This window comes from Hesperophylax consimilis, chromosome 14, assembly GCF_061612785.1.
Source record: "Hesperophylax consimilis isolate HC1 chromosome 14, BYU_Hcon_1.0, whole genome shotgun sequence".
In the NCBI taxonomy this organism is placed as follows: domain Eukaryota; kingdom Metazoa; phylum Arthropoda; class Insecta; order Trichoptera; family Limnephilidae; genus Hesperophylax; species Hesperophylax consimilis.
Genome location: NC_142849.1, coordinates 27488450 through 27776807, shown reverse-complemented (window position 1 = coordinate 27776807; position 288358 = coordinate 27488450). Strand labels below are relative to the sequence as shown.

Sequence of the window (288358 nt, the reverse complement as noted above, 5' to 3'; positions counted from 1 at the left end):
GCATTTGATTCACCCAAGTGAATTTTAATAATTTCAATGCGTTGTTGAAGCGTGTATTGTTCCATTTTTATTAATAAGTTTCTACTTGTCAAATGTCGAAAAATGACAGCTTCAAAAGTAACATCTACCGAAATAGTGGGCTATTCAAAATAACACCTCTTATTGTAAAACCCTGTAGATTACTTGTTAGATATTTTTTTTTAATTGAAAAATTAGATGAGTTATAATTATAAAATAATCTGGAACGTCATTAAAGTAAAAGATATGCGATACGATTCAGTATTCAACAAACACGGAAAGAAGAAATGGTTCCACACAAATTGGTCAATCCTATATTGGCTTGGTTGCCGTGTATTCTTCTTCTTGAGTCATTGCTGAGAATCGTGACCCCCACTCTAACTTCCCTGGTGCAGCAGGCTCCACCACTCCTCGCGGTTCTGTGCTGCGTGGCAACCAGCAATCAAACACTGTTGTTCCAGACTGGTACATCGTCAGTCCAACTCGTAGATGATCTCCCTCTGCTTCTCGTGACTTCCACTTTATCAGTTCATAGCCTTGCTCTTACAGAATGGGTAGATAAGAGCCGTTGACTGTTCGTGAGCTCCTGGGCATTCTTCTCAGTTGCTATGTGTACTGGTTGATTAAACTCCAACTTGTTTCCCATCCTCAGTGCCTGTGTTCCATGTCCTAACAGAGATTTCAGATTGGAAGTTACTATCAGTTATAGAGTGTTCTAGGTGTCAGACCACCATTCAGAATTGAAACATTGCTTGAAATGGCTTTAGAAGTGTTTAGTGACCAGATCTGAATAGCCAGGTACTACCCCACCTTCCTCTTCTCTTATCCTTCCCTTCCCCACTACCTTCAGCCTCACAACATACCCCAATTGGGGTTGGGGTAGTCTCACTGGCTCCACATGGTTTTCACACTAAAAAAAATAAATAATCTGTGTCTCCTGGTGTAACGGTCACACCGGGAGATGAGTGCTCCTGGCTGCATTGGTACATTTATTTTTGCTTTAGCTTAGACAATATTAGCAATTAAATTATGTAATTAAATTTTCTTTCAGCCATCTGCTCTCTGAGCTACGAGAAAGTGTGCGTATTATTCAACATGGCCGCCCTACAGAGTGCTGTGGCCTCGGCCCAGTCTACCGACTCTGATGATGGCCTCAAGCTGGCTGCCAAACTCTTTCAGGTTTGTACTGTAAATTATTCTAAATCACAACAGAAAATAACTGCACTCATTCTACTATCCAAGCAATGCTAAGCGACGAATCATTGTGTATCAATCTTTCTGGCACGAAACGGTCAAGTAATTTTGCCTCTTTCTCACATAGAAAGCTCTCACCTTCTCCGTAACATGTATTGGTACATAATAAACAGATATTATAGTTCCTCTTTTCACTCTCTGCAGAGATATGTATGTCAATCTTTAGATTTTTAAATTATTTTATTTCCAGTGAATTAATTAATGAAAAGTTGTTATCTTGTTGTTTTTTCGACATTTCTCTGTATCATTTCTGGGTATGAAATAATTTCAGATTAGAAAAATGTACCTGAATTTCTCAGAAACTAACAATGACCTCACTGCGTTCAATTATCTCTCTCAGTTTGCTTGGACAGTATTTGTCAATAGATGATGTGTCATGATTATTACGTTTGTATTCTCAATAATTGAGATTGTTGCACCAACAACGATGAATGGCACATAAGCTTTGCTCAGTTCGCCATTTTTGTGTTGTTTGATATTCTCCGCCGATAAAGCAGTTTTCTATTCTCTATGACTACTATCATCTGATGGTATTGATTTAAACTGTTTATTTCGTATACATGATGCACCCAAGACTTCACATTTGTCAAAAAAAAAAGTTATAATTTGTATTATTACACTTATTTGTGTACGGTGAAAACTCGATCGATCGTTCCTCGAACAATAGTTTTCCTGCATGTGTCGTTCATTTCTTCTAGTCCCGAATCTTTAAATAGTATAAAACAAATCTGTCTGTGCGTTTAATTGTTCTAAACTATGCAACGGATTTTGATAGGGTTTTCATTATCATTTAGAGAATTTCTTCAGGAAGTTTTATATATATATATAATACATGCATATTATATTTATAGAAAGCGGATAAAAGTCGAGCGATGTCAGGTATAAGTCGGCTAGTTAATTTCGTACAAAACTCGCTAAATAGATTCCATCGATCATTCCTATATGCATCATACAAAACTTCTACAAAGCCCCGGCAAGGCTGAGTTTAATTCCTAGATGCGACCGAATCTTTTTCTGATTTTATTTTCAAATATTCGTTTGAGAGTCGCTAATATTGTATTCAATGATTAAATTATCTTATAAATCTCTGCATTAGAAAAAGGGTGATGATTAATAAAGAACAGTTTTCTTTGATGAAGAAGAAGATCAACGAAAAGTCTCAGACGAGGGGGCTTGGACATGTACTCAGAATGTCAGAAGTACATTTCCGCACCAAATACTGGCAGCAATTCCAGCGGGTAGATGTCTAGTTGGCTGCCCCAATGATGTCTTGTTTATCCATGAAAGTTGACAAAGGAATAGTAGTTTATCCATTGATGTAATACATACATAAAATGTAATTCATACTTATTATGAAGGTTGACAACGAAACTTCCATTGATGTATGTACAGGGTGCAGTTTTGAAGGGCCTGTACATCCCATGTGGTGAGGGTAGAAACCTGAGAGGGGTCTCATTCGGGAAGCCGTTTTCAGTCATTACCATGGTTTGGTCCGGACAATTTATTGAAAATGGCCATTCTTTCTTCGCCACCCAGCGGGCCTTACGGTCGCACTTTAATCTTGCGTATTGTGATAACGTCCCTCACCGTAATTTAATCTCGAGTTGGGTGCGTACATTCGAAGAAACTGGTTCCACACTAAGACCTAGGAGTTTAGGACAACCCAAAACTGGAAGAACACCCGAAAATTTAACAAGAGTGAGAGAAGTTATCGAACAGGCGCCTAGGCGGTCTGCCCGGAAGCATGCAATTGCATTAGGCATTGCAAACTGCTCACTAAGGAGGATTTTGCATCAAGACTTAAGTTGAAGCCTCCTGACTATGAAAACTGCATGAATCGCTCCCAAGAAATTTTTAACTGGATGTAGTAATAAATATATACATGGTGTCCGGAAACTCGTAGTACAAGCCGGAAACTGGAGAATGTATACCACACGGGGAACCCGAATAAACAAAGTTTTTTGATTTGAGCATTTTTATAAAAAAGAAAAAAAACCAAAAAAATATATTTTTCGGCTATTTCAGGGTTCAAATTTTTTCGTCATTATTTGTTTTACTTTTAAATTTTTAAATAGTTTTAATTAGTTGGGTACTTTGATCTTCAGTAATAATTTATAAGAATTTGATCAAAAAAAAAATCAACTTCTGACTCGATTTACTCGAAAACGAAAGCTCAAATCAAAAAATATTATACTACAAAATCGACTCCAAATGTGATGTAGATTCACCAGTTTCCCGCTTGTACTACGAGTTTCCGGACACCATGTATAACCATTTATGTATGTAGTTTGACAAAGGAACAGTTTAACCATTGATCTATGAAAATTCGCAAAGGATCAGTTTAACCATTGATGTATGTATGAAAGGTGGCAAAGGAACAGTTTATCCATTGATGTATGTATGAAAGGTGGCAAAGGAACAGTTTATCCATTGATGTATGTATGAAAGGTGGCAAAGGAACAGTTTATCCATTGATGTATGTATGAAAGGTGGCAAAGGAACAGTTTATCCATTGATGTATGTATGAAAGGTGGCAAAGGAACAGTTTATCCATTGATGTATGTATGAAAGGTGGCAAAGGAACAGTTTATCCATTGATGTATGTATGAAAGGTGGCAAAGGAACAGTTTATCCATTGATGTATGTATGAAAGGTGGCAAAGGAACATCCATTGATGTATGTATGAAAGGTGGCAAAGGAACAGTTTATCCATTGCTGTATCTATGAAGGTTAACAAAGGAACAGTTTATCCATTGATGTATCTATGAAGGTTGACAAGGAAACAGTTTATCAAGTGTAGTTGGTTGTGTTTCAGCAAGCTGCGGGCATCTTCAACTACCTGAAGGCCAACGTGGTGCTGGCCGTGCACCAGGAGACAACCCCCGACCTCAACACGGAGACTCTGGGAGCCTTGGGGCAACTCATGCTAGCCCAGGCGCAAGAGATCTACGTCCTGAAGGCTATCCATGGTAAGTTCATGTTTGAATTTTTTTTTGTCGACTGAACATAGCCAAGTCCTGTTTTAACTCGACCGTTTTACATTTCATCTTGTCTGTAAATTTGTCTTATTTGGAATTTATTTGCTTTTTTTTTCAATATTATGGTACCCAATGACTAAAGAAAATACCCTAAGAGTTGACTTGGCATACTAATTTTTAAAAAACCTGTCCAAACGGTAGCACAAAAATGGCTGCCCAGATGGCGGCAACACCAGACTGTTTCCATGATTATTGTTCAGTGGGTTGACATTTGGGAGAAACAACAATTATTTCTTACTTTTCATAACCCATCCCATTTAAATAAAACACATTTTTGTTTGTACAACACTGTTTTTAAGTATAATATTTTTTCTGGCAAGCCTAGATCTCTGTCAAGGAAATCATTATAATAATAATAAATGTTCTAAAAGTGACTACATCATTTTTCAAATTATATATTTTTTACTCCATAGCCTAATAAACATAATTATACCGACATATAATGTTGTGGGCACTGCTTCATCCAACGAATTACATTCTGTTGATGAACATTCTTCAAAATGTTTTGAACTCAGGAGAGTTCTTGCTTGACTTAATTGTTAAGCCAAAATATTATATATTAGCCCCCGGGGCCGCGCCACATTTTCGCTGAGCCTCTGTATTTTCATTCTTTCATAAATAAAATATTTTATTAACAAAGTGATAACAAAAAATACATATTGATGGTAGTAAGTAAGAACATCAGTAAGTGTACAGAGTGTTAATATTAAGAAAATTACAAAGTATATATATATATATCAAACGTCCAATTGACGGTGTACAACAGTATCTTATTTCAAATGATCTGCATAAGGATAAGTACAGTAGAACCACGTCAATTCAAACCCTGATAATTTGAAAAAACGCTCAATTCGAAATTTTCGCCAAAAAAATTTACATACGAAAATGGTTTTTTAATTCGAAATTCGTTCATTCGTAATTCGAAATTTATTTTTGTTCACACACGAAAATTTGTTTGTGTATTTTAAAAAAAATTCTATTTTTGCGAAAATAAATCATAAAATTTCGTAAATCTGAATCTAAAAGACAGCCGTGGCGGTCAAACGCCCAAAAATGTATTTTTACTTGGCTATACATCGTCATATATCGTTCTAATTCGTATTATTATTTTGTAAATCTGAATTTAAATTGGAATTTGACATTGTGGTTTTAAAAAAATAATGTAGGCGATGAAATCATTCTAGTCTCTGTCTGAGAAGGGAAGCGCGATGGCAAGAGAAGAGTGCAACTATGCGATGCTATTAAGTAATTTATTTGTTTTCTCTTTCTGTATTATTAGGGAACTTCTTCTCTTTATTTTCTATTTAATGATAGTACCATAAATAAACCACTCACTAGATCGATATCTTCGAGTTTTTTGTATGAAACAAATTGGACCTAAAAAACCATAGATATGCCAATATATAGACAGTAAAATTCTCATTCGGAGCTGTAACGTATTGATGTTTACAGGATATAATACTGGGCCCTTAATCTCCAGTATTATAACGAGGATAGGGATCTGGTAATATATATTATTAATAGTCGTAGATTCTGATATACGGAGGTTGTTTAATCGTAATATAATAAACTGACAATACAAGTAACAAGTTGCCCTAAGGCCGTCTAGCGACAGAATGGCTTCCCGCCACCCGACGATGTAAACCAAGGCCTCTAGTAGCGTTCGGTTATCTTCGGTAGAACCCGAAGCTACCCGAGCGCAAACACCAAACACTACACCTTCCCTCCTTCAACTCTGAAGCCACTTAAAAACCAACATAAATATTTTACATATATAAATCACAACATAGATATTCATTTTATATTACATTTGGTTTTAACAATGATTTTAAAAGATAGACAACTTAGAAATTTAAAATATTAAGCACAAAACACGATTAAATCAATTGTGCCGAGATCCACAGAGATTTCTAACATAGCTGCGCTATGCAGTTATTACAACAATTGAAGTTATTACATTTGCTAACAAATAATCCTAAGACTAACAACCGCGGTGCTTGGGTCAAGTTGCCCCGTTTCCTCTGGAAGATGTGGGTGTCTCGCGTCTTGGCCGCAATCTCCCCGACCATGGTCTCTGTTGCCGGGCCTGTGTCTGCTCCGACACCACCTCCTCTGCCGCCAACCTGAAATCAGGAGGAAAACCAGTGAATCCACGCAATAAGGTTGAAGTCTCTAACTCATGAGGCTCATTCCTCGAAATTTCAGACGCGGGATGCTGTGCACTATTGCCATCCTTCCTTCCAGCTCACTGACATTTCCCTCATTTGGTCGACATGTCTCTTCCATGTCACATCTGTGTTCCCTATCTTAATAATATAAACTTTTTTACCTAGCTTTCTAGAGACTACTCCCTTAGCCCAAACTACTTTATTATCCTGACGATAATCTTTTGTTAAACACTTTTGTCCAACTTTAAAAACCCTGGTTTTAACCCCTTTGTAAAACTTAACCTGATCAGATTGAGCTTTAGATATGTTAACGTTTGCTTGCTTGACTTTTTCCGAAAACTCATCACCATTTTTCACTGGAATTAAATTGTCGAAAGTAGAACGCAGCCTCCTTCCTAATAACAGTACCGCTGGTTCAATACCTGTCGAGCAATGCAAAGAATTTCTATAGTCCATTAAAAAATTTAATAACTTCACATTAAAATTTAGTGGGAATTTACCGTTTACTAACAGTTTCTTGAGGAACGTTTTCGAAGTTTTAACAGCGTTTTCCGCCAATCCGTTTGACTGGGGGTGTTTCACAGGAGAAGTCATAAGTTTAATATTGTTCTCCTTTAAGAACCCTCTAAATTCCTCACTTGTAAAAACTGAGCCATTGTCAGAGACAATTAACTCAGGGTTGCCAAAATTAGAAAAAATTTTCCTCAATTCCAAAATCGTATGAGTTGAATCTGCCTTCTGTACCTCAATACAGTCCAACCATTTCGAGAATGAGTCACACACCACAAGGAACATCTTCCCCGCTAAAGGCCCACAGTAATCTACGTGTACCCTACTCCAAGCTTTACCTGGATTTGGCCAAACCCCAATTGACTTTTTGGTGCTGACTGACAACGCACAATCTGAACATGAATGAACGACTTTTTCCAAGTCTTTGTTCAGAGCTGTCCACCAAAAATATGCTCTAGCTATTCCCTTCATTTTAACAATACCAAGATGTGACCTGTGTAATGAATCTAACACCTGCTTTTGGAGAGAAAAAGGTATAACTATTCTGTGTTGCAAAAACAAACAATCTCCTATGATAGGAAGTTCGTTCCTTTTTAGCCAATATTTCCATATACTGCTATCACGATTTACTCGTTTGGGCCAGCCCTGCCGCAAAAACCTAAATACTAGCTGTAATTCGCTATCCGCTGCGGTGGCTACCACAACTGCTTGAAAATTTACATGTTCACAATTTTCAATAAAACAGATTTTGTCCTTGATTGATGAAACCAAATTATTCATCACTGGAACTATCTTCAGATTAAAAATCTCCATAAAATCCCTACCCACTATCAATTCCGTGCCATTAACCACAACAGTAAATAATAAATTATTTTTAAGATTATTGTATTCTACGGTAAAACAGGCACTACCTACAAGATTAAGTGGTTTGCCATCGTATCCTGATAAAGTACGCTTATCTGGTGACAATGTTACATTTCTAAAATAACGATTGAAAATAAAATCCGGCATGACCGACATGCTTGCCCCTGAATCAATCATAGCAGCACATTTCACTTCGTTAATTACCACATTAGCCCTAAACGGATTAATGTATGAAATACTATTATTCTGGGATTGTTCAAAAATCGGATTAACCTTGTGATTCCTACAAAATTTCTTCAAATGCCCTACCTTGTGACAATTAAAACATTTTGCGTTCTTGAATTTACAATATTTTTCTACATGATATTCACCGCAAATCGTACATTTTTTATTCCTCGGTTCGGGGCTCTTTGAACGAGATAACCTTGAAAAACCTTGAGTTTCTCCCGAACACGACGAAAGTCTCCCGGGCGAATTTGAACGATTCGAAATGGCGTTCACATCCGAATTCCCTGCGGAAAATTCAGATTTAATATCCAGAACCAGATTGTCTAAAGCTGAAACCGTTATTGCTAACTCTTCCATCTTGTTAAATGTTAATTTAGTTCCCTCTAGAAAAATTTTCTCTTTAGCCCGGCCTGGTAAAATACCGATTGCAAAGACATCCGCTAAGCTTTCTGGCAAGCGTGTTCCAAATTCGCAAAAAGAAGATAAACCCCTTAGACGGACCGCGAAATCTCTAACCGATTCCCCATGCGATTGCTTGGCTTGATAAAATTTTTCTCGTTCCTTGAATACCGATCGCGGTCTGGAACAATGTTTCTCAATTAATTCTATTAACTGATCGAATGCCACGTCTGTAACTTTAGCAGGGAAACATAAGTTGATCAAAAGAGTTAATGTCTCCGCTTCTAGAAGATTCAGCAAATAAGCGCGTTTCTGTGAAGCATCTAACTTGGTCGTTTTTGTGTCATCACGAATTAGAAGGAACTGTTCTAACCTCAAGCGGAATAGACTCCAATCTCCATTAACGTGGGAGAACCTGGAAATTCCGCCCGATTCCATGATTGCAACGACAACAACAAAAAAAAAAACCCACCCGGCAACAATAACACCTTCCAGAAAACAAACAAGAAACAAGACAACCTGACTCCAGGAACCGGCGCCGATGCAGTCCAGCGCCCAGCCGCTCCCCGGAATTCCAAATCTTCTTCTTCTGTGAAACTTGTCTGGTCTTTGTTACCCAGGGCCACCGATCTGGTCTTTGTTACCCAGGACCACGTGGTTATTTATTCTTCGCTGGATTCTTCGTCTGGTCTTTGTTACCCAGAACCACGAAATTATTGATTCTTCGCTGGATTCTTGGTCTGGTCTTTGTTACCCAGAGCCACGTAATTATTTACTTCCAATTGTCCTTATTATGCCCAGTTTATCTCCATTTATTGTCACCTTGACAATAAAATCCCGGAGATTTTTTTTCGCAAGTTACTGGTGTGAAACAGATCCACTTGCCGGCAATCCGAAAAACTGTTTTCGTATACTCCTTTTTAAGCTGCGCCACTGCATTTATAACTCCGATCGAAAATTGGAACTGAAATATTGTGACATCATAAGCTTACCTAACTATATCCACCAATGAAAAATTCTGAATGTCTATGGAATAAACTTTCAGAGTTTTTCATTGGTGTATAGTATAGTAAGTAGGCTCCTGTAGTGTTTGGTGTTTGCGTTCGGTTATCTTCGGTAGAACCCGAAGCTACCCGAGCGCAAACACCAAACACTACAGGAGCCTACTTACTATACTATACACCAATGAAAAACTCTGAATCTTAGATAAGATATTACAAGTGGTGCAATCAAGTAGTAATCTAGGCAAATAATACTTTTAGTATTGTTTTTTATCTCACTCCATCTTCTCTGGCACCATTTGATGATTTGTTTTTCCTTATCATTGCCATCAACAAACATCTTTATTTATATAACATAGTTACAACAGAAAGAGCGAAAGATTGGATGGCACTTTTTTCCTCTTATTTTTTTTGTTCAACTGCACACAGGAGGCTGTGAGCAAAATAATTTCCCTCGCGGCCTGTCATCTTAAGGAAGCTGTGTGAGGGGTCTTTTTGAGGAAAGGGAGGAATGTACAGTCAACAAGAGAACATAATGCAGGAGAAAACACAGAGCCCAGCAAATCATTCCGCAGCCGAGCTGTTTAACACAAGAACGAATCGTAGAAACGACCCATGTGGTGAATGTCAAACGTGTACAAATTTTGTGCGTGTTTCCTGAAGTGTGCCAAAAGGATCAATGATGTTAGTTTATCGGAGCATCTTCCATTGAAATACAGACAGAACAAGGACAGTATTCCCACCTGACGTCTGTACTCCAAAGACTGCAATCCGTTTCTTAAGATAGGAGAACATAAACAAACCAGACCCTAGACTAACCATACAACTACTCAATATTTTTTTTTTTTTTTTTATATTACGAGGGTGGGTCAATAAGTCCTTGGAAAGGCCGACAGGTGGCGCGACTAGTACTGTAAGCGGTTTGTTTTCATGCAGCGGCACTACCGATTCAGTATGCTGCGAAGTTTCAAGCAGATTGGTCGGGTTGTTGTGTGTTTCTCGTACATTTAAAAAAAAAAATTTTGCTTGTTTACAAAAATGGAGAAAATTGAGTTTAGAGCTGTTATTAAACATTTTAATATAAAAGGGTTAACAGCAAAGGAAATAAAAAATGAGTTGGATTTAGTTCACGGCACATCTGTTCCTTCACTTGCAACTATTTATAACTGGTTAAATGAATTTAAACGTGGTCGTACATTAACAAAGGATGAACCACGCTCAGGACGTCCTGTAGAGGTGACTACACCAGAAATGATCAATAAAATCCACGATATGGTGTTAAGTGACCGAAGATTAAAGTTGAGTGAGATAATTGAGGTTACAGGGATCTCAAAAGGTAGCGTCATTTCTATTTTACATGACAAATTGGGCATGAAAAAAATTTCTGCAAGATGGGTGCCGCGTTTGCTCACAGTCGACAATAAACGCAATAGGGTGGTGGCCTCTAAAGCCCTGTTGTCGCTCATGCAACGCAATCCGAATGAATTTTTTCGTCGCTTTGTGACTGTAGATGAAACATGGATACACCACTATACTTCCGAGACGAAAGAACAGTCAAAGCAGTGGATTGCGAAAGGCGAACCATGTCCAAAGAAGGCGAAAACCGTAAAATCAGCTGGTAAGGTTATGGTTACTGTATTTTGGGATGCACGTGGAATTATTTTCGTTGACTATTTGGAAAAAGGAAAAACAATAACAGGGGATTATTATGCATCTTTATTGGACCAGCTAAAAAACAAAATTGAAGAAAAACGGCCTCATTTAAACAGGAAAAAAATCCTCTTTCATCAGGACAATGCCCGTGTTCACACATGTTTACGATCAATGGCTAAAATTGAAGAATTGAAGTTCGAATTGGTCGACCACCCACCGTATTCGCCAGATTTAGCCCCCACTGACTTTTTCCTTTTCCCAAACTTAAAAAAATGGCTAAGTGGACAATGTTTTTTTTCAAATGAAGAAGTCATCGATCGGACAAATGCTTATTTTGAGGACCTTCCGAAAACTTATTTTTCTGACGGTTTAAAAAAAATTGAGAAACGTCTAACCAAGTGTATTGAGCTCCAAGGAGATTATGTTGAGAAATAAAAAAAAAATACAAAAATACAAACTGTTTTAATGCTTTTTTCTAAGGACTTATTGACCCACCCTCGTAACTCCACACAGGAGGCCCTGAAGAAAATAATTTCCCTCAGGGCCTATGTCATCTTTGGGGATGCTGTGTGGAGGGTCTTTTTGTGGAGAGGAAGGAGTGAACATGAGTCTTGAAGAGTCCCATGTTGTAGGAGGGAGGAAACACAGAGGCCGGCAGTTCGTTCCACAGCCGAGCTGTTGAACTTAAGAACGAATCGTAGAAGCGACCCGTTCTCATGTGACAAATGTCAACTGTGTACAAATGTTTGGCGTGTATCCCGACTACGCACCGGTGCCGAAGGGATCAATGACGCTAGTTCCTCAGAGCATCTTCCATTGTAATTCCGATAGAACAAGGACAGCATACCTACCTGACGCCTGTGCTCTAAAGATTGCAGTCCGTTTGTTAAGACTGGGGAATCTATCAAACGGACCGCCCGTTTTTGCACAGAGTCAAGGGTTTTTTTCAGTTATTTAGGGGCTCCGGACCAGAGATGGCTGCCAAATTCGACAGTAGGGCGCACTTGCGATTTGTACAGGGTCAGCAGTTGTGTATTATTAAAGTATTTGCGGGCCCTGTACAGTACGCCCAGCTTCTGAGAGGCCAACTTTACTCTGGCTTGGATGGAGCCCCCGTACCTGAGCTGGTCACCTATAGTTACACCAAGCATATCAATGGAAGGCCTGTTTGGAAGATTGCTTCCGTTGAAGGAGACTAGACTATATGGACAGAATCTCAATGAGTGAACTGGTAGAGCTGTTGGGAGTGGAATACATCAATAGATGCAGGAAATGTGAAGAGGATGATGAGACTCTAATTCACTTATAGTGCCAATGTCCCGCTCTGTTGGGAACAAGGCTCTGATACCTGGTATGACACATTGTGGAACCAGTAGACATAGTCAAAAATCCAATGACAACCCTGGTGAAGTTTAATTGAAGGGACCCGCTTACTGTTAAAGGAATCAGGTGAAATTGAAGATAGCACAATGGGCCCATAGCTTGAGTGCTCACGGGAACTATCCGTTAACTGTCTCCGTTTTAATAATCCGTAATCTATCAAACAGACCACCTGTTTTCTATCCTGGGTCAAGAGTTAAATCAGAGTTACGACTGCCCAGATCCGGTAAAATTATTACATTCTTAATTTGGAGAATCTTTTGTGGCCAGAGTAAATGAAAGTCTGGAAACAAAGCCATTGAAGCTATTTTTTTTTAATTAGGATCCCCAGGAGAAAAACTGCTACCACTTAACTCCTGATTTTAGTCTGCGTTTTAACTAATATTTCTTGATGCTTTCAGATGAAATGAAGGATGGTATCATCGCCAAGCTGGCCAACCAGTGTCAAGAACTCTATGCGGAGCTCACCAGGACCTTCCAGAAGGAAGCACTGAGGCCCATCACTGAGAAGGAATGGCTCACCTGCGTAAGTTTATCTCGTCGCATATTTGTGTTAAGAGAACTGGAAAGTGTCATGTAATTGAAGCCCGGTCGGTGGACAAATGTCCCAATTTGTTAGAAATTGATTCAATAATTAAGGGTTTGGGTCCTAGGAAGGCACCAGGGCATGACAGACTCAACGGTGTGATAGCGAAGCATGTCTGGATCCACGCTAGGGAGGAACTCTTCCAAGTGATGGAAACGTGTTTGAGAAGAGGAGTTTTCCCTTCTGAATGGAAGAGAGGCGTGCTCAGGGTCATACCTAAGGGGAACGGCAAGCCACTAACTGATGTCAAGGCCTATCGGCCCATTACCTTACTTCCAGTGCTTGGCAAGATCCTGGAAAAACTTATCCGGCATAGACTACGACAATCACTCTCCCCGTCCAGCGATCTTCAATTTGGCTTCGTCCCCGGTAGATCCACCGTGCACGCCATGTCGTTTGCGCTTAATTGGGTGAAGGTTTGTACTAAGAGGTATGTAGTTGCAATCTTCCTCGATATCACTGGTGCCTTCGACTACGCGTGGTGGGACATGATACGCATCAAGGTTAAAAATAGGAACTGCCCAAAACTTTTATTTAAATCGGTGGACAATTACTTATCGGGCCGCACCATCATTATATCTCATGGCGACACCGTTATTGAACGCGAAGTCGATATGGGGTGCCCTCAAGGCTCCAACCTAGGTCCTGAATTTTGGAATATAACCTTCGATGATTCCTCTAGGTTACCCTTGCCTGAAGGATGTATCATGATCGACTATGCGGACGATAAAATGTTTCTTGTCTCTGGGGACAGTAGAAGAGAAGTTGAACGTAAGGCTGGTGAAGGTTTGGACACCCTCCTTAAATGGGGGGAGAGGAATAAAATGACCTTCGCTCCCCAGAAGACAATGGGTCTCCTGATGAAGGGTTCTTTCAGTAAGGAAAGAAACCCTACCATCCGTATGGGAGACACTAATATCAAATTTGTGGATAACGTCAAATACTTAGGTGTCACTCTAGATCGATCGTCCTCCTTTCTGGCTCATGTCAAAGATGTATCCAGCAGGGCTCAGGCGCTTTTCCTGAAGCTAAGAAGAATCTCCACGGCTGAGTGGGGACTTCGCAGACCGGCTCTGCACGCTCTCTACAGGGGGGTATATGTTGCGCAAGTCTCATATGCTGCCTCTGTTTGGGAGCACCGCCTGGATAACTGCTTAATACTTCTAGCTCTCAATAGGGGTCAACGCACTCCCCTGCTGGCACTATCTGGGGCATATCGAACCGTCGCCTCGGACGCTTTGCCAATTTTGGCTGGTGTACTACCAATTGATCTAGAGATTAGGGAAGTGTTAGCGAAGCAGCGATTAATCCGAGGATCCCCGGCAAACCACCTTGGTGTCGTTCTGACACCGGGTGGACCAGGAACTCTCCCAGGACTGCTCCGAACGATGAGGGACCTGTCGCTCAAAGAGTGGCAGGTCCGTTGGGATAGGTCGAGCAAGGGAAGATGGACCTTCTCCTTCTTCCCTTCAGTTAAACTCAGAATGGAAGGGGCCTTCCTCAAACTGGACCATCACGTTACGCAGCTCCTTTCAGGACATGGGGAATTCAGGGGAAGGCTTCACAGCCTTGCCCTGTCCACCCACCCCAATTGCGCTTGTGGCAATAATTACCAGTCGGCCGAGCACATTCTGTGGCACTGTGAGATTTTGAAGGATGCCAGAGACGAAATGATAGAAGGTCTGAATGTCCCCATTAGACCGGTGTGGAACACCGATCTTGTTTCTAACAGTGTGAATTTCGAATGTTTGAGGAAGTTTACTAGGATCTGGGTTGAGAGATGGCCTGTGCTTAGAGTCGTTGACTAGTGTAATAATTGGGAACCCCCGGTGTACTGCTCCTGCTCCATGACTTATTCTTTTACAACTCTTTCATTATTGTATATGCTATTCTGTTTTTCTTATTTTACTATTCTTATCTTATTTCTTTTTCTTACTGTACCAGCTGTTGCAGATGATTTCCATTCGTTTATATTTTGTTTTTTGTTTTTTTTTTTAATTAACTTGTCTTGTACTTTTAATTCTTATTTTCTGTTTTCTTTTCATATGTTTCTTTTTCCCTGTCTAAGGATAACACACTGTTTTTCTTTTTACAGACACTGTAAGCACTCTTATATATTTGTGTTTACTAATTATCTCTCTTACTTCTTATTCTTATTCAATACTTACTGTCCTCTCTACAGACCATGCAGATCTTATTTTTACACCTTTACTTTTGTTTTTACTTATTTACCGTTGCCCTTATGTGGCGCTTTTTGGATTGATTATTGTTTTTCATTTTTCCTCTTATTTTCTCTTCTTTTTGCATGTATTTTTTCCGGTTTTCTTTTCTTTTTTTTTAGTAACAGCAACGAGTTTACAGGCGAGAACTGAACTCCGTTGTCTGTTTTGTTTTGTTTATTTTCCCCATTAGGGGTTGGATAACGGGCCTCGTCCCCGCATGCACGACTGGAGCTTCTTATTATTCTTTCTTACCGGGGGACTCCGCCAATCACCTGCGCCACCCCTGATGAGCGTTGGTGGTCAGAGGGGTGACTGTGCGGGCTGGGGTAACCTCCACCCTGCCTCCGACCTCCTGACGCTTCTTTCCCCTAGGTTCTTTAGGGTTTTATCCCTCTTTTTCCAATACTTATCTTCGGGCACCACCGGGTGGTCGGCTAAGGGGTGTGGAAGTCCTGACCTGCACCAGTCGCCCCAACCACCACCAATTTCTCAACAGGACTGCCAGTCGTGGTTCGGCGAAACTCCCCCGTCACTCTATTGTTTTCTTTACTTTTATGTGTTTACAGGTACTGGAGTGTGGGTCCCCTCCACCAACTATCTGCCTGACACTTGAACTTGATTGTTTTGTTGTTTATTTTTCTGTGTTGTCCTTAGTTTAGTACTTGTAAGCGCTTGCATACCGCTTCATAACACCGTATGCGGGGACATTGAAGGCCTAGCTTCATTTATATAAATTGTAGAGCCGTTTATTCAAAAAAATTAGATTCATGCGAGAGCTCCGAAGGGGTGACCATAAGTCACCTATACCGGGGTGGGACAGGGTGGGTGTACCTTCAATGTCCCAATTTGTCCGCTTGCGGCCGTGAGGCTAGTTGCGAGTGTTATCAGACTGGAGAAAATAATGTGGCCGAGTGAATGAAAATTTTTTTAGACTTTCAAGGTACTGGCTACATATATTTATAACTTATTACCTCATCTGCAAATTGTTAGACTTGATCCATAGCTATAGCTTCTTTACGAGCCTTGGACGTGGGCCTCCCTCAAATTTATCCAGTTTTATTCAGTTTCTTGACAACTCTAATCCTTCAGACGAAGTTCTCTCTACTGAATAATATCGATATTTAAAATTCTTATCGATGATTCCAGTTCTCAGCCAAGCAGGCAGCATACTGGGGAGTGGCCCAATATCACCAGGGACTGGTGTGCAAGGCCAACAAGGCCGTTGGAGAGGAAATCAGCCGTCTTCAGGTAACAATACTTCTTAACAATAATAGACTGAGCATAACGAGTCCTGTTTTAACTCATCTCGTCTGTCTGTTTTGTATGGATGTATTCTAATGGTATTTGTGTCCCCAGGACTCGTTAGAGCAGTTCAAGGCGGCCCAGAGCCGAGCGGGCCGGCCCAATTACTTCCAGGAGATGGCGAATAAGGCGCAGAGGAACTACAATGAGGTGAAGAAGGACAACGACTTCATCTACCATGAGCGCATTCCCGAGGTGGCGCAGCTGGAACCTATAGGCAAGGTGCTGCTGGCCAAGCCGGCACCCATCCCCGACAAGTGGAGCACTAGGTTCACAGGTAAGATTATTATTACTGAATATGTAATTTAAAATTGCACCCTTGACCGGTATCCACCAACTTTTCACCGCATTCCCACCCTTGTACAGCACTCTTTGTGATATGGACGGAATGGAGGAGGAAAAGAAGAAGATTTGGAGAACCCAGCTATTCAGATATGATTACTAATCTTGTGCGCCGCCGTTGCCAATAGGCATAATATATATAAGTAGCCTTTCTGGGGAAACTACTTATGTTGTTGACACATTATATAGTAAGACGGCACAATTTGCAAAACCATAATTTTCATACATAGTTTTTACGAAAATAAATTCAGCTGGCGTGCGGAAAAAATTTATTATATTATATATGTAATATTTTAGTGAAAAGTGACACATGAAAGTTTACAAAGAATTTCTAGGTAAAGTGATTTAACCCCTTCAGTAATCATTTAAAAATTAAAAATGGAAAAAAAAACACACCTTTTTTTATCAATGAATTTTATTTACTCAAAATATATATCCTCATATAAAAGCCATTTTGGGCCCAAAATGGGACTGAATATTGATGTTGTGGTGCATAGTGTGAAAAAATAATTAAAAATTTTCTTTAGTATGATTTCCGAATTCTGGCACATAGCCGCCCGAGTATACTCCTTAAGAGGTTAACATCTATATCGCATAGCCATAATTTATACGAGGTTCTACTGTAATGATTTAACATCTATATCGCATAGCCATAATTTTATTTCTTTTACATACACATTTTGTTGAGATTTAAATTTACATACATTTAGATGAGGTTTACCCTATTGTAATCGCAAGCATTTTTATTGAATGTGTCTGATTTGTGTTTCAGATCTGTTTGCGAACATGGTGCCGGTTCCAGTGCACCAGGCCATGGCTGCTTTCGATGTGAGGAAGAACGAGATTGTCAACCTGGAGATTAACAAGCTCCGAGAGAGCACCCAGACCCTCAACAGGTTAAATATTTATTATTATGATTTCATCCGGTCAAGGGGCTTAGGGCATCTCTGAAGATGCTGTGAGAAGGCTTTTTTAGGAAGAGGAACATGGGTTGTCAAGACCCGTAGGTCGGAGGAAACATAAAAAATAATTTGTTGGAACATAACGTCAACTATTTACGAATGTAAACGTATTCTCTTGACTGGGCGCCGGTGCAGAAGAGGGATCAATGTTGCTAAATAAATGCAGCTTTCGTGCCTTCCGAATATTGACGACCATTATGCTTGATGACTGATCAAACGACCCAACTCAAAATTTAATCGAACACCGACGGGCCGAGAATGCTTAAAGTGTCAAAAATGCAAGATGTCGTTGATTGCCCATTTGATGACAATGTCAAATGTGACAGGCGTTCAAACATCTGAGTTTTTTATATGAACAAAATATTCAAAACTCTTTCCATTGCATCAGAGCGGATGATACTCTAAGTATAGCCCTGACGATAACCACCATTCAGAATTGAAATAGCTTTAGACGTGTTTGGTAACCAGATTTGAATAGTCAGGTACTTGCCAACCTTCCTCTTTCCCTCCGTACTATCTTCAGCTTCTCAACATAATCCAATTGGGGTTGCCATAGTCACTCTGGCTCTAGACAGTGGGAAGCAGTTGGGACTCTGGTGCATTATTCACATAATTTTTTTTCTTTTAAATGACATATATAGGTCTCCCTAACTGGTTCGCTACGTTTTGTGACTTAGCAGGGGTTACCGGGGCCATGGGGTGAGGTTTGTCTAGATCTTGGCGGGTGGATGCATTTGCCTAGTGTCCAACTGGCAAGCCGGGTCGGGAGAGTGGTTGAGGGAGACCTTTCGACTTCTCCAGCAGGACTCTCGTCGTATCGTTTTGCACCGAAGTGGGTGGGATGGATTCATACGTCTTTCACTCCTTTCAGACACATTGACCCCCATATTCCTACCCACCCCTCATACCTTTTCTTCCCAGAACTCTTTCCTTCCTTTCCTTAAAATGACCCTTCACACATCATCCCCAAAGATGGCATAAGCCCTTAGGGAAATTATTTTCCTCCTGTGGGGAACTAATGTAAAAAACTTAAAATATCCCGTCCAATGTATCAACTTACTCACTTATCACTTCCAGCATCTTGGCTTCTTTGAACCTGCCGGCTTCCATCGAGCAGACATCAGGAACCGAGCTCCCACAGTCCATCTTGGACAAGGCCACGACAGTCAAGGAATCTGGTGGAGTCCAGGAGCTGCAGACCCTCATGAGGGAGCTGCCAGAGCTGCTGCAAAGGAACAGGGACATCCTGGATGAGGTATAAATATCCTGATTAATCTTGATGGAAGATAAACTTATTAATACTGATACTAGATCTGTATTATCAACTCTTTTTAGCTGGAAACCTAGTTAGCACATTTCATTTCAGAACATAAATCTTCTAATGACCATTGCTTGAGTTATAAAACATAATTTAATCCGCGGTTATTGTTTAAAAGTTTATCTTCGGAGGCGCACATGATGTCTGCCAAGTTGGCCACCCCCTACTAAGCTGGCAATGGCAGCTGCGTGCAGGTGAAGAGACACTGACCTGCAGCGGACCAAGGTCATTAAAGTAGCATAGGATGAGGACCTTATAATACTTTGTGAACACCACTATTTAAACACCACAAAGTGATTTTGCAATTATTGAAGAAAACCTTATAAAATGTTGATGTAATTAAATATGGTTTTTAATTTCGTATAAAGCAATATTTTTACAGTTTACAAGAAAATAAAACAGTCTGTAAGTGACAAAATAAATTAATCTATTTTACGTAACAGTTTTTTATCGCAACCCCACGTCGGGCGCCAATTTATAATAAAAGTTAAAGTAGCTAAACAATAGAATGTAACAGTTATAACGAATATAACAAACTACGCAGAAAAGGTACGAAATAAATAATGAAAGGGACAATACATCTCGCTTATCAGGTATGAACATAGAACTTATTTAAGACCTGGCTGGAAGGGACGACATATCTCACGGCCAGTATCAGGTCTTGAGCCTACGACCGGCTCGTGATCTCTACTTGGTTCAAGACCGTGCACTCACTTATATAGGCCGTCCGTGGCACATCATTCAGCAAGTAGCGGAAAGGTGAACCACAGATTTTTAAACTGAGAGCTGCATGTTCAATAGGAGATCTACGATGACCTCCGTTTGTAGATAAGGATGCCGTATTAGGTGTGAGCGAGAAAGTATTCAGGCTGATCTTAATGTAACTCGATGACAAAATCTCAAAAGACTCCTGGGGTTAACCAACATTTTAAACTATAGGCAGAAGTAAGTGGAAGTAGCAAATATATATTTCCTTCTAACCACATGGCTAAATCATCTAAGCACCCCGTCTTCTTATTTATTACGCTTACATCAGCCCTGCGTTATTTCGGTTATTCGACAAATACGGTAAACTCGCAGGATAAATGCAACGTATAATCTATATCGTTATAATCTACGCGTTCGTAGGTGATGTTAAATTCAATTATTTTATTAAAATACACTTTTTTGAAAGTTATGCCTTAAAATATTAAGATGAATTCCTTGTTTGCACCCGTACATACGCAATATGAAAAAATAGTTTTGTTCGTTCTATGTTAATTATTTATATTTAAGATTAATAAAAACATAACCTTGCGATTAAAATATTTTATGTAAAATGGTTTGAAAATTTATAAAATATTGTTCAACTATAAAATTAGCAGTAAGCACCATATTTATTTTTCTAGACGATGAATTAGTAACTTCCCGAGGGATCCCTCTAGAAACATTTGAGAATTTAGTAATACGTTCATCTGAATTAATTAAAATAAACCCAACATAATGATTAATTTTCTTGGACTGCTAGGGCAGAGTCGACCGTAAGTCAGTCCATCAGTTTTTTCACGACTTCTTCACTTATGTCGTTAAGATGTCCACTTTTAGAGATTTGATGGGGCTTTGATGTCGTTAAGATGTATCGACTGGGTGTACAAAGAGTTAACAAAACAAGACCAATTAAGATCGAATTTAACGAATCTGTATCGGCGCGTGAGGTTTTATCAAGAAGTGCAAGAATCAAAAATGGTATCAAGGCCAGTAATGATCAAACTAATTTGCAGAGGGCTCAACTTCAGGATTTACGAAACGAACTTGACACGAGGAAGAAAAACGGTGAAACAAATATCACAATCAAATACGTGAACTCAGTCCCAAAAATTATAAACTGTGTACCAAAAAACTACGACAGCAAATAATAAAGTGCTATTATCAAAATGTGAGAGGGATCCGCACCAAACTTCCCATTTTGGTAGCATCGGCAGCAACCATCAGCAGTGATATTTTCTTTCTATCCGAAACATGGCTTGACTCGGGAATTAAATCTGCTGAATTAGGCTTCCCTAATTTTAATATATACCGCACGGACAGAAATTCTAAAACAAGTGCCAAAACACGAGGGGGTGGTGTAGCCATTGCTATCTCAAAAAATCTCAGTTCCTCAAAAATATCCACGAAGAACCCAAGCATCGAGCAAATTTTTGTCAAAGTGAACACTTCTGGCGGAAAAATAATAGTGGGATGTGCGTACCTACCTCCAAATTCTGACGTTCAATGCTACAGCAATCACTGTGAAGAGGTTGAATCAATTTGCGCCCAATACCCTCATACAAAATTACTTCTAGTTGGTGATTACAACCTCCCACATTACGACTGGTGTAATATAAGTACTGACAATTATTGTTCCAATGTTAAAATTCGTGAAGTTAGAGATATGGCCCTGTTCTTGGGACTAACTCAGTGTAATTGTGTTCATAACATAGGTGGCCGTACATTGGACTTGGTCTTGTCTAATGTGTCTGATATATGTGTTGTGAGAAGCACAGAAATACTTTTGCCCGTCGATGTTTACCATCCGCCACTAGAAATATGTATGTCTAATCTTAAACCAATTCCCACTGTAAAAAAGATAGAAGAAACTCGCAATTTCAAAAAAGCAGACTATGTTCAAATTTCTAACTTTCTTAAACAGAGTGACTGGTCATTTTTAGATACTGATGCTGATATTAATGTACAGCTTGTAAAATTTTACTCCATTGTTAATTCTGCAATCAAAAATTTTGTACCTTTGACAGTTTATAGGGAAACTGAATTTCCGAAATGGTTCTCAAAAGAACTGATTGACTTAATTTACGTCAAAAAAATATCGCACAAGAGGTTCAAACAAAGTCGCCTGGCTATCGATTATACTGCCTTTCAAAAAATGAGGGCAGAATGTAATAAGCTCTCTACTAAATGTTATAACAGTTACATGAGTGTTGTCGAAAGCTCTCTCATAGAGGACTCAAATTTCTTTTGGAAATATATTAAATCCCAAAAAGAAAATGGAACTTATATACCTAGTACTATGTCATTCGATTGTAAAAAATCACAAAATTTACAGGAAACTGTTAATCTGTTTGCTGAGTTTTTTGGTGGTGTATATGTTAGTAATAGTGTAGACAGTAAGTACTCTTGTTCTAATTTGGTTGAAAACCTTGATATATCTGACTGTACAGTAACTATAGAGGACGTTATGTCTAAGCTGAAGAGTCTCGATTCCCGCAAATCCTCAGGACCCGATAAAGTTCCACCTAGATTCCTAGTTAATTGTATGCATTCATTGTCACATCCCATACATAAGTTATTTATGAAGTCACTCTCATAAGGTGTGTTTCCTGACCTTTGGAAGTTTAGTCATTTGACGCCTATTTTCAAAACAGGAAATAAGAGCGAAGTAACAAATTATAGGCCAATATGCATAATGTCTACTTTACCCAAACTTTTCGAAAGCCTAGTACTAGACAAGTTGATATCTCAATTTAAACGAGTAATCTCACCAATTCAACATGGATTTATTAAAGGAAGATCAACGCTTTCCAATTTAATATTATACACTAATGATATCGTTAATGGCTTTATCACATCATATCAAACTGACTCCATATATACTGACTTCAGTAAAGCATTTGATAAAGTAAACCACAGAATCTTAATACGTAAATTAAAATTGTTGGGAGTGAGAGGGAGCATGTTTGAATGGTTTAAGAGTTATCTGTTGGGAAGGTACTTAGCGGTAAAGGTTGATTCATTCACTTCTTACAAATTTGCGGCATCAAGTGGAGTACCGCAGGGATCTCATCTGGGCCCAATATTATTTTGTTTGTTCATCAATGACATAGTAAATATTTTTAGCAAAGTCAAAGTTCTGTTATTTGCTGATGATTTGAAGATCTACAGAATAATTAAAGATGATAATGATCGCGCTATTTTGCAGTCGAATCTGAATAAACTATTTGCTTGGTGTTCAGAAAATGATTTGCAACTAAATATTAGTAAATGCCAGATTATTAGTTTTTACAAAGGTAAAAATCCTCTTCATTTTTCTTATTTCATTAATGGCGCTAATCTTCTTCGAGTTTCACAGATTCTAGATCTCGGTATCTTATTCCACGAAAGTCTACAGTTTAACTTACACATCGATGAAACTACTAGCGATGCAATGAGAATGCTCGGTTTTATTTTGAGAATGGGGGCAAAGTTTAAAAATGTGTTAACTTTAAAACATTTATATTGCTCATTAGTACGAAGTAAAATAGAATATAATTCAACAGTATGGTCACCGTTCTACAAAGTCCATTCTCAAGCCTTAGAAAAGGTACAAAATAAATTTCTTCGGTACATCAATTTTAAAATGAATATTCCCATCGAATTTATAAATTATAATAACTTACGTACCGAAACCAGACTTCTCAAACTATCGGATAGAAGAGTTCTAACTGATATATTATTTTTATTCAAAATTATCAAATCTCTCATTGACAGCCCTGAATTATTGGAATTAATTTATATGAATGTACCTGCCAGACAAACTCGAAGCATAGACACTTTTAAATGTAACAATAACCTCAATACTAACTACTCTTTGTACTCACCAATTCCAAGAATTCATCACCTTGCAAACAAATATTGTAAACTTATCGACATATTTGGTGTTAATAACTTTGAGAGTTTCAAAAGGCAACTAATTTTAGACCTTTTTGCTAAGTATTAACTTGTAGTATTTATTAGGTTTAAAAAAAAAGGTCTAGCCTTCATACTTTTTTATACCTTCATACATTTACTTTACCATATTATTTTCTAATTACCTTATGAATAAATTATATTTAGCTATTTTATCCATGTACATGTTACACTTATATACATATACTGTCAACTTATTATGTAAAAGCCCAATAGGGCGTTAATAAATAATAAATAATAAATAAATAAATTCAACTGCAGGTCTGTCAATATGCCAGGGTCGCACATTGCATATTTTTTCTGCACGGCTGCTTCACTTACGTCGTTAAGATTCTAGCTTTATCTCGTCTTAAGAAGTTCTCATGCTTACAAACTTTTCATTTTCACTAATTTTTCGCACATATAAAGTTTTCCCTCGTAAGAAGTTTTTTCAGGTCCCTTGAAAAAATGCTTAACATTTCACTGTATGTATAATGAATGCTGTATTTGATTACCGTAATGGTGTTGTGTGCATTATAAACCTAAATACATTTTCAATGTAATAAAGTTATGTCTTGTTCCAGGCGGAAAGGCTCCTGAGGGAAGAACACGACTCCGACAGCCAGCTGCGCAACCAGTTTGGCGATCGCTGGACCCGCACTCCCTCGGAGAAGCTGACGCAGATGTTTTCCTCCAACATCACCAAGTACCGCGAGATCATCATCAACGCCATGGAGGCCGATAAAGTGGTGCAGGCCAAGTTCAGCACACACAGACAGGTAACCAGCCAACATGAGATTACGGAGTCTTAACCATTCATTGACATAAATTCACCAACAGGAAAAATGGCCTACAGTCTGTCAAGAATGTCTAGAAATTTCATAAAATGGAAATAATATTTTTCATTACTATGTCCAACAGTTTACAGATTGAAGAATTTTATAATATTTAAAATAGTTAGGACGGGTTGTTTCTGAGAATTTGAACAATTCATCAAATTTCAATGTTCATTTACGGGTTCTGTGAAAGTCCTATTCAAATTCTGTTATTATATAATTATAGGCTAGTTGTTTGACAGAACTGAAATAAAAACAGAACTTAAAAATATCTTTCACAGAACTTGAAAATTAACTTTGAAATTTGAAGAATTGTTCAAGTTCTCCGAAACAACCCGTCCTTAGTAAATTATACAATTCCGATTCAGTCAATATTTTATGTGATAAATAATTAATTAAACAATGACAAGTGCTATTTTTTATATGAATTAAGTCAATTGAGGAATGTGAGAGATGTGTGGAGGGAGATTAGGGGGTTGAAAGTGTAGAATGTATGTTTGTTGTAGTTGAAACGTATTGCCGATGTTAGGATCCATAGAGTTATTTGTGTTTTGAAAGTATGGAGTGGAGTTTCTTTTTTCAGGATATCAGGGAGAAGGTTGAAGGTTTTGGAGCTAGGTAGGTGAATCGTCTTTGTGCTGATGCAGTGTGAGTTTTAGGCACGTTGTAGTGTCGTTTGGTTATATTTCTATTGGCGTGATTGTGTTGTAAGGGTGTTTTTTTATTGTATATGTACAAGAAATGTGTTAGCATAAATTTTGGAGTTGACGTATATTTAAGACATTATACTAGATAAAAATTCGGATTGAGGAATATCTTGTCGGTCGCTTATTGATAACGCTAAGGCACGCTTATTCATCAATAATAATTTAGATTGAAACACATAAAATAGCTTCCGAATGCGGGGAGTTAAGCTCACTATGTGCTGATCCCAATGTAGATGTTGTTCAATCACGACTCCCAGATATTTTATATTTTGGAACAAACTAGAACAGTAGTTAATAGATAATTAATAATAAATAATTGTAGGATTTGTTAGGCTGAAAGTACCTATTTATAAAAATAACATTTACAAAAAAAAAAACATTGTCAATTTCAGAGACAATCAGAAAATTACCTTTCAAATGAACACCGTTAGTAAACTTGAAAAATTGCAACACTTGTCAAAAATTTAAAGAAAAGAATTACACATTTCAATAATGTAGAATTATTAATTAATAAATAAAAATAATTTTGGTACCAAGTTTATCACTCATCTGAATAGTTCCCATAATCAAATGAATGGTGAAAATTTAGCTTTGACACACCATGAGTTTATTCATCCAGCAAATATGTCCTCTGTCCACATTTTAATTTTCCCACCGTGAAAACACCTAGAATGTTCTATCATTGGATACAGAAATTAACTGTTTTAACCTTTCAGGGTATTGAACTGCTGAGTGCAAGTCTAGGAGAACTACAAGCCGGAGTACCATGCTCCTCATCCACTGTGGCCAATGACACCTCGGCCACCGCTACCCTCAGAAGGCTTATGGAAGATGTAAGTTATATCCTCTTATAATAGAAGTAATGTTTCATTAGATCTAATGCTGTCCAATAAATAAAAGAGTTTACATTGGAGCTCTCTCTGTGGCAGGTTTATAATTCAATGAGAGTTGGTCATTGAATGGGAAGCTCGTAAGGGCCGGCATATAAATAGAATAAATTTGTTGACTGAACATAGCAAAGTCCTGTTTCATCTCGACCGTTTTGCATTTCGTCTGTCTGTAAATTTGTTTGTAAGTACGTTCCGTTTCAAATTGTTTTTCGTTTTAATGGTTCTGTAAAGTTTTATTTTTTCAAGTGTGAAATCGTCGTGTTTATTTGGGTTTTCTTATTCGCATTCAATATAATGGTACCCATAAATAAATCACTCACTAGATTGATAACTTTGGGCTTTTTGTATGAAACAAATTGGTCCTAAAAAAGCATAGATATGCCAATATATAGACAGTAAAATTCTCATTCGGAGCCTACTTATTATACTATACACCAATGAAAAACTTTGAGAGTTTATTCCATAGACTTTCAGAGTTTTTCATTGGTGGGTTATAGTTAGGCAATTATATGACATCCCAATATTTCGGTTCAAATTTTCGATTGGAGTTATACCACCCTGATGGTACTTATCTTTGAACAAATCGTATAGTTCCTAATTTGAATTTTTTAAAATTTTACTTAAAATATTGCATGGTTAATAATTAAGTAGGTAGGTATTTAAGTACCTACTTACAATTCTTCTAATTTCAAAGAAAAAATTGGTTTATATTTATTAAATAAGAGAAAATTAGAAACATGCTTTTTGGCCATGAATTATATGTTTTACAGAACTATGTACTAGTAAATAGTTCAGGTTTTGGGCACAAATTCAATATATTATTTATAGGAGGGTATATGAGCTTGTTATTTTAACTTATTCATAATAATATTTCCATATAGAAATAAGATCTAAACCTCTTACAGTAATGTTGCATTACATGACGGCAATGTGAAGGTTTTTTTTGGGGATAGTTACAACCCTTTCGATCTTACTTTCTTCTCATCCCTAGATATGTATTTCTAATTTTAATTCATTTATAGGTGGAAACAATGAAAGCGGAACGCGACGTGATAGAGTCTGAGCTGAAGTCCGCCTCCTTGGACATGAAGGGCAAATTCCTGTCAGCTTTGGCTCAGGACGGAGCCATCAGCGAGGCCGCCCTGTCCGTGTCAGCTCTCGGAGAGTCGTACGGACCCCTTCAGCGCCAGGTGGGGGAGAGCCTCGCCAGGCAAGAGAGGCTGGTCAAGGACATTCAGGTAATTCACTTTTTTATGGATTTTTTGTGTCGTGCAATTTTTTTTAAAAGACAATCATTCCAGGGTTACGAATAACCTGACAGTAATTTGAAAATCGGAAAATGTTACTTGTGTCGTTATGGAGGACTTTACTGACCGGTCTAGGCATATACCCATGTTGTGGCGGTCGGTACAACATTATACAGGGTGGGGCAAAAGTAATCACCCGATGTTCTTTTGCTGTAATAGTTTTTTTTTTTTTTTGATAAACTTTGATACTGCTTGTTACTCCGCGTTCTTGTGGAGTAAACCGATTCATGTCTTATCGATTTGTATTCTGCGTTTGTTTACTTCACAAATGTCAAAACCGAATTGACATTTGGCGCCATTTGCAAAAGTTATAGCGTTTTCCAATAGGGTGATTACTTTTGCCCCACATGTCTTTTCGATTCGTATTCTGTGTTTGTTTACTTCACAAATGTCAAAACCGAATTGACATTTGGCGCCATTTGCAAAAGTTATAGCGTTTTCCAATAGGGTGATTACTTTTGCCCCATATGTCTTTTCGATTCGTATTCTGTGTTTGTTTACTTCACAAATGTCAAAACCGAATTGACATTTGGCGCCATTTGCAAAAGTTATAGCGTCTTACTTTTGCCCCACCCTGTACAACTAAGTTCCTTAGCGAATATGTCCGTCCGATAAATGAAGAAATTATAAAATACAATATTTTCATAGAATGAATATATAATTCAATGGATTCGCTGTTGTTTTTTTAACATATCCCAAAATGAAGTATTGCTTTTGGAAGCAGATGTAAGACACAGATTTTAATATTACGAGAGGTCATATTATGCTCTTAAAAAGTTTGAAATATATTTTTTTTTTATAGTGAATACCTCACAAGAGTCCCAACTACTCCCGTCTGGAGCCAGTGAGACTATGGCATCCCCAATTGGGGGATGTTGCGAGGCTGAAGGTAAGTGGGGAAGGGAAAGAGGAAGGTGGGGAAGTACCTGGCTATTCAGATCTAGTCACTAAACACGGCTAAAGCCATTTGGAGCAACGTTTCAATTCTGAATGGTGGTCTTACACCAGGGCGATACTGGTAGTATCTTCCACTCTGCATATATACCTACTGCAAAAATTCCGCTTTATACGAAACTAAAAAACATTTTTAATTACACAAATGTAATGTTATTGTCACTTTGTTTTATTTCGTTCCATATAAAAATAATTAATAAAAAATTCACAGACTTTGACAAATCTTTGGCAAACCTGCAAGCAATGGTGGTCGATGACTTATTGAATTATATTACTTTTAAACATTTAAATGCAAATACAAAGTATGGTGTTGCCACTTTCTAACACTGCTTTAATCACAGTATATAATACAAAAGGATCTCAATTTGTGCCGTAAAGTACACAAAAATACTTTATTGCTATCGATGTACCGTATACTAAAAGGCACAAAAACACCCAAGGGGTTAACATCACTACTCACTCTTTCTTCCATCACAGATCTCATAAATGATGACGAACAATATTGCAAATTTCAGGACGCCAACTCTACCCTGGTGGCGGAGCGAGGCGGCTGCGGCGGCAACCGGGAGACGAAGTTGTGCGAGCTGGCAGCCGCCCACGACGCCTACCGCGACCTGCTCTCCAACCTCAAGGAGGGCACCAAGTTCTACAATGACCTCACTCAGGTAAACAGACTATCCTGCTATTTGTCAGACTTGACTAGATCAGAGGCAATTCAGAAGTTAGCCCTGCAAGCTGCAGCCTGCAATAACTTAGCGGAACTGCACCCCTACAAGTCACATAAGAATGAAAGTTATTAACTCCCCCGTGCCTCGACAATATCATATGTCATCAAATATCCCCTCTTTGCATTCAATTTTAAATAGATTCGCTGTATTCGAGTGTATTTCAAAATAAAATACTGCTTTTGAAAGCGAACATAGATAAAGCTTTAAGAATTGATTGCCTCAGACAAGTGTTTTCCGGGACGTATAGTTCAGCACAATTTGTTCTGGATTCTTTCAGGGCACTCGAGCCAGTGAAGGTTATGAAGGTGCTCTGAAATGTGCAAATATTTAGAGACCCCGGTTATGAGCCATGCCGCTCCATTAAATACGAATTGCAATTTGTCAGTTTGATATTTTGGAAAGCTGACATAAATGCCGTTGCAGTAATCGAGACGTGATACTATGTAAGAGTTGATTTTTTGCCTCTGTAGCAAGTTTTCTTCGGGCAGACTTGAGTTACCTTTGGTGAAAGAAACCTGTGCTTAACAGTCCTATTTATTTAACTTTTAAGCGAAAAGTCCGAATCTATATTGACACTAAGAAGTTTGACTGTTGTTTTCGGGGTGATATCGCTGCCGAAAATAGAAATAGGTGAATCGTCTATGAAATGTTCACATTTGTTTATAGCCCCTCAGAGAAACTCGGTCTTAGATGGATTCAGCTTGTTTGACATTATTAGCATAGGCGAAATCATTTGTAAAAAGGATAAAGAGAAGTGGACCCATAACGGATCCCTGGGGACCCCTGAAGAAAGTGTTGTGAAAGTGAAGTAAGACAGTTTATTTCCAAACTTCACGGCCTGTAAGCGATTGAATAGATAGGATGCTGGCCAATTTTTTATGTCAGAAATCAAACCAAATGTTTCCTCTATTCTCTTAATGAGGAAGTGTTGATCAATCGTATCAAACGCTGCACTCATGTCTAGGAGTGAGATATGTGCTAACTTACCTGACTATGGCAAGAGTTATATGTCTGACAGCATACAAAGTAATCGGGTTTCACTTGAGTGGACTCTCTGTATGCAGATTGACGATTTGCAAATAATTTATTTGAAAAGTGATATTTGTAATGTCTTTTTTTTTCTCTTTTTATTTGCTTTGAAATCCAGACAATTCGATTATGCATCCCTTATGTGCTTTGGTAAATCGATATTTCAATTTAAAATATCTCTCCTATAGTGCTGTAAACGGGTATTACTGTTTTTTAAATTTTCACTATGCGACAGATAGATATTTGTCAGACTTTGCGAAAAATGCCAACAATTTCGGGCATTCTTCATATTGCCGGTGCTATCTCACGCTATACTAAGGGTCCAGACGATATAAATCTGACATCTGCTAATACGGCTGGTATACACATGCGCAGTTATTATGAGGAATGTTTTCCACTATCCCAACTTTATACGCCCATATAATATTTACACCATGATTATAAATAAGATGGATTTGGTATAAGTTGCACTTTATTTGTTGGCTATGTCACAATAAAGTGATGATTGTTTTATACAATATATAATTATCACACTAAGCCAATTGTACCCTTTTTTATTCCGCTCTTACACAAACATAATGTTTGTTATTTCAGCTGCTGGTGGTGTTCCAAAACAAGATATCAGACTACTGCTTCGCCCGTCGCACGGAGAAGGAGGAGCTCATGAAGGACCTCACTCAGGAAAGCTCGCGCGCCGCCACGGGGCCTGCGCCGACGCCACCGCAGCACCACACGCCCTCGCCCACGGGTTGGTTACGTCATCTTATTGTTATTATTATTATTATTACACAGCCGTCGCATGTGTGATCTATTGACGGCTATCCCCGTAAGCGGTTTGTGTGTATTACATTATCCACGAAGTTTTACAAAAATACCAAGAGAAGACCAGCAGTATGAAGATAGACTCAACGAACTACGATAACCAACGTTAATTTGAAAGGGGTGACTTGATCGAGACAAAAAAAAATTTATCTGGACATTATAGTTGCCCTGGCATACAAGAAATCTTCACTACCAACAAAAATATAAATCTCCGTGGAGACTCAAAATTAAGAAAACACTTTTTGTATCCAATCCTCGGAAACATTTCCTTGCAAATAGAGTAGTGAACGCATGGAACAAACTTCCACAACATGTCACCGATTCTACTAATATAAACCTATTCAACGCTCCATTGGATTCTTATTTAGAGAGAAGAAAGGATTAACTTATTTTAAATTTAAAACAACTTAATTACTGTTTAACTTATTGTGAAATCAGATATGAAAGCAACAGCAGAATCATTACATAACAATAATGATAATACACACTTCGAATTTACTTTCATTTAGTCAGTAATTATGGAAAAGTTTTAGAAAAATGAACAAACACCTTTCTGGTCGACAATCTATATCTATATAAATAAATAAAAATGTAAATATTTGTTTGTTCAAAATCTTGAAATGTTACATTCGAATATGCGTCTGTTTTTATATACCTATATTATGTAGATGTCGCCTGTGACAGGTAAAATCATGCCTTTTTTTAAAAACAGCGCCATCTATGGAACGTGAAAGCAAAACGCGCTATTGTTTCTCTATCTGCACAGACAGACTGAGTCACAGCTACGCGTGGCGGGTTGCAGCTAGTAATAAATAATAATATTTGGATGATTTATAGAGTGCCGTAAGAAATCGCAGAATAAAACAAAATAATCTGAATACGTCTGTCTCGACACAGGTGTATCCTAGTGAGACAGATGTCGAAAAATACACGTAAAAAACATTATATTGATAGATAAAAAAATAAATAAATCATGTCTAAAAAGACAATTATATTTTACACTACATTGGGTAACTAACTACCTAATCGTTTTGATTATCGTGTGTGTAGATCAAGGCGTCGACAAAAGATGGCGTCTTAGATCACTGTCACTTCTGATAGGAGGGCACTAGAAGAAGAAGAATATTCTCTGTGGGATTCATCAGCAGTATGCTCCGACAACTGAGAGCTCCATTGCATGTTTGTAGAGTTAGTAGTGGCCTGTATTGGGTTCTATATTATTTGTACTTTTTCCAGAGCCCAAACGTGAAGCCCCCGCACGCCCCCCTCCTCCCCAGGTGGGCCAAGCGGCAGCGGGCGCCCCCCCCGGAGGTCTGCCCTACCCGGTTCAAGGGCACGGGAACATGCCCATACCGTATGGGGCCCCAGGATCTGCGCCCTATCCTACGTACATGCCCCCGGCTCAAATGCCGCAGGGGTATAATCCGTACGGGATGCCTTATCCACAAAGTGAGCAATTAAATATTACCTTCCTATATATTTTATTAACTAACTAACGTTCACGCCGTTTGCCGAAGGGATACGCAGAGAGGACGGACCGCCAAACAACTCGGTCTTGGCTTCTCCTTGCTTCTTTACTTCTTCTTACTTGTGGATGCGTTCCACGCAATACCGTATAAAAAAAGGATCCCAAAATAAAAAAAATAATAGTGGATAGGTTTCTTTTTTATAAAAATAATGTCAGGATATAAAAAAATAAAATTCATTATCGTATCTTAATTTTATTTTAAAAAATGACTATAAAAAATATAACAAAGATTATTCACTATCACGATAATAGACAAACCCGTTTATGCACATTTGAAACGATATCAAGGAATGTAACACCATCTAAAAAAAAACATACAACATGAAGTCCATTTAATGTATTTTTTCTATCCACAAACTGAATGCCTTTTAATTTAACCTATTTTTGCCATACATAAATAACAAAAAATAATTCTTCTTAACGATAATTAATTTATGTTTCATCAAGTGGATGATTTTTTGTCATTATGACATTAATGATATGATAGACGTTTATTCATTAATGTTTATCTTTGAAAAAACGTATGAATCCATTCGATCTCCGTGAAGCAGATTTTGGCACACGGCCAAAAGCACATGTGCCGCGCTGCCGAAAGCGATGTTGCCTGTCTATAGTTTTAACTACACAGTTAAAGTGTGTTTATTAGTAGGATTTGAAAATAGAACTAATACGGCCTTTATTCAATATGTAACTAAAACACCGTTTAATGGTTGGGTTGTGTTTTTTTTTTTAGTAAAGTCGTAAATGTTTATTTAATCTATTTCAGATGCCGCATACCCCGGCTTCCCCCAGGGCCCCGCCTACCCCGGCCACCCGATGCAGTACCCGCCCCAGCAGTACCCCCAGCAACCCTACCCGGGCCAGTACCCCCCCGGCCAGTATCCGCCACAGCAGCCCCCCAACCAGCAGTACAACCCCTACCAGCAACAGCCGCCGCAGGGTTGGTAGGCAGCGGGCCATACTAGCTCCGCGATGCCCTACTCGGAGTGGACGGTATCAATTCGCCCTGCACTACCCTATCACCAGAGTACTTCTAATTTTACATTAAACTGGTTCAAATCACCCCATAAAATATCCGGTCACGAGATAAATTCTAATTTCACAATAAACTGATTAAGTTGTATGAAATTGACCCGCTATGGTCTAGTTGGAGCAGATGGTATCAACCCCAAACTACCCAACTACTAGACTATTTTTAATACCATGTTGAACTGGTCAAAAGCACCCTGCAAATTTAGTTGAAGTTGATATCAAGTTACCCAGCACTAACTACCCTTTAATGAGACTAGTTATGATCAATCAATTGAAAATTAATCAAAGCTCCCCACAAAATACCCTAATTGGAGTAGATGGTATAAATATCTATTTGTGTGATATTCAATCGCCCTTTACTCTCCTTTTGGTAATAAAATATTCTAGATGTCTACATCACCCCGCACAGCTCTTTTGATAGGAGGTAGGGTGACTTATTACCAAGCCACCCCATTCTACTCAAATATATTAGGTGATGAGTTAGTCTGTCCAAAGTCACCCCGCACATATTAATAGGACCTTTAACTATATACTGTAACATCACCCGCACTTCCTACCGAGGAATGCGTTAGCGTTTATTCCATCACTTATAGGAATACGAAAAGAGATAATTAAATTAAAATGTTAATGGTTATGGAATTTAATGTTGGTGTTATCATTTGCAAGACGAAATTCACGAAAATTGCTGTTAAATTGGCTGAAATACCAAATAAATTATGCAAAAATGCACAACAACAAAAAAATGTCCAGATTTGCAAATGATAATTCTAATTGAATATTGTGTTTGCTACAAGAATTGAGCTACCTATGAATTAAATCATTGAAGAAAATATTAGCGACTCAAATAAAAATTTGTAACTGAAAAATATTGAACCCAGGACCTCAGCCTTGCCGGAGCTTTGTTTTACCACTGAGCTAATTCGACCCTATTCCCATTAAGAACTACCAACATTATCAGTTGCTAATATTTTCTTTAATGATCAATAATTTTAAAGTGCATTAATTATAAAAAAAATGTTCTTTTTAATTTAGTAACGTGGATTATAATCATGATACATGAAAACTAATTATGAATAGCTTTTAAGTATAAACTTTTATGCTTCAGTGAGTAACATCTTCATAAAATACAATTACTTTTATATATTTTTGTGTTTAGCAATCATTTGACATCATAATATACTTTGTTTACCAATCATTTAACATAATAGATTTACAGCAATAATAATAGATTGAAAGAATGGGTTACAATTTCTAAAAAGCATAATAAAAATTGATTTACAAAGACTTAATGAGAATATTATATATTTTTTAAATACTACGTGATAACTACATAATTACTAAAATGTAATACGCATAAAAAACGTTTAGGTTCCTTTTGCCAGATAACAAATTGAAATTAAAGGACTCAATGTAAAACATCAGTATAATTTATTAAAGTTAATTTTCTGTCACGCTGTTAGTGATTTTTTTTTTTACACGCCCCCTTTGTGCATTTGAATGTGTGACTATTTACCAGTGAAAGTTTTAACTTTTCGAAATAATTTTGGTGCATTTAATACATAATAATAATAGTTCATAATTAATTGAAACAACCGCAGTGATAGATGACTGTCATAATTTTTAAACATTCCCTAAAACAAATGGAAAGAACAGATGAGTAAAAGCATCTTTTTGATTTTCCAATGCTTATATTTTTTGTTGGCTCTTTCTGCTTTCCACTGTGCATAGTCAAAGATGGTTGGGAATTTCCACAGAAATTCAAATGAACAATCGGCAGCCATTTTGTTTTTTTTACTTTGAGAACTTCTTTGTTTTTCTGCCGATTCCAGTTTCATTTTAGCGTTTGAACAAATTGTGATCAGCAGGAAAGCGGAACTGTCACGTTATTATGCTTGTCAGCTGATCGCAATTTGTTCAAAAGCTGAAATTGACCTAGAATCTGCATTTAACGGGGACCTTTCAAATGAAACAAAATGGCGCTAATTGGTGATATGACAATGTTTATTTGGATTTCTGCGAAACACCTTATCCTAAAGTTATCAAATCCTTTGCCTCACGGCGGGATTCTGTTATTGCAATACAATTATTATTATTATTATTACCATTCTGATTTTATATAGAATCGGAGTGTAGTCTTCTTTACATGGGAATTTTTAGGGGCATAATAATGAGCTTTTTTGCATAAACAATCAGTAAATTATAATATAATGTACTTTATTTATATGTTTAAATTTCTTTATTATACAACATTTAAGCTTTATATTTATAAAACATATCCTTTAACCTTTTTAACACCCAATGGCCACAGTTTGACCACTAGCAAAACTCCTATAAATTGGAGCAAATTTTTTTAGTACATCAATATTAATCTTATGTCTAAATTCATTAGTTTTTCATTTTTGTTTCTAATGTCATGTTGGACACAATAGGTTACGAAATTAAGGTTTATCTAAACAACTCGCACTTAGGATTGTGTGTATTAGTGTTTATGTATTCTCTCCTAATAGTGATGTCCTTGCGAAACATCAATGAAAAACAGCCTTGCTTAGTGTACCTATAAGTTGATCAAATTTGAATATTGGAAAAGTTTTACAGTTTTGAGAAGTTTGAAGCATGCTGCACGCAAACAATGCATCTGTGTGCATATCAACTCTAAATCTCCAGAATGAGGTAGTCTTCTAATTTTATGAAAATGTTAATTCATTGAAAGAGTTTATAACGACAGTAAAATTAGATTATAGAAATCTCCAAAAATGACGAAGTTATGAGTTTTATTGGTAAAATGTATGCAATTGTGTCTCTTGAAGCGAACGCAGTACAATTCATAATTTGAATGGCACTGCTGCGCATGTAGCGTGTTGTCATGCTTTTCGGCCGGCCGCAAATATCTTTAATTTGTTATTTTCCTAAAATTCAACAATTCCTATCCTCGTCATGCTCTAATTAATACGATACATTTGTATGTAACATGAAATTTCGGAGACCACCTCATGTTTGTTAGGTCAAAACATACGACCTAATACATATTTCACAAATAATGCATAATTTTATAATTTCCCCAACGCATAAATACCATCGCATTTCTCGTCAAATAACCTTGTAATAAAAGGTCTCTGTAGTCAAAAAGGCTTTCTTTAGTCCATAGTACCTAGTTATTAAGTTATAATATTATTATTTTTGTTAACGCAACTTTAATATTAGAACCATAGGTAATAGAAATAAGGGGCTGTGAAACATTATTAGTAAAACCAGGCACACACAAGTGTCGCCAAAATTGTTTTACCCATCCTCGCCTTTGAACTAAAACCTCCAAGATCACACTAGGAGGTTTCGTTTGTACACACCAAACGCATAAGAATTGCACGCCCGCTTTGATAATCTGTGCCGTTTGATTGTAGTCCCTTTGTTTCCATTATCTATGATTAGAACCAATGGGGAACCGAAACCTCGCAAACGTATCATTTCTTTTATTTATCTTTCAATTAATCTAGATTTTTTAAGTCTTGATTCTTCTAATATAATTACAATTGTTGTTGGCCATCACAGTGGTGTTGGATGATGTTAGATCTATACAGATGTGACTACGTACTTTGAAAATGAAACATGGCTAGGTTTATGTTTTTATCTGTACGTTATTGTGTGAAGAATGTTTGTTTTTATGCGTACATTAATTAATTATGCATATAGATATCCAAATATTGTGCCTATGGTTATTACATTTTATGAAATAAATAATATACAATAATCAACTTGCTTGTTTTATTTGGCCTGAAAATTTAAAAAAGATGTGTCATTCCATGGTGAGCTATAGAGCATTTATATATCCATTAACTGCTTGAATGCCAGCCCCCTAGCGGATAAGCTAGCAGCTCAACCACACAAGTCAAGACTCGATTTTATAGAATTTTATCTTTAAAAAATGCCCCCTAATCTAGTTAAGTGAGCGCAACCGAGTCCTATTTTGCATTTCGTCTGCCTTTATATTTTTTTTGCATTCTGTTTTTGAAAATCTGCTGCATCCACTTAAGCCCCAGCATTCCTAATTTCTACTGATTTACAACAAATTTTTAACTACCAAAAAAAAAATTATTTTGAAGATAATATCTACATTTTTTATGCCCAAACGTTAATTATATGAAATTCCCTCAATAGAAAAAAATCGCAAAGTAAGCTCCGAAAATTGTTAGAAACATGTTTTGTTGTTATTTAATATGTTATAGGCATGAAAAAATTCACAGTGTATCTTTAACCCTAGATAGCTAATCGTTCGTCGAGGCGACGACGCGCTACTCGGCGAAATTCGAAATCACCTACTTCCCCCCGGCTCCCCGACCTTGACTCTTTCATTACCTTCCTAATTTGAGTAAACAGTGCAGCACTTGACGCGATTGCGGCCACACGCATACTTGGAAGTGTCCTATGACCATCTCATCGTCCGCTGGACGAAAGTTTAGTTATAACAATAATTTTATTGTTAAGGTACGTACATTCATATATTCTTATATTTATTTCTTCAAATTTTGCAAATTCACTTTGTGGCACCATTTTATTAATAAAATAATTAAAACACTTTGTTTTTACCACGATAATCTTTATTTTTTATATAAAGTCAACATGTTTCGAGAACGATGTTCTCTTCATCGGGACAATTAATGTACTATTGACAATTTAGTTTTTACAATTTAGTTTTTAGTACATTAATTGTCCTGATGAAGAGAACATCGTTCTCGAAACATGTTGACTTTATATAAAAAATAAAGATTATTGTGGTAAAACGCTTAGATGGTTTGGGCATGTAGAGCGAATGAGCGAAGAAAGGAGTGTAAGGAGAATATACGATGCAAATGTGAATGGTAGCAGAAGTCGGGGACGCCCGAGGAAGACATGGCACGACCAAGTGAATCAGATACTTGAGTCGGGCCATGTCAAGAGTCAGAACAATAGAAGAGTATGTATGAATGTGAATGAGGCAAGGAGTGTGTGCCAAGACCGAGTTGTTTGGCGGTCCGTCCTCTCTGCCTACCCCTGCGGGGAAACGGCGTGATGGTTAGTTAGTTAGTTATCGTGGTAAAAACAAAGTGTTTTAATTATTTTATTAATCTTATATTTATTGTTAATGTTGGCGAATCTTCTACAATAGAAGCTCCATATTATTAGTAAAATTAGCTACCTGTGTCCATCCAAGGCCCGGAGGATAACCAAACATCGTTGCACCAGATGTAGAGGGACTATTTGTGGTCCACATAATGTTGACATGTGTGGTCACTGTGTAGACTGATATTTTGATATTAATTTGTTCATTATAAACCTTACTTTTGTGCCATGTAACAAGTTCCTATCTTAATTTAATATTTTTGATTTATTCCTAGTGTTTTATTGCGTAGTCCACTCGACGAAAGTGTAGTTACAATGAAACAATGAAAACAGTTTAGTTATCTAGGGTTAAATCTAACTAAAGCATTTTTCGAGAGATTTTGCTCTATTTCAAAAGAGTCGTTTTTTATTAAATATTTTCACCATTTTTGCTTAATTATTATCGTTTTCCATATTTGCGCGCTCCCTTTGACATTCGTATTTAAATATCTCCCTTTCAAACCATCTACGAACGCTTACTACGGGGCCTTAAGGTCATCCACTCGTAGGGCAACCGAAAAAAACCAGTTGACAACTCAAGTCGCTATCCTGTTTATTTCAATGACGGTCCACACACTACGCAACTTATCAAAGACCAGTTTTAAACAGCGACGTAACCTGTCTCTGGCAACTCTTCGTGTTATTCGCCGGCGCGTTTTAGTTTCCAGTTGCGTTGGAGCGGGAAAACATCAAATTTGTTTCAGGAGGTTCATAAATTACCTTGCATTTATGACTATAGGCTTCATAATTATGTAAGAACATTAAACATAATTTTTGTAATTTAAAACTGAAAATATATTTTTAGTGAGTAAAACCTCAAATTGGAAAACAATGTATTTAATTAAATATTCATCCTAGACATGCAGAAAAGTCAATAGATGTAGCACTTTAAAAATAAAAATTGGATATGTTTATCTAAAGACACTATCTAGATTGCATTTAGTTCGGGTTGAATCTTGCGATCATACTTAAAGATCAAAGCCAATAAAAATGTGAAGTGAGAAAAATGAAGACAATTTTGGTAGTTCTTATTCAAAGTATGATACAGTTAAAAGTGACCGAGGGGGATAGGGTCCCATTAGCTCAGTTGGTAGAGCGGTGTCCCGGAAAGACAAGGGTCCTGGGTTCGAGTCCTAGATGTGACCGTATTTTTTTCTGATTTTCTGTTTCAGATTTTCGTTTAGGAATCGCTAATATTGTCTTCAATAATTAAATAAAATTTCAGAAACTGCCTTCATCAATGTATTGCTGCTGGGGCCATCATCTTTTTGATTTCATCTTCATATGCATAAAACGGCATATACTAAATAAAATAAACCCAATTTCTGGAAGTTGTGCCATTTTTATTAATAGTTCTTCAAAACTGCACTGTCTGTTTTGCTGTAACCGCCATACATATTATATGTACTATTTTAAGATAAAAAAATAAAATTAACAAATAATGGGAAAAAGCTTGGAGCGAAGTGAGGAAGACAGTTAATTTACCGTAAGTATTATATTATTGCACAGTACAGTGCTGCTTCTGGTGTAGGTGTAAAGAAAACAGCTAAATTACCATGTAAGTATTATATTATTGCACAGTACAGTGCTGCTTCTGGTGTAGGTGTAAAGAAAACAGCTAAATTACCATGTAAGTATTATATGATTGCACAGTATAGTGCTGCTTCTGGTGTAGGTGTAAAGAAAACAGCTAAATTACCATGTAAGTATTATATGATTGCACAGTATAGTGCTGCTTCTGGTGTAGGTGTAAAGAAAACAGCTAAATTACCATGTAAGTATTATATTATTGCACAGTATAGTGCTGCTTCTGGTGTAGGTGTAAAGAAAACAGCTAAATTACCATGTAAGTATTATATTATTGCACAGTATAGTGCTGCTTCTGGTGTAGGTGTAAAGAAAACAGCTAAATTACCATGTAAGTATTATATTATTGCACAGTACAGTGCTGCTTCTGGTGTAGGTGTAAAGAAAACAGCTAAATTACCATGTAAGTATTATATGATTGCACAGTATAGTGCTGCTTCTGGTGTAGGTGTAAAGAAAACAGCTAAATTACCATGTAAGTATTATATTATTGCACAGTACAGTGCTGCTTCTGGTGTAGGTGTAAAGAAAACAGCTAAATTACCATGTAAGTATTATATTATTGCACAGTACAGTACTGCTTCTGGTGTAGGTGTAAAGAAAACAGCTAAATTACCATGTAAGTATTATATGATTGCACAGTATAGTGCTGCTTCTGGTGTAGGTGTAAAGAAAACAGCTAAATTACCATGTAAGTATTATATTATTGCACAGTATAGTGCTGCTTCTGGTGTAGGTGTAAAGAAAACAGCTAAATTACCATGTAAGTATTATATTATTGCACAGTATAGTGCTGCTTCTGGTGTAGGTGTAAAGAAAACAGCTAAATTACCATGTAAGTATTATATTATTGCACAGTACAGTGCTGCTTCTGGTGTAGGTGTAAAGAAAACAGCTAAATTACCATGTAAGTATTATATTATTGCACAGTATAGTGCTGCTTCTGGTGTAGGTGAAAAGAAAACAGCTAAATTACCATGTAAGTATTATATTATTGCACAGTATAGTGCTGCTTCTGGTGTAGGTGTAAAAAAAACAGCTAAATATTAGGTAAATTTCTTAGGTTTTTGGGGGTGTGGTAAGGAGACAAAGAAAGATGTAGGTTGTGAGGTCACAGCGTTTATTTTGAGTCAGTTGTGAGATGACACCAGGAGTAAGCGGCGATGACAGCGGTGGAGTGGTTGAGGCGATAAAGTCGGTGGCTCGACACCGCCTTGGTGGAGTCCGGAATTGTGGATGTGTTCAGCACTGGTGAAGACGTGGAGTCTTCCACCTGGTCGGTAGATGCGCGGGAGATGCAGGCCAACGACGATGTCGCGGGGGCTGAGGCGCAGACTGTCGAAGGTGTCGCAGGGTCTAGGCGCGTGAGAAACGCAGGCCAGGGATGATATCCGGGACCAGGGCGCTGATGTAATCCCACGGAGTCTATGATAATCCTTAGCTTCTCTTATAAGGTCCATACAAAGCCGGGCATAGTAAGTAGGTCCGTGGCCTGTAGCGGCGCGGTGGAGTAAAGGCGGGGCGAGACACAGGAGGCTGGCCAGGTGGTCGGCTGCTCAGTAGGCAGCGAGCACTCGCAGGGCCCGCAGGTTGCTCACAGTTTTAACTGCTGATTGATGACTGACTGACTGACTATGTCACGATGCGGCCCGTTTTTTAGGCACCCGGTGCGTTGAGAATATTCGGGCGTGTAGGTAGATGCGCCGAATGCTAGCATCATATCTAGAGAGTTCAAGCTACGATGCGTTTTGCATGGGCAAATGTTCCCGAATATTCTCGCTACAGGTTAATCACTGAAGATTGCATAGTTATTTGAAGATCTTGTGAAAGTGGTATTGTTTCATAATCTGGAATACAATTTGTATCATATTGAAATTATCGTGCACTGTACTGGATAACCAAGATCTTATTTTTTCCGCCTTCGTTGATAATAATAATAAAGAATGGCGTCTTCATAATTATTTGATTCTGTAGACATTTTTTAACGCAATACGACAGTGACAGATGAAGTGTTCTTCATTCTATGGAAACCAGCTGAGAAAATTAGTGAAATCATAAACATGAGTTGCCTTAAAATAAGCTAGTTTGCCAACCAGTTTTAGTTTGTTTTTGGTTTCCCCATGAGCAGATGGCCTTATTATTCAAACAAGCCTTTCTTTTGTGACCAGATATATGGCTAACTTTGGCTCAGTAAATATTTTTCAAATCTAAAATCGTAGCAAAAATAAACCACTCACAATCGTAGTATTTGGACTTTTTTTTTTTTTTTTTTCAATATTTTTATTTATTTTTTTTTTTTTTATTTATTTAATACATGTTACATTATTATGAAATTTACATAAAGTAGATATAATGAATCACCATACTAGGCGGCTGCCTGTTTCATGGTGACCAATTGAGTGTAATTAATTTGTATGAAATATGAAATCTAGTGTAAACATATGAAATTAGTAACTATAGATGAAGCTAAAATTTTGGAAAAATTGTAATATAAAGTAGAAGATAGAAATTAGAAAGGAGAAAGAAGTAAATTAGCATTAGATTGTAAAAATATACATAATTATATATATAATTTTTAATATGTGTGCATGCAAGCACACATGTGTATATAGCAGCAGACATACCTATATACATATAACAGCACATGTATACATACACCCATATGACGCATCCTCACGCATATAAACAATATATACACCTCTATCTGAGTACTTGGAATAGGCTACTAACACTATAACAATCACACATCAAAAAATCCCCGAGCGCTTTCCTGAAACTGTCGTATTTGGCTATTGATTTTATTTCTAACGTTAAATTATTGAATATTTTTGGAGCAAGAAAGTTAAATTGTCTTTGTGCCATTGAGGTTTTTATTGGGGGAATAGTATAATTCGATTTGTTGGAATATCTTGTATTATGGGTCGATTCAAAAATATTTTTTTTCGTATGTTTGAATTTATAGTAGGAGGATATGTTTTTGACGTATAAGGATTTTATGTTGAGTACTTTGAAGTCGTTAAATAAGTCCTTCGTGGGGTGAATATAGTGTACTTTGTAAATAGTCCGCATTATCAATTTTTGAGCTTTAATTAATGGATCTAATATCGTGTTAGAGCATCCTCCCCAGACTATTATACCGTAAGATATAATTGATTGGCATAAAGAAAAGTATACCGTTTTTAGTGTATTTTTATTAAGATACCTACATAATATTATGGTACCTACCTGCCTGCAGTGACGTTCCCTTGGACAAATTGTATAATTCCTTATTTGATTTTTTTTTTTAATTTACCATAAAATGTATGGTTTTTAAATCGTAGGTATTTAAGTACCTACTTACAAATCTTATGATTTCAGAGGAAATTTTGGTTTTGATTAATAAATTCATTAAAATTAGAACCATACCTTTTTGAACGCGAGGTCTACTGTTCATAAAACTACTAGTATAGACATGATAAATAACCGGTGCTTACCAAACAATTTATATTTAAATGTAGAAAATGCTAAATTTGATTTGGAAATCCTTGCGATGCTGACGAGGTCTGTAAATTATGGCCGCCCGGAGGGAACGGGTTTAGAAAGTCGGCAATTCAAATTTGCAGGGTTGAATGGATCCCGTACGATGGTAACTTTCCGACAAACACCCGATCCCAGACCCTTTCTACGGCATTGGAGATATCCAACAACAATTTGGGTCTCATCAATTACCACCCCCAAACATGTGTCACATGCCCGAGCAGATTCATGCCAATGGCTTAGAATAATGTTATTCACATTTAGATTACTGCTCTATATTATATTTGGCCAATAAAGGAAACTTGAATAAACTAGAAATTATACAAAACAGATTTCTTAGAAATTGAATGAACAATCGCCTTTTTCGAGAGATCTGGCACCTTTGCATTTTTGACTGACCATTTAGAGCAGGCCTGTCCAAACCACGGCCCGCGGGCCGCATGCGGCCCGCGGTTTAGATTATTGCGGCCCATTGAACCTTTTTTTAACCGACTTCAAAAAAAAGTCCGGAAACAGGAATTGATTTTTTTAAGCTCCTCGCTGAACGTTTCCCGAAACTGACGAATTTCGGGCAAAAAATGGGCTCGATGATGGGCAGTACCTACCTTTGTGAAAGTGCATATTCAACAATGAAGTTTATTAAATCGAAATACAGGTCTTCATTGACAGATACTTCACTTAAACATGCACTGCGCCTAGCTACCACTAGTATTGAGGTTGATGTTGACAGAATTGTAAAAGACACATTAATGAAAAAGTAGATAATAAAATAACGATATTACGTATTATTACCAGTATTTTATTTTTATAAATATTTTGCGGCCCACCAATGTATTTAGTCTTTTTTATTGGCCCTGGGTCCCATCTAGTTTGGACACCCCTGATTTAGAGGACTGGGGTAATTCTGAAAAACACTCAAGAACCAGGGCAGATCTTCCTAAAGTTTCACTTCAGGTCTTATACTGGTTTTGTTGACTTTTAACTCATTCAAGACATGGAGAACTTTTCTATTCCGGATTCGAGCCCAAATTTGGAACCCACAATGCAGAACAGATGCGGCAGTTTCTCCATTATATCTCCCTCAGCCATGTCTCTGACTCCTTGTCGGAGCAGGTCATTTTCAGGACGCCCCTCTGAGTGAAGCATTCGTCGAATCTGGGTTTGAACTGCCCCTTTGGGATGCTCAAAATCAGATCCGTGGCCGCCTCACTCACGGGGGCCTCCTGCTCTCTTGTGAATTCTTCCTCTCTGTTTCTATGAACAACAGCCACCTTAATTTTATTTCCTGCGGCTTCCGCATAGGTAGCAGAGGTGAGAATTTCTCGGGGCTTTTTCCTGGCATTTCCCGGTGAAAGCCCCAAGGGTTTAGGTTCCGGTGAGGTTCTTCTCCTCTTCCCGGCCTTCTTTTCCCCGGACGTTCCAGGTTGCTCCCGGTTACCTTGTGCGGTCCCCGTTAGCTTCCGGTCTGTCCCTGGTTTGCTGGTTCCGGCCTTCGAGGTCCCTGGCTGTCCCCAGCGGACTTTTACAGTCCCTGGTTGTTCCTGGTTTCCTTCCTGCCGCCCCTGCTTCTCTCTTTTTAGTTTTCTCCTCGCAGCCCCACTGGGTTTCTTACTGATGTAAATTCTTTTCACATCATCTGACAGGGACTTTACCTTGTCTTCCTCAGCGGTGGTTGCTGGAGTAAGGCTCTTCTTTAAGTCCCCCCCTCTCAGCTGGTTCCCCGAGGGCCCCAGTTGGAGCTGGGGGTTCTTAAAGAAGTTATTTTCCAGGTCCCCTGATGGTCCCTGCATTTCCACGTCTGGATCCCCTGGGGGATCCAGCCGCGTTGCGTCCGTCGGAGGTCCTTCTTTAAGGTTCCCAGAGGGCCCCTCAAGGGAAGAGTCCACCAGGGTGGTTCCATCTCTCCTCTCCACTTCCTCTTGGTTCCTCAAAGGCCCCAAGAGGGATGAGTCCACCGAGGCGGCCTCAACTCCTCCTTCCACTCCCCCTAGGTTCCTTAAAGGTCCCTCGTCAGTGTTGTTTTGGTTTTTGTTTTTACAGTCCATATTTGGTCCCACGAGAGTATCTAGGGAAATAAAAGGTCCACCCCAGCAGAGCCCCGAATGCCGGGGTAAGGTCTGTATACTCCGAGATGCGACCTTGTGTCTCGGAGGAACCGTTGGTGACACTGTTCCCCAGTGTCATTCAGCCCTGAGCACGGTATCTCACACCTTAGCTTGGGATGGCTATTGCAGGTAGTGTTTCCACTCCCTGAGCGATGGGTTCGCCACACTCCCTACGCTAATTATATTGAAGAATCCAAGTAATCAGGCCTTCTCGCAAGCCGTGTTAGCCAACAGACCATCAGGTTTGGTCAAAGGTGAGAAAGAAGTTGAGAAAGTTGAGAAAGACCAGAATGAACATATCTAGTGAGTCTAAAATTGTCAGAAATTCTTCATATGAAATAATATATTTTTTAAAACAACTTATGATTTTTTCCAGACTTGAAAACGGGCATCACTCGATTATATATATTATATTTTATTTATTTTAGTTTTGCATTAATTTAAAATGCTGACTAACAATGTCAAGGGAAGGAGACACTGCCAATAGACAAATACTCTTAGATAATGTAAATTTAGAAGTTTAGTTGATCTAGTGCCAAAGAAAAGATTATACCAAATAATTATATTATTATGAAAACACATCTTATTTTGCTGCATAAAATATGACTCCATAGCAAATGGAAAGTTTATATGACACAAACACAAACAGGATTGCGGGTATTGGTGTGTGTATACTTCAAACAGTGACGTCCTTGCCAAATATCTCAGAGAAACAATCTTTTGTCTTACAAGCCAACTTATTGCTATTAGCCAGAAAGAGACAACATAACGATTCAATTTGAATACATTGAAATCTTTATCGATAATTCCTTGAATAATCGTTTTCCAGCATGTGTTGTTTATTTCATTCCCAAATAAATTTCATATGCATTGTTTTATCGCATTAATTGTTTAAAGTACTATTTTACTCAATCAATCGCCGCCGGAAGCCGCTTCTGAGATGAGTTGTCATTAGACAATTAAACACAGCAGTATGTGCATGCTGTGATCATTTTATTTTCAACTTTTTGAAAAATTTTTGAAAAAAATCATGCTTAAAAATATCCATTGATTTCCCTCATTTATACTTTATTTCAATAAAACCCTTCAAAAACGATAGAACAAAGTTTCACTGTATTCAAAATGTTTTACAGGGTGTTCTTGTTATTATTTTTTAAATAATAATTTTTCATTACCATTGGATTTTTCTTTTCTGAAGTCGAATAACAAGTTTGAAGTATGATGTATGCAAACAATGCATCTGTGTAAATACTGTGTTTGTGTCAACTCTGGTTGTGATACCTTTAATGAGACTATTTCAGTATCTTCATTCATATAAAACCCATAATAATTAATAACACATTTATTTAAGTTTTTTTATACATTTCACAGCTAGGCAAAACAAAAATAATATCTAGGGTACCATTCCCCAGCTAGGTAAAATTAATCGTAAATAATTTACATGAGTACACTAGTTACATAAACTTTTATTATAACTGATCAGATCAAAACTGCTTAGAAGTCGGGCCTCTCACTTTCGTCCTTCAGCTTCGAGTAGTCGATGGTCGGGGCGTAGAACTGCAACAATACAGGTCAGTCAGTACAGGGAACATTGGACAGTACAAGGAACATTGGACATTACAAGGAACATTGGACATTACAAGGAACATTGGACATTACAAGGAACATTGGACTGTAGAGGGAACCTCAGTCAGTACAAGAAACATTGGTCAGTACAGGGAACATCAGTCAGTACAAGGAACATTGGCCCATTCAAGAAACATTGGTCAGTACAAGGAACATTGGTCAGTACAAGGAACATTGGTCAGTACAAGGAATATTAGTCAGTACAGGGAACATCAGTCAGTACAAGGAACATTGGTCAGTACAAGGACAATGGTCAGTACAAGGAACATTTGTCAGTGCAAGGAACATTGGTCAGTACAGGGAACATCAGTCAGTACAAGGAACATTGGTCAGTACAAAGTAAATCAGTACACGGAAAAAATTAATGGATCAATTTCACACAAGAGTAGGAGCTATACCCAGATGGCTTAGAATAGGCTTGCTTTAATGAAATGGATGAGAGGATGGCCGAGCCTTTGGACGAGATGGATTTAGTATCTTATATCTGGCCCTGTCTGTAGATACCTTAAGTTATGTTTTTGGCAGTGAACGGAACACCAGTGAAATGAAATTTTAGAGAATGTTAAGCACAACTATTTATAGCTCACTTTTTTATCATCCAAATCTACAATCCTTTGAAGTTTCCATCAAAAGCAACAACCAGATACTGTGTTAATTCATTAAAAACAATATTTTATTTCTTTTGATAAAAATAAGACAGAAAAATAGAATGTTTGGAAAGTATGTAACTTGTTTGTCACATTATTTTGGAAAGGATTTTGTCAATAGGAGGTCATTGACAAAGATGTTTACAGTGGAAAGTCAAGATGTTGTCGGTGGGAAGTCATTGACAACATTAGACATAACAGGGAGTACACACAATATTATTTGTCATACAATCTTATCTAATAGCCAGTCAGTCATTTAGTAAGACACCTTTAACAATCTGCTATATGAGAAATGGTTTTATGATCTCTGACTAAAGTTTTATCCTATTTTTGTCATGTAACGAAAAGATTGTGTTAAATGATAAAACCAAAATACATATTTACAAAAATTAATTATAGTTTTCTATTCCAGATCATAGGAAGTGTAACAGTATATTTCATATTTAAATGACCTGCTACATTGTTAGTGTATGATAACCATAGACTTTCAAATCGATAGACTTGCCCTAACATGAAATAGCGTATGATTTCGATGAGCTGGAGGCAAACCTCGTGACCATATTTTTGGCACCAGAAGGGTTCAAAAATGCTTTGAATAAACTACGACATCAGTCATACATTCACTGTCAAAGAGCTCACATTGAAACCAGTCCCTGAGCAGAAAAATAAAGTAAAACGAAAGTTTGCAACCCAGTCCACTGTGCGACATTTTTGCGCAGGATCTAAATGTTAATTTTTAAATGAACCGCCTGGCGTATCGATACTAAAAATGAGCGAGGTGGGTAAATTATAAAACACTTGTGAAAGTGTCAACTAAATAGTAGTACAACAAAATATTAATTTTTGGAAACAAGCCCGAACTTTTGTTTATCCGATTCGGAATTTATAGTAAGTTTTTTTACACAGCCAGAAATTTGCACACCATTGTAAAAAGGACTAGTAATTCGTATGCAGATTTTATTTTCAAGGACTGAATAGTGATATTGCAACGCGAGTTGCCTGTATACTGTCAGATTCATTTATTGACAAATCACAGATACGGAGACGGCCGCACCGCCTTGCGCTCTGCGCAACTTTGTTTGTTTCCCTTTCCCTGATTATCTGGTCCATCAATTTGAATGTCTATGATGATAACCCATCTTGTATACAGGTGTATCAGCATATATATACCCCACATACTATAACCGGCGATTCCTGAGTTTATTTGGTATTATATTATAAATCGCCACTGACAAGAACGTAATGCCATCACACTTGCACCACGTGATACGCACCGCCCCATCCCACAGTAAGGGATGCTTCTTTCCAGACTAAGCTATAGAATGATCTTTTGTTTTTGGCCGAACCATAGGTTAGGAACGAACATTAGGTGAGATTAGGTTAGGCTACGTACGGTGTACTGCTTGTCCTTGTAGTCGTTCCACGGCTCGGGGTTGGTCTTCTTGTTGAAGGTGACCTCGGTGGAGCGCAAGGCGAGGCGGGCAGTGTAGAAAATGGCACCCCCGAGTCCCAGAGCTGTAAAGAAGTACAGCGGGAGGAGCTGAAAACAATCACAACACAGTTATATTATCGTTGTGATCAATTAGCATGAAAATGTGAAAAATCACAGGTACATTCATTCACTGAATTGAGAATGAAATTTAATAATAAGATACTAACTAGAATGCCAATAAACAAATGATAGTGAATAGTGGTACTATTGAAAAGTTTGTCAGAACTTTAATATGCCGGCATTTCAGAAAGATATCATTCCATTTAATTAATACATATAAAACTTATTTGTTATTTTTTAAGTTTTTCTTTTATGTATACATAATATATAATATTATTATTCAATTTATAAGAAACCATGTATTTATAAATAAACATGAAAACAATAATTAAAAAATAAATAAAAATTATGATTATCATTTAACCTCCTTGGGCGATTTAGGGAGATATTTTTCACAGACAACAATCAGCCGTAAAGTCTTTTTGAGAGATATATATCTCAGCCTGATACGGTCTCATAAAAGTTATGCAATCTCATTTTGTATTGAGATGGCATAACTTTTGGTGAGAAATATGATTTTAACAGTGTTTGAAAGAGAGAATACAGCGCCTTCAGTTCGCATTCTCAAATTTACCAAAAAGACTCCCGAAAAATTAAAAATAATTCTATGAAACAACATTTAGCATTTGAAAAATACAAAAATATTTAGTTTTGCAAATTTTTTTATCATAGTATTTTTATATTAAACAAAATAAAGTGAAGTGACAATAACTTTTATAGTACCTTTGTCTAATTAAGGCGATGCACTACGTCGTGTAATATTTTAAATTGAGCCGCTATCAATAACAGCACTTACGTAGATGGCGATAAGGTTTAAATTCCAGCTTAACACCATCCGCCTGTTTTGATTTATGCAAGCAAAAAACATGGCCAAAAAGAGCCTTTTATTTTATTTTGTGGATGTTCAGGCATAATTTTTTTTTTCCAATCATTTTATAAATAACTTAATTTGCCACATTATACAATAAAATCATAACCGAAAATGGGTTCGTAAGTAGGAAATTTTGAACTTAGCAGTTTTCATAGGCCTTATACATTATTTTTTTCTGGGCCCTAGAAAAAGACTTATATAAAAAATACTGGATTATTTATATGTATGTACACAGTGCCTCACTGCAAAACTAGGCTAGCCCAAAGACACATTAACTATATTGGCCCAAAATTGTTTAATTCCTTGCCGAGTTCCATCAAGATGTGCCAAAACCTAAACTTGTATAAAATAAATGTCAAAAGCTGGGTAAAAAAGTATCTGGAAGTGAGAGAATTTTTTCTATGAGTCATACGAATATGATACCTATATATGATAATATGTTACCATCTAAATTTTTAAAAAAAAAATTAAAAAAGTTTAACTTCTTTTAAACTGTTTTTTTATTAAAATAACCAAATGTACTATATGATTTTTTTTTCTTTATTCATATCTCTTTTTTCATTTAAACCATAGATAATATAACCACCACTGTTTTGATTTTCACCTTATAATGCCCACGCACAGGCTTCGCCTTTGTGGGATTTTTTTGTTACTCCTTATATTTTGTATAATTATATATGTACCTGTATGTATCAAAAAAATTGACAATAGATAAAAAAAATAAAAAATAAAATTTCAAAGTACAAGATGTATTCTACTTGCAGTATTTAATTAAAGCATCTCAAACATTTCTAGGCGACCAAATTTTCAAACCAAAAACACATGATTTTGCATTACGATGTATGGCATCGCCAAAAATGTTTTTTTTTTTTGTTTTGTGTAAGCAGTAATTACTTGACTTTAAAAACTTAAAAATCTCTGTTTGCGGTAAGAATTTTAATATTTTTAATTGCATTTGTCGAATACGAAATTTGAAAAAAAGGGGAGGAAGGTTAAATCCTAAGTAAAACCATTTTTTAAAACATATTTTCTAATAAAAACAGATGTATAGCAAAAAATAATTATTTTGTTTTTTACAGTTTGATTTTTTAAATCTCAAAATACTACTTGTTAATCGATGGTTTTATTCCTTATTTACCTGAATTAATGATTTATGCCTCCATGGAAAAAATGCTTTTGATTTGTATTTATAATGACTAATAGTTAGTTTTTATAGCTCTATAATTCCTCGATAATTTTTTAATACTGTTATTTGTTAAAAAAAATGTTTTTTTAAATTGCATTTGTAAAATGGTTTTTATAATGATTCTAGTGGGCCGAGGCAGATGTTGTTCTGCCACAGACCGCCTTTGTGGAAGGAAGTTAAATTTTGGGTTTGTATGTATTTTTGGATGAGAAATCTGAAAAATAAAATTGTTGTTGATAAAATATTTTTGATCTCGACAACAGAGCCACATATGGGGTCTAAAACTATCCTATATTTCAAGCTGAAACCAACCATACACTTTCATTGAAATCGGTTGGGCGGTTTCGGAGATTAGCGTGTACGAAAACAGTAACATGTGATTTTTATATATTAAGATTATGTAAGGTCTTCTACAGCACATAATTTTATAAAAAAATACAATGAAAATATAATATAATAGTTATAATAAAATATATCTAACATAGGTATGACCGGTCAATGGCTTAATTGGCATTGCAGGTGGGTCCCACCCCGGCGTCTTGAGTTCAATTTATCACCTGGGTAAGTCCTTCATCGTGACACATGCAACATTTTCCGCTTACTGTGATGGTAGTAGGAGATTTTCAAATATTGTCAGGTTATTTGTAATTCGGGAATGTTTTCCTTTTTTAAAAAAGTATTATTATTAATACTTCCGGCGGGAAGGGTAGTTTTACCTCTTACGCCGGTCTTATTTGAATGGCGAGATATGCATTGCTGTCTGATAATTTTATAACAATCTCTTTGTAAGGATTCCAACTTCCTATGTGTATATGTTTTTAAAGATTTTGAACCAGCTCTTCAACTTCTTGTCTATTGTGTGGAAGAATATTTTATCAAAAGGAAACTGCATATAAACCCGTAGAACGGGAGAAGGTTTTGTTTGTTTTGTAATGATTTGTGCGAAAATGAAAAAAAAAAATAGTAAAATACATACATTTTTTACAAATAAAACATGACTAAACATTGACTTATACATATTACGTGTTAATAATGCTCTTGTTATTTTAATGATTATAAATGCATAAAAGTGTACAAAAAAGATTAAAATACAGCTTTTAAAAAAAACTGTACTTATATTGATCAGTAATATCCCTAAAGTTGGAGAATTATTGGCTGTTGAAATCCAGCGCTTTCAGGACTGCTGTTGTCAAAAAAACTCCGGTAGTATGCGTCCACCAGTTGAAAAGGGTTTTAGCAAGCGTGCGGAAGCATCAACGTAAGAACATCCTTCCGGGCGCTTCCTACCTATTGCAGGTTCGTAGTGCACGGAAACTCTATTATTTAAAATTCCTTGCCTCGCGCAGACAAGACAATCAATCTGAGTGCGTGATTATTATTATGGAAGGGGTAAGAACAAAAATACTTTTGGCTTTCATATTCCTCTTAATGTTACATCTCTGTGCATTGGAATATTCATGGATTAACTATTTTATAATGGAGTTTTTTTTTTATTTTTATGTAACTTATATAAATTTTACAAGTAATTTCATTTCGGATAGTGGATTCAGCCAGAGATAAGTAGTTTAATTTGAAGGTACTTAAATAGGGATGAAATATTTAGTTTTATAAATCCTACCCACAACAGCCCGTAGGCATTTACAAACATTACTAATTATTATTTTTTTGGTAAACTAATGTTTAAGACAAGATTTTTTATGCATAGCACAAAGGGTATCATATTTTTATAAGCAATAATTATTAGTCTGAAACACTCATCCACATTGAAAAATCTCCTGATAAAAGATACATGACGCCAACGGGACTTGAACCCGTGTCCTTTCGATTTCCGGTCGACAGCTCTGACCACTGGGCTATGGCGGCTTATCTCTTATCCGCGAAATAATTCAATATATACTAGTATTTCATTCAAAAATTACAGCTTATTACATATCAGGAGATTTTTCAATGTGGATGAGTGTTTCAGGCTAATAATTATTGCTTATAAAAATAATTGTTAACATTATTAATGTTTACAGCCCATTTCATGAAGCAGTAAATTACATACAAATACACAGATATGAAATTGTCCAAAACTACAACAACAAAAAAATAGTTTTTACAACAGACAAAGATACACAATGGTTACAGCTACAACTGGTTAAGCTCGTCAAAAATGTTATTTTACCTTGATAGTAATAATTTGGTTTTGACATGTTATATATGAGTAGACAGAATGGGGGTTTTTCTACTTAAAAAAAACATTTGGGCCTATTTGCAATTGGTTTCCAGCAACGTAACTTGTCTTGAAAGTCTGCTACACATGCTGTAAAACTTAACCTGCAAGAGTGCTAGCTGAGTGTTCTAAACATCGGTCTATCAACCGCCTATACTTCAAATGTTCTAAATTGCTTAAAGTTGAAGGTGGACAGCATTAGAACTGTACTAAGTTGGCAAAATCTAAGATATTAGAGAAATCGGACTGAAAATCAGGGGTTAACAAAGTCAGGAATGATTGCATAAAATAAATATAAAAGTTCTAGGGATAAGTTACTGGGGTAATTATTTAAATAACCGGTGCACTTTTGTGCAAAGGTGATGGAAGTTACACTTGGTTTCAACAATTACTACAAAACCCACTACTACTTAATTAAGTAATCTGTGTTTATTTAGATGGATAAATCCTTACTAAAAAAAAAAAATCAAAATGGCGACAAAGAACGTTTTATAAGGGAAACTTTGAATAAAAATGGATTTAAGCATATTTTACCATCTCTCCCGATGTCAATAGTTGTTTCGTATGGTAATTAAGTTGAAACAAAGTGAAATTTCATTAATCTGTGCCTATTAAAAGTGCAGCGGTTAGGTAAATATTTACGGTTGTGGATATTGAACTATAACCTGCCATTCTGCTATTTTCTGATTCAGACGTAATTTGGCTGACCAAAAAATTTTTGCAACTTTGCCATTATCTGGTTTTCAAGGCCAGTGTAAGAAAATATAGTCAAAAAAAGAAATCAATCAATTAGATAAAAGTGAAGTTTTATATTTTTTTATTGGATTCGTAATTGGTTCAATATCTAAATCAGATAACGAATGACAAGATAAAGTAATATCAGGTTCGATCCATTATTTTGATAAAATGCAGTGCGAAATTTATCACAGATATCCTTCAGTTATCGTTCTATATCGACGGGTAAAGCGTGTCGGTTGATTTTATACATTTGTTAACATAAAAACGTATAGGTGACCAAAATATTGATCTAAAAAATCGTCAGTAGTGCGCGATGTCGTATAATTATGTAAGATCGGCCATACGCAGAACTGTCAGTAAACCTAAATGTAAATAGTAGTGAATGTAAATGAAAATAATGTTGAAATACTTACAGAGGGGTTCTTCTTTAAGCTATTAATGTTAAGTCCCTGCATTTTGAAGCTTGTATTCTTAGCACAGGGGATGAAATTGAAATAAAAACGTCGACCTTTCAGCAAAAATGACGCTGCAAGATACACAGAAATCTCAAAATACGTATGGAAATGGTCTTAGGCGAGTGTGACCTGAACAACGCGAAATAATATTATTTTGAGTAGGTTCCAAGAATTTTTAAGGTCTAAATAATTATTTATCTTGCAAAAATTTATTATCTCGGAAAAATAAACGCCATTATTTTTTTTTGCACTCAAACTTCCAATATATTTGCTATTAAATCAATTTCTCTATAACATATATAATCGCACATGGCAATCTCTACACAGACACGATGCCGTTTTTGTTAATTTGCGAACATTTGAAGTTTCATTATGTATTTAATAAATTAAATGCATTTTAAAAATTACTTAAAGAATCGCTGATGTATTTAAATAAGCATTTCAACTTTAAGGGCCCTTATTTGACAGGAAATGCGCACATCAGCTGATCGAGGAACCTGTGAAAAAAACGGGATGAACGATAACCAAAAACCATGAAATAGAACCATGGTACATCTAATATCTATGCATGAAACCATAGAGCGATATAGCCATAGATGAAATTTGTGGAAATTGCTCGGAATTTGGGAACAGAAATCACAAATGGATGACAAGCATCTGTGCGAACTTTTGACAACTTATCATAAAAATTGATATAAAACAGTCATTTTGATGAGCCGGCTCACGCAACAGGGCGAGAAATATTGTCGCATCGAAAAGTGCATATTAAGTCTACGATGAGTTTCTTATTGTGAGTTAAAATTTTCGCTTTAATTTTGTTATTTATTTGTCATGTACTCTCGCATTACTCATCGGCTTTATCGCACTTTGCCGATAACAATAAGAAAAATATATTCTAAACAACTACTTTAACTAGTTATTTAATTTATCTTTCAGTTACTTGTTTATCTTTTCACACATTGGAAATGTCAAGAGTCGAATTGGCCGCAAATCTACGTCGATCTTTTCCTCGTAGTATATTTTCCCTAATATCTAGAAATACAATTGTTGCGAAATACTAACCAGTGAAAAAAGTATTTGTGAACCTTCCACAGCTCTTGTGTTGTTAAATTAAGTAGAACTTTAGAAGCGGATAAACTGTCTGCCTGTAACTAACTGGGATGTAACCTTATAGCGGCGGTCGGTCCAACAAGACCTTCAAGCCGAAGAAGAACATCCCCGAGGGAACGCACCAGTATGACCTGATGAAGCACGCGGCTGCCACGCTGGGCTCCGGCAACTTGCGGCTGGCCGTCATGTTACCGGACGGGGAGGACCTCAACGAGTGGGTGGCCGTGAACACCGTGGACTTCTTCAACCAGATCAACATGTTGTACGGGACCATCACGGAGTTCTGCACGGAGGATAGTTGCGCCATAATGTCTGCGGGGCCCAAATACGAGTACCACTGGGCAGACGGCCACACGGTGAAGAAGCCTATTAAATGCTCAGCGCCCAAGTACATAGACTACCTCATGACGTGGGTGCAAGACCAGCTGGACGATGAGACCTTGTTCCCCTCCAAGATCGGCGTGCCGTTCCCCAAAAACTTCCTGTCCATCGCCAAGACCATCCTGAAGCGCCTGTTTCGCGTGTACGCGCACATCTACCACCAGCACTTCTCCGAGGTGGTACAGCTCGGGGAGGAGGCCCACCTCAACACCTCCTTTAAGCATTTTATCTTCTTTGTCCAGGTACCTACTTATATACTTACACCCTTTTGTGGTTGAAAGTACACAAAATATTTCCAAGATACTTTGCTTTTATTTAGTTAGCTAAGTCGTGATCCCATCTGATCTATTCTACCTATGAGCCATTTCATCGAAACTATGAAATAGATCAGTGAAAACAGGTTCTCTATGGAATAGAAACTCAAAGTTGTGTCCACTTCAACTTTCCTTTAGTAAATTGACCATAGATTCTCAAGATAGGTGGGAGAGCGCCATTATATCCGTCAGCCTTTTCGGCAATGCTACACATAAACAACATACCTGAATATTATGGATATTAATTAAATACTTTATTCATTTGAATGGTGATAAACAAAGTTACTGTATTTCGCACCACTAAGTAGGCACTTATGAAAATATTGTTTTGTAAATCTTTTAAAATAATTATGTCTCATGCTATTGACAACATTAAAGGCATACCGCTGATAGTTCCATTGTAACCTCTCTATCTTTCTCATAAACAATGTACGATACAGAACATCCCAAAATATGCACGTCTCAGAACAGATGAGGAAAAATTGAAATAATAAAAGCCAATATATAGTGAAAATCAGACAAAAGGAAAGATTACAGCGTCGCTCTCAGCCGCAGTACCTACTATATTTCCTCATTTCTGTATACCTAACTTCTCCTTCATCCTGTTCCAGGAGTTCAACCTGATAGACCGGCGGGAGCTGGCGCCGCTGCAGGAGCTGATAGAGAAGTTGACTGCCAAGGACGCCCGATGAAGTGAGACTGACCGGGTGTCTCTGACACCGCAACAATACTCTCCCCTCCTCGTGTAAATATTCCCCCCTGCACCCTTCATCATGTTGCACTGCTCCCAAGATCTCGCCAAGTATCTCAAAATTAGTTTTCCTCTCGGCAGTCGAATTTTTACCAATATTAGATTGAAATCGGCTCAACTTTATGTTAGTTTATTATTTTTTTCAACGAATTTACTAAACCTTTCTCTTGTACCGTAAATTACATTTCCTATCTGTCAATTATTTATTCTATAGAATGCCGTACCCGTTCTGACAAATCACCAATCTCCGAAAACACATTTCTATGGTAAACACAATTGAAAATTAGGATGTCAACTTGTTTTAATGTTTTTTTTTTTTTATGTTAACACCGTACAAGAATCCCACTGGCTTCAGACAGTATGGCAGTACTATGACACTACTAATGTGGAGCGAATAAAAATACCTAGCTATTTAGATCATAGTAAATGCAAGTTTTGGATTCTGAATGATTAACCTGTAACGTCTGGGCCTGGAGTCAAAACTCTTTCGCTGTACAAAAGAACTTCCCAAGCTCTCAAAACTTCATAATTGTGATATGTATTTGTTATCAGAATTTATTACATTACTGGCCTGAACTAGAGAACACAATATATCCTTGTATTTCATCCGCTCATGTCCAACGCACACTGTTTCTGCTTGTAACACTTTGTAATCTGACATTTGCATAAACGTAACAACAATTCCCCTCATTTTGCTAAACTTGTTACATTACACTCTAACCCTGTAGGAGGTTAGTTACTGATATTCTAAATCTTTACTTAGTAAAGTTTGTTAAGTAAAATATTTTATCACATCCGTACTACTTCCCCAAAGTAATTTAATTAGAATCACGTCGATGAGAGGAAATTTCTCCTCTACCTTAGATTAATAAATGATTATTATTCATAAATATAATATAACCAACACATCGAAACTGTATTTTCTCCAGTTTATTGAAATAATTCTATCAAAATTAATACATACAAATAGATGAAGAATTGTCCATGTTTAGGCTATATCAAATCAAAATTCACCTACTTCAAAAGCACAGACAACCTACATAATATAGTGGTCTTTACATTATTTGGTTTTGAGTCATTAGGTTATGGGTTCAATGACCATTTAGTAAGCTGAGTTGACAAATGCATCGGGTTTCCACCCAATGGTGGCTGGCCTTAAAGAGCAGAGGAGCTATGCACTCCCTGAGTTTCGACCATTCTAAAAATTATCCGAGCGGCAAATAACCTACAATTTCCAACATGCCTCATCACAATGCAAAACTCGATTCCGGTTTAAAGTATTACGATTTCACGGACAGTGCTCGAAATTTTACTACCACATCGGAGGGATTGGTTTGTTCGGAATGCACTGTGTATTCAATTTAACATATATTCCTTTTCAGCCAATGTTCCTTACTGCGTTCTTCCTTATCGCCTTATCGAGCATAATAACATAAACAATACTCGTGTCATTGTGAGGGAGCAATTAGTTGTCTAAAATTGTCTATTGAATTTCCAAAATTTCTTGCACAGTCACCTAATGAAAACGCTCATGTATCGTTTTTAGATTTTTTAGATACGATTATGACAGAATTAATTAGGCATGTGGGGAATTAATTTTTTTTTCGTTTAATTTAAAAAAAAATGTATTAAATTATATTTTTAGCGCCCCACCCATCTATTGTGTTACTAGCCGCCACTGTTAAATTCCTCCGCTTATTAGATAGTAGTAGAAGTTCTTAAAATATTGTCAGGTTATTCGTAATCCGGGAATATTTGTCTCGTTCAGGCAATGGAGAATTGGACAATTTCAATATGGGCAATATATGTTTCGTTGTGTTGGTCGTTACACACAAACAGAAAACTCACTACACTTATATTTTATCATATATTGTTTCATGTTCCTTTTCATTATGATAATTGAATATTTAGCCTTATGGTATTTTTCTAGTGCATATATTATTGTATTTATGTAATCTAAACATATATAAGTCACTTGTAAAATGCAGTTCTTCACAATGATTTGAATGCGCATTTATCATATTTGGATGCGTTAAATATTCATAGATTTCACTTCTTAAATGCAGTATTTTGCTATTCTTATGTTGGTGACATGCCCCGGGTAGTAAAAATCTTATTTGTATCGAAACATCACATATTTTATTAAATTTATGAAAATAGAATTGATAAATAATATTATTGTTAATTTTAATAATGAATATGAATTTGTCATTCGGCTTGCAATACCTCATATATGATATGAATAATCCAAATTCTACCAAAAGAATTTTAATTAATTCCTTGTTTTATGGGTAATTAAAATTTAATTTCTGTTTGTGACTGCGTGGTCCAAAGCGTCAGATTCCCACCCAAGTGTTGTGGGTTCAACCCTCTGCTATCTAAGTCTAAATCCTTCATTCTTTCAAAAGCAATATTTTCCGCTTTTAATAATAGGAGTAGTTTGAATTTCTAATATCAGTTTATTTTCACAACCCAAAAATTTCTTTCTTTTTATTCAAATTAAACACCTCTTTAATGGAATAAAGTCATCATTCATGATAGAATAGCATAAAAACATTTGTTTTGGCAAATATGTTTCAGTATCGTTGTATCGCACGCTGAAAGATGATGTATACCTAATATTATTATGTACCCTTATTTGACATGTTTTGTTTTTTTCTTCTAGAAAACGTTCAGTGAAAATGAATGTTATAGTGAAAAACAATAATTGGAATATAAATTAAATAATGTGATAAAGTGTTTTGGTAAATAACGCTGATATGTAGGTAATACACAAGAAAGATGGAGAAATAAAAAATTGAATGTATTAGACTAAGTGCAATTCATTTACTGTAATTTGGCCATTATTAATCTAAGAGTTTTGGGTTTGACTGTTACATAATACAGATACAAAATAAAACTGTATTGACATGCTCACAATTGCATTGTATATGTCCCTCTTGACCTAATATGTAATGATAACATAACATTTGTATGGCGCAGCTTTGTGTCATTTCACTGCAAGTGTGCTTTGCTACAATACACTTCAAAATAATGATTTAGTAACCCCATTCTGTGATCATGTTCTTAAAATTACTCCTACAGTGCTTGTTAAATATTGATAAAAAATTTATATACAAAGAAACAGTGTTATTACAGCACATGACAAAATAACTACATTAAAATATATTATTTATTCTAAAACAGGAATCAGTTTATGGTCGGCAAACGTTCTGAGTAGACATTATAATTTCGTCGACGGCAATCCATCACAACGTTAATCATATTTGGCCACTTTTCAGGAGTGACAAAAAACTGGCGATGATTTTACCTAAACGGAAAGCATTTGAGATGCGCGGTGATTCTATTTTCATTGTAAGACTCTCACTTATATTGTAAAAATCCTATATTTTTTTCCAATTGCTTCTGGCTTTCACCCTTCAAGGTTTTCTAGGCCATTATTTCAAATTATGGAGAGAGGTAAAGTGAATTTATATATCTATATTGTTTAAATGGGCAAATTTCAAAATTATATGGAAGATTGGAGTCGAATTCAGACATAGAAGAGATGAGATATTGAATGGAGGGAAGGCTATTTTAGAAAAGACTTGATAGAAGAAAAGATATTTGTTTAGAGAGAAACATATATTAATTCAACCGATGTAGGTTTACTACTGCCGTGGAATGGCATTGCAGGATGACTTACGTGGTGCTGGATTGCCGTCCACGATATGTACCTACGTAAAAATTACAACAAGGAAGAAAGCAATCAATTAGCTGAGGTTTGAGAATATGGCTGATTATAATAAATTGAAAATAAGTTAAGATTTATGAACAGTAGGATTTTTAAATAATTTCGTATTAAAAACCCGTTTAAATTCAGGTAAATTCTGGATATTGGTAAAAGCTAAGGGAAGTTTATTCCAAATGAGCAGGCCAGTTATGCGAAAAATGCAATCATAGATCATAGTAGAAGACTCTATGTATTTGATCTAACCTAACAGCGTTCCTCTTCCAATTTTTATTACCCTGTTTGGCTGATTCCCACATACACTCTATCTGTAGGGTTAGGTTAGGTTAAGAGGGACGTGCACAATGCTATCATGAGCGTGTTTATACAGCCACGTAAAAACTAACAATTTTATTTGTGTTTATTATGCATCTGTATACCAAATATGTGCGGTGTTTTCTTCTGAACAGTTATACATAACTATATACTATCATAGTAGGAGGCTAAACCAGAGGTCAGCTAAGACATTTAAAATCTGAACTGATCTAAGATTTGACCACTTTCTAACAATATCAATTTTAGAAATATCGATCATGTTTGTTTTTTTCAAAAATCATTACATTGTCTTTACCGGGCTCCATCATTTTAGACCTCTGGGAAATGCTGTTAACTTTTATTCTAGTAATTGGTGCCACCAGCAATTAGAACTATAAAATTATTGGGTGTGTTATCTCTATTTTGAGTAACGGAAGTCGTGCAGGAAGTGTGATAAGAAATAGTTTTTATCGTACTTTGTGCCTACTAGATTCACTTTTCATGCTCCCACACAACTTATTGTATATATTGTGCAATACCCGAAATTATCACTTCAATTTTATCCTCAGATAAAATACGGGTGGAGCCATTTATTTGTGTAGGCAGATTTATAACAGAAATTAATAACCAGTAAAATATGTATAACTTTTCCAAATGAGCTAACGCAATAGTGATGAGTCGTTCTTTGAAAGAGCCGCACAATTGAGCTAGCTCTTTTAACCGTACCATGGCTCAATTAATGAACGGTACAGTACGGTTACAGAAGATATTTTAGAAAAATAGCTCCATTAAAATTATCCAAGTATTAATCGTTATTACATTACTCAGAGATATGATTGGCGTCTGACGCTCAGTCATCTGGACTTGTATATATGTACTTACACCTACTAACTACCTAGCATCTTATGTTTCTCATGGTTCAAGTCAGCGTACCGGTACTAGGAGTCGTATGATCATTCATACGCTTACGCTGGGGAGCTCGGAGCCGTATCGGATGAGCACAGTATGCTCATTGCTCATACGATCTGAGCTCATGGCTCACATTCAATTGAGATGTCGCGTCGTTCAATTGAGTCATACAATCATATTGAGCTAGTAGCGTAACTCGCGCTCTTAGTAAAATGAGCCATGGCCCACTGCTATTACGCAAGTCTTCTCAGCGTGTCAGAGTAGTCACATACTAGATATTAATATCAATTTGGTGAAATTAGAAAAAATGTTTATATTAATATTTGAGGAGCTAGATGCAATAACAACTTAAAGTTGGTTTTGCTCCCATCTACTTTTTGGTAGGTTTTACACAAGCGGAGATATACGCAAAAAGTTTGAACAAGTGAATATTACGCATTTTAAAAAACTTTGACCGCGATTTACTCAAAACCACGATTTTCATTGCAAGTTGTTATTGCATCCTGCTCCTCATTTATCAAAGAAAAGAAAATCTTTAAAGAGGTCTCCTGTATCGTCATTTGTTAGCAAGTTAAGTTTTGGTAACAAATTATGACATTGGAATGCTTTTTGGATGGAATTCTTCCTATTCAAATATTATGCTCTATCCAATTTTAGTTTAATCCATACATTTGTCTATAAAACTCCATCTTATGTAAAACTTTTAAGTAGAAGTTTCTCTTTATCTCCAATATTGAAATATCAGTTTGATGTGTTGTGAAAATTAAATTAATATAAAAATACATTTAATGATTGGATGAGAGAAGTGTTTCAGCCCTTTGTGCTACTTTAAAATTGACTTGTCTTAAACACGTAATTTTTTTAAGATCTGTTTAAACCCAAAAATATTATTATTTAGTCCCGTATGAATGATGTAAACCAATTACATATGTAATTAGAAATTATAAATACATCACATATTCTTACAATAAGTATTATTGTAGTGCATTTTGAAATACTTTGCAACAATTGTAATTCCCCAATACATACAATATTATACATATTTTTAGATGTGTTAATTTGTTAGGGTGGCATTTAAAAGTATGGAAATTTATTTCTATTTCATCACAATGTGACAGAACAAGAGTTATCTAGGTCCTTTTGACTTGGTCATACCAGTCTTCATTTCATTACACAATTTAATAAATAACTTTCATGTCTGTATAAGAAAGTCTTCGAGGAAAGAACTTACAGTACAACTTAGATAATTCAAACTGTTTTTTTTTTAAATTAAGTATATCCACTAGTAATCCGATTTCTACATAGAATTACTCCAGTAATGCAATCTTTATAAAGAATTTCTCCAGTAATCCAATTTATAAGTTGAATTCCTCCAGTAATCTAATTTATACGAGGAATTCCTACAGTAATCTAATTTATGCAAGGAATTCCACCAGTAATCCAATTTATAAGAGGAATTCCTCCAGTAATCCAATTTATAAGAGGAATTCCTCCAGTAATCCAATTTGTATGTGGAATTACCCCAGTAATCCAATCTATGAGAGGAATTCCTCCAGTAATTCCTTCAGTAATGTGATTTATATGAGGAATTCCTTGAGTAATTCAATTTCTATATAGAATTTCTCCAGTAATCCAAACAGGCCCTTGTATCAGTTGGTTGGGATTATCGTGATTGTACTGTATAATACATTGTTCAGTGAAGGAGAAAGGAGCAACAAATAATATTGTCTAACTTAGAGATAAACCAGTTGTCAACTGAAATGTATATTTTTCCACCGTAATTTAAAGAAATACTAGAATTGGATTTGTGACGTTACGAGGTTGTTGAACTTTCCAATATGCTGAGGCAACAATCTAATTGTTTATAAATCATACTCTATTTATAAAGGATAAAATGTTAGGATGTAAAATAAAAGAAAATCTCAATAATTATTGTATTGTATTCATTTTATTGAAAATCCCAATTATATATTACATGTATGCAGTAAGAACCCCTGCAAAATGAATGAAATTATCCCCAGCTTACTATGAAAACTTTCTGTCAAGATTTTGTAAAATATAAGTTAGATTTGCCAAAAGAGACTTCAATCTCCGCTGCATTATTGAATTGGTAAAAACATATTTAACAAATTGATGAAAAATAAAATCGAAATCATAAAGGTTATACATATTTACATAAATATTGTAATAATGATTTATTATTATCAAAATAAATAAAAACTACTACATATATTTCTATAAATTGAGGTAAGCTTTGTTTGAACTTCAAAACACTTACAAAATGGACATAAAGGTTTTCACAGTAAACTGAAAACAATTTCTACAAATGCAATGTATGAAAACAAATCAATCATAGGTGTTGTTACCTAACTGTAAAATATTAACTTTATCGTGATTGATTTTTGGGGTATTATGCCATGTTAAAAGCTTCCTTGTCCTTTAGCCAACCTTTCAGACAGCCTCACAGTGTCCATCTTCAGGGCAGATCTTAAAAATCAATCACAATAATACTTTTGACCAAGAGAATCTCAAATATTGCATTAATTTACTAAAAAAAAAAACTGCTTGGCAATACTGGCGCGGTAACTAAAAGTACAGTGTCTTCCTTGAGAGTCTCAAACTGTGTTTTTACTTACTACGCCAGTATACTTCTCATTGAATGCCAATAATAAATTGTCAGTTTATTAAATAAAATCACAATACAATCTGCGCCCAAGCAAATAAAAGCTGTGAGGCTTTATAAGTTCTTGCTTATTAATATCGAATTACTCTTAGAGATCCACACACATTGTTTTCATTTAGATGCAATATTATGTATGTAATAATTTACATTAAATCTTTGAAAAATACATATTACAGAGATAATTAGAATTGGTTTTACATCACATATTTTTAAGTCATAGTTTAAAAACTCACCATAATTTTGAGGTAATGCGATATAATATTAATTGCTAATATTTTAAAGTTTGAATTGGACTACATGTCAGAAATATAGAGTAATCATTTAATTAGTGCTAGATGATTGGATACTCTTCATAAATATATCCACAAACTAAGCTACATAGTTATTGGCGGATATCCAAAGTAGACGATTCATGTGAGTACAATTATGTTTCGATTCCTAATATGAGACCAACAATGCGACGTCTTTAAGACAAGGCCCAAACGTAGATAATAGAAACAGAGGGAATTTGGCATAGAAGCATGTCGACTGTCACCGAGCTACGACCAAACGAGATACGAACCAATGAGAGTTATGCGCTTGATGTGTAGATAGAAACGATTACGTAGCGCTGCTGTGCATAGATGCAGTTTGCAGTAGAATCCGTGAACATTGTTGGTGATACTTTAGTGCGCGCGGTTTCATACTGATAGTGGCCCATCTTCCTTATTTTTTCATCTATGAAAAATGCCCCAAAAGTTTCAGATGAGAGGTTGAGGTGTGATACTGTAAACGCACAAACATAAACAGATTTACTGCTTTAACCTTTTCATGTGTGTATTTTAGTGAAACTTCGTGGATCACATACGCGACAAATTAAATAGTTAACTAGCAGTTAATAAGTTAAAATTAACCCATATTTTAGCTACATTTATGCATATTAATTGCTATTATGTTAACGTTGGACTTAATCCCTAGGGGCTCTTAAGAAATGTCAATAAATAAAAAGATATTTTTGTTAAAGCTAACACATAGCACTATTCTTTATAAAGTGAAATTTTTGTCTTTAACTAGAGATTACCCCAGTAGAAATAATATCCAGAGATAAAATGAATGGTTCCATGATAACTCCTCAAAGTGACAATTCAACACACCTTTTAAAAGTGATATTAAGTTATTAAAAGTGATGAAACAAAAACTAGGTTAACCTTTTGAACGCGTTAATTTGCTCCGTTTTATCTATACCCGTACGCGGTACATATTTTCAAATACGTATGCACGCAATTAAATGTCAAATTATAGCATTCTGGCATGATTTATTGGACTATATAGACAGAACAGATTATTCTCCACAATATGAAAACAAATCCTCGTGTTTCAACACTCTTAGATGTTTATAAAAATAAAAACTCGCTCGCTAAATTCACTCGGCGTGTGTGTACTTAGGCCACTGCGTTGATAGACACAAGTGGGAGACCATGATCACTTATCATTTTTAGTTATGAAAAGTTATGAATGACATACTAGTACTAACGCCATCCGTTGACAAAAATGTAAACTAAAGGACTAAAAGGCGCGAAGAGGCGTACTTGATTATCGATCTTTTTTTATGAAATACAATTTTATTTTTGAGAAATTCTTGTAGATGTCAGCATCGTGATAGTTCTACGAATGTCCAAGTGAGCAAGAAATACATTTATGACGAAAGAGCGCTGGAATATCGGCCGTCAAAGTTTCCGTATCAACTGTTGATACAGCCGCGTGTGAGTATAGACTTTTTGCCGTAACAACAGTTGATACGGCCGCGTGCAAAGAGTTAAATAGTTACATATGTAACCCATCTAACCTAGTTTGTGTTTTATCACTTTTCATAACTTTATAACACTTTTTATAGGTGTGTTGAATTGTCATTTTGACGAGTTATCCAGTCACCAAAATGAATATATAAGGTCGACACTGCTTCGTACCATTCGTGGGCACGATTCTACAAAACTGCACGCACGGGTCCGGCATCTAGGGGTTGATAATGTGTCTCATATTAAATATCAAAATCAACTCTCATTCCGTGAGCACAGTGCTCTAGCTGGGTGGTGGGGGAGGGGGTGGTGGTGCGGCTCCCCACGGGGGGTGTGAGGCATGGTTGGGGTGAGGGGGATGTGTTGGGGGAGGTGGCGGGGGGAAGGGGGCCCGCCAGTTCATGCTTGGGGGGGGCACACCCATGCCAGGGGGACCCATTCCTGGGGGGCCCATGCCCGGGGGGCCCATACCAGGTGGTCCCATGCTGAAGCGTTTTTCATTCTGAAATAAATAATTAACATTATTGTTTGTTTAATTTTGTTACGTAGTATCAAACACATTGATGTTTCAAGTCAGATCTATCTGCTAAAATCTAAAATTTAATGAATATTATGACAATTTACATTACTAGTAAGTAGTTCTGTGAACAGTAGACCTCACATTCAAAAAAGTAAGTCTCTAATATTCTCTTAAAATAAATTAAAAATCTTTTTTTTTTTTAAACCATACGATTTGTAAGTAGGTACATACTTAAATTCCTTAATTTCAAATAAGGAATTGTACAATCTCAATAACACTTATTTTTTTAAACATTCTTCAGGCCACCGTAATATATATATATATTTTTTAGTACCATAATATATATATATATATTTTTTTTAAATGCGAATAAGTCAAAATAAACACAAGGATTTCACATTTGAAAAATAATCTTTACTGAACCATTAAAACGGCCATCATCTTGAAACGGAAACAGAAAATACAAATCCACAGACAGGTGTGCCAATCAGTTGAGTTAAAACAGAACTTCACTATGCTCAGTCAAAAGCAAAACTTATCCTAAAAACATATTAGGCCCCCTAGTGATTATACCATACTCATAATCCATCTTACTTATAATAGATAATACAGAGGCATAAGAACAGGTTAGTAGAAAACGTTACACATAATCACGCACATACGTACTGCGTATACCGGCCGTAATACCGCAGTATTAGTGTTTGACAGATTTTTAAACTGCCCAACCCCCAGGATTAAGGACGTATTACTATGGTAGTAAGATGGAGATTGCGGACTTTGTTAAAAATCTGGTTAATTGACAAATATCGATCGGTCGCGCATTGAAAATCTAAAAAGCAGTAATACCCATTGGCAGAGATAAGAGGAATATTTTAAATTGAAATATCGATTTACCAGAGCAAATACGGAACGCATAATCAAATTGGCCAAATTTCGAAAGAAATTCTAAGCAGACCGGGTCAATGACATCGCAAATGTGATCTGAAGAAACTAAACGCGAAATGCAAAAATGAGCGTATTTTTGAGGATTATTATTATGTTATTATGAGTAACATTTTTACCCAAGCAGCGGTGTATTAGGAAACTTTATAAGTAAGACTGAATAAGTTTATTACTAATACTAACCTGATTATCTTGCCCCATCCCGGGAGGTCCCATATTGTTAGTTCCCGGTGGACCCATCAACGGCAACATATTATTGCTTATCTGCCCCATATTGTTGGTCATCTGCACCATGTTAGTGCCGGGGGGACCCATGTTGGTTCCGGGGGGGCCCATGTTGGTTCCGGGGGGGCCCATGTTGGTTCCGGGCGGTACCATGTTGGTGCCGGGCGGCCCCATGTTAGAATTCCCCATGCCCATCCCCATGTGCATGGTGGGAGGGTGGCGGCCCATCATTCCCATCATCTGATTAGGGTTGAAACCAGGGGGTGCCATGAGAGGTGGGATTTGGCTGTTGATGTTCGGAGGTGGAACACTGGTTGCTCCGGGTGGCGGAGGCTGTCCTAATGGTGTTGGCGCAGGTCCTTGCATCCAGTTAGGTGGTGGCGGTGGGGGTAAAGACGGTGGCAACATATGCGGAGCCATCGCTATGGCTTTCATTGGTCCTCGATCACCCCCGCCGAAAGGATTCCCTTGATTTCGTCTCTGTTGGTGGTTGTTCTGTTTGGGCTGGGCATCTGGAGGGGGGCCCTCTCCGAGTTCGGCCATGAGGGAGAGGTACTCTTCGTCTATCTTGGCTCGGGCCGCAGCCGGTGGTGGACCGCCCTGGCCCGGCCGCTTGGACCGACAATCTCCAGCAATATGACCGGCACCTCCACAGGAAGAGCATACTATGGTGTTCGTTACATTGGGTTTGTCCGGACACTAGAAATAGAACAAAATATATTTCAATGTAACAAATTTTATGCTAGTTTGTTGCATTTTTAACCTTTAACCCACGCGCTTCGATGCACTAACAATCCAGACCTCTAGCATTACAATCATTTTTAACAGTTATTAATTAAAGATATTGTTAAAAACATTTTCGAATATATAACTAAAATGGCTGGATGGTTCATTAAATAACTGAGACAAGGCAACAAGATAGCAAAGAATTTTACTTCCATATTAGTTGGTTCTCAGTTTAATCAAGGTATAATGTACATGCAAAGTTAGGCTAGGTTGACAAAGGAATACCTACCATCCAGCTTTTGTGATCGCTGGCCCCGCAGTTGGAGCAGCGCCCCCGTGCATCTCCTTCGCGCAGGGTTCCATTGAGCTGCGCGAGTTCGCGCAACTGCATGCGCCGAAGATCGTTTTGCCCCTCCGGCACCTCAACACCTTGTCGTATCACTTCTTTTATCTAAACAAACAATAAACGTTTTATTAACTTCCTTTTCTTATGACAAATAGAGATAATGATATCCTCACTTCCTTATATCCTACATATTATTAAAATTTAGTATACGTATACATTGTATATGAAATAATTATAAATATATTAACCTTTTGTACTCCATTGTCTCCGTCACTGCGACATAAAACATTCTAACAACTCTGATGGTGCCACATGGGCAACATAAATAATAGGTATACATTTTATTGTTTAATAAAATAAAAGGGTACTTTTACAGGTATACATATGTTCTATTCAGTTGTATACAGTACCCACAGGCGATAGGTTGTGCTTTTTGCTCTGTTTTTCATTCATAACAATGACTATGCATTGATTTTATTTGAATAATTTTTACTGCTCAATAAATATGTAGGAGAATTTTGAATTCAGTGGTAGTGAAAATGAGTTTTTTTCGAAGTACAAAGTGACTTTTCCAATGAAACTTCGATAGATAGTAATAATGATATTATAAGTTCAAGCAGTGAGAGTGATTTCATGTTTTGGACATCACTTCAAGTATTTCAGACGTAGATAATCTATAGGAGGAGGATTAGGTAGATATGACCGAAGAGGACGACCCTATATGGACACTATAAACTTTGATATTGGCTCACATAAAACATTTTTTACACTCGAGCTTGCCAATGAAATTGTTAAAGAATCCAAAATTTATGCTGTGAATTGGCGTGATAATGAAATAGATAAATTTTGGGAATCCATTGGACTCATTATGAATATGGGAACAATGCCTCTAGCAAATATTCAAGAATATTAGACTACCAGGCACAATAGGCTATCACACGTTCACTGATAGATACTACATTAGCATTCCACTCGCAGATGAACTATTGGAATTAAAATGTCATCTTAACAGGAACAAATGTGACGAATAGAAAAGGGATACCAAATAAAATCAAGGCCAAAATTCATACAATAAAAAGTTATTGCAGTCAAAAAACGCAGAAAAATACTTGTTGGGTGGAAGAAAAAAAAGGATTGTAACAATGCTGAGTACGTCTGCAAGCGCAGGATCCACATTCATTAAGAAGGTGGTGGCATCATATCATTAACGATAAACCAAATGTTTTCATCGATTATACTAAATCCACGGGTGTGTTATTTCTCAAATTACACCTTTAAAATAACATAGTATATTTGCGGCACGTTCCAGAGTGGAAGATACTCTCGGTATCGCCCTGGTGTAAGACCAATATTCAGAATTGAAATGTTACTTAAAAAGGCTTTGGCCGTGTTTGATGATAGATCTGAATCACCAGGTACTTCCCTACCTTCCTCTTCCCCTTCTCCTTGCCCTCCCCACTACCTTCAGCCTCACAACATACCATAATTGGTGATGCCACTAGTCTCACTGGCTCCAGATGGTTGAGAGCAGATGAGACTGTGTGTAAATAATTAAGTTTCCGCCGTACCTTGTCCACGGCCTTCTTGACGCACTCGGGGTTAGTGGCAGTGATATACGCGTGCAGAGGCTCGTCCTCCCCGGGCAGCGGCTGCCCGTCCTTGCGCCCCACCTTACCCTCCTTCACGGAGCCCTTGCCGCGAATTATTATCTTGGCCCCCGTCTCTTTCTCCATAGCTGCAAATAAAAAATTAATATTATTATTACATTTAACCTCGACCATGTGACTATCGCATATGTGATCCACCGGCAATTATCCCTGTACGCCATAGACATATGAATATTAGTAGACCTGCCCTAAGTGATTAAAAGCGTATTATTCCCCACTCCCCATACCGGTTCCATTGGAGCCGGCTGGGCTCGCGTATGGCTTCCCGTGAATCTTGAGAATGTGACGTCATCATTCTTGTTCAAACTAGCGTTGAGCTATGGTCGAGGCATTTTATGAAATAACACGGCAAAATAGTGGCTTGTGATATGAAAACTAGTAAAAATAGATGTGAAAAAGAGAATAAACCCAATTGTCGTATTACATTCCATATGTAAGCATCATTTTAAGCTTATTCACATCGTATAATATGAATCAGTTGTAGAAACATATACTATCACATCGAGCCAACATTGGTCGAATGTAGCGATTCTTAAGTGTGCGCATCGTTGTTACTGGGAAGTAAATTATGAACACTTATAAAAGTGTCTTAACTAAATACGTAAACAAAATATTCGACTCTGAAAATAGAAGAAATTTTTTTTTTCCGAATTTGGACTTCGCAAATTTGTTCATAACGTGGCGAGTAATTTGCGCTCCCATGTAAAAATGTCTATTCATTCAAAAGCAGATTTTACTTTTAAGAACTAAATGGTGATATTATAATGCGAGATGCCTATATACTGTCAGATTGATTTATTGACGAATCACAGTCAGCTTTAACCTCTTCGTTCTTCAACAGTTGATTTTACCCCTCACCTTTAATTTCTAGTCTATATATTCATATGTCTGTGCTGTACGCGGATGTCACATATATATTTCACTAATCCACCCCAAATGAAGACAGGACTGAACAAAAGGCTACGCCCTCTTGCCTTATGTTTACAATGTCACTGACAAAATTGTCAGGATACTGAGGTAAGAAAGGCCTGCAAAAACCAAGTTTCGTCTTCAGACAGATGGAGTTTATAAACTCAGTTGTTCCGGATGTGAGAGGGTATATGTAGTTCGGGCAGAATGGACCACCTCCAAAAGAATCTCACAACATTTTTGAGCATGCAAACTCGGCTATCCGGACAATTAATTGAAACATGTCCTTACTTTGTATTGTACTGAAATCACTGGGAAGAACCAAAATACATTTAGCACGCATACTACGGAGGCAATTGAAATCCACAAAAAAAAACAGTAAATATTAAAAGGAACGACGAGTTATAAATGGTGTCCCGGAATTAGACGGCTACACCAAAACTAAATGCAGTAAACCACATTAAAAGGATTAACGCTTGCAACACGTATATAATCACTTATACATACATAAACACACTTTACCACAATCTACAGATCTGCCCTGCCAATAGCTACTGTAATGCTGTCCGAAACATTGGCTAAAGAAAGAGGAAGCGCAACAGCATAATAACCAAAAAAATAATCTCGATAAAACTTTTGGCCGTAAAAATCTCAAATCATATTTATATATGGTCACGTTATGCATGTCTCAAGACATAAAATAACACTGATCATATTAGAAAAAAAACTGTTTTCATAATTTCCTTGTTTGTTAGAGCATGCTCAGGTTTGCAGTATCTTGGACTGCAAACCCCTGCTGTCTGCTGTTGGCTGAACATTGCCCTGATTGTAAATCTATGGTAGGAAAGGGCACCAGAAGAAGAAAAGAAGTCCTTTTTAAGAAAGTAAAAGAAATCAATATAAAAAATTTAGAATGTGGGTAAATCAGTAATGTAATACATCATATTCATGGTAGGGTTTATAAATAGGTTGGGGTACTTACACTTGAGGGTATTTCCACGGGGTCCAATGAGGAGTCCAACAAAGTTCAGGTCAGGATGCTGTTCCTGTGGTATCATCACTTTATCATGCACTCGGATGATGGGAGGTCTAAGGGCACAAAATAAAACAATATTAGCGTGGAATGAAGCGCACACTGAAGGTTCAATGCGTGGCGGGATACTAGTATTTAATAAAAAAATTCACAGACTCCTAAGCTTTTTTTCAAATTGCGGTCGGTACCTTTGGTTTTATATACCATTTTAATTCTTCTGTGGTTAACCTTCTAGATTTGAATATAAAGCATGGTTTCTTTTTCTGACGCCGTTTAGATCATAATTTTCACCACTTCAGAAAAGAAGACACAATGATTTCTGTGAGACCATATGGTTGTTCCCAAAAGTGAATAAGTTAGCATGAAGAATTAATATTATTTATAAGGAGACGATCCGCACTGTGGAAACATGGTGTCTTTTTGTTTTGATCCAGACCATAACCTTTTGCTTGATTTTATGTGTTGATGTATATTCTCTGTGGGTAGTTTCAATGAGGATTACTAACTTGTAATCACTGGGCGGCTTAAAGTCAGGGTTGATGACGAGCAGGCTCTGCACCAGCGAGTGTCGGGTCTCCTCCAGCTTCCGGCGGGTGCGGTACTCGCGCATGTTCAGCCGCTTGCCATCCGAGGAGTAGATTGGCTCCGGAGACGGAGACCTTCAAACAAGAGACGAGCCGTCAGTTCCTGGCGATGCATCAAACGCCTTACCTACTTGTGTACGTATTACAGTGTATATCATAAAATGACCCGGAACCTAAAACAACCTATAAAGGACCTGAAGAAGTGGAATGGATAGAGGAACACCAATATTCAAAGCAGGTTTTTAACCCTTGGGGTCTTTTGAGATTTTGTCGTCAAATTACTTTAAAAGATCAGATTCATGATTTATTCAGAAATATTCCCGTTTGACTTTTGAATTTGTACTGAAATGAAATACCGTTTTGAAAGCAAATGAAAGACGTTTAAGATTATAATATTACAAATGCACATACGCAACTAAAAATATTAAAAATTTTCATAAACAAAATAGAGGAATATGAAAGCAACGTAACGGCGGTCCATGACTTTTTGGAACATATTATAATTATTTAAAAGTGTAAACTTTTAAGTGCAAATACAAAATGTGGTGTTGCCACTTTCGAACAGTGCTTAAATCTTATGTCACAGTAATACAGAAGGAGATAATAGAACTTTTATGAGTTCGTATCAGCTTGTGCCGTAAAGTACACAAGAATACTTCTGTGTACAAATGGAAAAAAAGACCCAAGGGTTTAAACAGCTAATAGCTTGGTGAATATTGGATTCTTGAGGGTCTACAGCGCCCTTGAGGTGATTTCTCATGAAAACGCCGCTTTATAAAAAAGCCAAATATTATTATTAACCTACACATGAAACTCGGTTTCATGTTCCCTTAACCGTTACAATGCAATCAATTACATTAACACAGTGACATTAATTTGGATCAGTGAAACTTCATGGATCCCAGATTATGCATCACTCGAGTATGGTGATAACCATCGATGAGCATAGATCAGATAACCAGTGTTATCCTTCCTGGGTGTTATTATGTTTTTAATATTGCGTATCATTAGTGTCCAGTTCTTGGTTTTTATTCTTCAATATAAACACCCGCTGAAGCAGTTTGTCAGCATTAATTATGTAAATGATTTGACTTAAATAATAAATGTATTTGTTTTTGATAATAAAATAAATGATTTTTAAACCAAAAATTTACAGATTTGTACAAATGAATTTCGTAAGGAACCATGAATTTTGAAAGTTAACCCCTGATACTCTGGCACATTCTGTTAGACCTTTCCGCTTTGCAATAAAATCCAAATAAATGGAATAGGTTTTTTTAACTAAAATTATTTCAAATGAAAAAATGAAAACACAAAATTTTATCAGACAAAATGTATTACAAACGTTATTGTCACCTACTTTTTGTCTTTTCCTATAATAATAATCAATAAAAAATTCACAAGGTTCCATTTTTTTTTTTTCAAATTCCATTTGGAACCTTTGGTTTCGTAGAGGTGTACATTGTAATACTTCTGTGGTTAACTTCTATATTTGGATATAAAGCGTGGTGTTTTCTTTTTCCAACACCGTTTAGATCATATTTCTCACCATGACAGTAAGGGAGACAATGATTTCTATAAGACCATATGAGCCGTTCCCAAAAGAGAGGGTTTTCAAAAGTGTATGAAATATTATACTAGGTATTTAGATGCAATTAATTACTGCAACTACCTTCCTATATTTTCGCAATGTAGTTGAGAGTATAATTATATAATTTTCTTTAGAATGGATCCCCAAAGTGAGGCTGGATTGACATTTTAGCAGTTGGGATTAGTGCTGCCCAATTCACCCATTTACAGGTGTACTGCAAACCTAAACCATACAATTATTAGTGTTTTGTTGACAACTTCAGTGGTAGAGCTCACTCAAATGTAGCTGTAGGATAAACATTAGTATATCATTAATTTCATGTACAGATAATTTCAATTGGGTTGGAAGCTGGAAAATGAATTAGTCAACAGTAAGCGAACGATGTCTTCAATTATAATATATTAACTGTTCTGTCGTCGAGAGAATCAGGTGGTGCTAATAAAATAAATTATATTATAGATTTACAGAACAACTCGGTTACAGTGAGATTGGATTCAGCAAGTGACTCAAATTCTAGAACAATGACATTAGGAAAATACTTGGAAATGGTGACAATTGGACTAATCGACTATTGCCAACACAGAATCAAAGTGACAATTGTCAATGGTGACGTCTGGCCAAAGTGTCTGTAGTCAATGGTGACCCTTGGCAATGGTGGCAATTGGCCAAGTTGGCTAATGTCAATGGTGACTATTGTCAACGGTGCCATTTTCCAATAGTGACACTTGACCTAAAATGACTGGCGGCTAGAGTGAAACTAAGCCAATATGACATTTGGCCAATGTGACTATAGTCAATGGTGGCACAATAGTGATGCTTGATCAAAATGGCTCATGGCTAAAGTGACTCCAGGCAACAGTGGCACTTGGCAGTAAGATGCGTTCATATCTCTTCAATATCAATATAACTGAGTTGCAGTGTATATATATATATATAAGACGAGGCGTCCCTAATAAAGGAGCAGTGTCAGGGGTAAGAGAATAGCGGCGGGCTGTGTTTGTTGCCGGATGTAGTCGGATAGCTATGTCCATTAGTAAAAGTAAGATTATCATGTTTATCTGTTTGATTAATAAGGCGCTCCGCCAGCATAAGGAGAGCGGCAGAGCGGGATGGAAGAATAGCGGCGGGGGCGAACCTTTCCTCCGGGTTGGCGGGGATGCCGAGGTCTCCGGAGCGCAGCTTGCGGGACACCTCCTCGATCTGCAGCTGAACTGGAACCAACAAGGGTTAGGCACGTGCCAAACACACACCATTAGACAGCGCTCGCCAACCAACCAACCAACCACAGTCAGAATATCAAAATATGTAGGCATTTAAACAAGTTTAGTTTAGTTAGACACCAAGGAGATTTCGTACGAGGAACAAGCCCTAAGCTATTACAGTCAAATCTTTACAATGCTGGCCTTTTCAACGCACTCTATCCCATCACGCGACACGTTTTTACACAATGTATGTGCTTTACTGCTTAAGTAAAACTTCATGAATTAAACATCTGTGTATGTGGATAGCCGCCAATGGATGATATGCGTTATATAGGTAGGTAGGTACTTTCATCACAAACACAGATAGTCAAGAGTCATAGAAACAAATAGGGCTGTGTCCAAAGATACTACTTTCTGACTAAAAGTAAATCATTTTAGGTTGTTTAAATAAAACGGTCAAACTACCTATGACATCAGGTATTTCCAGGAACTGGAAAAACCGCAAACCAAAACTTTTTAATGTGGAATAACCTTACATAAATCGTCGTAACTCCGGGATTGTCTCACAACTATTTAAATGAAACTCCGGAATCAACAAAACACTTTGTACTTTATCCTGATAGATACAATGAGCTCTGATGGCTTCTTTAGCAGTCGGTAGAGATTATTCTGGACCTCCATCTTAAGGTTGCAATACTATTTATTATAGACTCAATCCCTGCATTATCGACAGCTATGTCCATCTATGGGTAGCCTGTTAAACTACTATCTAGTGCCATCTACTAGTAACCTTTCAAACTACTCTAGAATATCACAAAGTAATATTTGAACACTGCTCTATTTATTTCCATAACTCCACTCTATTTTTTTCAAGTTTTAAATCAATTTTTTGCAATAATTGAGTTATATTAATCTAAATATTAATTTGTTTTAAAGGCGTTAATTTGCCAATCGACGCTGAAAATCAGGTAAAGTTTCTTACCTTATGAATGCTTTATTAAAAATGAATACAAAATAAAAGGGAAATTTGTGAAAAATATGTTTACTCGTCTCCTGCAAACCATGTGCTAATAGATTCGCTTTGGTGGATTCGATAGATTTTTCAGTTTCGGTGCTTGCTCCGTAAAGAATGAAATCTCCTTGTCGGGGACAATTGGGATGTAGTATACCGGATTGCTCTGAAGAACATGTTTACTATGACCACAAGAGAGTTCCACCACAAGAATAACAAACCAATGTTTATCACCATCATTTGTTTATTAAATTGGCATATTATGTATACACAATACTAACGGCACATGGGCCAGATGTTTTCTTAATTACGGGACTTGTACTTACCGGTGTGTGCTATTTTAAATACAAATAACAATATTTTAAAATACCCAAGTATTCAAATATCTTATGTTTGCTGGTCGTTAGGTGCCCGGTACTCTGAATGCAAATAATAAAACTTTTGTGACTTTATTAGACAACCTAAACAATAAAATATTTAAAAAAAAACGTTATTATTATTATTAAGTATCTGAAAAAAAATACAGATATTTTAAGTCACAAAGATTAACATTCAGATTAAGAACAAAGTATAAATTTCACTAAAATGATTAATAGCCTGAAAATATAAAAGATAATGTAAACATTTCCACAATGAAACTAGGGCTGGAAGAAATGTGTTCTAATTATTATTAGGCTAAACATTTATTATTAGTTAGAATTAACATATCATCGTTGCGCTTGCGAAAACAGCTATGTACCAGATTTCAGCAAAACTTTTTTTTTTTACATCAAAACCATTCTAAAAAAATCAAGGAATTGTCCCAATCTCGCTATATGCGTTTACCCGTTATCGCACAATACTCATTCAACACTTGTTTGTTGATTCATTTGAATACAATGCTGGAATTTTTTTTGTTTCCCTGTAAAATTTGGTAAAATTCACATAGCAGGTCTTGCAAGCGCACTGACGATATGTACAAAGTTATTGAATAAGTTGTATATCATTCATTTCCGTAGGTTATAAAACTTTCCCAAATTCACTAACAAACTTGTATATAGTAGATTTTAAAAACATCCTTTGAAAACTCTTCTTCATTATGTGAAGGGAACTGATCGTGTTAGCGTTCACATTCAGAATGAAAAACAAAGCTTTAAAACAGGGACTGAATTGAAAATGAAGGGCGACTGAACTGGAATATGTACATTGTATATACAAAGTTCCAATTTGCCGCCTGTTTTATCTGCTGACAGATTTCCCAATCAGCCCCATGTTTAAAGTCTAAATTATTCAGAGCATCAAAACTGTTTCTAAATTCCCCATTCCTAATAATATGTGATGATGAGGCGTGGTGGTGCAAAACCCGCACTGAATTTTTTGCCGATTTCAAGATTCTCATAAAAACCTTTTGATACACATTGAAGCATAACGTCAACGGCATTCCATCACCGCACAAATCATATTCGTAGGTAGAAATGAAAAAGAGGTATTTATTTCAACAAGATATTAATAATATTTTACAATGAAGATAATATGTTAAACGTCACATTATTAGGTATGTAGACAAATAAAACAGTAGGTACCTACCCAATCAACAAAACAAAAAACTCAACGAAACAGACAATAAAAGTTAAAAATAATTTTTTTTTAAATATTTAAATAAAAAAGATGTGCATAGTAGGTACCTCTCATTGTAATCATGAAGTTAAAAATATAAAAAAATTAATTCGTTAATACACTAACGAATCGTAATAACTATGGCAATCTTGCGATATTACAAGTTCCTGTAAATGTTTCCACTTTGATTCTTTTATTTTAATTCCTTCCTTGTACAGTTTTGGCATACTTTCATTATAATTCATATTGTTACATATAAATTGTGCAACCATGTAGGGGTACCTCCATGCACAGGCAGTAAATTGTCTTTGTTTTTTTACGTACTGGTATCACCAGTGTATCTATGAGGATGTTAGTGAGAAAGAAAAAGAAACGTAATTTTTTGACAAGACAACACGGTTTACCTGGAGCGAGCCGGCTCGTGTGTTGCTGACAGATCAATCCAGTACGAGATGTAATTTTGGAAGAACAAACATAATCCGAAGTAATCGGAATATTTTATAGCCTGGCGAGGTAAATTCTACCCGGAATGATTGGATAATCATCAATCCATAATACAAAGGTCGTACTTTCATTTCCTTTCCATCATTTTGTGAAAATGAGATTTCAAGAATGCCATGCTACTTTGGGATGTGCAGCATTCCTTTATGGATATTCTGGCCTGAACCAAGGTCATTTCTCCGCCTTGATCTTGGATCCAACGTCAATAAGGTCATATGTTAAAAGCCTGAAATAATGACTGTTGCATCACCACATGTTCGTAAACATGTAACATTGGAGAATAATCGATTGGATCTCGAAGGATCGTTGGACCGATCCTGCTACAAGTGACAAGAACAGTCCCCCTTTATAAAGCTACAGAATTAGGATGTAGGGTGTTCTAAGTGTAACATGTTTATCCTTTATTATGAATAACTTTTTTTATTGCTATTGAAAACATTGTTTTGAATTTGTAATACCATCATTCCCAAATTGCCCGTGCCTTGGGTACACGACCTGAGGTAAGCATTTCTCATTGTTCTTTGTTTTTTTTTCATCAAACATTTAAAATCTGTCACACAAGTTGCCCGTAACAATATTATTCCTTAATTTCGGTCATCGTGGCAATTCGGTAAAATATTGTCTGCAACATTTGTTTGAAAGCGTATGATTTCATTTGGTGTATTGTAATACGCGTAAGCTATTAACAGTTTGAACGCTTACTGTTCTGCCTGGTCAGATTCTGAAGTTATTCCATTTTATTGAATGAAATGCAAAAATCAAAAAATAATGTATCAGCACGTATCTCACATTTTCCCATACAATGGAACGAAACGCTACAAAGTGTATCAAAGCGTAAGTCAATAATGATCCGCCGTCGAATAGCATTGCAGGATGACTTACGCAGTGATGGAGTGCCGTCGATGATAATGTATTTCTTTTCATCCAATATTTAACTAATGATGTATTATTATAGTAATAATAATCTTTGGATAATTTATGCAGCGCTGATTTCATGACAAAATCACCTCAAGGGGACAAATTATCATTTAGATATTTAACATAAAATCTTTTTATATAAAAGTTGTTCCAAAAGTTTAATTCGAAATCAACTAAAATTCTAGAGGTTTTGCCACTCCACAACCCATGACCTTTGGTTCCATGATAACTCCTCAAAATGACAATTCAACACACCTTTAAAAGGTGATAAAAAGTCATTAAAAGTGATGAAACAAAAACTACTAAACATATGTATATACTAAACTTTGTTTTATCACTTTTCATAACTTTATACATAATACTTTTTGAATTTTGGTGTGTTGAATTGTCATTTTGATGAGTTTTTCGGACACCATGACCTTCTATAGTGATAAAGTTAGTTATGTAGAAGCATTGAGGAAATTGAACAAAACACTTAAGGATTGGTAATAGTGGGTCAATAGTGGGCCTCCAAAAAGGACCGAGAGTTGAGGAGTTGGGGCTAGCTGCATTATGGACTTACGAAGGTACTGTTCCTCCTGTTCCTTGGTGAGTGTGGGTGGCAGGATGGTGGGCATACCGGGGATGAAGGTCTTGTCGTGCTCTGAGCCGGCCCAGCGAGACTTGCGGCGACGCAGCTTCCGCTCCTCGGGTGTTTCGTCGGGGTTATCTACATTAGGACAGAACTGGCGTTAGGAAGCATTCCACGGTGTAGCCACTTCTGGTCACAGGTAAAAACACAGAACTTCTTACAACAGACTAGCGCCACTATCCACACATTGCCACTGCGACTTCCAACTCTAGCCTTGATTGTTTACTCGCCATGTATTATAAATCCCTAAAGGGAAATAGGACATTTAAGAAAAAAACGAAATTAAATAATTTGACATGAAATCTACAACCAAACAGTCTGATTCGTTATGCTCAGTAATATGGTCTATACATGGTATTTGGAAACTATTGGTACAAGCGGGAAACTGGTTAACCTATGGGAAATAGAGTATTTCAATTTTTTTTTAACTAAACAAGAAACTTGAAACTAAAAAATACTTTAGAAATCTGGTCAACACTACCAGATCAACTCCAAATGTGGTAATTAATTCACAAGTCTGCTTGTACCACTGGATTCCAAGCACCAGGCACAAGCATTTAAATAAAAAGGTGCCGGGTTCAGTCAACATAGTATGATTAACCACTTAAGGCGGAGCATGGTGTCAGCACAGGTTTGCAATTTTATAAGCCGGCTTCCAAAAATTGATTAGTAAATGATGACATTTAGAATTACGCGGTGAGCTGGGAGGACCTTGATACCCTTTAAACTGGATTGTGATTGCAAGGGATCATGTCTCAGTAATGATTAGAAAATTAAATTAAGTGGTTAAACGCTGACGTAACGGTTACATATACTTATTATAATGTGAAGAGGAAGCTTACCCTCGTAGTTAGGTTCAGGCATATACGAGGGCTTGTCCACCTTCTGCGCCACCTGCGCGGCAAGCATCGCAGCCTGCGCCACGCGACCGGCAAGTGAGGCGGCAGGGGCGCGCGCCGTGGATGTTGTGGTGGTGCCGACCATCTGGTCCAGCAGAGCGATGGTGCCATCCCGGCTGCAAGCACAAGATGAATGAGAGCTACTGAACTAAAGGGTATGCAGTGTTCATAGTCCATACTTTACTTCTGCGATTTAATCTAATTTTACTAAGGAATCAATTGTCTTTTTGGTCGTTGTGTATACAAAGCTTGCGAAAAAAAATGATAATCGACGGTGTTTTGGTAGATTTGGTTAAGTATATCATAAAACAAATTGGTGTACTAACTGGTACCTCTCTTTCGACTTGTTCCTGTCTTTACTTCTACTTCTAGTCCTGCGGTCCTTGGACCTCTTTCGATCTTTACTTTTCCTTTCCTTGTCTCTACTCCTGTGGCGACTATGGTCCCTGTAAACAAACGAAATATATGTACATTAGCGTTAAAATTCAATGCAATGGTTCGAAACAAGGGTGAAAATTATATATTTTACCTTTTGGACCTGTGACGTTCTCGATCTCTGTCCCGATCCCTATCCCTCTCCCGATCGCGGTCTCTATCGCGGTGACGCGACCTGCTTTTCTCCCGGTGGCGAGAGCTCATCTTAATTTTATATCCTCAAAATACTATCAATGTACAGTGAACTTGGACGGTCAAAGACACAATAACGATAATTTTGAGCGCGGTTAACTCCAATATTTGTTAATTTAAATAAAATCAGCATGAGCATTTTTCTTGGCCCATATCTCACGTCAAAAACTGTGCGTAGAAAAATCAAGGATAAACGAAAAACAAAATGGCCTGTGAGTGTATGATTAGTGATGTAGCATCGAATTATGTCGATAATCGACATTCGATTGCCATAAATGTTTCGAATGAATAGGGAGTTGTTTGTAAAATAATTGCCATAAATTTTTCGAATGAATAGGGAGTTGTTTGTAAAATAATTAAAAATTGTTATGTACTTTAATTTACGGGGGGGGGGAAGTTCTTTTAATCAGCATTGAGAGATAACTAGCACCGGTTAAGAAATTTATTTAATTAAATTTGAAAATTAATTTTAGATAACAGTTGTTAATTAAAATGTTTTTGTTTTGGCGAAGAGGGCTTACCAACTTTCTATTGTAAAATTTCAAAAATATATAATTTTGAAAAAAAATAAAGAGAATGCGACACATTACATTGAAAATTATTGCAGTTAGTTTTTTATTATATAGTTACGTACTGTATTATAAGTAAAATAAACGTTTTTCAAGTGGTTTTGTAGAGTCTGGAGATTGATATTTTAAGTCTCCATTGTTTATTTTTGATGTTTATAGGCAGATTTTTTTTGAAGGAGTTACAACATCTACTGTAGTAAGTAAATTATTTGTGGGTGGCTTGTATAGAATGTATAGTGGTGTACATGGATCAACAATATTTTTTCATATTTTTGTTTGGAAGCTGAAGTTGAAGAATAAAACAAAATATATTAAAAGAACATTGTCGAATTGAATCACGAGAAAAAATCTAAACGGAAATCATAAATTTCGGTACGCATCCAGTATCTTTTGGCATTTGCGGGGCAAGAGAAGACTGCGAGGGAGTGTTCCAAACTAATTCTAAACCTTTTTTTGAAACTATCGGTGTTTACAATAATTTCAAACGTGTTCTCTTTAAAATGATTTTCCTGTGCATTATTTTAGCTTTGAAAAATTATTTTTTTATAAACAATAAATTATATATTAAATAAAAGTTGTAGGTACTTCATGTGGTCTAATATTTAAACAATATATTGCTCTTCAATTTCAACAATCTTTTTTGATGCGAGTGTTCCTTTTGATCAAACCTAAAATATTTCAATAAACAGTTTTACTTACATCCTTCCATCCATGTTAAGAAAATATGATTTTATATCCCTGATTACTGTTTGCGGCAACACTTCAGAAAAGTGCATCCGTGGGGGTAATTTTTGAACAATGTAAATTGTAAATACTTTGAAATAGTGTCACGGAACCATTAAAAACTGCGTATACTCTAAATTGTCTATTTATTATTATCAGTAATACCTTTAATTTAATTTTCCCAAATATAATATTGTATGTACATTAAATACCATCGAAGTGGCTAGACGGGAAGGACCAAGGACTGGAGGCGAGTGGCGAGGGACCACAGCCAGTGGAGAAGGCAATGTCCCACCCTAATATAATGATAATACATAATACCACCCGCCATCAACGTAAAATTTTCCAAATATTGAAATTATCATAACACAAAACTATTCCTTTAAGAATTTTTTTCTCAATTATATGCCTGAAAAACCAACGGTGCATGCTACATTCCTTTCTTAGTGATGAGGTAATATCAGAGTACTAAATAATTTGTCAATTATTTGGTTACCATTTTCTACACTAATGTTAGGTTCACCAGCCGACAGAAAAGAACAATGTTTTTTTCGCTGTCTAGCCGCTCATTGTTAGACAAATAGCACAGAGCGCTCGGATTATGGCATGGAATACAGACTGCTGTATAAGCTTCAGGATACCACAGGGTGAGGGTATAGAATAATTATATTCACTGTCTCACAGGTTTGTTGACAAATATCACCAAGCGCTCACTGACTATGGCAGGGAATACAGATTGCCATAGCAGCTGATATTTACAGCATTTTCTCATTGAAAAAAAACAGCAAGTCTGCACTTTTGGAATATTGACCGCTTGTAGCAGTTAGTGCATTTCCAATCTACCTACCTGCCAACGTCCACATCGAGCACTAAACCAACCGACAGTCATTTACTATGCTGGCTGGCATCAACAGTTTTATTTTGTCAGTACTTAAGGCGATCAGACGGTTTGCTAAGGTGAATGTTCATTTTTATTTCATTCCGCGTTCACAAGGCACATACAGAATGATATAGAAATAAACATTCGTCCATCTTTTCCTATTGTAATGCCGTCAAACAAAGTCCTGCACCTTGGAATTCGTTTGATTTGTGACAATTTGATGAAAGAAATTTACTAAAAAGAAGGAAGGAAAACATCAACAGTTGGGATCTTCAAATGCATTATTAAGGCGATGCACTACGTAGTAATGCAAAATCATGTGTTTTTGGTTTGAAAATTTGGTCACCTAGAAACATTTCAGATGCTTTAATTTAATACTGCGAGTAGAATACATCTTGGCCTTTCAAATAATCAAGTAATTTTTAGATAAGTCTTTTTATAAGCCCAGAAAAAAATAATATATAAGGCCTATGAAAAGTGCTTTAAAGTTCAAAATCTCCTACTTACGAACCCATTTTCAGTTATGATTTTATTTTATAATGTTGCAAATTAAGTTATTTATAAAATGATCAGAAAAAAAAATTAATATTTACCACCATAAATATACCATTTATCCACAAAATAAAATAAAAGGCACTTTTTGGCGATGTTTTTTTCTTGCATAAATCAAAACAGGCGGATGGTGTTAAACAGGAATTTAAACCTTATCGACATCTACGTAAGGGATGTTATTGTTAACAGCTCGATTTAAAATATTACAGGACGTAGTGCATCGCCTTAAGAGAATTAGAGGAAAAAGATCCTAAAACATAAGTTAATCATCTTCGAATGGATAAAAGTAAATTTGAAGAATTGCTACTACTCGTTGCTCCATCTAAAGAAAGGTAAAGTTAATTCAATATAATGCAAAAGGCTATTTACAAAAACACCTGATTTCTAATAGAGACCACTATTTGAGTCACGGGTTTAACTCTTAAACCCTACCTGGGGTACTGGAGTACCCCCCTGGTGTTTAAAATATCAACAATTTTGACAATATTGCACTGTTGCAAAAATCGCTCTAGCTAATCTACTCTCGATAAATGGCGCGTAAGTACGTCGGTAAGCCGTGACCTCCCGGCAAGTGCAGTCGCGTCCATAGGTGTTCCGGGGTACCCCAGTACCCCGTGGTAGGAATAGTGTTAGTTCTTCCTTCCAGTTATACTTGAATTACTGAAGTTGTTTTTCGACACCTCTCTGGTAAGTTTACAAATTATTTATGATTTACTTTACTTTGTGATAATGGTTAGAGTACAGTGTTGATAGAGAGGGCCTACGTCCAGTAACGAGACATTCATGGACTAATAATGTGTTATGAATGTAATGACAGAGAATGCAGTGTAATGAGGTGTTGTATTGTTTTTAGATATGGAATCCCAGATTCGAAATCTCAGGGGGGAGGGGTAAAATTGCAGCTGCTTTGTTGGTTTCTGACGACGAAGAGCTAAACCTAAAGGAGAAGATTCAGAAGATGAGCCCGACGGTGTTATCGAGGATTTCTGGGACCATTCTGAAGTCCCATCTCATGAAGACTGTGATCAAGTGGAAGGAGATGAAGAGTATTTAGTTCCTGACAATGATGGGGCTGGTATAAATGAAGAAGATAGGCGCTTGGTTCGTGTGCTAGATTCTCCATTAGTTCTGTACAGAAAATGTCATAATAATGTTATGGAACTGACTACTCCCGTACAACTGTACTACTTAACAGAAACCTGACATGTAACAATTGGTTCACGTCTATACCCACGGCCAAGAAGTTACTGGAAAAAGGGATAACATTAGTTGGAACTGTAAAGAATAAACGAAAAATTCCTCGTGTATACTTGGACACTAAAAATTAAGAAAGATGCACCTCAATGTTTGCCTACGACGGACCTCTCACACTTTTGTCGTATTATCCTCTGAAGTCAGCTAAGAAGAAAGCTGCAATCATGTTGTCCACCATGCATGACAGCCCTAACAAGGATAATGAAGTGTACCTTCCAGAAATAATACATTTCTATAATAAAACCAAATGCGGGGTGGATGTGTTCGACCAACTTTGTAAAAAGTACTCTACGTCCACGAAGACCAAAAGGTGGCCCGTGTGTCTCTTCTACGGGTTGCTAAATGCCGTTGTTGTCAACTCTCGGGTCTTATTTAAGCTGTCAACTAACATTGATATAGAGAAAATAACTAAGCGGCATGAATTTCTTAAGAGTTTGTCAATGGCACTCATATATTCTCATATGAGAGCAAAATTTCAATGGCCAAGTTTACCCCGGGATATCAGAAAAACTATATGTGCAGTCTTGAATATTCATAGTGAAGATCATAGGCCGGTCCCTGATAATCTCAAACCTGGTCGCTGCTGTTTTTGTCCGCGCACAAAGGACAGAAAATCTCGATCTGTCTGTAACACTTGTTGCCGCCATATTTGTGTTGACCATCAATACAAAATCTGTCCTTCATGTGACGATAAAAATGTCTATTAGTTTTTATTAATAAATTTTATTGTCTTTTCTTATTACTTTGCCATAATACAAATAATATTTTAAAAAATATCAAATACTTTTGTTTTATTAATTTTTTTCTGACCGGGGTACTTCAGTACCCCGTGGTAGGAATAATTACATTCCCAGAGTGGTAGGGTTTAAGAGTTAAGTAAATATGTACAAAGAAGGTTGTTAGTTTAGGTTATTTGATTGGAATGAACAGAAATTAACTGCCGGAATCCTGCTTCATGAAAAGATACTTACATCTCGATCCTGTTTGTGGTATTTTTTTAATAACTAATCATTGCAGGTTACCATAATATAATCTGGCTGCAGGTGAGGTCTTCATTCCTGGAGCAAATGTTGGAGGGTAACATTTTAAACACCGAAAGTAAATAGAGTCAAGAATGTCTTTAGAAGGTTTATTTTGTGAAATGAATTGTCTTAAATTTTATAACAATTTAAAATACACTTTAGACGTGTCCATCTTTGAGTCAACACACAATATAAGGCAAATTGTATAAAGATAATATTAACACTTTCAGACAAGAAAGAAATCTTCCGAGATAGGCGGACAAACCTTATATAAAATGAAAAAAATATATCTGTCCCATACACACCAAATATAATACTAACTCTCCACATAAAATAAATGGCAGCCTAACGCGAATCTTAATTTATTTAATGATAAAAATAACAAACTAGCTCGGGTAAGTGTAATTTGTATCAGTTTGTAGTTTACAACATAATTGTAGGTTAACCACTAGTCCTTAAAGTCTATTCAGCCGCACCACAGTTCACAGAAGATCATTACACTGGTTGGCCAGGTCCTCCCTTCTTGCCGATGAGGGACTTGTGGATGTGAGGGATGACTCCTCCTCCAGCGATGGTGGCCTTGATGAGGCTGTCCAACTCCTCGTCTCCCCTGATGGCCAGCTGCAAGTGCCGGGGGGTGATGCGCTTCACCTTCAAGTCCTTGGACGCGTTTCCCGCCAACTCCAGCACCTACCAACAACAAACATTGTTTACCAACGTTACACACGCACAAAGATAATTAAAACAGGGATAAAACCGGTTATTTAAAAACAACCGATCATAACAATAACTTCAGGCGGGAAAACAGCGATTACGGTTACCTATGTCAAATTGGGCTAAATCGAGTTCCCGCCAAAACATACAAATCGAGATAATCAATTGAAAAATTGCACAAAATACGTACAAAAATCAGAAATTTCTGTACCGCGAGGCTGATCAACGATACCGTTAGTCAGAAAAGCCACATTTACATTAACGCAATCGATTTCGGTCGCGCGGACTCCTATTGAAAATACGACGGACGCCATCTTGCATGATGTATCAAAGTACGCCTACCTCTGCGGTGAGATATTCCAAGATTGCCGCCGAATAAACGGCCGCCGTGGCTCCTACTCTTCCATGGCTCGTCGTCCTGTTCTTCAGATGCCTGTGGATTCTTCCCACGGGGAACTGAAAACAAAATAAAAATCGTTTCAAAAACAGCACGTCCGTCGACGTCGGACAGAGCCGTGTACAAAAGAAGTCAGTTTTAATTTATGAAATTCTCCCAATAGGCAATTTGACGATGGAATAGGGTCTTAAAAATTACAAATTAATTTATAAAATGAATACAAATTACCTGAAGCCCGGCTCTTGCTGACCGAGAAACTGCTTTCGCCTTCGCTTTACCGGAATCTTTGCCAGCTTTTCCACCAGCCTAAAACAATGAAAATAGTGGTTAGATTTGGAGTACGAAAGCTGAAATTTTGCGGGGTGAACGAAGAAACAGCGTAGATCACAATCACGTTAAATTCAGCCCGTTTGGAGGACTAAATTGCACAAAAACTTGACATAAAACTCACCATGTCGGAGCTTTTTTCACAACAACCACACTACAACACTACCGAAAGGCGCCAAATGGACTAACAACGGATATCAAAGATGGCAGCAGTCGATCGTCATCGACCAATGGCAAGTCTACAATAACCGTTGAAGAGCGGTCCACCAATCAGGCGTTAGATAATCCGTATGGTGCTGCTGTCTAGCGGAATATTGTTTCAAATAAACGCGTGGCGTCCTGCGTCACTTCGTCTTTTTCAAAAAATACGTGGGAAATGATAATGTTTAGATGATAGATTGTTCGTATTTTTTATTAGGGAGATATATACATTTTTTCTAAAAGCATCAATATTTTAATTTGCCTGTCGTAGGCTTCCTAACGTATGAATATATTATTTATAAGTTACCCACCTACATGGTTTTTATACCACCCTGCAACCCCAAAAATTCTTTGTTTACCTAATATAACATTTTGTTTACTGTTTACAGTTGAGAATCCATTGAGAATCAGATAAACAAAAGACGCTTTTAGCTCATACTAAATCTATGCCCTTGAAATAATTCATTTTTATCTTTTTTAGAGGCTTTGTATTATAATATGTATTTCGGTCATTTTCTTGACCATGACGCAATATCATAATAGTAGTAAGCAGAGGATCGTTTTCTTTTCCATTTTAGTAGAAAGCAATAATTTTGTGGTTTGACATAAGGTTGAAAATAAAGCAATTACTTTATTTACAACCACGAATTTTTATTTATTTAATTTCTATAACCGGTGGGCTTAAAACTAAATACTATACTACAGTGAGAAAAGGCTTTCTCTGTCGTAACGCCCGAAAGTAATTCCAGAGTGTCCCAGAGATTGGTTGTACGTGACGTCATCGTTCTAGTATCATTTGTCTTTTTCATTATCATAAAAGACGTTTGAAAAGGAAATATTTTCGTCGATGACGTACGTACGACCTCTCTCTAGGAGTATTATAAAAACAGAAATCCGATCTTGATTCAACTTCAACTTTCGATATATTCTATCAAATACCCTATAATATTAATAATAATTACAACTCCAGTAATATTGGCAATTTCAACAACTCTGGGGGCTAGAGGGAGCTAGTGTAGCATGTTGACTTTGACTTTCCTTTCAATGGCGGCAAATTGAATTTATTTACTATTTGGAGGCGGTGTTTTGCGCTTTCTTATTTGTGTTTTGATTAATTTTGATCAAAAAATTTTAAAAGTAGGTTCCGTAGTTCAGTTTACGAACAAACAGCAAAAACACTCCCAAGCCGTTTTTAAGATGCCAAAAAACGTTGACAGTTCTGTTGGTGAAATGATTTCGTTAAATCCTAGAAAATAAAATGTTATTGATTACGTAAAACGTGTACTAAACCGTGAAGATATAAGCTAAAAAAATATATATATTTTTTCAGCAAAGCTGTGTTAGTTCCATGTTCAAGTTGATGTCATAATCATCGTCAATGTTAATATTCAAAACACAAGAGCGCCCCTGTCTGGTGTAAAGGCAGGTGAGCTATGTCGCCAACGGTTGGGTAGCCTTGTGAATCGGGTTAAGGTACGGGCTGTAGGACAGGATTTATTACTGCGGGCCTTGAAGAGGCCTTGATTATATGAAGGAGGAAAACCATAATTTTCTATGTGAATATATAATTTTCATAAATTACTTTTCTTTATGCATTCATGTCATAAAATATATTGATGTCTTTTTGTAAAATTTCTCACAACTATATAAGTATTTTATTACCTTTCTAAACCATCAAAGACAGAATTAATAGCCGCTTTGATATTTTTGATTTGTTGATATGTATGATTAAAAAAAGCAGTAAGGTCGTATGTGGGATATGTAATTTTTAACAAAAAATTCTACTTCTATAATTTATTAACATATAAACAAATAAAAAATCACATCAAATCCATTAAAATGTAGGAGAGAAAACCAAGGCGCACAACTCAAGCCGCTAGGAGGCGCTAGTGTAGCAGATTGCTATTAGAATGTACGGAAAACGTCAAAAGTTGGGTGTATTATTAATATTACAGGGTATGTGATTATAACGCGCAACAATTCTTCTTCATTTCCAAACGTTTCGTTATCGTTCTGCGAAATAAATCGTAGAATAGATCAAGTGGGATCTCATCAAGAAAATAACTATTTTTTTCAGAAAACCTTTATTAGCGACTGCAAATACATTCCCATTGGGAGTGGTATGGTGAAACAGGCCATGCCCACATAATATTAATTCTTTACGAGTGTATACCGCACGTGTGAGACTAGTAGCGTGTCAAAGGTGTAGATAAATGTATAAAATTTAACCCCCTTCTTGTGTAGGTAGGGTACCTCAAAATTTTAGACTTTTCAATACTTATTTATCTACTGCCAACATTTACAATTGCTGTCAGACGTCAACCGACAGTTTGTTATTTAAGGTTACGTTGTAATGTTGTTTTTTGTGCAAATACATACCAATCTAATCCAAGTTAAGCTAAAATCTACCTAATAATTCGGTAAAATTGAACCGTTTACATCTTGTAATTTAAAAAAATAAAATATTGAGTGAAAAAAGTAGAATCATATCGAAGTTTTTTTTCAATTTGGATTTTAAAATTTAATCTGTATGAAGACAAACTAAACGGAAATAATGTCGCAACCCAGCGCTATTAGCAATCGTTTCAGAGAGTGGGAATTGCTTCTGGACTCTTTGTCGTCACAAATACTGAGCACTTTTGATGCTTCTGACGAGTATGAAGCCATCACACAGCTTTATAAAGTTAATGGAATCCGGTAAGTGTCGGTCAAGGCTTTATGATTCATTTATTTATTGCATTTTATCAATAATTATAATCGACTGGCCCTAAGTTCTTACCTACAAAATATTAATTACATATTTGACATTGATTGTTCCATGTTTGAAATGCTTTTGTATTTATAAACAAATGAGTGACGAAATGTTCAAAATGAAAATGGATTCATTGGTTTGATTTGATAGTGGTTTATATATGCTTGAAGGGAAGAAGGGGACCAGTAGTGCAATGGAAAATAAAGAGTGATTCCATTATTTGATCGAAGGAGAAAAAAAATCGGAGGGTAACAACACAACACAAATAGCTGTTTTTCATTCATTTGGAAACCTTGCTGGTCTCTCCAATAATATAATATTTGTGTATGAATATATATTTAAATATGTCTCTTTCAATAAAATATAATTTGCCATCTAATTTGTTACACTCCAAAATGCATAAATCATTACTCTTCCTTTAATTCGACAAAACATCATAGAACGATGGAGTTGTGTGGTATACACAAAAAATAATCTGAATTACACTGTAACTGAAATAAAAATTGTTGATGCAAGCTGCATGAAAATAACATACAATAATAATATATGCATTTTTGCAATATACCACTCTCCATCGATTCGTAATACATATAACACCATTTTTTAACAGTCTAAATAGCATCATCTCTAATCTTTCCAATACTAAAAACTTAATAATTATGGGTGATTTAAATATCAACACACTCACAAACCACCCACACCACCAATGTCACAACTATTAGAATATGTTCAGAGTTTCATGGACTAATTAGTACCATCAATATACCAACACAAATAGTAAATGAATCAATATCATGATATAATATTGATCACATAATGGTCAAAACTAATAAACCAAACATAAATCAAATATAAATGTTTTTAAATCAACAATTACGGTACACAACAATGCTCACATTGCAATCCGACACCACAAAAAATAGAAGTGATCAGGCAATCTCATATAATAATATTAATTTTGATCATTTAAAAACATTATTAAAAATAAATCTTGGCAAGAGCTCTTCCAAATAAAACTCTCAGATGATGCATGGAGATATTTTATTGACTTTTTAAAAACGAATTAAATATTAATAATTTCAAACAAAATTAAACCACCGAAATCATGGATAAACTATTCATCATCAACTGCATTTGTAGAAGAAACGCCCTATGCAAAAAAGTGAAAGAAAATCCATACGACATAATATCATTAAACATCTATAAAAGATATAGAAATATGTGCGGTGATGTCATTAGAAAGGCAAAAGAAATCTACTACAGAGATAAAAGCAACAATGATCCCAAAAAAATTCTAAATTCAAAATACCAGTGTATTTACGACAAGGCCTATTGACCTGATTATGAAATAATGGCGGCTTCAACATCATTTGATTTTGCATATATTTTTTAACGAAATATGATAGTGACAGATTATAGTTGAAGTGTTCTTCTTCATTATGTGGTAAATAATCTTAGATAATTTGTGAAATCGTAAACTTGAGTTGCGCTGTTGCCAACCAGTTTGCAACCGTTAGTTGCCAACCAGTTTCAGTTTAGTCTCAGTTGCCCCGTGAGCATAAATCAACTTCTATAGATTGATAAAGTGTGATAGAGTGTGTTTGTTGGAAGTGACTTGCCAGGTAAGTATGTTTTGGTATCATTTCTAAATAACAAATGTAGATCCTAGGAAATAAATTGTACAGCGCCCTTGAGGTGATTTTTCACAAAAACGGCGCTCTACAAATTATCCAATTATTATTATTATTATTATTATTATAACTTCGGGCTTTTTGTATGAAACAAATTGGACCTAAAAAATCATAGATATGCCAATATATAGACAGTAAAATTCTCATTCGGAGCCTATTTATTATACTATACACCAATGAAAAACTTTGAAAGTTTATCCCATAGATTTTCAGAGTTTTTTATTGGTGGATATAGTTAGGCAAACATATGACATCACAATATTTCGGTTCCAATTTTTGATTGGAGTTATATCCTCCTGCCCGTGAGTGGATTGACTAAAAATTATTCAATTAATATTATTACCAAATTCATTTTTTAAAAATGAATTTTATAAAATATATTATGATAAAACTATACTAACAGACCGAACGATTAGTCATAATAATAATAATAAATTCTTTATTCTTCATAATAGACCCAATATAGTTTTACATGACAAAATTAAAACAATAACTTATATCACTGATGTCGCTATACCAAATTCCTGTAATATTCAAAAATCTATTTCTGAAAAAATAAGAAAATACACAGGTTTGGGAAATGAGATTAAAAGAATTTGGCATTCTCAGACTATAAAAATATTACCATTTGTTATTTCGGCTACTGACATTATACCTAGTTCTCTCATTCAAAATTTAGGCGTATTAGATCTGTCAAAGAATTTATATTAAAAAAATGCAAAAATCAGTCATTTTAAATACATGTAGGATTACGAAAATTTTACTTACGAAAGATTTTGTAAATATTTATATTGAGGGATCAGTAGGATTTATAGGTCCAGTTAGGAATTCTACCTAGCCGAACCCTCTGATATGAAAATATCTGGAGTTGGTGAACTATTTTCTCATTTGATCTCTGGTGACTTGACGTGTTGTTCTTGTATTGTTTTGTATTTATTATGCTTATATAATGCACTTGCATAATGTGGATTGACTAGATGATCATTTGTGGAAAAGTGTGTGGAAGGGTTTAGTTTTTCCTGTGGGGAAGATTTAACCCGGACATAAAGTCGAAATTAAAAAAAAAAAGAATACAAATTATTTTCCACTACACTGATGGTTTGCTAAAATAAATTGTAGGTAGATACTTAATAGCTTGTCTGAATAATTTTCATAGTCAGTTCCATTTTTGAAAAGTTCACACTCCTTGATAAAATACATAGAGAAATTATGTTATTTAATTCCTCAGATGATCAGATAAATCCTTAGATAAATTATTTAGAAACATTAAAATTATTATTTCAGTGAAATCTTTGGTAAATGGCTATTAGATTTGGCAGAAGAGTCCCAACTGGACAAGAGCAAGGTGCTGTCTCTGGCGTGGAGGAACAAAGGGAATGGATTCTTCAAGGAGGGTCGGCTGGAGGACTGCCTGAAGTACTACAACTTCAGTGTGCTGGCAGCGCCGCGCGGTCACGAGACGTTCCCTCTTGCACTCGCCAACAGGGCGGCCGTGTTGCTCAAGATGGCTAAGTACAAAGTATTATTTGTTTGTTTATTATTTACAACTATATTATTTTACAAATTTGTTCTTATTATTGTCACAAGAAAGCCATTTATTATTAATCGTAATGAGACAGTGTGATAGTTACTACCTACAATCATTATTATTATTATTGATACAAAGAATTTGTGATAGTTACTTCCCACAATAATAATTATTATTATGATATGGAGACGGTGCGATAATTACTACCTACAATCATTATTATTATTGATACATAGAAGGTATGATAGTTACTACCTACAATGATTATTATTATCGATATGGAGAGAGTGTGATAGTTACTACCTACAATCCAATACAATATATTGTATAGGTGCAAATATTGAATCAACTACTAGAATTAATGGAACATTATTGGTCTAATATTGTAAATAATTGCTGTTTATGCTAAATATATAAATTACTGTTTGTTTCCTAAATAAATAAAAAAATCTTTATTATTATTGATATGGAGACATTGTGATATGTAGTTACTACCTGCAATCATTATTATTATTGATACGGAAACGGTGTCAGAGTCTCCGTAAGCGCTTGGGTCATAGGCTCATTGTACTTTTATTTTTATTTTTTATTATTTTTATTTCTTGCTAGAGCAATCCCGATAGGTTACAAAACTCATTGTAGGACGAGAGGAACATAGGTGGGAGTTAATAGGCACAATTTGACGTTGGTATTTTGTTTTTAAATTGAGTACATCATACGAGTCCCAACTGATCCCAATTTTTTACAATGTAGTTATTTTTATGTTGACGAATAAATTGATTGATTCAGTTCATGATGATTTTAAATGTGCCATTTTCGATTTGCAGCCAAATCGACATGTTCATTTTTTTAATCATCAGTATTGCGGCATTGACGTCACGTCGGGAAACGTTGGTGACAGCGGTCTAACCAGCCAGTGCAGTTTTCTGCATCATAATGATGTAGCCAGTTGAAAACGTTTCAGAATGGGCAGTTTTAGCTCGTTTTTAAAATCAATAACTATGAATGAAAACATTAAAATGACTTATTTTTACTAAAATGAATTTTATTACAAAGAATCAGAAAAGTAAGCTTAAATCTTCCACATATTTTTTAATGGTTTTTGTTGTTAAAATTTGTTGTCAAAGTTTGTGAAAATAACGCATTGGGGTATGTTGTGAGGCTAAAGGGATTGGAAAGGGGAAGGAGATGGGGAAGATGAAGTAAAGTAAAGGCCGGACGTCCCGGGTTCTTTGAAGATTCTATTATCATGATTTAAAAGCTACAGTTTATTTTCTGAATTCTGAGCATTTTGAGATATGTACATTTTTTGACTCTGCTATAATTTTTTTGGCTGTCTCAGTAGAATTGCACTAATTGTACAATAAAAAATCATATAAATCAGAGATAGGTCGTACATACATCATCAATCTTCCTTCTCACACATTTTTTACGAAAACGAAAAAGACAGAAGATGCTAGAACGATGAATCTCATACGACCTCTCTGTAGGATTACTACTTGTCTACATATTTTTTATACCTGGAAAAGATCTTTGTGAGTATAATTTTTGCACTTCACAATAATCTAATCCGGATCTTAAAACTTCAAAGAAGTATCTTAATCTCTTGATCTTCGAGACCTAACCTATGGATGTTATTTGTATTTATTTATATTATTTTTATTGAGAATAAGCTATATCATGTAATAATAACTATTGTTAATTTTGCAAGCCATATTATTTTGACTGTTTTTCACAGGACAGTGTGCGAGACTCAGAGATGGCCCTGCAGAATGGCTACCCGCAGGACCACCGGGCTTCCAAACTACTACTTCGCATCCAAGAGGCCCAGAAACATCTTTCCGCTGCAGGTACAACTTCATGGGATACGTAAATAAACCACTCACTAGATCGACATCTTCGGGGTTTTTCTATGAAACAAATTGGTCCTAAAAAACCATAGATATGCCAATATATAGACAATACAATTCTCATTCGGAGCCTACTTATTAAAATATACACCAAAGAAAAACTATGAAAGTTTATTCCATAAACTTCAGAGTTTTTTATTGGTGGATATAGTTAGGCAATCATATGACGTCACTATATTTCGGTTCCAATTTTCGATCGGAGTTATACCCCCCTGATGGGATATAACTTGATTTGCACAGTTCCGTTTTTAAAATTGCTTGCAAATGTAAGCCATATAAAGTATATTATGGGTGGGTACCTACTGGGGCCACGTGGATTTTTAGTTCCTTTTACTTACGAGTGACGAAACAGTCTCTTCTTACAATTATAGCCACTCAATTGTCTTGGTCCACAATAGTGGACTTTCGCAAAAATCGAGAAAGCAGTCAAGTCCATGAAAGTTGACTTGCGATTTTGCATAAATTTTCACAGAGACAAGACTGATAATTTCAGATTTACAATATTTCAAAATTCAGTTTAATGATATTTTTCCTAGCTTTTTGGAAATTTGTAACATTATATTATGTATGCTTAGTAACTTAGTTATTCTTCCCCGCTTCTATTAATATAATAATTATAAATATACATTGTATATTTTGAACACTGTGTTAAATATCATCTGACATCACCGAGTGTCATTTTAGTGCCTGCATTAGATTATTTTTTTTTTTTACCTAAAACAACAATAAACTATAATGCATAAGAATTGGTCCATCTTTTGACGGCCTCCTTGGTCGAGGGTAAGGCTCTCGACTAGCAAGCTGGAGGTCGCGTGTTCAAATCCCAGCGTGCGCAAGTAAATTTTATTTGATTAATTTGTGTTATTTCATAAATTACTCATTAAAAATAATATATAGTATATTTGCGGCACGTTCCAGAGTGGAAGATATCTCTGAGTATCGCCCAGAATTGAAACGTTGCCTGAAATGGCTTTGGCCATATTTGGTGACCAGATCTTAATAGCCAGGTACTTCCCCACCTTCCTCTCCACTACCTTCAGCCTCACAACATACCCCCATTGAAGATGCTATAGTCTCACTGCCTTCAGATGGTTGGGAGCAGTTGGGACTCTTGTGCGGTTTCACATTAAAAAAACCAACTTTCTATGGTTTTTTCCCTTTGAATGACAGTCTGCCTAGAGAGGCTCTTTCACTTGTGTAAATATTTTGTTCATTATGAAATATTATTTATATTGTTTTCACTTTTAATGGAGGTAATCTGGAAAGGTAGAAACAGATTTATTTATTGTTTCTTTACATTGTATCTTTTTTACGTTAGAATTTTTAACCTCACTAGGACAAGCCTGTGTTGAGGTTAATAATTAAAAAAAATAAAAATAGCACAAAGATTATACACGGTGTCCGGAAACTCGTAGTACAAGCGGGAAACTGGAGAATCTACACCACATGGGGAACCCAAATAAACATAAAATTTTTTGATTTGAGCATTTTCACAAAAAAAAAAAACCAAAAAAAAAATATTTTTCGGCTATTTTAGGGCCAAAGTTTTTTCTGGTGTTTAGGGTTGAGCAACAGATGTTTTAACCCTGCAGAGCAGAAATATTTTATGATTACACCGGATCAAATGAAAGGTGATTTCAAAATAATGCTTCAAATCCGAGTTTCTTCATTTGTTTTACTTTCAAATAGTTTTAATTAGTTGGGTACTTTGATCTTCAGTAATAATTTATAAGAATTTGATTAAAAAAAAAAAAAAAAATCAACTTCTAACTCGATTTACTCGATAACGAAAACTCAAATAAAAAAAAAATATACTACGAAATCGACTCCAAATGTGATGTAGATTCACCAGTTTCCCGCTTGTACTACGAGTTTCCGGACACCCTGTATATTAAGATAACAATATTGTTACATTAATGTTTCTACGAATTGGGTACCTACATGGTACCTTTTTTTTAAATTTTTTTTTTTTTATATTAACTCCACACAGGAGGCCCTGAAGAAAATAATTTCCCTCAGGGCCTATGTCATCTTTGGGGATGCTGTGTGGAGGGTCGTTTTGTGGAGAGGAAGGAGTGAACATGGGTCTTGAAGAGTCCCATGTTGTAGGAGGGAGGAAACACAGAGGCCGGCAGTTCGTTCCACAGCCGAGCTGTTGAACTTAAGAACGAATCGTACAAGCGACTCGTTCTTATGTGACAAGTGTCAACTGTGTGCAAATTTGGGCGCGCGTTTGGCGTGTATCCCGACTATGCACCGGTGCCGAAGGGATCAATGACGCTAGTTCCTCAGAGCATCTTCCATTGTAATACCGATAGAACAAGGACAGCATACCTACCTGACGCCTGTGCTCTAAAGATTGCAGTCCGTCTGTTAAGATTGGGGAATCTATCAAACGGACCGCCCGTTTTTGCACAGAGTCTAGGGTTTTTTTCAGGTATTTAGGGGCTCCGGACCAGAGATGGCTGCCAAATTCGACAGTAGGGCGCACCTATTAATCTAATTCCAACCAATTCATTACAGTATAATGTAGTAAACATGTAGGGTGACCATGATATACATTGATATTTAATTGCAAGAAAAAATATAATAAACTATTAATTTATTTATTTATACGCCCATTGGGCTTTTACATACATAGTTCATAAAAAAATAATATTCTGAAGATTGTAAGTTCACAATAGTAACAGTAAAAATACATATAACCATATCCATTTGACATATTATAACAGCAAGTAAATAATAAATGCATACAATAATTATTTGTAGGTATAAACGATTTTAAAAAGGAGAGAAGAAAGAAAGAGAAAAAAAAACATAAAAGGAAAATGATGAAAAAATATACATTTGCAACGTATTATGCCACAATTTAAAAGGACAAAGATGAAAGAATATGTTGGAAATCCTCGGATAGCCCAAATAATTTAACATTCTTTTTAAATGTACACAAGGAATTTGACGACTTAATGTGATCTGGAAGGGTATTAAATAGAAGTGGAGCCTGGTACAAATAATGTCTTTGCCCAAATGAGATTTAGGGTGCATTTCCATAAAGTTCAGACCAGAGCCAATTCCCTGTAGTACGTACGTTAGATGGCGCTGGTGTAGTTGGATTTCATTTGCTTAATATGGCTGCTATGTGATATGGTTGAACAGATAATGTTTGGATTTACAGGCACTTAAAAAAAATGGTTGTTAAAGATGGTGGTTGGAGTATCAAGGAGTTATTAGATAATGAATTGAGAAATACAAACACAAAAGTATTCGAGAAAAAGGAAGACTTGGTTTGTTTATAACTGCAACCTATTTCAGATTGTTTTCCAATGATCGTGTATCTAATAAAATAGAATCTTCCGCAACAGGCCTTCCATTGATATGCTTGGTGTAACTATAAGTGACCAGCTCAGGTACGGGGGCTCAATCGAAGCCAGAGTAAAGTTGGCCTCTCAGAAGCTGGGCGTACTGTACAGGGCCCGCAGATACTTTAATAGTACACAACTGCTGACCCTGTACAAATCGCAAGTGCGCCCTACTGTCGAATTTGGCAGCCATCTCTGGTCCGGAGCCCCTAAATACCTGAAAAAAACCCTTGACTCTGTGCAAAAACGGGCGGTCCGTTTGATAGATTCCCCAATCTTAACAAACGGACTGCAATCTTTAGAGCACAGGCGTCAGGTAGGTATGCTGTCCTTGTTCTATCGGTATTACAATGGAAGATGCTCTGAGGAACTAGCGTCATTGATCCCTTCGGCACCGGTGCGTAGTCGAGATACACGCCAAACGCGCGCCCAACATTTGTACACGGTTGACATTTGTCACATGAGAATGGGTCGCTTCTACGATTCGTTCTTAAGTTCAACAGCTCGGCTGTGGAACGAACTGCCGGCCTCTGTGTTTCCTCCCTCCTACAACATGGGACTCTTCAAGACCCATGTTCACTCCTTCCTCTCCACAAAAAGACCCTCCACACAGCATCCCCAAAGATGACTTAGGCCCTGAGGGAAATTATTTTCTTCAAAGCCTCCTGTGTGGAGTTAATATAAAAAAATTAAAAAAAGAATGAAATAAATTTAGTCCGCCTCCACACAGAGGACACCCTAGTGAGGAGGACTAAGAAATACCATTACTATACTTAAATTCACCATAATATTTTGTATGTACAATGTTTTATATAGTCGCTAAAATAAAAAATCTACACATACTTTAAAAAAAATAAGTTTTGCTGTTTTCAGATTCGCAGCTTACAACAAAAGTAATAATTTTCATATGATATTTCAAAAAACCAAAAAGGCGAAAAGTGAGGTTAACTCATGTTTTCAAATACTGCTTATTTATAAATTGCTAGATAAGTCTTATTTCTTTGATTTCGGTTTGGTGGTTACTGACATTTTTTGATACTTCATGAATGTGTTTTTTGTAACAGTATTGAATATTAATTGGCTAATTTCATTTGAAGGTGAGGGACAGAACTTCACCGAGAGTATCCTGAGGATGTTGCCAGGTCCGAACCCTGCGCTACTTGGAGCTTCTTCTTCTCTTGATCTCAAGTAGGTACCATTCTGAACTGCTACCGTAAAGTCGGGTCTCCAAAGACCAAATGTTTTTATTTTTTTATTTTTTATTTAATAAATGTTTGCATGTTACATTTTTTGACATTTTTTTAACTACCATACTAGGCTAATGCCCGTGTTGTGGTAGTTATACATGAAATAATAATAAAGATAACATAAAAGAACTAAAAAATACTATTTTATAGAAACATAAGTATGCAAGTATGAATCATACATGAAATAATAATAAAAAAATAACATAAAAGAACTAAAAAATACTATTTTATAGAAAAATAAGTGTGCAAATATGAATCATACATGAGATAATAATAAAAATAACATAAAAGAACTAAAAAATACTATTTTATAGAAAAATAAGTGTGCAAATATGAATCATACATGAGATAGTAATAAAAATAACATAAAAGAACTAAAAAATACTATTTTATAGAAACATAAGTATGCAAGTATGAATCGTACATGAAATAATAATAAAAATAACTTAGAATAACTAAAAAATACTATTTTATAGAAACATAAGAACAAGTAAAGAAAAAAAAAAACAAATTTAATGATAAATAAAACTAAAAACAAATATATTAAAATTAATAGTAAACTGAAAAATAAAGAAAAAGTATATGTATATGTATTTAAAATGATACAAATACAAATTTAAAATATTAAACATTAAGATTAAAATATAAACATAATTAATATAGATTGTTAAGTGCATATAATTGTTTGTGTGCATGTTTATTTATCGTAGGTATTATCTATAAGACAACATGTTTATGTTCAAAATAAATTATTTATTTATAATAATTTATTTTGAATTATTATAAATAATAATTTATTTATTAATAAATTTATTTATTTAATCATTTATTTATAACATTGAAAAAAAAATCAAGAAAGCTGGGTCGGGGCCATGGAAAACAAACATTGTGGCCCATTTTTACACAAGCATTTTGTTCAATGTTTGTGGTAATATTGTCGCTGGAGTTATATATTGTTGCCTTAATGTATACATTTACGTTCTTTAAGGTTTACTTATTATTACTTACTAGCTGTACCCCGCCACACGTTGCTGTGGCTCAGCCTGTCTGTGCAGATAGAGAAACAATAGTGTGTGTTGCTTTTACGTCCAACAGATGGCGCTGTTTTAAAAAAAAGCATGTTTTTCCAACAGATGGTGCTGTTTTTCAAAAAAGTTTTTTTTTACCTGTCTCAGGTGACATCTATATAATATAGGTATATATAAACACACATGTGTTTGACTGCAACTTTGTGTCATGATTTCAAAGCAATTGGTGAAGACCTTTCGGAGATTTAAGATTTTAAAGAAATGAACATTTTTATTTATATAGAAGATAGACGATTATTAGGATTTTTCCCTAGATCTAGGGATGGGATTTTGGTATCGGCAAGATTCTGTAAATTGAACGATATAAACCCTTTTTAAAAAATTATCTTAGTATCGATTTGCACAATATGATGTAATTTAAAGAGTTTTATGCATTGATGTATTATACTAGATTAGCCCTGTCTAGTTAAATTCATTTAAAAAATAACGCCACCTAGCGTACGTCACAAATATGGAGATGAACTTAACAACCCAACTCTTTTTAAACTCCTTGTACAAGCGTTCAAACTCGTAAGCGAAACCACGGAGAATTTGTTGTCAGAGGTGTTGTAATATGGACATAATTCAAATTTAAATATTTGGAACTCGGTTATTTTTGTGATTGAAAAAATGAACTTGCCCAGCATAGCTGAGAAGCAAAATAGACCAACAAAAGGTAAAACGCAATGCACAGTGCCCATTTCGCATTGCGACATAATGCGTGGGCCTTTTCATAAATGTGCATGTGAACCAAACCAAAATTGTGTTGGGGTTATTTTTAAATGAATATGCCGTGTCTAGTCTAATTTAGTCTATGGTTTTATGCATTTCTGGGGATTTTCAATGCCTTTTTAGTTATTTTTTTAACCTGGGGCCTAGTTTGTATCTTTCAAAATGTTTGTACCGCCGGTTTAACCACATCACAATCCCGTTTTATCCCCTCCCTTACCGTGTTAGAAAACTCCTCGCCCTGCGGTGCTATACACTCGGTTAATATTTAAATATTGTAATTACTTCATTCAATACATAAATGCTTTGCGGAAAATAAAAAAAATAAGAACTCTGTGTTTAGAATATTTGAGTAATTGGAGACAGTTGACAGCACCAGCAAGAAAAGGTTAAACCACAAACTTCTGGCTTGCTAACCCGAAAGATAGGGACTAAGACCCCTGGTAATAATAGTAATATTGCTTGTCATATGTAGGTGTGTTAACTTCCGAAGGCGTTGTGATACTGTAATATGTTGCATAACATTATCGTAAAAAACTTAAGAACATTTTTGCTAACTTCTTTAGCCCTTTCAATGCTGGCTTTTTTAACGCAACCTACATATCCCACCACTTTTTGACACAAATGTATATTTATGTTTTAGTTGAACTTCATGAATCATATTGTATGTAACATCCGTGTACGGGGATAACTGTCGATGAATTAAATATGAGACAACCGAGTGTATCAGGTTAAGAGGATTAACGAGAGCAACACGGTATCACTTCTATACAAATATACACACTTTTCACCACAATCTACAAATCCGCTCTGATGATGGACGCTAAAATCTGGATAAAACAGAACATGATAAACTAATAGTGATTACGCCATTTACACACCACAGCTCTCAACACCCCACGCCACTCATTTACACATACATACAAAACCGCTGAACTTGAAGATAATATTGTTGTAATTTCCTTAATCCAAATTACCTTGTCTCCTGTCTTCCATCTCACTGCTAGCGTGCACGGAAATTTGCTCGCCGTCTTTTCTGTAGAAATAAACCTATCACTGAACTTAGGAATTCATGTTCACGATAAGAAGAATTAATGTTTTTTTTCTCTTGCAGATATTCTTCAGACAGAGGTCGGTATGTGGTGACCAACCGAGACGTGGCAGCCGGTGAGATCCTGTTTGTAGAGAAACCGTTTGCCTTCGTTGCCCTGCCGCCGCCCAACAAGGTGCTGCCCACCGTGTGCGAGGGGTGCTGCCAGCCCGATATCACACCCATCCCGTAAGTTATATATGTTGCAACCTCTCCCTCTTTCTCATAAACAATGCGTGTTAAATAAAGGAGAGGTTACAACAGTGCTTTCAGTACCAGAAGTTTCGGGACCATAAAAACATTAGTAGCCGAGTTAATAAATGCATCGGGTTCCCAACAAGATGTCGTGGGTTTAATTCCTCTGCCAGCTATGTCCTCCATTATTGCACAAGCAACATTTTCCATTTAAAATGATTGTTGTAGGAGTTTTTAAAATATTCATGTTATTCGTAATCCGGGAATGTTTTGCTTTTAAAGTTCTTATATAAAATATTATTTTTGACATGACATGAAATCAATAGAGAAGTTAATGTTGACATGGAGGCAATGGGAAAGAGAACTTTTGGTCACATATAATTAATAGAGATGTTAATGTTGACATGGAGGCAATGTGAAAGAGAACTTTTAATAGAGAAATTAATGTTGACATGGAGGTAATGGGAAAGAGAACTTTTGGTCACATAATTAATAGAGATGTTAATGTTGACATGGAGGCAATGGGCAAGAGAAGAATTTTCAAAAGCATGTAATACATGCTATATATGTTAACAGATATTTTTGTTAACTACTAGCAACCTTTTTGATTCTGAATGGTCACTTTTCAGCAGGCGATAGTGAATCTCTTCTGTATATAAACTATAAAATTATTACATTAATGCACACTACTATATCAAATATTATATATTCCTAACCTAACCTCAAACAATGTTGTTTGTTGCAGCTGCAATTCGTGTGCGGGCAGCGTATACTGCAGCGAGGAGTGCCGCGCCCTGGCCTGGGAGAACTTCCATCGCTGGGAGTGCGCCGGGACCCGCTCTCTCCTGTGGCCTACCATCGGCATTGCCCATCTCGCTCTGAGGTACAATCAACTGATTATTATGTGGCGCACACTTCTCTCTTCATTCACACTAGTAGTTTTGTCAACAGTAGACCTCGCTTCGAAAAAAGTGTGTTTTTAATTTTCACTTCTCTAAATATTATAAAACAAAGTCACTATCCGCGTCTGTCTGTTTGTGCGCTTAGTTCTTCTAAACTATGCAACTGAGTTTGATAGGGTTTTCGTGATCATTTAGAGAATTTCTTCCAGAAGGTTTATATATATAATACATGTATATTGTATTTATAGAAAGTAGAGAAAAGTAGCCGTTTTGTAATTAAGTTGTAAAAAAAATATTTTCGGGCGCCTACATTGCTAACGCTGGCTAAACCTATTGAGATACATCAAAATAATGTACTGCGGAATTGTATATCTTAAAAAAACCTACATAAAAAGCCGCGATGGTATGTGTCCATTACCCGAGAATAACACCCAGCAACGTCGGGTACACATCAGCTTAAATAAATATTGGTTAACGTTGTTAGTTGTAACATTAAAACAGTAATAAGTTAGCCAAATGTAGCACTAAAAAGCAATTTATTATTATGATGCAATTATTTAAATTATAACAAACAAAACCACGTTATATATTTATAATGGTGGTCAATAATCCGGCGGGTAAGTCAGCTAGCATTGGGATGGATTAAGTTCCATACTCACTGTGCATAACCAACATTCTCCCTTTTCAACACATGTAATGCTAAGTGAAAGTCTGTACTTTAAATGCTAGATTGTATAGCTTTTTTTTTTCATAAGATAAAGTAATATAATTTTATTTACCAATAAGATGCCTGGAACCCACTGTCAGAGAGAGCTTGCTTTTTTGTTTACTTTTCGCACTTATTTTTTTAAATATAATTTTTACCTAAATTTCCCTTTTTTCCTAATTGCCACACTTTCTCGCTCATGGCAACACCCTGATAAAATTAAAATTTTTAATTTGAATTGGAACTTTCAACAAGCCTGATATAAATTATCCAAAAGCTCGTCATTGCAGGAGCTTTCTAGTGGCATCTCGGGAAGGCTTTATGCTGGAGGGCTCGGAGGAGCAGCCACGGAGGAGGGGGGAAGGGAGCGCGCAGGATGCCCTGACCTCAATGCGGGAAGTGTGTCAGTTGTCCACCACGCCCAGCGGCTACGGCGGCATATATAACCTAGTCACTAATTTCGATAAGATGCACAAAAAGGACTTCCTGCAATATGCTCTGGTAAGATTTCATCCTTCGTTTTTCCATCCGGACGTTTTTTGAAACACAAATGTAACATTGTTATCAAATCACCAGCGCCATTTTGTTTTTTGGCAATCGAAAGGTCTCCATTAACTGCCGATTCTAGATCCATTTCAGCTTTCTATCAAATTATGATAAGCTGGCAGGCATAACAGAATGACAGTTGAACTGAAATGGGTCTAGAATCGGCATTTAATGGGTATCCTTCGAATGTAAAAAGTTCTCCTGTCCAAGTCTCATTCGTCATTTGGAGTCAAACATAGCTTCACATTAAAACATAAGTACAGTACTAAAATCGGTGTGGCTATAGTAATAAATATATAATTTTTCACATTAAACTTTAAACTTAGCTTTGAAAATTATCACTTTATAACTTTACACAAATACATGTCTAACTTTTCAATTAACTTCACTCAGTAACCTTTCACCTTAAAATTTCACTTTATATCTTTTCACTTTAAATTATAAACTTTCTTTTGAAAATGATCACTACACAACTTCACTTTAAAAAAAATAATTTTATAACTTTTCACAATAATATGCACAAGTAGTTGATATATAATATATAAGCTCTCCTCTCCTGAGCACAAACTTATCAATAGAGTTTAGTTAATAATATTTCCGACTTTGTGTCCGGGTTAAATCTTCCCCGTAGGAAAAACTAAACCCTTCCACACACTTTTCCACAAATGATCATCGAGTCAATCAACATTATGCAAGTGCATTATACAAGCAAAATAAATACAAAACAATACAAGAACAACACGTCAACTCACCAGAGATCAAATGGGAAAATAATTCACCGACTCCAGATATTTTCATATCAGAGGGTTCGGCTCGGTAGAACTCCTAGCAGGGCCTATAAATCCTACTGATCCCACAACATAAATATTTAAAAAAAACAAATATATTTATATAAATCAATATTATTGTGTTGTAAATACAATTTTTTATGTTGTAATTGAAATTTATGGAGAAATTATTATTTTTTTTAAATTTTAGTAATCAATTTTACATTAAACTATTTTCAGACAAGTATAATGCTGAGCACTTATCTCTCGGAGCACACCTCCCTGCTGAGCGCGGGCGACACCGAGGAGATAAAGCTGGCAGCCTGCCGACTGCTGCGGCTCCTCGGGCAGCTGGTGAGCAGCGGCCACGCGGTGGGTGACACTCGCATGGCCACCGCACTCTACCCCTCCGCCAGCATGATGAACCATTCCTGCGCCCCCAACATCGTCAGCAGGTCGGTAATAACTGACGACAGAACCATTTGAATTGATATTTAAACATTGTTTGTGGTTTATGCGGTAAGGTTTGTCCAGGCTGGCAAATGCGTCTGCCAAACAGCTGCGTGTTGGGCTAGATTGGTAGAGGCGGGTTGAGGAAGACCCTCTGACCTCCCCTGCTGGACTCCCTCGACCCATCACTTTTCATCGCAGCGGGAGGGATGGATTCAAACGCCTGTCACTCGTGGGCACAATGACCTACTCCAACTCCTAACATATCAAAAACTGTAATTACTATTACAACCTTTAATAATGAGCTTTTGCCATGATAAAGGACCATTCTGACATTCATTGTCACATTTGCCATTTTTATAAAATTAGTCAAACAACTAGGGATGCTCGCTATTCCTGTCCCGATTACGTTGTTCTGGTGACTTTGCTGTCACTGGAAGGTTCAATGTTATTATTCTGACGAATCGGTTATTTTTGCGACCAGTTTTCAGTTTGAAAACTTTTGAACTACGCTTATGAACAAAAATATCCACATCATACATCGCGTCACTGAATTTTTTTCCATAGTAACCCACCCTCCATTGAAATGAAAATATTTTGGGGAATCGGTTGCCCCATGAAATTAAAATATTGTGAGGAACCGGCTCCCCCATAAAATTAAAATATTTAGAGGGACCGGCTTTCTCAAGAAATTAAAATATTGTGAGGAACTGGCTCCCCCATAAAATTAAAATATTTAGAGGGACCGGCTCCCCCATGATATGAAAATATTTTGATGAACCGGATCCCCCATGAAATGAAAGTATTTTAAGGAACCAGTTTCCCCACGATATGAATTTTTTTTAGATGGCATACTGAATATTATAAAAAAACAGAAAAATCGATACATCACTGAAAGGGTTAAGAATCAGAACACTGCATATAATTGAAATGACCCTGTTTGTTTCTTACAAATAAATGGTAAATGGTAATTAATAAATAAAATATCTGTGGTTATGATTAAATGAATGTATGTGTTTACAGTCACTACAAGGACCTGCTGATAGTGAAGGCCCTGGGGCCCATGAGACGTGGCCAGGAGGTGCTGAACTGCTATGGGCCTCACTATCGCCGCCTACCGGGGGCGCAGCGCCGCACCGAGCTGCTGCAGCAGTACTGCTTCCACTGCCGCTGCTCAGCGTGCTCCGATCCTAAACTGGACAACTTTGTTGTGAGTATGCCGAAGACTCAATCAATGTATTTGTCTCTAAATAGTATAAAACAAAGTGGCTATCCGCATCTGTCTGTTTGTGCGCTTTGTTCTTCTAAACTAAGCAACAGACTTCGATAGTGTTTTCATGATCATTTAGAGAATTTCTTCCGGAAGGTTAATATATATAATGCATGTGTATTATATTTATAGAAAGTAGAGAAAAGTAGCCGTTTTGCAATTACGTTGTAAAAAAATATTTTCGTGCACTTACATTGCTAATGCTGGCTTAACCTTATAAGATGAGTTGAATATAAATAATAAGTAATAGTTTGAAATAGAGAGTATGTATAGTTGTGAATGATTAATACTTGGAGCAAGTGCGCGAGTTTGTATATTTTTGAGAAGTATGTTTACGAGAGATGGAAAGGCTATTGAAAAAATATTGAAAGAAGGATAAATGCAGGAAATTCCATTAATGGAGTACTAAACATGGTTGGCATTAATTAAAAATTGTCCAAAGAAGCGAACCTAGCAGTCCACAGTGGAGTGCTGATACCAACCCTGATGTCGAAGTCAGGGGCGCCCGACGAAGACGTAGCATGATCGAGTGAATCAAATACTTGAGTTAGGTCATGACAAGAGAGTCAGAATAACAGAAGAGTGAGACGACGTTTGAATGTGAATGAAACAAGGAGTGTTAGGGTGTTCTGGTAGAACTTTATATAATTTAATTTGAATAATGAATTCACGCTATTTTTCAGAATTTATTTGAATCATATCTCTGTCCCGAGTGCGGGGGACCGGTTTGTAAGGAAGCCTTTAAGTGTGAAGATTGCGGGAAGATTCCACAAAACAAGGAGGAAATTCAACAGATAGCCAACAAGTCACTGCAGCTCTACGAAGAAGGTACATTAATATTGTTGTACATATAAAAAATAAAAAAGATTCGTGCTCTAAAGTACCCTATCTGTACCTTCTAGACTCACCGATACACTCCGCCACTCAGTTTAGAACCTTATAGAACCTTCTAGAGCATTCGAGAACCTTTATGAACGTACCGACACAGTCGGCGAGTCCATTCTGAAATAATCTGAAGCATTCGCGGCCTTCCCATAACAAAGCACATTTTCGTCACCCACTCCCACCCACGCTCAACCACTCCCACCAAACTCCCTAACTTTCGCTGTGACACCAAGGGCTATCTACCACAATAAGCACCGGTTGGTGGCAGTTGCTGGTTGTGAAGAAAATTAGGCGATGGTTAAAAAGAAACATATGTTTCTTTTTATAATATATATTAGATTTCAAATATTAAACAAAAATTCCATGCATAATTAAGAAATAAAGACAAGTTCAAATATTAAATTTCTTCATAAAAATATGATTTAGAATAATCTCATTGCAGGAAGTACCACTAATTTCTGAACACTGTTTGATGTTGATGAGAAAACGGTATTACAATCAATAACTTTAAATGGTGTGTATTCGCTCAGCGTGGCTGTGCTAAAGTGTTGATCGCTTGCAATCCTTCCTCCTGGCGGGGGGGGAGTCGCTCCCGCCTTAAACCAGCAGCGCCTCTGCCGGCCGTACCGCAAACCACCCGCGAAGTGTAGATCCCTGATTGGCCGACAGCGATGAGAGTGGCGCCTCTGGCGGCCAATTAGTAAACTAAACTCTGTGGCGGCAGTATTTGAATGCGCTGCTAACATTACATACTTCTTTTTAACCTTTCCTTATCTGTGATGTGTATTTACTTCACATTGCTTCTAATAACTTTAATAACTCTATAAATATAATAAATTCTGTGTTCCGATTTTTAGGGATTCCTCCGTTATACATTTATGCATGTAATTAAAAAATTATATTTTACATTTAGTTTTATTTTGATTTAGACAATCAACACCTACTACTGCATAGCTTTTTATGTGCGTCCAGCGCCCATCCAGCGCCTGTTGTGCCAGTCGGTCGCGGGCCGTCGTTAGATATAGACTCCTCGCACGCTTTTTAAACATCTGCCAATGGTTTTTTTCATGTTTTCAGCAATTAAATTACAATTATTATCACTTTTGATAATAAATATAATAAAAAAAAGCGATTAGCTATGAATATTCATATTTTTCCGATATTAAATTGCTTATTTTGAGATGTGTATTGACTACACAGCACCGGAACGCGTGGATTTTTTAAGCACAGTAAGGGAAAGGTTAACCATCTTGGTGTCGCCCTTTACAATCCAATGTTATTTGTCATACAATTTAATTTAAACAGCGCAGTTTCCTCCTTTTTTTTTCTACACTTTCTTGACAATTAAATCACCAACTAATTTTTTTCAACATTTTTAACCATACAAAAATTCTACTATGCATAAATGTTTTTGTATTGCATAATGTATATCTGTATTCCCATTGCCTCTGTTAAATGTGTTTTTTTTTTTCTTTCCAGCATTCAATGTCGGACGGATGGCAAAAGAAAAGGTTCTGAAAGTCCAAAACTTTCAACAAAAGTATTTTTACAAGTATAACACAAATTTAAGGAAGACAAATGATTTATTGTCTCAGTTGTATGCCCTGGAAGGTGAGTCATTAACGGGAGGTAATCTGGAATGCTTGAATCAGTTGTTGTGTTGGCGGTCATGCATAAAATGCCTCAATGTTGTATTGTGTCTTTGAGCTCCTCAACAACGTCTACACATAGGTTAATAATGATGAAACAGTTCAGAAAAAAGTGAATAGTGCTATAAAAAAAGATAAATAACAAATCAGTATTTTAATAGCAAAGTAAATAGGGACGAGTACACCACTTCCAAAACTCGATTAACCTCACTTTTAAAGTTTCTGCCTCTGCGAAAATTATTTCTGTCATACGCCGCCAATCTGAAATTAAACAGCTAAACTTATTTCTCCTCTTATTCTGTTAAAAGTATGTGTAGATAATTACGTTAATAGCAAAACAATCTGAAATCTCCTTGACACTCCAATCACCATACTTAAAACAATATCTTTTAAACCGTTTAACATGGCTGTCATGGAATGCAAATGTCTGCCAACCACACTAGCGCCATCTGTTTCGAGCTTTCCGGATTACCCCCCACTAATCAATTTTATTTCTAACAATCATACCTTCTCCTCATTTTCATCTCTCTCATTTTTTCCATCGTAGAATATTCCTCAATATGGGAGTGTAATAGATCCAGTGTAAATGTGTAATCACAAGCTCCACAGTCAGTAAAATTCTTTAACTCTTTGCACGCGGCCGTATCAACTGTTGTTACAGCAAAAAGTCTATACTCACACGCGGCTGTATCAACAGTTGATACAGAAACTTTGACGGCCGATATTCCAGTGCTCTTTCATCATAAATGTATTTCTGCTCACTTGGACATTCGTAGAACTATCACGATGCTGACATCTACAAGAATTTCTCAAAAATAAAATTGTATTTCATAAAAAAAGATTGATATTCAAGTGCGCCTCTTCGCGCCTTTAAGTCCTTTCGTTTACATTTTTGTCAACGGATGGCGTTAGTACTAGTATGTCATTCATAACTTTTCATAACTAAAAATGATAAGTGATCATGGTGTCCCACTTGTGTCTATCACCTAAGTACACACACGCCGAGTGAATGGCGGGACCACATTCAAAAGATACGGTACGTCTTTCTATGAAATTTTATGTTTTTGTTTTTATAAACATCTAAGAGTGTTGACACACGAGGTTTTGTTTTCATATTGTGGAGAATAATCTGTTCTTGTCTAATTTTGAATAATTTGACATTTAATTGCGTGCATAGGTATTTGAAAATATGTACCGCGTACGGGTATAGATAAAACGGAGCAAATTAACGTGTTCAAAAGGTTAATAATATGTAATAGTAATTTTCAATTTCACTGTTTGGTTTTTCATATAGATATATGTATTGTTTTTTGTTTGTTTATACATTCTCAGGCCAAAACCAGCAGAAGAATAAGACACCTATATGAATTCGTTTTGCAGTCTCACTCTTTCATTAGAACATTTGCTCGGTTTGACGCCATTTCGCGGTGGTCTTTCTCCAGGGAGAAATAGTATTTAAAATTAATTAGTTATGAAGCCCCAGATCTCTGGATTGGTAGTCGAGAGCCTTACTTACCCTTTGACTAAGGAGGCAGTCAAGGAGGTGTAAAGTAAATTTTAGCTCCATTTTATAAATTTTCTAGATTTTATTGACACACTGTTCTTACTTTTATTGTTAAAGGTTCCTACGACAAAAGTGTCCAAGTAATGAAAAGTAATCTTCCTGCTGCTAAAGTTCAATATGGAGACAGGAGCATCGAAGTGGCCAATGAATTAGAAAAGCTGTCCGATGTAATGCTGCTGCAGATGAAGGACTCTGGTGGAAACGAAGATATCTCTCCACAGACCCTCAAGTTAGTCTATTGTCTATTCTCCTGTATGTACAGAATTTTCTTGAAATTATTCCTAGTGTAATATTTATTTTATTATTTTTAAACTAGTGTTTATATACGTTTTGTCCTGTGTCCTGGGTCGATCGTAATCTACACCAGAGGTTCCCAAACTTTTTTGCGCCGTAGACCACTTGCCAAATTTTTTTTTTCCGTAGACCCCCTGCCTGCCGAATATTGAATTTTCCTAAAACTATTAACTTCCCATGTGATAATTGTTTATTTTTTAGTAAACAGATTCCCTTCCCTTGCCTGTCCAACAACCGAGTGGCGGTATAGTTCCTCTGTCTTTACACTGTGCAGACAGGGGCGCCCTTGTGAGGTATTACACCAAATGAAAATGAAGCAGGATAAGCAACGGGAATTTCTTTCTGTAGCTGGCCCTACTGAACTGCCGCATAAGTTCTTTGTCAGTGCTTATTCCGGTCATTTCTTCCTGTCACATGATTTTCGATTCTTCGACGTTCCATTTCCACAGTCAAAATGTCCTCAAACTTAGTTTTTAAGTCTGTGTGAAGTACATTTAAATGTTGATAAACGTTACCCTGGACGTTTTTCAAAAACAAGTTGGGGATCTAGGAAAATTTGAGGCTTCCGATGTGCAATGTTTTGCTTCAATATATTAATTCTGACGAGAAAAGGAACATATATCTCTGTTTATATATGTACCTCAATAAACAACTTTACGAAATATAAAAATACAAATATCAAATAAGTAATTTCTCAGTCTATTATTAGTGTTACGTAAACTGTGTTATTTGTGTTAGGTGTATTGTGTCATTTACGGAACTCCTAAATGTTGACTTGAGGTAAATGGGGGTCGGCTCGTATGCACCCCCATTTAAATCTTGTGGACCCCTAAATTTTTTTCTCGCTGACATGGACCCCCAGCTAGCCGATATCGACACCTGGGAGTCCATATAGACCACTTTGGGAACCTCTGATTTAAAAGAAACCCTTTGAAAATATGCTAATGGTCCTCTCTTTTAATGCTTGACTATATTGCCATTAAATTTGATTCACGTCAATGGGGTATTTTCACAAACTATGAATAATGTTAAAAATTTGTGAAGGATTTGAAGTTTATTTTTGTGATTCTGATCATCATGACTGTGTAATTTAAATATTTTCATTCAAAATTATTGATTTTAAAAACAATCTAAAACAGCACATTCCAAAACGATTCCAACTGGCTACAATGTTATTATGACATAGAAAACGCCACTGACTGGTAAGACAGACATTACGTCAGCGCCATAAGTAAACCACTCATTAGATTCAAAGTTATTGAAATAACCACAGTATTGAGCCAATACATCTTAATACAAGTATAGGTATGTTCAAAGGTATTAGGAAGTAACTTGAAAAATTCTGCCTCACTATCTGGCGATCCTGTAGCCTAGTGAGGCAGTATTTGAGAAACCTCAACTAACTGTACTTTTATTTTCTCTTTTACCTTCATCTTCGTTTTTGTTTTTGTATTTTTCTGTTAATTTTATAAGCTTAAAAAAAAAAGTTATAAATCATAATATGCATTTTTAGTTGTAATGTGCAAACTTTCTTAAATAAATATATGTATTTATTATATTAGATCGATTTCTTCCACCTTTTTGTGTGAAACAAATTGGTTCTAAAAAACCATAGATATGCCAATATATAGACAGTAAAATTCTCACTCGGAGTCTACTTATTATACTATACACCAATGAAAAACTCTAAAAGTTTATTCCATAGACTTTCAGAGTTTTTAATTGGTGGATATAGTTTTGACAATATTTTGGTTTCAATTTTCGATCGGAGTTATAACCCCCTGGTCAGCGCAGTCATATTCACAAATAAAAATTAACATATCATTTTGGCGGCAAATCGAAAATTGTTCAATTTATAACCTTAACCTCTCAGACAAAGACTTTTATCTACTATGTGTTCCTTTGAGAACTGTCAAAACGTGATAATTTTTGTGTTATTTACGAGTTTTGCTAAAAGCTTCATAACTCACGTTTTGGGAAATGTAGCCTCATTCTAAAAAATGTTTTGGAAAGATTATGAAATCCACTATCGCATTGTGTTGTAATACGTAAATATTTGCGTTTCTAAATACATATACATTTTATGAAAACGTCAAAAATATGTAAAAATCGCTTACAATTATTTCAAAGCTTTGAAAAATGTACTTTTTTCTGAGTATCATAAAGAAATAACACTTTATATATTGAAGAAATATAATTAAAAACTATTAGTCACCTCAAAATATTAACCGTTCAAACTAAAATATTTTTAATAAATTATTTAGAAACGCAATAAATTATGAACGAACAAGATGACAGATTCAATCGGCTTAGATAATGCAACTCTACGTTCCATAGATATTTTTGAATACAGACGCGTAGCGTTATTCATTATCGATACTCTGTTTTTTAAATCATGGCAATCTGTATACTAGTGATGGAAATAAATCGATTTTTGTAAAATCTCGCGCGTTTACGTGAAAAGACGTTCTAATGTCTTGACCGTTATTATCATATTTACGTCTTTTGACGTTCTAATGTTCTGAGTGGTTAACATAAAATCCCTTCTTTATTGTATTTTTTTTCCAGAACAAAAAAATATTGAAAATACCCTATTAAGGGAGTAGTGATGATTGCAAGATAGTGATTAATGTTTATTCTTTGACTGAGTAGGCACCTACCTACTCCATATATTTTAGATTTTTTCATTAAGGAAACAAAACTAAATCCCATTCTTTTATTTCCAGGGAACTTTGCACGGCCGCCAAACAAACCATTTCGGAAGCCCTGGACATATTTGAAACATTCAACGGGCCGTGGGTATCATCATTCAAAGAGTTAACAGACAAAATGTGTTTTGTGGAAGAAATTCTGAAAGCAAGTAGCGGTCTTTGAATTAGCTTCTGGATTTTTTCCTAATTATCACAATCCTCTATGTCAAGTACATTGGAGAAACACTTCTTGTAAGATTTTTTTATTTATGTATTCCATTCATCATGCATTTATTTATACACTATTCAATGTCTGTGTTTTCTATCCTTCCCAGTTTCGAACTGTTTTCATGAGATGCGCTACTTACATTTCATTGTTGTGCCAATATGTTAGCCTGCATTCCTACCGCCATAGAGCCGCAAATCGTTAATTCACATTTTACACTTATAATATTACCGGTGAGGCGATTTTAAATGTTTTTTTGCTTTCCCCTTACTATTAATGGTCAAATTGCACGAATTAAAACAATTTATTATGTAAAACAATTTATTAAATGTGATTTTATAATTTTAAGTTAAAATTGAAGGCACAGAAAAATTATTTGGCAAAATATATTTTTAATTAATAAAACTTAACTTGTTTACTTTATTATGGTCTGTTAATAACATATTACATAAAATAAAGACATAACTACATTAGTAAAATATGATTATAAAAAAATAGTATGGCAAATTATTAAAAATTAAATATTCCAATAAAGCAGTTAATTATAATTACATACTAAAATAACACGGGCAGTGATATTTTCTAACATGGATAACGAACAATAATTTTTTATATTTAGATTTTGTTACTTTTAAATAGAACATTGTAAAAAGTGATCTTCTATCCCATAGTGAAAAGTAGTACATAATTCTATAAGACACGTTTAATTAATATTACTTCAATGTAACTAATAAGGCACAAAAGTTAATTATTTGGGATTTTCCCCAAATTATCCTTATTTGAGATGTTTTCTCAACTATCTTTCTTCCCCAATAATGCTTATTCCATTATTTAAGATGTTCCACCGATCATCCTTATTCGAGATGTTTTCTCAGCTATTATTATTCAAGATTTTCCACCAATCATCCTTATTCGAGATGTTTTCTAAACTATCTTTGTTTGAAGTGTTCCCCAATCATCCTTATTTCATTATTTAAGATGTTCCACCAATCATCCTTATTCGAGATGTTTTCTCAGCTATTATTATTCAAGACTTTCCACCAATCATCCTTATTTGAGATGTTTTCTAAACTATCTTTGTTTGAAGTGCTCCCCAATCATCCTTATTTCATTATTTAAGATGTTCCACCAATCATCCTTATTCGAGATGTTTTCTCAGCTATTATTATTCAAGATTTTCCACCAATCATCCTTATTCGAGATGTTTTCTAAACTATCTTTGTTTGAAGTGTTCCTCAATTATCCTTATTTCATTATTTAAGATGTTCCACCAATCATCCTTATTCGAGATGTTTTCTCAGCTATTATTATTCAAGATTTTCCGCCAATCATCCTTATTCGAGATGTTTTCCAAACAACATCCTTATTCCATTATTTATATTCAAGATATTCCACCAATCATCCTTATTCGAGATGTTATCTAAACTATACAGTAGAACCCCGTTAATTCGAACCCCGATAATTCGAAAAAACGCGTAATTCGAAATTTTCGCAAAAAAAATTTCCGCTGAAAAATTTTTTCATACAAAACTTTTTTTTAATTCGAAATTCGTTAATTCGTAATTCGAAATTTATTTTTGTCCGCGCACGAAAATTTGTTCGTGTAATTCGAAAAAATTTGTTTTTTGCGAAAATAAATCATAATATTTCGTAAATCTGAATCTAAAAGTCAGCCGTGGCGGTAAAACGCCGAAAAATGTATTTTTACGTGGTTATACATCGTCCTAATTAGTATTATTATTTTGTAAATCTGAATCAATTTACACTGGAATGTCGTATTTTTTCAAATTTATTTCGAATATCCGAGTTTAAAGGGCCGAGAAAATACATTTTACGCGGATATATGTCGTAGTTTTACGAGTTTACGCCAAATATCTGCATTTAAAGGGTCGGCCGCGACTCGGCTGCGTAATTTCGATTTACGCGTAAATATATCGTATTTCATCACCACGACGGAAATCCGCCGCGAAATTTCAATTTACGCGGAAATATATCGTATTTTTACTAACTTTACTTCGAATATCCGCGTTGAAAAAATACGGCGCGACGGAAATCGGCCGAAAAATTTCCATCTATGCCGAAATATGACATATTTTTACGAATTTACTTCAAATATCTGAACTTAAAAGGCCGGCCGCGACGAAAAACTGCCGACAAAATTCGATTTACGCGGAAATATATCATATTTTTACGAATTTATTTCGAATATCCGAGAATTTGAAGAGCCGGCCGCGACGGAATACGGCCGCGAATTCTCGTTTTACGCGGAAATATATCGTATTTTTACGAATTCAAATTCAGATATTTTAAATAAAGGGCCGGCCGCGACAGAAAATTACCGCGAAATCTCGATTTACGCGGTAATATATCGTATTTTTACGAATATCTCAATTTAAAGGGTAGGCCGCGACCGAAATCGGCAGCGAAATCTCGATTTACGCGTAAATATATAGCATTTTTATGAATTTATTTCGAATATCTGAATTTGAAGAGCCGGCCGCGACGGAATACGGCCGCGAATCCTCGTTTCACGCGGAAATATATCGTATTTTTACGAATTCAAATTCAGATATTTGAAATAAAGGGCCGGCCGTGACGGAAAATTACCGCGAAATCTCGATTTACGCGGAAATATATCGTATTTTTACGAATATCTCAATTTAAAGGGTAGGCCGCGACCGAAATCGGCAGCAAAATCTCGATTTACGCATAAATATATAGCATTTTTACGAATTTATTGCGAATATCTGAATTTAAAGGGCCGGCCGCTACGGTAATCGACCGCGAAAATAAAGAAAGAATTGGTATTAATACGAATTTACCACTAAAATACCACCCGGATTTGAAGAGGCGGCCGAGAAAATCGATTTTCGGCGTTTTTTTTTTTTTTTTTTCATAAAATTTCGAATTACGTGGGAATTCGTTAATTCGAAATTTGATTTTTGATGTCCGCTGGATTTCGAATTAACGAGGTTCTACTGTATTTGTTTGAAATGTTCCCCAATCATCCTTATTCCATTATTTAAGATGTTCCACCAATCATCCTTATTCGAGATGTTTTCTCAACTATTGTTTGAGATGTTTCACCAACTATCCCCTTTTGAAATTTTGTAATAATTGAGATTCTCCTGAAACAAGAAAAGGATAATAATTAATATAAATAATAAATAAATTACTACATCAGACGCTAAAAAGCAGTGTCTGGAAATGCAAAATGGTAAAATTAGGTATGTTATAAAATCAATACAAATACGAAAATTGCAATCATAAGTTTCAACAATGAGAGGAATTTATCATTATCATCTGTTTATCTTAATGGATAGTTCAAATTCAAATATTGTCAAGAAATTACTGTGATTTGATGCACTACCTCTTTCTTCAGCGAACGTTTCAGACAACGTGACAGTGTTCAACATCAGGGCAGATGTGTAATGTTGTAACTGTAACGCTGTCTGAAACATTGGCTGAGGAAGGAGGTAGTGCAAAAAACACGGCATAATAACCCAAAAATAAATCACGATCATACTTTTGGCTGTACATATCCCATAACATTGTTAAGAAAGTTGATTAGGTTGGAAAAATTGGACTGTATCATTTGCAATTCTCGTATATCATATAAAATAGGTTGCAGCTAGTCTGGGTGTTCAGATGTTGATTCTGACGTCTGATTCATTTCTGAAATAGACTTACAGCAAATTTTAAATTAAATATAATCATTAAAGACAATATTAGCGACTCTCAAACTTTTGGAAATTTTAAACAGAAAAATCAGAAAAACATTTAGTCGCATCTAGGAATTGAACCCAGGACCTCAGCCTTGCCGGGGCTTTGCTCTACCACTGAGCTAGTTCGATCCTATCCCCTTCCGTCATATTTAACTGTATCAAACTTCGACTAATAAATACCAGCATTGCAATAATTGTGAACAAGTAAATACCAGCATTGCAATAATTGTGAACAAGTATCAAGCACTAGTTGAGCACTAATGGAAATATCCGAATATGTTATTATAGTCGCTTTATTTTGATCTTTCGACGGCTAAATTTGCCTGCATTGGGTAGACAGTCTGAACGAACCTATTGATTTGTGATGATAAATTTGTGTAGTTGTACAAACTTACATGTTTAATCAAACTTATGGTGATCTCACTGCAAGTGTAGACATTGTGGTTATCAGTGCAAAAAAAGATACTATATACATATCACATTGAATGTGAGTGTCGAAACTCAATCGTGATCAAGTATTTAGTAAAATTGTCAAAAATTTAAATAAATACCGTTAGTGGTCTAAGAGACGGACTTCTTGGGTGTGTTTTCGTGTGCACGGCGCAGGCGGCGGCGCATCTCGTTGGGGAAGCGCTCGTAGCAGCGCTTGCACACCGGCTTTTCGTCGCACTCGTAGAACTTGCTCTTCAGGTTCAGCTTCGTGTCGCAAATGGTGCACGCAAAGTGGTGGACGCACCACGCCTTGTTCAGGGCCGTGAAAACTGCAAAACAACAATTGTAATTGGTCAAACCAAATTTTATTATTTTATGTTTTGATACATTGAAATCCTGATGAGTTAAAAACCTCATTTGGAAAATGCCTAAGATGTAAACAATTGAGGAATTATTTAATAATAGGCACAAAGAAGACAGACATGCCCTAATGCAAAATCTGGATATCATTTACGTGTATTACTTGTAAAAAGGACTACATAGACATTCCTAATCAGATTTTATTTTTGAATTGACTACAACTACAATGCGAGTGTCCTGTAGTCTGAGGATTCATTTATTGACAAATAACTGAAAGGGACACAACACACCCGTGTCACTCCCCTCGCTCCGCACAAGTTGGTTGATTTCCCTCGCCCTTATGGGCAGGTCTATCTTTTCTTTGGTCTGCAATAATATTCAACACACCCCATAGTCAAATCAGGAACTAACTTACTTGATTGATAATTTGTTAAAAATGCATAAATGAACATTGACTTCTGTAGTTTCTGATTATATTTTGAGCAATCTCTCGTTATGGGCATTGTAATATGTACATAGTTTATAACTTATTTCATTGTCAATCATACGCCTAAGTCTGCCATCAGCAGGGATGCGCTAGTGCAAATCGTGTTGATACAAAAAAATTATGGATTTAAAAAAGAGTGTGTTTGATCATTAGTTTCTCTTTTGACTGCCTGCAAAGTTAAGTATGTTAAGCTGTAAGCACATACTTTGTGTACTAAATAAAAGGAAGAGTTACTTATGTATTTGCAGGAAGCAGTGTGGTTTAGAGAAAGGTTTGAGATTATTTGGAGGTCAGATTACATCATTTCGAAATGACGTAATAAGTGAAAATTATTATACATAGGCACTTATCGCCAAAACCATAATCATGTAGGAATATTATAATAAATTCTGCGAGTTAGTATTGCTAACGAGACACGGAATATTATTTAGGTAAATTTTAACATATTATTTAATTTAGAGGATTAACTAATTACAGAAAATGGAAATTGAAGAGATGGAAATTTGAGACATGATATAAAGAGTTCCATGGCAACTCAGGACAGCGACAATTCAACATACTTTTGAAAGAGACGGAAAAAAGAAAACTATAAACCTAACCCAACGTAACCTAGTTTCATTATATCACTTTTCATAAGTGTGTTGAATTGTCACTGTCCTGAGTTGCCCGGTTACCGATAGAGAGCATGGTAAAGATAGAATAAGAACAAATATTAGACCTCGAGATCACTTTCCAAAACAAGAGATATTCAATCTTATCCTAAAAAATAGTAATGTAGTAGCCTCACCATCTCCAGCGATGACCTGGTTGCAGACGAAGCACAGGTTACCAAACAGCAGATGGTAGTGGGTCTCGCAGTACGCCAGTCCCCTCTTCTCGTAGTGCCGGTGGCCATGGAAAGGCTTCTCACACTTGGCGCACACAAAGTGCTGAAATAAACAAACAGAACTAATATTATTAGATAGCATAGAGAGTGTGGACAACTCATCGCTTAGGATGTGGAAACACGGCTAGCTGCCATGCTCAGCTGCTGTGTTCAACGACACTGGGAACAGTCTCACGAATGATGCATCCGAGATACAAGGTCGCATCTCGGAGTATTTAGACCTTACCCTCGCACTCGGGCTTCTGCGGGGGTATACCTTCTATTTCCCTAGATACTCGTGGGACCTAAAATCAATCATTCAAACAAACAACTATAGTCCTTTAGGGAACTTAGGGGAGAGGAGAACTGGGGCTACCTCAGTGAACTCTTCCCTCTTGGGGCCTTCGAGGAACCAAGGGGTGAGAGGAGAGCTGAGTTCACCGCGGTAGACTCTTCCTTCATGGGGCCTTCAGGGAATCCAAACAAAGAGGGACTTTCGATTGACGATGTAGTGCTGACAAGTTGGACCGATGATCCTCGTATGCAGCGCATATCGAATTGCATGGCACTACAGCTCTTCATTCATTCACCTACATATTACTGCAAGCGACCGACGTACGCCTGCCACTGTTTCCAGCCATGCTGCTACAGGATCCTCCAGGGATATCATACACAGGAAAACAGGGAACAAACTTAAAGGAATGTAGTGAAATGGGAGATGGCACAGTGGGCCGATGATCGAGTTGCCTGAGTGTGCCATAATCTAACTATCCATGTGCCATCTCCGCTTTGATAAATAAATATATTATCAGACAAAAAGCACTACATTATTACAGATACGGATATATTATCAATACCCAAGCTTGGTTAATTAAAAGTATGTACCAACCTCAACGTGCCAGTGCTTCCCAAGCGCAGTGACCACTCTCTCCTCGATGGGGCGGCGGCAGGCCCCACAGATTGGGATGCCCATCTTGTCGTGGCAACGAAGACAGTACAGCTCATTCTGAAATATGTTGCCGACAAATATAAATATGTAATGAAACACTAACATCGTATACATCACCTTATTTACTCATCAGGGCAGAGATTTACCAGTTTATATTTGCCCTTACCTGCTTGAATTTATACATTTAGATTTCAGACAGAACAATAATTGCGTTTGTATCATGACTTTTCAAGCAGGCAAGAAATTAGATAGCCAAGAAGACGATTATGGTTCCTTTCAAATGTAAATCTGGCTGTAGCTAACCCGTAGAGCTTTTAGCTCTGGACTACAATTGCAGTGCGAAAATTGCACAGTGCTAAAAAAACCCATACATATTTAGTAAAAACTGATATTTTTCAACGATTCATCATTTCACAATGATCTGCAGTGACTTGCATTGCATCGACTTTCATCCTTATCAGTCTTAGGCCATTCACGGAGATACTTACAAGCGTCTCGAGTTTTGTGCACGTAGCATACGCGTCGCTTGTGACTGGTAGCACGCTACGCTAGTTGCGACTATATGACTATAATTTACCAGAATACGTAAGAAAGGAATTAGCGGAGAAGGTGTGGATCATCCTCGTGTAGTTCCTTGGTGGCGAAGAATGCTCTACAATTGATATTTATTTTGTTGTATGGGTGGTTTTAATTGACATTGTATTAACTCCTACGGCAGCATGTGAAAAAATGATCAGTTCAGTATGATTCGGGTAGCGCCGTGTATAGAAACCAGTTTTAAAAAGTAGCATATCAGTAGGCTATTTGTGGTTGCATCATAGTCACATACTGCGGGCCTTACTGCAATAATAGTGGTATGCGGTGAAGTATTTAGTAATGAACTCACCATGTCGTTGGAGGTGTATCCGGGCCTGTTCTTGACCTCGCGCGCGGTGTGGTCCAGCTCCACGTTGCAGGTGGTGCAGGTGAAGTGGTAACCGTGGTACACCTCGCCACGGAAGCGCAGCGGCTCTCCGTCTATTATACCACTGAAACAAACAATTCATTCTGTAATGTAAATGAAAGATGTTGTAAATATGACACCGTGTCGGTTGATATAGTCGACGGCGAATTCTCCGAATGTGTTGGCTTGAAAATGGTTTTGTCATTACAAATATATATTACAGATGTTTTGATTAAATACTGTAAGCAGAACACATCTTTGCCTTTGCTATAATCGAGTATTATAGTATCATGCCAAAAATTGCTTTAAAGTCAAAATCTTCTACTTACGAACCCCTTTTTGGGTACGTTTTTTTATATAATGTGGCAAATTAAGTTCTTTAGATTATGATTGGAAAAAATCTGATAGGATGGAAACATGGATAGCATTGAAAACTGAATACTGAAAACGGATGCCATTTAAACGGATTTTCGCAAAGCATTTGAACAGTTGATTTGATTTATTTATAAATTTAATTGCAAAAATTTTCTGAAATGGTTTGAGTGTTACATTACCAAAAGAAAACTAGAAGTGGTTATAAGAGGGTACTCCGCAGATCTTTTTACTGTAACATAAGGAATTCCACAGGGTTCTTATCTTGGACCCTAGCTGTTTTTAATCTTTCTCAACATCGTCACTTCATGATTGGTGCACACTTAGGACGGGTTGTTTCACAGAATTTGAACAATTCATCAAATTTCACAGTTAATTTGCACATTCTGTGAAAGTCATATTCAAGTTCTGTTATTAGATTATTATGGGCCAGTTGCTTTACAAAACTGAAATAATAACACAACTTGAAAATCAACTTTGAAATTTGAAGAATTGTTAACATTCTATGAAACAACCGTTCTCTAATGATTTATATTTCAAATATTCTTCTAATTCTTGTCTTTTGTTTAGAAGAATATTTTATCATAAGGAAACTATATTTAAACCCGTAGAACAGGTAATATATCCTTACAGTTATTGCACCACAGATGCGGAAGTTTTTTGTTTTTTTGTAATTTTGCAAAAATGATATATTTATATTTTTGTAAGGTGATAAAATAGTACAATTTTTAATACTAAAACATCACTAAAATCAACCCACCACTGACTTTAACTTCAGTTTATGGAGTAGTATTACAAAAGTAGGCTTTAATTTCAGACAATAATTTCATAGTTGCAGTGTGGCGAGTGATATGTAAAGAATTTAATTAAAATACATATAGTATTTAGATTTAACCGCTTCAAACAAAATCCATTTTCTTGAATGGGACCCTTGTTTTTGCTCGCTTGAAATGTGTTAATAACATTACATGATTGAGCACCACTTCAATTAAAGATTGGACGTGACATTCGGCATACAAATAAAGTGAACTCACTGGCATTTATGGCACACGTAAGCGTTGAGCTGGCCAGCACGGGCGCGCGCGTTGCACGTATGGCACAGCGCGCGGTTCTGGTAACGCACAAAACCCGCGTCCGCCAGCACCAGGTTGCACTCGGCGCATGCAAAGCAGGCAGGGTGCCACGAAGCGCCCATCGCCTTGATCACGCGCCCAATCACAAACTCACCTGGAACATAAATATTCATAAAAATAATTAATCTACACGGTCATGCAGTTTTTTTTTTTTTAACACTCCCATTACTAAATTTTAAAAGATCTGTACAAATGATTATGGCAAAAAAGTTTTGAAGCCATGGTATAAAGATTTTGCTCACTAAAATAATGCTACCGATCGTCAATAGATGTCTCAATTCTCAATTGACTTATCAATTGAGCGATAGTAGTAATTCCCTGTTTTATCATTGGAACCATTTCCTATTTTTTCAATATAGAATAAAATTTCTTCTTTTAATTTCGAACTCTGAATGAATGCCAGCTTTGGACTAAGACGTTCTTTCCGCCGTATTGGAATCGATAAAATAATAAAAATGATTGACCTGTTATAACAGTGCCTTTATGTAACACCCAGGTTAGGTTATCTACAAATACTTGACAATAGAAAAAAAAACTCTACTACCATAATTGTAAGTGGAAAATGTTGCTTGTGCAATGAAGGAGGACTTAACTAGTAGAGATATTAAACTTACGATGCCTGAGTTGGAACCTGATTCATTTGTCCACTTAGCTACAAACCGGTCATGCTACGCCGGGCGGTTTATCACAATTTAATCAAAAGGTGAAATGGGCCGAGACTCGGCGTTTGACGGGGATCGTTCAAATATCAAAAATTAGATTGTAAATCAAAAGTGACAGAGGTTGACACCCCAACATTTGAACGCTATTCTTTTCAGAATGGTAGCTACTCTCAGTATCGCCCTAGTGAAATATCATCATTCAGACTCAAAACATTGCTTGAAATAAATTTATACATGTTTGGTGATTAGATGTGAATAGTCAGATACTTCCCAACCTTCTTCTTCGCCACGCCTCATAACGTACTCCAACTGAGGATGCCAGGATGTCAGGATGGATGTTGGGGCTCACATAATAGATAGTTGTGTTTGATCTCTTGCTGCGACATGAAACTGGGATAGCTGTGATGATGAAATGTTTGATTGCTTACCGCATTTCCCACAGCACGGGGCAAACAGAACGTGGAAGTCATGTTCGCAGTACTTCCGTCCCTCGAATTCGTAGAAGACTCCATCGGGGAATACTCTGAAGCACTGGGCACACCTGAAATGAGATACATCATTTTAAATTGTAAAAATGAACACAATAACGAAATCCAGTGATTTATTATGCGTAAAATTATGTATCTAAAAAAATTATTAACCCTTGGATTGCTATGCTAAAATGCCGAGCGGTCCTCAGTGCTCGGTTGATACTATTTTATACCGGAAGTATAACATTTGATACGAAATTTTGCGACACGCTTTATCACAGATAAAATAAATATGTTTGCAAGTGACGAAACAAATGATGACTAGAATAATATAAATTATTTCCTTGGTAAGCAAATGAAATATATTTTAGTGTGCTAGGAGTATTTCTTAAGGTTCAAAATACCATAAAATTGAGGCAAGTGCGGTGAGCTAATAGCCTATCCACTAGATATGCCGGCACTCGAGGAGATAATCAAATAAATAAAACTTACACAAAGCATTGGGTGTGCCACAACTCCCCGTTGGTGTTGACGATCTTCTCGTTGGGTTCGAACCCCTCGTTGCAGCGGGAGCAGAACATATTGTCCAGCGACATACTTGATAATCTGAAACCATGATCATTCATTTAATACTAAACAAAATTGAGGTTAAGTTTATCATAACCGTACAATTATGCAGTGGAAACTCTATAATTTGAGACCACAAAGATGGAATTTTTGTGTTAATAGCGCTCCACACTAATGACCTTGTGCATTTAGCAGTTCAAAGTTTTCCGCTTTCTTGAGGAGTATTAGCAATCCATGGTTTGTCAAAGTGTCTTTTGCTTCTATTTACTTCACAGATGTCAAAGTAGTGATGACATAAGATGCCATTCGCAAAAATGAAAGTGTGTATTATGAAAATTGAGATTCAATTGGAGATCTAAGCTAGAAATCACAAAAAACGAAAATGCCGGCCTGTTATCTTAACCCTTTACAACCAGCTTCATACGAGCGTGAAAAAAATCCTGACAGAAACTAAAACTGTTTTTGGGAACGGAACCGGTGTCGATCAAACTAGTGATGGGTCATGACTCATTTTATTAAGAGCGGGAACCACGATACGAACTCAATATTTTCGTAGGGCTTAAAGAGTCGACTTAATTAAACGACGGCTCCATTGAACGGGAGCCATGAGCTCAGAGCGTATGAGTAATGCAAATACTGCACTTGTCCGATACGGCTCCCCTGCTATGGTTCCCCCGATACAGCTCTCAGCGTAAGCTAAGAATGATTGTATAACTCTTGGTACCAGTACGCCGCCAAGTTAAATTAAGATTTAAAAATAAGTGTAGGTACTTGCGCAGACGCTGTTCACGTCTCTAAGTATGAAATAACAATTAATACTAGGATAATTTTAATGTCCTAATAAAAAGAGTAACCGTTCAATTGAGCCATGGTACGGTTTACCGGGAATCGTACGAATACGGCTCTTCAAAAAGAGATAGCTCAATTGTGCGGCCCGTTCATGAACGACCCATTGCTAGATCAAACGTGTGGGAGCTGATTAAGTAGGGTACCTTCATGCACACGTGTTTCGACCAGTAAGTCGCTCTCCCCTATAGGATCATAACCAAGAGCTTTACTAGGGTAGCCCATCACAATGCGGAATTTTTTTATCAGTTGTAAAGGGTTAATTAAAATGATTTTCTATTTTTTTTTAATATCTAGTATTAAACAAAGTCGCTACCTCCGTCTGTCTGTTTATGCACTAACTTCTTCTAAAATATGCATGAATTTTGATAGGGTTTTCACTATCATTAGAGAATTTCTCCTGGAAGGTTTATATATACATATATATTTATATAATACAGATTATTTTAATAGAAAGAAGAGAAAAGTCAAAGTTTGTAATCAAGCAAAAAAAAAAATGGGCTCTTACATTGCTAACGCTGGCTAAACCTTATGAAATTTCACCAAATCACTTCATATTACATAAAATGATGTGCTTTTTATTTCATGTGTAAAGAAAAAAAATACTTATATTATTTCAAGGATTTTGTTGAAACCAGATTATGTAGTTTATTTTGACATTATTATAATAACGATTCATGGTTGCCTCAGTGGAAGTAGCCCAAAGCCAGACCAAGTAAGAGGTGGATTGATTGCATGGAAGACGTTTGGAGCAGGACGGAAAGGACTGAGGTCAATGGCTGGCAATCGCTGAGAGCATTTGTGGAGGAGGCCAAACCTAACCCTGGGATGTTATATTGTTTTGTTTTTCCCGAGGGATTCTTGTCACGAATATCAAGATTTAAAAAAATTATTAATTTTAAAACAGAGTGGAGAGTTACTGCATATTTTTAGGTCATTATTACATATGTCAATGTTTAATGCAGAGCAGAGCAGGAGTATGTTATATATTTAGTAGGTAATGCAATAGTTATAAGCAGATGGATTTAAATATGATACATTATATGAATGTAACTAGTAATATTATTTTGTAGTATTTCCCGAACATGTTATGCATTGAGATAGTCACATAATAATTTATTTAGTAAATACTTATATAGAAAATGGGGACACCTTAAAAACACTTAAAATACAGATAACGAGAAGTAATTATTTTAGTTTCCGGAAATACTTACATCTCATCATTATCTAACAGAGTTTAAAAAATATATTATGTGGGTATTAAGTGTCCCCCTATTTTCTGTATATTTACCACTGTTTTCAATGTAAAAATGTGTGGTATAAAGTATTTTATTACGCAAATAATATGTAGGTGGAATTAAATTGCCAATTTGTTCTACTTGAAGCACACAAAAAGGGTGTGATTTATGTGGTTTACCACACCTGTGGTTTAAAAGGAATTCGGTATTATAACACATCTATTTAAATCGTATTATTAGTTCGTAGATCTAATATTTATATATATTGATAATGAAGATACTATTACAATTGAGTATAAACAATATTTAAAAACATATTTGGCCTAATTCTAGTTACAAATATCAACCTAGTATAAATTAAATGACTTATTCAAGTGAAACAATAAACAGATGGCACAAAATTTGTTGTATTAATTCCCCTGCCATGATTTTGAATAGTAATATTAGTATACAAGATACTAAAAATGGTTAAAATAGCTTCATTTCAGGTTAGTCTGCCACATCCTTGTGCAAGATTAATGTTTACGTCCAAGTAACTTGGAGTATCAAGCATGCTTACCCAGGCATTGCTTACGATGTGGATATCCAAAATAAATACGCAATATCCAATAACTCGACAACTGTAATGATAAAAAAAAATATTTACCGCTACAAACTTCACTTCAAAGCATAAAAAATAAAATAAATAACAACATGGTACAGCAGAAGCGAGTTACTTCAAAACGTCAACGTCAGGGAAATAACAAATTACTTAGCCTACAGAAAAAGGGTAACAGAATATTTTCACTAACTCAAACCTTCAGTTTACGTCAGATTCTATTTTGCTCCTACGCATGTCACGCCCATTCAAAATCAAGGACTTGTTTTACTTGTATCAAGTATTAGCGGCCATTATGTCATCTTTGACCATAAATATACCACTCTCTAGATCGATATCTTCCGGCTTTTTGTATCCAACAGAATTATACAGTACTTAACCACAGATATACAAGCAGTACCTACCGTGCGGAGCAGAGCAGTAGACAAGGTAGAGGAAACTCAAGGCCATTTAAAAAAAGATACGACCATAGACAACATAATTGCTCTCAGCCTACTCTATTCACTCACTAGCCCAAAAAAACTATTATAAAAATAAAAATGTCCTTGAAGCAGAAAAATGTCGAAATGTTTTCCAAGGGCAAGGTTCATCTGACTAAGAAAATAAACTTTTACAGTGCATTTCCTTAAGATGAAACTTGTTAATCTGAGAAGAAGAAACCCAAAATGACAAGAAATTTGCAAAAACACTGAAGAAAATTTCCAAAACATGATTGTCCGACAGTACGATGAAAAATTCCGACATTTTTCAGCCTCATGAACTCATGGTTACATATGTTTAAAAATCTTTAATTTCACCAAAACAATAAGATAATACAGGATAACACTAATCAATAACATGAATAAGTTTATCGATATAATAAATAACATTTATACGTTGTGGAGGAAGACATATGTCAAGTATCAAGCATTGTTCAAAAAACCGAACGAATAACCTAAAACTGTTAATTCACTTTAAACTTGAACTTACGTAGGTAGGTTGAATATAATATGTTTATAACTCGCTAACACTATACTGGCTTATATTGTATTTTTATCACGAACAACTTTAACACGCAATATTTTCGACGGAAATGATAGTATTTCGGCAGCAAATGACAACCCGCGTGTATAAATAAACCACTGTCATTTTGTTTGAATGATTTGAAAACTGTCAAACGGCATAATTCCGTCATCTCTTTCTGTTACACGAGTCATTATGGTAGAGAGCGAGAGAGATCAAACCAATCCTTCTGTTCTCACCAATGAGATCTGAGCTTTTAGCCATATTATTCGTTTTCTATAAGAATTTTGAGGTGGGCGTGGCGGTTTCAAATGAGTTTCATGGCCAAAGCTTAGTTAAATGCCCCTGTCTTTGACCATTCATTTTTGTAACCAATCAAATTGAATCAAATACTTCATGCCCATTTTCATCCGCCGTAGAGTTGGGAGGGTGTGGGATGGGTTGGGATTTGCCAAGTACTTACTTAATGTCAAATCGAGATATTTTTCCTTATTCATAGATTATTTTAAAACCATACATGTTAAAAATACTCTATTTTTTAATCAATCTCATTTGTATAATAATTGTTATGAGTAGTGGTTTATTTATGTTATATGTATTAATATTTTACCTCATTCACATTTCACAACCATTTCGAAATATACTTAACTATCTGGCTGAATAAAAATATTTGAATAGCCATAATTTTATGTGAAACAAAAGTTTAACGGCGGCAATTCGAAAAAAGGTAATGCATGCGCCTTTTTAAAAATATAGATAATACCCAAGGTTTGTAGAAAATACCCAAGGTTGGCTCGTACAGGCACTTTTCGAAAAAATACCGCATCCGGCCGCTCGCAAGCTCGTGACGTAGCTCGAAGACCAATTGGAATCCGAAAAGAACGATCTCTTTCACTTTTCACTGGGTATATTATTATTTTTCGTTAAATCTAAGTTAATTTACCCTCATTTATGTTTGTATAAACCAAATTTGATAGACAGTAGTAATGGTAAAAGTCGGGGACGCCCGAGGAAGACTTAACGCGTTATCTCTGCACTGGAATGACATACGGAGTCGAATTAGTCGAAGTCGATATGTTTTTTTAGCAGTAACAATATGGTGTACAGTAGTGAAAGGTAGAAAAAGTCGGGGAGGCCCTAGGAAAACATGGGCGATCAAGTAAAACAAATACTTGTACTGTAAAATTAGGAAAATAGTAATGACCGAAGAAAGGGATCTGAGGAGAATGTAAGTCGTGGAAGTGAATGGTAGAAGACGTAAATGACGTCCGAGGAAGATATAATGCGATCAAGTGGAAAAAATGCTTAAATAAAATTTTCATTTCTTAACAATAATATTATGTATTTACACCTTACTACAACCAGTACTTTACATTATTTTAACCACTGTTGAATTCGGCAGCCACCTATGGTCTGGAGCCCCAAAATGCTTGAAAAAACCCTTCACTTTACCAGACATTATTGGTTTGGTTGACCTTTTGGTTGACATTATTTATCTCACGAGAACGGGTCATTTAGACGACTAGTTCTCGAGTTCAAAAATTCAGCTGTGAAACGATTTTCGTGTTTCCTCCCTCCTACAACACGAGTCTCTTCAAGACCCATTTTCATAACCCGATCTTCTCAAAAAGACCCTCGCACAGCATCCCCAAATATGTGTGGAGTTGATGTTAAAAAAATAACTTTTGAAATCCATGTTGAAATTTGGCTTATTTGGATATAATTTTGTTATATTATAAATAAATTATATTATTCCATTTAGCTGGGATTTACAGAGATTGTGTTATTTCGATATGGGGAGGGAAAGGAAATGGGAAGGAGGAGGTGGGGAAGTACATGGCTATTCATAAATGGTCAACAAATACGGCTAACGTCATTTCAAGTAACGCTTCCAGTCCAAGATTCCAAAGAGTCCAAATGGTGGTCATTCACGATTTTCACCTAGGCGATGCTGAGAGTATCTACGACCATGTGAGATTCTTTGTATAAATACAATTATTCTCAACACTTTCCTTGTCATATCATCAGAGATGTGCAAAATGGGTACCCAAAACCATTTGAAATGCAAAATGGAAATGGGTCAAAACTTTTCCATTTGAAAATGCAAAATGCAAAATGGTTTTTAGAAAAGCATTTCAAATGCAAAATGCAAAATACCTATTTTCAAAATGCATTGAAAATGCAAAATGGTTTCTCAGGTCAAACAATCAAAATAATTATAGAATTTTTAAACAATTTTGTTATTTAATAATGGACATAAATGTAGAACAAACATATTACATGATGGTAAATCCAAAATGACCACGACTACAGATTATGAAACCACAAAAAATTTGCGCGGGACTAATGTTGCCAACATAAAAACATAGAAACTATCTAACATTTAATATTACAGCGTCATGGCCCCATGTTCAGTATTTTTTGTAATGGTATCACTCAATTGCCAGGGCTCCTACCAGGGAGCAACTTGACAAATGTAAATTATCTCTCATAGCGAGGTTGAGGACTGACAGATATTTGGGGCTTATGAAAAAAAGATGAGTGGAGATAGTAGGAAGAATTATTTATTATTTATTGGACAATTTGTATAGCGCCGCTTTTGTGAGATATCACCTCAGGGGCGCTTTACAGTTGATGCAGGTATTTAAAAAAATATAAATATTACAAAAATAAAAGTTAAATAAAATGAAGTACAGGAACAGGTGACATGAAAATAGAAGATAGAGACTCTGCAGCCAGAATACTAGGTGGTGAGGAAACTGGACCAGCTGCTGCAGCGAAAGAGTGCACCGCGTCCACCAACAGTGCCAGCACGAGGTTCGTCATCCGTCCAGGTATGTGTCTCCTGCTAAGTAAGCGCTGACACAGTATCCTCACATAGATCACAGACCCTGGCAGCACCGCTGTGATGTTCGGAAATTCCATCATTCATCTACATGTAATCTTATTCCTGGTGATTGTATTAGTGGTGCATTGTGCCCGCAATAAAAGGCGACGGTCGGGATAATAAATTACCCTGGGCTTAAAGAAACACTTGTCAGGTCCTTCGGAGTTTCCAAGAATTTAGGTGAAAACATGTGGCGTACCTACAGTTACAGATCCTCGTCGCAAGTTCAACTTCAGCGAATTTCGAATATTTTTTAGCAGAATTTTCGATTATTCATTTTTAACACACCGCACTCTAATCACATTACTATAAAGTTCTGATACTGATTGTTAAGTTAATTTAAAATGTTGATTGACTGATTTTAAAAATAATTTCAATGTTGCCTCATTTCCCTTGAAAATACTAAAAAAAACACAAAGCGGTTGGAGGACGCGAGGACGCGTCCGGCTGCCACGAAGGGCGCTACAATACGCTAAGAATGTTTCAAAAAAGCATTTAAAATGGAAAATGCATTGAGAAAAGCATTTAAAATGCAAAATGCAAAATGGTTTTTAGAAAAGCATTTAAAATGCAAAATGGAAAATACCCATTTTGCATTTTGCATTTCCATTTGAAATGGATTTATTTGAAATAAAGCACATCTCTGCATATCATTATAATGATAGTTTGCTAAATTAAACTTTCAGTTTGAAAACGATAATGTCTTCAAAGGCAATAACATTAACCTCGATTCTACATTATCGATACATAAGTAACACTACAAATATTCTCTTTTACTCCGAACATTAGTTTTAATGTAAAAAATAGTATAATATTACCAACGCATTTATTATAGATAAATTATTGCAAATAATGCATTCCGAGTCGCTCGAAGCCACTCTTGTATAACAGTAAATTCAAATCTACCAATGAAAAATGATTTTCTACTATGTCACGACTTTATATCCAATCACCGCTTGTTAAATTCATTTTCTACGAACTTTAGATGAAACCTACCTAACAAAGCTCATTGAAAATGAAATTATTCATTGTTCATTTTCAATTAAATCACTATTTTGTGCAGAATCTTATTTTTTACACGTTAAATTGTTATTGCAGGAAACTCGGTATATGGGCCATAGAATAAAGAATAACCACGTTGTATACAGTCAATGAGAATAACACAAGAAGTGCACTGTGGGCACTTATTATTATTGTTGTCGTATTTGTTTCATGTTGTTTTTTGTTGATTTCTCTAAAAAAATTAAAAAGAAAGTTCGAAAAATCGCTAGTTTTAACTGTCAACGTATCCGTCTTGAAAAGGAGAGTAATTTTTTTAAATTTCGCATACATATTTAGATGATATTTATTTTATATATCTAGTTCTGTGCAATTATTAGCGTTATAATCAATAAATAAATCAAATTAAACCAAATTCGGCTCATTCTCGGTAATCTTTAATTAAACAAATGCCCTATAATATTAATAATACGTCCTCCAGTAACAAAATTTTGACAATATCAACAACTCTGGTCACTAGAGGCGCATAGCATATTAACGTTGACATTCCTTTCAATGGCGGCAAATTGAATTTATTTAGTACTTGGTGGCTGTGTTTGCGCTTCCTAATTTATATTTTGATCAATATTGATAAAGACCATAGACATATGAATATTAGTAGACCTGCCCTAAGTGATTAAAAGCGTATTATCCCCACTCCCCATACCGGTTCCATTGGAGCCGGCTGTGCTCGCGTATGGCCTCAAGTGAAATTTGAAAACGTGACGTCATCATTCTTGTGCGAACTATGGTCGAGGCATCATCGGTTCATTTTACGAAATAACACGGCAAAATGTTGACTTGTACTATGAAAACTTGTAAAAATGGATGTGAAAAAGAGAATAAACCCAATTGTCGTATTACATTCCATATACAGGGTGTATCGGCACTAACCCGACAAACTTTAACCAGCTATTCCTTAGCACATTTGGAGTAAAAAATGTTATGGGCACTTTGCTGTCCGGTAGCATTTTTTTTTCAATTAAAAACAAAAAAAATTAAAATTTCCACACTACATCACTGTCATTGGCATTGCGTTTCGTGTTCAACAGCTGTTATAAGCAAGTATGTCAACAAGCGTTTTCGCTCTTTCGCACATACTAAATAATAATAGTTAAAAATGAAACGAATGGTGCCGTGCTATTTCGTTGTGACTGTAAACGTGCGCCAATATAGGTACACACGTGCATTATTCAACGGAATTCGAATAAAATATTTGCCAGATGGGTTTTCAAACTTTGTCAAAGGGTAAAACAGTGGTGACATGTGGTGAAAATATGAATAATAATTTTTTTATTAAAAAAAAACGTTACCGGACAGCAAAGTGCACATAAGATTTTTTACTCCAAATATGCTAAGGAATAGCTGGTTAAAGTTTGTCGGGTACGTGCCGATACACCCTGTATAAGCATTATTTTACTTTATTTTAAGCTTATTCACATCGTATAATATGGATCAGTTGTAGAAACATGTCTGGACGCGAAACACAAAGCTGGTTGGTTGCTGGGAAGTAAATTATGAACATTTATAAAAGTGTCTCAACTAAATACTTAAACGAAATATTCGACTCTGAAAATAGAACCGAATTTTTTTGCCGAATTTGGACTTCGCAAATTTGTTCATAACGTGGCGAGTAATTTGCGCTCCCATGTAAAAATGTCTATTCATTCAAAAGCAGATTTTACTTTTAAGAAGAAAATGGTGATATTATAATGCGAGATGCCTATTTACTGTCAGATTGATTTATTGACGAATCACAGTCAGCTTCACCCCCTTCGTTCTTCAACAGTTGATTTTACCCCTCGCCATTATCTTCTCGTCTATTAATTCCTATGTCTGTGATAAAGACAAAACATATAAAAATGTCCCATAATGTAGGTTTTGTTTGTGCAGTTTACAGATGTTATAATTACAAACAACAAAAAAGTCGATTTTTGGGATGTCAAAAAACGTTGACAGGTTATAATTGTTGGAATTGAATTGAATAAATATTTAATTACAATAAATAATCCCCTACAATACCAATTAGTCCTCATTAAAGCTTATGTTTATAGAATTCATGATAGTAATAAATTGCTATATTTATTTATAAAATGTTTTATTTTCTAACACATCTAACATTTCCTATATATTTAAAAAATATATTTAGTTTTCTGCCATTCTCTACTGTGAAGGTAGCGCGTTTATTAAACAAAATCAAACATTGATTGGGAGTGTGGTTGCCATTTTAAACACATATACACGGTGTCCAGAAAGCGGGAAACTGGTGAATCTACATTTGGAGTCGATTTTGTGGTATAATTTTTTTACGAGCTTTCGTTTTCGAGTAAATCGAGTCCGAAGTTGGAATTTTTTAGTTCAAATTTGAAATCGGTCTCTAGAGGGTTAATCAGCATGTCTTTTAAAATGCGTCGAAGCATAGACCGTGATTCAAAAGGTTTTTAACACTTTGCTTGCCGAAAAAAAGAAAAACAATAATTTTAAAAAGTCGAAATCTCAGATCGAAAAAAATATTTTTGGGTTCTCTACAGGGCCGGCCCTGTGCAGGCGCAATTGGAGCAGTCCGCTCCAGGCGCCGACTAGCCAAGGTGCTGAACCTAACGCAAAAACAGCGCCTTTGAGGTTTTTTCTAGCGTCAGGCGCCGCACAGTGGGCTGAAAATCGCCTTTCATAGACATATGGACTTGAATTTTCAAGGGTGTTTTTTTTGGCTAGAAATGGATTCTGCTGATCATAACTATGCCATAAAATTTCTTACGAAGCAATTGCGTGTACAAATGAAGGAGTTATCATTTTTTTAAGAAAAAAATGTATGGCACTGACATTAAACATGAGGATATCTCTGGAATCATAAGGTTGGCCATTCTATCCTTATACACAGATATACTACTATTTATTTGTATTTTTTGACATACTTCGTATTGTGGCGCAACAAGCGATTTTTTTTTTAAATCCTCAAAGTTGAAAAAAACACTTTTGAATGTTGATGATTCATTTTAAAGCTTAACTGCTTTTAGGCTTGCAGTGTAAATAAAATATTTTAAACTAGACAAAGCATACTCATATGTAAGCATTAAAATGAATCATCAACATTAAAAAGTGTTTTTTTCAACTTTGAGGATTTAAAAAAAAAATCACAAGTTACGCCACAATACGAAGTATGTCAAAAAATACAAATAAATAGTAGTATGTATGTGTGCAAGGATAGAATGGCCAACCTTATGATTCCAGAGATAGCCTCATTTTTAATGTCAGTGCCATACAAATTTTTCTTAAAAAAATGATAACTCCTTCATTTGTTCGCGCAATTGCTTCATGCGAAATTTAATAGCATAGTAATGATCAGCAGAATCCATTTCTAGCCAAAAAAAATACCCTTGAAAATTCAAGTCTCTATGTCTATGAAAGGCGATTTTCAGCCCACTGTGCGCCGTTTGATTCAGGGCCGGCCCCGGTTCTCTATGTTACGTAGATTCACCAGTTTCCCACTTGTACTACGAGCTTCCAGACACTGTATTATAGGGTTTCTAGTAGTAGGTTTTCTGAATACACTGAACAAATGAACCGACAGGAATGGGTTATGTGGTCAATTTTCCCTTAGTTTGAATTAAATTAGTTGATCAAACTTTTAAAATAGGTAGATATCGATATTCTTTTTTGAACATAAATAATTTCATTGTAAATTGGCGACATGAGTTTCTTTCAAATCGGTATACGGTATACGAGTAGATTAATTTTTAACTTTTTTGTATTAGTCAATTCACCCTAAAAATAGTGCTTTGTGCCGTTAGAAGATATTGGGTTAAATTGTTGTGGATATATCTATAAGGGGATAGGACATATCATATATTAAAGTCATTCAAATCTGCAAACTTATATCTGTACCTCAGAAGTCAAAGGTCGGTTGTCACAGTTTTTAAATTGTTCAGGAGAGAGGAAATAGTAAAAAAATTCCTTTTAACATTGTGGGGATACCAGACCTTTCATGTTGACCTAACTTAGTTTCACATTGTCGTAGGACAACCGTCTTTATACCTCTGTGTAGATACTGAAAATACTAAAAAGCTCTCGTACATAATTCATTTTCACAAAAAACTGAACAACCGACCTTTGACTTCTGAGGTACAGATATAGAATTGAATATACGCGAGAGTTGAGGGACAGCAAATGTGGAATATTAAGGAGAGACTGGTGGATGGTTTTATTAAGCAAACGATACATGCCTTTGAAAGAAGAATTTTTTTACAATTGAAGAAGACATAGTCAAGAGTCTCATCCTTCACACCAAACTGGCAGAATGAACCAGAGCTTACTTGGAATATGATTTTGTATTCCAGCAAAGAAAGATCCAGTTCGAGTTTTCGTGTTTGTCCAATTTTCTTTCCAGGAACGAGACACGTTGGGTTTAAGAATAAAGAAGACGTCAGAGACAAGAATTTTAAAATCTAAAGGAATAGAACCAGAGACTGTTCCAAGTTTAGCAGGAGAATCAGTTTTCTCTTTACCCTCAATTCCTTGATGGCCAGGAATCCAAACCAATATTGTCTCAAACTTAGATTGTTTTTAATATTAAAAATAACACAGTCGACAACGAACGATTTTAGAGAAAAAAATTAATACTGCCAGAGGCGGATTTGCAGTCTTGGCCGCCCTAGGCCCCAGACCATGTAGCCGCCCCTTTCTCACTACCCATCATATTGACCAGGAGTATCCAAACTTTTCAGTAAGTTCCTAGGGTCAAAACCGTTTTAAATTTCCTGCCATTATCATTCATGGTTCATGGGGTGAGATTTGTCCAGGTCTTGGCGGCGGATACGTCTGCCCACCTGCTGCGTGGCGGGCCGGATCGAGAGAGACTGGGTGAGGGAGGCCTTTTGACCTTTCCAGCGGACTATCTTGACCCATCGCCTTGCACCGCAGTTGGAGGGATGTATTCATACGTATGTCACTCCTGGACATACTAATCCCCAGATTCCTACCCACCCCTCATACATTTTCCTTTTCAGAACTTCCTATCCTTCCCTTCCTTAAAAAGACCCTCCACACAGCATCACCTAAAATGACATAGGTCGTGAGGGAAAATATTTTCCTCAAAGCCTCCTGTGTGGAATTAATGTAAAAAAATACGCTTGCTAAATTCGCTAGTTCAATTACTGTATAATTGTCGATTGTCGCAGGCCGGATTGATGACATTGGCGGGCCGTTGTTTGGAGACCCCTGATATAGACTATAGACTAAATAATGAATTTACTTTATTGACAACTTTTATCGAAATCGATTCAGAAATTTAGTTAACTATAATAGCTGCTAGTTTGTAATACTTTCTAAGGTTTCAAGGATTTGAATAAAACATTTAAAACAGTTTTAGGTTTAATTTATTTAACTAGTTTCAGGTTTATTCTCATACAATAATATATAAGTGTTTCACAGTTATAATTAGGGTTGCCAGATACGGGCTGGATAAAAAGTTATTATTAAGTCTTCAAACAAATAAAAGAAATCAGCACCTCTTTTAAATAAAAATCAACTTAACGTACATATTCGAATATAATGACTAAACTTAAAATACAAATTAAAACTTTGGTAAAAAAATTTACGTAAAGCATTATCTAACATAAAAAAAAAACTGAACTCAAAACAAAAATCTGGCAGTTACGATTCTCGTCTGCACTTAAGTGCGGCAAAATCATTAATTAGATCTTCGCAATCCAATTTCCTTAAAAAATCTGCTTCTATGTTAAGCAAAGCAAGATTGTTCACCCTTTGCTCCGCCATTGTTGTGCGTAAATAATTTTTTACACGTCGTAAACAAGAAAATTATCGTTCTCCAGAACAGTTACTGGCGGGAGTACACACACACATTCGAAGAGCAATATCCACGTTTGGATAAATGGTTTGAAGATCTTCAGTTCGTATCCATTTTAACGAACTGACAGCATTGTTTCGATCCTTATTCCAAATTGGAAAGTATGGCGAGCGATATGCTGAAATACGCCATCCCACGCATATTATAGCTCTGTGTGTGAACACGCTATTATGCATAACAATACCTAACGCGGTTCAGTCACTAGCGCAAATGAATCACGGTAGGGATTGGAAATACGCGAGGTGTGATAGGTGTGGCGAGGGCGGCTGCGGGGCGTGGGGGCGCGCTGTGTGCTGTGTGTGAACACGCTCTTGCATATCGCTATTTCGTACGTAGAATATTTAGGTACTTAGGAAGTAATTTCTTGTTATCATCTGTGACTTTTTGTCACAATTGGCCGCCCCTAATATCTGGCCGCCCTAGGCCCGGGCCTACATAGGCCTAAGGGCAAATCCGCCTCTGAATACTGCACTTAGAGAGTCAGTGCACGCTCGACGAATATTGAGGATCTGGGTTTGAATTAAAGCTTGTTCAATGGCAAAGCACTCTGCAGTAAAGATGGAAATTTCTTTAGGCAATTTATAAGACAGATTTACATTGAATTCTGGAATATATACCGACGCGCCACATTCTTTGTGATCAGATTTGGAAACATCTGTGTATACGAGGGAAAATCATAGAAACTTTGAAGAGATAATGTTTTTTTGATGTTCCTCAAGATTTTTAAAGTTATTAGGGGATGTTAAAATGTTCGTCCGAAAGTCAGAAGTTATTACGTTGGGGATAACATTGATAGCATCAAACGGGGTACTGTAAATAGGAAGGATTGGATCATCTTGTAGATTTTGGAGGGAAGAAGACAGATCTGAATGATAAAAAACTTTTCAGTAAGAGAGGGAATCGATTTCTATTTACCTATTACCCTCCTTCTGTTGTTCAAATTACTGAACATACGATCGAGACTCTGTTCCAAAGAGTGACGCGATAAAGATAACGCTTTGAAGATATATCTATCCGCGAGGAATTGTCTTCTAAAAAAATTAGGCAGGATCCACACATTCTACCCGGAGAGAATTAATTGGAGAAGATAGAATTGACATTATCAAAAGAGACTGTAAAGTGGGGCAATTTTCTTTTAAGAGTAAAAGCCACTACCTTGGTATTGGTAGCTAAATTCGTTTCATTTCTCAACAACCAAACTTTCAAATTATGCAAGGCAAAATTTATTTCCTTCGCAGCATGCGATAAATTTTTGTGTGATAAATATATAAGAAAATCGTCCTCAAAATAAAATCGCTTGATAGATGAAGGGATTACTATGCCTAAATCACTTAAAAATATTAAATAATAATGGACTGAGTACAGACCCTTGGGGTAGACCTTTCCACAGTTTGCGCTTCCATATTTTTGTGGAAGAGTGGATAATAATGGATTTGTCTGTTAGCAAGTTGATAATAAATTGAACAAATTTTATGGGGATTTTTATTTTTATTATTTTTTTCTTTCAAAACATCAATTAATACAGCGTCGTTAGCTGACGAACGATCTAGAAATATGGCCAATTTGCAAGAGTTGAGGGATTGAGAAATACGGATATCTGTTGTAAACAAACTTAAATTATCAATAGTAGACTTATTTTTCCGAAAGCCGTATTGATCAGGAGAGATTATACTGTGATTTTCAACAAACCATTTTAATCTGTTTTTATAAAATGTTCCGCTACTTTCATTAAACACGACGAAAGAGCAATAGGACGATAGGATGAGACTTCAGACGGATTTTTCCCTGGTTTTAAAACCAGTAGGATTTTTTGAACTTTCCAGACATCCGGAATAAATCCCATTTCAAATTAAGGATAAGAAATATTCAACCGACATGTCAGAGAATGCTTTAACACTCGCGCACCGAACAGGGGTAACACTGGTACACAAAAGAGTGTTTTATGTTTTATCTCAGTTGTTTTTTACACCACATACTCTTTAATTTAGGTAATCCTAGAAAAACTATTCAGTTATCGATCTACATTTGAAAAAAACATATCGCATTTATATTTCTTTAGATATTAAATAATTTACAACAAATTCTGGAAATTTACTCCCCCTTCCGTCTCACTTCAGCTCAGTAACATTGCTGTAGTTGCCCCGCTCGTATCCCTTCCATTAAAAATATTCGCCGAGCTATGCAGGTGGCGAGATCCCGCGAGATACGAACTCGACCGTAAAAGTTGCATTTTAATAGAAAGGGCGGTGTCGTAATATTTGAGTCACGTTTGCTTTCCTACCATTACTTTTTACCTTTTTGCATTACTTAAATGATTGACCACTAGTTGAAATATGGGCGTCGGCATAAATGGACAATACTAACTGTAGCTACTAATTTCGAAGTTATACAGAAAGGGCTAAATTCCGGTCGCTTACACTGCATATTTCGTATGTCCTTTTGCTATACTAAGATGTTCTTTTGCCGGGCCAAGATGTCGGCCTGTCTGGAATACATCCGGTGTGTGTCACAAATTTTATGAACAAGATTAAAATTATATCTGTCTCTATTTCTCACATGAAAAACACATGGACCAGACAAAGACATTTATTTTATATACAAATTTTGAAGGAAAGTGTAAACAAGGAGTTTGAAAAAAGTACAGTATGGTTTTAAAAAGTTTATCGCAAACGTGTGTTAGCAATAATTGTGTTTTAGTTTATGATTCCTAACTTTATCGTAAATAATTATAATCTGTGAGACCGAACCAGTTTCTCTCTGTTACATCTTCAGACTGGTAAGTACATTTTAAACTTTGGCAATGGTGTTTTTTAAATACTCTTAAAGGGGTGTAAAACATTTATTCTATACGATATTAAATTTGAATGAGGAATGTGGAGATCCGTAAAGAGTGCAAGGCTGATGTAAGCGTAATGAGTAAGATTAAGAAAGGGACGCTTAGATGGTTTGGGCATGTAGAGCGAATGAGTGAAGATCGAAGTGTAAGGAGGATATATGATGCAAATGCGAATGGTACCAGAAGTCGGGGACGCTCGAGGAAGACATGGTATGATCAAGTGAATCAGATACTCGAGTCGGGACATGTCAAGAGTCAAAATAATAGTAGAGTATGTATGAGACGATGTATGAATGTGAATGAGGCAAGAAGTGTGTACCAAGACCGAGTTTTTTTGGCGATCCGTCCTCTCTGCCTACCCCTGCGGGGAAACGGCGTGATTAGTTAGATATTAAATTTTGCAATTTAGTCGTTTGATTTTATTAATGAAATAAGGGTCGGAATTTCCATCTCGGTATCTAACTGCATATTTTCGCAGCTTATTATGGCATCTTTACATAAGTTGTAAATTTGGTTCGAGATTCATATTTATTTCATGAAATGATTAGATACAGATTATGATTTCCTTTATTCATATCAATAAAGTACATTTACTTTTTTAAGGCATTTTTATTTGGTGTGCCGCGGAACAAATCACATTCATGGTTAGGAGCAGTTGGGACTCTTGTGGGATATTCACAGAAAAAAACAACAAAAACAGGTATTTCTGAGGTTAAAATAAAATATAACTATAACAGTTTTAGAATACCTTGTTTTTTCACTGTTTTAATCCGTTTTATTTCGAACCTTGACAGAAGGACGCGTTCTCAGATGATCGCGTTGATTTGATGTCATCTGCGGTTCAAAACCGCTCACCGTTAAAAATATAAGTGTCCTAAAATGAAAAACTTTTAACTGAATATATAAATATGTATATATATATATTTTAATTATCAATTTTACGCCCGTAATATACCTTCAAACGAACCCATCATTTATCGTAAGGTAAACACTACGATTTGATCCTAAATGTAAATATAATATATCAAATCATAAATTAGGAGAATAAAGAATTTAATACCTTCATTAATATCTAAATATGCTATAATATTCGCAATAACATCCGTAACCAGTTTAGTAGTGGTAGATTTGTTTAAAAAATATATAATAAAAAAATATATTCATCATTTACAGACCATCCTATGCAAGAAACTAGCCACCCACGTCGACGCTTAATCGCCAATCGGCAGTCGAGATTCGGAAACGAGGCGCGATGCTTGCTACGTACCCGCCTTCTCTGTTTTCTTTGAAAACATATGCGTTATGGTCTAAATTCATTAGAACATTAATTATGACTTTATTTATGAAACGATTTTGATAATGACTACTGAAATATGTAATATATACTTCCCTCTAATTATAACCAAAACAAATTTCATCGAATTATGTCATTAACACCTTTTAATAAGCAAAACAAATTGGGGGACTGAGTGACCCCGCTTCGGATCCAATGTGATTTTTTTCTTTCCGGGACGAAAGGGTTAAAGAAGCTATATAATTTTCTATCAGGACCCGGAGAAGAGTCAGAAAGGGATTTAATTACTCAAAGGGTTTTAATTCACGACAACTGAGAAAGGAGAGTCTAGCCAGTTAGAGTGAGATGGATATGAAATAAAAAAAGGGAATGTTTTGTTTTAATGTTAACTTTACGCTTTGGAATAGATTTTTCTGCTGCTTTTAAACTATACTACGAAATAATTCACATTGTGTTCTGATTTTCCCAAGAGAAGACTTTGTAGAGTGAACAAGAGAGTCTAATTAGGAAGAAAAAAAATCCTTTAAATTTAAAATACTGTTAACCATAAAGGAATGGGAGGTGGTTGGATGGTGAAAGAGAATTATTTAATAATTATTTTCCAAGAACATTTACGTATCACAGAAGATTAACAGAGAGATAAATAAACAGCACTTTAAAATACATAAATTATAGGAATCAATAAAATATAAAAGATTACGGCCAGAAAGGTATGTTAATTCACTACCCCAAGAGGGAGAATAAGCGTTAAGCGTCAGCTACACTACTCGCTTCGACGCTTCGACGAAGTCCTCGACGAAGTTAGCCGAAGTTCGAAGTGCGTGCCCACACTCGTGCAACTTCGCGAGTAACTCAGAACTCAGTCCAGTCCTTTGACTCGGGCGCATTTACCGACAACAATCGGAAGTCGGGCGAAGCGAAGCGAAGTTGCCCGAAGCGAAGTGAAGTTCGTGCCCACACTATCGTATTCGGTCAACTTCGATCAACATCGCGAGTAGTGTAGCTGGGCTTTTAAAGTAACCAAGTAACATATACGGGGACGGATCTGATATAAATGATGACCATTCGTTTTCAACAAAAATAGTTGTTATATCTCTGCTTACTAGCAGATTTCTGTGTGTTGGGAACTCTTGATAGAGTAAAAGGTTCTTTACAATAATTACGTTTATTTACGTTACAATAAATTAAGTCTGGATTTAACTACACTGTTCATTACCCGAGGGTTGGTAATTCTCTGTTTCTAGAAGCTTGAAGTCTGACAAGGATACCCCACAGGAAATTGCTACACTCTAGCGACATCTGTCAGACTCTGGAGTAAGCTTTCTGACTAGTGCCATCTATCGCTTGAATACCCAACTTATTACCATACATCACAATAGTAGAGAGAGGGATATATATTGATAATATTCTAATATCAGATACAACAGCTGTTAGTATTTGAAAAATGTTTTGTTTGAAAGGGATAGAGTCATGGATAATTAGAGCAGCGCCACCTTTACCATCCAGTTTATCATGTCTAAGACAATGATATCCAGAAATTTTAAATTGATACGAGGATTTACCACGTTTCGGGAATGGCGGCAACTGAAATGTCATGTTCACCTAATAATTGTACAAGTTCAAATTTATTAGAGAATAGAATTTTGATATTCCACTGAAACATTCTGTTCAGTTTCTGAAGATAGGATAATAAAGATTTAATACAATTGGCAGCGTTGGACGGTACATTATTGTTGTATGAAAAAAATAGAAATTGAGAGGGTAATTAAAGTCTGAATAAAAGCAGAATTTTCATTCACAGGGAAAATAGGGGAAGAGGGAGAACTATTTAAAGCACTCCCATTGAGTGTCTGAGATTTATAATTCCCATTCGGGTTAAACAAGATATCATTATGTAGATTTTTATCAATAGAAACAACAACTTTTGGTTTAAATTTTAGTGGTTTAAAAATTGTTTCCCTGTGAGAAGATGATGGTGGAGATTTAGAGGAGGGTAGAAAAAGGAATCGAGGTAGATGTTACCTCTGCAAATGATTTTTTTGCAGATGTGAATAATTTTGATGCCTGGAAATAAGAAACGTTGTCTGAAGCCATTGATTGTTTAATATTCTATTGTCTGGTCAATTCTGTGTCCTAACTAACCGCTGTATGATTACCCTAAGGGCCCGTTCCCACTTCCGTTTTCAAATCGGAGGCGGGTCCCGTTTTAAAAACGGATGGCCAATGGCCCTGTTCACACTTCCGTTTTAAAAACGGATCCGTTTTAAAAACGGACCATACTCTACGAAAAAAAATAATTGTCGATTCAACAAAAACATGTTATTTGCTCATTCTTCAGTAATGGTGCGCAATGGACGACGATGAAGCTCTTGTTGTCATGTGGTACTTATTAAAAAGAAGGAAAAATGTGAAAAGAAAATTTTGGGTACACCCAATCATAGCAGAATGATTTTCTGTAGGAATTTTCCAAGTGTTAATTGGTGAGTTGAGAAGTGATGATCTAAAGTTCTTTAATTATTTTAGAATAATAATGATTGGATTATTTATATAGCGCCGTTTTCACCATGAAAAATCACCTCAAGGGCGCTTAATGGCTTAAGAGAATGTCTATCACTTCCTTTAACCATCTACTGGAATGAGTTTCAGAGAGCTTAACATATCAAAATACAAAATTGAGAAAGTGCATTTGTCCTGAAGAAAGGCTATCGATATTTTAAAGTAAGAAAACAATAACAACTCAAACATTTTTTATTATGTGTTTATTTAACTAATACGCTCTTCCGTGCATCTCATTAAAGCTTTAAAATTTAAAAAAAAAGTAAACTTAAAAAAATAAGAATAAAAATTTTGATGCACAAAAGTTGTGTACACCAAGTGTTTTGTTTTTATTTAGTTAAAGATAAAATATTACCATACTCTTTCTTCGACCAGTGGTATTAAATTTTCGGGATTTATTTCCTTATCCATTATTGTAGTTTTGATTTATTTACTTTACCAAATACAAGCACGCAGCGTGCCTGCTTCCTTGCGACAGGGAGCGGGCGGGGAGGGGTTGGAGTTTGGCGGGGACTCTGCCGGAACGACTGGACGACAAGATTTATGACGACAAGTGTGAACAGCTCCATACAACACTATGAGCGAGTGTGTTCCGACACGATTTGAAAACGGACGCGCTACACTGGCGATCCATCCGACAAAAAATGTCGGATCCGTTTTCAAATCGTGTCGGACAAGTGTGAACTGCTCCATACATCCACTACAGCCACTAGGGCATCCGTTTTTAAAACGGGATCCGCCTCCGTTTTTAAAACGGAAGTGGGAACGGGCCCTTACAGTTAACACGTAATACCCGGAGGTTGAAAATGAAACACATGCGGCGGTGGTGGGTCCAGATTGACCCGGCTGAAATGATGAAATTAAAAGGCTTTTTATGCATTTTTCGTTCATATTCTTACTTTTATATGATATTATTGTAGTTCCTCATTAACTCATAACATATCCCCTGTGTTTCTTGTATGAACATGAAAGTTTTAGAAATTAGTGTTCCGTAAATTTTGCGGTTCGTCGATATACAGCGGCGCGGACATCCCGCGCAACAGCTAATCAACGACTGAATCGAAGACGGCCCCGACGGCCGATGCGAGTGCCGGGCGATGGTCAGGGGAATGAGGAGGGCAGCGCGGGAGAGGGGGACAGGAAGCGTTCGTCAGCGGAAACAAACATTTTTATTTCTATAATTATTAAAATTTTCGATGGTGTGCATTTACAAGAATATCGTGTATTATTTAAAATACCATAAATAAATCACGTATTTGATAATTTCCTTGTGGCTGTACCTCTAATAGAAAGATGTGTAAAGAGAAAATAAATTCAATTTATAGCCATATTAAACGATGATTGCTTATGCAAATATTAGAAAATATTATATAATGGCATTCAAATTCAAGTTGAGTATTTACTTCCTCACACATTTATTTGTCACAATTAAAACCATTGAATGACACACATTAAAATATACTAAAACTTTTATTTTTCAATATCACAAATTTAAATTAACAATTTTCATTTAAAAAAAAGGAATAAAAGCAATATTCTAAATACGAAAATACAAAAATGATTCGACGATTAATAAAATTTATATACATACACAAAACACCAAATGGATTTATTATTACAAATTCAGCGGCAAAATAATTATATAGCACTACCAATTATAAAAAGTTTAACAGTTTTTTATTAGTTAAAATATATTAAAAATGCTAAAATTCACAAAAATAATTCATCGATATATTATATCATTCAATAAATGTCATCGAAACGTATATTGCTAAAAATATAGCGGAAGCGATCTCTAGATAAAGCGGAGGGGAAAAAATGCTGCCGGAATAAATCCTCGGTAGTCCAAAGTTCGCTTAGTTCTAACTTTCGGCCGTGATTTCTTCCTGAAGCCAAAAGAACTCCAAAAAATGCATACATTTCTGTCTTCGTAATGTTAGGAAAGCTGGAATTTTTCGGATTGAGCTGACAGAATTTATTCGTATTTTCAATAATTTCCTCCACCATTTCATTTGAAATAAACAAATCAAAAGCATCTCTGATGGATACTATGTTCTGGCTACCGTTTTTCAATCCAGGGGTAGAAGAAATAATGTTATGGCTTCTGGTACGTAAGCTGGCTGGTTGCGCAGAATTCCATTGGAATCCGGAATTCGACACGTATAAATGTTGATCTGCAACGGATTCATTCGAATTTCCTACACTAACTTCATTATCACTTCCATTTCCACTTTCAGATATTTCCTCTAGTAATATTTCTTCCGGATCACTTTCAAATTCTGGATCTAATGTTTCGAATTCCAAGTCGCCATCATCACTGATCTCACTGTTCGAACTGTTAAGTAGCTTTTTGATCTCATTATCAGATAAATAATTTTGCTTTGCCATTGCGTTCGTACGCTACGAAAAAAAAAAATTAAAACAAAGTCACAAACAAAAATCACAATACTAGAAATGTGCCCGAATGGTTGACAACATCTGCGCGGGACTGTGAGAGACAAAGACGGAAGGACAGAGCGAGAGATATGCTGTTTCGTCGGCTGCTCGAATTCAACTGAGAAGAAATGAGTTTTTGCGTGTTTTTAAACACAATTATTCTTATAACTTTTTTAAAACGTGTCCGATTTTAATCATTTTTGAGTCGAAATATGGGTAAATATTTGATGAAAGAATAGACAAAAGGAAATTAGCCTAAACGAGATATTTGCGGCAAAATCTTTTTTTAAAAAAACACTGGGTCAAACCAGACCCACCACCGGAGTCGAGGTGTGCAACATGGATCATTCGATGATTTTTGGCAAAGATCAAAAGGGTGGTCCTCTCTGCAATGAAAACAACGTGGAGGGGAATGACATATAGGTTTCGAGTGTCTAAAACGGCAGCAGTTAAAATATTGGATCGTCGGGAATTTATATACCCCCACAGGGAGGCGTTGTATAAATAAATACCCGAGATGGCAAAGTTTGGCTTTCAAAAATAATAACAACCGATTCGAGGGTTTCCATGTAGTGGTTTCATTAGATCACTGCCATCTGTACACAGGCCGTGCTGTAGAAAACCAACTGACATTCAAAGAGTCCTGTTTTTCGGACTTCGTGCTAGCTTTTTTCTATGCGCCAGTATGGATTTTGTAGGCGTCTGGAAAGTGTGTGCAACTGATTTAAGCAGTTATTTTACATTTTACATCACGTTTCTGCAATATTTATACTTCATTTTTGTAAAACAATAGGTTGGTGGTTATATACGATCGTCAAGGTAAGAAATTTTAAATATATTTACAATTTTAACGTAGTAAATAATGTTTTCAACAACTTACATAATGGCGGATGACGCTTAGCTTTGGATCTGTACAGATTATCATTAGAAATGGTGTAATTTACTAGATAATATAATATAATCTACATAATATAATATAATCTTCATAATAGTACTATGTAAGGTAAAATTTCGATCGCGCTGGCCTCGCTTATTATGAATATTTTTTAGATAAAACCTTTAGATTCACCTTAATTACTGTACGACACAACTTTTAACCTTCGGGGAGGTGGAAAATATTGCAATAAAAATTTCAATTACGTAAAATTAAAATTAGCTTTCGTTTTGTGAAACGAGACCGTCCATTTTCAAACTTTACTGTCAAATGTCATTTTGTTTTGTTGGTATTTCTGTTACTATAGGACGAAACGAACGGCTAGAAGTGGCTAGAAACATAATCGCGCGGTCGTTTTATTTAATGTTAAAAAATTCCGTCAAATTAGTATTTACCTAATATGCATGCATTGTGTACGTTGTGATTGAATTTTATTAGCTGGATTTTATTTTTTTACGTTCAAATTTTATTTTTAAACTATTTCTGCGATGTTGAGCGGCTACGCTAAGTTTTTGTAACATGGTTTATGATGAAAAAGAAAATGCCCCCTTTATACCGCCTGCTCGCGTCAATGCAAGAAAAACATCCCAGTTTTCAATTAGTTTAGCGGCTACGCTAGGTTTGTGTAACATGGTTTGTGATTCAAAAGAAAGTGTCCCTTTTATACCGCCTGCTCGCGTCAAGGCAAGAAAAACATCCCAGTTTTCAATTAGTTTAGCGGCTACGCTAGGTTTGTGTAACATGGTTTGTGATTCAAAAAAAAGTGTCCCTTTTATACCGCCTGCTCGCGTCAAGGCAAGAAAAACATCCCAGTTTTAAAATAGTTTAGCGGCTACGCTAGGTTTGTGTAACATGGTTTTTGAGATATATATATATATATCTATATAAAATATATATCTATATATATCTATATATATATATATATATAAAACTACAACAAACCTAGCGTAGCCGCTAAACTAATTGAAAACTGGGATGTTTTTCTTGCCCTGACGCGAGCAGGCGGTATTAAGGGGACACTTTCTTTTGAATCACAAACCATGTTACACAAACCTAGCGTAGCCGCTAAACTACTTGAAAACTGGGATGTTTTTCTTGCCTTGACGCGAGCAGGCGCTACGAAGGGGGCACTTTCTTTTCTATCACAAACCATGTTACACAAACCTAGCGTAGCCGCTAAACTAATTGAAAACTGGGATGTTTTTCTTGCCTTGACGCGAGCAGGCGGTATAAAGGGGGCATTTTCTTTTTCATCATAAACCATGTTACAAAAACTTAGCGTAGCCGCTCAACATCGCAGATATAGTTTACTTAAATAAAATTTGAACGTAAAAAAATAAAATCCAGCTAATAAATTTCAATCACAACGCACATAATGCATGCATATTAGGTAAATACTAATTTGACGGAATTTTTTAACATAAAAAAAACGCCCGCGCGATTGTCTCTAGCTACTTCTAGCCGTTCGTTTTGTCCTATAGTAACAGAAATACCAACAAAACAAAATGACATTTGACAATAAACAAATAAAAGTTTGAAAATGGACGGTCTCGTTTCACAAAACGAAAGCAAATTTTAGTTTTACGTAATTGAAATTTTTATTGCAATATTTTCCACCTCCCCGAAGGTTAAAAGTTGTGTCGTACAGTAATTAAGGTGAATCTAAAGGTTTTATCTAAAAAATATTCATAATAAGCGAGGCCAGCGTGATCGAAATTTTACCCTATGTAATAACATGTGTAGAGCTTTCTGAGAGAATAATAGGGTAATTCATAAGCCGCCACGTTTTTAGTAGGCACTTGGAATTGATACTTCGTTTCAACTCGATTGTTGATTTGTTTTCAAAGTGAAATTTGATTTGTTTTGAAAATACGTAATATATTTATTAGTGGATATTATTTTCAGATGCCTCATAAGTGCTGTGTTCCCGGATGCAAAGCAAATTACACCAGTTCTCTGAAGAAGGAAGGAGCTGTTACCATCTTCAAATTTCCAGCGGAGGAAGAACGCAGACAGTCATGGATCAGGGCCATTCCTCGCAAAAATTGGATTCCAGGTGCTTTCGCTGCCGTTTGCATCAATCATTTTGACAAAAAGGATATTATATCGCACCCTAAAAAACCAAAATTGGCCATCGGAGCTACACCAAGTATTTTTAAAGGTTTGCCAAGTTATTTAACAAAGAAAAAGGCACTGGATAGAGTGAATCCCGAAAATAGGAAGTTAAAAATAAAACACCGACACGAGGAACAAGTTGAACTTTTCTTTCAAAGTGACACAATAGTGAATTATAGTGATTTTGTTAGAAATATGCAAATAAAAATTAAACTCGGTGAGTGGAATGTAAAAACTATAAATGACATAACATATTTATACACCACAAACTTTGACAATGTAGATAAACATTTATATTTAAGTTCTCAAGTTGTAGTTGACCATAATCTGAATATCAAAGTATTTGTCGGAACAAATGAACTTTCTCATAGTGAATTGAAGTGGTTATTCCCCAAAACTATGATATTGAGTTTATGGTCACAATTAGAAAATTTGTTGGTACGATATCATAATATTAATATAGATGACAATGTTAATTATGAAGACAAGAGTCAGAATACTGTAAATAATCATTTATTAAAAGCTCATATTTATTTAAAGTCCGCACTAGACGCTGCCAGTAGTCTTGAATATGAATTTAAAAACTCTTTAGAACTACTTTTAGATCAGGTTAGTTTATTAACATCAAAAAGGAGACGATATAGTACTACCACTTTAATCTTTGCTTTCATGATTTACTCGAGGTCTCCTACATGTTACAGATTAATTAAAGATTTTTTTATTTTGCCACATAAAAGGTATTTACAAAGCATTTCTTCGTCGTTTGATGTTTCACCTGATTCTTCAAATAATTTATATTTTAAAAATATAGTAAAGGAGCTTTCGGAGCGTGAAAAGTTTGTTTCCTTATTGATTGATGAAATTTTATGTGATTTTAGTTGATAATATATTTCATTGTACCACTATTGCTGCTTTGCATAATATTGACGAATTTAAAGAAACGGCTATGTTTTTACAAATAATAAGAAATTGGTGGGATATTTTGAATGTTAAAACTACAATGAAGGGTAAAATAAAACGAAATGAATTTTGTACACCCATACTGGGGGTAAATGATGAGAAACTGTTGCATTTAAAAAAATTTGCTGTTTGGTTAGATAAATGGAACAATTTGCCAGGTGGTACTTTATTTTCAAGGGACACTTTTAATGCCTTATATGGCAGTGTTTTAACTTTCATAAAATTAATAGAATTTTCGTTTGCCAATTTTCCAATTTCCTATGTTTTGTCAGGAAAATTTCAAACCGACAAGCTCGAAGAGCGATTTAGTTTGTATAGAAGATTATCGGGTACAAATTACCATATTTCATATTCACAAATTGTAGAGTCAGAGAAAAAAATTAGAGTCAGAAAATTGTTTAGGTTTAAAAATATATCCGAGACGTTAACCGATATTGTAATGTTTTCCCGTCCCCCCTTATTCTCGTGTTAACGAATTAATCTTTTTTGCTCGTTTGATTTGGCTCTTCTCGCGGTTTATCAACCCTTCAATCTTAACGAATCAATATGTCACGTTGTGTCAATTTTTTGTTTCGACAGGGATTAATTCATTGAAGGATCCTTTTAATTGGTTGTGGTAACTTTGGTCCTTTTTAGATGAGGCGTGTTACATTCTGTATGGTTTGAAAATAAGACAATGACCGACTACCCTGATTTTAACTACCTTTTCCTACCTTGTTTGCTCGCCCAAACGTTTCCGGTTGCTGCAGTTGATAATGTGCTAATATAATGAGACAATTAATTACAAGTACATGAAATTCGCTATAGACAATTCAATTCAAGATGCACAAGATTCTAAGTTAATGATTTGACTATGGATTGTTAGTTTTGTGAGTTATTTCTATGAGTAGGTATTTTCGGGAATAGCTAGAGACAAAACATGTGTTGCTTTCGATTGGTCTCCGTCCAAATCCCACCCATCAACGTGACCAGCTCGAGAGCAGCCAAGTTGATGGTCCAATCCCAACACCTCCAGAAATGAATTGAATATCGCTCAGCGACAGATGAGATAATGACATGTTTTGCCTCCTGCCGGAGGGTGATGAAGGTGGAATGTGGGTCCTTGGTGGTAGCTGTTGATGTTGATGTTGATGATGAATGATGAAGATTCATCTTATACCGTTAGGTACAAGGAGCTGCTCTGGTCCGGTGGCATGATAGCCTGGTGTCAGGAACCATTTGGGTCACGTGGGTAGCGCGAGGTTTAGGTCGCGTCAACCTCCCCCAAATCGATGATGAATTGAGCTTCGCCAGCATGCCGAAAATTAGGAGTCCACTCTACTAACCTCAAACATAAACATATACTGAAGTGGTTTGCATCAGCAACGTCAGGAGTTCGGGAGTCCCGTGAACACCCCTCTGGTTTACGCTCGTAAGGATAATGATGAATTCAGCTTCAGTTTGTTCGACTTCGCCTCTGCAGTCACGCTACTCCAAATAGCTCCTGGCTCCAGTCTATACAGCTTCTCGTTCCAGTAGAGGTAATGACACATATTTATCATATGTACAATACAAAACATACTTCAAGTCTTTCGTCCACACTCAAAATAGTCATGTCAATATTTAATTTGAACGGGGCGTCCATCCGACATAACGAATGTTTCCTAGACGGGAGATTTTACCCCACTTCAAAGTCATGGTCATTCGCTCTATCGTTTGTTACCCTCCGTTCGCTTCAAATATCAAAGAATGGTAGAAATTGATATCCTCGACTTCCGGCGCTAAGGATCAGGGATACTGGAATCATCAGGTCGTGAATCTGAAATCATCCGATCTCCGTCAGCTCAAACGGTTTCAGTCGGAGTCAATTTCCAACCTAATTCTGGATGACTTCTCCTCCTATAGTGGGGTAAGTACTTATTGAATTTGACAGGAAGGACGTCAGAAATCGCCGAGACAACTTCATATTCGTCACGATCCCTTCGTTCTGTCAGCGAGAAAATCCTCCTCACACGCCAGCCAAGAATAGCATAGCCCTTATCCGCTTTGTTCCTTCGTCTACCAGCTAACTCAAGTAGGAAAGCCCACTAGCAATTTTCGTTCCCTTCGATCTGAACTCAGTGAAAGCGTCCTCTCACCAGCTGAAAATACTCGAAACAGAGGTCTATTCCGGGTGACTATCTAAGGCTGGTCCGCCAACACCTTCGACAGAAACCGGTGCTTTTACGGGAATAACTCAACCACACCAATAGCAGGGGAAAAAGCCGGCGCTGCTATACTAAAATAGACGTTATATCGGTATCCAGGGTTATCGACTTTGCTAACACAAGAGTCCCTATTAGGCAAGCCAAATTACAAATTTCGTTCCCTTCGCTTTTGTCGCTTTGGTAAGATAGGACAGCCTACGGAAAATTCGTACACTCCGTCCCCGCCAAACTTATGAAAAATGAAAATCTCACTTCATAGAATAGGAATGCCAGACAGATGAATTCTCCCGGCGCACTATGGTCCCCTTTGAGGAAACTAGCTAGACAAAAAGATTTTAACGATGTTTTTATTTATGTACAAAAATATTCTCATAACATTGAAAAATATCCATAGTATTATGTTCATATCGATAAAAAATTTAAAACAATACGCGCGATACGTGGCAACATTATAAACATGACACTTTGGATGTGCCAATCGTTCGCCTAGCGGTCGGTCGCTTTCGGGTGTGCATGCTGTTCGATCGTTAGTGTTGTTATTTGAAATCGGAGAGAAATTACGAAAAGACAGAAATTGAAGTCTATAGTATGTTCTTTCAAATTAATTTAATTATTTTATAATTTTTCTATTCAACATTACTTTAATTATTAATTAAAAATCGTGAAAAAAGTATCAATATTTACAATTATTTGCCAAAGTTTAATTAAACTTTCAAAGTCGTGTACCGATTTGTACCACCAAACGAAACTAGTTTCATATAAAACCACTCTTTATGTATAATATCTTATAAAATTTGTTTGCTCAAACTTGCTCTTTTGTCATTTACAGAGCCTGTACCTACAATATATCGTTTGGATATTTCGGAGATTCTAGAAGTAAAGGGCACCTCAGAGTTGAATTGTGCTGCAATAAGGCAGTGTGTTTATGAACATATAAAATATTTTGTGAAGAAAAACAGTTTTAAAAGTCTCGAGGATAGTTTACTTAAGAAAAAATCGCTTCGTTTCTATTAATATTTCATAGAAAATGGTTTGAAGTCGGAAGAAGTACTTTAAAACTGATGTTTAAACATGCAAAATGGCTTAACACAGTTTTTATTCTTCCTGTAGTGACGCGTGATGAAGGACTACGTGGTAGACCAGAAAAAAAAATTGGTTTATGCTCGTCAAAAAGTTTTGCGTTTTTTGCTGAAAAAAATAAATGTCTTCTGAACTTTCGAAGTCCACAAGAACTATCTCATGCTACTCAAATCAGCTTGAGGTCACATGGAAAACGGGATGCTGCCAAAATACCAACGAAATATTCTGAATCGATAATAAACTTCTGTTCCAGCGAAGAAAATACAGAAGTCTGTTAACACAGCCACTTTTGGAACATTAGCATTTCATAAGAGTGATGATAGCGACTCGGCCAGTGGTTCATTAACAAAAAATGTCATTCGGTTTTGTTCTTATATTATGTAAAAAAAATATTTTTAAATAATAACTTTAAATAAGTACTTCGTTATGACTTAAGCGAACCATTATACTGTACGCATTTTGTTAGTAATTAATTTTGTTTTAAAAATTCCGTAACAATGGCTTAAATAAATGTATATTTTTTTAAGTATTTTTTTTATTATATTGTGACCCTTTTGCGTCAAATGCCATGAAAAAATATTTTTGTCTAGCTAGATCGGGATTTGGGACCACTGTGCGGCGGCTAGCTGTAACCCGCTGCGTTATCCCGATTCAAAATGAATGAAAAGAGTGATGTTTGAATAAGTTATATTTAATTAAATATATTTTATGAATTCCGTATAACCTAATCGTTAAATATTATTACTGGAGAATTATTAAATCATCTTAAATTGCAGAAAACAAAATTGTCTAGCTCATAAACAATGTCTATTGTTGAATGATCTTAAGCGGCTTCAGGGTAACCGCTCTTAGTCCTTTTGTAATCGCCAAGACCCGGTCACTTCAACGCATTAGGTGATTTATGGCCTCCCTTGCTAACAGGTCCGGACCTATAATGCTCAAGTTAAATACCCTTACTTTAAAATACAATTGGACTATTCGGTTTACATTAAGGAAATAAGTGTTAATAATTAGATTATAATAGACTTACCGATACATCTTAGTGTCAACAATCCAAATAATTATAAAAAAACAAACACAGTCACATGCAGAAAACTCATGCTGTTAGAAAACCGCACCTTCTACACTAAAAGATTTTAGCCGTGTTTGCGTCCCGACGATTAATTCTTGTTGACGCGCTTCTTAGTTTTTACTAACTCGACTATCTTAAAACGCTGACCGATCCTGATTATTCCTGACCGTCTCCCACCGTTTTCAAAACCTGACTATCAAAACTGACTACCCGCCCGCGCTCCTTAACCACGACTATCGACTTGCTTCTTCCGCCCTTCAACGCTGACTGCCTTGACCGTCTCCCCGCGCTTTCAAATCCAGACTCCCCCTTCTCAAACCAACCCCCCAAATCACCATATGCGATTTCTAATTTATGTTCTTTTGAATTCTGAATGCTTTTTGTTTTCAAAAGACAGAAATGCACTAAAGGAACACATCAATTATGGCCCTAGAACCTGTCACATTAATTTAAATCGTTTGAAAACCAATAAATTGTTACTCCTCGAGTAAAATATCCAATTATTTGCAAAAGAATGAAACACGACCCCCCTAGATCCAGTTTCCAGCCCAAATTCGCTCTCCACTCAATAAAATCTAAGAATTCAAACCACATCCCGGAGGTCTCTGACGATACAGTGCACGTTCCCATTTTTTTTTCTCTACCCTAATAAATCTAAACACTTGTTTCTAAAACAGCTTTAAGGCCAACATCTGGAAGTCTCCATCTCGTGAGATCAACTGAAAAATTCCTTTCCCACCATAATAAATCAATACTTAAAAAAAATGTCCCAGGGCAAGTTCATCACAGACTCCCTTCTGGAAAAATAATAGTGGGAGTAGATACGGAGATAAGCTATTGTCAGCTATTATTGTTCCATCAACTTAGCAGCAGAACACGTTTGAACTCGCCAATAATACATTTTTTTTCCAAACCTTCCTAGGTTTCACTTGCTCCCCACTGCCCTGTTCTTGTTGCTAAAATTGTTAAAACTCCTAATCCCTTTTACCTTTTATTTTATTTTTTTTTTTTTTATATATATTTTTTTCTACGAAAGATTTCCCAATCCGCCCCTGTCTCGCTCGACGTTCTTATTTTTTTTTTTTCTTGGCCGCACGCTATCAGTTAAACCTCTGGTAGGTCCGTTATGGGGCCCTCGCTACCTTTTTTGTGTTAGCGCCGTTGTTAATTGTTTTATGACTGAGCATACAGTAACCGAGATCTTGAGAGTTATTTCGCATTAATTATTCGCATTTTTAAGCGTTGGGTAATTTGTTTTGATGTTTTAATTCATGTGAATAGGACTCCTTCTATATGAAAAGTCTATTAGTGTACCTATATGTTTTGCGGTAATTCAGTTCCGTCTAATTAGAGTGGATAATCTCTTTACCAATTTAATTGATAAATTATTTCTCGTAGAACCGTGTGTCTAATTTCCTATTGCTCCTTACAGGACGCCTGATAATAATAATTATTATTATTGAATAATTTATATAGCGCCGTTTTCGTGAAAAGCTAACTCAAGGAACCTAATATTGTAGTAGCTACTAATATTTTGATAAGAGTTTTGTTGAACATCTAAGTCGTATTATGGGAAAAGAAGTGTGGAGGGGGAGGGGAAGGAAAAAGGGGTAAACTATACAAATGAAATCTCTTTCAAACTACGCTGTCTTACATTAGCCAAACAATAACGGTGAATGGTGATCAGAACTCAAACATTGACCTCAGCGTGTCTTAGGCTATACTCTAATAGCTGGCGACCCACTTCTTAAAGGTACCGTGACCTACCAGAACCCACCACGCCTGAAGGAAAACGAATTGAGACTTCCCAACACTTCCAGATACTGTTCCAGCGTATTCACTTCTGTGAACCTACTTTACTGTCTCTAAATGGGGAAAGTAATTGCATCCCATATCACGATGCTGACGCGAAAATGTGTCATGTAAGTTTCGTCTGATGAAGCCCTCCTTCCACGTGCTGTCAGACCTACACTTCACCTCTTAGAATCTGTTGTAATTAAGCCAAGATTGCGTTGGCTTACATCAGGTTCCAGGTCGACGCCATTGGAGTATTTGATAGAACTTCAACGGGTTTATTCCTACGGAATATCGCGCGAACATCTCTTCCACATAACCTTGCAGGAACCTCGCAGGTTACCTTCAGCTAGACGCCTTCAACAGCGAATTACGCTCTTTTCATCCCAGAGTCACTCATGTCTTCTCACCCTGTCTGTCATTCCCCTTTTCATTGCATAAAACCGCGAAAGGGTGAAGCTTTCAGTACGCCGCGCTAAACTGCCCAGTTTATGTTGGAGCCCCCGTCCTCATGATAGCGCAGGAAAAGAACCCATTTCGGCTTGCTAATATTTGTGTGATATTATTACAGCGAAACTATCTAATTCTCCAATTATGAAGTTTAATCGTTGGTCGAAAATCGGGACAGGGAAAGGTTTAGTAATGTTGATGACACTACCGAGGTAATTAATGTTGAATTGGTGGGGAGTCTGAAAAAGTATCAGGGAAACCCTAGGTATAAATATGTTTATATGTATACATATTTTTTTTTCACGAACTCTTTATTCATAGTACGCGACTTTTATTAGAATCTTAACACTCGTGTTTCTATTACGTTTCAGGAATCCTATTATTATTCAACCGTTTTGAATTGAAGGCCCCGATCGATTTTACATTTGAACTGTGCTTAAGATGAGTTAGATTATTATTTTTATTAATTATGTTGATCCCCCCGTTTATTATTGTAGTACATGTATTTTGTTTAATTTGAGAGGAATTTAATTGTTTTATTTACAAAACTTTATCACTGATTCACGCCGTAATGTCCTCATCATCATTTTATTCAATTAGCAAGTTAGGTTATATCAAAATTGAATCAATTTATTGTAGATATTCACTGCACAAGGACACGGCCTTCTTTTCATGGAAGAATACCCGTTAGGTAACGAAACATAAATACTCTACCAGTGCACACTTTTATTGTTCACTGAATTTTTTCTAACATTTCAAGATAATATAAATCTGTTCCGTCGACCCACTTATAAATGGTCAAGTTCATAATAAGTGACGTAATAAGCTATTATTTGGTTTTGTCCCCCCCGGGAAGAGGCTCCGGTCTAGTAGTACAATACATCTTTGTTTAGATTTTAGAACCGTCTTAACTTTCTCACCGTACTTCTATTATTGACTTTAAAATGTTTTGTTTAAATTGCACTCTCCCTTCCGTCTCATTTCAAAGTTGAACTTCAAAAAACTGTTATCATAAGTGATTTTTTTTTTTTTGTTGTCCCTGATTTTCTACCCCCAAAGTAACACGGGTATGTGCCTAGCATGGTGGTCGAAAAAATCCTAAATGCATTTAATAAATAATTTCAATGAATAAGGAAACATAAAAAAAAAGTTTTATCTGTTAATTCAGTCCTTATCGGAGGTTGGACATCAGCCTCTAGAATGAACTGGGTTTGTGTCTACTACTTGAAGAAACTATTTTCTCCCTCCACAATGTAATACCTTTAATAACTATGTCTTATCGGAGGTTGGATGACAATACAAAATTTTGTTTTAAAATTTTATTTAAAATTTAAATAATCTAATTTATTCCCTACTGATAAATTCACGGATATTTTTATTACGGATACAATTTTATTTAAAATTTAAATAAACTAATTTATTCTCTGCTTATAATTCACAGATATTTTTATTTCGGATAATTTGCATTTAAAGCAAATAAACTAATGCGCTGGTTTAGGTCTACTACTGAAGGAACTATTTTCTCCCTCCACAATGTAATACCTTTAATAACTATGTCTTATCGGAGGTTGGATGACAATACAAAATTTTGTTTTACAATTTTATTTAAAATTTAAATAATCTAATTTATTCCCGACTGATAAATTCACGGATATTTTTATTACGGATATTTAGCATTTAAAGCAAATAAACTAATGCGCTGGTGTTAGGTCTACTACTGAAGGGACTATTTTCTCCCTCCACAATGTAATACCTTTACTCACTGTGTCCTATCGGAGGTTGGATAACATCATAAAATTTCGTTCGTATATTTTTATTTGGAATTTAAATAAACTGATTTTTACCCTACTGATAAATTCACGTATAGCTCAACTATTATTGTAGAAATTCACTACCTTCCGCAGTTTTGTATTTATAACACTGAACTGTTAGCCCTGGCTTTTAATATATTTTTTCCATTGTCTTGAACCAAACAGAATGTAAAACATTTTAATACCCCACCTCCTGGTCCAACGGCATCACTGTAATGTTTTCCCGTCCCCCCTTATTCTCGTGTTAACGAATTAATCTTTTTTGCTCGTTTGATTTGGCTCTTCTCGCGGTTTATCAACCCTTCAATCTTAACGAATCAATATGTCACGTTGTGTCAATTTTTTGTTTCGACAGGGATTAATTCATTGAAGGATCCTTTTAATTGGTTGTGGTAACTTTGGTCCTTTTTAGATGAGGCGTGTTACATTCTGTATGGTTTGAAAATAAGACAATGACCGACTACCCTGATTTTAACTACCTTTTCCTACCTTGTTTGCTCGCCCAAACGTTTCCGGTTGCTGCAGTTGATAATGTGCTAATATAATGAGACAATTAATTACAAGTACATGAAATTCGCTATAGACAATTCAATTCAAGATGCACAAGATTCTAAGTTAATGATTTGACTATGGATTGTTAGTTTTGTGAGTTATTTCTATGAGTAGGTATTTTCGGGAATAGCTAGAGACAAAACATGTGTTGCTTTCGATTGGTCTCCGTCCAAATCCCACCCATCAACGTGACCAGCTCGAGAGCAGCCAAGTTGATGGTCCAATCCCAACACCTCCAGAAATGAATTGAATATCGCTCAGCGACAGATGAGATAATGACATGTTTTGCCTCCTGCCGGAGGGTGATGAAGGTGGAATGTGGGTCCTTGGTGGTAGCTGTTGATGTTGATGTTGATGATGAATGATGAAGATTCATCTTATACCGTTAGGTACAAGGAGCTGCTCTGGTCCGGTGGCATGATAGCCTGGTGTCAGGAACCATTTGGGTCACGTGGGTAGCGCGAGGTTTAGGTCGCGTCAACCTCCCCCAAATCGATGATGAATTGAGCTTCGCCAGCATGCCGAAAATTAGGAGTCCACTCTACTAACCTCAAACATAAACATATACTGAAGTGGTTTGCATCAGCAACGTCAGGAGTTCGGGAGTCCCGTGAACACCCCTCTGGTTTACGCTCGTAAGGATAATGATGAATTCAGCTTCAGTTTGTTCGACTTCGCCTCTGCAGTCACGCTACTCCAAATAGCTCCTGGCTCCAGTCTATACAGCTTCTCGTTCCAGTAGAGGTAATGACACATATTTATCATATGTACAATACAAAACATACTTCAAGTCTTTCGTCCACACTCAAAATAGTCATGTCAATATTTAATTTGAACGGGGCGTCCATCCGACATAACGAATGTTTCCTAGACGGGAGATTTTACCCCACTTCAAAGTCATGGTCATTCGCTCTATCGTTTGTTACCCTCCGTTCGCTTCAAATATCAAAGAATGGTAGAAATTGATATCCTCGACTTCCGGCGCTAAGGATCAGGGATACTGGAATCATCAGGTCGTGAATCTGAAATCATCCGATCTCCGTCAGCTCAAACGGTTTCAGTCGGAGTCAATTTCCAACCTAATTCTGGATGACTTCTCCTCCTATAGTGGGGTAAGTACTTATTGAATTTGACAGGAAGGACGTCAGAAATCGCCGAGACAACTTCATATTCGTCACGATCCCTTCGTTCTGTCAGCGAGAAAATCCTCCTCACACGCCAGCCAAGAATAGCATAGCCCTTATCCGCTTTGTTCCTTCGTCTACCAGCTAACTCAAGTAGGAAAGCCCACTAGCAATTTTCGTTCCCTTCGATCTGAACTCAGTGAAAGCGTCCTCTCACCAGCTGAAAATACTCGAAACAGAGGTCTATTCCGGGTGACTATCTAAGGCTGGTCCGCCAACACCTTCGACAGAAACCGGTGCTTTTACGGGAATAACTCAACCACACCAATAGCAGGGGAAAAAGCCGGCGCTGCTATACTAAAATAGACGTTATATCGGTATCCAGGGTTATCGACTTTGCTAACACAAGAGTCCCTATTAGGCAAGCCAAATTACAAATTTCGTTCCCTTCGCTTTTGTCGCTTTGGTAAGATAGGACAGCCTACGGAAAATTCGTACACTCCGTCCCCGCCAAACTTATGAAAAATGAAAATCTCACTTCATAGAATAGGAATGCCAGACAGATGAATTCTCCCGGCGGCTAGCTGTAACCCGCTGCGTTATCCCGATTCAAAATGAATGAAAAGAGTGATGTTTGAATAAGTTATATTTAATTAAATATATTTTATGAATTCCGTATAACCTAATCGTTAAATATTATTACTGGAGAATTATTAAATCATCTTAAATTGCAGAAAACAAAATTGTCTAGCTCATAAACAATGTCTATTGTTGAATGATCTTAAGCGGCTTCAGGGTAACCGCTCTTAGTCCTTTTGTAATCGCCAAGACCCGGTCACTTCAACGCATTAGGTGATTTATGGCCTCCCTTGCTAACAGGTCCGGACCTATAATGCTCAAGTTAAATACCCTTACTTTAAAATACAATTGGACTATTCGGTTTACATTAAGGAAATAAGTGTTAATAATTAGATTATAATAGACTTACCGATACATCTTAGTGTCAACAATCCAAATAATTATAAAAAAACAAACACAGTCACATGCAGAAAACTCATGCTGTTAGAAAACCGCACCTTCTACACTAAAAGATTTTAGCCGTGTTTGCGTCCCGACGATTAATTCTTGTTGACGCGCTTCTTAGTTTTTACTAACTCGACTATCTTAAAACGCTGACCGATCCTGATTATTCCTGACCGTCTCCCACCGTTTTCAAAACCTGACTATCAAAACTGACTACCCGCCCGCGCTCCTTAACCACGACTATCGACTTGCTTCTTCCGCCCTTCAACGCTGACTGCCTTGACCGTCTCCCCGCGCTTTCAAATCCAGACTCCCCCTTCTCAAACCAACCCCCCAAATCACCATATGCGATTTCTAATTTATGTTCTTTTGAATTCTGAATGCTTTTTGTTTTCAAAAGACAGAAATGCACTAAAGGAACACATCAATTATGGCCCTAGAACCTGTCACATTAATTTAAATCGTTTGAAAACCAATAAATTGTTACTCCTCGAGTAAAATATCCAATTATTTGCAAAAGAATGAAACACGACCCCCCTAGATCCAGTTTCCAGCCCAAATTCGCTCTCCACTCAATAAAATCTAAGAATTCAAACCACATCCCGGAGGTCTCTGACGATACAGTGCACGTTCCCATTTTTTTTTCTCTACCCTAATAAATCTAAACACTTGTTTCTAAAACAGCTTTAAGGCCAACATCTGGAAGTCTCCATCTCGTGAGATCAACTGAAAAATTCCTTTCCCACCATAATAAATCAATACTTAAAAAAAATGTCCCAGGGCAAGTTCATCACAATATTAAAAACTCGCTTACACCTTTGGAAAAAGAAACTAATTTAGAAATAGATGTAACTGAATTTATACATATATTGAAATCTAATTACCTTGAAACATACGAAAATGACGAATCGTCACAGATTTATGTTTGTGGTTATGCAGCCCTTGGTGTTAGAAAAAAGATAGCGAGTAATTGTAACGCATGTATGAATTTGGTGTCCGATAGCAAAGGAACTAAAATTAACGATAAATATTTTGATTTTTTACAAAGAGGAGGTTTGATTGTCCCATCTGAGTCTGTAAGGTTTGTATATTTTCATTTATGTTCCATATTTGAATTCATTGTCAATGAAAAAGAGTTACATCATAAATTTTTGGAACATGGACACCAAAAGGACATATTATTAACATTAACATTTTTAAGCCTAAGATCTGGTTCTTTTTATGTAGATTTAGATTCAAAATGTATTTGTGGGATGACAAATCACAGAATTTACACTATGATTGTGAAAACTCTATCAAATATTTTGCTTAATAATTATAGCAAAATGCAAAACAATCGTATCTCTTCAAATAAAAAAAGTAATACAAGAAAACTTAAAACATATTGTAATTAGTTAATATTATAGTTAGTGTTCATCTTTATTTTTTATCAATATTATTGTTGAGTTGAAGGATATTAGCAGTTTATCTATTTTACTTAATAATTTATATTCTACGTTGCCTACTTTTGTAACATTTTATGTAACCTGTGTTTTGTTTCTTTATTTTTATGGACTCAGATATTTGTATGGTGGATCCCCTCCAATGTTCCTATCCATATATTATAATACAAATATTGAAAATAATTGTATTGTGTATAGTGTAATAAAATATATACTTGTACGAAAAATTCTTTTCCTATTTATCCATGAAAAATTGTATTGTATTATGTATAATGTAATAAAATATATACTTGTACGAAAAATTCTTTTCCTATTTATCCATGAAAAATTGTATTGTATTATGTATAATGTAATAAAATATATACTTGTACGAAAAATTCTTTTCCTATTTATCCATGAAAAATTGTATTGTATTATGTATAATGTAATAAAATATATACTTGTACAAAAAATTATTTTCCTATTTATCCATGAAAAATTGTATTGTATTGTGTATAATGTAATAAAATATATACTTGTACAAAAAATTCTTTTACTATTTATCCATGAAAAATTGCATTGTATTGTGTATAATGTAATAAAATATATACTTGTACAAAAAATTCTTTTACTATTTATCCATGAAAAATTGTATTGTATTGTGTATAATGTAATAAAATATATACTTGTACAAACAATTCTTTTACTATTTATCCATCAAAAATTGTATTGTATTGTGTATAATGTAATAAAATATATACTTGTACAAAAAAATCTTTTACTATTTATCCATGAAATTCTAAAATATCTACTTCCCACAAAAAAAATATATTTTTTTACCCATAGGATTTAGGTGAGTATGTATTCATTAATATGAATCAAAACGATTTGCATAGGTAAAATAGGTAAGTATTTATAAATATGAAATATCCATGCCTTCACTTTAAATTAAATTCATTAGAACCTTTAAAATCAGAGCTGGAATGATGTTTTTGCTTCTTGGGGAAATAGGCCTCTTTACTTTGAAATTTGACTTCCCGCCAAATCTACAGCACGGCTTGTAATAGAGACGGCAGTGATTAGATGTATCTTTGTTATTTGATCTACGTGATTTTAATACCTTAGGGGTCACTTGAGAATCATTAAGTGCATCTAAAATTTCAGATTCTGAAAGATATCTGTCGGAATAAAAGATTTAAATTTGTGGTGTGAAAGTGCATAAATTTGTGGTGTGAAAGTGCATAAATTTGTGGTGTGAAAGTGCATAAATTTGTGGTGTGAAAGTGCATAAATTTGTGGTGTGAAAGTGCATAAATTTGTGGTGTGAAAGTGCATAAATTTTTTTGACAAATCCATTTGCAAAGTTTGCGGATTTAAATTCGATGGATAATTTATAACGGCCTTCCGGTTTAATAAATCCGTTAACTATACCAAGGTTACTGTTTTTGGAACTAAAAATGAATTTCCCAAAATCCAGAGGATGAATGATTTTCCCTTGTTCAGTTCTTTGGACATTAACAATTAATGGAGCCGAGGAGGACAGAGAATAAGTTAGTTCAGTATTTTTAGTTTCTGGAATATAATAAAGCATATACCATAATAATGATATCCTTACGACTTCCCTTAGAGTTTGAGGTTTCATTGGATTGAGAAAGAGATTTAATTTTGGGTGATACATCAAGACAGAGTGATGGTCTTTGTTTTCTGGAAGGGAGTGTTGTAGAAACATGACTAGCATCAGATTCATAGACATCTCTAATATTAAATATGGACTCGGGGTCAAGAGGACGATTTTCGTCTTCCTCCATTTTCACTCAAAATATTATCGGAATTAGATAGATGTTATTTAATATTTTTATACCGAATAGTTTTTCTAAGATTACCTAAATTATAGAATATGTGAATTTAAAAAAAACTACTTAGATATCGCACAAAACTCTCATTTGGGGTTGTGTATTACCCACTCCAGTGCAGGAAGGTTAAAAATCTTCTTTTTTTCACTTACAGCGCTTTCGTTTTGCGTACCTGTTTTCTAAGAACTCTGTTAAATTACACTCAGATTTATTTATTATCATTAATACTTTTACAAATTTAATAAACCATCAAATATTATGTCACATACCCTGGGGTTTGAAGGGTTATGTAGGTAAGTACCTAAATGCAGATGTACAGTGCTCTGTCACCAGATCAACAACTGGCAACAGGATGAAAGATCATTTCATTCAAATGTCCTCAATTATCCTTGATTTAAAAATGTAAGTAAGTGGGTCAAATTTGATATGGACCATGATTATAGGAAACGTTTAACAGGGATAAATAGCTTCAGTTATACATTTTAACTTCTACTTTACTCATCTCCTTATTATCTCAGAATCAGGTTTTAAATGGAAAAATAAATAAACACTACTAATTAAACACTGGAATCCTTAGTAAATCTCTAGTCATACACATTTATTTGTGTGTTCACTATCCTATTTCCCTTTATCTCACAATGAATCTTCACATATATAAATAAATAATCAATAATTAAATATAAATAATTATAGTTTCACTAGAATTTTTGAAAGAGAGCTCCAGCTACAGTGTGGCTTCAAATAGATAAACAAATAATCAATAATTTAACATAAGTAATTATTATAGATTTCACTGGAATGCTTTTAAAGTTGGTTGCTTTCATCGGGTGAACTTTTTGAGAGTGCAGATAAAGAAATTGTGTGCTCATGAGGAGAAGTGCAACGGTTCTGATGGATTTATAATATTATTTATTTTCTAACTAACTGACAGTCTGCCAAACAATACATACTTTTTCATACTGTTTCATACATACTTTTCTTTTATTATGACTCTTGATATGACCCGACTCGAGTATTTGGTTCATTTGATCGTGCCATGTCTTTCTCAGGTGTCCCAGAGTTATTGTACCGTTCTCATTCGCGTTGTATATTGTCCTTACACTATTTTCTTTGTTCATTCGCTCTAAGCGTCCCTTTCTTAATCTTTCTCATTACATTTATATTAACCTTTCTCCACATTTCTCACACAATCATACATGGTTTTATAACATATACCCCTCAGGGATCTCATTTCCATAGCATTCAAATAAATTATTTAGGTTTTCAATAAACTTATTCAAGAAAAGGATGATTGGATGGTTTCCAGATGTGAAGAGGATGAAAAAAGATAGAAGTGTAAGAATTGTATATACATGTGAAAGTAAATGGTAGAATATGTCGGGGATACCCAAGGAAGACGCAACACAAACAAATTAATCAAATCCTTGAGTAGGGTCAGGTCATGTGTCAGAATAACAGAGTATGTATGAGACAATGTGTGAATGTGAATGAAGCACATAGTGTGTGCTAAGATAGAGTTGTGTGGCATAATCCAAACTCTCCGCTTACCCTTTTGGGGAAACGGCATGATAGTTTGTTAGGTTTTCACTAAAAATCAGTAGCCGGGATATTGTGTTTTTATTATATGTTGTGATGACCCATCAGTTCCTTCTCTTCGGAACCAGTGGGACTATAACACCACCAATGTGGCAAGGCTGATGATACAGAGAGGAGAGAAAGGTAAACGCTAAAAGGAAGTTGAGGAAAACCTGGTTACTTGGAACTGATCACTAAACATAACTATAGATACTTCAAGTAACGATTACAATGTTGAAAGGCGTTTTTCCAAATGTTGTACTGAAAGTATCTTTCATCATTGTCTAGTTTATAATACAATATATCTTGAGTCAGCATAAAAGAGAAATAAAATAAAGAATTCGTAGTAATAAGTTTTTGATTAGTTTCATCATTAATCAATATTGAGTCAATTCTTAGGAAGTGCTTACAATAGCTTTCTTACACAATATGCGTTTTGCTTAATCTTAAACCATAGGGTGTGTAAAAGTAAAAAGATATTACTCTTTTAAAAATATATATTTTATATGTGGCCACTGTTTACAGGAGTGTTTATGCATTTTTAAATTGTTCTCATAATTTAATTATTTATTAAAAATGAATTATAGTGTTTGAAAACAATTGATGAACACAACACCCAGACTTAAAACATAGAAAAAAAACACATATAATAATTTATTACAACACCTCGAAGGAGTGTTTACAATACTTCAAAACATAAATAATAAACATTTAGTTTAGTGTCTACAGTAGTTTTACAGTAGCTGATCTTAAAATCCATAACAATACACTATATTTATTATGGTATTGCAGAAACAGTAAATGTTATGTTTTAGATTTTTATTGACAGATCGTGCCTATGAAAAATATATTTATTACAACAGTGTTTTGACTTACAATTCTGAAGTAAATAAAGTACACATAATTAATGCTAAAAGAATGAACAATGGTTCAAACATGAGTTTTTTTTTAATCTTAAATCATTTTCATTCTTTATTTCAAGTCACATAATTAAAGAAAATATACATGCAATACATTATTACCGTATTAAACTTCTTTCATAAAATCTGAACAATTCAACAAATTTCAACGTTTATTTGCGAGTTCTGTGAATGTCCTATTCATGTTCTGTTATTATATCATTATAGGACAGTTACTTAACAGAACTGAAATAATAACAGAACCTGAAAAGAACGTTCACAGAACTTGAAAATTAACTTTTAAATTTGAACAATTCATCAAATTTCAATGTTCATTTTCAAGTTCCATCCTAAGACTCCAGAAAGTAAACTCTTAACTAAAACTATTAGATCATGTTTAATAAAACAAATAATTTTTGGGCAGCAATTATTAAATTTAGTAGGTATTTTTGTTCAACGGGAAATAAACCTTTAACATTTGAATAAAAAATTTTGTATCACTCAGCCACACAGATCTTATTTATGACTTTAATTGATCTAAGATACTATCTAAATATTTATTCATGTAAGAAGCTACTTATTTTATTAAACGGGAAACAAACTTGTAACCTTTGGAATAAAAATGTAGTGGTTAAACCAATAAACCTTGCAGGTTCTAACCATAACTCTATTGTTATAAAATACAATCAAACATTAAACAATATTTATAAAACCCAGACTAAAATTATTATTAACTCGTATACGAATTGAACCAGTAACCTTTGGAATCAATAACAAATGTTTAAATTACAATCATATGTAAGTATTTAGATGAGTACATTGATGCTTATTTATAAGATAAAGATTGGTAAGTCAAAACAAACCCCTATTTATTAGAGTTACTGTCCAGAGTTCAATGAATATTTTTATTTATTAATTGGAGGCATAAGTTGGTTGCAGTGCTCCTGTGATCGCGCGGATGCCATAGGAAGGTGGCAAACCCAGTGAGCCTGTAAGACTATTAATCATGTCTCGTTTGTAATCGGATCAACACAAGTTTTACACATATCGGTGAAGTGTTCCTATTAGACTTATATATTTTGCTCTCCACGCTGACAATGAATTGCATTAGCGATTATTTGTGTGGGTACTTATTGATAATGCTCTTCACAATCGGTAAGATTAATTTTAAATATTATTAAAAATTTAAAAAAAAAACATCTCAAAATTTTTATTGTGAAAATATTTTTAATGAAAAAAATAATATAAATTAATTTTTTTTGTTACAATAATTTATTTCAATTTGACAATACATCATGTATAAATTACGTCAAATGTGTGATATTACCTATTTATTTTGAATTTTGTTATAATGAAGTTGCATCTAATAATTTTCTCCTGTTTTTTTACATTTGCAATGTTATTAGTTGTATTGTTTTATTTTAAAGGGCGCATGATTGGTGTACAAAGTTGATGTTTTTGTGTTGCGTTTCTAATTATTTGAATACTTTCAGTGATTATTATATTGAACAAATAACTTTTAGGGAAGAGTGAAAACAGTCCAGAGCACGGGTTGCGTTGGTTTTATCCTGCCGATGGTAAGATCTAGTTAGTATAAGTGATAAGTTAATAATCAAAAATGGCCGTGTAATTAAATTTGCTTCTGTACAATGAATATATTAATGTCAATGTTTAATAGCTATTTAATACACATAATATTTTCATAGACTGTAATTACTTGGTGTTTTCAACATGTTATAAAATAAAACGATTTACAGGGCAGCATAATTGTATCAACTATTAATTTATTAAACTGCCCTGTTGAAACTTGGGTAACCGAACCCATTAGGTGATTAGTGATTAGTATTACTATAATATTAGTGCTGTTGTGATAATAGTCACAATAAAAGACTTAAGTGTATTCAAATTAATACATAAAATGTTGTGTTAAGTTTATAAACAATCATAATTGAAGTTGATAGACACTGCTATATTTGTTTGTTGACTTACCACATTGTGTTATCATATTTGAACTACAAAATATGTTTAAATTTCATTATTACTGTTTCAAGCCAAAAGTGACGAATTGCTAATTTTCAAGAGAGAGAAAACGTTATGAATTTTAGCAATTTAAGCAATTATTTGTTTTTCTAATTATATAAATAACTAACTGAAGTCCCGTTACACGGGCTTGATGCAAAGTTTTTTAAATCAAATGTAGACAGTAATTTTCCTCTTTTGGACGTCAAGTGTGCAAAATTTCATCAAGTATCAAAATTCTGCTTTAAGGGGCGGAAAAACGGGATGCCGGTGGTTATTCGAAATCCCACGTAGATAGTCACCTTTCATTTGTTTTAAAGATCAAGTGTGCAAAATTTCATCAATCTTAGAATAAAACTGTGGATTTATGTAAAAAAACAAAGCCCGCTGCCCATCACAGACTCTCTTCTTTATATGTATACAGGTGTATTAGCACATACCTGAAGGATTTGAACCAGCGATTTACTGAGCATATTTGGAGTAAAAAATGTAGGCATCAAATGATTTTTTTTTTCAAATAAAACAAAGAAATATTTTTCCACAATCACATCTTGCCACTGGATAGTTAGGTACAGCCTAGCGGGTGCTTATATGCACTCCGTCTCATTCCTGCAGCACCGTAGTAGACAGACAGAGAGAGTACTCATTATTCACTCTTTTGAAAAGTACTTGTTTTATCATTCGTTTGCTACAATAACTACATAAATCAAACATAAAAAAATCTATATATACATAATGACGTATTTGGTCAAAACTAACAATTTCCACTTTACTTTTCACTTGTAGAACGACATACCTGAACTACTAAAAGTTGACACGAGATGGCAGTAAGTGTCAATATTGCTTCACAACATTATTACAATAACTAAAAATATTCAAAATTCGTTTTTGGAAAATTGCTTTCATTGAAATGTGTCATTATTGCAGCAAACAAGCGATATGTCACTAACACCCTTTGGTTTGGAAAAATAGAATTGTTTGTAATTTGTATCTGTAAATTGGTTCATAATCATCAATTAATTTAATCTATATGTTTTAATTCTTTGATATTTTAATAATATCTTAAATAAATGCACTTTCACTGCAATGAACATACTTAATGTTTTGTAAACATCTCAATTATAAGGTAAGTTTTTAGATTTAAAAAAAAAAAAAAAAAAAATTTCAATTATAATATTATAATAATTGAAGGCCTCCATGGTCGAGGGGTAAATTCCTCGATTACGAATGTTGTGGGTTTGATCCCGGTGTGCACAAGTACATTTTATTTAATTAAATTGTTTTATTTCACTTTTAATTCATAAAAAAAAGTGGGTGTGTCAAGCCTACGCAAGACAGAAGTGAAACTTCTAGTATTCCTCTCTCTCTATTTTCATTTCATCATCTCTATTTTCTCTCTTAGGTTAGTTTGAAAATTAGAGGTTAAATAATTCAACGACGAAGCATGGATTTGCTTTTTCTAATATTTTCTTATAGATGAATGACGTTCGATTAATGTATAGTTCCAAAAATTTTCAATTTATTGAAGTGAAACTTCTTTAGGCGCGTAATGGATTTTCGGGGACGGAGTAAAACCGAGTCAGGATCGACACGAAAATGCGGGTACCCCCACCACCTCTCACCGTTCACTGTCCCTCTCTCACCATATGCGCTTGTTGAGGTGGGGGAGCCGCTCACGAACGTTCTCTCTCTTCTCTTCTTTCCTCTCTCTCAGACACCAGCGAACTGCGCCACGCCAAGCATCAGCTGCTTGGTTAGTATACTGCGTCGTGAGTGTAATACGAGTGAAATACGTAATTGATTGTGGTTCATACGGTTAATTTGAAAATAGAGAGAGAGGAATAAATTAAATTTGAAAATAGAGAGAGAGGAATACTAGAAGTTTCACTTCTGTCTTGCGTAGCATTGTCTTGCGTCAATGGAATTTAAATTTAAATCAATAAGTATACAATATTACATAAATAACAATATTACAATTAAAAATTACAAAGAAATTACAATGACAATTTACCAATCATGTGCCATTTTCATTGTCAATTTCATGAATATCATTTCCTAATGTCGTGATAATTGGGTTATGGTAACTAAAGTGCGAGATATATACATGAGCACTTAAATCCTTAATGAATCGTGCAAAAACTGCATCGATTGTTGTCCCGTGTCGGGAGAGAACGTTCGTGAGCGGCTCCCCCACCTCAACAAGCGCATATGGTGAGAGAGGGACAGTGAACGGTGAGCGGTGGTGGGGGTACCCGCATTTTCGTGTCGATCCTGACTCGGTTTTACTCCGTCCCCGAAAATTCATTACGCGCCTAAAGAAGTTTCACTTCAAAAATAATATACAGGGTGTATCGGCAAGTACCCGACAAACTTTAACCAGCTATTCCTCAGCACATTTGGAGTAAAAAATGTTATGGGCGCTTTGCTGTCCGGTAACATTTTTTTCCATTAAAAACAAAAAATAAATAAAAAATCCACACTCCGTCACTGTCATTTGCATTGTTTCTCGTGTTCAACAGCTGTTATTAGCAAGTGTGTCAAAAAGTGTCCTCGCTCTTTCGTACACACTAAATAATAATAGTTAAAAATGAGACGAATGGTGCCGTGCCATTTCGTTGTGATTGTAAAAGCGCGCCAACGTAGGTACGTATGTACATTATTCAACGAAACTCTAACAAAATATTGCCAGATGGGTTTTCAAACTTTGACAAAGGATAAAATATTGGTGACATGTGGTGAAAATATGAATAGTAAATTTTTTATTAAAAAAAAATGTTACCGGACAGCAAAGTGCCCATAACATTTTTTACTCCAAATGTGCTAAGGAATAGCTGGTTAAAGTTTGTCAGGTACGTGCCGATACACCCTGTATAGTACACTCGCGGCACGTTCCAGAGTGGTAGATACTGTTAGTATCGCCTTGGGTAAAGGCCATCATTCAGAATCGGAATCTTGATTGAAATGGCTTTAGACATGTTTGGTCACCAGATCTGAATAATCAGGTACTTCTCCACATTCCTCTTCCACGTCTCCTGTCTCTTCCCATACCTTTCAGCCTCATAACATCTCCTAATTGAGGATGCTATTGTCTCACTGGCTCCGGGATATACATTCCTCGACTGGCTAAGTCCTCCATCACGACACAAGCAACATTTTCGGCTTACTGTGGTGGTAGATTTTTAAATATTGTCAGGTTATTCATAACCCAGGAATGGTTAACATTTTTTTTCACATACCTAAATATTTTTTCATAGAAGAATATTTATTTTCTCATACAAAAAATTCAACTTTTTAACCTGAAAACAACCTTAAAACGTTGGAATTTCGAAAAAATTATTTATCTTTTTTACTTCTATTGTCATGTAGGATCGTCTCCCGAAGTTAGCGCACTTAATAAAGTTGACCATTTATTTTAAATATACACAGTGTTTGAAAACTAGTAGTACAAGCGGAAAACTGGTGAATCTATATACATTTGGATTCGCTTTTGTGGTATAAATGGAGTCCAAAGTTAGAATTTTTGAAGAATGAAATTTTCAAAGATTTAAAAAAATCAACAAACTGTATTTACTATCAAGACTTGCACTGCAAATATATGCACCCATGTTGAATACTATTTCAGATAATTGGCCGATCACTTGCAAAGGAAATAGGCAGTCACCAATAGAAATAGATGATTCAACTGTACGAAAAATTTATGATCCTCTCTGGAAATTAAAGTTGGTGAATTATGATAAAACTATTTCATGTGAAGTCTCCAATAATGGTCACACAGGTAATTATTACTATTTTTAATTTTTTTTACTATTACCACCTCATGGGAAAAAACAAAGTTTTATTTAATAGTAAAAGTAATTTCTGTGTTTACACCGTCTCTTTTAACATTGTCCCTTTTTACACACTTTTTACTAACAAACTAACCATCACGCCATTTTCCGCAGGGGTAGGCAGAGAGGACACACTCCTTGCCTCATTCACAATCACATACTCTCATCATTAGACTCTTGACATGGCCCAACTTAAGTATTTGGTTCACTTGATCGTGTCATATTATCTTACTCGTGTGCCCCCGATTTTTTCTACCATGCACATTTGCGTCATATATTGTCATTACCAGAGATGTGCTTTATTTCAAATAAATCCATTTCAAATGGAAATGCAAAAATGCAAAATGGGTATTGTCCATTTTGCATTTTGAATGCTTTTCTAAAAACCATTTTGCATTTTAAATGCTTTTCTCAATGCATTTTCCATTTTAAATGCTTTTTTGCAACATTCTTCCTACTATCTCCACTCATCTTTTTTTCATAAGCCCCAAATATCAGTCGGTCCTCAACCTCTGCTCCCTGGTAGGAGCCCTGGCAATTGAGTGATACCATTACAAAAAATACTGATTCAAATACTGAACATGGGGCCATGACGCTGTAATAAATGTTAGATAGCAGTTTCTATGTTTTTACGTTGGCAACATTAGTCCCGTGCAAATTTTTTGTAGTTTCATAATCTGTAGTCGTGATGTTTTTGGATTTACCATCATGTAATATGTTTGTTCTACTTTGATGCCCATTATTAAATGACAAAATTGTTTAAAAAATCTATAATTATTTTAATTGTTTGACCTGAGAAACCATTTTGCATTTTCAATGCATTTTGAAAATGGTTATTTTGCATTTGAAATGCTTTTCTAAAAACCATTTTGCATTTTCAAATGGAAAAGTTTTGACACATTTCCATTTTGCATTTCAAATGGTTTTGGGTACCCATTTTGCACATCTCTGGTCATTACACTCCTTTCTTCGTTCATTTGCTCTACATGCCCAAACCATTCCTTTCTTAATCTTACTCGTAAGCTTTTTGCCTTGCATTCTTTCGCGGTTCTCCACATTTCTCACACGGTGATACATGGTTTTGCCATACATACGCCTCAGAGATCTCTTTTCTACAATGTCGGAATAACACAGTCAACAAAGCGTAACGGTAATAACCATTCATAGAATCCTAGATTTTTCCACCCCTGTGCATTCTCTTTCCAATAATAGTGTTGAAATTAGAGATGGTCGATATTCCTTTCATCCTTGAGGAACCGGTTATTTATGGAACTGGTTCCTTTTGAAAAATTTATCAAATAGAATTAAAAATTTAGGACGGGTTGTTTCGGAGAATTTGAACAATTCATCAAATTTCAACGTTCATTTTCGGGGTCTGTGAAAGTCCTATGCAAGTTCTGTTAATATATCATTATAGGTTATTGGCTAGACAGAACTGAAATAAAAACAGAACTTGAAAAAATCTTTCGCGGAACTGGAAATGAACGTTGAAATTTGATGAATTGTTCAAATTCTCCCAAACAACCCGTCCTAGAAAATATTGTAAAAAGTGACAAAATATTTAAAAATTTTCAAAATTTAAATAGTCACCCCCTACCCACTCACTCCGATTTCCAAGGATTGTAAAATTATTTCTCATAATTTCCAAAGGTAACACAGTGACAACGTATTCCAAGTATCACCATCTCTAGTAAGAATGAATACTAATATTTTTCTTTTGGCATCTTGGAGTGATATTCATGTAATGAAACCTATCTCCCATTTTCGTATAGTTTATGTAATATTTTTAAACACTTTTTTTACTCGGTATTCTGTGGAACATGTCCCCTGTGTAAAAACAAAATTAAGGCCATAGTTTTACTTCGTAGAATTTGTTTAAACCATTAATTTTAACATATTGTATTTTAATTGGTGTATTGTTTTCTAGTTTATATAGCTGTAGATGAAGATGATGATCTTTATGTTACTGGCGGAGGATTTAATGGAAAATACTCTCTAAAACAGATACATTTCCATTGGAAATCAGAGCACAAGTTGAATGGAAATAGGTATGAAATAAGACTAACCTTTTCAATTCATTCACAATAGAGGACCGATGAGATTGTCTCCTAATTTTTATTTCATTTTGCTGAAAATGTGTTTTATAAAGAGTTGTTAATATCGATAGTAAAATTAGTTTTCAATATCTCCTAAAAAGACGTAGCTATGAGATTTTAAAGGGAACTTTGGTAAATTCGTGAAGTCACAAAATAAAATTCGGTACAATTCACAATTCGAATTATACTGCTATTTAATGTAACGTGACGTCACACGGTTATCGGTCAGCCAGTGAGATTATCAAAATTTTGACGGCTTATATCTACAGTACTATTCAGTATTTTCAAAAAATTCAAACAGTCTTCAACATGATATAAATAACACAATACATTTGTGAATAACATGAAATTTTTTATAGGAGACGATCTCATTATCCAAGCCTCTTGATATTCTTAATGTCTTAAGTCCAGTACTGTTTTATTCTCATAAATGATATAACAAACGACCTACGTTGCCTAGCCTGTGAATCCAGAGGATGTGAGTTCGAGATGATAAAACAAATTTAATATATGTGTTATTTGTTTTTTCCACTTATACATGGTATATTTGCGGCATATTCCAGAGTTATTGCCCCGGTGAAAGACCACCATTCAGAATCAAAACCGTTTTGAAATGGTTATAGCCGCGTTTGGTAATCAGATCTGAAGAACCAGGTACTTCCCTACCTTCGTCTTCCCCCATATCCCATCCCCACTACCTTCAGCCTCACAAAATGCTCCAAATGGGATCGCCAAAGTCCCACTGGCTTTGCATAGTTGGAATTCATGTGTGGTATTCACACAAAAAAATTAAAAACATCAACAAAATGATCAACTTTTTGAAAATCTAAAAAGTATCAATAATATCATAATATAGCACTAATAAATAAAGTGTTATGATAGAGTTTTCACTGTTGTTCGAGATGTTTTACGCTGTAATTATGTTAAAAATGAACTTTTTTCAATTTAATTTAAAAAAATTTTAAGTGAAGTCAAATACGAAGTTCGAAACATACTGTATGCAAGAAATTCATCATGTTTGAGTACTGTGTTCGCAACAACTCTGGCTGCGATATTTATAACCAAATATATAATATTAATAATACTTCCAACTCTGGCAAAATATTGTCAGTATTTACTTGTGTTGGTTGTCAGTATATACTTGGGTTGGTTGGCCACTAGAGGCGCTAGTGTAGCACTTTGCATTCCTTCCAGACAATGGCGGCAAATAATTGAATTTATACAGTATTTGGTGGTGGTGGTAGGCTTATAATTGTTAGTAAAAATCTGCTTATAATAACTGCTTTAATATATTTTATGTGTGAGTAAGGCTGGACTTCCGCTAGAGGCCATTTTTGTTTTTATTTTTACTAATTTTTCCCTGGAACTCTAAATCCTGGTCTTTGTCCAGCAAGAAAGCAGTTATTTATCAAATATATTTATTCACATAAAATCAATTGAAATTCATGATAGAAAACCATCTCGCCACTAGGAGGCACTAGTGTAGCATACTGTCATCAGAATGTATGGGTTATATTATAAGATGGATATATCATACGCTAGTATTTTATAAATCCTTGTTGTTTTTTAGGATTCCATTAGAAGCTCATTTTGTGCACTCCCTCGTTAAAGATGAGGACCACCACCGAATGAAGAGGTCGAATGTCAGTAAAGATGATGATATTCAAGTTATTGCAGTTTTTTACAAGGTAAAAAATCGATAATATATTCGTTTGTCTGTGTGCATTGATAACGTGCGAGTATTGCGGTAGTAAGCGAGAGATTAAAGCTTTTCGCTCACTGTGCCATGATGCGGAGTCATCAGTAGTAGGTAGCCAACGGTCTGCCGGCTGTAATGAACACTATGCATGGCCAATAATTTTCCTCATTTTCAGCAATAATGTATAATATTTTACTTGTGCCCATGTGTCAGTTTTATGTAAGTAATAAATTAATATATTAATTTTTTGTTTACCCTGTACACAGTATAAAACGGTTTTTTATTTAAATAAAATTAAAAACCACAAATAAAAACATTTTATTGCAGTTAGACATTGATGACAATAAGGAAATATCAGATGTGATTGATGCCATTAAAGAAACATCTACGGTGGGTTCTACAACAAAAATCGAATTCATTCCAAGGTAACTTTATTATCCCATACAAACTCCCAGGATGTAACTTGACTTTTTCTCTTTGATGCATTAAAGTATTAAATTTTTAAAATCTTTTCAGGGTTCTTTTGCCAAGGTATTTGGGTGAATTTTACCGTTACGAAGGGTCGCTAACGACTCCTCCATGCTACGAGATTGTTCACTGGACGATATTTCCTAACATGGTTAAAATGTCTCTGGATCAGGTATTTTTAAAACCAGTATTTTGTAAATGGATGAATTATTGTTATCAAAATTGTCATGATAAAGAGAACCAAATCTTTAAGATTAGATTTGAAAGTTATGAATTTAACTACACATGAATACAAATGCAATGAGATTTGTGACATTCTATTTTGAATATATTTCAGATGAGATTAATTTAAACTAGGGTTTTATTAATATTTTATTGTTTTCCTGTCAATCCTGCCAATGAAATTGATGATATATTTCGATTCTTGAAAATGTTTGAACATTTTTCACCTGCAGTCAGAGAAATTTCCCTTACTTCGGGCGCATCAAACATACTTCTACTGGTTTACCTTTTTAGTGATTGCAATGGTTCTATGTCAAAACAGAGAAATTTCCCTTATTTTAGGCACGTCAGACATGCCCACAACATACTTCGGCTGGTTTATCTCTTTAACCCATTGGTAGTACGGCGATGTGTCTTAAAATCAAACGACTGAGGGTCTGATGTCTGTCGGCTTAAAAACGTAAAAGGGATACATTATTGACATCTGTGTTTAAAATTTTAAATGCCAATCGCTCTGTAGATAATTAAGCATTCATTTCATATTAATTGGCAGGACTCCGTTGGTACAGTTTTTTTCCTGATATTTACGATTGAAATTTTGTTATATTTCAGCGTCATTGAATTTTTTCAAAATGGCGTGTGGTAAAAAAAATATTTTTATATCCTCGTTTAATCATATTACTATTATTTTTTTAAAAACTGAATATATTTTTTGCATACCTTAATTCAATGCAACAGTAAATTTAAAAAAATTGTTTCGTTTGCATGTTTAGTTTAAAAGTTATGTAAGATTTAGTACACCACTGCAGATTTAAAATTTTGGTACAAAATTAATTCAGATGTGAAGGACAATTTTTTAGCTAAACAATTCGGAGGCCAATGGGTTAATGATTGCTACGGTTTCATAACAAAACAGAACAATGAAGAAAAAGAACTTAAAAAATTAACCTAACCTGATCTAATCTAACCTAACCTATTATTGACTAAGCTTAGTGAATAATAGGTTAGGTTAGATTCAACAATTCAACTGTTTTGCATTTCGTATGGCTGAAATTTTTTTTGTAGTTTACCTTTCCGTTTCAAGATAGTTGCTGTTTTAATAGTTTAGTAAAGATTCTTTTTTCAGTTGTATTCGTTGTCGCATTTATTTGGACTTTCTTTTTCGCATTTTTTTTCAATATTACGGTACCCGAAGAAAGTTTGAAAAAAGAATTATCATAGAAATAGTGAGTTTCTTTTAGTCCAATTATATGATTCCTTATTTGTAATAAAAATGGTCACAAAAAAATATAGTTTATAAGTAGTTGGTATTTAAGTACCTACTTACAAATTTTCAGAGGAAATTTTGGTTTTGATTTATTAAAAAAATTTAATTTATTAAATAAGAAAAAATTAGAAACATACTTTTTTTGGACGTGAGGTCTACTGTTCACAGAACTACCAGTTTTATCATGTTCTGTTTATTCACTGTTCTATTATTTTGCAACACGTACAATGCAATAATGTAATTTATTAAGACTTGTTTTTATCGTCGCCACAGTGCTTAATTGTCCAAACGACATTATTAATATAAAACATAAATTAGCACATTAAAAATAAGATACCAACAGTGATAAATACAAAAAAATTAGCTTCATCTTAAACACCTAGTATAATTTTTCATTGAAATAAAGTAGCAAAACCTCCTCTCCTGTAAGAATTTACTAATTGGTCGTTTGGAAAAATAAGTGCTAGGGCGACATTATGGAAAAGTCATGGGTGTAAATAAATAAATATTATTTGTTTTTTGATTCCAGTATGACACAATCAGGGAAAGTGAAGGATTTGGTGGAAAGCATACGCTTAACTATCGCCATATAATGCCCTTGAACGATCGCGTTGTTAATTTGTACACAACCTCGTACAACAGTGACGCATTGAGCCCCGGTACTCAATCCGCTAAATGGATTTATGCATTCATTCTTGTGATATTCTTTATGTTTTCAAAATGAAAACGATAAAAAAATGTTATGTGATAAATTATGATTTTGTACTCTGGAAGTATAATCAGGTTTAATGCGCTAAAGCAATGGCTTTAATTTTTTATATAATAATGTTATGTATAGTATAATGCAAGCTTTTATTTACTATTGTGTTACAACGTTACATTATTATTACAATTATTTTTCCTTTGTATGTGTTTAATTTTTTTCTCAAATTAGTAATAATTCAGAAACCTCAAGTTCACTGAGGCAGATTTGGTACGGACTAGTGTCGTCGCTAGTGAACATTTTAAGGTTACAAAAAAACTTTCATTATGAAAGAATAGTACCTATTTTACCATAAAAATTTTCAGGAAGGTACCCTAAGTAGGTATTAATATATTTTTTAAAACCTTTTTGAATTCGTTTTTTAAAAAAATCGAATTTATTATTTACCAGCTGACTAGCGTGGCTAGCATTAAATCATGTCTGCCAATTGAATATGGCATGACGTTTGGCAAATCAGATGAAGTCTTTTATTGGGAATGATTACTGGTGGCAAATTATCCAATTGGTGTCGTCAACAAGGATCCCCTGTGCAAACAATTTTACATACGCTACAATGCCACCGTATCTATGTTCCCAAATATACAATTACATATTAGTCTAAGTGGCAGACTTCCTTACTGACTCCAATGGCAGATATCAACACATTTCAATTCAATTAAGTCTCAAGGATGATGATATCTTTCTAGGCAAAACAAAAATGCCGTAGTAATGAGATCCCTAAGGCGTATGTGTGGTAAAACCATGTTAAAAATGTGGAGATTCAGATAGAATATAGAATAAGATTAATACAGCCTCTGTGGTCGAGAGGTAAGACTCTCGACTAGCAAGCCAGAGGTCACAGATTCAAATCCTGGCATGCTGAAGTAAATTTTATTTCATCTCCTTTCTCTCCCCACTACCTTTTACAACATTTAACCTGATTGGGGATGCCATAGTCTCACTGGCTCCGGACGGTTGGGAGTAGTTGGGACTCTTGTGCGGTATTTATATAGAAGTAACAAAGATGAAAAAAGGGACTCTTAGATCGTTCAGGGATCTGGAGTTGATGATAGAAGAAGGGAGTGTAAGTGGAAACTATGAAGCATAGGTGAATGGTAGAAAAGTCGGGCACGCCCGAGAAAGAAATGACATGGTCAAGTAAATCTAATACTTGAGTCCGCCATGTTAAGAGTGAATGCAGATTTTTTCTGCCCACCCATGCGGAGAAACAGCGTGATGGTAAGTTAGTTAGTTATTAGATCTTTTGACAATATTATCTCAAATAAAATGTGATAATAGCCAACCACAGATAGGCGAGAGAACCAAAGGAGAAGAAGAATATATCACTAAACCAAGCGTTAAGACTAGATATGTGATTTTCAATCTATTTTATGAACTTGAGTCCGATTCCGAGTTCAGCCAAATAGACTCGATTCCTCAGACTCGTTTTATTGTGTGCGTTTCGCCGGACTCGCCTAGACTCGGTGGAACGCCTCGGGGTTCGGAAACGATAAGTGTCATAGGAGTTAAAAAGTTTAATCAACTAAGATTTACTCACCTATGACACTATAGGAAATCTGAACTAATTCATCGATTGGTGTGGTATCAAGTAATGATTATAAATCATCAAACACTCGAACAGTGATTTATTCTCGACATAAAAATAAATGCTGTCCATTATAATATGTAAATAATGCGGAAGTTAAAAATAATAATGAACCAAAATGTTTGGTTCATCCAGATATTGTTGCCATTATTGGTCAGGGGCCGTTCAAGTATTATGTAAGCACTATAGGGGGGTCTTTGCTTTGCTTATTTTTGATGACATGGGGGGGTGGGGGGGTCGAGATAGTGATTACATCAGCACTGCTCAGCAGTAGTTATTTTTTTTTACACATTGGCAACCCACACATTGTCTATGTTTGAAAACCGAATACATATTCGGGGATTCCCACAAATAATTAATACGTTTAGGTACTCGCTTAAAAAACAGAATACATTAACAGAAAAATGCATATAGGTACCAATTTTTACGTAAGCATGGGAGGGGGGGGGGGGTGTAAGGGGTCTTACTTTTGATGACAAGGGGGAAGAGAGGGTAAATAATTGTAATAAATCTGCTTACGTAATACTTGAACGGCCCCTCAATGGTTGAATGTGATTTCAGAATCAGACAGAAAATCCGGAATCGTTCCATTATATTTGGCGAACTCACATTTATTAGACTCGTTCCGGCCGGAACAACTCATTCCTATGTGAGACTGAAAATTCTCATTTCACAGCAGGGAGAAATACAAGTAACATTTATTTTTGCGATTTTTAGAAATATATTCACTCAATAAACATTTTATTTCTCCATCTATGTCAAGGTATAAAGTTCTACAAACTTAGCAAACAACATTACACACAGACTGATACGATGCATACATACGCATCGAAAAACACCGTGTAATATAATAATATGTTGTGCTGTGACGGTGATTGAACCTGTGACTTCCTGACTCAAAGTCAAATGTGTCATTGTAAGCACTCACTTGCCACAAGTCAAATAAAGTGCTTACCATTAATTTAAAAAAAATCATAAATTCTTAGCAATAATTATTAAGCTTATGTGGAAATCTTTCAAATAAATTCTTTGAAATTTTGTTTTACGAATCTGATAAAAATTTATAGCATTACGAAATCAGAATTATTGCAGTTATCAAAAGTCCAATGAGCTCTTTTTTTGTATTGCTTAATTAGAATCTTACTAATTGACTTAATTTTGCTCATGAAACCATAAAATGATAGTGATAAAATCTAATTGCCAAACATTTAGTCTGATGAAAGTCACAGTAAATACGAAACTGAGTTTTCCTTTTGAAAAGCATACTCTGATTATTTGTATGAATGTAGGTATATAATTTTGGAATGCGAGGTGAGCGAAGTGTGTCCCAAGACACAGATGGGTACATTGTGGGTGGTTTATTTATGGATGCATTCATAGCCGGTCTTAAGTGTAATACAGACATATCCACTCCGATTTTTGACATTTTATGTCAAGTTTGAAAAAACATTTTGAGCGATCGCTTGCCATAATGTTCCAAATTTATAGAACCTAAAAATATAGGATAAATAGGGAAATCTTGGTGGATTCTCTGACTTTACCAGTAAGCAGTGTTCATATATTTCCATATTAATATTTTAAGGCGATGTACTGCGTTGTGTAATATTTTAAATTGAGCCGCTAACAATAACAACCCTTATGTAGATGGCGATAAGGTTTAAATTCCCGCTTTACACCATCCGCCTGTTTTGATTTATGCAAGAAAAAAACATGGCCAAAAAGTGCCTTTTATTTTATTTTGTGGATTTTCAGGCATAAATATATAATTTTTTGCCAATCATTTATAAATAACTTAATTTGCCACATTATACAATAAAATCGTAACCGAAAATGGGTTCGTAAGAAGGAGATTTTTAACTTTAAAGCAGTTTTCATAGGCCTATACATTATTTTTTTCTGGGCTTATAAAAAGCCTTATATACAAATTACTCGACTATTTCAAAGGTCAAGATGTATTCTACTCGCAGTATTTAATTAAAGCATCTCAAACATTTCTAGGCGACAAAATTTTCAAACCAAAAACACACGATTTTGCATTACTACGTATGGCATCGCCCAAAGATATTAGAAGAACGAGATATGCTATGTTGGCCGCCGGACCGTAGCCGGAGTACTACCTAATTAGGGTACTTTGAATGGTATCGGGACGTGTACGCACAGAAATCTGTTCTATGTATTAGTGCGGATACCTTAGCGCAAGCGAAGGTGTGCAGTAGTATTGGTGAACAAAACCGGCGACACTCGGCAAAACAATTCCACTCAGTACGAACTGCGCATAGCACATCTCGTTCTTCTAATATCTTTGGCATCGCCTTAAGGAATGATATTAATGAAATTATACGGTAAATATACCCATCGCCCGAGTGGTTACGGGGAGTTATAGAATAGTGAAAGACCACCATTCAGAATCGAAACATTGCTTGAAATGGCTTTAGCAGTGTTTGGTGACCAGTATTCACATTATTTGGATAGTCTGCGTGCTTCTGCAAGCAATCAGCCTATGTTTTATTTGTTTAAACTTACCTCATTTCATTCAACATTGCAAGGTGTTTGGCTGAGTTTTCTGGTTCCACAGCGTGTCTTCTCAGATTTCTGATCCTTCTTCCCGTCAAGGCGGGACATTTGCACCATGGAGAGTTGAATATTTTGTGATTTTCCCCGCTTGCGGCTATGGCGGCAGATGAATATATTTTTTCAATCGTACCATGTTATCTTCTAGTGTAACCCCAACTCACTAGCCTAACTTTTTAAATAATTATGAAAATGTCAGCAATGTTAGATTATTTAAATTGTATGTAAATTTTATTGATTTTTAAAACACTAGCTTTAATGCTTTTGACCTTGGTCAATTCTTAATCTGTTTTTGTCCATTCCAAACAACCTACACCCAATATGAAAAGTTTAATCTTGATGTGACATTTCCTTAGAGACAATTGATTTAAAGTTGATCTGTAAACATCTCCTTACCAAGACAGGACATTTACTCTCGAACAAACATCAATACTAGCTTGTACCTAGATAACATGCAGTCGGAATTGAACAAAAGGTATATATAAGAAAGCTATAATATCACATCGTCAGTGTGAGTTAACCAAGGAGAACCATTTGTCAAAGTGTTCAGGAGGGACAAAAACCTTGCAATTTCCTAAATAAATTAGATTTTGAATGCAGTTTATATTAGAAAATACTTTTGCACTATCGTTTGCGTTTATGCAAAATTAGTTGTTATTTTTAATGTGCCATGTCTTCCTTTAACGTCTCCGACTTCTCCTTCCACCTGAATCGCTGTAATACATTTAAAAGTCTATTTGGGTGTATACAAATAATAAAAACATTTACCACTGAGTTACATAAATTATTAGATTTACTGAGTTGAATAAAACAACTTTATTTTCTAGTATCTACAATTATTTTTAAATATAAAATAACAGTTCACAATATGTACGTACAATTATTTCAAGAAATCATCGGTTTCCTGTCATTCAACCAATAATAACAGAGGTTTTTTTCAAAAACCCAAATAATTTTAATATAGTATTACAATTCGTCATTCAATATGGATTTAAGTACAGTTTTCAAAAGTTTGTCATTTTTTTATTAGAAAGCGAACATAAGTCAATCAAATGAAATATTGGCGTTCGGTGTGCAATAAAGCAAACGTGACAAAATAGATTGTTCATATTAGGAAGCGTGTTACAATAATTTTTTTTTATCAAATATTCAGCATTCTGTTGGCAAACAAGCTCAGACAAAATGATTACGAATCAAATGCCATTAAAATATTATTACTTTTGGAAAAATTGTCAATCACGGTATTGCATGCCGAACGATGAAATAATTTTTAATAAATTAGAGAAAAGAGGAGAAAAATCCTCACCTTTGATTGGAAAATTTATTTACAAAGCGAAATAAAAAAATTACATCTCGTATTTCAGTGACTACAGGCAAACCAATGATAGCTCCGTTGTAACTTCTCCCTCTTTCTCATGAACAACGCAAGTGAAAGAAAGAGAGGTTACAATGAAGATCTCGGGTAGGATCAAAAGAAATCCTATCAAATGTACAAGAAAGTGCAGTAATTTCGGGAGGTGATTCTATGCGATACAAGCTTAAACATACAAATAAATTTAACAAATTCGAACATATAAAGGTGCTTTTCAGTTAGCTTTTTGTTCAGTTTTGGGAACAAAAAGTTAGTATTAGTAGAGTCATTTTGTTCGCTTTTTGGATCAGCTCATATGGTTTGATAAAAATCGTGTCCCTTACCTTCATAATTAGAAATATGAACTAAACACTGTTAGAGAGAGAAAACACCAAGCTTTATAATAAAATATAGAAGTCAACTACAGAATAATTCAAAAACACCTCTATGAAACCAAAGGTTCCGACCGCAATTTGATAAAAAATTATGAACTTAACTAAAAAGGAGGTGGCAGTAATGTCTACAATAAAATATGTATTTTTATTTCAATAAAATGTGTTTTGTTTCTAACGAAAATGTTTTTTTTTTCATTGTGAGTAATTTTAGTACAGTTTTTGGATGAAAAAACGTAAGGTGAGCCATTTTAAAAACGTTTTTATGATTGATTTCAAAATTTTAATATTTCAAAAATTATATGTTTATTTCTAATAATAAGGCATATTTCATCACCTTCAAAAACAGTTTTTAGTTTTCGGAAACATTAAAAAATACTCCATTTATTTGTATTTTATTGAGAAGCAGAAAAACACACAAATTCTCCGACTTTGGGTAGGTTCAATCAATATAAAAAAAAAATTTATAAATAAAAAGAATTTCAGTTTTTTACATGAACTATCATACAGAATCACCTCCTGAACTTACTGTACTTTACCCCGGACTCCTGTAGAAATTTTCATTCACACAATTTGTTTTCACGGAATTCAACATATCGTTGGCTTAATTCGGAGACTGCAAAACTCAATTTTTCTCGAAAATAAGATTTTAATGCCATTTAGTGTTAAAATTAGTACCGCTTCGAATAATAAAATTCGTAATTCGTAAACAAATCCACTTTGTTTTTAAATCAGTAAAATGTCCATGACACCATTTTGCAGAACTAAGTAAACTTCTTAACTCCGTTTTAAAATAGGAAGCCTTAAATTACAAATATTATTATTATATTATTTAATGATTGAAAATAAATATGCAAAAATAGGGTATATTCTGAACATAAATAAAAAATAATAACTCGTCTTTAATTTTTTTTCGTTACAAGGTTATTTGCGCCTCCTGTAAAATTTGACAAATGGTATTTATGCATTCTACGAATTAAGTCGACGATGTGTAAATGTACAGAAATCTCATCACAGCTGGCGTTAACTTTTTGTACTAGATTAGCAAAGAAACTAACAATCTCACATATATTAACTATGGAAATAAAAACTAGTCCGATATCTTACAAGTTTTTATTTAAATTATGCACATAATACTATTGCGGGGAACTCGAACTTCCCGACACTGTTTCTTTTATTTTGTTTTCGATGGTCTTCACCCGGTTCACGAGCTTTTCTTTGGGGTTGAAGTCGGTGTACGGGAGTAATAATACCTTGTAACCCTGGAGAAACAAAATAAATATATTAATATGTACAGATAGAAATGTCTCACCCCACTACACAACAGCGATAAGTAGATATTCGATTATATATTATCACAGGATAATTCTTAAGAAATCAGTTTTTAAATTTTTTATGTGAAACTACGTAAAAGTCTCAACTGATGTCAACCATCTGGAGCCAGTGACACTATAGTATCCCCAATAGGGGTATGTTGAGAGGGGAAGAGGTGGAGAAAAGCCATTTTAAGCAAAATTTCAATTCTAAATGATGTCTTACACCACGACGATACTGAGAGCATCTTCCTCTCTGGAATGTCCCGCAAATATACTATATATATTATTTTTTAATGAATAAATTGTGAAATAACACAAATTAATCAAATAAAATGTTTTATTTGTTTGGAACAACGTGATGAGTAAAATCTCAAATTGTAATATTTAATTATTGAAGACAATATTAGCGATTCCTAAACATATATTTGAAACAGAAAAATCATAAAAAGATACGGTCGCATCTAGGACTAGTTTGGCTGCTATCTCTATGTATGAAAGATAGCAGCCAATAGAAATGTGCGATGAGAAAAATGAAGGCAATGTTGGTAGTTCTTATTCGAAGTATGATACAGTGAAATATGACCGAAGGAGATAGGGTCCAATTAGCTCAGTTGGTAGAGCGGTGCCCCGGCAAGGCAAGGTTCCTGGGTTCGAGTCCTAGATGTGACCGTATCTTTTTCTGTTTCAAATACATATTCGTTTAGGAATTGCTAATATTGTCTTCAATAATCAAATAAAATGTACTTGCGCACGCCGGAATTTGAGCCCACAACCTCTGGATTGCTAGTTGAGAGCCATACCCCTTGACCACGGGGTCGTGGCAGTCGAGGCTATCAATGGGAATTATCCCCGAGAGTCTTTTTCGGAGATATTTCAGTCTGGACTCGTAAATTTTGTCTATCTCGTTTTGTATCACAGTGTGTAATAAATGATTTAAACAGTTAGAAACAGAGAATAACAACCTTTATATTAGCGTACAAATGTTTACCATAGACGCACCGAATTTTTTAAAAATAATTCTACGAAACAATAATAATATTTGTTGAGATTTCCAAATTATTTTTAAATAAAACGCAAAAAAGTGACATAACTGAACACCTTGGTCTAATTAAATGTTTTTAGTTTCATGTACAGTGGTAATCTCAGTTTACACGATTCTAAAAACTTTATTTATGTTTGCATTTAAAATTTAAATGTTTTTAATTTTTTTTAATAAGAAAGACAAACGGTTACGAATAACATGACAATATATGAAAAGCACCTACTACCACTACAGTAAGCGGAAAACATTGCTTGTGTTGTGATGAAGACGTAGCCAGCTAAGGAATTGAATGTGCGACGCCTGGGTGGGACCCAAACACGATGCCAACTCTGCTACTAACCGTAAAACTAAAATCTGAAAGTCTTTCATCTACTTTAAAAAACAGCGAATCTATTTGAAATTGAATGTCATGCGGGAATGTTCGATGACATGACATATTAGTTGAGATGTTTCTTCTTTCTCCCCTTTGATTCGTAGTTGGTTAGATCTAGGCTTCCGATTGGTCGATTTCCTGCCCGTCCCCTTATCTCACAGCGACATCTATTTTCAACCCTGTAAAGCTTTATTCTCATATTCATTTGGTTGTAACTACCCCTTTCTCGATTCGATCGCTAGAGGGCTCCGTCTGCATGGTTTCTTAAAAGTCGATCTCAGTGAAAAGTGCATTATATTACATTGTCCAGGCCCGATCAAAATAATTTTCTGTTAAAAATATTGTATTGTTGCTTGTCTGAATACTTCAAACAAACAGTTTTGATTTTGAAAATGACACTTAAATTCAAAGCAAATCTATAGTTCAATTAACCAGAACCAGAGACAGACACATAACCGAAATTAGTATTATTGAAATTTATACTTCGAAATATGAACCATTCATATTAGAAATGGTAGAGGCTCAGGAACCAGTTATTTTTTAACTTGTTCCTTTAGAAAATATTTAATTATTGGCGATACGTTCCAGAGTGGTAGATACTCTCAGTATCACCCTGGTGAAAAACTACCATTCAGAATCTTGTTGAAATTGCTCGAAATGGTATGAGCTAAGTTTGGTGACTAGATCTTAAAAGCCAGATACTTCCCAACCTTTCTCTTCCCTTCATCCTCACACTATATCCTAATTGGCGATATCATTGTTCCACTGGCTTCAGGCAGACGTGACTCTTGGGTGCGGTGTTCACTTAAACAAAAATGTTGGTTGTCATACTAACCTGAGCTTCTAGTAGCTTCCGGTAGAGTGTAACGGAACCAATTGGGTCGGGGGTCTGCTTGCAGATGTCATGGTAGTCTAGCGCCAGCATTGCTACTTTGGTCAAACTGCAAACAACAAAATTATTAACATACAAATTGATACACAATAATAACCATATGCATAATGTAACACAATTTTCCAGAAATTTTTCTCTTTTTTCACAATTTTCTCTTTCGTTCAGGTTTTAAAAATAGACTTTTTTGGAAATTTACTGTTAAAAACAAAATATGGTACGTTCTTCTTACAGTTTGTTTTTTTAAAAAATTTTTGTATTTAAATTTAAATGTAATGTAAATAAAATTTAATAATATGATTATTAAGTTCTGCAAGTATTTTTTGGCTTTTGTTATTGTTACAGCTGTTTCGGCTTTCAAGGCCATTTTCAAACTGTGGTTATAACCACGTTTAGACGACTTATTTATATGATTCTATTTTACCACCTCCCAATTTAAAATGATTTCTTACCGGTTAAACCGATTTACTGATAAAATAATTGTGACAATAGATTTCATACAGAATATGAATTAAAAATTAAATGGAGTTCTACGAATTAAACACAAAAACAATAAGCTAATTTTTCAATGTGGTTGGATAATCATGAAATGCCAAGAATCCCTGCATTTTCCCCACAAAAAGATTCTCCCCGCATTAAAATCAATTTTTGAAAAAACTTAGAAATTCCCCGCAATTTGGGCAACCTTAATGTGGATTTTATAGGCCATGGATGTATTACTCAAATAGACTGGTTGTCTCAATCAACAGTTCGGTCGCACCAACCAAAAGGTGTGTAATAATGAGATCTTGTTTTATTTATTTTTGAAAGATGATTTATAAATTCTATGCATAATAATATATAATAAAACTTATATAATCGGAATCGACGTTTGTTGATGTATTTGAATATATATTTTTAAGCCATAATATTTTTCAATAAAACAAAATTGTAATTTTAATAATATTAGAAAAAATCTCGAATGTAACATCAGGCCGGGTTTCTTGCCCACAAAATATTTCCAAAACAATGAAACATTAGGGCATTGTTATACATATACATAATGTTTTCGCTTTCCTCGGCCGATGATAAACATGTGTTTTGAAAACATTTTGTCGCAGGAATTGTTATTGGATGGCCTTTATTATTTAAAATCCTTAAATATACTAGGTGTTGGTAGGGGGTAAAGTGTAGTAACTTCGAGAATTAATTCTACATGAAGTACAAGCAAAAAAGTCCAAAATTCCAACATTTTAAGATACTTTTCAGGTTTAAATTGTGTGCGGTTCCCATTGGTACAGATCAATTACATTAAGACATACAATTTACACTAATTCACTACTGTGAATAAATATTGAAAGAACCAAATAATAAAAATAAACTTATATTGATGTTAGTAAGACATGATGTTTGTAACTTACTTCTTCCCTTTTTGTTTTTGTTCAGAGTCCACGGGGTATGAAATGCAATTGGAATCTAATAAGCATTCCGCATCTGAAATTTAAAAATAAAACCATAAGCGCTCTTGAGGCTGGTTGACACGCGACACTTATCATACATTTTATTGGATTCCACAAATCCTATCCAAAATGCAAGTGTTATCGTTTAATTTAAATTTAGGAAGAGAGAAACCCTTTGTCTGTGTTGGAAATTAGCATTCACAAGAAAAAGATATTCTGTTTCTGTTGCCGAAATGAGATTTATAAGAGTGGCAAAGGGCAGGTGACAGGAATTTAAGAGTTACAAAATGGGATCAAAGAAGAAGCTCAAAGATCCTTTGTGAGCTTAATATCGAACCCCTGCTAATCTACACAGAAACATCGTAAACTGAGGTGACATGACCTTGTATAAACCAGGCGAATGCCGATGAGTATAAATAAATCACTAACTAGATTGAAATCTTCGAGCTTTTTGTATGAAACAAATTGGTCCTAAAAAACCATAGATATGCCAATATATAGACAGTAAAATTCTCACTCGGAGCCTACTTATTATAATATATACCAATGAAAAACTCTGAAAGTTTATTCCATAGACTTTCAGAGGTTTTCATTGGTGGATATAGTTAGGCAACAAATCCCCTTGCCGATGAGTCTCTGAAGAACTTACGAGTACTCTAAAATTATCCTCTTTAGAATTGCATATTTGTGATGCGTTTTTGACCTTTATGCTTTGAAAAATGTAGGAAGAACAAAATTAGAATCGCTTGAGCTAATAATTTAGATGATTTTATGAATGGAGCCCCTCTGACGGCTTGAAAGATGTTCTGTTTTCTGCTCTGGCTTTCAACAGGTTAAGAATGCCACAGGATCGATTTCCAAAGTGCGTTGCAAAGGGATGTTGTCCAGTGGGCCACCCTAGACATAGCTGGAAGAAAGAACTCCAGAGGGCACAGGCCAGGAGTGCCTGGAGGAGCTGCGTTGAGGCGATGAGTCCCCAACCTGAGTAGGACAAGCGGAAGATAATAACGATGAAGAAAAATATATATAGAAAATTATTACCATATAGGAAGCCCATTCTAGAGTTGCAGTTCTTCTTAACGTTAGCCTCTGATGCCATCAGACTCCTCAGAGTATCTAATAAGCTGGAGACGAACAGCGTCTTCTCTTTGGAGTGGGCCAGGGGCAAATTCAGTGACACCTCCTCGCTGAGGAAGGGCCCCTTGTAGCTCTTCAGAAAGGTCTTGGCGTAGGCGTTTATGTTTAGCAGCTTCTTCTGTGAAGAGTACGGAATTTCTGCAGACAAAAAATACACAGTGAGGATATTATCTTTGTAACTCGACCTTTCTTAGAATTACTTCTGTTTGTAAATTTGTGTTACTTTCCGGTTTCGGTTTAAGATGGTGGCCTTGTTGGATACTACCTTCTTATCCTGCCAGAGTTTTCATGATCGTGGTTCCTACTACGGCTGTCAAATTGGAATAATCAATATTATGGTACCTACTGGCACGAAGAAAGTTTGAATAAAGAATAGCCATTGAGATGGCGACATTTCTATGGAAATTAAAAAAATGTTAGGTAAAATATTTATGGTTTATAATTAAGTAGGTAGGGGTTTACCCAGGGGGGTATAACTCAGATCAAAAATTGGGACCATAGAAAACGGTAATCTCCATGGCTTGTGACGTCATATTGTTGCCTAACTATATCCACTAATGAAAAACTCTGAATGTCTTTGGAGTAAACTGTTGACAGCAAAGTAAATCCTTCAAAAAGGGTCTGGTGTTCCAAAGGATAAGGGATCTTCAAGAAATATAAAAAAAATAACTTTTTTTGGGTTCAATTAGGCCATTTTAAAACTTTTGTTGTTGGGGGGTGGTTTTTACAGTATGTAATGAATATGTTAAAATAGTAAAAAGTGTGAATAAAAATAAATATGCTCACGTGTTTCTACTTTCAAACTGTTGACAAACTCGGGGTTTAGAATATATTTAATGTGGTCGGCCGTCACCTGGTCGAGGACTGTCAGAGACCAGATGTAGTCCAGCCACACGGCTGGCTTGCTGATTTCTGATGTCTGCAACTAGAAAAGAGAAAAAAAATTAAAGATAACAAAATTGCCAAAATTGTACCGGAATTAAAAAATTCAATTTTTTTTAAAAAGCAGTTGTCGCCAATTAGATAATTATATAGAAGAATTTTCGACTCCTTGGCCTAAGAGGCGTAATTTGAAAGTATACAGTGTTATTAATCGCGTTTACATTCAAATCTAAATAGAATGTTGAAGTGTAGGTAAATATAGTAAGTTATTATGCAGCAATCGTGTATATTTAGTAGAGTTCCATGCTAACTCAACACAGTGACTATTCAGCACACTTTTAAAAAGTGTTATAAAGTCATTAAAATAGATGAAATTTTTTTTTTAACCTAACCTAACCTACTTAATCCAGTTAATAAAGTTTTTGTTTCTTCACTTTCCATTACTTTATATAACTTTTTAAAGAGGTGATGAATTATCATTTTGATGATTTATCCGGTCACTATTTAGTACATAGCTTACAACGCCTAGAGGTTATCCATTAAATATACTACACCAGCAATCGTGTACTCTCCAATGTGCGCTTTATTAGGAACTATAAGCGATTAGTTGCAATCCATTTTTTTCTTTAGGAAGGACCAAAATAGTTATTCGTCTCTTCTTTTTCTCGTAGGAAGCTAGCTAGCTTGTCCATAGCGATTATGTCCGTTCAGTGTTAGAACATAATATTATTCCTTCAACGTTAGAATGCATACTTTCTAGATAAACCATACAGCGCTATTACAATATGGGTGCGTTTTGACCTTGTATATATTCAAAATATGTGTTCACTAATCTAGGGTATAAAGTATGGATGATTAGTATGCACAAATTCTGAAACCATACAGCGTTACACTATGGGTGCAGCCTTGTATACTTTCAAAATACGCACCAAAGAGGGGTCAATGAAATTTTTATTATCTGTTCAAGAAAGAATTTCGAGAGTAGTTGAATATGTTTGATCAATTTTACCAGAAAGGAAACATTGAATTTATTTCTGGCACACAAACAAGCCCATTAAATCCTTTCTTTCTTTATAAAAATAAAGAGGAATATTTCCTCCTACTACTGTCATTAAAAACAGAAAATATTGCTAGAACCCACGCCTCCTGGGTGAAAATTCCATGCTTTTGACCAACTAGCAACTAATCGGTCTTTGTTTGATTTTAAATATTATTGGTAAATACTCTCAGTATCGCCTTGGTGAAAGACCACCATTCAGAATTAAAACTTTCCTTGAAATGGCAATAACCGTGTTTATTTACCAGATCTGAATAGATAGGTTCTTCCCAACCTTTCCCTCCCCACTCCCTTCATCGTCACAATATGCACTAATTGTGGATGCCAAAGTCCCATTGGTTTTGAAGAGTTGAGAAAAGTTGCGACTCTTGTGAAGTATTCTTTTTAAATATTTCTTCTTTGGAATTCAAATGTAAAAAGTCTTCTTGAATGTATGTACATATAACCAAGACTCGAACCTTTTGCAGTTGTTCACTCTGTGGAGACTTGTGTCCCAGTGTTCCCAGCGTGAGGGCCAGGGCCACGATGTCGTGCGGCCTGCAGATGTCAGCGTGCGTTACCATCCACTCAGTGAGCGTGTCCAGGATCTCCGTGTCCTTGTGCCGCAGGAGACCGAGGCTGGTGGCGATTGAGCCCACCACTGAGGATTTGTCCTTGTTCAGCGGTAGAGACTCGGTGATGTCACTGAAAATGAATAGGGGACAAAATAAATTTGACTGAATTTTAAATGAGCTGATGAAGTTCACAAAAAAAATTACCAGTGCCCTAATAACAATTATTGTTATAGTTGTGTAACACTAGATAAGCCTAGCTTACTTAGTATATGACCTTAAAAGAGTATTTCACTGATGTTTCTTGAATTGATGTTTCTGATGTTTATGTTTCTAGTATTTATATATTTATAATCCTGTTATGGTATGATTTATATGCACAACATTGTCTTCTTATGGTTATGGTTATGATATGATTTATATGCACAATATTGTTTGTATTCTTATGGTTACCAATGTATCGATAATCTTTTATTTTATATAAATTTTAGTTTTTTTTTCCCCTTTATTTTTATTTTTGTTGTATTATTTTGTTCTATTATTTTATACAATTCTTTTATTTTATATAATTATAACTTCACATTTCTCATAAATTTAATTATTTCTTCTAATGCTGTCTTACGTAAAATCACAAGGAGGAAATCCGTAATTGGTTTTATTTTGGCTATTTTACTTATGTACAATCTGTAAAAATGTAAACTGTTGATTTTCCCAAAAATGAATAAATGAATAAAATGAATAAATAACAATTTTAACACTAGTTACCCTCTGCTTAGCTCTTAGCCTACTTAGTGTATAACAATTGTAACACTAGTTACCCTCTGCTTAGCTCTTAGCCTACTTAGTGTATAACAATTGTAACACTAGTTACCCTCTGCTTAGCTCTTAGCCTACTTAGTGTATAACAATTGTAACACTAGTTACCCTCTGCTTAGCTCTTAGACTACTTAGTGTATAAGAATTGTAACACTAGTTACCCTCTGCTTAGCTCTTAGCCTACTTAGTGTATAACAAATGTAACACTAGTTACCCTCTGCTTAGCGCTTAGCCTACTTAGTGTATAACAATTGTAACACTAGTTACCCTCTGCTTAGCCCTTAGCTTACTTAGTATATAACAATTTTAACACTAGTTACCCTCTGCTTAGCTCTTAGCCTACTTAGTGTATAACAATTGTAACACTAGTTACCCTCTGCTCAGCCCTTAGCTTACTTATTATATAACAATTTTAACACTAGTTACCCTCTGCTTAGCTCTTAGCCTACTTAGTGTATAACAATTGTAACACTAGTTACCCTCTGCTTAGCCCTTAGCTTACTTAGTATATAACAATTTTAACACTAGTTACCCTCTGCTTAGCTCTTAGCCTACTTAGTGTATAACAATTGTAACACTAGTTACCCTCTGCTTAGCCCTTAGCTTACTTATTATATAACAATTTTAACACTAGTTACCCTCTGCTTAGCTCTTAGCCTACTTAGTGTATAACAATTGTAACACTAGTTACCCTCTGCTTAGCCCTTAGCTTACTTAGTATATAACAATTTTAACACTAGTTACCCTCTGCTTAGCCCTTAACTTACTTAGTGTATAACAATTGTAACACTAGTTACCCTCTGCTTAGCCCTTAGCTTACTTAGTGTATAACAATTGTAACACTAGTTACCCTCTGCTTAGCCCTTAGCTTACTTAGTGTATAACAATTGTAACACTAGTTACCCTCTGCTTAGCCCTTAGCTTACTTAGTGTATAACAATTGTAACATTAGTTACCCTCTGCTTAGCCCTTAGCTTACTTAGTGGCTAAGTACTTGGGTGTTATATTATGTTGCGATAACCCAAAATACGCTGTTCACTAAAAAACTACATTGCTCATGTGTTCGTTTACAAATGAAACGAGCCGAACTTTTTTCACCCAATTTCGTATTCAGTTATGGTTATTCATTCATTGTAAAAAGTACTACATATTTGTAAGCAGATATTATTTTCGAAGACTAAAATAGTGATAGTGCAATGCGAAATGCATGTAGACTTTAGGATTCATTTATCGACAAATCGCTGAAAGGGAGACGGTCTCGCCACCACCCGCTCTGCGCTACTTAGTTTGTTTCCTTTGCCCTTATAGGAAACTCTACGCGTATCAACGTCAAAGAAAAAAATATAATCATAAATTTATGGCAATCACAAATGTGATGTCTGTCTGTCAAAAAATAAAACAAGATATCATATTGTTCGTTTCCAAAATTTAAACTATTACTTACTATAAAATAAGAGATTACTTTTTGAAAATAGTGTTGAAACTCGGGCCAATCTGGGTAGCAACCCTTTTTTATGAGAACACCGCATGAGAGTACCAATTATCTGGAGCCAGTGGAACTATGGCATCCCCCATGTTGTGAGATTGAAGAGAGTGAGATGAAAAAGAGGAAGGTTGGGTAGTACCTGGATATTCATTTCTGGTCACCAAACATGACAAAAGCCATTTTGAGCAAATGATTTGAAAACAAAGTACCTACTGAAGCGTTATCAAAAGATGATAGATGAAATAGTGCAGTCAGTTCACTGAATTAAAATAATTAATATTAAACAGGCGTACATATCCATAAAGCTTGTGCTCTCAGCATTCTGATTGGTAAAGTTCTAAAACAAAATTAAACAAAAACACGTAATATCTGACCTGCAAATTCTGTCGATAAGCACAGCATCTGGAAAGTTGAGTATCGCCATAGCAAAAAACAAGTCAGCGCATTTCTTGAGGTCGAGCGTTTCTGGACTTTTAGTTATGTTATAGGCTAGAGCTCTCAACAGGGGAGTGGATCTTCTCTTCTTATGGGCTAGGCTAGACATTACCTGCAAAATAAATACAATAACAAATATATTAATTTCATATCTTATCTTCTTCTAATATATAAAGGAGAGTGTCTGTTTGTGGTGTGTGGCGTGACTTTGATTTGTATACAAATATTAATTAAGTGCAGTAGTTGCTAATAGGCATTTCGCCAAAGTTTATATATGTTTTTATGCATTCCATTCCATTTTACGTTCCATGTATACAGTTTCGTAATGCTTTCCATTCCGTTTTACGTTCCACGGATACAGTTTCGGAATGGAAATCTGTACCCGAGAAGCATACGGATGCAAGTCCAAAATTTGAAGAAATGAGTTTTTGATGAAGACATGAAGTAAATTATCATGTCCATTAGTGGCAGAAAGATGCAAGCCCTATCTTGAAAATTTATGGTATTTTCAAAAATATATAAGGATGCAAGAACCATTACATCGTAGAAGCATAAAGATGTACATTGGACTTGCATCTTTCTGCCTCTAACATTACTACGCTTTCCATGGAAGTAAACATTCGAATGTAGACTCAAGTCCATTTTGCGTCCTTCTGCCTCTAATTTCTATGTTTTCTGTGGAACTAAACAGAACAATCCCAGTGCTCTCATCATTATTTATTGCATTCCTGCAATAAATAATGATGAAAAAGAGTAGTTCCGTGTATGAATGTATGACGAGGCTCAAGAAACAGAATTCTTCTTAAGAGACTGATGGAAACATAGGTGGTGATATTATTATTGAAGACCTGACCATGTCGCTTATTTATTTATTTACTTACATTTACCTTACCTCATCATTATACTACTGAATGGACTATATAGGGATGGAAAACAGGGGGCAAATGAAGTAGCTTCTTGCCTCTTAAAGTGGATATACAGCGATATGGGGGATAATGTTGAAGAAATAACTGTATGGTCTGACAACTGTGCAGGTCAAAATAGAAATATAACAATAGCCATATCCTACGTATGGCAGGTTTTAAAAAAAAATAAAAACCTCTAGATCATTCATCTTAAATTTTTATTACGTGGTCACACTCACCTGGAAGTAGACTCTGTCCATTCAGCGATTGAAAGGGCAAAAAAAAACTACCCAATTCCAAATATTTTACCGCACGACAAAAAAAATTAACGGGAACAATTCATCAGATATTGCAAAACTAATAATCAGTACATTGTACACTCAATGAACTTAGAAAATTTCAAATATTTAAATTCCCTTTAAAACTGGTTCACAATCACCTTTTGTATATCGAAAGAAGAATATGAATGGTTGGGGTTTCCTAATATCAACGGTATTATGGCTACGAGCTGAAGTAAATGTGTCGGGGATGCTACTGTATAAAAATGGTTTTCAGGAAACTGAATTTAAATATTATTATATTAGAAGAAAAAGGAGAGGTGTTTTGAGCGGTGACCGGATAAATCATCAAAATGATAATTCATGATAATTTCCCATTTTTAAAAAGTTATATAAAGTCATGAAAAGTGATGGTAAAGTGAAGAACAAAATCTCTATTAACTGGGTTAAGTGGGTTAGGTTAGGTTTAATTTATTTTTTTCATCGTTTCTAATGACTTTATATCACTTTTTAAAGGTGTGTTGAATTGTCGATTTATCATGGAACCGTTTTGAGCACCCAGGAGGTATTGCCCCAGGTAAATACAATTACAATCGCATTAAATACACCAAATTTTGGTGTCATACAAAAGATAACAAAAGATTACAGTGGGTACCAGAGCCACTGCACTTTTTTTACACTTATTTTTTTTAATCTTTTTTTTCTCTGTCAGATGACGAAGATATGGAAAATACCAATAATTTGTAATAATAATTATAATTAAATAAAATAATATAAAATGGAAATAGAAGTAGGAAAATTTTGAGACATGTAGATGAAATTGGTAGAAAATTTGGTTATAACATTGATAGTCATAATAATGAAAATATAATCAATGATTTATTGGATTTATTAAAACAAAAATTAGGCGTAAAAGCTAGTAGATTAAAAAGATATAATTATACGTATAATAAAAAAAATAATAATAGATTATTTCAGAAAAATGAAAAAATATTTTATTCCAAACTTGACGATAAACAAAATATTATTTCGAATAATAATATTCCGTTACCATCTGAATCAGATATGCGCGATTTTTGGACTAAAATTTGGAGTAAAGATATAAAACATAACGAGTCAATTCCATGGATAGAAAATGAAGAACTCAATTTTTCAGGTATTGAACAAATGAGTTTTTCTAATATATCGGTTGAATTGTTAACCAAAATTATTAAAAATACTCATAATTGGAAAGCCACGGGTTGCGATTGGATACATAATTTTTGGTACAAACGTCTGACTACTTTACATCCTCTTTTGGCAAAAAATCTTTCAAAATTTGGAGTCAACCTCAAAATTTTCCAAATTTTCTAACTAAGGGTATTACTTATATGTTACCCAAAAGCGAAAATATTAATAATCCTTCTCAGTACAGACCCATTACATGTTTACCGACAATATACAAAATTTTAACCTCTTGTTTAACAGATTTAATATATACTCATTTAGATGAAAAAAATATTTTATCTGAACAACAAAAAGGTTGTCGCAGAAAACATATGGGATGTAAAGAACAATTAGTTATCGATTCTGTAATTCTAAAACAGATTCAAACTCGAAAACGTAATTTACATACTTGCTATATAGACTACCAAAAGGCTTTCGATAGTGTCCCGCACTCGTGGCTGATCAAAGTATTAAAAATATATAAAATTAACCCCATTATTATTAGCTTTTTGGAAAATATTATGTCCTTTTGGAATACCAATTTACTTATCAATTTAAAAGGTAAGAAAATAGTAATACCGGGCATTTCAATTAAAAGAGGGATTTTTCAAGGAGACTCATTGAGTCCTCTTTGGTTTTGCCTAGCATTGAATCCTCTATCTAAAATGTTAATTAAAAGCAAGTTTGGAATAAAAGTTAAGGGTAATACAAGGGAGAGTAGTACAATTTCGCATTTATTATTTATGGATGATATAAAATTATTTTCGAATTCTGAACAAAATTTAGAGAAAATGATCGAGGTAGTTAAAAACTTTTCAGATGATATCAAAATGACATTTGGTTTAGATAAATGTAGAACGATCCATATAGAGAAAGGCAAAATTGTAGATGGGGACGAGAGTATATTTAGAAATTTCCAAATTACTAGTATGAAAAGGGATGAGGTTTATAAGTATTTAGGATACCCACAATCAAATAGATTAGACCATAGTAGTATTAAAAATGATATTAGGATTAAATTTCAAACTAGGATAAGGAAAATTTTAAAATGCAATCTATCTGCTAAAAATTTAGTAAAAGCAATAAATACTTGGGCAATACCTCTATTAACGTACTCATTTGGCATAATTAAATGGTCTAATACAGATTTAGATAACTTAGAAAGATTAATTAGAACTACGCTAACAAAATTTAATTGCCATCATCCAAATTCAGCTATAGAACGAGTTAATTTACCTAGAAATTTAGGAGGTAGAGGTATAGTCAAAATAACTTCTTTGAAACATAATCAGGTAGAAATGCTAAGAACTTTTTTCCATAGGAAAGCTCATAGCTCAGAAATGCACAAAATAATTTGCAAGGCAGATAGAAATATTACACCTTTAAATTTATACGATGAGAATGCCAACATTTTTATAAATCCCAACCAGGAATTATTAGATTCCTGGTCAAATAAAATTTTACACGCAAAACACTTCAATTATCTCAACCAAACGTATGTTGACAAAATTAAGTCAAACAAATGGTTGAGTATTGGAGAGTTGAGCGCAGAAATAGAAGGATTTATGCTTGCAATTCAGGATAGAGTCATTAATACTAAAAATTATAGAAAGCATATAATCAAAGATACAAATCAAATTGATGATTTGTGTAGAAAATGTTTGGCTTTTCCGGAAACTATAGAACATATTATATCGGGATGTTCTATATTAGCACCGTCCGAGTATACATTTAGGCACAATCAAGTTTTAAAAATAATTCACCAAAATTTGGTAATTAAACATAACTTGATTGACTGCCGTAATGTAGTACCATATTATGAATACGAACCAAATTCATTTTTAGAAAACGAATTTTATAAAATATATTATGATAAAACTATACTAACAGACCGAGCGATTAGTCATAATAGACCCGATATAGTTTTACATGACAAAATTAAAAAAATAACTTATATCATTGATGTTGCTATTCCAAATTCCTGTAATATTCAAAAATCTGTTAGTGAAAAAATAAGAAAATACACAGATTTAGGAAATGAAATAAAAAGAATTTGGCATTCTCAGACTATAAAAATATTACCATTCGTTATTTCGGCTACTGGCATTATACCTAGCTCTCTAATTAAAAATTTAGGCGTATTAGATCTATCAAAAAAATTTATATATAAAGATGCAAAAGTCGGTCATTTTGAATACATGTAGGATAACAAAAGATTTTTTAAATATTTATGTTGAGGGATCAGTAGGATTTATAGGCCCTGTTAGAAGTTCTACCGAGCCGAACCCTCTGATATGAAAATATCTGGAGACGGTGAATTTTTTTTTCCCATTTGATATCTGGTGATTTGACGTGTTGTTGTTCTTGTATTGTTTTGTATTTATTTTACTTATATAATGCACTTACATAGTGTTGATTGACTAGCTGATCATTTGTGGAAAAGTGAGTGGAAGGGTTAAGTTTTTCCTTTGGGGAAGACTTAACCCGGACAACTAAATCGGAAGTTTAAAAATAAAATAGATATTTATATATACCTGTTATATAGTTATTATTTTACTTCCAAATGGAATTTCAAAATTGATCTATTTTATTTATATTTACCTATAAATAAAATATAAATATCTATTTGATTTATATTTACCGAGTAAATATAAATATCTATTTTATATTTATATTTACCTGTTATATAGTTATTATTTTACTTCCAAATGAAGTTTTCAACATTGATCCCTTTATAATATACCATGTGTCAAACCAAAATATTCAATATCATTTTGAAGCAGAAGGACTTAAGTCCACAATGCTTTTTTTAAAACATTTTTTTTAGGCTTTGCATATAAAATATTTTATTTTATTTTCTCATTTTCGATACAAAATTAATTGATTCAATAGGATAAAAAATAAAAATCAATTATCATGAATATCCGCAGAAGTTATGAGACCAAACTTACAGAAAAAAAAGTATTTTGGCTCTCCTGAACATTTAGCTTTTTGGACTTGCATCCGTATGCTTCTCGGGTACAGAAATAATGGATTCTATATCAGATATCTTAAGCTTCATTTTAAAACTGACTAAATTTGGTCTTTGAAGCCACTAATCGTTACACCGGAAAGAGGTATTTTTGAAATCGTGTACCTACTCATCTACCTCTACTTTCAATATATTTGTCAATGTATAAAGTATTTTTAAAATATGAGTGTCAGTTATTTTTTTAAATAAAAGGGAATAAATATACGTATATGTATTGATAAAATTTATAATCAATGATTGTTTTAAAGATTTAACTTTCATGCTTCTCAATTTCCTCCTCAAAATAGTCAACGCACTATAATCTCATCACCTGGTTCGAACCAGCTTCGAAGCTTCCAAGAAAAAAATGACTATCTATCATATTATGTTATTATTATCATATTATGCGCACATTGTTTCAGTTCAGTTCAGACAAAAAGTCACTTGTCATAAATCAGCTCAAGGGCAATGTGATCCATGTTGTTATAAAGTTTTGGAGTGTCTTACTTTAATCATCTGCTGAACATTCAAGCTGGAGATGAGCCTGGCAGCCTCGTCGTCCCCCGTGATGTTCAGCACCGTGTTGAGGTCCTCGGAGTTGCGCAGGTTGGCGTCGGCCCGGACCTCGTTCACCTCCACCTGGCGGTGCCGGCCGAGGGTGCGGCACAACTGCAGGAAGCGGGGGTCAGACTCAAACTCCCGCAGGGTGGCCTTGTTGGTCGACGACCATTCCGCCAGTATGGATACAATCTGAATTTAAGCAATTCTAATTTTAAGTATTGTTGTTTGGCAATAGCTCGTAAATAAATTACTAGATGCATACACCTATTTATGCATTATTCCATAAAGTTACTGAGTAAGACCCACTGTCCACTGAAGCGCAGCTACATAGACGCATATGCTACATTTTACACTAATTAAACTAAAGGAACTCTGTCGATGGACAATCTACAATTGATATTTCTTTCGGTGACCGGGTAACTCATCAAAATGATAATTCAACACACCTATAAAAAGAGTTGTAAAGTTAAGAAAAGTGATGAAACAAAAACTAGGTTACATAATATACATATTATGTAACTATTTAACCTAGTTTTTATTTCATTACTTTTAATGACTTTGTATCACCTTTTAAATGTCTGTTGAATTGTCATTTTGAGGAGTTATCATGAAACCATTTTGTTCTATGTATGGATGTATCGAATATGATCATTAGTGTTAAAAACTCAGCTCCTTTAGAGCTAGATTTATCTCTAAATTAAGGCCGTCAGCTCCAAAAAAGCTTAGATCGTTTTTCAGATAATCTAGCTCCTTTTTTATTCACAAGTCATCAACATTAAATGGGAATTTCTTAGGGAACCGGTTATTTTTTAATATAAATCCATAATAGTTTTTATCTCAAAATTTCGCTAGCCGCTACCCACCCCCCAAGAATACATACACGGATTCCTAGGATAAATATGGGTAAAAAAGAGGAAAAAATAGTACCTTCAGAGATAATTTCCTTGAGAGCACTGTTTTATCAACTATTGAGAGAAGTGAGTTGACATCTTTGGCCTTTGAAATGTGGCCTTCAATATACTTGAGGGTTTCCGTGTACGACCAGTTACTCTCACTTCCCTTCTTGTTGACAGGGGCGTCCTCGGTGTCGGCATTGAGGGCAGCAAATGCAGCTGCTACTAAACCTGAAATATTATTTTTATTACGTATATTAATAAATGTAAGGAAAACAAACTCCCTACGATGGCAACACTGACTCATTTAAACTATTGCAAGAAAGAGTGAATCTAAGAATCAAAAGGCAGGGGGGGGGGGGGGGGTCATCCAATGTTATTGGATCTAGTTCGTCCCACTTTCCGTGGGACGAACTTTCTGCGGATAGTACAAACTGACGTAGTAAGTATATGCAAGGAATGTAGCACCATGTTATTTCGAAACCGAGTAAAAAAAAATGTGTAAAAGGGGAGTCCAGTATTTGCAAATTTACTTTGTGGCATCATTTTAATTTAAATAACTTTGTATACACCACCATTTAATCAAAAAGGATAAAATTTATATCGGATCGAGATCACATATCTCTACTGGTGAACTTCAAAGATTCTGGAAAGGGTATAAGGCGAAACACAAAAGAAGGGATTATGTCTCGAGTGCTTACATAAACCATGCAGATTATCAATAACAATCATTAAAAATACATATTGCGCCAGCCTTACTTCAATATGAACATAAATATAGTTAAAAAAAATAAATGTGAATAAAATACACAAATAATCATAGTTCAGCACAAATTTCTTAGGCACATAAATTTTAAACTCAAAATTCCAATTAAAAACATTAATTAAGTTTGATGCATCGATTGCATCTAATTACACTGTCTGACAGAAGAATTATTTCAGACCTGGTGGTATTACATGGAGTGATTAATAACCTCTTTCACAGCCCTGCCATCGTCGCCACTATTAAATTCCATGTACCAGAAAAGGAACACAAGACAAAATCTAACATTTTTCAGCAATATTTACACAACCAACTATCAGACCCACTCAATACCCAATAGGATGCATGATCTGGGCAGCAAGTTTGGGGGTACTATTGATATATTTACTGACGCCATTTATAGATTTAACGCGTAATCTAAACCAGCACTGCCGAATCCTACAAATTATAAGTAATGTAGTTTTAGTGATTTGTTGTACAGTATTTTTGGTTTCTATTTTATTTTATGTTACTGTTAAATGTTTTAATAATATTGTAATGTAATTTTTCGCTTTTGCGATAACGAATTCAGGTACTACCATTGGTAATAATTATAATTAAGCGACAGAATTCATTTTAGCATTGATAGTTGTGAATTCTAAATTGATTCAGTAATGTGGGTGTACATTGTACAGTAAACATAAAAGATTTATGTAATGACAAAATTATCTTGAGATGGGTTACCAACGCGGTACATTAAATTACACTTAACCGGTTTGTACACTGGTCATTGATATTTTTACTAGAGTGCATTTTATATTATATGAAAAGAAGAAAAATAAAGGAAACTTAATGAATGTTTTTATGGTAAATTTTGGATAGGGCCTGACACGCTTATTACGAATAATTTTTAGAAAAAAACTTTATATTCGCCTTAATTACTATAAAAGAAAACTTTTTGCATTTCGGGCGGTGGAAAATTATGCATTTTGATTTTCAATTGCGTAAAACCAAAATTCACTCCGCGAATCGATGTGGCGACATTAGGAACGCACTGTTATGTTGGTATCACTGATGCATTAACAAGAGCTAAATACGACCGGTGTCAGGCCCTATCCAAAAATTACCGTTTTTATTTATTATTTCTGTCTACGGTTATAATTATTGATATATTTCAATTTTTAGTGCTACAATTAAAATTTTTTTACAAATGCAAAAGCAGCTGTGTATGAGAAACATAACAAGTATGTATTTATTTATATTATTTATTTATATTAATTGTATGAAATTTCAATCAGTATTTCCAATTACCTACCTGTGTTTGCTTTTGGAATTATCACGTTGGCAGAAGAATCTTCTTTAATTTTAGGTTGTTCATTGTTTTCTGCATCATTCACACTTTTTAGAGGAGTTTTGACAGCTGGGGCCGAAATTGAGGAATAGTTGCGGGTGGCTCTCAGAGAACCTAACCTCAAAATTGAACTCCAGCTTAGCTTGAACATCTAAAAGAAATTAATGGCCTTTTTAAAGCGGTTAGAGTAAAAAATATATCCAGCATAACTTCCCTTCAGTTTACTATACAACACACTTGTATTTTCTATTGATATCACAATTCTTACATCACTGCAATTGCGTTCACCTGTATATTAAAAACAATAAATGACATAAAATAAATGTTTCTAAACACACTAATAACAGTTTGAAAAAAAAATCTTACTTCAAATGTGCATGTATACACAAGGAGCAACTAAATAGTAATTATATCAATACTCGATGTTTAAATCATTAAATTTTCCGACCAATATAAAATTGGACAAAATTTTGACGAAAAGTCAGATGGTAATTTTAAAGGGTTGCCATAAGATAATAACTCGTGAAAACATTCTGGTGGTGCTGTCACCTTGGAGAACAAAATATTTATAAAACAAAACTTCACTTTGTATTGAATATCATAAGCCAATATAATAAATAAAATTTATTTGATTTGATTAATAAAAAAAAATTAATCCGATTCTACAACGTTTTCACATTTGCAGCAGTGAGGATTCTAAAAAGTTTTTTTTTTCTTATAGCCATTACCGGGAGTGACGTGTGTTTACTACCGATTTTCTCACAGTTTAAGATGCGGATTTTTTAAACTTCATATTTTTAAATATATTGATATCCTTTTAAAAAATTTCTCACAGTTATAAATATCATTTTAACCTTCTAAACCATCAAAGACAAAGTTGATAGCTGCTTTAATTGTTTGAGCAAAAAAACAATAAGGTCGCATGTGGGATATCTAATTTTTTAATTTGTTTTTTCGACTTTTGTAATATATTAACGTAAAATAAATAATATAATTTCTCATAGAATCCAATAAATGAGAGAAAACCAAAGCGCACAACTCATGCCACTAGGAGGTGCTAGTGTAGCAGGTTGCTATCAAAATGTATGGGAAACGTCAGAAGTTGGAGGTATTATTAATATTATAGGGTATTTGTTGCTAGGGAGTTTCCATTTTGTGAACTGGCATCACTAATGGTTAACAAGTGACGTTTCTTGTTGCTTCGTCAGCTGTCAAATCGTATTGTCAAATATATATTACATTTTCCAGTTTTTCTTTACCAATATGGCTAATTTTAATAATCCTAATGATCCCTATTGGCAGAACCAAAATACTCATCAGAGTTACAGCTTCGACACAAGTGGAGGTTTTTCTGATATGCCGCCTCAGCAATTAGGTTAGTTATTTTTATTCGTTTTTGGTTGTACTCACCCACTAACAGTGGCACGAACTCTAGGTCAACTTCCAATTAATAGAGCGATAGTTTATCGGTTCTTTAAACGTTTTTATTTATTAAGAAGACAATTCATATTTTTTATTGATTGCAATTATAACAAACATTTTTTTCAACTTACCAACACTGGAGTTAGGCTTCATTCCTTTACCGGTATTTCAATGGAAATTAGGTAAACTTGTCGAATTCCGCTGCAAATTCCTCTGAAACACTATATTTCAACTTAAATATCTAAAGGAGAAAACTATTTAAACCGTGGGTGTATGTAAACATGCACACAATAGGTTTTTAGGTTGGTAGTTTGAGTTATTTTAATAATTTACGCATATTTCCTAACCTTCAAACTCAACCATGATTGAGAAAAAAATTAACTTTAGTCCATATTTTACAACGTAACATAACTCCACACGAGATAAATAATTATTTCATTATTTTTCTCTTATTCCGCTTCACTCTTAATACGCAATATTTCACTTTCAAATAAATGGATTTAGCTTTATTAATTCAAAACATGATTTATTATGTCGGGGGAGACGGAAAAATACGCACTTTTAATTTCGTTTATTAAGTCATTTACGCGATATGTCAATTAGTATGCGGCGCCGTTATAGTCGCAGCCGACGGCGACTATGTTCATATCAAGAGTTGGATTATATTCATAATATTGTATTAGAATTAAATCACAAACCTAGCGTAGCCCACAAACTACTTGAAAACTGGGATAAAACTCTAAAGGGGACGCGAGCAGGCGTTATTAAAGGTTCCCCAACATTTATAGAAACTTTTAGTAATAATATAACTAAATTCAAATATTAATTCAAAGTAAAAATTCCATATTTACCGTGAAGCGGAATTCGTAACCTTTACCATTATTTCTTTTATTAATTAAGTTGAAACCAAGTGCTATTTATAATTTTTTGCTTATTAACCCTTTCGTCCCGGAAAGAAAAAAATCACATTGGATCCGAAGCGGGGTCACTCAGTCCCCCAATTTGTTTTGCTTATTAAAAGGTGTTAATGACATAATTCGATGAAATTTGTTTTGGTTATAATTAGAGGGAAGTATATATTACATATTTCAGTAGACATTATCAAAATCGTTTCATAAATAAAGTCATAATTAATGTTCTAATGAATTTAGACCATAACGCATATGTTTTCAAAGAAAACAGAGAAGGCGGGTACGTAGCAAGCATCGCGCCTCGTTTCCGAATCTCGACTGCCGATTGGCGATTAAGCGTCGACGTGGGTGGCTAGTTTCTTGCATAGGGTGGTCTGTAAATGATGGATATATTTTTTAAGTTTTAAAAACCTAGCACTACTAAACTAGGTGCGGATGTTATTTCGAATATTATGTGAATATTTAGATGTAAGTGAAGATTATAATTCCTAATTTATTATTTTATATAGTATATTTACATTTAGGGTTAAATCGTAGTGTTTGCCTTACCAAAAATAATGGGTTCGTTTGTATGTCGAGGGGTTCGAGATAAAACGAATTTTTGGAAATTAGTGAAAAATAAGGTATTTTTAAAACTTAAACGTGAAGTAAATTATTTTTCTATTGTAACCTCAGATATTCCTGTTGATTTTTCTATGTGAAAACACCACAACAGTCCCAACTGCTCCTAATCATCTGGAACCAGTGAGACTATGGCATTCCCAAATGGGGTATGTTGGAGTAATAAAACTTCTAACTTTTAGGTGTACTAAAGTGAAAATATTTCAATTATTAGTAGACCCAAAAGTCACGAGCCGCTACTGTTATGTTGTAAGGCTAAAAGTAGTGGGGAGGGTAAGGAGATGGGGAAGAGGAAGGTGGGGAAATACCTGGCTATTCAGATCTGGTCACCAAACAAGGTCAAAGTCATTTCAAGCAACATTCGAAATGAATTCTGGTCAGTAAATTGTGAAATATCACAAAGTAATCTATTAAATTTTACCTACGCACACCGGGATTTGAACCCGCGACCTCCGGTTTACTAGTCTAGAGCCTTACCCCTCGACAACGGATGCTGTAATATTTATGAAAGAAAAAATATATAATATCAAGTTGCAGGGCGGTAGATGCTTTCAGTATTGGCCTAGTAAAAGACCACCATGTAGAATCCAAACGTTGCTTGAAATGACTTAAGTCTATATGGTTATTAGATTTGCATATGCATGTACTTCAACCTTTGTCTTTCCCATATCCTCCCCCTCCCTATCCCAACTAACTTCAGCCTCACAAAATACCCCAATTGGGGATGCCATAATTCCACTGGCTAGGACGGCTCTTGTGCGGTTTTCACACAAATGAATTAAAACGATAGAATTTTCTGATCTTATTTAAAACATTGGTAAATATGCCGTAATAAACTGCAATAAATACATGCCGACTGATTACATAAATTCTAATATTTTAAGTACAGAATAAATATTTTACAACCCTGAAATAGATATTAATTTATAAACACCATTTCATAAGTGTAAATGTACTGCTTACCAGTCTGAAGATGCCCATAGCAGGGCGAAACTAGTCCGCTTTTACAGAGAATTATTTACCACGAAAATTTAGAGAATTAGCAACTAAAACCCAATATACAATTTAACAGAAGTTTGCGATAGACTTTTTAACCATATAGTACTTAGTTTTTATTCAAGTTCCTTCAAATTACTTAAAAATGTTAACAAAATGTGTCTCTTTCTGACCGATTTATTTTCCATGTGAGAAACAGAGACAGACCTAATTTTAATAATGTTTCTAAACATGAGAAATTTACCGGATGTACGCCAGACAGGCCGATCTTAGTCCAGCAAGCGAGCATTTTAGCATCGCAAAAGGAAATACCAGAAGTGCAGTGTACGCGACCGGGAGTTAGCCCTTTCCATAAAATGCAACTTTTACGGTCCAATACGCTCGTCTTTTACGCTCGCTGGATCGTTCTCGGTGGAGAGCGGAGAGTGGGGATGGAGACGGGGGAATTTTAGCCGATGCTACGAAGCTGAGGTGCGGGGCAGGGGACAGGAATTTTGCCGGAATTTTGCACAAACTATTTAATATCTAAGAAACTAGAAATAATATATATTTTTTTTAAATGCAGATCGATAACCAAATAGTTTTTTTAAGAATACCTAAATTATAGAGTATGTGGTGTAAAAAACAACTTAGATATAGCATAAAACTCTCGTTAGTGTATGTGTGTTCCCCCCGTCCGGTACGGGAGTGTTAACCTGGCATAAATGAGGTGAGAATTGTTACACCAGCTATGAGGCGGGTAGGAGATACCCGAAAATTTGATGCCAATTTTTTTTTTTTACTTGTAAATGAAATACTATGTTTAAGAATGAAAAGCGTTTTTTTTGTTGAACATTACAACTTCTTTAGTTAATCAACATAACTATAAAAACAGAAATCTTAAAATGAATCAAAGTAAACTGTGAATAACCATAGTAATGGATCCTATTACAGGTGGAATTTGAAATGTACTTCTCTATACTGATTGAATGTATGGAATGATCTAAGTTCTTAATGGTATCATTTTTTTTTTATTCTTCATTACAAGCACCCGCTAAACTGCCAAAGCAGTTTGTCAGCAGGTCGATTTATAACATTAATTATAAAACTAAAGCACATATACAACGAGAAGCCACAATATAGAAAATAGAAAAAGAAGAATAACATTTCGAGTGACTACAATACAAACAGATTCAAAGCCACATAACATTCTGAATTTAATATGTTAATCCTTTTTTGCTTTTTGCAATCTCTTTAGTTAACATTTCCAAGTTAGTGTAGTAGATTAGGTTTCTCAAGAAGGTTGGGAAGATAGTTGTTCACAATACCAATAAAGACCCTGAGGAATGAGAGATCCTGGTACATCAGAATAAGTGACAGGAAGGTCACAAGCAAAGAAAGGAAGAACTATAAGAATGCTCTAAAAATGTAACACCGACTACGAGGTCGGGTGTGACGTACTCCAGCCACCTTGACGCCAGCGTGATTCTAAACTCAATACTGCACCTCGCCCTCCACTCCCTTACCTCCAGCAACTGTGACGGGATTGGCATGGCAACAATAACATTATATAATCTACGTTTAAAAACTTCTCGGGTATGACATACCCAACCGCACTCACGCCGGGTTAAGCATGCAGCGGAATTTGACAAGTTTATCGGAAATTGGAGCTAGTTTATATAGTCGGGCCAAGTGTTCTTTGCGTTCTGCTTGGTATACATTGCAATTTTGTAAATAAAAACCATCTGTCCTCTTCCTCTGAACAGAAAATCATTCGAATTTTGTATTTCGTCCACAACAAACAATACATTCCAAGTGACACTCTGCGGATAATACCTTTTTTACAACTGTAAATACACATATAAACACAATGAAGTTACAATACATCTAGACGTGTTATTGTCTCACGAAATTAAGATTAAATGTTGCAAGTAATCACACTCTTAGGACGGGTTGTTTCGGAGAATTTGAACAATTCATAAAATTTCAACGTTCATTTTCCAGTTCCGCGAAAGATTTTTTCAAGTTCTGTTTTTCTTTCAGTTCTGTCAAGCTAATAACCTATAATGATATATTAACAGAACTTGCATAGGACTTTCACAGACCCCGAAAATGAACGTTGAAATTTGATGAATTGTTCAAATTCTCCGAAACAACCCGTCCTTAATCTATGATTCAATCGAAGATAAGTTATAAATCAAAAATACAGCTCTGTACTGTAATATACTGAATAGCCGACTGAATTAAGATTTTTTATTATAAGGTATTTAATTTTTTTTAAATCAATATAAACAATTGTTTATATTTTCGAATTTTTAGCGATTTATAGCTTAAATCCTATATTTCTTAATAGTTTTACATGAATTTGGAGTTTTTCTTAGTGTGGAGCGATATTTAAAGAAGTAAGTTAAGTAAGAAGTAAGGAGTAAGTTCTTAATTTAAACGTTGTTCATAGATGACAAAGTTATACGCTTTGAAAAATATATATGTATGAACGAAATTAACGATAGGACCGAGCGGCGTTTTCATATTCAAAAGTTGCATCGGATACTACCTCATGACCGACCATGGTTACGAGCCTCGGCGTCTTTTGAGGTTACACTATTTGCTATAAAAGAACGACAGCTTGCAAATGGCGACGATTCTAGTTGATACTCGTTGTTACAGCTGATTTGTATGTTACCACAAGCATGTAAATAAACAGAGTGATTAGACTACTTTAAACAGTGAAATTTAGTTGACAACAACACTGACTTTTGCTGTTGCGCCCAGACCTATAATCTAATCAGCATTGTATTTTCAAAATATAACGTTAGGTTCCACTAATATTTTTCTATTTTATGCTCCGGCCTTCAACAGGTTAAAAAGTGGTGAAATGCAAACTAGGTTAAGGCGATGCACTACGTCGTGTAATATTTTGAATCGAGTCGCTATCAATAACACACCTTACGTAGATGGCTTAAATTCCCGCTTCACACCATCCACCTGTTTTGATTTATGCAAGAAAAAAACATGGCCAAAAAGTGCCTTTTATTTTATTTTGTGAATGTTCATGCACAAATATTTAAATTTTTTTCGATCATTTTATAAATAACTTAATTTGCCACATTATACAATAAAACCATAATCGAAAATGGGTTCATAAGTAGGATATTTTGAACTTTAAAGCAGTTTTCATAGGCCTATACATTATTTTTTTCTGGGCTTATAAAAAGACCTATATAAAAAATACTCAATTATTTCAAAGGCCAGGTTGTATTCTACTCGCAGTATTTAATTAAAGCATCTGAAACATTTCTAGGCGATCAAGTTTTCAAACCAAAAACGCATGAACCCTTTAATTATTAGGAGGCCAAATTTGTCCCCAAACATCATACGAATTTGGGTTCCTGATATTTAAAGATTACTACATAGTGCATCGCCTTAAATATGTTACGCAGGTTAAGTCAGTATTTTTTCATCGCTTTTAATGACTTTATATAACTTTTTAAAGGTGTGTTGAGTTATCATGGAACCGTTAAAAACATACTTTCTTTTCATGGGATTTTACATCGTAAAAATATTTGTAGATTACTAAAATAAATCTTCTTCGATTTGTGGGTATCGCCACCTCGGGAACCATTAATTGAATAACCAACACCTCTGCCACTTTGCCACTCCAGTGACCTCCTGTAGTGTTTCGCTACATTTGGTGACTGGGCATGGGACCCGGGTTCATGGGGTGAGGTTTTTCCATGTTTTGGTGACGGATGCATCTGCCCACCAACTGCGTGGCGGGCCGGACCGGGAGAGGCCAGATTGGAGAGACTCTGACAGCATCCTCAAAGATGACATAGGCCCCGAGGAAAATAATTTTCCTCGGGTCTATGTCATGTGGAGTTAATGTAAAAAATAAGTACTAAGTTTTATCTAAAATGTTGTTTTTATTGTGCAATATAAATATATGGTACTTTCCTGTTATATGAACACATAATTTACATAAATAAATTTTTAAAAACCTGTCTGGCAGTATTCCCTTTTCGTGTAAAAATGCCACAGCTTCGTTTTCGGTATACGGCAAAGTGAATTCATTGTTAAATGTGACTGGGCAAGAGAAGCAGTGCAAAAATATACAAATTAATATAATTTTTTTTATTGTGCGTATAAAAAAAATATATGGACACAATTAAAATTTGAACACACTGGTGAATCAGTTTTTTATTAAGGGTAATTAATGATGGTAGTAGGAGTTTTTTTAAATATGTGAATGTTTATCTTGCTTTAAACCTCCAACATGTTGGTTACATCTCCAAGTGACACCAGTTTTTTTCACTCTCCTTTAACAGCCCTCCACGCTAGCGACCAAATTCTTGTAAAAGATTCTAAATCTACGATTCAATCGAAGATTTAAGTTTTTAATCAAAAATACAGCTCTGCTACTGTAATATACTGAATAGCCGACTGAATTAAGATTTTTTATTATAAGGTATTTAATTTTTTTTTAAATCAATATAAAAAATTGTTTATATTATCGAATTTTTGGCGATTTATATATTTATATATATATATATATATATTGTTGTATTGTATTTATAATAACTATTTCTATTGTTCTCTTTTATGTATTTTATATTTATATTTTTTTTATCTATGTATATTCTGTATTAATATGTAAAACAAATGTTATTTTTTTGTAAAAGCCGCTATAATCGGCGTTAATAAATAAATAAATAAATCCTATATTTCTTTATAGTTTTACATGAATTTGGAGTTTTTCTTAGTGTGGAGCGATATTTAAAGAAGTCACAATCAGAGATGTGCAAAATGGTTACCCAAAACCATTTGAAATGCAAAATGGAAATGGGTCAAAACTTTTCCATTTGAAAATGCAAAATGCAAAATGGTTTTTAGAAAAGCATTTAAAATGCAAAATACCCATTTTGCATTTCCATTTGAAATGGATTTATTTGAAATAAAGCACATCTCTGGTCACAATGGAGATGTTAATAGTTCCACTATGGTGTTTTAATTTTCAATGTGAAATTTGCAGATTTCCAGTCATTTGGTACGGAGCAGAATTACGGCAGTGACCAAGGAGGTTTTGGAGGGGAACAACAGAGCTACGGACAGCCGAACCAGCAGTACGACCAGAAGGCTTTTGTGGATGCCCCCCCTCCCTACTACCCCAACATCTTCACGCCCAGCCCCCTGCCCCCGGAGGTCGCCCACGGTGACAGCGAATTCGATGAACCGCCACTACTCGACGAACTTGAAATCTATCCTGACAGAATACTCGAAAAAACACTAGCTGTACTCAACCCTTTCCATGGGCAATCCTTAGCAGACGATGCCAATTTTTTACTGCGCGATACAGATATTGCCGGACCTATTGCTTTTTGCATGACACTAGCGGTGTTTTTATTTCTCTCTGGTAATAAGGCACAATTTGGCTACGTTTATGGATTGTCTATGATATCCGTGGTTTTAATGTACTGCCTGCTGTCTTTGATGAGTAGGACCGATGGAGTGTTTACTATGTTGAGTGTTGCCAGTGTGTTGGGGTATTGCATGTTGCCAGTTGTAGCGTTGGCAGGACTGGGAGTGACTGTTTCCCTGGAGGGGCCAGTCGGATTTGCTCTGGCGGGTTTGGCTGTTCTGTGGTCTACGTTATCGGCAAGTAGACTGTTTGTGACCATGACAGGGGATAGGGAGCAGCGTCCCCTAATAGCTTACCCTTGCGCCCTGGTGAATGGCGTGTTTGCCCTAATTGTCATATTCTGATGCATGCTTTCTTTAATTTGAATTATAATTTATACTTTTTCTGTGAAGTTGCTTAAACCCTATAATAAATGCAAACCATAGAATTTATCTTTTATATTAAGTTTAAAATACTGCACCTTTTCATTAAAATTTTTATGTTATGATTTTTATTTCGACATTTATATGTAATGCTGGTACATTTGTTGTAAATTGTTAAATAAAGTAATACATTATATACATACATTACCAATGGTTTTACTTGCCTTCTCCCTCATTGAGCCCTTATATGGTAAAAAAAGTGTTATCGAAATATGTAAAGCTGTTTCTTACTTTTTACTCGCCATGAATCCAACTACGTTCACAGCAAAAATCGTTTTAAAATCTCAACCACAGACAACAAACAGTACAAGGCGTATGGTGACAGCACTTGGCATGTTTATGCTCACTAGAGCCAAATGAATAGTTTGACAGCCAATATCTTACTTTTCATAATGCTGTTTTTCCACAGAGAGCTAAGCTCAATTGTAATATTAGGTTCATGTAAAACAGTATATTTTTTATTATCGAAGAAAGCAAACACTTGGTGGCTTGATATTATATAAACAAAAAATAATTTTCTTTGTTTTAAACCACTTTATTGAGTTATATAAATTGACCGGTTTTGGTTGCACTCAACCATCTTCTATACTAATAATAACTTAGCCAAACTTTTGATTAATTGTGTAGACAAAGAAGATACATTAAGCCACTCTGGCATCTACAAACTTATCGCAACGATTGCCCGGCAATCTATATAGGTACAACCGCGCATAACGTAAATATTCGAATAAAAGAACACATCAGGTGTTTTGACAAGTACTCGCTTTTCAGAATTTGCCACCATACATTTACATACCTATTAGTTTTTATCTTAGATTTTCTTATTATTACTTTTTATCTGTTTATTATTATATTTTATTAATGAAGTATTTTATGTATGACTACCACACAACGGGCATTAGCCTAGTGTGATAGTCAAAAGAAAATGTACTGCATCATAGTGTAAATATTTATTAAATAAAAAATTTTTAATAAAAATACTGGAGTCCAAATAATTCATAAAAATAAAATAGGAATACGTCTTAACCGCTTCTGTGCCAAGAGCGAGTTTACTCGCATTCTTGGCCGTGCCCAGCAGGCCAGCCATAGAAAAATAGCGAGTTTACTCGCTCTTCTTTGAGCCTCTGTATCATACATAATGTCCCGTTTTTTTTTTTTTTTTTTTTTTTTTTTTTTTCTTGAATATTGAATAAATTTGGTAAGTCATTTAAATATCCTTTCAAGGTGTAATGTTGTTAATTTAAAAAAATAAGATTTAAAAATGATTTATTTCGATTAAAAATTCACGGCCTGCTGTGCACATCTACACTTCTACCTACTGGCATTCAAAAGGTTAATAGTTAAGAAGCATTAGAAATATCCAAATCGTATAAAAATAATAGCCCACTTTTAAATAAACAGTTAGAATTAACAGTAAATTTTAAAGTTGTTCCCTTTGTCGCTATGTTAACCCCTACCCTTCCACCAGCCTGTCTGATGCTCTCTCCCTCTCGCTTTCTCTTTTCCTTTTTTTTTTACCTAATAATTATCCTCTGTATTTAATTTAGTTTATATTTCCATTGTCCTGAAGAAGGTTGAGTGCAACCGAAACCGGTCCACCTATAAAACTCAATAAAGTGGTTAAAAAAAGTTGTTTTTTTTCATTTATATAGTACATTTTTTATTAAAATTTATAAATGATATAAAAAAAACAGCAAAGGAACACAATATGGAATTTATTGAAGGTTAAAAGAGGCAAAAAAAATAAAAGAAACTTGTGTTGAATTAACAAATTCATAATTAAATTGTTTTCATTGTTTATTGGAATGAATAAAAGAAATGAAATGTTTAAACTCTGATCAGATCAAATAAATAAATACATTGTGTTGGCAGCACTTATCCAAAACGGGAAGCGGCAGCTATAAACCATAATATTACATTGAGGGAGCAGAATAAATGTAGAAAGACTCCCGTTGACAAAACAATCAAGCTGCTTTCAAATTGGCGGTGGTTCAATTACACATCTTTAATAACAATGTATCTATGACAATGACAGTCACACATCTAAATAACAGTTTATAATGACACATTTTTTAACAACAAATTTGTCTATGACATATTGGATACTATCTATTATGCATTTAGTATGCATCAGCTGTTAAGAAATTGTATAAAACAACTTTATGGTTAGATGCGAAAATATTATTCGAAAAAAGCATTCAATATAGTGCCCTAAATGACTGATCATCTGTTCTGAGCAATATTTAGAACGATACAATAAGACTTCTTTGTACATCCAGAAATAATAATATTATTTGCACTTGGAGTAAGCCCGTCAAATTTTAACGGGCGGCACTTACAGTCCAGAGCCAAACACAACCACAATGCGAAGGGAACAATCATTATTGAAAACCAAAACATAACTATTATACAGAAGCGAAATACAATACATAATAAAAACTCCCATGTTTTGGTCTGACTGTATCAACATACCCAAGATTGCATTTTACATATCCCTCTTAACCTAAACCAACATGCGTGCTATGGAAATAGGTCAAACGGGCAAAAAAAAAGAAGAAGAGGAACACCGTTAGGTTAGGTGAAGTTAATAGGGGAATACACAATGCGATTGTGAGCATTTCGATAGTTATGCAAAAACTAACAGTTTTATTATTGATTGCATTTTCCGTCCGTATAACCGAGATAAAACACAATCCGATACTTAAAATAATAATTTACAACTGATATAAATTTACAAGTCTTTTTCTCAAACTCGAGTCGACGGCATCCACATAATCGCAGCGGTGGTCAACAGAAACGATTGTCACAAATATCAGAAAACGATCCCAGTGGGGTCAGCGACCGTATAATAATCATTCTTTCTGTGTGTGCATCCGCCGAATCTCGTTTCAAGTCAAATAATCGAGATGATTAACCACCAACTGAGTGTAAGTCTGGACCGGTACTACATTCGGCTGAATGTGGTGGACGGCCGGTCGGTGAAGAAGTTCTTGAGAATGAGGACTTGGCCAACGGTGATGACGATGATGGCGACACTCTCACCTATGGACCACCAGTGCACCCGCTCGTTGATGTCTTCAGCGCGCTTGCGGCCCTGAGCCTCGCGCAGACGGTGGTGCGTCTGGTAGTCCAGGATCTTGTTGAGAGCCGAATGGATCTCTTGCGACGATGACTCCAGCTGGAAAAATAAATATAATTGAATTTAAATATCAAACATTTTAAGACTCGGATTAAACAAGGGAAACAGTTCAAGAGGATATGTGAGGAGAGACTGTGTATGCAATGGACGGTGGTGCTGACACCCCCGAAGGTGCTTTGTCCAAGCGATGCATTGCCGATTCCAGTAGAATAAGGGATTACAAACCTTCAACTATACGGGCACTATGGCAAGTATAATTCGGGGAATTTATTGAAGCTGAAAGATGTGGTGAACAAGAGGCAAGTTGGGAAATACTCGACCCAAGACGATTTTTTGTTAGCGCCAACTGCGTTCAGTCCTCTATTATTGTTATTTGCACCCTTTGTTTTAACCATTATTTACTATTGAGATTGAGATTTTATACATATTATACATTAAAAAAATACTGATTATTATTTAGATGAATGGACGTGTGATTTCGTCACGTTAATTAATTCCTATTAAAATAAAAAAATGTATGTTTATATTAGATCTCATTAAATACTTTAAGTATAATAAATAAAATTAAATCAACAAAACATTACGAGTTAAGCAAAACAAAAGACTCGACACATGAGATTTTTTACTATTAATAATAATATCATTTAGTCAATTTACAAAGGCACAGATAGAGTACCCTATTTGTGTGAAAATCACTTGTTTTGAGGCTAATGCGCTTTACTTAAGTTCCAGATCAATTTTTCAACAGCTGAATAAATAAAGAGTTTTTAAAAGGCCAAAATAATAAGGCGTAGGTTTCGTTTACATATTATGTACATTCAGAAGTCAGACAGTAGCAGCTCATGTTTTTAAATGAATAATTCAAATCCAATTAGATACCTATTCTTAGGACGGATTGTTGTAGTTCTGTGAAAGTCCAATGCAAGTTCTGTTATTATATCATTATAGGCCAGTCGCTTCACAAAACTGAAATAATAGCAGAACTTGAAAATTAATGTTTAAATTTGATGAATTGTTCAAATTCTGTGAAACAAACCGTCCTTAGAATTTTTCAAAGAAACATGTTTTAACCCTTGAGACGTTGTTGATTTGCACGGATCGAACCTTCTACAAGCTTCCATTTTTTCAAAGACAATAACAAGCACTATTTCGTTCTCTTTCTAACATAAAAGAAATAATTAATTTTTAGATGAGAGGAAGAGAGATAGATGCATTTTAATAATGTGCGGTCGTTCTGGGACAAATATGGTCTTAGGAGAGTATAATGCGCGCACGGCATTTGGGACTGTTTGGGTCTTAGAAGGTCCCAAGGGTTAAGTTACAGATAATAATTATTAGAGATGACAAGATTCGTAAATTGTTTTTATTTCGTAGTGCTTTCACATAAACAAAGTATTAAATTTAGTAATTCTAAACATAAATTCAAGGGGGAACAGTTTACACACGTGTTGTGTATGTTACAAAATAATGTATATGTGCTTGCTGCGCTTGGTGCTGGAGATGAAGATTATTCAAGGATCATATTACGCACATCGAGTGCGGTTTCTTCATACATGCTTTGGTTGCTCCGCATACCTAAAAGTCAATACTAATAATAAGTATTACGTATTTATTCCGAATAAAAAGCTTTAGGACTTATTTTTTATTGCTGTAAACAGCACTAAGTACTTTTTTTATTGTACAACAGAATATTTATTCCAATTACAGTACAATTTTACACAGTCATATTAGCATTTAGCTAGGTGACTCTTCAATAATTATTTTAAGTCATTTAGAGTATATATCGGTATTACAATGGAAGATGCTTTGAGGAACTAGCGTCATTGATCCCTTCGGCACCGGTGCGTAGTCGGGATACACACCAAACGCGCGCCCAACATTTGTACACGGTTGACATTTGTCACATGAGAACGGGTCGCTTCTACGATTCGTTCTTAAGTTCAACAGCTCGGCTGTGGAACGAACTGCCGGCCTCTGTGTTTCCTCCCTCCTACAACATGAGACTCTTCAAGACCCATGTTCACTCCTTCCTCTCCACACAGCATCCCCAAAGATGACATAGGCCCTGAGGGAAATTATTTTCTTCAGGGCCTCCTGTGTGGAGTTAATATAAAAAAAAAAGAGAACAGTCACTTACATCCAAATTCTTTGCAAGTTCGTTTAACAGCACCACTCCCCTCGCCATGCTATGCTTTCGACTATCGACTTCGGCTGTAGTGGTCTGGTACATATAAATCATAGCATCCCAAGAGGAATGGGCTATCGATAAAATTGTTCCAAATTTTGAAAGACATAATAGCTAGACTTGCTTTCCGCCTAGTTTCCAGACTCACAGAATTAGTTTCCTCAAGTAAGTCGATAATATGGTGCATGAACCTAGGATAGGTTCCATGCGTCCGAGTTTAGACATAACCGAGGAATTTCTTTTGGATTTGCTCTAACATTTCAATGTACTTCTGGTGGTACGGTGCCCAAACATGGCTCGCATACTCCAGCTTGCTTCTCAGTATGCCATCGAACAATGCTAACATAGCATCTTGGTAACCGCTTGCATGTCCTAATGACGAACCCAAGAAGTTTGTAGCAAGACTGAGTGAGCTGCGATATATGGTCAGGGAATTTCAGTTCGGGACCAAAGACGACACCGAGATCCTTTACGGAATTTACACGTGATAGTGTTTCGCCCTTTATCTTATAATCGTAAAATACAGTATTTAGAGAACGAGTGTAAGACATAGTGACACATTTTTTTGTGTTGAAATCTAATTTGTTTATCAACGACCATTCTGATAGTGCATCCAAATCAGCTTGCATTTTAAGAGAATCTTGTTGGGAGCTTATTTCCATCAGAATTTTAAGGTCATCTGCAAACAGTAGACATTTACTATTCTTAACATAGCTTTGGATTTCATTTATTAGTATTAGAAACAACAGCGGTCCGAGGTTAGAAACTTGAGGAATTCCAGATTTCGCTGGGAATTTTTTCGAATTATGTCCATTTACCGAAACAAATTCGTTTCTGAATTTTAAATATGATGAGAAAAAGTTTAGTGTTGGTAGGTCGAAGCCTAGTTTAAACATTTTCCTCAGTAGGATATCATGATACTGCAAATTTAATGATACCATCCCATTCTTACGAGACTTTACACACTCAAGACACGACGCGACGCAAGGAGTGAGTCGAAATACATATACATTCTCAATGCTCGAATATCTATGCATTGCATAAACGTAAAACCGTATACCCACAGATGCCAGCAACAGTGTGGATTCTAAGTTTCGTCTGCATCCACAAAGTTTGAAGGTATTTAAATTTCTCCCGAGCGTATTCAGTCCCGCCTGCCTAGATCTTTGAATGCCTAATACGTATTTGCCAACAGCATCCATTGCAAAAAAAAGACGATTTTAATGCTTATGGGTAACTAATGAGAAACTAGCTTTAACTGTAAAATGCGCAGAATAGAACGCAAACCCCTTTACGAAACATGTGGATTTGTTTGCGTGATGCATTTCGACAGTTTGACTTGAATAACTGTTTTGAAGCCGAATTATCAATTGAAAAGTTGAACAAATACGGCCATACACATAAAGATAAAATTGCAAGGAAAAGTGATATTGGGAAACAAAATTAATTGACTGTTTTATTGCGCGTATAATGCAATAGTTGTAAAAGTCAATAATAAATGCCAGTATGTGTATTTGGCTCGCTATTTAATATCTTATGTATAATCTTGCTACAAATACCATATATATACAGTTAGCAAATCCATAAAAGTAATCACCTTGGTAAGAATAACTCAGATAATACATTTCAAGTGTTAGTTCTAAATATTTAGTAGCATTTTTACAATCTTACTAATATTTTTAAATAGAATATTTATAGAAAATAACCGGTTTCTCGGAGAAATAATATTGATAGTTCCAGTGACAGCAAAGGAACTCATTCTACGTAACCAGGACAGGAATATTAACCATCTCTAGGTTAATCTTTTAAGACCGGGTTGTTGTATAAGATCTAAAGCCTTGTTAATTCAAAATATCATAATTTCTCTGTGTTTAGGTCAAAGGAATTATTACATAGAAACATAAAAAGCTTTTTTTTATTCTCTACACTATGAAATTTGTGATTATGATGCATATATCCTTAGAAGCAAAGATTCTTAAATAATATTTTAAAAGACTAACAAATAATTTCGTAATTTATTTTTGAAGTATGATGTCATGTTGCGCTTCCTCCTTCATTAGTCACAGTGTCCTGTTGTTGGACACTGTAATGCTGTCCGAAACGTTGGTAAAGAAGAGGAGGAAGCGCAACACAGTATCATACCCCAAAAATAAATCACCATAATACTTTTGGCCATGAAAATTTCAAATCATATAAAACGTATTTGCCAAAAATGTGGTGTTAGGACCCATTCTCACTGTCGGCACGGCACATGTTAGAATGACAAGGCACATGTTAGAACGACAAGGCAACAAGTGTGAACAGCTCCACACAAACCTATGAGCGAGCATTTTTAATGGTATCGGATTGCACCAATTGATAGATTTAAGCTAGATTGTAGGAGCCATATTAATAAAAAAGAAAGGCAATAAATGAAAAAAGTTAAAATGTATGTGTATAATTAGACATTTGTAAACTTCAATGTACAAATGGCTAAAATAAAATAGACGTGAACAGTTCCATATTACCTCTACAGCCACTAGGGCATCCGATTTTCAAACGGAACGACTTCTGATTTTTAAACCGAAGTGGGAACGTGCCCTTTTCTTTTATTATTTATTGTAGAGTGAATACGGTTAAAGTGAACACTCATTCCTTTAACAGTAACCCGGTCCCTTTTATAAAATTCACCAGGGTTGCCTTTGCATATGAGGCTACGTCTTCTGGCTCCACAATGTGTTTTCCCAAGTCTTATCTAATCTATCCACTCCCCCTTTGTTCCCTGAAAGCCCCACGAGGGAAAAGGGCAATCATCTCTCCTCTCCACTCCTCCTTTTCCTGCAGTTGTTTCCTGGAGGCCCAGGCAGAGGGATTATTTGAATGGTCCCATTTTTCGTCCCACAAGTATTTAGGGAAATAGAAGGTCCACTCCAGCAGAGCCCCGAGTGCTGGAGTAAGGTCTAAATACTCCGAGATGCGATCCTGTTTCTCGGAGGCACCGATCGCGACACTGTTCCCCAGGTCATTACGCATGAGCACGATAGCTCACACCTTAGCTTGGGATGGCTATTGCAGGTTGTGTTTCCACTCCCTGAGCGATGGGCCCTTAGTGTACAAATTATCGATATCAAACATCGAATCACTGAAAATATATACATATGTACGTACATAAATGTAACAAAGACAATAGTTTAAAATGCTAAAATCACGTCTTTAGCTATTCTAACGACAAAACAATTCCAGAATTAGGGGATTGAACCATGACCGACAGAAGGAAATTTATAATTTAAGCAAAAACAACACTTTGATCATGGAGATTTACTTCTTTTTTTAGGACATGCACAGCTTACACTCAGTGCGCAGATCCTAGACATGGAAGTGGTATTAAGTACAGTGTCTATTTACCTGCGTGAGGACGGTGGCATGTTCCCCAACTCCCGGCAGAGCGGGCTCAGGGCCGGCCTGGAAATCCATGTAGACTATTTTATGTGAAAATGTGCTAAACTCGTTGCTAAAGCACGCTGAGTAAATACCTGGAAAAAGATAAAAGATCATTAAGTGGCTTCTAAGAAAGAAATGTATTCCCTGGATTATGAAGGCATTGATAGAGAGAGACATCACACGTTTGTAAGATCCTCAGGTATGGGATGATTGATATTTTACTTGCTCAATAAATATACCTACTGGCTAATTAAATTTATTTTCTTATACTTAGGTAAAGACAAGTGCTTTACAATAGTGTGAGTGAGGATGATATAAAAGTGTGTTAAATCTACAGTGGTTTGTCCCGTAAAGATTGTTGTAATGCATAAAACAATTTTTTTTCAATCGACTACCTGAAGAAATTAGAAACATTAATGATAACATCCAAATAATAAACACTGTGAAAAAATATTTTAAAGACAAACTTACAAAAAATAAAAATGTTTCCAATTGAATTAATCTTAAGAATAACTCATCTCAATTAGTTTCCTTAAGTAACATTCCATTCTTCAAATAAGTTTAAAATCATTTTATTTTTAATTACTTACTTACTGTAATAAAACAATGTACACTCCTCTTCCAGCCACAAGCTAATGCTTCTATGGAAGAGGGGTCTTGAAATATTTGATCATATATTGTAACAAATAAACAGAAATGTACTTATATAATAAACAAAAAAAAAAATTTACAACACAAAAAAAAGATCTCTTGCAATAAGGCCTGAACTCCACTGTGATTTCTAGCTGCTTGATTAATCGCAGCGACCGAAAATCTAGTGCAAGTTATTTATTCGCATGTGTGTGCACCTGCGAGTTTTATTTTTGCGATTGAACAATCTGGCCACCAGAAATCGCAGTGGAGTCGAGACCTATCTTCAATAAAATTATATAAACTTGAAAAACAATAGTGAAAATAATATATATTAAAATTAATCGCGTTCGAAATTTCTATAGTTTGTAGGGACCTTAAAGACACACATATGTAACAGAGCGAGAGGGTAATTTATTTGGACCAGCAACATTGTCGAAATATCGGTAGCCGAGGAACTCACCGGCAAGACAGGGCAATAATAGGCAATAAACAACAAAATGGCAATCTTAACGTCAGTACCTGTTGCTGTAAAAAGTCAGTTGTTTACCACAACCTTAAGGTTTCAGACATGCGTTTACATAAGATGGCCTTTATGGTCAAGAGGTAAGGCTCTCGAATAGCAAGCCGAAGGTGGCGGGTTCAAATCCCGGCACGCGCAATTAAATTTTATTTGATTAATTTGTTTATTTCACAATTTATTAATTTAAAATAATATATAGTACACATGTGGCACGTTCCAGAATTGAAGTAAACTCTCAGTATTGCCCTAGTGTAAGACCACCATTCAGAATTGAAACATTGTTTGAAATGGCTTTAGCCGTGTTTGGTGACCAGATCTGAATAGCCACGTACACCCCTGTCTTCCAATTCCCCATTTCCTTCCCCTTCCCACTACCTACAGCTTCACAACATACCCCAATTGGGGATGCCGTAGTATCACTGGCTCCAGACGGTTGGGAGCAGTTGGAAAAACGAAAGATTATTTTACAATAATGACTCTAAAATAAACTCATAAAAGATATTATTTTTAGAGCAATGATACAAGTAAATATATAACTTCAGAGATCTTGCATAATATTTAATTGATGTATTCTGACCTCTAAAGATATTACGTAGCTGTGAAAATGATAATTTAAAAAATGTATTAATCAAGACTTTTAAATGTTTAGTGATTAGATCTATGTAAATAGTCATCGAATGACATGAAGATTATTTTTTCCTGATTTCACATCTTATATTTCAAACTAGCTGTACCCCGCCATGCGTTGTTGTGGCTCTGTCTGTCTGTGCAGATACAGAAGCAATATCGCGTTTTTATTTTACTTCCAACAGATGACACTTAAAAAAAAAAGAGCATTTTTTATCCTGTCACAGGTGAAATCTATATGATATAGGTTTATAAAACACACGCGTATTAGAATGCAATGTTGGGTCAAAATTTCAAAGCAATCGGTGGTGAAGAGATTTTGAACAAACAAACATTTTTATTTATATAGATGAAGTAACAGATTCCAGGAAATCTACATAAAATAATGAACTATTAATAACAGTACTATAACATGTCAAATGTGACACTGTCAAATGTGACACTGTCAAAAGTGACACTGTCAAAAGTGACACTGTCAAAAGTGACACTGTCAAATGTTACAATGTCAAATGTGGTAATGTCAATTTTCATTTTCTGCTTCACGGCTCGACACATCTAGTAGTGATGGTTTGATGAGGTGTAAAATAAAAGCATGGCTTACCGTCAACAGGTGCCACAAAGGTGTGTGAATCAAACTGCATTTTGATCTGCTTGTAGAGCACCTCCTTTGTAGGAGATTCCAGGATGACGTCAACGTCATATTGTCCTCCCGTTACTACCTGTGAAGAGAATAAACAATATTAAAATATTAGTTTGCTTTCCGAATAGAAATGATAGTAATTTCAGAGATTTAAAGAGATTATACGAGCAACGACGAACGGCCCTCGATATAATATATCCAGAGATGGGCTTTATTTCAAATAAATCCATTTCAAATGGAAATGCAAAATGGGTATTTTCCATTTTGCATTTTAAATGCTTTTCGCAATGCATTTTCCATTTTAAATGCTTTTTGCAACATTCTTCCTACTATCTCCACTCATCTGTTTTTCATAAGCCCCAAATATCAGTCGGTCCTCAACCTCGCTATGAGAGATAATTTACATTTGTCAAGTGGCAATTGAGTGATACCATTACAAAAAATACTGATTCAAATACTGAACATGGGGCCATGACGCTGTAATATTAAATGTTAGATAGCAGTTTCTATGTTTTTACGTTGGCAACATTAGTCCCGCGCAAATTTTTTGTGGTTTCATAATCTGTAGTCGTGGTGTTTTTGAATTTACCATCATGTAATATGTTTGTTCTACATTGATGTCCATTATTAAATTACAAAATTGTTTAAACATTCAATAATTATTTTAATTGTTTGACCTGAGAAACCATTTTGCATTTTCAATGCATTTTGAAAATAGGTATTTTGCATTTGAAATGCTTTTCTAAAAAACCATTTTGCATTTTGCATTTTCAAATGGAAAAGTTTTGACCCATTTCCATTTTGCATTTCAAATGGTTTTGGGTACCCATTTTGCACATCTCTGTAAATATCACATGGCTTTAGAAATGCTCGGTGACAAGATCTGAATATCCAAGTAATGTCTAACCTTCCCCGTTTCTTTTTCTATAATACTGTTTTGCCCCAGCTCCGGACAGACTAACCTAATGTAAACAGTAATTCGGAGACAAGACAATGAACCAAGACACTGTCCCAGAGATAGATGGGCAAGCTATCACTGCAGGATAGTGGCTTACTCCCACCAACGCGTCCGGCCGCGTGTAAACGCATTTTTACAAGACAGTAGGACATAGCCAGTCGCTCCGCACGTACTGTCTCGGTTTTCGGCGCTCGAATATCTTATTTCAGCTTAAAAATGCTGCGTAAATGGAACACTACATTACATCTTGGTATAAAAGATCGATAGAATGATAAAATTTTTAGTGAACTCGCTTGTAACACGTGTCGTTGTGTATCCATTTTGATAGCATTCTGTGATAGAATTGTATTATTGTCCTATTGTTATGCACTGCGCAGTCGAGACAATTCAAGGAGAAATGACAGGACACTATTGTATTGTCTTCTGTATTGTCCTCGTGTAATCCCGGCATTAATCCCACTAGCTCTGGACAGTTGTGCGGTTAACATATTTAAAAAAATTGCATAGTAGGACTCTTGAGAGATCCGTCGTAAGCATTGATGTATTATACTAGATTAGCCCTGTCTAGTTAAATTCATTTTAAAAATAACGCCACGTAGCGTACGCCACAAATATAGAGATGAACTTAACAACCCAACTCTGTTTAAACTCCTTGTACAAGCGTTCAAACTCGTAAGCGAAACCATGAAGATTTTGTTGTCAGAGGTGTTGTAATATGGACATAATTCAAATTTAAATATTTGGAACTGGGTTATTTTTGTGATTGAAAAAATGAACCTGCCCAGCATAGCTGAGAAGCAAAATAGCTTACTCTAGACCAACAAAAGGTAAAACGCAATGCACAGTGCCCATTTCGCATTGCGACACAGTGCGTGGGCCTTTTCATAAATGTGCACGTGAACCATACCAAAATTGTGTTGGGGTTATTTTTAAATGAATATGCCCTGTCTAGTCTAATTTAGTCTATGGTCGTAAGCCATTTTGCCTCAACTAAGCATGTTTAACAATTACGCCTAACAATGACTATTTACAAAACTCTTATTTTACAAAATAAAAGAGTAAAATTCATAGTTTTACAACACCAAGAACCAACACCATTGAAAACATTCAAAATTCTGGTATTTTCTGTCTTTTTCGTTTTCATGCAAGACATATGAGAAGGAGGAGAATTAAGCACGATTTGAATTAACTTAATTTTGTTCACGTAACGTCGAGTTCGATTGTTTTGCATATCCAATGACATTATAGGAATTGATTTAGCATTATTATGACAGGACAAATAAAATTTAAGAAAGTAGATACAGCGGTGCTTAAGCTGCTGGATTGATAGTACATAGATGATCAATCGAAATATAATATAATGGCATATTTTAATAAAAAAATTTATTATTTAAGAAATAAACAGTACATAGATAAAATGATTGGTAAACAGTTCACAAGGTTTTCGAAATAATTACAAGGATCGGTACCAATGACCATGTCTCTATGAAATTTGGCGATTGATTGTATACATTTTAATGGGCGGGGTTTAGTACGTGCTAGGGAATAATTTGAGATAATGGGGCTAACAGATTACGCTATAAGTTCAAAGCGTTTTATATAACTCCATATTGGTCGCCACACAATCCCATACAGACCTGTCATACCTAAAAGGATGATGTGTTATAAGTGTGGGTGTGGCGACGATATGAGCTGTGATCTGCTAGCCAGGAGATATTTTTAAATTATGCGAGGGGGTCAGAACAATTTACGGAGCGCCGTAATTACGCTCTGTCATCTGTCAAAGTGACAGATCCCATATAAAGAAATGATATTCAGCGGCAGTTTCCCCAATTGATCTGACTCCCTCATCTGAGGAAGATTATAGAGTAGTGTGTCACCCCAACATATAATATGTATATAGCGTAATGTGTCTAAGGCTTAACAAACAATACATAAAAAAATACTGTGTGTGGCAAGCCTACGCACGACGGAAGTGAAACTTTTAGTATTCTTCTCTCTCTCTTTTCATTTCATATTATTATTATTCAGAATGCTGTACATTATAGTTTTAAAAAGCATAAATTTATTTATAGGCGTTTTGTTAACAAATGAACGCTTAACTAGATTCCTAATATTGACATATTTATAAGTAGCATGTGATAAAAAAAAATTAAAAGTTATAAAAATATGGGATTCGAACCCGGGTCCTGCATAAAGAGTGTTGAACGCTCTGCCTCTAGACCACGAGGAGAGGTATCTCGCGCGACGAGAACCGCGTATAACGTGTACTCCTCAATTGACTTTTAACGTGTAAATTTTCGTTTTCAAACACGGCAAATGAATAATATCACATAACGTCTCGTTAACGCTTTATATAGGGTCGAATAGAAGATATATCGGCAGTGTGAAGTCATATCTGTTGTTTTTAAAAATATTTCCGTATATTAATTAATAATGGGTGTGTTTTTTACTAAAAAAACTTGTCACGCACGTCTGCGAGAATAATTAGTCGCGTTATCGGTCTTGATTAGTAATTTTAATGATTCAAAATAAAAATAATTAATCAAAATACCGAGCGACTCTACCGGCTCGATTTGTAAGCTATATTTCGACAAAAATATCATATAGGTACCGACCGTTAATTCTTACCAATTACTCGAGTGAACACCTGCCGGTCTAGAGTCTCACTAAATGGATTTAGACATTTCGGGAGACTATTGGTTAAAATTAACAAATTTATGTAATTTTAAAAAAAAATTATTTAAAAAAATGTAGATATTTTCTTATATGTATGCCTGACAAAGTCGCAGCACGAGAGCATTTTATCACTTTTCCTCGTATTAAAAAAATCACAAAAAGAAAAAAAAATTTAGTTAAAGCGGGGATCGAACCTCGGTTCTTTACGACGACAATCGGGCGCTCTGCCTCTAGACCGCGAAGCTGAGTTTGGAGAGTGACCTAAACTAGGTATATAATATTAGCTAGGCTCCTATAGCGAAATGATCCCCGTTTTTCGTGACGGTCATGAGTCGGTTTTACTCCGGTCCTCGAAAATGCATAACGCGCGTAAAGAAGTTTCACTTCAAAAAATTATGTAGGACTGATGTCATAGTTTATTCAAAGTATACTCAAACCCTCCTGGTGCCAAAAATATGGTCACTTGGATTGCCTACAGCTCGTCGAAATGATTCCCAGATTTCATGTTAGTGCAAGTCTATTAATTTGGATGACTATGGTTGGGACAAAGATTATTGAATGTTTGTAGATCACGGGAAATGGGTGAGTTTCTGCAGCGTTTAGTTGTTCAACATGTAAAATAGTTAGGTGAGGCGGGGCGGATAGGTTTACATGATATGTTAAGGTTTATTTGAGACAGGATTTCAGGGCATTATTATTATTACATACAATATAACACTCATTAAATGGTTGATGATTATTATAGTGGCAATTTGTTAGTTATATATTGTTTTTATGGGTATTTAAGTGTTTTTTTTTTACATTTACTTAATTATAATGTGGAAAATATTTTCCCTCAGAGACTACGTCATCTTTAGGGATGTTGTGTGGAGGGTCTCTTTAGGGGGAGGAGGGAGTGGACATGGATCTTGAAGAGACCCACGTTGTAGGAGGGAAGAAACACGGAAGTCGGCAAATTGTTCCATAGTATTAATCTCAAGTGACCTCCCAGGTAAGTATGGTCCTGTATATTATCTGCCTGTACAGAATATAAATAAATAATAATATATTTACATTTTAACGCAACATCACCTTCATTGGTCAAATGAATTGTACACAAATAGATTTAAGTAACTCTTTACCTAACCTAACCGCTGCACTTTTGGAGGCGGATTATTGAAATTAAACTCTGTTTCAATAATTATATACTCTGTTTCAATAATTATAAACTTAAAATAGGTTATTAGGTTCGTAGTTCAGGTTAATTAAGTAATTTAAACATATTTAGATTGAAACAAAACTTTCTCAAGTGCCACTACATACTAAAAAAGACCAAAATTTTTATCTTTGATTAAAAATGGAATTATAATGCATCTTCTTCCATCTCTCCCGACGCAAAGAGTTGTTTTTTATAGTAATTAAGTTGAAACGAAGCATAATTTCAGTGTCTATTAAAAGTGTGGTGGTTAGGGAAATATTTACTTATGTTATTACTGTATTAGTGATGGAATAACCGGTTCATGCAATCTGTTAGCCATAAGTTGTAATAAAAGTTTGTCCAGTCTTATAGTTAGTTATAAGATAGAGTATTATATATTTGTACAGCACCCTTGAGGTGATTTTCATCACTCAAAATTAACCAAATACTATTATTATTTTTATCCAATGGAGCGATGGGAGTTCGCTTTTCCATTTAAGGCGAAGCTTAATGCCAAATCACTATTTTGATAAATCTTTATAACGAATTGGTGTACATTATGAATACCAAAAAATATGCTTTAGATAAATTGAAGGTTTTTCTATCGTTTCGCTTGAGTAGAAAACAAATAAATAAATAAATTACTCAATAAAAAATATAAATGTAAACTAAAAAAAAATGTTTTTTCTAAGAAATGTATGAACGCATAAAGGAAACAACTTTAAAAAAAATACAGTATTATAGCTAATATTATCTGTGACAGTTTCACTTAAATTAAAATTATTTACAAAATAAATAAAAACCAGTTTTGTGCTTGACATCGAACGTTTCTAGACTCCATTTGTCAAGCGATTTTAATGCCTATTACCTACTATATAAGGTATACCAAGAATATACACATTTTTGGCTTGTAGCTTCCTTTTAATTAATATCATTCCTCAAAATATTAATATGGAAACATATATGAACTTACTGCGGTTAAAGTCCAATGAATCCACCTAGATTTCACCGTTTAACCCATATATTTAGGTTCTATAAATTTGGCACATTATGGCAGGCGATCGCTCATTTCGTTTTCGCAAACTAGCCACAATATGTAGGAAGGACTTAGATATCATCTGTATTTTCAAAATAATTAGCATTATGATTGACTTACCTACTTTGTTGCAACTCATCCATTTCAACATCCCTTTCTGAAGACTCAGAATTAATAATGATTTGCTTTTCCTCAATCAACACTCCACACATTATGGATACTATTCACTAATCTCAAGAATGGCCAGATTTTTCAACTTCAGTCAGGACTTGAGTAGACAAATCGGATTTTTTGGTGTACGCCTAAATGATTTTTGAGTCATTACGCAAGTAATATTTTGTATTGATATGGCAGAAGTCGTGAACTCCATCAAAACCTTGATCCCGTCTTGACTTGACATTATCTCTATTTTTTTTATACCCTATTTTTATCATAGCATTTATTGTAAAATTTCTCCTTTTATAAACTTTGTGTAATATGTAATGTGTTAATTTGGACTTGGTCCGTTAGTAAATAAATATGCCAAAAATAGTTCGAGTGGTTAATGTGTTATTTATCTAAAATGTAATTAAATATAATTTTTAACGTGTTTTTATTATTATTTATAGTAAGATTTGCGTAAATAAGGCATCTTCACTTATTTGTGTTTCTTATTTCGTTGTAAAAGCGCCCTTTAGGTGATTTTTCACAAATCTGAATTATAAAAAATTTTGGATCGTTTATTACACTTTATACTTATAACTTTATAGCTATGTAAATGGCACATGTATGTTTTTACCGTATAATTTTTAAAAATAAATAATTACTTATGAGTTTCACTCCTATTGAGCCAAGGCAGAGTTAAAATGCAACATTTTACAACAGCTGATAGAAATTTCCACGTTAATCCGTCCATTTAAGATCTGAAGCCACAGAAATGTAAAAATAATTGGTATCACAGCCTGACTGCACTTATTCGTTTTTCATAGTCGACATAAGCATCATAATGATCTGGTCGTAACTACAAAACTACGCATGGTTGGCATCTATCTTAGATTAAAAGTTAGGTCCTTTTTCAACTATACGCATTTGAATAAAGAAACAAAGAATGATTTTAAGATGAAGACCTCAGTTCATGTTCACAAATTGACATACAAGCACCCAAAGCCATTATTCATCTGATTTTATGTATAAAATGTATGAGGAAAATATCAAAGTATGTAATTGGTAGTAGTTGGCGCATGGGTTTTAAAAGCTATCAGACTTAAATTTAAATAATTTGTCAGAGTAAAGTAAAATTATAAAAATGTAAATTTGAGTGCACACATAAAACAGTAATTATTTGAGCTGGTAGTAATGTATATGACTAACCAAACAATTGACATTAAACAATGTAAACGGACAATATATCACTGCGAATGGCTTTTATGTGGATTAAATTAGCCATCAGAAAAGATTTTGAATGTTATAAGCCTATAAAATCATTATTTGGCAGAAAAGTACGTTACCTGAAATTCCAAAGTAGCCGATGTATTTTTCTGAATTTCTTGGTAAAAACATTCCCTTGCATTGTCCGGCAATTCGAATGTCAACTCCACGCCGCCAGAATAATCTAATTGCAAAAGCGATATGAACAGAAAACACCCCGTCCAGATCTTCATTTTCTACAAATTTCTGTTATCAAGACAAGACAGAATTTTGACACATAATACACCACCACCAACCTGAACTGAGCGGTTTATCTTTTGAACGTGGCCGGAAGCATAGACTGAACCATGAAATGCGCCAAGTTCAAATTTATAAGATTATTGTACTTTTTTGATCTAAAACCAAAAATGTTATTATTTTTATAACTTTTATAATTCAAGATTTATTTTTTGATTTTTTAAATTTATGTTTAAAGAGTAAATTAAAATATTTTTGCGAAAAAGTTAAAAAATATAATGACCTACCGATAATGACCGGAATGTGACGTTTCTAGATTTGACACTATTTATTCTGAAGGGTGCAACTTCACTTTGGTTTGGTTGACGGCCGGTCGAATAAAACGAAACACGATGATTTTGTCAAATTTTTACAAAGGTGAATTATTTGTTCTATCTTTTGCAATTCTATTAGTTTGCGAATGTTCCGAAGTACCACGACCCCGTGGAGTCTCCATTTCCAGAGCTCCACTATATGCCCCCGGGAAGGATTTCACCTGTTTCGATGGCTCTTTGACGATTCCATTCGACAGTGTAAACGATGATTATTGCGATTGTAACGACGGTAGTGATGAGCCTGGCACTTCAGCCTGTCTGAATGGTATGTTCCATTGTACGAACGCGGGCCACAAGCCCCTTAATATCCCAAGTTCCAGAGTAAACGATGGAATCTGCGACTGCTGTGATGCTTCTGATGAGTATGGCAAAAATCCTCAGAAGTGCGTCAACAACTGCGGAGAGATGGGAAGAGAGGCTCGACTGGAGGCCCTCAGGAAGGCGGAGTTGCTTAAGGCGGGAAGCCAGCTCCGTTCAGAGATCATTCAGAAGGGAAGTGTCATGAAACAGGAGATGGAGGAGAAGATACAAGAGCTAGAGAAAAACAAACAAGAGGCCGAGTTACTCAAGGAGGAAAAACAAAGGATCAAAGATGAGGTGGAGGCGCTGGAAAACGAAGCTCTTAAACAGTACAGGGAGGTAGAAGAAGCCGAGAGGAAGGTGAAGGAGGGAGAGGAAGCCACTGATAATGCTAAAGAGGCTGAAGAAATGTTCAACAAATTCGATTCAGACAAAAACGGCATTCTTTCCATTGCTGAAATACAAACTCGTTCTACTTTCGACAAAGACAGAAACGGTGAAGTTTCAGATGAGGAGGCCAGGTTCTTCTTAGCTGAGCAAGATGAGATCGCTTTGGAAACCTTCGTAGAAAGAGCTTGGCCACTTGTTAAGCCTTATCTGATGGTAGAAGGAGGTTTATTTAAACCTCCCGCAGGTCAAGAACACGTGGATGCAGATTCACAGGAGCACGAGAGGGAAGAGAGAGACATTGAAGAACAAGAAGACAGTTCAGGCCAACAGGAAGGCTTTGCAGATGGGGAGGGAGAAGAGGATGCAGAAGATGATGAACTGCCAGAAAAAGACATTGTAGATGAAGCTGCATCGGAAGACGACCACCCTGAACCACCACGATACGATGATGAGACACAGAACCTCGTCAACACGGCTACAGAAGCTCGAGGAAAGTTCGCCGAAGCAGACCGAGCCGTAAGGGATATTGAAAATGAGATTCACAAGATCAAAGAATCTTTGGACAAAGATTACGGACCCCAGGAAGAGTTTGCTACGCTTGCGGGAACGTGTCTCGAATACACAGACAGGGAGTACTTGTACAAGTTGTGCCCCTTCGACAGGGCTTCCCAACAGCCCAAGAACGGAGGAGCAGAGACACGTCTGGGTAACTGGGGAGATTGGGTTGGAGAAGCCCCCCACCGCTACAGCGCCATGCTCTACTCGCAAGGCACAGCCTGCTGGAACGGCCCCAACAGGTCTGCCAGAATCAACATCCACTGTGGACTGGAAACAAGTATCAATTCCGTATCGGAACCCAATCGTTGTGAATATGTGTTTGAGATGCACACGCCCGCGGCCTGCGTCGATGATACCTCGGACAATTCTCAACGCTCAGCACACGACGAGCTGTAACCTGTTTCTTAATATTTATTGTTATCAATGTTTTACACTAAAAAAATCACAAACTTTGCTAAGGATATCATTCAACTAGTGAAAAGTGTGAATATGTGTTCGTAGACCGGCTGGGTGTTATATGTAATATTATAAACTGTATTGTGAAGACTGGAAAGTTAAGTGTTGTATACTAAATACTAACATAGTTTTAAATTATTCCCACCACATTCCTTTTGCATTTAAAATGATACAATCAATGTGTTTTTTTTTCTCACGATTTATGCTTTTTTTCTGTAGCATTTTGAACAGTATTGTCATCACTACTTCCAAACTTCACAAGTCTTATTTTAGAATGTCTTGAAATGAATTACTTACAAGTAAGAGTGCATAATAATAATAATGAGAATATTAGTGCAAACGGTCACAATTAGATAATTTTGTTTTAGAAGTTCTTGTTACAACAATAATATTTTTAGATTACTTATTGATGCAAAAGCTTTAAGCCCAAGACACATTACGCTATACGTATCAACGCTTATTTGAGAGTGGCCTATGCAGATTATATGTTGAGGTGTCACACTATGCTATAATCTTTCTCAGGAGAGGGGGTCAGATCGATTGGGGGACTACCGCAGAATATCATTTTTTTGTATGGGATCTGTCACCTTAACAGTTGGCCGAGTGATCACTGCGCTCTATAAATTGACTCTCCTGCCGTACGCAGCAGAAGGGGTCGCATCATTTTCAAATATTGCCTGGCTAGCAGATCACGGCGCATCATCTTCGCCACGCCCACACTTATAACACATCACCTATTGGGTGTGACAGGTCTGTTTGGGACTGTATGATGACGATATGGTATTACATACATAAAACGCTTTGATGCGTATCGCGTTGTGTCTCCACCCTTATCCTGTTCACCTCTTAAGTCTGATAATTTATTTACTGTGTTGGGTTTTGAGTTTTCTCTCTCCAGACTCTCTTCCCACTCCCATTCCAGACAAAGCTAATTTTGTAGAAAGGTAACCGTAGACTTGTGAAGGCTCTTCACGTCGTGAGGAAATAGGATTATGAATACAGTTTTTTGATAAATAAAACTCAGTTCTAGTTGGAATTTGATAATATTTTATAAATAATAATATCAAGAATTATTCTGTATAATAAATTACAATTTTTACAAACATGTTATTTTATTGTTTAAAAGAGAATAAGTAATAAATGCACTTTGTGAGGGACAAATAAAGATGCATTCATGATTCATTTAGTCCCTTATTCATTGTATTTTATGGAACTTATGCCGCATTCTGACGTTCAGTTGGTCAACTTTGTTGAAAGAGGTTAACACTTGGCAACATGTTTTCAAGCGTCGAAGTTGATCGACTACAAATGAAACGTCTGAACCGCCAATACATTGAAAATATTTCATACCTAAACTATATGGCTAGTCTATTACAAAAAATATGGTTTTCTATATATTTTTAACCTACTTAACTCTTAAACCCTACCTGGGGTACTGGAGTACCCCCCTGCTGTTTAAAATATCCACAATTTTGAAAATATTGCACTGTTGCAAAAATCGCTCTAGCTAATCTACTCTCGATAATTGGCGCGTAAATACGTCGGTAAGCCGTGACCTCCCGGCAAGTGCAGTCGCGTCCACAGGTGTTCCGGGGTACCCCAGTACCCCGTGGTAGGAATAGTGTTAGTTCTTCCTACCAGTTATACTTGAATTACTGAAGTTGTTATTCGACATCTCTCTGGTAAGTTTACAAATTATTTATGATTTACTTTACTTTGTGATAATGGCTAGAGTACAGTGTTGATAGAGAGGGCCTGCGCCCAGTAACGCGACATTCATGGACTAATAATGTGTTATGAATGTAATGACAGTGTATGGAGTGTAATGAGGTGTCTGAATTGTTTTCAGGTATGGCATCCCAGACTCGAAATCTTGGGGGGGGGGGGGATGAAATTGCAGCTGCTTTGTTGGTTTCTGACGACGAAAAGCTAAACCTAGGAGAAGATTCAGAAGATGAGCCCGACGGTGTTATCGAGGATTTCTGGGATCATTCTGAAGTCGCATCTCATGAAGACGGTGATCAAGTGGAAGGAGATGAAGATTATTTAGTGCCTGACAATGATGGGGCTGGTATAAATGAAGAAGATAGGCGCTTGGTTCGTGTGCTAGATGCTCCATTAGTTCTGTACAGAAAATTTCATAATAATGTAATGGAACTGACTGCTCCCGTACAAGGTCTTAACAGAAACCTGACATGTAAAAATTGGTTCACGTCTATACCTATGGCCAAGAAGTAACTGGAAAAATGGATAACATTAGTTGGAACTGTAAAGAAGAATAAACGAGAAATTTCTCCTGTTTACTTGGACAAAAAAAATTGAGAAAGATGCACCTCAATGTTTGCCTACGACGAACCTCTCACACTTTTGTCATATTGTCCTCTGAAGTCAGCTAAGAAGAAAGCTGTAATAATGCTGTCCACCATGCATGACAGCCCTGACAAGGATAATGAAGTGTACCTTCCAGAAATAATACATTTCTATAATAAAACCAAATGCCTGGTGGATGTGTTCGACCAACTTTGTAAGAAGTACTTAATGTCCAGGATGACCAAAAAGTGGCCCATGTGTCTCTTCTACGGGTTGCTAAATGAGGTTGGTGTCAATTCTTGGGTCTTATTCAGGCTGTCAACTAACATTGATAAAGAGAAAATAACTAAGCGGCTTGAATTTCTTAAGAGTTTGTCGATGGCACTCATAAAGTCTCATATGAGAGCAAAATTTCAATGGCCAAATTTAGCCCGGGATATCAGAGAAACTATACGTGCAGTCTTGAATAATCATAGTGAAGATCATAGGCCGGTCCCTGATAATCTCAAACCTGGTCGCTGCTGTTTTTGTCCGGACACAAAGGACAGAAAATCTCGATCTGTCTGTAACACTTGTCGCCGCCATATTTGTGCTGACCATCAATACAAAATCTGTCCTTCATGTGACGACAAAAATGTCTATTTGTTTTTATTAATAAATTTTATTGTATTTTCTTATTTCTTTGCCATAATACAAATAATATTTTAAAAAATATCAAATACTTTTATTTTATACATTTTTTTCTGCCCGGGGTACTTCAGTACCCCGTGGTAGGAATAATTACATTCCCAGAGTGGTAGGGTTTAAGAGTTAAGGAAATTTTTAAGTAAGCACTAAGCTAAAGATCTGAAATTTTAAAAGGATTTTAAATAAATGTTATCAGAATTAAAGAAGAACGAGTGAGAATCGAAAAATGATCAGAGTTAAGAAAACATTTTTTTATGATACATAATTGTTGCTTCAATTTTGAGGTGATAATATTAAACATTATGTTAACTCATTAGCATACTAGTATTAAATATGTGCCTATCACATTAAATTTCGCATTTTAAATACCTTTCCGCGTTCTATTAAAAACAGAAAGGGTGAAGCAAAATTTTAATTAATGAAAAACAATATCATTGTTCTACATGCAATGAAATGACGATGGGTTAAATTTATTTCAGGTTTCCCTATATCGGTTGTACGATACATTGTATGAGAGATAAGCAACTTTATAGTAATGACAAAATATTACCAGTTGCAAATAAATGTCAATCATACATGACAAATGATGGATTAAATTTATTTCAGGTTTCCGTTTATCAGGTTGTACGATACATTCTATGAAAGATAAGCACCTTTACAGTAATGACAAAATATTATCAGTTGCAAATAAATATCATCAATAACATCTGCTTTTTTTTAATGAATAGATTAAGGTTTAAGTGAGAAATTTAAAAAAAAAATGCAATCTACTGGAGGATATTAATAAGATATTTAACCTTTTGAACGCGTTAATTTGCTCCGTTTTATCTATACCCGTACGCGGTACATATTTTCAAATACCTATGCATGCAATTAAATGTCAAATTATAGCATTCTGGCATGATTTATTGGACTATATAGACAGAACAGATTATTCTCCACAATATGAAAACAAATCCTCGTGTGTCAACACTCTTAGATTTTTATAAAAACAAAAACATAAAATTTCATACAAAGACGTACTGTATCTTTTGAATGTGGTCCCGCCATTCACTCGGCGTCATAAATAAACCACTTTCGGTGTGTGTGTGTACTTAGGCCACTGCGTTGATAGACACAAGTGGGACACCATGATCAATTATCATTTTTAGTTATGAAAAGTTGTGAATGACATACTAGTACTAACGCCATCCGTTGACAAAAATGTAAACTAAAGGACTAAAAGGCGCGAAGAGGCGCACTTGATTTTCGATCTTTTTTTATGAAATACAATTTTATTTTTGAGAAATTCTTGTAGATGTCAGCATCGTGATAGTTCTACGAATGTCCAAGTGAGCAAGAAATACATTTATGACGAAAGAGCGCTGAAATATCGGCCGTCAAAGTTCACGTATCAACTGTTGATACAGCCGCGTGTGAGTATAGACTTTTTGCCGTAACAACAGTTGATACGGCCGCGTGCAAAGAGTTAATGTTAATTTCCTCAGAAATATTATGGATTTTCACTGATATTTTCTGCAGCAAATTAAAATTGATCTCTTTCAAACGTTTGGTATCGTTTTTCAGTGGTGCATGGTGATTTCCACAACAAAGTTCATGGCATTTTTTTAAAAAGAAATTTAAAAAAATTTCTTACTAAATGTTAGAATGTTTTGAACATTTTTTTAAATCACTGAATATACCTTCAATTCTATATAAGTAACCAAGTCTTTAATGGTAATTCAAATTTAGAATTTACTTAATACTATATTTTTTTAAATAGATTAATTTAAATTTTCTATGGACAAATTTGAAATACTCATGTTTTGAAAATCATCTTACTTAAATAGAAATCCTTCACACTGTTAATACAAGTCATTAAATAAAGTTTTAAGTGCTGCTAATGAACAAAACACTCATTGACAAACACACCTGTGTCACTCCATTATACGGTAGTTTGCCTTGCATTTCTTTGTCCCATTTGAAATGATAACACAAGATAATTTATCTTACAACAGCAGTCAGCGTACACTGTTAGAACAAACTAATAAGAACTAAACCGGTTGGAAAGGTTTTACATAGGTAAGTAATATGAAAAGTTAGAAATCGAATAACAAACACTTTTTTTTTGCTTCGTTACATTATGTATTACATTCTCTGTGGCAAAAGGAAACGAGTGTAAAAATGATTAATTAAGCTTGTCACACGCAAGGAACATATTATGCATCTCGCTGAAGCTATTATTATTGCACGAGTAGCAGCTCTTGAAGACCCGATTCGGTAGTTTCCGGTCATTGGAGAGAACTATTTTTTTCACTTCATCTAAATAGAAGCTGACCGGGGGTAAGGTACACAAACTTCAGTAGGTGATTGGAATTTCTAAAAAAGTTATTTATCCTTTTTACTTATATCATGTAGAATCACCTGCCGAAGTTAGTAGTCTGAATTCTCGACAAATCAGTACCAATTTTGAAAATAGCAATTAAAATAATTTTCTGTCAAAAATATTATATTATAGGTTAAAAATATTATTTAAATATTGAAGACAATATTAGTGATTTTTAAACGAAAATCTGAAACAGAAAAATCAGAAAAGGAAACGGTCACATCTGGGACTCGAACCCAGGACCCTTGTCTTTCCGGGACAATGCTCTACCAACTGCGCTAATGGGACCCTATTCCCCTCGGTCACTTTTAACTGTATCATACTTCGAATAAGAACTACCAACATTGTCTTCATTTTTTCACCGCACATTTTTATTGGCAACTATCTTTATGTATGATCGCAAGATTCAAGTGAAAAAATGAAGACAATGTTGGTAGTTCTTATTCGAAGTATGATACAGTTAAAAGTGACCGAGGGGAATAGGGTCCCATTAGCGCAGTTGGTAGAGCATTGTCCCGGAAAGACAAGGGTCCTGGGTTCGAGTCCCAGATGTGACCGTTTCCTTTTCTGATTTTTCTGTTTCAGATTTTCGTTTAAAAATCACTAACATTGTCTTCAATATTTAAATATTACAATTTGAGGTTTTACTCAATAAAGTTATTCCGAAAAAAAAAAAAAATAAAAATATTATATTTATCGCATGAAAATGAAAAGTAAATTCAAAGCAAAAGTCATAACCAAAATTGGTATTTTTACTTACATGTCTGTGACGACTGTGCAAGCGATATCGGAAGATAGGCCACGCCCACATATATTATATTCCTCATGTTAAACGAGCTTTAAATTTACAATCATTTAAGTGTAGATGTTGGTTAAGCCTCTTCGACCTATTTTCTACTTCTTTTCTGCTTCTTTATATATGGTTTCTGATGGTCAAATGCTTCACTTTTATTCCTTAACCTCAAGACAAAATGGAATAAGCCGCATTTCTCAAACTTATTATCAAATGGGAATATCCACTTACTGATAAATTATTAACATAATGTAACAAAATAGAACCGTAACTCATTTTACAATAAATGTGAAATTTTCATCTCCTCTTAAATATCGCACTGCTTGACACACTTAATGGACCCTACAGATCATTCAATAAGGGGGCGTGGCTATCAAGTTGAATGGTTGTGCCGCCAGAGCATCCAACCACCATCCAACAACCCAACTGTCCAATCAAGTTGGCTCATCTGTAGCATGGTTGAGCGGTAGAACAAACTTTTCTCGGTCTACCTAGGTAAATGTCGTGCATAATTGTGTGAACAAATGAAATGCCGCGCATGAGTAATGTAACGGACGTACTGCTCCAATATCAGCCGACGTCGCCCCATATTAAAATCTGCCATTTGCCTTAACTTTGCCTGTCTTTAAATTGAATAAACTGCCCTCTATGTATGTGAAATTGTTATGTATAATGAAAATGTAATGTAAAAACAATAAACGAAACGTCGGAGCTTGGCTAGAGGACACGGGCAGAGAAGTATACTGAGAGAGCTGGTGGATATCATAGCATTTAATTCGGGCACGGTTATGAGAATCGCGCTTATACGAGAGGGAACGTTCGGCCGCGACCCAAAGCGAAGGGCCGTGCGCCGTCATAGCGTGCGAGGTGGTTTGCCGTCAGAACGTTCCACAAGCGCGATTCTGAGGATCGTGCCTGAACAAAGAGAGGCCGTGGTCACGTTCGGCCACGGGCCCAAAATTACCGGCCGAGAGGCGGTAACCAGACCGGCGGCGGGGCCGCGAGCGCGTCACAAACACGGGCTTCGATTCCCGGAATCAAAGAGAAAGTTGGCCCGTGTGAGCGTCGCTCGGCCAGCGCCTGCCGCCGGTGGCCTATAAAACGGGCAACAGGCCCTGAAAACGGCAGATATCCAGCAACCACCACCAGCTCTACACCTCTCTCTCTGCTCTGCCCTCTACCTCGCTCCGACTTCTGACTCTGCTCGCCTTCTTTCACTCTGACCCCCGCCTCACCCTGGACCACGGACTGCCTACCCCTTCGGACCAGACTCGGAATCAGCTCAAGAACAAGCGACAAGCAATCGGACCAGCTCTACAGCGGCTTCAGAGACGGCCCCGTTCTACCCCTCCACGCCACTGAAGGACGACATCTCACGCCTCCACAGATTGGGATCACCGGCCCCTTACAGTCTTGTGTGTCACACGATTACATCTGATACAAGTAATGAAAGAAGAGTTTTGCACCTTATATACAGTAATCATATTTAAATATTTAGTTGCATCATTGTCTGATTTTTTTTCTTTCAATGATCCATTTTGCCCACGTTTGTGCTTTTTCTTTTCGTATTAATAGTTAACGATACTAATAGAGCGATTGCAAATTTTAGTTTTTTTTTATAAAGTAGAATGCTTGCTGTGTGTTTTACCCAGAGCAGCAACTGACAAAATTGAACCAACAACGCGTTACCTGAATGCAACACTCAACAGCTGACACACAACGGTTGAACCAACCAAATTGAGTTGTCTATAGGGAGTTTAACAGTATCAGGTTTCAGTACAAGGATTCCAATCATTAGTTCGTTAGTTCATCTTTTGGCCACCTGCAGAGTTAAGTTTGTCAAACTGTAAATTTAAACGAAGGTGAACATAGGCCTTTTAAGTCAATATACATAGTGGAATACATGAATAAAAAAATAGTACATTAAGTGCTTATGTACTTACTTCCATTTTTTCACTGTAGTGATAGATATCCACAGAAGACAATTAAATATTACGCAGGGCGTTGTTGTTTTCCCAGTAAGGGAAATATAAACAGGGTATCCTACTTCAAATAGCCTCTTAACCTAAATAGTATATTGGATTCAATTATTATCGGCGGTTATCGAAATATTTTTACAAAAAAGCAAATAGCAAATGGCGATTCAAAGTTGTATTTCAATCTTCAGTCTTGACGTTTGGTGCATTTTCTTTAAAGAAGTTTATGAAAGATAAGAAAAGTTTACGAACCCTGCCCGTTAAAACATTATTAGCAATTATAAACCAATTAGGAATTCCAGTAAAAAATTTTGAATTTTTAATAATTCTCCCGTCTAATTTCTCATCTTCTCGAACTATCACCTCGACGCAGCCCCCGTCCATAGTAGGCCCGGACTCTCTCGCAGTCTCTGGATTTGCTTCTCCCAACTTTGAAAGTCTTGCCTCTGGAATTAGGAACTCCAGTCCATTTTTTAATCAACCTTCTAACTTAAATACCGGTATAATAATTTTTTTTTTTTAATAGGTACAGGGGGTATTTCACTATCTCTGATTATGTTCTGACTAAGCACTAATCCAAGGATTGGTCATTTTTTCGTTTTCACTATATCTGAATAACGCTAACGCTCGGGTTAAAGTTCGATTTGACTAATCAGTGCTCGAACTTCACGTTAGGCGCTATTCCTCGAATCAAAGATGGCGTCAAAACATTCCGAGTTTGACAGCTGAGAAATGAGTCGAATGTTGTTGAATGAATTTGAATGCTTGTATGATCCATCCTGAATTATTTGATTGTGTTCAAAATAGAAACAATGTATTAATTCGGCACGAATCTATCTAAAATGACCTGATAATCAACATAACATAACCAAAAAATGATCTTTAAAGCCAGCCAACGGATAGCTAGTCAGATATTTAGCCCGACATAGTGAAATACCCTCTAAATGATTTACAAAGATTTAATTTTTCACGGCTTGCCAAAACGCAACAAATCTGTGGTGTGTCGGATGTGAAGTCACAGCGAGCCCACTTTTTATTTCGATAGGTACAATGACTAGTACGTACTCAGTACCGTGACGTTTTTTTTGTCATTGAATTGTACCAGTGTGTAAAAATACAGCCAGTTCAGATTAATTAAAATTTTTACATATGGTTAAAACTCCCGATTAGCATTTTTGAGGTTAGATTCACAAATTACTAATAAAAAATTAGCTTTAGGTACATAATATATTAATAGTAAACCATAACTGAACATGAGTTATAAAATTATAAACCTACTTAGAAACTTTTAACTCCAAAAATAATAACAATATTTAACATCATCATAATTTCGGTGTTTGATTATGGATTTTCTCATAATTATATCCTATATCAAAAAAAAACTTTTTTTTTTTTTAATATTTAACAACAATTCGGCCCCTTAGAGTCAAAAAAACGTAACTCAATTTTTTATCGATTTTGAGTTACGGATGGTAAAATGAATTACTATTTTATATTTAAAAGATGGTTCAGAAGCACAAAATACCATCCTTTAACTAAATGAGAAGAAATTATTAATATGTTTCGTTTGTTTAAAAGTATACAATACTGATTAATTGAGAACTATGTTTTCTTGCTCTCCTGTAAAGTAGAGAAAAATGAGATACGTTTTTTTGACCCTAAGGGGCCGAATTATAGAGCTTAAAGTAAGCCAAATAAAATTTCGATTTCAGATACATCTTTAATATCAAAACAAAACTGACACATAAAAATTTTCGTACAAAACCAGAACAAAGAACTCGGCATGACGTTGAAACCGCGCGATTCAGTGATGCCAACAAAACAGGGTGTTTTGACGAGATGGTGTTTCATTCATTTTTAAATAACGATTTATTAATTCTATATATATAGATAGATAAAAACAACTTATATTTTTAGAATCGGCATTTGTTGACCTATATGAATAAATGTTTATTGCCATAGTATTTTTCACTGGAGTTCCTTATTGCATTCACTAAGCAGAGGTCGGTCTTCATAAGCCAAACGAAAAAGTCCGAAAATTGTTGAAATTATTGATTGGGTTGACTTAGTGCTTACAATGGTTTGGCTATAAGAATTTATTTCAATAACAATAAGTTTTTTACAAATGCTTTTTTTTCATGAATAATTCTCATGATCCCATTATTGGCATTCGGAGAGATGTCAAAATTTCGATAAATAATAAATAAATTATATTAAATTTTTATTTTTATACAATATTATTATCATCAGGTATTAATTAGTACTTATAATAATATAAACAATTATATTATCTAAATTAACAAAAATAATCACAGAAGCTGTTTCGATAAATACATTTTAAGAATGTTACCAGTACATACATATCTACACTCTAGTCAAGGAAAAATAACCAAAACAAGCCTAGACACTGACCACACCTTTAACACCTTGATCGCCAGGAGTATCCTTAAAGATATTCAAAAAATCATTTCTCTGAATAAACTACTTATTTTAGGTAACCTACATAATACTCGTATATGGTAGATTACATACTATTTTTATAAATATATAAACACATATTTGGTAAGACAGTATAATTTAAAAAAACATAATTTATCAAAAAACAAGTGAGTTGTTACGAAAATAGAATAAGCGCGGCGAAAATTTGGCGTTGGCGATCAAGAAGTTAATGCTAGATAGGAAAGATAGCTACATATTTTGATTGCATTTTTATTTTGGTGAAATGATTCTTTTTCACTCCAAAACTAGCAGTGACAAATGAAGAACGAGTCTCTTAAAAGAGAAAGGAATAAGAGAGAATCATACAAAGATAGTATGCATTTATATAGCAATCCAAAATCCACTGTTCATTATCATTGAAAACAATCTATCTCTTTAATTTTTTTTTTTTAATAACTTAGTGCGTAAAACCTCAAATTATAATATTCAATTATTGAAGACAATATTAGAGATTCCTAAACGAAAATCTGAAACAGAAAAAGATACGGTCACATCTAGGACACAAACCCAGGACCCTTGTCTTGCAGGGACACCGCTCTATCAACTGAGCTCATGGGATTCCTATTTTTCTGTTTCAGATTTTCGCTTGGGAATCACTAATTGTCTTCAATAATTAAACAATCTATCTCACTCTTATTACAGGTGTATTCTATATTGCTCTCTAATTCTTTGGAACATCGCACAAGAGTGTGAGACTAAGATAATGTGAATGTGCCTAATGGCACTTCTGGGAACTAACCTTCCTAAATAATTTACCACAAGCAATTAAATTTAAATATATATCTGTCATTATGAAAAACTACCAGTGAGATTGGGCTAGCATAGATTCACGCAAAATTTCATGATATGTATCCGCATTTGATTTGGCGAGTGTTTAGGTTAGTTTAGTTCTCTCGGTAACTGAGGTATGAACAGCACGGTTAAAAATATGCATTAACTTGAACATTATTCAACTAAAAGCTTGTACATTTGTTGGCACATTAGTGGTTTAAACGCAACAGAAAATAGTACCTTTATTACACAAAAATCATTAGAAATTACTACACTAGTTATATAGATACATACTTACTAACAATAAAAATACTACATAATTTACAAATGCACCGTTATTGTGGAAACGCTAATAATTTAAATATCAATAGCATTATTAAAAAAATTAATTTGAAGTTTCTTGGAAATGGAATGTTGCAAGGAATTAAATTTGTCAAATAAATTTTGTACATCTAAAAAAAATATATATTCCTTAAATTTTACGGAAGTAGAAAATAATTTACATTTATATAATTGGAATCAATATTGCACATTCTAAAGGGAATTTTTATTTAACATTTTTTTTAACTCAATGAAAGACTATTTATGAAATAATCTGTAATAAATAATAATAACATAAACAAAATAATACTATATTAACAAACATTTTTGGGTTTCAGTTCCCAGTTAGTATGAAATGTTATTTCAAATAAAGAGTAACTAAGAAATAATGTTATCAGAAGTACATAATATTCAAATGTGGAATTAAGAAATAATGCCATAAGAATTCAATTTCAAATGTGGAATTAAGAAATAATGCCATAAGAATTCAATTTCAAATGTGGAATTAAGAAATAATGACATAAGAATTCAATTTCAAATGTGGAATTAAGAAATAACGTCATAAGAGTTCAATTTCAAATGTGGAATTATGAAAAATATCATCAGAATTCAATTTCAAAATTGGAAGTAAAAAAAAAATGTCATGAGAATTTAATTCCTAATTTGTTAGTTAGAAATGTCATATAATTTGAATTGAATTCATTAATATATATTTGCATATTAATACATGGTGTGATTTGAATTAAACATGGAAATAGTCACTGACAGGAGCCATTTCTCCTGCATTGACAGCAGGTGCTCCATTTGTCTTATTATCATTCTGGTCTTCCTTATCGTGTTTGAGAATTGACTTGACCCTCTCATAGCCTGAAGCCGAACCCAACCTCTGAAACTGTGCCCCTGAAGCATTGTCGTTCAGCACAGTATCATTGTGAACCTTTTCATATGGCGGTTCTTTCATGGCAACATCAAAGTATTTAACACTCTCGTAGTTTGGATCTTTAGGACCGACAGATTCATAATTAGGATCCGATTCACTTCCGGTGTTGTATAAAGGTTCGTGGGGCATGGATTCGTAATTCGGTTCCGAGTTGCAATTGTCGTTGTTATTTGCCATCCAGTCGCTGTCTGGAATTTTAGGTTTCTTATTGATCACGGAATACCCCGCCACTTGAGATTTACTCTGGATGGAAGCGTACGGAGGATTAGATTCGTGCGGTCTTAACACTTCGTAGTTTGGATCCGAGTCGGAAGTTCGCCTTTCCGAGCGGAGAATATGCTCATAACCTGGGTCATTGCTGAGCATACTTTCTGGTCCGCTGGGGACAGTTTCGTAACCCGGTTCGATGCCGATACTTCTTGCTTCATGCAGCGAAGATCTTTGCATCATATCGATAGAATTATGCGAATGTGTCACTGTTGATGTGCTATGAATTGTTTTCCGTTTTTGACTGTCGTGCTTTTTGAAGGGTTCTTTCACAGTTTCGTACCCTGGATCAATGTTTTTCTCAATCTTATGTTTTGCTACGTTCTTGTCGATGGTTTCATAGCTGTGATTTTGATTTCTGACACGGTCTATCGTTTCATATCCCGGGTCCTCTTTCAAATTGATATTCTTTGGAGAAGGGGTGTTTCTGTAGCTGGAATCAGGGATGGGAATACTTGAAGGGCTAGTTCCGGAAAATCTTTTTGTTTCATTTGAAAGAGATAATCGATCGTCTTCGTGTTGTAGGCTCTTTTTCCGCAACTTTATACCATTTCCTGCTTCGAGATCATCATAATTTGACAGCCGAGATGAAGCTTGTGACCGATCTTGGTTGTGTTTAGACTTTTTGATGACTTTAGCGTACATATCGTCTAAGTTTTTAGGCGGACTGCCAGGAGGTGGAGGAGGTAAACTCGTTGGAGCTTTGTGTATAGCTTCCTGATCAATGGCAGCGTAGATATCATCAGTTCCGGCGATGGTGTTATAGATGGCATCTGGTTGTTTCTCTACTGCCGGTTTATCCAGGGTGAAGTTCAGCTCCTTGGCCACCAGGGACCGTGCCAAATCTCCAGAGCTGAAGCGATGCTTGTCCACCGGGTAGTTGCAGCCGTAGAAGTCAGATGAGCTAACGCAGCTGTTGTTTCTCTGGTGCTTTTCGTTTAAGCTTCGTCGTAGTTTTTCAGGATTGTTGTGCAGGTCTCCTGGAACAAAGAGTTTACTCACTTAAAAATAAAAAGATTTAAATAATTCAAAAACATGGCCTATGTTTTTTACTCCGATTTCAACAATCGTAATTAGAAAATGTGTCAATATTTACAAGAGAAAAAAAGAAACTTTTTTTTAACTGCATTCAAACCCTGACAATATGTATCTCCAAGTTGATTTAACACAACAACTTGACTTCATTACTGCTTCGCAGGCATTAGGCACCAAAAATATGCATCTCACCAATTTGAAAGAATTATAAAATAAGCGCACATACTGTATATTAATTAGCACATGCTAAAAGTTTGTTTTTCGTGATTCTTTCCTTTTTTATCCATTTATTTTTAAAATTAATAAATAAATTGATAATCTTTGATCTGACGCCACGCCAAAGAACTTCTTTGTGCCTTTATCTATGATTAAAAGATATCTATAATTTTTTTTTCGAAATCGGATTAAATTTTTTTTTACATTCTTGGCGGTAAAAATATATTCATTTGTCTATGATTTTAAAGGTCCGAATAGAACAGAAGATGATAAAAGAATAGGTTAAGTTAATTTTGGTTGGGTTGGGTTAGGTAAGGTGTGTTGCTTGATCGTTTTATAAACTTTTTTTCGATATTCTGTTTTGTCGTGGAATCGATTTGAAACACTAAACTAAAGACACCAAAGACCCTACCACTGCTGGAGATCCTCTGCTTGGCCGTGCTGGCCTTGGAGTGGTGGTGCACCGGGCTGTCTCGGCCCTTCTTGTGCGAGGGCGCGGCGGGAGGTACTGCCGAGGGGGGCACAGTGTCGAAGGGGCCCGGCGGCGGGGGCAGCGGCGAGTTGGCCTGCCGCTTCTCTGGCTTGGGGGAGCCCAGGATGCCCACGGAGCTGCTGCAGCTCGAGTTGGAAGCTGGAATGAAAACAAAATGGCATAAAAAAGTGTTGCCCTACGAGAGACAGTGTGGTAAGTGGATAAAATTAAAAATAGAAAGTGTGGTAAGCAGGAAAAGAGAAAATATAGAGAGATAATAAAAAGGAAAAAAGAAAGGAGGCTCTCTTGTAATGGATTCTAGGCATTAACCTTTTCTCTGCGGGAGACGCACGCCTGCGACGCACTGTACATGCCCTGTACGCGGGTGGCACATCTGTGCGACGCAAAGTTTCTTCGGCGTTATGGGTATGAAACATGCTTGAGCACGGTAAAACTTATACTCTTAAAAAATCTCACATCTTTACACTACTGACATCTTACGATATTTATCCATAATACGTATCCTAATCATCGATATAAAGATTTGAAGGGATCTTCCAACTCAGAGCGAAAAATGAATCAGTTTGAATTCTTCCCGCGTCTTTACACACGTTATTGCGCAGGCGCATTTTATAAGATTCTCAAACAGAGACGCTCGCCGTGTAGATTACATTGTTTTATCGAATTATTGTTTGCTTTTTCGTGGATATGAACTTTTTCAATTACAGTGTACATTCATCTGATTTATCATATTTTAAAATAAGTTCAGTTACATAAATTCATTCAAACTATTGAAGAAATATAAAATTTCGTCAGTGTTAGATTATTTTCAAATAAAAATACGTGGTTAAAACTTTTTTTTAGTGAAAAATCAAGTGTAAAGTTGTACAAGTTTGACGTTTTATCAATTTTTGAAAGTATTTTTATTGCCAAAATACAAAATGTCGGGTCGTGGTCTTAATGACGAAGAAATATTTGGTGCTACTTTAGAAATAGATTCAGATTTTGAAATTAGTGACAGTGACGTCGATAATAATTGCGAAGATGCTGAAATACATGAAAGCCATGATTCTGAACCCGAAATGAACATTGAAGAAGGAGAAGAAGTGGTTGAAAATCTGTGGACTGCCGGCCCTTTCGTACCCATTATTTATGAATTCGACGATTTCGCATCAGGTATCAATCCAGATACCAGGTTAACTGAAGACACGCCCGAACTTATGTTTTTTGAACATTTTTTGAATACAGAAATTATGACAAAAATTGTTGATGAAACAAATCAATTTTATCAATATAAAGTTAGGACGATGGATTTTACAGCAAAATCGAGAGTTACAAAATGGGTTGATACAACAGTCTCAGAAATGTACGTTTTTATTGCGTTAACATTTGCCATGACTAGGAACAAACACTTAGCTATCGAGGAACATTGGAGTACGAACCCCATAATCTTTTCACCAATATTTGGAAAGACAATGCCCAGAGACCGTTATCAGATAATATTACAGATGCTCCACTTTAGTGATAGTAATATTCAAACGCCTACTGATAGACTGCATAAAATACGTGTTCTTGTTGACCACACACGAAATATTTTTAAATCAACTATGATGCCCCATGAAAATCTATGTATTGACGAAAGCATCATCGTTTTCAAAGGCCGTCTATTATTCAAGCAATACATTCCATCTAAACGTCACCGATTTGGAATAAAAATGTTTGTGATGTGTGACGTCATGACGGGTTTCATTCTCGATTTTATAATTTATGTTGGTTCTGATACAGAAAAAAATGATACTCAAGGTATTGGTATTTCGGGAGGCGTTGTAACCACCCTTTTGTCAGATTATTTCGGAAAGGGTCATAATTTGTGGTGCGACAACTGGTACACTAGTCCAAATTTATTTAAATATTTACACGAAAAAAAAACTAATGCTTGTGGCACTGTTCGGAAAAACAGGAAAGGCATGGCACCTTTTGTTAAATTGAAGAAAGGGGAAATCCAATCAAAGCACCAATCACCGTTGTTAGCTTTGAAATGGCACGATAGGCGTGAAATCCATATGCTGACCACTCTTCATGATGGTTCTGTTGGACCATCGGGAAAAATAAATAGATCGACAGGAGAGCCCATTTTAAAACCACAATGTGTTCTAGACTATAACAAGAACATGGGTCTAGTAGACAAAGCTGATATGATGCTAAGCAACTTAAGTTGTATGAGGAAGTCACTCAAATGGTACAGGAAAGTTGCATTTCATATAATTGATTTGTATTTATTAAATGCTCACATAATATACCAAACTGTAACATCAAAAAAAGTCAGTTTGGCTGATTTCCAAATGGCTGTGATTGAGCAATTACTAGAGAAATATCACAAAACTTTGCCGAGTATTTTACGTCCCACAACATCAAGAGATTACCCGATGCGTTTATCATCGAAAATTGTTTCCAAACACATGCCCATTAAAGTTCCCCCTTCAGCAAAAAACACAAACCCTCGTCGAAGGTGTCGTGTCTGTGCCACTTCAACACTGAAGCCCAAAGTCAGAAAACTTACTAAATTTATGTGCTTAGAGTGCAATGTGCCGTTATGCGTTGAGAACTGTTTCAAAATTTATCACGATAAAAAAATATATTAAGTGATACATATTTACGGTGACATAATAACAGAAAAATTATTTCATTATTTTTGTAAATTTAAGTGTAGTTATTTTTTATTATATGAACCTTTTTAAGTGTGTCAATATTTCATGTATCCAGTCAAACGCGACATCGCACCCATAAATCAACCACTTACATCGCACCACAGTTGAAGAGCTCTACTCCGGTATGTTTATAAGCATGTGTATCGTTATCTTTGAAATATAAACATGGCCGCCCGGGTATACCGTATCAGATTACGAATATTATATACTTCGAATTTTTATCAAGTCTCATTGATGTTCGGATTGTTTATTTATACTTGAAAAGATAATTCAAGACATAAGCGACGTATTTTTTAAAACAAATTTTAAAATCCTTGCGTGATTATTGTTTAAAGTCATAAATTAGATTGATGATAAATAGCCCCGCGTGTGAACGAAGTGATACAAATTAATGACGCATAGAAAAGGTTAATGGAAACAAAATAGGAATTTTATTACATAATACGTTAAATAAGTCGTCGACAAGTAAAACCCACTCTAAAATTGTTCAGAAATCGTATATCGAAAACCGATTGTAACACTCTGAATACAACTTTTATGCTAAATATCAAAATAATTATACATTATTTTTTGATATTTAGCGAAAAACATTAATAATTTATTTATTTTAAATTTACTTCAAGCACTTTTTGTTAATGCATCAGAATCAGCAGAAATTTCTAGAGCGGGTTTTGCAAGTAGACCACTAAATGCATTATCTGGATAACTGCTCTGCTCATTTGACAAGACAAATATCACCAATATTGAATAAGTAAGTAACCACCACGCCGTTTTCCGCAGGAGTAGGCAGAAAGTACATCCACACAACTCTGTAGTATAGTAGAAGTCTTCTAGTATATTGACTGTTGTAATGACCTGACCCTAGTATTTAAGAAGTACATAAACATACTTTATGATAAGCAATATGAACAATGATAATAACCTAAGTTGGTGTGCGTCTACAATGATAATATTGTAAAATCATTTATCTTAATAAAAATGGCTGCAGTTAATCCTTTAATAACACGGATTCGGTTTGCTTTATCTCAATATCTAATGACAGCTGAAAAGGCTTTTTTGTAAGATTCGCTAGCTAGACAAGATGGAAATATTTTAATTGCAAAAATGAAAAAAAATGCATTTTGATTAGAAAATTAGACAAAGGTGAATTGAAAGTCCATAGTAATATTGCACAACAAAGGAACCTGAATTGAGAGGCAGTTAGGAACTTGGTTGAAGTAACGTGCTGTCCACAAACGCCAAAAAGCTGTACCTCAGAAAAACGAAACACTGAAGAAAATAAAATTTTTGATCAAAATGTATTTTTTGCTCTAAATTGATAAATTGTTTCTATATTACAAACTAGCTGTACCCTGGCACGCGTTGCTATGGCTCAGTCTGTCTGTGCAGGTAGAGAAATAATAGCGCATGTTGCTTTTACGTCCAACACATGGCGCTGTTTAATAAAAAAACACGTTTGTCCAACAGATGGCATTGTTTTCCAAAAAAAGCATGTTTTTACCTGTCACAGGTGACCTCTATATAATATAGGTATATAAAAATACTTGCATATTCAAATGCAATATTGTGTCAAAATCTCAAAGCAATCGACGAAGAACTTTGAGAAATTTAAGATTTTGAACAAACGTACATTTACATTTTTATTTTATTTATTTATTTTTTATATATTCAATAATATTGTTATTGGGTTTATAAAAACAGTTTATTTTTAAACAAGTTCTGCTGTGTAATTATTATTACGCGTGACAGCTGTTTCGCCCTCTAAACAGTTTGATAATGCCTTCGGAGGGCGAAACAGCTGTCACGTAATAATTACACAGCAGAACTTGTTTAAAATTAAACTGTTTTTATAAACCCAATAACAATATTATTGAATACATAAAAAATTAAAATTAAAATGGAGTTCTACAAATTAAACTTATAATAAAAAAATAAAATAAAAAAATTAACATTTTTATTTATATAGATAAATTTACAGTTTTTAGTAAGATAATTAAATTGCCATTTTAAAATAATATTTAACCACCATTTCTTACCTGAACTTGAAAACTACACACTGCCTACACAGGTTATTGATTAAAGCTCACCATTGGTTAAGTTCATAAATGCATTCACCATAAAATGATAGAAATTAAAATGTAAAATGACCAACCTTGGCGCGTGTGCTTTGGAAGATTCTGCTTCGACGGAGTTTCACTTGTCGGACGCCTGAAACACAATTTAATAATTCACTGTCAAACAAACTACAATAGAACGGGATATAAAAAAATCTGAGTCCTTATTTTTCTTTTTTTAATTTCAAAATTCGTTAATATGTAATTCGAAATTTATTTAGAAAATTTGTGTTTGTATCAAAATTTTATTTCGTAAATCTGAATATGACAGCCGTGCCGGTAAGCCGAATTTTGGTTTTTCAAATTTACTCCACCCCAGTCGCGACGGTAATCAGTTGCTAATTTGCGATATACAAGAAAATATGTTGTATTTTTACGAATTTACTTAGAATATCTACCTGAATTCGCTGAATCTGCTGAAATTGACTTTGGACCATTTTTTAAACATATTTTTACATTTCGAATAATGTGGAAATAAGTCCCGTGGATTTCAAATTCACGGGGTTCTTCTGTATAGAGACATCTTGGGATCAATTGTCACATTTTATGAAATGATTAATAATAATAATTGGATAATTTGTATTGCAGCGTTATTGTGAAAAATCACCTCAAGGCCGTACATATTATAGTCCATAACAGGAAATAGCAGAATTGATCCCCCGTGATAAGAGTAAATTGTTGGACAAGAGTGGAGATTCGTAAATATTTGTAGTTGGCAGTATCAGAATGAGTTATTTTTCTGATTCATTCTTCTGTAAAACGGCTTGTATGTGGAATAAACTACTAAACGGCGTTATTAATCCAGGCATCTTCAAGACCTAGATTTACAAATCCCTTCGACAACACACATTGCCTAATCGGGTGGTATTCAAGTTTGCATGGCCCTATAACAAACAGAGCCATGGGATCTCTTATGGGGTGACATAGAAGATTTTTATATTTTATTTTTATTTATGTATTTACAAACAAACCGTTTCAAGTATAAACAATAAACATTCACATATATATTACGAATGACAAAAAAAAAAACATTATAAAGAAATACAATATATTATAAACAAGTAAAGAAATACAGTTTTCGCATAATTATAATATTCAAAACAATAAAATAAACTATGGATAAATAATTTTCACAAAATAAAAATATTTTAAGTTATTTTGTATATTATATGATTTCAAGTTAAAGTTGAAAATGTCTACATCTCTAGAGGCATTGTGAGTTTTACAGATAAGTCCTATTAAGGCGATGCCATACGTAGTAATTCAAAATCATGTGTTTTTGGTTTGAAAATTTGGTCGCCTAGAAATGCTTCAGATGCTTTAATTAAATACTGCGAGTAGAATACATCTTGACCTTTCAAATAATCGAGTATTTTTTATATAAATCTTTTTATAAGCCCAGAAAAAAATAATGTATAGGCCTATGAAAACTGCTTTAAAGTTCAAAATCTCCTACTTACGAACCCATTTTTGGTTATGATTTTATTGTATAATGTGGCAAATTAAGTTATTTATAAAATGATCGGAAAAAAATTAAATATTTATGCCTGAACATCCACAAAATAAAATAAAAGGCACTTTTTAGCCAAGTTTTTTTCTTGCATAAATAAAAACAGGCGGATGGTGTTAAGCGGGAATTTAAACCTTATCGCCATCTACATAAGGGTTGTTATTGATAGCGGCTCAATTTAAAATATTACACGACGTAGTGCATCGCCTTAAAGAGTTTTGCGCATATTGCAGGGTTGTATTCTAAATAAGTCATTCGATTATGTGTTTCGTTCGGGGCAAGAAAATGCAATCTTTTCTAACAGATATATGACGAATCAACAAGACAATTCATAATTTTGTATAAGTAGGCGGCATCAAAGGTTTTCTTAAAAAATCTTCTTTTGTGGCACCATTTTAACTAAAAATAATAAGTGAGTATTATTTTTAACAGTTTTTTCGCCACTGAGAAGAAAAATAAACTTGTGGTAACATTTTGTGCAGATATAATTCTAGACGAATCCTACCTTGAGCCAGATTCTCCCAAATCCAAAGAGTGCACACTATCAGCCGCCGAATGCTGCATCACATTCTGCGTAGTCAGCGGGGAAGTGGCTCCCGCGGCCCCGCTCCCACTGGCCCCGCCGCTACTGGCCGAGCCACTGGCGCCTCCGTTACTGGAGTTGGGTAGGGGCCCACTGGGGGCAGAGGGGCTGCTGAGGGAGGGGGGCGGCTGGTGGAGGGTGGCCTGGACCTGCTGGGTGGGCTGGATCTGGGCATACGTCTCGGAGCCGCTGGCGTAGAGCTGGTTGGAGGGCTCCTCTATCGCGGCGTACATCTCGTCTGGAAGGAGAATCGAGGCATAGAATATAGAGAACGTTCGTGGCAGAGCAATATGTATGTAGCGAGTACCTACCATCGCTGGCCACATTCAGATCCCAACATTAGCAACATCAGCGACTATTATGTAACATTTGTTACATAAAGTCAATGGCAATCCATCACTGCGTAAATCATATTCAGCCACTTTATTTTATTTTATTTTTATTTTTATTTTATTTTATTTGGGAAACAAACAGTTATACAAATATATTTTAATACAAATCATTTTTACCAAGTTGCATAAACCAGTAAAGTTTCCACAGAAGATTCATTGGTAGAAAAACATATGAATATAAATAATACAATACAATATAAATACTAACTAGTAGAAAAGGAAAATCTCCAAAAAAATAAAAAGACTACAGATTCAACCCATACAAAAACAATACACACACTAACACTACTAAGTTTCCCGCAACGATCGAACGCTACTCTCTTAGGAATGCTATGAATCCTGCGAGGCTCGTGTTAAACACATCGATATTTGTGCATAATCTATTAAAGGTGCTACAGCTTCTTCTTATAAATACATTTTCAAGATAATTAGTATTGCTCTTAGGAATATAAAATGTGTCCGGAGATCGAGTTACTCTTAATGGACATCTGAAATGAATATTTTGTAAAAGGTATGGGCTATCAATAAAATAGTGGATTATCTTATATAGCATTACTAGGTCTCTGATATCTCGGCGTTGATCAAGAGTTTTAAAGTTCATGGACACATTGTTTTCATCATTTCGCATGCGATAAGAGACATATTTCAAAAACTTTTTCTGAACTCTTTCTATGTTTGATTTATATGTAGAATTATGAGGGTTCCACACTGTTGATGCATACTCTAGGTGGCTTCGGACGTAAGATATGTAGAGAATCGAGAGAAAAAAAAAACGGCGATGATTTTACCCGAATGGAAGGCAATTGAGATGCGCGGTGTTAATATTTTCGTTTATATTAACTAACCCATGTAGGTTTGTTACCGCCGTCGAATGGCATTGCAGGATGACTTACGCGATGACGTTACATATGTGTGATAAGGTGATGGATTGACGTTGATGATTAAGAACTAATAACGAGGTGTGTGGTTCCTTCTAATTAATTTATATCTATGGTTTCGGTGTGTGGCGCCTCCAGTATTTACTCAATTAACTATTGTGCATTGGTTAGATTGCCAAACTTGGAATTTTTGACACACTTCGGCTGCCACACCTGGGCTCTGAAGACAACCTGAGCAGTTAAAAAATGAAGATTCCTTAAATGACAGCCGAGAGCATTAGACCATCTCTGGACTGGTCATTTTATATAACATCTTCTTTCTGTTGTAAGAACACCCCATCCGTTTCAGAGCAGTAGTGAAGAATTTTACAATTCAGTTTATTTGTTTGTTGTTGTCTAATCTTGCAGTAACAATGTCTTCAAATGGCCAAACTTCTCCTTGTGATCAGCTGACAAGCATAGCAACCTGACAGTTGTGTCTTCCTGTTGATCACAATTTGTTCATAAACTGAACCAGACCTAGAATCGGCTTGATGACGAGTTTGGTTGCCAATAAAGTAACATAATATACCTGAGTCATCAGAGACAGTTGCGTAATGTGGCTGAGCTGGCTGTCGACTGTTGGCGATGTTGGCTCTAATTGTACTAAGCGGCTCCCGCACACTGATGCTTGTGTACCCCTCTGGAAAGACAACAAATTATAGGTTGGTGAAATTTATCCTGACAACATCTAACAGGTATATGTAAAACATAATTTTAAATAAGTCAGGAGATATGCCAAACGCTTGCCCATCATCTGTACACGGTTGATATTTGCCACTGGAGTGCAAGTCGTTTTCAAGACTTAATCTTGTGTTCAGAATTTTGGCTATGAAATGATTTGCCAGCTTATTGGGATCTTTCAGTTTTCACGAGGGACAATGGGGACAATCCCAACCAAATGTTCCCGAAACCTTCTAAAAGAAAAACACAATTGATGCTATGTGTACACCAAAATGAATGAATGCTTTAAATATGAAAGCAATTAACATTTGCAGAAACATGGATCCTTTTCAAGCGACAGACGTCCGCTCCGCTCCATGTCTTGGAGGTTATAGTAACAAGCTTAGCGACGCGAATCCACAATCAGAATCCTTTAATGTATTTCTCCACATGATGATGTGTCCTTTTAAATATTTGGGTACATTCTTTGCGTTTATTTCTCAATTGTAGGCAATCTGCGGACCCGCACATGTGCACTTGTATATGAATTTCAAACAGCTCGGGGACAGATCCTTGAATACCCCTTGTGACTAATAATATTGCACCGTTTGATTCAGTTCAAATAAAATTATGTAGTTTCGCAGACTTGTTCAAAGATAATCTTGCAAGATATTGCATTATTTTTATTAAACTGTATTATAAATTGGTATACTATACATATGGAGATTTTAATATATTTTGTATTTAGACATCTAATCAGGTGCAAAACTTGTCCTTAAACATTTTTGTTTACGAAATTTTATATCATATTCTCTGGGTAGTGACATTTCAACACAGAACACGTAAAAATGTTAGTTCCTACCATCAAACTCCTACCTTTCCTTAACCTTTTGAACGCGTTAATTTGCTCCGTTTTATCTATACCCGTATGCGGTACATATTTTCAAATACCTATGCACGCAATTAAATGTCAAATTATAGCATTCTGGCATGATTTATTGGACTATATAGACAGAACAGATTATTCTCCACAATATGATAACAAATCCTCGTGTCAACACTCTTGGATGTTTATAAAAACAAATCATAAAATTTCATACAAAGATGTACCGTTTTGAATGTGGTCCCGCCATTCACTCGGCATGTGTGTACTTAGGTGATAGACACAAGTGGAACACCATGAGCAATTATCATTTTTTGTTATGAAAACTTTTTCTAAAACTGGACACTTAAATTTTATGTCACTTAATATAATAACAAAATTGAACTAACACCATCCGTTGACATAATTGTAAACTATGGCACTCGAAGGCGCAAAGAGGCTCACTTGATTATCGATGTTTTTAAATGAAATACAATTTTATTTTCGAGAAATTCTTGTAGATGTCAGCATCGTGATAGTTCTACGAATGTTCAAGCGAGCGGGAAATAAATTTATGTCAAAAGACCGCTGGAATATCGGCATTCAAAGTTTCCGTATCAACTGTTGATACAGCCGCGTGTGAGTATGGACTTTTTGCCGTAACAACAGTTGATACGGCCGCGTGCAAAGAGTTAAACAGACACCCGCACAACATATCCATTTATAATTTCATTACTCAGTAAAGCAGCTTTTTCATTGTCCCCTTTTCGGCTTGGACAGTCTTATTTATATTTAATAGAGCCTTAAAAAACTTACTGGTCGAATCCACCGAATCCCCGCTGAAATGCTGCTGTTGTGGCTGCGCAGGGTTCAGCAAAGGGGGCGCTTGCGTGGGGGCTGGGGGTGCCGTCGGGGGCGCCGAGGCGGGAGGTGGGGGCTGTGCAGGGGCCTGCGCCACCACCGGCGGTGTCATGTAAGGCAGGTCACGGCTGGAGGACACCTGGCCACTAATGGCCACGCTAGCTGTGATTATTACCTCTGGAACATGAACAGATTAAATTGAGACAATTGGATTGATATATATGGTGTAAATTCGTAGTACGAGTGGGAAACTGGTAAATCTAAATCACATTTGGAGTCGATTTTGTAGTAAAACTTTTTTCAATTTCACCTTTCGTTTTCGAGTAAATCAAGTCTGAAGTTGTAATTTTTTAGATTAAATTTAAAAAAAAAAAAACGGTCGCCAGGGGTTGATATCGGCTCTTGAATGTCTTAGAAGCGTAGACCTGGCTCCAAAAGTTTTTTTTAAACCCTATAGTTGCCGAAAAAAGGGAAAAATTTAAAAAGAAATTATCAGATTGAAAAACAAAACACGTTTTTTGGGTTCTCTGTGTATATAGATTCCACAGAAGTGATTTTTGGACCACAAAATAGATTATTTCGGAAAGTTTCAAAGATTATCAAATTAAACTTTAAACTTAGTTAGTTCTTTAGTAATGCCACAACACTTTTTAACCTGCCCGGGGGAATGATCCTAATAAGAATATTTTGACTGTCCTAAAACGGGAATTCCTCCTAGTTGGGCAGTCAAAGTATTTTTATGTATATATAAATGTGTCATTGTATCATCACCTGTACTAAATAAAAAAAAAAAAAAAAAATAAAAAATAAAATAAAATAAGAAAGTTCAAATAAAAACAATGATTTAAATATCAAAAATAATCTTTAACGAACCTTTAAACGGCCACCACCTTGAACCGAAAATGAAACGCACAAACAAATTTACAGACAGATGAAATGCAAAACGGTTGAGTTAAAACAGGAATAACTAAGTTCGATCCAACTGCTTTAGCAAGGCGATATTGTTGCAATAATACATACCGGGGCTAGATTGAGATTCCTCTGCTGATCCTCCGAGCAGCGGAAGGGTTCCACTGGCATTCCCCAAAGGTACTTCATTCGCTACAGCCACTTCATCCCTAGAAAGAATTATTTTACATTTTAAACTAGCGGAATTGACAGCAACGGTATTTATTTATTTATCGATCAATTTTATATGGTCAATGAATGGTTAAAACACATCAAGGGCGCTAAACAAGGATAAAAGATGTCTTCAAATAAAAGTTATACTGAGGTTTGATTGTATCAAACTCTCGTCACATTCGTCAATCTGCCATTTTGTATTTTCGACATTCAAATAGTCCCCTTTAAACTTTTTCGATCAATTTCAGATTCAACATTTCAGACAACATGACCGTTATGCTTTCCAATTGATCACAACTTAATCAAAAGCTGAAATGGGTTGACCCGTTCAAATGTCAATGATTTAAAATGGCACTGATCGACGATTTGATGGTCATCTAATGTGATGAGACAAACACCCCAACTCTCTGAACAAAGTTTTTATGGAAATTCCTTGCCAGTAAGGTATTGCTGTCAAAAATTTCCATATTGTCAAGATTGCACAAGATCGTTTTGTATTGCCTATTTCTGTCGACGTATTGCCCTGTCTCGCCAGTGAATTCGTTTGGCTACCGGCATAACGAGAATATAGCCAGCCCAAATCTATTTCCTTCTCACTTTGCATAGTGCTTCTCTTTTCTTTCATCTACCCACTCTCGAAATTGTCATAATTTAATATTACTAAACTGGCTGAAGTGTACACGGCGTTGCTCAAATTTTCTCTACTTTCTATAAATATAATATGCATGTATTATATATATATAAACCTTCTGGAAGAAATTCTCTAAATGATAGTGAAAACCCTACTACTAGAGTACGGTTATAATCAATCAAACGATAATCATACAATTTTTATTACTGAATAAGATTATTATATACAGGGTGATAAGGGACGTACTTGACCTACTTTAACTTTTGTTACTTAGAAAAGTGATTCCTGAAATTATTTGGAGTAAAAAAATGTACACGAAATTTTGGAATCCGGTGACTTTTAAATTTAATTTTTTTCAAAACCAAGAAATAAAAATTCTTTCACATGTCGTCACTGGGCACTCAGCCTAGTAACCGACCAACCCTTCACCCCGATCCTAACTGTCCAATACAAATTTTTCAATCGAAAATGTCACCGGATTACAAAATTTCGTTTGCATTTTTTACTCAAAGTAATGTCTGGAATCACTGGTTAAAATAAGTCAAATACGTACCTTAAGACACTGTATATATTAATTTTATTCAGTAACCAAAATTGTATGATTATCGTTTGAGTAAAAAGTAGGTATGAAATAAAATACTAAAAGAGCGCAATTTTCCACCTGAGAAATGACAGATTGTAAAAATGTGTACATTGCTTGCTTCATTTGCATCGAGAGAATGCTTTTAAAACAGCATTCTTTTGATAAGCTAAGAAACAAATTCTGTTAAATTATCATAAATAAAGCATTAAAAAACATCTGAAAAATATTATGGAACACATCACTTTTTCCCAGCTGTCATTTTAAAACACATAAAGTAATTGGATATAGTTATGCAGAAAGCATCCAACCCGTAAAGTTAGGAATAGACAGAGCTGCCCATAAGGGCGAGGGGAGTAAACCAAGTGCGCGGAGTAGGGGGAGTGGTGTGGGCCTTTCAATGATTTGTCAATAAATGAATCTGACAGTATACAGTTACTTCGCGTTTTAATATCACCATTTAGTTTGCGAAAATAAAAACTGCTTACGAAATAGTCCTTTTTACAATGGTGAGGAAATTGCTGGAAGTGTAAAAAAAACTTAACTACAAATTTCAAATCAGGTGAACGAAAGTTCGGGCTTGTTTCCAAAACTGAATATTTAGTTACACTTTTAGTTAGAAACTTTTACAAAAGCCTCACTACGCAAGTCGATTTGAACGCGGTTCCGTTTTTTAACTGTTTTTACAAACATTCCGATCCTATGCAGAAAATTTCAACAGTGGACTACCTGACTTTACTTTTCTGAGCAGTTTCTGGTAATTTTAATGAGTATTTTAATGTTCAACATATAACTGATGGTGTGCAAAAAATATAGTCATGTAGTTTGTTTCCAGCTTGTGGAAATGATACCCGGATTTTTATAATAATTAATTGAAAATGTTGAAAATATTTAATAAAATATGACTAGAAATAGAGCAAAAATCTCTCAACAAATGCTTAAGTTCCATTTAAAGATACACTGTGATTTTTTAATACTTACATATTAAATGACGGAACAAAACGGATTTTTTAATAATTTTCGGAGCTATGCGATTTTTTTTCTATCGAAGGAATTTCATATAATTACAGTTTCTGTTTTACAAATGTATAGATTTTTTCTTCAAAAATAATATTATTTTTTTTAGAAACCTAAATCTCCAAATAGTATAAAACAAAGTGGCTATCTGCATCTGTTTGTTTATGCGCTTAGTTCTTCTAAACTACGCAACGGATTTTGATAGGGTTTTCACTATCATTTAAAGAATTTCTTCCGGAAGGTTTATATATATATATAATGCAGAAAGTAGAGAAAACGATGTTTTGTAGTCAAGTTGTAAATTTTTTTTTTCTGGTGCTTACATTTTTAACGCTGTCTAAACCTTATGAGATACATCAAAATAATGTACTACGGAATTGTATATGTTAAAAAGGCCCACAGAAAAGTCTACCGCGGCATGTGTCTATCTATTAACCTTTCCTTATCTGTGGTGTGTATTTACTACACATTGTTTCTAATAACTGTAATAACTCTATAAATATAATAAATTCTGGTTTCAGATTTTAGGTATTCCTCCGTTATACATTTATGCACTGAATTAAAAAATAATATTTTATGTAGTTTTCAAATTCAATTAAAAATCAGAGATTTTTGTTAAAAATCGGGAACAAATACACCAATACAATCAACCGTGTGACAATGCTTCGCGAAGAGAGTGCGAGGAAATGACACGCTCTTGATTTCCCGCTTTAGTTCGCTATGCGGGAACATGAGAAATCCACACGTCCGCAGTTGTATTTTGATTTAGACCATCGATACCTACGACCGCATAGCTGTGTGTTTGCAGTCCAGCGCCTGTTGTGCCAACCGGCCGTTAGTCGGTCGCGGACCGTCGTTAGATGTGGACCCCTCGCATGTTTTTTTAGCATTTGCCGATGGTTTTTTCATTTTTTCATCAATTAAATTACAATTATTATCACTTTTGATATAAAATATAATAATCATAAGCGATTAGCTATGAATATTCATATTTTTCCGATATTAAATGGCTTATTTAGAGATGTGTATTGACTACACAGCACCGGAACGCGTGGATTTTTTTGGCACAGTAGAATTCGGAATGTGGGGGCTTAACTAACAAGATAATATTATTTGCCATCTCAACACAGGCGTTACACACCTAGTGAGATGGGCAATGCGTCACTATTGTAACTAAATGTAATATTAAAATTAAAAAAATATATATAACTTAGAATCGGTGAAATTTTTAGGTTTATTTTTTTCTTTCTGCATAACTACGTCCAATTTTGATATGCATTTCAACGTTTGATCAAATGTTTAGGATGAAAAGGATTATAGTTTTACCTTAGACTTCCATCTTGCAGTCTGGCGTAGGCATGTTCATACGGGTGATCAGATCTTCTAGTGGTCACAGGAGAATTGTGCTCCGATATTATACCTGGAATGCATAAATAACACTGTTACAAAACTATCACAATACATTGACTTGAAGTTTGGTAAAACCCTTCAAGCCGCAAACTGAAAACTTTACGGCAGACAATAAAATTGAATATTTACGGATTCGTCAAACTAATTAAAACTCTTGAAGTTTATATGAGTGTGGCAATTTATTTTTCAAAATTACAATGTAAAATATTGCAATTCTATTTGAGGGTTGAGCAATTCCATCTACGGTTTTCTTAAAAAACCTAAAAAATAATATGCATAAATTTACTTCTAGGGGAAAAGGAAGGTGGGGAAGTACCTATCTATACAGATCTGGTCACCAAACACGGCCAAAGCCATTTTAAGCAACATTTCAATTCTTTTGAGAGAATTTTCCACTCTGGAACGTGCCGCAAATATCCCATATACAGGGTTTTCCAAAAAGAGGTGTTACTTTGAATAGCCCGCTATTTCGGTAGATGTTACTTTTGAAGCTGTCATTTTTCTGTTTGGTGCGGTTTATGGTCCGGCGGAGTCATTGGACCTTACTTTTTCGAAAATGAGGCTGGAGCAACAGTTACGGTGAATGGATCGCTATTGAGAGATAATTAATGATTTTTTATGGCCGGAATTGGATGGTATTGATCTGGACAACGTTTACTTTCAACAAGACGGCGCTACGTGCCACACAACCAACGAAACCATTGATCTTTTACGATTGATTATCAAAATAACACCTCTTATTGGAAAACCCTGTATTATTTTAAATTAATAAATTACGAAAATCTAAGCACGCCAGGACTTGGAATCACCAGAGTGGAAGATACACTCAGTATCGCCCTGGTGTAAGACCACCATTCGGAATTGAAATTTGGAGACCAGATCTGAATAGCGAGGTACTTTCTCACCATCCTCTGCCGCATCTCCATCCCCTCCCGCCTACCTTTAGCCTCACAACATATACTCACTCTCACTGGCTCCAGACGTTGGGGAGCAGTTGGGATTCTTATAAAGCACAAAAATTTTATTTTCATTTTGGTGGGCTGAAGAATTTAAAATAGTTTGATTGAAATAATGACAATACATATATGTATCATAAAAATATTTTGTTAATCTAACATGGATTATGTTTTAATGATTAATTAATTGATTACATAAACTACAAACAAATCAGAGACTTTGATTTTTAGAATGTGATTTATCTCAGACATAAAGATGGTTTATGAACTCAATTAAATATATATTAATTGTGTGGTACATATTGTTATTTTGAATAGGGATTAGGGATACTTACGCTCAATATTTTGATAACGTAATTAACATTTAATTTAATGGTATATTGAGTGATGTTTTTCTTAAAGACACTGTTAGAGGTCGGTGAATTTGAGCGTATTTTTGTTTTGCAATAAAATCCAAATAGATTGAATATTTCTGAATGTATCCGAAAAATAAAAACTGTTTTTGAAAGATGATGAAATAAGCATTCAAATTTTAATGTTACAAATAAAAGTATAATTTTTAATGAAAACATTAAAAAGTTTAAAAAATGGCTCAAATTACTGATAATGAAAAAACACACTTTTATTAGACAAATCTATAATATAAAATAAAGTCCCTATCCGCGTTTGTCTGTTTGTGCGCTTAGTTCTTCTTAGCGACGCAACGGGTTTTTAAAAGGTTTTTATTATCAATTAGAGAATTTCTTCCGGAAGGTTTATGTATACAATACATGTAGATTATATTTATAGAAAGTAGAGAATAGTCAATGTTTTGTAATCAACCCGAAAAAAAATATTTTCGGACACTTACATTGATAACGCTGGCTAAACCTTAACCACTCATAACATTAGAACGTCAAAAGACGTAAATATGATAATAGCGGTCAAGACATTAGAACGTCTTTTCACGTAAACGCGCGAGATTTTACAAAAATCGATTTATTTCCATCACTAGTATACGGATTGCCATGATTTAAAAAACAGAGTATCGATAATGAATAACGCTACGCGTCTGTATTCAAGAATATCTATGGAATGTAGAGGTGCATTATCTAAGTCGATTGGATCTGTCATCTTGTTCGTTCATAATTTATTGCGTTTCTAAATAATTTATTAAAAATATTTTAGTTTGGACGGTTAATATTTTGAGGTGACTAATAGTTTTTAATTATATTTCTTCAATATATAAAGTGTTATTTCTTTATGATACTCAGAAAAAAGTACATTTTTCACAGCTTTGAAATAATGGTCAGCGATTTTTACATATTTTTGACGTTTTCAGAAAATGTATATTTAGAAACGCAAATATTTACGTATAACAATACAATACGATAGTGAATTTCATAATCTTTCCAAAACATCTTTTAGAATGAGACTACGTTTCCCAAAACGTGAGTTATGAAGCTTTTAACAAAACTCGTAAATATCACAAAAATTTTCACGTTTTGACAGATCGCAAAGGAACACAAAGTAAATAATAGTCTTTGTCCGAGAGGTTAAGGGATACATCAAAATAATGTACTACAGAATTGTATATCTTAAAAAGGCCTACAGAAAAGTCTGTGATGGTATACGTCTATCTCCTAAGGATAAACACAGCAAGACCGGGTAGACGTCCGCTAGCGTATTATAAAAATTATTGTCATCTCAGATTTTTTGTCATTTCATATTATAAAATTTATAAAAAATTCAAAGTTTCATTAATTTTAATGTGATGAAAGTACTGAATAGGATAGATTTTTTGAGGAGAGGAAGGAGTGAACATGGGTCTTGAAGAGACCCATGTTGTAGGAGGGAGGAAACACAGAGGCTGGCAAATCATTCGGCAGCTGAACTATTGAATTCAAGAATGGTGCCAAAGGGATCAATGACGCTAGTTCCTCAGAGCATCATCCATTGAGATCCCGGGAGAACAAAGATAGCATCCTGACGCTTGTGTTCTAAAGATTGGAATGCATTTGTTAAGAAAAGGGAATCTATCAAACGCACGGCCTGTTTCTGGAAGTCTTTTGGGGTTCTAGACTATTGGCTGCCGAATTCAACAATGGAATGCACTTGCCACTTGTACAGGGTCAGTTGTGTACTATTATAACAGTTTGACCACTTAATGCTTTTGAACGAGCGGTGTTCGCCGACGGCGCGTGTATCGTACCGCGACAACCCGAACACTGCTCACGTCTTTTGACTTGTATAAACAAACGAACTACGCTCGCCAGATTTTTTTATTGTTTTTATTTTTTATTACAGTTTTGTTTTATTTTTTTGAATGTGATTATTTTTTTTTACATTTTTTATTGCTTCTGTTTTGTTTTTTTTTTTTGAACTGGTCAATTTTAAATTATGTTAACTCTTTATAAAAAATAAAATAACCTGATGTTTTTAGTTTCATTTTTGTTAAAAAAAAAACCGAGTATTTAGTGGTTAACAATGAAAACGATTTTGACACTTATTGAGGTATATCCCAGAATGGAGTGTCAGGGTATGACATAAAAGTAGACAGAATGAATCTGGGACATCCCAGAAAGATTGAGTATGATTTTGTGAAATTTATTGTGATATCTACTTATCAATATTAATCCACGGATGAAATAATTAAACTTATAGATTAACTAATCAAATAGTGGTGGGTCGACATCACTTAATTAACAACCAACGGTCTAATTAATGCAGCTATTAAATTTTACAAACATCAAACATTAGAAACAGATGGGTAAGGACCAATATTTTTATTGCACAATGGAAAGTTACACACTGCAAAATATGTGGCACAATGGAATTAAGTGAAGGCAAAATAAAGTTAAGTAAAATTATCTACACAAGTGTTAAATGTGTTCAATGTATTTTAGCAATTCAACATTATTAAACTATAAAAGGGTTGTCTAGAAATTCTTTTTTGAAAACCATTTTTGGAAATTCGCAATAAAATATTTTCCCCATAAAAAACAAACAGTACTAGTAGATAAAAATGATTAGGCATTATCATTACACCAACATCACTTCAAATTATTTCTATACTAGCGCAGACCTGTGAAAAATCACAGGATACGCAATTAAATTTTACTCATTTATATACATTTAAAAAAACTAAAAAGGTATTCAACAAATAATCTTGCCTAATAAACGGTGCTCAAAAATCTCTTTTTTTACTTGATTGTGTACATTGGCTTTGAGAAACAGAAAGAGTTCTTCCCTAAAGTTTTATAAGCGGTCGATTTCCGCATGTCAAGTGTGGATCACAATTGATTTACTCACTTTGATCTGATTACTTTGATCCGATCACATTGATCCGATCACTTTGATCCGATCACTTTGATCCGAACACTTTGATCTGTTCACTTGATTCAACACATTAATCTGATCACTTTGATCCGATCACTTTGATCAGATCACTTTGATCCGATCACTTTGATCCGGTCACTTTGATCCGATCACTTTGATCCGATCACTTTGATCCGATCACTTTGATCCGATCACTTTGATCCGATCACTTTGATCCCATCCCTTTGTTCCGATCACTTTGATTCAATCACTTTGATCCGATAATTTTGATCCGATCACTTTGAACCGATCACTTTGATCCGATCACTTTGATCCTATCACTTTGATCCGATCACTTTGATCCGATCACTTTGATCCGATCACTTTAAACCGATCACTTTGAACCGATCACTTTGATCCAATCACTTTGATCCGATCACTTTGATCCGATCACTTTGATCCGATCACTTTGATCACTTTGGGTCGCAATCAACCAGGGTCATGTAAAATGATCGATCAACACAGGACTAGCATAAAGAACAGTTTTACCAAAAGCCAACTTATCAAAATCAGAAGTCGTCTCGTATAAATGTAGCAAAAAATTTGAAGACGGAGCACTAAACTTTTCGAGTCTTTCTTGGAGTGAACTCCCAAGTAGTCTAAGGTCGGTAACGGGTATTAAAGGCTTTAAAGAAAAAGTAATTTAAATTGAAGATAACAATATTTTTTATAATTTTAATTTAATTACACTTCTCCAACTCAAAATTCATGATGAACGTTGAAGTTTAGCATCTTACTATGTATATGAATTGAGATTTTGATGTTTAGAAAAAAAAAAAAACATTAACGATATTAACTTATCGTTTCTCAAAATAGTAAACGGCACACATCTCGTTCGGTAAATGAATATATAAATAATTCTAATAATTTAACATTATTTGCACAGACTTTATAATCCATACACAATCAATAAGATAATTTAAAGCAAGGCACAGGAAATGATCAGCTTTGATAGCATGTAATTAATCAAAGAGATGTCTATAGATTTGTGCCGTTTACTATTTTGTAATTAATCAAAGAGATGTCTATAGATTTGTGCCGTGTACTATTTTGTAATTAATAAAAAAGAGATGTCTATAGATGTGTGCTGTGTACTATTTTGTAATTAATCAAAGAGATGTCTATAGATGTGCACCGTGTACTATTTTGTAATTAATAAAAAAGAGATGTCTATAGATGTGCGCCGTGTACTATTTTGTAATTAATCAAAGAGATGTCTATAGATGTGCGCCGTGTACTATTTTGTAATTAATCAAAGAGATGTCTATAGATGTGCGCCGTGTACTATTTTGTAATTAATAAAAAAGAGATGTCTATAGATGTGTGCTGTGTACTATTTTGTAATTAATCAAAGAGATGTCTATAGATGTGCACCGTGTACTATTTTGTAATTAATAAAAAAGAGATGTCTATAGATGTGTGCTGTGTACTATTTTGAAATTAATCAAAGAGATGTCTATAGATGTGTGCCGTGTACTATTTTGTAATTAATCAAAGAGATGTCTATAGATGTGTGCCGTGTACTATTTTGTAATTAATAAAAAAGAGATGTCTATAGATGTGCGCCGTGTACTATTTTATAATTAATAAAAAAGAGATGTCTATAGATGTGTGCTGTGTACTATTTTGTAATTAATCAAAGAGATGTCTATAGATATGTGCCGTTTGCTATTTTGAGAGATGATAAGTTAATATCATAAATCGCAGATGTTTTATATAATTTTTATTTTTCTAAACATCAAAAAATCAATTCATATTTATATAACACCATACATAGTATGACATAGTAAGATGCAAAACTTCAACTTTCATCATCTCGGTTTGAATTTTGAGTTGGAGAAGTGTAATAAATAAATCTTTAAATAGTATAAAATAATGTCGCTATCCACGTCTGTATGTTTATGCGCTTAGTTCTTCTAAACTATGCAACGGATTTTGATAGGGTTTTCACTATCATTTAGAGAATTTCTTCCAGAAGATTTATAAATACAGGGTTTTCCAATAAGAGGTGTTATTTTGTATAGCCCGCTATTTCGGTAGATGTTACTTTTGAAGCTGTCATTTTTTGACATTTGACAAGTAGAAACTACGCCATTAATAAAAATGGAACGATAAACGCTTCAACAACGCATTGAAATTATTAAAATTCACTTGAGTGAATCAAATGCAAATCATCTTGAGTGATGAGGCCCATTTCCACCAGGTGGCTTCGTCAACAAGCAAAATTGTCGCATCTGGGGCTCGGAAAACCCAAGAGTCATTGTTGAAAAGCCTCTCTATCATCAACGTGTGACTGTTTGGTGCAGTTTATGGTCCGGCGGAGTCATTGGAACTTACTTTTGAAAATGAGGCTGGAGCAACAGTTACGGTGAATGGATTGCGCTATCGAGAGATGATTAATGATTTTTTATGGCCGGAATTGGATGGTATTGATCTGGACAACGTTTACTTTCAACAAGACGGCGCTACGTGCCACACAAGTAACGAAACCATTGATCTTTTACGATTGAATATCAAAATAACACCTCTTATTGGAAAACCCTGTATAATACATGCATATTATATTTATAAAAAGTAGAGAAAAGTGGATGTTTTGTAATCAAGTCATTAAAACATATTTTCGGTCTCTTACATTGCTGACTCTGGCTAAACCTTATAAGATACATCAAAATAATGTACTACGGAATTGTATATCATCTTAAAAGGTGGATAACCTCCAGCAACATCGAGTACAGTCGGGTAAACTTCAGCTAGTTAAATTATAATTATAGTATTATGAATAAACTGATAATATTTTAACTCTCCCACAACCTTAATAAAAAGCTGAGATTGTTGCTTCTGCAATGATAGGAAGATTGAAGAGTACTTGAGTCAGGACGCCTGGCAACTTGGACCACAGGTTTATAAAACGGGTATATAAATACATGTGAGGACTTACGTTGACTAGTTCCTACGGTGGCGTAGAGCTCTGAGGCCGTGTCACCACTGTCCTGGCGGGGGACCGGCGGAGGGATCTCTGGAAGGCTGCGTTGGGTGTTCTGAGCCGAAACTCTGCAATTTTAAATGCTCCCTTAGTCTCATATATGCATATCTTAATTAACCTATAAATAGTAATTAATGTTGAATAAATAAACCGTACCTGGGTTATAACACAAATTTATTCCTATTTTAACTAAAGTAGTAAATGTTTTGTAGACCTATTAAAAAACGGAATGGAAGGAATTTAAAAATGACAGTCTCTAGAAAATATACAATAATACATTATTTGAAAATTATGCACATTTTTAATAATTACTAGTTGAAGTATCCGGACTTGCCCAGGCTACTTGCAATATTTTTTTAAATCGGATCTAGTTGACCGTGTTGTGACAATTCTCTTGTTTTGAAGGTCAAGTGTGCAAAATTTCATCAATCTTGGAATAAAACTGTAGATTTGTATAAAAAACAAAGCTACGTGCCACAAACACTCTTCTTTATATAAATAGATAGATTTATCTTAACACATTTCTGGCCGGTAATTTTTGCGCTGGCGCTCAGGGCGAAAATAAAGGTCCCGCGCGAATTTCTTTAATTTGCATATTTGTAATAAGCATTTACTTTGTGGCTCGTCATAATTTACAATAAAAGATATAAATTTGTTTTAGACCACTTTAATTTTAATTGCACTCTACCGGTTTCGGAAGCGACTATTCTCCTGACGAAGCAAGGGTGCTTCCGTAACCGGTAGAGTGCAATTAAAATTTATATATTTTATTGTTTCTTTAATTTGTTTTAAATCGCTATATCTTCGAAAATAATTAAAAACTCTACGTTGTAACTCAGCATACCCAAGCTATAAAATTACTAAACGAAAATCGATTATTATTTGAAATGCAACTCAATTAACCTTGTAATATGTTTATTACGGTCCGCCTATCAGTATTTGCCCATACCTGCTTTCTTTAAATACGCCCGACATCTCTCGTTCGCTTGCACATAGGAGTTGAGTGGGGTGGAACAGAGATAGAGATTCTAATCGGGTTTCACGGTCATAAAAACCCTCATTCCGGGAATTGAATTATTACAATAACAAATAATATACTATCCTTTGGTTGAAATACCGATGTAAACGAAAGGCACGACGATAAATATAAAAAGAAGACTTGCATTACGATTCGATAGTTATGTACATATAGTTGGGACCTTTAAAAAAGATTGGTATAACATTCATATAAAAACATTGAATAATTCGTATATTAATATTAACTGCTGTAGTGTCATCTAATTTCAGAAAAATGCTTAACGTCCACGTGCGTGCACGTGATTCCCACCAAAAGATGATGTTGAACACACTACGCCCGCCACCGAGCGGTCATTTGCATTTATTCATAACCGAAAACAAAAATTAAATATAAATAGATGTATTTAAAAAGACATTGAGCACCTCTAACATCTGCATTGTTTCCTGCAGCAACATAATACAATGGAAATTACAAGACTAATTATAAATGTGATTGCATTACAAAATACAAGGATAATAATATTTCTACTTATTCTTTACAATAATTATTTGTTTAATTTGCATATAGAATACTCGATACTCTAACCTTCTGATATAAGCGTAACATAAAATATACAGTACAAAACATACAAAAATCCATTCAAATACAAAACAAATCATCACAAGGATACAGAACTACCCTAATTACATTCAACATAAGTTCAATAATTATAATAATTTGTTTTGAGAATAATATATCTGAAATATACCCATATTTTCATTGCATTTGTCAAATTTTTTTTGCCATCACATCCTAGAAAGAATTGTTTGCAATATCTTAAATGGATCCCCTGTAAAATTTTCTCAAAAGCAATTAGAATACATAGTTCTGTATTCAGGTGAAGAAATAAAATGATGTTCTTGGTATGGTGGACAATATTGACGTAAAAACTGCACAATTTGTATCCTCTACTATTGTAAAAGAAATCATCTAAATCCCTGATGAATTCTGACATCATGCGTTTATGTAAACCTTCACCTGTAGACTGTGGATGGGACACCGGTGTCATCCATACTAAATTAGATGATTTTTTTTTTAACCCTTAAATGCATACTGTTGCAAAACTGCAACATACCGTTCAAACCACCTTTAACTCTTTGGTGTATACTTAATGCATGCCGTTTTAGAATTATCAAGTTCACGGTAATATATTTTATCGAGTGGCATCACCTTTTTTTTCTTTCGCGAATGTCAAATGTCACTTTTTCTTTAACAAAGTGAAGATTCTCGAAAATTGGTTGGAGGTTAGAATTACAGTTTTGTTTTGCTGTTATTATTTTGATTTTCTTAGGTAAATAGATACAATAATACAATACTTATATGTAATAACTCGTATTTTTCCGGTACACTTATTAGTTTTGAGAATTTTTTTTAGGTTTTTTATTTTTTTTTCATACGTAAATTGTTCATATTATTTTTTATTAAATACATGGTGTTGTAAATCTGCAACAATTTTTTTTAATCAAATATCATTAAAAAATTACAAAAAAAATAAATTCTTTATATTTCCTTGCATATGCATGTAAATATCTACAAAATATTTTTTTTTCCACAAAAATTAATAAATCATGCATTTAAGGGTTAAGCGATTTTAACCTTTATGTACAAATGAACTGTATGAATAATAAGTTTAGAAAACGCTTGCGCCAGATATTGATTATGCAGCATCTCTGAAGGCTTTGGAATAAATTATCTACGATTTTTCAAAGTGTCATTTTTCTCACGTCAACAGCATTTTTTTTTTACATTAACTACTGCAGGCCGTGAGGAAAATAGTTTCCCTCGGAGCCGATTTTATCATTGGGCATGCTTTGTGGAAGGTCTTTTAAGGAAATGAAGGAGGATGTTTTGGGAAGGAAAAAGGTATGAGGGGTGGGTGGGAATCTAATGGTCAGTATCCAGGAGTGACAGACGTATAAATTCACCCCCCCACGGGTCAAGAGAGTCCGGCCGGAGAGGTCAAAGGATCTCCCTCAACCGGGCATCCCACGTCACCAAACTCAGTAAACCACATGGGGTGACCTATGGCCCTATGGCAGAAGGGTTAGTTATCCAATGAATGGTTCCCGGGGCAGCAGTACCCATACCCGCCTCCATGAATTAATCAATAGTCACCAATTGTTTCAGTAGAATCTTTCCGGATCCTCTGGTTATTATGGTGTGCTCTCAATATCAGGAATATGACAAAATCGTGACTTGACAATTTTGCTGGCTAAGCATGAAACTAAAAAAGTTAAGCTTACTATTTTTTGTTCCATGCCGATAAGATTGATTGATTTAAAAACATATTTTTTAACAGATTAATTTTGATTAAGCCAGTTAATCTTTTAATATAATTATGTGTTGCAGTGATTTTTGTAGGCAGAGCTCTATATGAAATTATTTAGAGCACTGCTGTGATAGAATGTAGAATACATGTAATATGTCCTACATCATAACACAAGAATTTTTTTTCACTTACTGTGGTGGTAGTAAGAGATTTTCAAATATTGTCAGGTTATTCGTAACCTGGGAATGTTTGTCTTTCCTTTAAAAAAAAAAAAATCATACATCCTGTAAAGATTCCTTTTTCAAATGTGAAATCCTCGTATTTGTTTGGACTTTCTTATTACCATTTTTTCAATATTATGGTACCTACCTGACAGAAGAAAGTTTGAAAAAAGAATTGTCAATGATATATATAAGTGACACTTCTTTCCACAAATTGTATAATTCCTTATTTAAAATTTTAAAAATTACTTAACCCTTCAGGCATATCGACTTACATTTCATAAAGGATGCCGTCAGAAAATTGGAAAATTTGTTTGTAATTCTGTTTCTCAATAAAAATACAAATAAATGGGATATTTCCAAATGTATTCGAAAACTAGTAACTGTTTTTGAAAAGTGATGAAATATGCCTTCAAATTTTATTACCTATCTATATAAATAAAAATGTAAATACACATAAATGTACAAATGTATTATAAACATTACTGCCACCTCACTTTTTTGTCGTTGTATAAAAATAATTTTAATTTTTTTTACAAAGTTTCATAAATTTTTCTCAAGCGGTCGGAACCTTTGGTTTCATAGAGGTGTACAGTTTAATTATTCTATATTTGAATGTAAAGTTTGATATTTTTTCTTTCTAATTTCGTTTAGTTCATATTTACAACTACGATTTCTATAAAGTGTCAGCTACACTACTCGCTTCGACGCTTCGACGAAGTCCTCGACGAAGTTAGCCGAAGTTCGAAGTGCGTGCCCACACACTCGTGCAACTTCGCGAGTAACGCTTCGAGTCCTTTGAATCGGGCGCATTTACCGACAACAATCGGAAGTCGGGCGAAGCGAAGCGAAGTTGCCCGAAGCGAAGTGAAGTTCGTGCCCACACTATCGTATTCGGTCAACTTCGATCAACTTCGCGAGTAGTGTAGCTGGGCTATTAGACCATATGAGTTGTTCCGAAAAGCGAATAAATTGACTGTACAGATAATAAAAAAACTTGTTAAATAAAACCAAACTAATTAGCCTAAGGAGTTAAAATATATAGTTTATCTTAATAACCCCTTAGGGTTACACCACCCTTTTTTCGCTAGATAAATTGTTTATACTTTTAAGAATATTTGAAACATTTAACCGTTACAAGATTCAAATTATTTCCGAAGTTAAAGCAATTAGAAGTGAGCACGGCAGAGTCGGCCCGAAACTCAGGTAGCGATCGGACGAATATCTATAACCAACATGAGAGCCCAACAGGAGACTAAAGAGGCCAGGAAATTGAAAAAAGCTACTCAAAAGGAGACGGAGGACATCGCAGCAACAATGGAAGAACTTATGTACGGTCCAGGAATCGCAGAAGGTAATTTAAAAAACAAATTGGTTTTAAGACGCTGACGCCGTACTGTTTTTTCTTTTGCATTTTATTCAAAACTACTTTTTTCAAACTGGTGTACAAGATATCTCAAGATCTACTTATACGATTTTATTAAAATTTACAACACATGTTTTTTATAATATTATCTAAGATGTAGCGTTTTTTTGATTGTTTTAAAAAAAGTTATAATTTTTTTAAACTCAAAATTATTAATTAATAATAGAATAATAGACTTAATTTTTGATTTCACTCATCTGGCCCCTCGAAAAAAGGTCCAGTGTTCCAGAGGTTAAGTACTTACTGATAAATCTTAAGATTTCAGAGGAAATTTTGGTTTTGATTTATTAAATAAGAGAAAATTATAAACATACAGACGCAAGGTCTATTGTTCACAGAACTATTATAGATGTGCGAATTCATCAAGGTTTTATCTGATCAAATTGTCCACCAAACCAACCAATATTCCAACACCCAGCAGACAGGAGATAGAGACGGGAGATTACCTCTTGGTGGAGAGTGGGGTGACGGGGGCGGGGGCAGCCGGTGGGGGGGCAGGCTCTTCCTCGGAGCGCAGCTTCACGACCCCCGCAGTCCCGACCAGCTCGCTTCTACGCACACCACAACACAAAGAGGACATGACAAGTGACACAGGACCTCAACAACTCAAGCAAGCAACAAACAACCAGCACGATACAACTACATACTGAGATAATGTCAAAACAATTGTAAAATAAACTAATGTATACTCTTTCCATACTGCTTATAGTGACAAATGGCCAGAAAGCATACCGATGAGAGCTCCATCGTAATATCTATTTCTGTTAGATGTTAAAACTTGTAAAACAAGCAGTAGATTGGCAGAATTCCACTTCAGGCTTTAAATGCACTGAAATTACACTTCGTTTCAACTTAATTACTACAAGAAACAACTATTTACTTTGGGGAATGGTAAAACAACCACAAAATAGGTTTTTAGGTTCGTTGTTATTTTAAGAATTTATGCATTTTTTCTAACCTTTAAAACAACTCAGATCATACGAACAAGAAAAAACACAGACTTAAAAACACATGAAATTTTGATTACCAAAGAATTGAACTTTAATGCATTTTTTTCATCCCCTGACATAAATAGTAGTCGTCTCTTGGAGTGAATAAGCTAAAAGCAAGTTTTTCTAATTTTTTTACTGGCATATTAAGCGTGAAGCGGAAAGCTGCAACTTTACCAAACAATGTACGTAACAAAGAAAGGTTACAAGTTACAACTATAGATTATAGAAATAAAGTGAGATTTGGGATTGATTGTCGCCAAGGTAAAACCAAATTGCAAGGACTACCAATGCGGTGAAGCCAATGAAAGTTATGCATGTGGTGAGTGGACAGAAAGAAAGGCGTAGGTGCGATTTGCAGTAGTATTGGTAAAAGATGTTCGCGACACCATTGTGTGCGCGGTTTCATGCTAATAATGGTTCGTGGCCCATCTCTCTTGTTTCTTTTATTTATGGTTAAAACGGGGCCCTCAGTTATAGGAACATATCAGCCAAAGGAAATGGCTGTAGTACAATACATGACTGCGCAAAAACTTTATAAAGTGATAACCTCACAAGAGTCCTTGTAGCCAGGAGTGACTACGACTATGACCAGTGGCGATTGACCCCTTAAAATCAATGATGTTGATGGGGCATATAAAATTTGCAGTATCATCAGAGGAACCCACAATAGTTTCAGTAATTTTTTTCTATTCTGCTTCATTTTTAAAATGCATAAATTATTGAAGTAACACTTCGTTTTAACTTAAATATTACAAGAAACAACAGTATTTACATCGGGGGAGATACAAAAACATCTATTTAAATACATTTTCGGTAAAAACTGTTATAGGCAGAATTTGTTGTTATAATTGACGCCATGTTTAACCCCTAGGGCAGGGCTTCCCTAACTGTGAGTCGCGACGCCTCAGGGCGCCGCGGAATCATCCCAGGGGCGTCGTGAAGCAATCTTTATAGAGAGAATATCGTTCCATCAGCACTGCAGCGTTAGGGGTTTTATTAAGGTTTGCGACATCATACTTGTGTGAGACAGGTTTCTCTGCAGTTGCAGTAATTAAGAATAAGTACAGATCAAAAATTAATTTAGAGGCAGAGACGAGAGTGGCGATTTCGAAACTTCAACCTCGTTTTGAGTGCTCAGAAAAGCAAGCACATCCTTCTCATTAATACCAAAGAAAAAAAAAATGCTTTATTATCTTTTTTGTTTGCTTCCATTTTTGTGTTTATGTTGTGTTCTTTATTTTCTAATACAAAAATTAGATACTATTTGGAGTTTTTCTGACAAATTGTTATTAGGTAACGTACCCATGCTACGTGACCCGTTCAGGAGGGGGGGCTACAAAATACTACACTTGGTACAAATGAGCGGCGGGGGGCTTAGATTTTTAGTCATCGGGGGGGCGGGGGGGGGGGGGCGTCGCAAAAATATGGCAACTTCCCAAGGGCGTCACAGTTGAAAAAAGTTTGGGAAGCCCGGCCCTAGGGCAATTTTGGGAGATATCCTTCGCCGACAACGAACAACCGTAGAATCTTTTTGGGAGATATATATATATCCCAACCAGACATGGTCTCGTAAAAGTCTTGCTATCTTAATTTGCATTATAGTGAAAAATATGATTTAAACAGTGTTAGAAAGAAAGAATACCGCCTTTTAAATTTGCACTAAAAAATTTACCATAAACGCTCCCGAAAAATTTGAAATCAAAATGCTAGCTAAGCCACAATGCATAAGCAACATCTCCTCTGACATAAATAGTTGTTTCTTGTAGTTATTATTTTGCAATGTTTTCTGTGTATTTCAAACGCACTATATACATCTTATTTTTTAATTTTCCATAAACAAACAATATGAACGCGAAAGAATTATTCATTTTGGTTATTTTTAGAATTTCATTAATAGATTCCAGTAAGAATATTTGAGGCAAACTGAAAAGAATTATTATTTCTCTTTCTAACCTTAAAAAAGTAAGTATTTCCGCATGATAGAAAAAACAATGAAAATATTTTCATAAAATATGGACGCCCGGTCATATATGACCCTAAAATGCTGAAGGGGTTAATGCGCTACTGAAAAGTTGAGATTTTGCAGATAATTTTGCAATGGAAAGAATGATACTAAATGTATTTATACAACATTTATTGCATAAGTATTAACAGATTGGTTCATTGATTGGCCATCAATTAACCATTTCAATATTTGTTAAAACATTAAACAGTGAATATGAAGGCGAAAGATAAATGCATTAAATATAATTTGGAGATATAATCTTCAATCGTCTTTGATGATAGTAAAAAGGAAATCAAGATAAAGATCTTGATAACACAACATTTAGCCCAATTGGAATTCATAGTCTCATTTCGAATGCATTGACACATAATTATGATGATAATTTCGATGATAATCATAATATCATGAAATAGATATTATCTGAAAAAGAAATTGGCTGGTAGTAGAGAGTAATTATTCAGATGAATCCAAAGATAATAATATGTATTTCTCAATAACCTATTATTTATCAGATTTCACTATCAGAATTTTCTTAAAGACACATAAAATTTTGGCCTGAAAACCCTGTTTCAGAATTTAACGAGACAAGCTTCAATATTCAACGAAAATATTTTATCGAAATCAATATTTCAATGAAAATGACCATTACTGATAAAAAATATTAGGTAATAATAATTTCTGGGGCCATAATGCTAAAAATAGCAAAAGTCAAAAGAAATAGATTTGCTAACATCAAAGTTGAAAATTTTAGTAAATAATAACACAACGTTAAAATCCTCAACATAGTCATTTTGCATAATACATACATTTATTATCTCTAAGAACCAACTTATGTTAAAAGTTCGGTTCTTTTTGGAATAAAAATTCTTATCTAAAAGAACAACTTTTGTAGTTTCGAGGAAAATTAACTATGGTATATTTAGCACTAAGTCACATATTTATAAATTCAAAAGTATTTTTATGCTGTACCAAATTTTTTTCTACAGTTATCCAATAAAACACATAAACAAAGACAATTTCGCACAAATAACATCAAATTGCTATCGTACAAAAAAAACTACTTAAACATCATGTAAAAAAATGTAATTTGTAAAAATAGCTAAAATTTTGACTAGGAGCACAGAAGCGGCCAGAAGGTTTGATTGAATAGGTTATGTTTGTTTAGCTTACTTGTGAGTGTCCCTAGGACATCCACAAACACAGGCAGCCAGAACGACGATCAGGGTGATGCAGACCGCCACGGCCAGCGCCGCCTCGAGCCCCCCCACCATGCTGATCTCCCTCAAAGCACCCACTTTGTCCGATTGTTCACTTCCTGGTTCAATTCACATCCCCTACATCTTCACTCCCCAACCAAAACATTAGGTTACGCCCTTAAAATGTACACACAACACATCCGGCATTATTTCTAGATACGAGAAACTGACACATTACTTTATAACGCTTTGTTTAAATAGAAAATCGGTAAATATATCCTAGGTTAGATCGACTGTCCACTAAATTTAGGGTCACACCTCGTAAATTCCGGTTGACATCGTTCATTCACCAATGTTTTATTCGAATAAGGAACTTTCACACGAAATTGCGCGCACTTTCCGTCCGTGAGCGTAATTAAATTGTATTCAGGCATAGAACCAAGGTTTAATAAAAGAAATCGCATCAAAATTAGACCGTTTCAACTAAAATTAGAGTAAGATTCTTTTATTTTTGTGAGAAAAAACATACGACAAACCCTCTCACAAAATGACGCATGACATATTGGGTCAGTGATGGTATGCCGAAAAATTAAATCTCCCCAGTTTTTTCGCCAAAACTCCCCAGATTTAATAAAACTCCCCAGATTCGAAAAATTCGTTAATTCAACCTTGAAAAATAGAAAAAAATGCAAAATCCGGGGTTAAAACAGGCGCAAAAACTAATAGTCCAAGCGATGACCGTAAAAATTCCATCCCATAGGCCACATGAACCAAATTAGTACTGGGCTTTAACCCCAAATAAGATTAGTTAAAATAACGCATTCATCCAGATTTCGGCCGGGGAGGAGTCCTGGAATGCGACGACTTCCGGTGTCATTTTTGGGATGAAGATAAAAATTCCCTGTTTACGAAT

General features: G+C 35.2%; 13 protein-coding genes across 21 annotated transcripts in view; 6 read left to right on the top strand and 7 right to left on the bottom strand.

Annotated features, from left to right (window-relative positions):
• The window catches only part of ALiX (programmed cell death 6-interacting protein-like protein AliX), a 40563-nt gene extending 3059 nt beyond the window's left edge, over window positions 1-37504 (top strand). The window contains exons 3-16 of the mRNA XM_089639697.1: window positions 1070-1197; window positions 4088-4241; window positions 12915-13039; window positions 16468-16569; window positions 16678-16900; window positions 17738-17861; window positions 19005-19182; window positions 24507-24701; window positions 26182-26298; window positions 27378-27593; window positions 29132-29281; window positions 30968-31121; window positions 32432-32644; window positions 33490-37504. Of these exons, the coding sequence (XP_089495823.1) occupies window positions 1070-1197; window positions 4088-4241; window positions 12915-13039; window positions 16468-16569; window positions 16678-16900; window positions 17738-17861; window positions 19005-19182; window positions 24507-24701; window positions 26182-26298; window positions 27378-27593; window positions 29132-29281; window positions 30968-31121; window positions 32432-32644; window positions 33490-33671 (2261 nt within the window). The 3' untranslated portion in view covers window positions 33672-37504. The remainder of the gene's footprint in view (window positions 1-1069; window positions 1198-4087; window positions 4242-12914; window positions 13040-16467; window positions 16570-16677; window positions 16901-17737; window positions 17862-19004; window positions 19183-24506; window positions 24702-26181; window positions 26299-27377; window positions 27594-29131; window positions 29282-30967; window positions 31122-32431; window positions 32645-33489) is intronic.
• Window positions 37505-47423: 9919 nt separating this feature from the next.
• On the bottom strand, window positions 47424-55503 carry ND-MLRQ (NADH dehydrogenase (ubiquinone) MLRQ subunit). The gene is made up of 3 exons (XM_089639355.1): window positions 55345-55503; window positions 49763-49909; window positions 47424-47653 (listed from the first exon to the last, which is right to left on the bottom strand). The coding sequence occupies exons 1-3, from the start codon at window positions 55384-55386 to the stop codon at window positions 47591-47593; spliced, it is 252 nt and encodes an 83-aa protein (XP_089495481.1). The 5' UTR covers window positions 55387-55503; the 3' UTR covers window positions 47424-47590.
• A 508-nt stretch (window positions 55504-56011) lies between these two features.
• mats (MOB kinase activator-like 1) lies at window positions 56012-63628 on the top strand. Its single transcript, XM_089639696.1, has 3 exons — window positions 56012-56176; window positions 56561-57119; window positions 57803-63628. The coding sequence occupies exons 1-3, from the start codon at window positions 56163-56165 to the stop codon at window positions 57881-57883; spliced, it is 654 nt and encodes a 217-aa protein (XP_089495822.1). The 5' UTR covers window positions 56012-56162; the 3' UTR covers window positions 57884-63628.
• Window positions 63629-64810: 1182 nt separating this feature from the next.
• Window positions 64811-83444, bottom strand: LOC149418149 (uncharacterized). 2 transcript variants are annotated; one of them, XM_089639695.1, is made up of 11 exons: window positions 83165-83444; window positions 82968-83081; window positions 82579-82751; window positions 81668-81814; window positions 77012-77087; window positions 74208-74360; window positions 73651-73757; window positions 71661-71827; window positions 70036-70197; window positions 68979-69719; window positions 64811-67835 (listed from the first exon to the last, which is right to left on the bottom strand). In XM_089639695.1, the coding sequence occupies exons 1-11, from the start codon at window positions 83272-83274 to the stop codon at window positions 67617-67619; spliced, it is 2169 nt and encodes a 722-aa protein (XP_089495821.1). In that variant the 5' UTR covers window positions 83275-83444; the 3' UTR covers window positions 64811-67616. The 2 variants fall into 2 exon arrangements, with proteins under 2 accessions (XP_089495821.1, XP_089495820.1); XM_089639694.1 differs by having other exon boundaries at window positions 64813-67835; window positions 82962-83081.
• Window positions 83445-88339: 4895 nt separating this feature from the next.
• His2Av (Histone H2A variant) lies at window positions 88340-89919 on the bottom strand. The gene is made up of 4 exons (XM_089639354.1): window positions 89825-89919; window positions 89602-89679; window positions 89319-89432; window positions 88340-88952 (listed from the first exon to the last, which is right to left on the bottom strand). The coding sequence occupies exons 1-4, from the start codon at window positions 89825-89827 to the stop codon at window positions 88758-88760; spliced, it is 390 nt and encodes a 129-aa protein (XP_089495480.1). The 5' UTR covers window positions 89828-89919; the 3' UTR covers window positions 88340-88757.
• A 2300-nt stretch (window positions 89920-92219) lies between these two features.
• On the top strand, window positions 92220-117654 carry LOC149418147 (protein-lysine N-methyltransferase SMYD4-like). Its single transcript, XM_089639686.1, has 13 exons — window positions 92220-92598; window positions 95629-95863; window positions 97611-97722; window positions 102239-102329; window positions 105299-105463; window positions 106215-106352; window positions 107368-107578; window positions 108631-108845; window positions 109864-110050; window positions 110794-110938; window positions 112475-112606; window positions 114266-114437; window positions 117229-117654. The coding sequence occupies exons 1-13, from the start codon at window positions 92456-92458 to the stop codon at window positions 117374-117376; spliced, it is 2094 nt and encodes a 697-aa protein (XP_089495812.1). The 5' UTR covers window positions 92220-92455; the 3' UTR covers window positions 117377-117654.
• A 2537-nt stretch (window positions 117655-120191) lies between these two features.
• Window positions 120192-160072, bottom strand: stck (LIM zinc finger domain containing stck). 6 transcript variants are annotated; one of them, XM_089639689.1, is made up of 10 exons: window positions 131265-131621; window positions 131027-131087; window positions 128309-128422; window positions 127775-127887; window positions 126586-126778; window positions 125123-125264; window positions 124177-124293; window positions 123210-123351; window positions 121695-121904; window positions 120194-120546 (listed from the first exon to the last, which is right to left on the bottom strand). In XM_089639689.1, the coding sequence occupies exons 2-9, from the start codon at window positions 131032-131034 to the stop codon at window positions 121705-121707; spliced, it is 1029 nt and encodes a 342-aa protein (XP_089495815.1). In that variant the 5' UTR covers window positions 131035-131087; window positions 131265-131621; the 3' UTR covers window positions 120194-120546; window positions 121695-121704. The 6 variants fall into 6 exon arrangements, with proteins under 6 accessions (XP_089495819.1, XP_089495815.1, XP_089495816.1 ...); XM_089639690.1 differs by lacking the exon at window positions 131265-131621 and adding an exon at window positions 131184-131241; XM_089639688.1 differs by having other exon boundaries at window positions 120196-120546; window positions 131259-131594.
• Window positions 160073-172830: 12758 nt separating this feature from the next.
• On the top strand, window positions 172831-184319 carry LOC149418145 (putative carbonic anhydrase 3). The gene is made up of 8 exons (XM_089639353.1): window positions 172831-172984; window positions 173353-173406; window positions 177471-177623; window positions 179603-179723; window positions 181342-181459; window positions 181798-181895; window positions 181987-182110; window positions 183957-184319. Exons 1-8 carry the CDS (start codon window positions 172927-172929, stop codon window positions 184149-184151), a joined length of 921 nt encoding a protein of 306 aa, XP_089495479.1. The 5' UTR covers window positions 172831-172926; the 3' UTR covers window positions 184152-184319.
• Window positions 184320-188679: 4360 nt separating this feature from the next.
• On the bottom strand, window positions 188680-210958 carry LOC149418144 (FAST kinase domain-containing protein 4). The gene is made up of 11 exons (XM_089639352.1): window positions 210825-210958; window positions 210423-210609; window positions 208400-208596; window positions 207419-207661; window positions 201452-201624; window positions 198683-198908; window positions 197072-197210; window positions 196190-196423; window positions 195110-195182; window positions 193656-193761; window positions 188680-191351 (listed from the first exon to the last, which is right to left on the bottom strand). Exons 2-11 carry the CDS (start codon window positions 210607-210609, stop codon window positions 191226-191228), a joined length of 1704 nt encoding a protein of 567 aa, XP_089495478.1. The 5' UTR covers window positions 210825-210958; the 3' UTR covers window positions 188680-191225.
• A 686-nt stretch (window positions 210959-211644) lies between these two features.
• Yip1d1 (Yip1 domain-containing 1) lies at window positions 211645-220153 on the top strand. The gene is made up of 2 exons (XM_089639684.1): window positions 211645-211833; window positions 219417-220153. The coding sequence occupies exons 1-2, from the start codon at window positions 211722-211724 to the stop codon at window positions 220145-220147; spliced, it is 843 nt and encodes a 280-aa protein (XP_089495810.1). The 5' UTR covers window positions 211645-211721; the 3' UTR covers window positions 220148-220153.
• Window positions 220154-220264: 111 nt separating this feature from the next.
• p24-1 (transmembrane emp24 domain-containing protein) lies at window positions 220265-238949 on the bottom strand. The gene is made up of 4 exons (XM_089639685.1): window positions 238727-238949; window positions 231351-231468; window positions 228934-229061; window positions 220265-223403 (listed from the first exon to the last, which is right to left on the bottom strand). Exons 1-4 carry the CDS (start codon window positions 238877-238879, stop codon window positions 223170-223172), a joined length of 633 nt encoding a protein of 210 aa, XP_089495811.1. The 5' UTR covers window positions 238880-238949; the 3' UTR covers window positions 220265-223169.
• A 282-nt stretch (window positions 238950-239231) lies between these two features.
• Window positions 239232-242373, top strand: GCS2beta (glucosidase 2 subunit beta). Its single transcript, XM_089639350.1, has one exon. The coding sequence runs from the start codon at window positions 239276-239278 to the stop codon at window positions 240899-240901; it is 1626 nt and encodes a 541-aa protein (XP_089495476.1). The 5' UTR covers window positions 239232-239275; the 3' UTR covers window positions 240902-242373.
• Window positions 242374-253152: 10779 nt separating this feature from the next.
• LOC149418140 (uncharacterized) lies at window positions 253153-287993 on the bottom strand. Of its 3 annotated transcripts, none has more exons than XM_089639682.1 (11): window positions 287420-287993; window positions 283699-283803; window positions 278235-278347; window positions 270900-270993; window positions 267244-267341; window positions 266179-266400; window positions 264370-264480; window positions 262451-262766; window positions 260474-260529; window positions 255554-255772; window positions 253153-254867 (listed from the first exon to the last, which is right to left on the bottom strand). In XM_089639682.1, exons 1-11 carry the CDS (start codon window positions 287518-287520, stop codon window positions 253426-253428), a joined length of 2877 nt encoding a protein of 958 aa, XP_089495808.1. In that variant the 5' UTR covers window positions 287521-287993; the 3' UTR covers window positions 253153-253425. The 3 variants fall into 3 exon arrangements, with proteins under 3 accessions (XP_089495808.1, XP_089495809.1, XP_089495807.1); XM_089639681.1 differs by having other exon boundaries at window positions 253154-254870; XM_089639683.1 differs by lacking the exon at window positions 283699-283803 and having other exon boundaries at window positions 253153-254870.
• Window positions 287994-288358: the final 365 nt, after the last annotated feature.

What these genes read in the sequence shown, in the direction of transcription:
- ND-MLRQ (XM_089639355.1), bottom strand. Translation starts at nt 55,386, where the DNA reads ATGCAGGGACTTAACATTAATAGCTTAAAGAAGAACCCCTCT. An exon ending in GCTTAAAGAAGAACCCCTCT is followed by an intron (nt 49,910 to 55,344) that starts GTAAGTATTTCA and finishes GATTGTTTTCAG; the next exon opens with CTCCTCCCGCTGTACTTCTT. An exon ending in ACAAGGACAAGCAGTACACC is followed by an intron (nt 47,654 to 49,762) that starts GTACGTAGCCTA and finishes GTATTGTTGCAG; the next exon opens with TTCTACGCCCCGACCATCGA.
- mats (XM_089639696.1), top strand. An exon ending in ATTTTATCTTCTTTGTCCAG is followed by an intron (nt 57,120 to 57,802) that starts GTACCTACTTAT and finishes ATCCTGTTCCAG; the next exon opens with GAGTTCAACCTGATAGACCG.
- LOC149418149 (XM_089639694.1), bottom strand. Translation starts at nt 83,274, where the DNA reads ATGAGCTCTCGCCACCGGGAGAAAAGCAGGTCGCGTCACCGCGATAGA. An exon ending in GCCTGAACCTAACTACGAGG is followed by an intron (nt 81,815 to 82,578) that starts GTAAGCTTCCTC and finishes GTCCTAATGTAG; the next exon opens with ATAACCCCGACGAAACACCC. An exon ending in ACAGGAGGAACAGTACCTTC is followed by an intron (nt 77,088 to 81,667) that starts GTAAGTCCATAA and finishes TGTTGGTTCCAG; the next exon opens with TTCAGCTGCAGATCGAGGAG.
- His2Av (XM_089639354.1), bottom strand. An exon ending in CAGCAAGAGCCGGGCTTCAG is followed by an intron (nt 89,433 to 89,601) that starts GTAATTTGTATT and finishes TTTTGTTTTCAG; the next exon opens with TTCCCCGTGGGAAGAATCCA. An exon ending in TGGAATATCTCACCGCAGAG is followed by an intron (nt 88,953 to 89,318) that starts GTAGGCGTACTT and finishes TGTTGTTGGTAG; the next exon opens with GTGCTGGAGTTGGCGGGAAA.
- LOC149418147 (XM_089639686.1), top strand. Translation starts at nt 92,456, where the DNA reads ATGTCGCAACCCAGCGCTATTAGCAATCGTTTCAGAGAGTGGGAATTG. An exon ending in GAAACATCTTTCCGCTGCAG is followed by an intron (nt 97,723 to 102,238) that starts GTACAACTTCAT and finishes TTTCATTTGAAG; the next exon opens with GTGAGGGACAGAACTTCACC. An exon ending in CCCGATATCACACCCATCCC is followed by an intron (nt 105,464 to 106,214) that starts GTAAGTTATATA and finishes TGTTTGTTGCAG; the next exon opens with CTGCAATTCGTGTGCGGGCA.
- stck (XM_089639689.1), bottom strand. An exon ending in GATACACCTCCAACGACATG is followed by an intron (nt 124,294 to 125,122) that starts GTGAGTTCATTA and finishes AACATATTTCAG; the next exon opens with AATGAGCTGTACTGTCTTCG. An exon ending in GGAAGCACTGGCACGTTGAG is followed by an intron (nt 123,352 to 124,176) that starts GTTGGTACATAC and finishes TGTTTATTTCAG; the next exon opens with CACTTTGTGTGCGCCAAGTG.
- LOC149418145 (XM_089639353.1), top strand. Translation starts at nt 172,927, where the DNA reads ATGAATTGCATTAGCGATTATTTGTGTGGGTACTTATTGATAATGCTC. An exon ending in CTCCAATAATGGTCACACAG is followed by an intron (nt 177,624 to 179,602) that starts GTAATTATTACT and finishes ATTGTTTTCTAG; the next exon opens with TTTATATAGCTGTAGATGAA. An exon ending in AAAATCGAATTCATTCCAAG is followed by an intron (nt 181,896 to 181,986) that starts GTAACTTTATTA and finishes AAATCTTTTCAG; the next exon opens with GGTTCTTTTGCCAAGGTATT.
- LOC149418144 (XM_089639352.1), bottom strand. Translation starts at nt 210,609, where the DNA reads ATGTTCAAGCTAAGCTGGAGTTCAATTTTGAGGTTAGGTTCTCTGAGA. An exon ending in CAAGGAAATTATCTCTGAAG is followed by an intron (nt 207,662 to 208,399) that starts GTACTATTTTTT and finishes GCTTAAATTCAG; the next exon opens with ATTGTATCCATACTGGCGGA. An exon ending in CAAAAACAAAAAGGGAAGAA is followed by an intron (nt 193,762 to 195,109) that starts GTAAGTTACAAA and finishes TGTTGTTTGCAG; the next exon opens with TTTGACCAAAGTAGCAATGC.
- Yip1d1 (XM_089639684.1), top strand. Translation starts at nt 211,722, where the DNA reads ATGGCTAATTTTAATAATCCTAATGATCCCTATTGGCAGAACCAAAAT. An exon ending in TATGCCGCCTCAGCAATTAG is followed by an intron (nt 211,834 to 219,416) that starts GTTAGTTATTTT and finishes TGAAATTTGCAG; the next exon opens with ATTTCCAGTCATTTGGTACG.
- p24-1 (XM_089639685.1), bottom strand. Translation starts at nt 238,879, where the DNA reads ATGAAGATCTGGACGGGGTGTTTTCTGTTCATATCGCTTTTGCAATTA. An exon ending in CTTTGTGGCACCTGTTGACG is followed by an intron (nt 229,062 to 231,350) that starts GTAAGCCATGCT and finishes ATCTTTTTCCAG; the next exon opens with GTATTTACTCAGCGTGCTTT. An exon ending in ATGCCACCGTCCTCACGCAG is followed by an intron (nt 223,404 to 228,933) that starts GTAAATAGACAC and finishes TTATTTTTCCAG; the next exon opens with CTGGAGTCATCGTCGCAAGA.
- GCS2beta (XM_089639350.1), top strand. Translation starts at nt 239,276, where the DNA reads ATGATTTTGTCAAATTTTTACAAAGGTGAATTATTTGTTCTATCTTTT.
- LOC149418140 (XM_089639681.1), bottom strand. Translation starts at nt 287,520, where the DNA reads ATGGTGGGGGGGCTCGAGGCGGCGCTGGCCGTGGCGGTCTGCATCACC. An exon ending in TGTCCTAGGGACACTCACAA is followed by an intron (nt 283,804 to 287,419) that starts GTAAGCTAAACA and finishes TGGTGTGCGTAG; the next exon opens with AAGCGAGCTGGTCGGGACTG. An exon ending in ACCCCACTCTCCACCAAGAG is followed by an intron (nt 278,348 to 283,698) that starts GTAATCTCCCGT and finishes TTAAAATTGCAG; the next exon opens with AGTTTCGGCTCAGAACACCC.